Source organism: Canis lupus, chromosome 8 (assembly GCF_003254725.2).
Source record: "Canis lupus dingo isolate Sandy chromosome 8, ASM325472v2, whole genome shotgun sequence".
Classification (NCBI taxonomy): Eukaryota; Metazoa; Chordata; class Mammalia; order Carnivora; family Canidae; genus Canis; species Canis lupus.
The window spans coordinates 25,144,899-25,433,256 of record NC_064250.1 but is presented as its reverse complement, the minus strand read 5'-3'; the positions used below and the strand labels follow the sequence as shown (position 1 = coordinate 25,433,256).

At 34.2% G+C, this 288,358-nt stretch overlaps 2 pseudogenes; one reads left to right on the top strand and one right to left on the bottom strand.

Moving 5' to 3' along the window:
- Positions 1-16,296: 16,296 nt before the first annotated feature.
- LOC112657894 (tubulin alpha-3 chain-like) lies at positions 16,297-17,655 on the bottom strand (annotated as a pseudogene).
- Positions 17,656-121,746: 104,091 nt separating this feature from the next.
- Positions 121,747-243,084, top strand: LOC112657895 (cysteine and glycine-rich protein 2-like; annotated as a pseudogene).
- Positions 243,085-288,358: the final 45,274 nt, after the last annotated feature.

Genomic DNA, 288,358 nt, shown 5'->3' with positions numbered 1-288,358 from the left:
TACAGAATTAGAATGCCTGATTTGTGGAAAATTTCTCATGCATTTGGTCTTATGATGCATTCAATCTAAGAGGATAGCAATTAGCACAGCTGGTGCTAAGAGGACCACTGTTATGGCTGGTAGATGAGGTAACTTGATTTTTTTTTTTAAATAAAAAGTGTATGAAAGACTGGAGGGCACAGAACACTCTCCACACCTGACCAGGAAGATATGCTTATGAAAACAATGCTACGTAGTAGATGATCTTTGTGTGAATCTAACTATCCTGAAAATGCATGACTCAGAGGACATGCACTGAAATTCAAAATCTTCTGACAAGTTTTGGTAGGTACTTTGGTTGCCAATTATTACAAATTAGTGATTGTGTGAAGCGTAAGATATTGTTCCTTCTAAAAGAATGGCTTCTTATAATTTAACTGTGAGAATATGTGTATTTATTTCTCCTACGGAATCTATTTCTTGTTGTTCATGTAGGAAAGACTTCTTTTTTTCTCTAACACTCCAAATGCAATCTGGTGGCAAATTCTGTTAGCTTTCCTTCCATAGTCTATACAGAGCCTGACAACTTCTCAACACCTTCATCACAACCAACAACATAGTCTAACCCATGCTGTTTCTCTTCTGAACATTCCCATCACCTCCTAATCAGCAATCCTTCCATTTTGGTCCCCAGCTTGCCACCAGTCTGGCTTCATTCCACAGCCAGAGTAATATTTGGAGAGTAAGTCAGATCATGATATTCCTTGCTGAAGTTCCTCCAATGTCTGTCTATCTTATTCACCTAAGATCCAAAGTTCTACTGAGGGCATACCAATCAAATTCTGAGCTCATTCCCACCACTTTGCCCTCTTTCACTCTGATTTTGCCTCTCTGGCCTCTCATGTTCCTCAAAACCACCAAGCAAACTTCAACCTGAGAGCCTTTTCCTCTGCCTAAGAGTTCATTCTCCACATACACATTTGTCAAAGATAAAGCCAGACACCAAAGTGCTGAGGATATATGTTATTCAGTAATGACTATTGCTTTAGCAAAGAGGATCCAGTGTGACTCAACTTCATGAAACAAAAGGCAGGAGACTTTTTCAAGACTGAGATATGCTTAGGTAAGGCATTGAGGGTATAGAGAGTGGTGAGTTCCTGTGACTAGGCTGTATGGGTTCTTTCACTGAAGTTTATCCAGAAGATAAACAAACAGCTGTATCTTCATGACTGGAGGCAGTATTGCAAGTTAAAACAAGGTTGCTGCGTTGGGTCCTTTCCCTCCAACAAGGACTGGGAACAAGAGTGAGAGTTACCTCTTTGAATGCTTTTACCTCAAAGAGACACTGGTTCTCAGGTCCTTGAGAATACAGCTCTGGGTGGTAGGAGATTTAAATCTCTAGGAGGCAGAGAAGGATTTATAATTATAAGCTTCCTAAAGTAACTGTTCTAAGAGGGAGTTCTGGGGCCCAACTGTCTACCACCAGATTTTGGTTACGACAAACAGTAAACTCTTCTGATGTGAACAGATTATATATGTATCATATATAGATATGTAATTTATGTATTGTATTCTATCTTACATTAGTATGTAAATTCCATTAAGGGCTATCTCTTTCACTCAGAATCCCCACTGCCTACCCTTGCTCTTGGCACATGGTAGGGATTTGATATTTGCTGATAACCAAATCATTATTTTAAAACATTTATTTAGAATTGTCAATATGGCACTGTGATCTTTACTTGGAACCTAAAAATAAGTTAGTCCAGACATTAAAGAACTCCTGGTTTAGTGGAAGAAATAGACATGAACACAAATTACTACACAATAGTGAACTACTTGCTGAAATTAATTAAGTACAAATACTAGTGGGATCCTGTAATCTGAGCAACAATCTACTGAGGAGAAGAAATATATCAAAAGAAACTCTAAACAAGAGTTATTTGATTAGAGTCTTAAAGGAAGAGAGCAAGTATATTTGAATATATTTACAATAAAATTGGGCATATTTTTCAAAATGCCATATTGATAAGTTGTGAGTATAGAAAAATTTATTTTTCCTTTTAAAAAGAGCTCATCCTGTGGAAATTTGACAGCTAGTAGCACAGTAGAATTACTGACTTAAATCTTATTCTCAATGCAGTTTTATTTCTCTTTTCCACCTTATCACAAGGACCTGACATTTCATTAAGGAATATGTCTCATTTCTGGTAAGCCTTGGGGTTTCCCAAGGTTACACATTTCTTTCCCTTTTTCCTTTCCCAAATCACTACATGACTGGGTCTAAGGAAGATGACTATAGTATTGCCACTAGCACACACAACTAAAAGAAAGGAATCTATTCACATCCCACATTCCTAGTATAATTTTATCTCTACTCCTCATGGTAGTGATATCTCTTGATACTAAGAAAAAAAAATCACGATGCACTTAATATTATAATATTAAATACATATTCATAGATCATTGTACTGACATGCAATAAACTAAAAGGATAGTATTTTAAACAGATTTATAGAGAGGGGCTTTCAATCATTCATATATATATTTATAAGGCTTTCTTTTAATAGATTATATTTACAGCACCAAAGTCGCATTAATAGAGTATTTCATTTGGAAAATTGAATTAGTCATTGCATAGAATAAAATACTATGATAGTAGCCCACTAAGATGGAATTCTGTCTACATTGGAGAATCACTCAAGGCACAAAATTAATTCGGGTCAAATTTTTATCATAGGCACTGAAGTACAGATCATTAGTATGACTGAAGTAGTCAGTAGAATCAGTAAGGAAGAATTTCCACTTACCTCATTTTAAATAAACAATCCTTGCAAGGAGTCAACCAGCATAAAATATCTCAAGTTAGTTATTTTCTCAGTGCTTGCAAGATGATATAAATGATATATGGTGATATTCCACTTTGACATAGGCCATTAAGCCATTCTGATTATTAGAGTAATGTTGTCACAATGGCTTCAGTCATTGAATTTCAATCATAAACTTTGTTCAAACATAATTGATCATTAATGTTCTCACTTGCTTCAGGCTCACTGTAGCTTTTTAATACTCTAAAATCATTACCAGGAAGTGAGAGGTTAATCTCTGCATTACAGTTGATCATCATTTAGGGAAGCTTTTTCAGTCTAGTGAAATGACAATAAAGTCAAGTGCAAAGAACAGTTGACTTAGGGTACAGGAGAGTTGAATTCTAGAATATAGATTTTAATGAGATTCCAAATATTCTTTGTAGCTTACCAATTATAAGTTTGGGAATCCCTTTGCTGCATATCTGTATCAGCTAGAAATAATGTGAACAAATGGGTTGAGTTTATTTATATCAGATGGTTCTCACTCTTCTCAAGAAAGAGGATGCTGGCATAAATTTAAAACACCAATGTTCCAAAGTAATTAGTTGCACTGGCCCCTGGAGTAAGAATATTCATGTATCATTATCAAAGTAGACATCCAGAGGCTATTTAGCACTGCTTTAAAAATAAGTTATGCTGATTTCAATATACCCCAAATCCTTTTGAACCAAACTGACTTGTGTTTTTCAAGTACTTGGATTCTATTTTGTAAATCACAGCTTCTACTTTTCTAAGAATTAATTCTTAAAAATTAGAAGGTACCTCCAATAATTAATGTTTTGTCCAAGACCAAATCACTGTTTTTAAAACTCCAACATGCTAATAATATACAAATATATCCTCAATAAGCATATTTACCAGGTTTTGTTCTATCTCTAAAAACCCCTTTCTCACTGAGGCTACAACTCTTTTGAGTTGACCTTTAGCCCTATTTCCATCTTTGTTGTTTAAATACCTATATAGTATTCTATTGGGTGTTTATACCTTAACTTATTTAGCCATTTTCTTACTGATAGTAGATTATTATCTGTTTTATTTTCTTATAAGTGCATGATAAGTATCTTTGTGCATAATTTTCTTATTCTTGTATTTAAGATTGTTTCCTTAGAATAAGTTTTTAGAAGTAGAGTTTTATGGGCCCCAATAGCATTAAAATTTAAATGCTTTTAAATATGTACTGAATTAAATATATACTGAAACTAAACTGTTTTCCAAAAGGGTTGTACCAATTTACATGATCATGATCAATGTATGAGAGTGCCTGTTTTACTGTACTCTCGCTGCATTGTCAGAATTAAAGCAATAAGATTATTGTCTATAAGATTAAATTAAACTGATCCAAAAAAAGAAAACCACTGGTGACTTCATTTATACAAAAGTGATCCAATGAAGCAAGAAAGGGATTATACTTTCTATTCAGTAGATTTAGGGTTAAACATGGGGTACTGTACATATGCATGTACATTTGCTTCTTTCTACAACCTGGCCAAGTGGCAGTAAAAAAAAAAAATGTTTTAAATTCTAAAACAAGTCAGATTGGAGATGACAGCATGGTTTTAGAAGCTGGAAAGTAGATAAGGGATGAAAGGGATGTCAGAGGCAAGCAAGATAGTTCTCACTGAAAGGGTTCTCATGCTAGAGGACCAGGTACAGTTGAGATAAACAATGAGGAGGATAAACTACAAGTCTTTGTAAGAACCTTGAGGTTCCTTCCCAATCTTGTGCAGCCATGCAGCTGCCTCTCTTACTCCCTGCAAGAGAATAGAGGTTTATTTGATGCAGAAATTGAACTAGAGCCTCTATACGCAAGGGTTCCCAAGGTATAGCAGAAGAGGGAGAGGCTGTCATTTAAAAAGAACAAATAAAGGAAAATCTAAATCATCTTCTTGTAAAATAGAAGAGAATTGTTAATGTCTTAAATTGGTAATTCAAGAAATAGGAGTTAACCCTCCCATTTATAAACAAGTAGGTAGATTTCAGAAAAAAAAATGCTACAAAATGTAAGGGAGAGGGATATGAGAATAGCAAACAGTAAGGAAAGGGTCAATTGCTTTTCATTATAGTTAGACTTAAAAAAAAAGTTTATTTATTTTATATATAGAGAGAGTGAGCAAGTTGACTTCCTTTTGACCACAGAAGTCCATGAGGGGCTGGATCCAGGACCCCGAGATCATGACCTGAGCACAAATCAAGAGCGAGCTGCTTAACCGACTGAGCCACGCACATGCCCTTATAGTCAGCCTTTTAAAACGTACGTGTATTACTCTGAGTTTTAAAATCTGTGCAGAGAATAAAACGTGGTAATAAAGGCTATCCATCTGAATGAAAGCACTGGCATTTATATTTTGGGCAGCTCCTTACCCCTTACTCCTAAGGGGACTTAGGATCTGGGTCTAAAGAACAGGGAGTAGAGCCATGTAAAGCAACAAGTTGCCTGGGCTACTTACACTTATCTTTTCCAAGTCCATTGTCTCTAATCTTAGGTGTCTTTCCTAGTACAGAGGTCAGTGAATTAACCCAGTAAGAGAGTGGACATATTGAGACACAATGGATTATTTAATGCCAAAACTACCGGATTGTCACTAAATAACAACTCAGCAATACATGGAATAAAGGTCGCTCTGTTTCTTAGCTATGCAGACTCAAGTGTTTTATACATCACTCCTATTCTTCTCATGGCCTCAGTTTGGCTTGGCTCAGCATCTTTTCTAGCCTACCTAGAATAAGCGAGGCTCCTCCTCCCAATTTCATTTACTTTATTTGCATGTGGTTTTTATTGTCATTTTGACAAGGTGAAGGTCCCATCTCTGGGGTAACTAGGAATGGTGTGTGTGCAGAACAGCTTTAATTTTTTAAATATTTTATTTATTTATTTGAGAGAGAGAGAGAGAGAGAAAGCGAGAGAGAGAGAGAGAGAGAGAATTAGCAGGGGAGTAGAGGGAGAGAGAGAGCGCGGGGAGCCTGACTCAGGGCTCAATCCCAGCACCCTGAGATTATGACCTGAACCTAAGGAAGATTTTTTAACAACTGAGTTACCCAGGCATCCTGCAGAACAGGTTTAATCTTTAATTCTCATAAGATCCTAGAAGCTATTTTTTCTTGAATTGAGGAGAATACGAATATTATTAATTTAACCATTCTGGTTCTATGAGAGAACTCAGATGCTATTCCAAACTTTTTATAAATAGATTGAATTTTTTAAAATCTCACTCTAGACACTGAATTTGTCAGTTCACTGTATTTTTTAAGGATATAATTTATATAAAACTAAAATGCTGCATTCTAGCTATTTGTTTCAGCATTCTTATGCCCCAGAGTGTAAATAAGAATTCACCTGAAGAGCTTATTAAAAATACAAGCGTCTGCTCCTCCCCCTACTTTTTATTCAGTAAGTTTGGGGTAGGAGCTATGCATCAGCATTTGTAACAAATGCAAGTGGATTCAGAACCACGGTTTGAAAAACATTAGTTTTAGCATGATTTTTCTTTTGTGTGTGAGGAGATGACCTGGTATTTCCCATGCAGAAATTATTGTCATACCTAGAACTATGCAATTTATCTAGCATGAATATGTGGACATGAAATAAATACTTTAGTTTCCAAATTATTAAAAAAAAATAAACTCATCTTAGGAAGAAAATAACACCAGAGATGCCTGGGTGGTTTAGTGGTTGAGCATCTGCCTTTGGCTCAGGTCTTGATCCCAGGGTCCTGGGAGTATGTCCTGCATCAGGCTCCCTGCAGGGAGTCTGCTTCTCCCTCTGCCTATGTCTCCACCTCTTTCTCTGTCTCTCATAAATAAATAAATAAAATCTTAAAAAAAAATAACACCAGTATCTGGAAACCCTCTGAAATCCTCTAGAACACAGAGGAAAATAAGGATTATCTGATTTTTATCAATCAAGTTAATATTTGCCTAACAAATGAAATATGATTGGGGATTTAAGAGAATCCAATGTAATGGACTCATTTAGAGATAACTTTCATTTTTATGAAAGTGATTAAGAAAAAATAATACTGGTGCTAATTAAAGTTGAAGTAATTAAAGATAGAAAATGGAAAGAATGTATAATATAAGTTAATTTTAATGATTAAGGATAATTTAACATGCTTTTATTAATTGTGATGTTTATTATGCCTGGCTGAACAGAGAGAATTTTTTCCATGTTTCTCACTTGATTTCTGTGTCTTGAAATATCTTAATCTCCTTACTTCTTTAAAAACCAGTGAGCCTTTCTGGCTAAATTTATAAAAATGAAACAGAATGATTTTGTTAATCTTGCCAGCTACCTCTTTTGTTCAAATGCCAGCAGTCTAGGAAGCAGCCCGGCTCAAATGACTGATACATTTGATTTTTTGCTGATTAATTCTCCAGAGCACCTTGCATCTGTCCAGAGAGGGGACTGGAAATCTTCAGAGAGCCATCTAAGCACTATGATTGGAGGTCAGCTTTATATGTTATTGCCTCTGTTTGAAATCATATCAATTTCAGTCTTCAAACATGTGCATCTGAAATTTAGTATTGACTTTTATTTTGTTGATATGTGTGATTTGATTTTATGGGGTGAAATACATAGTAGGTAAGGCTCTAAATTTTATGATTCAATTTCCTGTGACAAAGTTAATAACCTGATGGGAAAGTGAGGTAGAAGTCTCAGCCAAATGCTGGATAGTGGTCTTCATCATGAAACAAATGGGAAAAGATATTAATTGTGCCTGCAAAGGGGACCTGAAGAATATTTTCTCAAGATGCTTGGCCTCCAAGCTGCTTTGAAAGGTATACGAAGGCACACTGTCTCTCACATCCTGACCTTGAAGTGCATCTGTGGATCCCAGGACTAGAGGATGGGAGTTTCCCATCTTAATTATTGCCTTGGCTGCATCTACAACATTTTGATTTGCTATATTTTCATCATCACTGAGTTCAGAATATTTTCTACCCCTTGTGATTGACTTTTTATTTCACTATAGGTTAGTTAGAAATATTATGATTCATTTCCACAAATATTTTCTAGTTTTTTTTTTTTTTTTTTTTTTTTTGCCTTATTGAGCCCTGACTTAATTCGACAGTATTCACAAAACATGATTCATGGTCCAGAACATTTTGATAAATGTTTTAAGTACACTTGAAAAAGATATATTTTTCTGCATGTGTTGGATGTAATCTCAATTAGGTCAAATTGGTTAATTATAATGTTTAAATGTGCTATATCTGTCTTCTTTTTCTATATGTTACCAAGACAAACGTTTAAAAATCTCCCACTTACATTGTGGATTTATTGAGCTCTTATTTTTGGTTTGTCACTTTTGAGTTTATATATTTTAAAAGCTGTATTATTAAGCTTATATAAATTTATTAATGTTATATATTCCTGTTGTTACCTATCACTACAAAATGTCCCTCTTTATCTTTCCTGTTACTTTTACCTTTAAATTGAAAATATAATAATATATAATATATTAGCACACCCAAACCAGCTATGTTTTTGCTTACATATCATGTTTACATAGCATATATGTCTCTGTGTGTATATATGTGTATACATGTGCATTGGGCTATAAAATCTTGTTCATTTTGTTCCATTTGCAGTATCTTTTATTAGGCCTTTTATTTCTCCTCTCTTGATATTTTTGCATTAATTGAATGTTTTATTTTTATTTTTATTTTTTTATTTTTTTTAAGATTTATTTTTATTTTATTTATGACACAGAGAGAGACACAGAGAGAGAGAGGCAGAGACACAGGCAGAGGGAGAAGCAGGCTCCATGCAGGGAGCCCGATGTGGGACTCGATCCCAGGTCTCCAGGATCAGGCCCTGGGCTGAAGGCGGCGCTAAACCGCTGAGCCACCTGGGCTGCCCTAATTGAATGTTTTAATATTTCATTGTATTTCTTCTGTTATCTGACTTACCATGACTTTGTCATTCTTTTACTGGTTACTTAAGAAATTACAAAAGGCATCCATAACTTATTACCATGTACCTTAAATCAGACAAGGTCCAATATAATGTAAAACATTTGTTTTAACTCTACTTAAACTCCTCTGGCTGATTTCCTTCTATTATACATTTTACTGTCAGATATGTTATCCACACTGCAGTGATTTGTTAACATTATTGCTTTAAACAATTGGTAATCTTTCTTTTTTTTAATTTATTTTTTATTGGTGTTCAATTTACCAACATACAGAATAACCCCCAGTGCCCGTCACCCACTCACTCCCACCCCACACCCTCCTCCCCTTCTACCACCCCTAGTTCGTTTTCCAGAGTTAGCAGTTTTTACGTTCTGTCTCCCTTTCTGATATTTCCCACACATTTCTTCTCCCTTCCCTTATATTCCCTTTCACTATTATTTATATTCCCCACATGGATGAGAACATATAATGTTTGTCCTTCTCCGACTGACTTACTTCACTCAGCATAATACCCTCCAGTTCCATCCATGTTGAAGCAAATGGTGGGTATTTGTTGTTTCTAATGGCTGAGTAATATTCCATTGTATACATAAACCACATCTTCTTTATCCATTCATCTATCGATGGACACCGAGGCTCCTTCCACAGTTTGGCTATTGTGGACATTGCTGCTAGAAACATCGGGGTGCAGGTGTCCCGGCGTTTCATTGCATCTGTAACTTTGGGGTAAATCCCCAACAGTGCAATTGCTGGGTCGTAGGGCAGGTTTATTTTTAACTCTTTGAGGAACCTTCACACAATTTTCCAGAGTGGCTGCACCGGTTCACATTCCCACCAACAGTGTAAGAGGGTTCCCTTTTCTCCGCATCCTCTCCAACATTTGTTGTTTCCTGCCTTGTTAATTTGCCTCATTCTCACTGGTGTGAGGTGGTATCTCATTGTGGTTTTGATTTGTATTTCCCTGATGGCAAATGATGCAGAGCATTTTCTCATGTGCATGTTGGCCATGTCTATGTTTTCCTCTGTGAGATTTCTGTTCATGTCTTTTGCCCATTTCATGATTGGATTGTCTGTTTCTTTGGTGTTGAGTTGAATAAGTTCTTTATAGATCTTGGAAACTAGCCCTTTATCTGATATGTCATTTGCAAATATCTTCTCCCATTCTATAGGTTGTCTTTTAGTTTTGTTGACTGTATCCTTTGCTGTGCAAAAGCTTCTTATCTTGATGAAGTCCCAATAGTTCATTTTTGCTTTTGTTTCTTTTGCCTTCGTGGATGTATCTTGCAAGAAGTTACTGTGGCCGAGTTCAAAAAGGGTGTTGCCTGTGTTCTCCTCTAGGATTTTGATGGAATCTTGTCTCACATTTGGATCTTTCATCCATTTTGAGTTTATCTTTGTGTATGGTGAAAGAGAGTGGTCTAGTTTCATTCTTCTGCATGTGGATGTCCAATTTTCCCAGCACCATTTATTGAAGAGACTGTCTTTCTTCCAGTGGATAGTCTTTCCTCCTTTATCGAATATTAGTTGACCATAAAGTTCAGGGTCCACTTCTGGGTTCTCTATTCTGTTCCATTGATCTATGTGTCTGTTTTTGTGCCAGTACCACACTGTCTTGATGACCACAGCTTTGTAGTACAACCTGAAATCTGGCATAATCTTTCATATTTACCTTTTCTACATTTGCTTTTAACTTCCTTTTTTAAAAAAAAGATTTATTTGTGGGATGCCTGGGTGGCTCAGAGGTTAAGTGTCTGCCTTTGGCTCAGGGCATGATCCCAGAGGCCTGGGATTGAGTTCCACATTGGGCTTCGTGCATGGAAACTACTTCTGCCTAAATCTCTGCCTCTCTCTGTGAGTCTCTCATGAATAAATAAAATATTTTAAAAAGACTTATTTGTTTTTATTTGGTGGGGGGAGAGTGTGAGACAGAGACCATATGAGCAGAGAGAGAGAGAGAGAGAGAGAGAGCACATGAGCAGAGGGAAAGGGAGAGGGAGAGAAGCAGACTCCCCACTGAGCATGGAGCCCAGGGTGGGGCTCGAGGTGTGGTTCTATCTCATGACGCTGAGGTCTGACCTGAGAGCCTAAATCCAGCGTCAGACACCCACCTGACTGCATCACCTAGGTGCCCCTGCTTTTTACTTCTTATGCATTACTTCCATTATTCTATCTGGGATCACTTTCCTCCACCCTATTGAGTTTGTTTTCAAGAACTGAAACAATGCAAGGATTGTTAGTTGTGGTCACCTCTGCAAAAGAAACAGGAGAGCTAAATTTTCACTCCTTACTTTATATCTTTCTCAGAAAAGAGTGGCTTTACAGGTAGGTTTTGCTTTTGTCTGATATTTTCAGGTAAAATTATGACCTCTAAAGCCCAAAATATACAAAATTTGAATATATTTGGTATGCCAAAATTGCAACACATATTAGTGTAATTTCTATTAATATTATAAACCTTTTTTTCTACCTGATTACACAAGTGGCAATCTATTCACAGAGATGACAAACATTACAAAAATGAAGAATAATTAAATCTGCCAATAGGAAGACATAGCTCTTTTGTTCCCATTAGAAAAATAAAAATATGTTAAGTAACTGTTAACAACCTCCATATTTGAGCACAGTTGAATGAGACAGTTCCATACATGACATATTTTTAGAAGTTAGACAGGAAATAGTATGGATCCTCCATCAGACCCTATATATTTAATAATCTTCTGGGAACTGCTTCAGACTGTGTGATTATAGAAATGTCAACACCATTCTCTTGAGAATGTGTCATAAGTGTACTACAGAATAACTTCTTTTTATTTTTCCTCATCTAAGATAAAGACCCTGAGTCCTAAAGGAATAAGCGTTCTTTGCCAAGGCCCAGTTTACTCAACAAGTAGCAGCCAAAACTGAACACATTTCATTTTATTTTGATCTTAAGTGCCTGCATTTTGTAGTCTTTCCACCTGGAAGTCTCTCAAGTAGCTTGACCTCAAGAGACTGAAGGCAAATTACCTTCTGCATCTTACCACATTTTCATCTTATCTTGAGATTTCTATGTTAGGAAAGCATTACAAGCCACAAATTTCCCAAGCCAGAAACCCTGGAGTCATCCTAGACAGTCCTGATTCTTATTCCAACAGATCATCAAGTATTGTTTATTCATAAATATCCCTTGCATCTATCCTCTTGTTTTTATCATGTTATTGTGACATTGAGCATTGCTTTGAGGGCAAAAAAATATCCCACAATCTTACTTATTAGTTCTGCTACAAATGGAAAAGCTGTAGCTTTTGCAACCTGTTCTCTAATTGCAAATCCTTTTGTTTTTTCCTAATTGATCCCGTTTTCAAATCTCCATAGGGGCTATTTCAAATTTTCACCAGTTCTTGACTGCTTTCTTTCAATTTACATCTCTATTATCACAGGAAAGAGGTAGGCCTAAATCAGGTAGTTTATCTGGAAACAAACACAAAGTTTTAATTATATGGTGCAAGATGTTATGTGGTAAAAGATCTGAATGCAGAACTATCTTATCCCTCAAGAATTTAAAGATTGAAAATCAGTAGTTTGGGGAAAATACAGCATGCCTGCTAAATGTTATGTTTGCTTAATTAAATTAAGCCATTAGACCTTATTATATCAGAAAACTCAAAAACAGTTTAATGAAGTACTAATGTTTGAGCTTAAAATTTTAATATAAAAGCAAAGGATCCTTTAAAAAGCAATAATTCCTGTTTAAGTATTAAAGAAAAAAGTCATTAAGAGTATGAAATTACTCTTGCTTCTGCTTTCATGCTGAACTCATCATGAAAATAAGGCTTAGTCAATGACTTTGAAAAGAAAGGCTTAGAACTTCCACAAAGACTGCAAAACCACTTTGATTTTGAGCTATGAAAATGGAGTCATTTCTTAGCCAGTGAGTACAACCAATTAATGATGATGGCCTCTTCAGATTAAAGTATTGACTCTAACATGTCACCAATGGCCCCTGCAATTATAGCATTAACACTGACATTGAAGATATTTTTGGTACTTTACAAATGACATGTAACGATGGCACTATGTCTCACTGTTTCTCATTACAATGGTTCTGACACTTGGCATGAATTACAGCCATTTAACACTAGAGTTCTGAAGCTTAAATTTAGAGTTGTAAGCACTGAAAAATCTTTTTCCCGGTGAGACATTTGGTTCATAACTGGCTGCAGAATTGAGTTTAAGGATTTTAGAAGAATGGAATATAATCCAGTTAAAATGAGAAATTCCACTTTTGCACTGGCATGGAATGTGAAATCTATATAAATGTGAAACAAGTACACCAAACATCCTGTCACATCCACTTTTGAGCTGAAAGAATATGACTATATTATTACTATAATTATAGAGAATTGGCAATTATTCCAGGTTTCAGCTTAGAAATATAGTCTGCAAATTTTAGGTAAACTCTAATCTTCAGGGGGAAATTTTAATTTGCCATTTTATGTCCATTGTAAGGCATATCCCAATATCAACTCCTAATTTTCAAAGGTCTATGTAAACAACTGTCAAGAGAGTGCTATTAAGTGAGGTTATGCTAGGTATTACAGTGAGGGGCAGGAGCAGGACAATTTAAAACACATGTGCCTTCATAAACTTCCCCAATGCTTATTGTTTCTGTGAAGGGGTTTCTGGTTCAAGGGTTACATGCATTTCGGATGTATATATCCAAGGAAGCCACAGTTAGCCCTGGGCACTTCTCTTTGAGGACTACTATACTAAAAGTCTCTGAATGGCCAATCATAGCCTCTGGAGGTATCTCTTCTTTCAACCTTTGCTTTCCATCCGAGGTAGGACAGTGTTTCCTGCACCTTCCTCCCTTTTCAAGTCATCTACTGTACTCTTGATGCACCAGAGCCTTTCTCTCAGAGACTATCTATCCTGGTCCAGAGCTTCTTTTCGCACATGCATGTCAGTTATGGTGCGATAGGCAGAATAATGGTCCCTAAAGTCATCTAATTCCTAATCCCCAGAATGTGTGTATATGTTATGTTATATGGCAAAAAAAAAAAAATAAAAAAAAAAAAAAAAAAACTTTGAAGATGTGATTAAAGTTAAAAACTTTGAGATGGGGAGATTGTTCTGGATTATCTGACTAGGCTCAATCTAATCAGGTACATCAATAGAAAATGAAAAAAAAAAAGAGTGAGTCAGATAGGTGTGAGAGCAGATGGAGAGATCTGAAGAGTGAGAGGGACTCAGCTTACTGTTATTGCTGGCTTTGAAGGCAGAGTGAGGGGGCTTCACCCAAGGAATGTGGCTGGCTTTTAGGAGCTACAATGGATCTCAGCTGACATCCATGAAGGAAATGGGCTCAAAAATTACAAACGCAAGGAATGAGTTCTTCCAACAACCTAAACAATTCAGGAAATGGATTCTTCCTGAGAGCTTCTAGAAAGAAATGAGCCCTGCTCCCTCTGATTTTAGCCCAGTGAGACCCATGTTGGGCTTCTAACCTATAGACTTTAAGATAATAAATTTATGTTAAGGCACTACATACGTAACAATGTGCTATAACAACAAAAAACTAATACAGGAGTTCCTCATACTGTTCCATTTATAGGTATGTAAAAAAAGTAATAACTAGGACTTCTGGGGAAGATGGTAGAGTAGGAGGATCCTGGGCTCAACTAGGCCCATGGACATAATTAGATAAAACCTACAATTAGATAACACCCAGCAGAGCATATTTTCCACAGTTAAATGTAGAGAAGAGACCACACAAAAGAAAATAGGAAGGGCAGAGATGGTCAGGAGCCAAACAGACCCATGGGACACGGGAAGGAGTGACACCATAGGTTTAGAGATAGGGGACAAGTAGATCCCCATACAGGACACCCCAGGCATGGGGTGGGGAGGGCCACATTGAGAAGATGAATCCCTATAACATTTGGCTTTGAAGACCAGAGAGGCCTAGCTTCATGGGCTTTTATAATCAGTGGGATTTAACACCTAGAACTTTAAAAATCAGTTGACTCAGCTCTGGGAGAACCAGAGGGCAATAGGAAACTGAGTCCCCATTCTGGAAGAGACAGCACAATGAACAGCCCACCTGAGATACAGCATAGATGCAGCAGTTTGAAAAACACCTAGGATGTACAAGAAGATTAATTTACTAATCTTCGTGTGTGGGATGGAAAGGCTGAGGCATTGAGAGGCATTTCTAAGAATGGAAGAGCTGGTGGGCACCATTTCCCATCCTGCCCCATAGTCTAGATACATGGACACCTGCAGAAACCAGCACAGTGCCAACACTCTGCACTGAGCTTGCTAACAGTGTCCAGGCCCTGGTACTTTTGTGAATCTGCCTGCTCCAACACAATTGGCCTTGGAAGAAGTTTTCCCAGGTATTTGCCACAGTGGACCTACGAGGAACTTGTTGGCCCTTAGTGCTAGACCCCAGTGACTTCCTGAGAACATACCCTTCAATACACCTCTGGCAAGAGTCCAGCCAAAATGGTGCCATAAGTAAGTTAGCTATGGCAAGAGACAGCACCATTCCAAAGTGACTCCTGTCCTGGGGAGAGGGGAAGATAACCTTAGGCATCTGAACTGGGTCTCACTACAGCCCCAGCAGTGGGCTGGAGGCAGATAGCCCCGCCTGACTGCAGCCCCACCCACAAATGAAAGCTTCTCAGGGAACAACAAAGGGAGAGTGCCCCCCTTCAGCTCTGCTAAATGCCTGATCTCACTAAACTCAAGAGAGCTCCAGACTCACCCACTAAAAACACCCACTCACTCACACAAACCCTGCCCACAACAAGCAAAGAGAACCATTGCAGACAACTGAACTGAAGGCAAATGTGACTCAACCACAATAGTAGGGCACATACAACACACTTAGGAGACACCCCTAAAGCATCAGGTCTGGTGGACAGAGGACATTACACTACAGGGCACCATAAGACCTCTTCATAAGGCCATTACTTTACTAAAATGTATATTACATTCATTGATATTTGGGTATTAAACCAGACTTGGATTCCTAGGATAAATTCTACTGGGTCATGGTTTATAACCTTTTTATATTCTGCTAGTTAGATTTAGTTTTCTAGTACTCTGAGGATTTTTCATATATATATCTTAAGAAACAAAATTGTGGGGAAGCCTGGGTGGCTCAGCAGTTGAGTGTCTGCCTTTGGCCCAGGGCGTGATCCTAGAGTCCTGGAATCGAGTCTCACATCAGGCTCCCTGCATGGAGCCTGCTTCTCTCTCTGCCTATGTCTCTGCCTCTCTCTATGTGTATCTCTGATGAATAAATATAATCTTTAAAAAAAAAAGTCACAAGAATTTTTAGTTTCCTTTTGTGTTTATCTGTTTTGACATCAGGGTATAGTGGCCTCATAGATTGAGTTGAAAAATGTACCTTTTCATCTACTTTTTTTCTTTCTTAAAGCCTTTACTTTGAAACATAATGAAAAATCTTACAGGTATGCATGAAAAAGTAAGACATGATTACAGTAAAAGTTAAGATAATCTAACTATAAAGCTTTAATGCCTGTCAGCTAGTGGAGGCTAAAGTTCCGAGCATGACATGTTGCAGGACTGAAAGGAATGGTAATTCCTTTCCTTCTTCAGTCTCCCCTTCAACAGAATCCATGCTAAACTCCTCATAATCCTTCTCAAGAGCTGCCATGTCCTCCTGGGCCACACAAAACTCTCCTTCCATGCCCTTACCCACATATCAGTGAACAAAGGTATGCTTGGGATACACCAGGTCAAATGTGTGATTCAGGCTATCCCAGGCCTTATTCAATGGCTGTGCTGTTGCATAGAGCTTGTGTACTGTGGCCAGGTCTCCACCAAGTACCAGTGGGAGGCTGGTAATTAACACTAACTTTAAGGCCAGTGGGGCACTAGTCCACAAACTGAATGCTGCACTTGGTCTTAATGGTGGCAATGGTGTCACTGATATCTTTGGGAACCATGTTGTCATGGTACAACAGGCATCAAGCCATGTATTTACTATGGCAAGGGTGACATTTCATCATCTATTTGGCTGGCTCAAGGCATGTATTGGTGATCTCTGCTACAGAAAGCTGATCATGATAAGCATATGTGGCCAGGGGAAGTGGATGTGGGGATAGGGGACCAGATTGGTCTGAAATTCTGACCAATCAACATTGGTCAGATCAAAGATCAAAATTCAGAGCTCCATCAAATCTGAGGGAAGCTATGATAAAGGACAATTTGACCTACCAACCTATTTAGGTAGGGTGTTCAATATTGAGGTTTCTATGACAGATGTCTAAAAGGCCTCAATGTCTACCATAAGGCACAGAATGCTCCAGAATGATGTGATTAGAGAGGATGGAATTGCAATGCTCAACTAGAACTGTGGAAACCTGAGAGGCTGGGTAAATGGTGAACTCCAGAATGGACTTCTTGCCAGAGTTGGCAGACAGGCATTCCATTAGCAGAGAGGTGAATCCAGAACCATTTCCTCCTCCAAAGCCACGGAAAACCAAGGATCTTTATAGACCTGTGGACTGGTTTTTTAAGTTGGTCCAAGACAAGGTCAATAATCTCTCTGCCAATGGTGTAGTGCTCTAGGGCAGTTATTGACAGCATCTTCTTTGCCTGTGATGAGCTGCTCAGGATGGAAGAACTGGCAGTAGGTGTTACTGTGAACTTCATCATTGACCATTGGTTCCAAGTCTACAAACACTGCCTTGGACACATGCTTGCCAGTACCTGTCTCACTGAAGAAGGTGATGAAGGAGTCATCTCCTGCTCCAATGGTCTTATCACTTGGCATCTGGCTATTGGGTTAGATGCCCTGTCTCAGGCAATAGATCTCCCAGTAGGCATTGCCAATTTGGACACCAGCCTGGCCAATGGAGATGGAAGATACACTCATGCATGTTAGATATGGATTAGCAGGTACAAGCTACAGGTCCCATTTATGGTCCTCAAACAAGTTAAGAGTCGAGCTAAGTAATACAGTTCCTCTTCATCTATTTTGTTTTGTTTTGGAGGAGTCTGTTAAGATTACACTTAGTTTTTCAAATGTTTGGTAGAATTCACTAGTAAGGTCATCTGTACTTATTTTTTTCTTTGTGGGAAGTCCTTAACAAATACCAATAAATTATTTTTTCCTTTCTGTTTCGATTGTATAATTTCTATTGATATATTTTAATTTTTTTCTTCTGCTATCTCAAATATGTTGTTGATTTCTTTAGTAATTTTTTTAATTTTGGGTATAAAATTCTAGGAATTCTGGAATTTCAGTCTAAAATTTTTATTTGGTAATTATTTAATAATTTATATCTGCTTATTAATGTTCTCTATTTTATGAAATATTTTTATCATATCTCATATATTTTCTTTTTGTATGATTGCCTTTAGTTCTTTGAACATATTTAAAATAGCTTCTTAAAGTATTTCATGCTAAGCCCATCACCTTGGCCCCTTCAAAAGAAGTTTCTACTGTCTTCTTTTTTTCCTGTCAATGGGTCACACTTTTCTATTTCTTTCTATGTTACCTAAACTTTTCTGAAAACGGGATCTTTTTAATAATATGTTGTAGCAATTCTGCACACTGATCCCTAATTCCACCCCAAATGTGTATAGAATTGGCACAATGGTCTTATAATCAATTAGGCAATGAATAACAGTTTTGAAGATGTACTTAAGACTGGTTCTATAGTTCTACTCAAGTTATATACTTTAGAGAAGCCTAAAATCATCTGTACAAAGAACTATTCACAAAAATGTTCATTATATCAATATTTGCTGGAGAGAGAAGAAGGAAGGGAAAAATTAATTTAAATGTCTATCAGCTAGAGAATGGATAAATGAATTTGAATATTTTTTGCTCCTGGATTCTATCCACAAAATAAATTGTAAATATTGGTTGTGGTGAGGACACAAGATTTTTGTTCTTTTACCATGATTCTCTATTGTGTATAGATATAGAATATTTGGTAATGAATAAGTAAAAGGAGAAAAATATATTATTTATAACAAAAATAATAAATAATAAGTACTTTAGATTGAAGGTAAATGATTCTAGTTAGAAAATATATCTGTTCAAGTGAATGAAGAGTTACAAATAAGGTAAAGGCAGACTAAAATATAAACACAAAAGAAAAGTCAACAATATGATATTAGAGTTTAAATATAAGAAATAGATAAGTAAAAAGTAAAAGATTGGGGAAGAGTTGTAACATGAAAACACTAATCATTACAAAGCTGAAGTGGCTCTATTGATATCAGACAAAGAATGCTTCAGTTAAAGGAATATTAGCAGACAAGAAAAGGTATTGATTTTGATAAAAATGTGAAATAAGCAAGAAGACAAGCAAATCTAAATGTGTGCATCTAACAATGAAATTCAAGCTACATTGAAAGACAATAAACTAATGGAGAAAATAAACTGTGAAATTCACATATGTAGTTGGAAATTTCAACCTTCTTTTCTTCATCCTTGACAGAACAAATACATTGTTAACAAATACATTGAAAATACATGGAAAATTGTTAAGATATACAAAACTTAAATTATTATCAAACATTTTTAATGAATTAATATTATTAAGACATTACATTTAATAATTTCAGAATATATGTTATTTTAAAGTAAAAATGGAATATTACCAAAATAGACAATATCCTGGGCCATAAATTAATTCTTAGTGAACTTGCAAGGATTGAATTCATTCTTATTGTATTCTTTGATGAGATAATATTTAATTATGAACTAATAGCCAAAATATATCTAGAATATTCCCAGATATTTTGAAATCAAATATCATACTTCTGAATAACTGATGGGTCAAAGAAGAAATCAGAAAAGGTGTTAAATTTGAAAATTGAATGGTGTTATTATGAAATATAACATAATGAAGTTTGAGGAATATAACTCAAGCAATAAGATAAAGTTTTAGTATTTTTAAGACAAAAGAATGGTTAAAATAAATTATTTAAACTACCAAATTAGGATGCTAGATAAAAGAACGGCTAAAGCTAAATTCAAAGGTAGGAAATTAGGAACAGAGAATGAACATCAACACAATAACAAAATAACAAATGATAGATAAAAATTATTGGAAAACACTTGTGTCCTTGAAAAGTAGAGATAAAGCCATGAACCCCTAGGTAGACTAATGATGAAGAAAAGAGGAAACAGTAAGCAATAACATCCTGAATGAATGAGGCAACATTACAGACCCTAGAGAAAAAGAAGAGTAAGAATAATGGAGGATAAGGATGAGGGTAATAACATATTTAATGTTAGCGATCTTAAGTTAAAACCAACTTATCAAAACAAACAATATTCTGCAGAAAATCTCAATTATCCTGCATTATGAAAGGAGGTATGCTCATAATTAAAAACTTTCCCACATATTTCCACCCAAAGTCATAATGAGTAATTTGTATCAGTCTTGTCTTACTGTAATGACCAACTTGAAAATTTGACAAAAATAAGAAACAGCTATTTTCACACTTGTTTTAAAAATCAATGCATGACTGTGATCCATGAGAAAATAGTCAATCAAAGTGAGGGGACATTACTGTTAACCTTCGAATCCTTAGACATTAAATAGATAATTGGGGAATATTATGAACAATTTATCAAGTAAACTGTAAAACTTAGGTAAAATTTGAAATTTCTTATAAGACATAAATAACATCATATCTAATGGTGAAAGATTGACTTCTAACTTCTAAATGGTAAATTGAACACCAATAAAAAATAAATAAATAAAAAAAGAAAACCAAGAAATCAGGAAAATGTTAAAAAAAATCTGCTCCCATTACTTTTATTCAATACTATATTGAAATTTCTATTCAATGCAAAAAGGCAAACAATATAAGTAAAAGGCATACAGATTAGAAATGAAGAAATAGACCATCCTTATTTGCAAACATGCTTCTTTACATAACTAATTCTAACATTTATGTAAAAGTGTAAAGATCCCAGGGCATCCAAGACAATTTTAAACAAAGAACAAAATGGAAGGGTTTATACTATTTTATTTCCAGACATACTGTTATGATACAGAATTAAACAGTGTATCATATGGATATAAGCATAGAAAGAAAAATCAATGTCATAGAATAGAATCCATAAATGGACACACATGTAAGTGATCAATTGGTTTAATGAAGGTGCCAACATAATTCAATTTAGGAAGATTGTATTTTCCAGTATTTCACAGTATTTCTACTGTGCTAGAACACCTGGATATGTCTATGAAAACAAAAATGAACTTTAGCTCCTACCCCATAAAATATGACAAATTAACTCAAAATGGACCATAGGCCTAAATAAAAACCTAAAACTATAAAATTCTTGAAGAAAAAACATAAATGAAGTTCTGAACCGAATGTCAGCCAAGATTTCTTAGTACAAACCCCCCCCAAAACTGTAATAAAACAAAACAAAACAAAACAAAAAGTAAGTTGAATTTCATTTAAAAATCCACTTCAAAAAAGGCAACGTTAAAAGTGAAAAAGAAAGCCAAATGACAGAGTATTTTTACATTAATTAATAATGCAAAGGGCTTATTATCAAAATTTATAAAAACCTCTTATAAAAATTAGAAGATAAATAACCAAACAAAAATAGGCAAAAGATATTCAATGCTTTTAGTTATCAATAAAAATGCAAAATAAAACAGAACAATATGTTATGGCAAACACAGCTGAAAAGTTAAAATTAAAAAAAATTGACAATAACAAGTATTGGTGAGATATGGAGCAAATGGAATTCTCATACTTTTCTGAGAAATACAAAATTGTATGGTCACTTTTAACATTGATTTCCAATTTTTTACAACATTAAAATATACTTGTCGTACAATCCTACTCCAGGTATTTTACTAAAAGAAATGAAAACATACAACTCTGCAGTAACCACTCATGTTCATATAAATTTGTTCATAGGAGATACAAACTAGAGATGGCCCATATGCCAATCAACAGGTGAATGGACTAATTGTGGTATATTTATTCAATGAAATATAACACAGCGAGCACTAAAAAGAATATGCTACAGTATCAGAAACAAAACGAGTGAATCTCAGAAATCATTGTGCAGAGTGAATGAAGGCAAAAACAATAAAGTATGTATATGGTATGATTCTACTTATAGAAGAGACAAAAATAACCTACAGTGATATAAATAAGATCAGCAGTTGCTTGATTGAAGAATTAGGTTGTTTATGTATTTTATGTTATTTTGAAAAATTCATCTGGATCTAAACATTTTACTTGATTGTGCTTTACTGTGGTAAACTATACCTAAGTAAATGGATTTAGAAAATAATACATGCCATGGACAAAATATATTAAAATAGAACAAAAGCAAAATCTAATGAAAGTAGGTCTTTCTCCAACCAACAGACAAGCATCATACATGGTTCAGGGTGTATGTCCCCAGAAATATATCATATATATGTAAACTCATAAGTGCATAATTGCATTTTTTAACATCAAAGGAATATTTTATACCTTAAAAGGAACACACTCACAGATGTTTGCTTTTTATACCAAATTTAATGAAATGTAAATTAAAAGAAAAACTAATTTCTTTCACTACATAAACATAGAGGCCAATAATAACATTGTATTAAGTCTGGTTTCTTCAGTATCTCCATTATTTAATAAATTCCAATACTTTGAATATAAGAGAAGGTCAATACATAATTGTAAAATTAATACAGCATATCTGGGTCTCCACAATCTCACTACCAATGATATTGGGGAATATATTTTGGAAAAGAAGCATATGAAATGTAATTATCAGAGTTTAAGAGGGAGTTGTGTCTTAAATTTGTGAAGCAAATCAGGATTTTAAAAATCACTTTGCTCTACCAAATTTTTATAGCCTAGGCACCTGATTTATAAGAGTTATTTTTCCTTTAAAAATCAGTAAGTGGAGTGCTGTAATTTTTACTACAGATTTATGTCATGATGAAAAGTTGATCTATTCTTGGAAGATTAAACATAAACTACACAATTTTGATAAATGGTTAGTAATGAACAGATTTCATTTTCATCTTGCTCTCTCCCAAAATGATTTTTTTAGCACTAAACCTTGTTATATTCATATACATATATAACTAAAGGAAGGATTTAATGATTAACATACATTGAAGAATAAAATTAGTTGTCTATTCAAAGAGAAAAGCTTTGAAATGAATAAGAGTACAGATGACATTTCATAATATGGGAAGTCTGAGATATTTTACCTAATGATTTGCTAGATTGTGAAAATAAACTCTTTTGTTATGTATCTCAAGAGTTTTCTTATTTCCTTTGTGTATTCATACTTTTTAAGTAAAAAATCATGCACATTCTTTAGGATCGATGTAAATTCATAATTTAAAATAACATTTACCTAGAACTGGCAAAGTAAATAAAAATCTGATTAGACATCTGGTAAACCTGATAAATTCTCAACTTTTTTTTCTCTGATTTTATCAGACAAAACTGATAAAATCTCACATATTTCTCTTTTTTTTTCCCAGTGAATTTTAAAGAGGAATAATTTCTGATCTATATTTATTAGATTATTTTCTAGGGTCACAAAATGGAAGTAGGTAAGTATTTCTAGTCTATCAAAGTTATCTAAATTAAATAATAACTTGCTTCCAATATTGTATTGTCTTCTTTTGTGTTAATCTACATTTGGGACTTTGAAAGCATCAAGGCATTAATATCACGTTATGAAAAAGTCAAATTGAGTTTATATGAAAAATGTCTAAATTTGGCAGTCTCTGTTGGACATCTTCAATCATTATTTTGGAGTATATTATTGGTAGTACTTTGAAATGACAGTTGAACTTACTATGTTTTAAACAGAAGCAAATGCCAACTGCTATAAGGACAAAGAATGGCCTACACAACTTGAATGGAACCTATTGGGGAACCTTGGAAATTGTGGAGAAAACGTAGGCTGTAGAGCATAAATGAAGGATTAATCATAGAGTAGAATACTAGAATAGAATTTAGCCTTCCCACAGAATTGAGACACAGCCCATAAATCTCAATATGAAACTCAGTGGGTGTGACATCCAATGTTCTGTATTCCATATCCACCCAGATGTTTTATCTTTTTTTGCATCAAAGGATTGAGAAATAAAATGGAAATTGTATTTTTATTTAAAATGTTTTCATCAATAACATGTTAGAATGATGGAACTATTTTACAGGATGAAATTAAATTAAGGACATTTTTTATGTTCAAGTTTAACTAGTTTCCTTTTAATCTAATCTGCAATAGATTCATATTCATTTTCTAATTAATGATATAACCCTGTGATTGTATAATAACATATGGGGGGAATTACTTTAATTCTTATAGTTTCCATTGGCACATTCAACCACAGTTACAAGATCCTTTTGTTTCAAATATTTTAATGCTTTACCACACACAAGCACTCCTGAATATGGCAGAAAAAAATTTACTTAACTGAACATTTTTAAAACTTGAGCTTGACAAATAATGACTTTACCATCTAAAAGAATCTATTTTAAAATTAGGGAATCAATGAAAAATAATGATGACTGAACAAATATCTTCTCAAAATGATTGTTCTTGATTTATATTAGAATTCAGAAGAAAAGACATTAATTTTATGAACCTAAAGGTTTTTCCCCCTAAATTATTAGGGGGAAAGAAGACAACTAAACCTGTTCTTTTCACAATTATTATTTTATCATTGAAAATTACTGGAACTGGATTTTTGACTTTTCTTAGACATGAGCCCAATACACTAGAAAATGTAAATTAATGGTCCTCATGCAATAAGCCCTGAGGATGCTGTATTGCTCTGTTGGCCCTCTACTTGGCATGATATCTAATGGTCTCCTGCTATCTATTGTTTGCACCTTGAAGAAATAAGATTATTTATGCCAGCCTTGCAAATAAGTACACAACAATTTATCAGCACAAATTGTTTTGTCAGCCTGTCTTATCCTATAGTTTTGCCAGTTAATGAACACTAACTTATTTTACCTCAGTAGCCTAACATAAATCACTGCTCATTCTCAACAAATTTCAGCAGCAGTTTTGTCAAAGTTGATAGCAATACAATCTAAGTGAGTTAAAATAATATTAGCATTTATTATTTTTTTAATGTAGATATTTATACCAATAAAGTTCTACATATTTTTGCCTACATAATATAAACATTGCCTGCAGTTAATCTAGCATATTGATTTTATGCATTTTTCCCTCTTCCTTCCCAAAACTCCATAAAAATGGCAATACAAAATAAAGAAAAGGCTTATACCAATAAGAAATCAGGGAAAAGAAGAGATAATAGCATTCTGGAAATACAAAGAGGACACAAAAAATTAGAACAGCTTTGCAAACCACAGAATAGCTCAGCATTAAGCCACCTCTGGGGAGTTGGGGTGGGGCTGGGGAGACAACAAATACCAGGCTTCTTCTGGAAATGTATATGCAGAAAGCCCCAAATGCCTACTTCTGAAGACAGATTATAGAGGTCACAAGTGGAGGATAGTTTGAATGGTGCATTTGGCCTTTCTAGATATACATTCCTGTAGGGGTTAGATCCCCGCATCTCTTCCCTTATAATGATTACTTTCTACAAACGTGGAATCATAAAGCATTCAATATAAGCAACAATCAGGGCTGAATGTGGAGATGAATTGCAAAACTAAAAAGAGTGAGGTTATGCACATACCTTCATGACAAATAGTAAAACTCTCACTCTCTCATTACATCCTTTTTTTTTTTTAAGATTTTATTTATTTATTCATGAGAGACATACAGAGGGAGGCAGAGACACAGGCAGAGGGAGAAGCAGGCTCCCTATGAGAGCCTGAAGCAGGACTCAATCCTGGGACCCTAAATTCATGGCCTGAGCCAAGGGTAGATGCTCAACCAATGAGCCAACCAGGCATCCCTCTATTTTTTTTTTTAATAGCTACTTTCATTTGGGTATTTTCTTACCTGCAGCCAAGCCATCCTGATAGAGAAAATTTATTAGCAACTGACAGAGTTAGTGTGTGAAAAATATGCTTTAATACAACTAAATAAAGTACTTTGTCCTCATAGAGAAAAAATGTGATGAGAGTAACAAGTTTTAAATCAAATTTCTATTCCACCAAGTGTATTACTAGACTGAGGAATGAGAAGGAGCAAGGGAGTTCCTCCACAACCTTCTGTTCAAACCTATCTGCTAGTGATAGAAATGAGTAGAAATGTCTGGGTCTGGGTGTTATTGATCCTGGGTCCTTCAAAAGCAGTTGTGCATTTCTCACTTTTTTGTAGATGTCCACCTTAATATGTTCAATTAAGTTATGTAACAAAATGCTAATAATTGTGTAACGAATAATTACCCTTTCTGTCCATTTATTTGCATAATAATTAGAAATGAGTATTTCATTATACATAACATACTAGCTTTCTCTTCTACCTTAGCTGATTATGATATTCTTTCTGTTATGTTCATACCAACTACTCTGGTGCTTACAAAATTAAAGAACTTTATTTCATGACATAATCCTTGTGATTGATAACAGTCATTTCCAAACTGCATCCAGTCCCAGAGTACTACAGAGATGATTAGAGGACTTTTTTAAGGGGCCAGCTGTGTGTATGTGTGTGTCTATGCAAGTTTGTGTATGCGTGTATATGAGTATAAATGAATGTATGTATACATGTGTATGGATCAGTATATAATTATGAATGTGCATATATCAGTGTATGTTTGTGCATGTATATGTAAGAGCTGTTACAAAGGAGTATAGTTGCAGGACCCCATTTCCAGCTACACTCACAGGAACTGTCATTGGATCTGTCTTGTTTCTAAAACTCCTTGTAAGATTTTTGGGATGCTGAGTGGCTCAGTTAAGCACCTGACTCTTGATTTTGGCTCAGATTGTGATCTAAGGGTCATGGGACCAATCTCGCCTCTGGTTCCACGTCACACTTAGCAAGGAGTTGGCTTGAGATTCTCTCTCTCCCTCTCCCTCTGCTCCTCCCCCACCTCAAAAAATAGATCTTTAAAAAAATAAAGCCCCTATAAGTTTGCATATGGGAAATCAATGTTCAAGAAATAATAAAAATGTAAAAGGAGCTCAGCAAATAGCCAAAAATCACTTAAACCTGCTTTTCTGAAATAATTAGGAACATATGCACTTTAAATCTACACATAATCTTTCAATTTAATTTTAGCAAATATATCACCCTCTACATTTTTTTCCTAAGCAAGATAGCTTTCCGTAAATAGCCATATTTCTATCCAGATTTTTTTATTTTTTCTTTTTCCCTGGATCACCTTATGGAAGAATTATAATGAGCAGAAAAATTGGCAAAATTCAAGGATCAGAAAGAAAAAAGAAATGGAACAGGGCTAGGTAATCCATACATTGCACAATAAGCCTCAGAATAATTGAATTGATTCTAGTTCAGAAATGATTTGGCCTAAAATATTCTTTCTTGTCTATTGTCTGCATATTTGCATATGCTTTCACAGAAAAATCAAGGCCAAATCACTTTGCAGAAATACCTCTACCCACTATATTTTGTCACTTCACTAGTGACTGTGAAGCCTTTGCTAAATTAATAGAATTTTACTTTATTTTATCTTATTTTTAAAGATTTTATTTATTTATTCACGAGAGACAGAGAGAGAGAGAGAGAAAAGTAGAGACACCGGCAGAGGGAGAAGCAGGCTCCAGGCAGGGAGCCCATTACGGGAGTCGATCCTGGGCCTCCAGGATCACGCCCTGGGTGGAAGGCAACGCTAAACCGCTGAGCCACCTGGGCTGCCCAATTAATAGAATTTTAAAATAATTTATATATTTTCTGGAGATTCTTAGAAAGTAGTGAACATTAGTGGAAGTACCTCTATGCATATAGAGATATTAGTGAATATAGGAAACATACATTGAATTTAAGTTTTCAGACATGGGTCAATATGGAAAAATTAAATGACTTTATTTTTTCCTACTTTCAGAAATTAAATTTAGAAATGAGAATGTGACATTCTCATAAGTAACATGCACATTGCATTTCCAATTTTAGACTGTTTGCACTCCATATTCTAAGTTCTCAAATTTGGCATTAGGACAACCTCTCAGCCCTTAAATAGCAGCACAGCCCTTAAAAAGCAGTACAGACTCCCACTTTGACTATTAGAAAACCCAAATTTTGGTTCTGTTTCACTCATGTATGATATTTTTGTCATAAATATCTTTGCTACAAGTATTTTACTACAAACATTTTTATCACATAACTAATTGGCTATAAGGCAATTTTGCTGTAAAAGTTTAAAAAAAAAGGCAAAAAACCCGAAAAATTGATGGAAAGTTTGTTGGTTTCATCAATTGGTTGACAGTCTGGTTTGCTTCTCTATTGATTCAATATTCCCATTTTTATATTGTATAAATCTTAACTTTCATAATAGCCTATACAGTGGTTTCAAACCGGCATTCCCCACAGAGATTTGGAATGTTTATCAACAGATGAGGCAATATGCCAAGAACAAGTAGCAAGGTAGAAGGCTTTCGCAACACAATGCAAAGCTCAGATACAGGACATTCCTTTTTTTTTTTTTTAAAGATATTATTTATTTATTCATGAGAGACAAGGGGGCTGGGGTGGCAGAGACACAGGCAGATTGAGAAGGAGGCCCCATGCAGGGAGCCGGATGTGGGACTCAAATCTGGGACTCCAGGATCATGCCCTGTCCCAAAGGCAGGTGCTTAACCTCTGAGCCACCCAGGTATCCCAAAGCTCAGATACAAATACACATTCTAGTATGTGGAAACTGATACCTCTCTTAATGAAGAACTTTTAGCCAAAAAAGAAAATGTATGATGTCTCCAAATGAGGAGACAAATCAACAAACAAAAAAGGCATCAGTGTCTAGTGAGCTCTCTCTTCCTGGTTTGCAGATGGCCGTCTTCTCTTTGTTTCCTCACATGGTAGAGGGAGAAAGAAGCAAGCTCTCTTGTGCTTCTTCATAAAGGCTAGTACTAATCCCATCATAAGGGCCCCATCCTCATAACCAAATCACTTCCCAAAGACCTCACTTCCAAATACCCAAATCCCATTTAGGGTTATAATAATCACATTTGAATTTTGGGGAAAATAGAAGCATGTATTCCATAACAGCAGCTCACATTCTGTCAGTTTAAAATTTCTCTGATGTCCCCTTATGGCATCCTTTACCAAGTCACCATCATATCTCTTACCTGGAATAACTGCAAATATACAGCTGAATACAGAAATGCCTGGTTAAAATGTTGTCATGCTCCTAACTATTTATAAGATGAAATTCAAAATCATTAATAAGAGATACAGCCAGGAAAATAGACCCTAACTTCTATCTCCAGTCACTGTCCTTCCTATTGTATTTCTGCCACACAGAATGGCATTTTTCTATGCTTCCTCAACGTACCTGTTTCTTCTTTCCCACTCTCAGAAGCATCATTGTGCTATTCTGACAGCCCAATTCCCTGCTTCCTTGTCCACATATAACTACATCTTATTTTGCTTGACTTAGTCCCACTTATCAAGCAAGTTTCCATTTAAGTATCATTTCTTAAGGCTTTTTCTTTTATCTCACTTAAGTCCCTTGGTTAGATTATATTCTTTATGACTTCATGAAGCACTATATTTTTCTGTACGTACACTGATAAAATAATTATTATACATTTCTGTGGGATTTATTTATAGAATCATCTTTTAAGAGAAAATTTATGCTTTGAAACTCCTTAGGAAAATGTAATACTGGAGAAAAGTATTTTGTGCCTCAAAAGGGCCAAGTGACCCAATTCTTACAAGATCGGACCCGGTTAATGCTACTTCTAATATGTCTTATGTGAAGCAATTGCCTTGTATTTAGGTGCCATGCAAGTTAAAAATATGTATTTTTAGACATCAGAATTGCACTCCATGTGGCAAAATGATATGCTACAAAGGGCCATCAGAAACTGAAAATAAATAAAAACTTTCTACTCCCTACTGCACCAGAGTGTATAATTGCTTGAATTAAACATATGTACATGACTCAACTCCATTTACAAACATAATGAAGTTACTTTTTTAGTGTGTTTCCCATTACTCCCCAACTAGATAGAAAATTCAACAAGACCAGGTGCTATGCCTCTACTTTCAACTCCGTATTCATAGTTCATGTAGCACAGTGACTGATAAATACTACTCACTTAATATTTGTCAGAATAGTGAATCAAAACATTTTTGTAGGAATGACTTGCTATCCCAGCCCCTATATTTTCTTATGGTATATATAGAAGATGTAATACCTGATAGTGAGTTTTAGGGGTTTTGTTATACTACCAGGGATCTCTTAAAGACAGAAAAGGCTATGGAATCCTGAAGAATGACTTACTGAGGGTGAAATTTGGATACTGATTTAGAATAAGGAAGTCTTCTTGACTCCTCATAATAGCTCGTGTAATGGCTAACACTGTTGAATGCCTATTTTTAGGGTAGATAGGCCATAAACAAGTTGAGAGGAGGAATGAGATCTTGTTCATATTGATTTGACTAGAGCAGTGGTTCTCAACCAAGGTGATTTTCCCTTTAAGGGGATATTTGGCAATATCTGGAAACGTTTTGATTGTCACAAGTAGAAAAGTATTAATGGCATGTAGTGGCTAGAGGGCAGTCATTACTGCAGGACTACAATAACAAAGGGAAAGTAGAAATCAACAAAAGTCTTAATGAATTGCTAAAGGACAACTGTGGGCTTCTGTGATGGCATAGAATTTCTGGGAAATGCAGACATAAAGGGTGTTTGCACCCATTCACAGGTTAGTTTCCTCAGATCTTCCACTCAATTATCATGAAAAACAATATTTAAGGAATATTTGAAGAAAACTCCCTTTGTCCATGCAGGAGGGAGAGATGGCTGCTGCTGTAAAAAAAAAAAAAAAAAAAAAAAAAAAAAAAGGCACAAAGCCCTTCCCTTCCCCCCAACAGGGCTTCTGTCAAAAGCCTTAAGTCTAAAAGTGAACAGCCTCAACTTCGAGACACAGGTAAAACTTGTTTCTGTGGGAAGAACAGAAAATATAAAAAAACACTATTTCTATAGGAGGGACTAGAAACATTCCCAAACCCAGGTTTCTAATCTAGTACAATTAGAAATTTCTTTCCTCAATGGGCAGGGCAGTACACTCTTCCACACAATGTCCACTACAGATAAAAGGTAGAATTTGGCTACCAAGAAAAAAAATACAGGAACGTTAAGAAATCTCCAGCATTGAGACCTAGGCTCACATATCCTGCATAAACTGAGGTTGGATCAGGACAACAGAGAACTCTCAAGTCCCCAAAGCAAGGTTAGTAACTACTGAAAAATTAGCAACCTCATTCTGACTCTAGGAGAGAGACAAGACTCCTTCTGAAGCACTGTCTGGCAGGGACAGATGAAAATCAAGGGTTAGATTTTTTTTTAAATAATTTATTTATTTATGATAGTCACACAGAGAGAGAGGCAGAGACATAGGCAGAGGGAGAAGCAGGCTCCATGCACCGGGAGCCCAACGGGGGATTCGATCCCAGTTCTCCAGGATCGCGCCCTGGGCCAAATGCAGTCGCTAAACCGCTGCGCCACCCAGGGATCCCTAGATTTTAATTCTAAATTAAATCTTCAATTCAGCACCTATCCTAAGCACAGGTATCCTCAGTACTTTAACGATATTGCTTCATTGTTTCTGAAGAAAAGTTCGCTTTGACTTCTGTTTTCCTCACTGGGTGGAATATGTCTTTTTTCTCTGCTTTAACAATTTTCCCTTTATCTTAAAAAAAAAAAAAAAAAGTTCAAATATGATGTACCTAAGCATGTGTGCGTGCGTGCGTGTGTGTGTGTGTGTGTATTTCATTTAAACTACTTAGATTCTCTGTATTTCCTGGATTTGTGATCTTCTATCATTTCATTATTTTCATTAAATTCCCAGCTATTATATAGTCAAGTATTTCTTCTGCTCTGTTTTTTCTTCTTCTCCTTTTGGGATTCTGATATATTGACCAGATGATATTGTCCCAACAGTTCTTGGGATCTCTTTTCTATTTTTCTTTTCCACTCCTCTTGTTTGTGTTTCACTTTGGGTAATATCTATTTATCTATTCTCAAGTTTATTGATTCTTTTATTTTTGTAGTAAGTCTACTGATAATTATGTTCAAAAAGTTATTCATCTCTCTGGTCATATTTTTAGCATTTCCTTTGAAATCATAGTTTATATCTCTCTTCTGAAATTATTTATCTGTTTATTTCCCTTTTCCAGTAGATTCATTAACATGTTGATCACTAATATTACTAAGTTCTTATCTGATGATTCCTATGTTTGAGTATCCTCTGATTCTAGTTCTATTATTTTGTCTTTGTTGATTTTTCTGTTTGCCTTTTAATTTTTTAGTGAATGTTAGGCATCTCATGTAGGACAGGAGAGATTAAAACTAAATAAAATTTATGCTTAATAGTAGGTATATCTCTTTTCAGCTGTAAATGCAGGAGGTTGATTTAAACTAGTTGGGGCTAAGTTTGGTTTGGTTTTTATTATTGCTATGTTAATGTCAGTGTTCCCAGAAACTTTAAATAATAATTTGTAAGATATTCCTGTAAGACATACATTAAGCATCAATTTTATAGATAAGATCAGGAGGATAAGAAGTGTTCAAATTTACACAACCAATGATAAAGCAATTTAAAAAGCTAACTGTACTATAAAGATATTGCTGTTAATGGCTACTTATATAACCTTCAGAGTTTTAGAGCCCATGAGCACCTATGATAAGATAAAGATACCTTCTAGGAAAGAAGTTAGAGGAGAGCTTCTAGCTGATCTGAGTGCAACTCACATGTCTTAAATTTGTTACCTATGAGCGTACTAGGAAAATGTGTGGTGGTATTTTAGGAATGAATTTTGGTCATCTTTAAGTTATCATGTAGAATAGGAAGGCCCTTAAAGTCTGGAAAATGTAAAATATTTTAGTTTCACAAAGGAAGATGGTTGTAACAAAGTATAGACTAGTAACAATAACTTTAATAACAATATCAAGGCAATTTGTAAATTAGTCATTTGTTCACCAAGAGACAGAGTGGGTCAGTGAAAACCCATATTTGGTTTGTTTTCTTTAATTATAACCTCAGAATTGAACTCTACCTAAATTTGTTGAGACTAATGATCACACACACATACCTCAAAAAGTTATGAAAATGTTTATTAGTAACATAATGAGGCTTTCTGGGGGAGAATAGGGTAGCTCCCTAAACAAGTTAAAAAATGGCTTGAGAGAGAAACAAATGTTTTTGGCTTGAGGTTCTTATGCTGGTTAGGATGTGGGACAGGGGTGAGAGATCTCACCTGTGACTTGAACTTGCCAGTTTTAAAGGAGAGAGCGCCTAGGCCTTCTTATGTAACTGCCCAGATGTGGGACAGAGGAAAGGAGTAAGGAGTAAAAGCTTAATAGTTGTCATCAATTGAACATCAAATGAAATCCATGACATAAAAGCAATGAAACTACTAATAGATAACTTAATTTGATAACTTAATTTTACATTTGTTGTTTTAGAATATTTGCTTTTGCATTTTCTCTTTTCCCTCTTGCCTAGTATTTTCTGGTCCTACTGAGCCAGGATATGTGTTGTTAATTTCCTAACTTCGAGTGTCTCGAACCTGCAGGTAGTAAGAGCCACATAAGGACAATTTTTGACTGTAGATTATGAAAGGAGATGCTTTAGTTTTTCCACTCAAATTCCAGTAATTTTTTCCTTAATATTTTTTTTCCATTGGAAAAATGCACCCTTTACTGAATATGTAGTTCTTTCTGGTGTTCAGGGCTTAAATGATGGTATCATTTTTAACTCCTCACCTTATGTCTATTTCTTGAGTATACTCTAGAACTCAAGGCTCTAGGTTCTCAAAACTGACAAACAACATCAAGAAATCAGTATTTCAGGACCTACTTACCTTTTTGCTTTTCTATATTCGCTTATTTTTGACCCCTGCCCATTTAGAGAATGTGTGATTATTATTTAGGAAAAAGAAGCCTAGGTTTGAATTCACTTTCAGGACATCATTTCACAGTAATATTAGAAATGGACGGGTAGCCTGGGTGGCTCAGCCGTTTAGCACCTGCCTCCAGCCCATTGTGTGATCCTAGAGACCTGGGATCCAGTCTTGCATTGAGCTCCCTGTGGGGAGCCTGCTTCTCCCTCTGTCTGTATCTCTACCTCTCTCTCTCTCTCTCTGTGTCTTTCATGAATAAATACATAAAATCTTAAAAAAAAAAGAAATGGACATTAATGTCCTTCCATTCCAGTGCCCTCTTTAAAAAAGTGTAGCAAAAAAAAAAAATTAGCTAATTCTGAACAAAGCACTTAATAATATCTATTTTGCATATAAGGAGAAATGTCAGAGGCATTATAATAGAAACATTTGAATATTCCAACTCAAAATACTAATAAATTGTGTATATATATGTGGATATTTAAGAAATATTTACTTCTCTTTATATTTTACATAATTTGTGAGACTATCTGATTTTTATTTTATGAAGAATGATAAAATGCAATTTATAAAAGGGTCTCAATATTTTGTAGGTCACAATGTTTTTCAAATGCTTCCAAACTTAGAGTATATGTACATAGATGAGGAATTATATTGTGTTTTTATTAATTTTTCAAGGAATACTTCAGGAGTGTCCACATGTATGTTGAAATGTCCTGAGTCCTTGGTTTATAGTGTTGAGAAATAAACTCATATAATTAATAGCTCTCATAGTATGAAAAAAGTTTATGTAAAGTTGGAATGTTGTAGAAGTTAATATTTTGTATCTTACATTCATCTTGTGGAAACTTCTCAAAGGATACAATTAAAAAAAATAGAAATTAGTTTATATTTAGATGATAAGAAAAATGTTTTAAAATGAAGTTACTAAGAATTTTTCAGTACCATTTAATAAGCATTTTAATGACAGGAAATTTTAATCATTTGTTAGAAAAAATATCTTTGAAAAATTATATTAACTGGATATTCATAGAATACATCAAAGAATACACTATCCTTTGCATTACTCATTATAATATTTCATTTAAAATTTGTCTCCCAAACTTGTTAATCCATCAATTATTTTATGGTAACTTGATATTAATTGATATGATCAATATTGCAAATATAAAACTAATCTGGACTAAATATAGCAAGATTCTGAAAATAGTCAATTAAAAGATACCCCACAAACTCTAGACTTAGATTTTCTTGCTTTTCCTCCAGAAAACATTAGTGCATAAAGTTTTAACTTACATTATATCTTCAAAAGTGTTCATACTTTGGGAACTCACAAACATAAAAACAATTATGATGCTATTAATTTAATTATTAATTATACCCTACTACTTTTTAACTGTAGGATCAACTCCAAGCAATTTAAAAGATTTAATTAAATAATTTAATTCCATTGCAGCCATCCCATAAATAATGTAATAGTTTTCAAAAGCATAGATTAAAAAATGATTATAGGAAATATCTCTTCAGCAGTAAGGTGCTGTAAATTAAGATGCAGTAAATTATTGGAAAACTTGAAGGGGCAGTGTCACAACAGTCTCATGGCAGCATCCCAATCGTACTAATCTGAATACTTTTGAAACTCAAATTCACTTTAGATATTTTGTAAAAGGTAACCTTATATCTACTGACATTCATCCTTTGCTATTTCAGAGTAGAACTGAGTTCTTCTAGGCATATCACTACTGAGGTTTAATTAAATCATATATAGTTTTATCTCCCTCCCCAAACACCTGGAATATTTGTTTTTCTTTAAGTAATTAAGTTAGATTTTGTTTTCTTTTACCTTTTATGTATTATTTTTTCTTTTTAAAAATGTTATTGTTCCTACATTTTACACTTCATGAGGGCTACAGCACCATTATATTGAATTCTCTTTGAGACAATACAATTGTTTAATTCACAATGTAAAGAATGAAACCATGTAGTATGTATAATAAAAGTTCTTAAATCTTCTGTGCATTATATTTAAATCTAATGATAAGTAGTTTAGTCATCCTCAAGTAGAATATTTGTCTAGCCACCTATTTAACAATAAAATGTACTTTAGTTCTTTACCTACTTTATATTGAAAAATGTGAATAATTTCAAAAGTACATAAAACAAACACACCCCAAAAATAGAATTAACCTTAACATAACCATGAGGTGAGGTAGAGTGAAGTATCAGCTGAGTTTTCTAAACTTGAGGGATTGTTTCCAGTTGTCCTCAGAGCAATACAAACATGGTTTCTTACACAGACCACACCTGAAATTCTATTCACATGTATTTCTCTTAATTTTATGTTAACCATTTGTTCTAGACACCTGTATTTGATAGCATGCTGACTTGAAACAAATACATTTTCAATATGCAATCATGAAAAGAGATTGATTGACATTAACTTGTTAAAGCTACAAACCTAATTATTTAAATGAACTTTCTGTGTCCTTTTCTATTTTTAAGATTACAAAATAATAAAATAATACTTATGTAGGAAATCTAGAGAAAATCGGTTTTGTAAATCAAGAGAACTTTTAGTTTCAAGGCAGCGCTGATCTTTTATGTCAGCTCTTAACTACTGAAATGATTTCCTATTGATTGGTGCAAAGCTCCCGTCCCCAGTTCCTGAAAGCCCCTTGTGCTAAATGCTCACTATGACTCCTTGCTGGAGGCTTTGAGGAGCATGCTACTATCCAGGGGGATTTTCTAGCACACCTAAACGTATCCAGGACCCCACTGTAGTATCTGATTTGATTGGTTGGTGCTTTTCCTATATAATTATTAAATGTGTTGAGTGTCATCCCTATTTCTAAGAGATACAGTCCAATGAAAAGACAAATTCTACATAACTGTTAGTGATATGACCTATTATCTTTGTGTTCTACCTTAAAAGTGTAACAATGAGAGAATGCCAAAATTTGGGTAAATAAACCCAGAAGTACATTACTCGCATATTCAGATGCTCTTTGTGTAGGGAAATATCTGAGGAAAAATAGGAAAAACACTGAACAAATTTTCTGGGTCAGAGCCAAACTAAGATGTTTCTCCCTTTCCATAATTCCTAATGCAATATCAGGTAGATAGAGCAATTGAGGTGGTGTGAAGCACCTAGGGAGTTCATTAGTATAGTTCTTTCCAAAAGCCTAAATGGTAGACTGGAAGGAATGATGCTCACCACCTTGACACAGGGGATTTTTCCACTTCCATATCTGAGCAAGCCAGCCTAGGAGTTTTCATTCCAAATATCTCAAAATATAGATCATGAACTAATAATCAGTATATGGAGTTCTTTATTGCTCTGTCCCAGACATGCAAAGGTGTAGCCTACAAGCCAGGAAACAATTAGTGTTTTGAGACAATTAGAGTGAGGGAGAGGGAGCAATACAGGATTACTACTAGTGGGCCTCTGAAAATGACTTCCTTGATAAAATTGGGATGCTAATATTACTACCAAGAATTGTTTATGAAATTGAATATGATAATATATGGAAAGCATCCAACTTAGTGCTGGCATATTTTAAAGACTCAAAACGTGATATTATTATGTATTTTATTAATGGTTAAAGGCAATGTTTAGTTTCCTTGCCATTGGAGGATTTACATATTTTCTCCCGTTTATTATGACTTTAAAGATGTCAAGAGCAAAATATCAAGGAATGAGAAGATGGAAAGTAAGAATGGTTTGAGAAAAAAAGGCTTTTATCTATTTATTTAAGATGAAGACAAAAAAATAAAAAAAAATTTAAAAAGATGAAGACAGTGGTATTTATATGATTTACTTGTTAAAGTAACTTCCTATCTTTTCCTGCCAGTAGTTTCCATAAGTGACAGTTTAGTCAATGATCTATTTCCACTGCTTGCCTCTCTTTACTTTATTTTGGTGCTTCTTCCCACATCATCACCAAGAAATATTCGAAATATTACTTAGGAATATTGTTCTTTCTTATTATTGGAATTTTTGGATAGAAACACACATAAGCCATGGAAAACATGCCTAAGGTGTATCAAATCTCATTCCAGCTGCATATTTTTCATCTTTACCAATTTTCAGCTTGTCTCTCAAAATGTTAGGTTCAATGGAAAAGATGACGTGATTGAATCGTTTCAATTGCCAGAATTTCCTCTGGCCTTGTAGTGCACCCTGTATCTTTCGCATCAGGCAAAACCTGTGTAGTAAAGCAATTAAAACCAGTCAATTCTGATCTGAAGTATCTCACAGAAGGAATACAATTATTTTATGTACAATTGAATTTTTTTTAACCTTGAAGGATTTTATTGGAAAAGGTTCTTCATAATGAACAAGAAAAAATAATCTCCAAACAGACAAACATTAACTGGATATTCTTTTTATTTTTAATTTATTTCCATATTTTTTGTTTCAAGTTTTTATTTAAATTCTAGTTAGTTAATATATAGTGTACTGTTAATTTCAGGAGTAGAAGTTAATGATTCATCACTTACATAAATACTCAAGGCTCATGACCCATCTAGCCCATCCCCCACCACCTCCCCTCCAGCAACCTTTTGTTTGTTCTTTATGGTTAAGAGTTTCTTCTATATTTTGCTTCTCTCCTCACCCCCACCATGTTCATCTGTTTTGTTTCTTATGAGTGAAATCATACGGTATTTGTCTTTCTCTGACCTACTTATTTTGCTTAGGGTAATACACTTTAGCTCCATCCATGTCATTGCAAGTGGCAAGAGTTCATTATTTTTCATGGCTAATATTCCATCATATACATATATACCATCTCTTCTTCATCCATTCATCTATCGATGGACATTTGGGCTCTTTCCATAGTTTGGCTATTGTTGATAATGCTGCTATAAACATCAGGGTGCAGGTACCCCTTCGAATCTGTATTTTTGTATCCTTTGGTGCAATTTCTGGGTTGTAAGGCAGCTCTGTTTTTAACTTTCTGAAGAATGTCCATGCTGTTTTCTAGAGTGGCTGCACCAGTTTGCATTCCCATCAACAGTGTAGGAGGGTTCCCCTCTCTCCACATCCTTGCCAACATCTGTTGTTTTCTGTGTTAATTTTAATTGTTATGATAGGTGTGAAGTGACATCTCATTGCAGTTTTTATTCGTATTTCTCCGATGATGAGTGATTTTGAGCATCTTTTCATGTGTCCGTTTGCCATCTGTATGTCTTCTTTGGAGAAATAATTCATGCCCATTTCTTAACTGGATATTTTGTTTTTTGGGTGTTGAATCTGATAAAATCTTTGTAGATTTTGAATATAGAGTGATAACCAGCAAAGAAATTGAATCAGTAATTAAAAATCTCCCAATAAACAAAAGTCCAGGGCCAGATGGCTTCCCAGATGAATTCTGTCAAACATTTAAAGAAGAGTTAATACCTAACCTTCCCAACTTTTTCAAAGATAGAATGGAAGCAAAACTTCTAAATTCTTTCTATGAGGCCAGAATTACCTTGATTCCAAAATCAGACAAAGTCCCCACTAAAGAAGAAAATTACAGGCCAGTATCTCTGATGAACATGGATATAAAAATTCTCAATAAAATATTAACAAATTAAATCCAACAGAACATTAAAAAAATCATTCACTACTATCAAGTGCGATTTATTACTGGGCTGCAAATGTTGTTCAATATTTGCAAATCAATCAATGTGATACATCACATTAGTAAAAGAAAAGAACTATATGATCCTCTTAATAGACAATTGGCTGTCATTTATAGAAATTAATATTTTGTATTTTTGTTTTCCTACTGAATAAACTTCCCAAATGATATATTTTTTAGAATGCCATCCATATTAGTGAGTGTTCCCTGTGCACTTGAGAAGAATATATATTCTGCTATGTTGGATAAGTACCTTTTAAAATATTTTCTTTTCTCTAAGAGTTCTTATTTCTTCTAAGAATTTATAATAGCAGTGTTTGCTCAATTTTATTGATCATTTTTAGTATATTATAAAATACACATTTTTCAGGGGACCCAATGGAGTATCAGATATATTAGATTTAATTAACTATCCTATACTATAAAGATAAAACCTACTTAACTGAAATTCATTATTAGATGGCCTAGTTTGGGGGTTCCTATTTATGTTTTCTTCCATCTTCTTAATTATGATTTGTCTTTTATGATTTCTTTTTTGTGTTCTAATGTTTAAGTATAAAGGATATGCTACCTTCACAAAATGAATTGAGTTGATTACATCTTCTATGCTTCAGAATAGTTTATATGAAATGAGGATTAGCTATTTCATAAAAGCATCAAATAACTCTCCTATGAAATTATTTGGTTCCAGAAACTTGGTGGATGTAATTCCTTGCTAATTTAGAAATATTCACCAAAGTTGTTGGTCTATTTAAGGTTTTATTACATAATGAATAAATTGTGTTCATTCATGTATTTTATGATAATTTACTTCAAATGAATTGTCAGATTTGTTGTATAATTTATTGTAGCTCCATTTCTTATGTTTTTAACCTACACCGCACTTGTAAAAAATCTAGTTACATTTATTTCCTGGTTTTTGTTCTTATTCAATTAAAATTTCCAGACCAGGTAATAGGTAATACTTATTATTATTCTCAAACAACAATCCTGAAGCTTCTTATCAATTCTTAGCATCTCCAGTTTCAGTTCACTGATGTTTTTTATTCTTTCTTTATGTTGGTTTTGTTTTAGTTGTCAAAATTTGTAAATTCAATGCTTTCAAAATATTTTATTTTTTTAACTTAATATATGCAATGCTAGAATTCTTATAAGTATTTTAGGGCTATATCGTGTAATTTTTAATATGTAGGATTTAGAAGTATATATTTATTATAATGTTTGCCTATTGTATCCAAAAGGAAGTTTGCCTGCCTTCAAAGTAATCATATTCAGCCCTATCCATAGCTAAGACTCCAAGGAAACATTTGACTCAAGTGAGATGATCCTTAAATTGGACAAAACAAACTGGACCAATTTATATCTATATCATCTATATCTATATCTACAATTATATATACACACATAATACATACACACATGTACATGTGTCTAAGTCTGTGTATGCATGTATATGCACATATATAGCCATATAGATTACATATAGATACATATGTATTGCATATATATCATATATGTTCATTTGTATTCAGTTGTACATGTACTTTTTACTGTGTTAATATGCATCAAATAAGCATATATGTCAGAATCTAAATGTTGCTATTTAAAAATTGTATATAATTGGACTTATTTAAACATTTAAACTTCTCTTATTTAAACATTGCTATTTTACAGATGCTAAGGTGTTGGGGATTAAATATTGACGTTTGATTATTTCTTTTTTTTAAGATTTTATTCATTTATTCATGAGAGAGAGAGAGAGAGAGACAGACAGACAGGCAAAGACACAGGCAGAGGGAGAAGCAGGCTTCATGCAGGGAGGCCCATGTGGGACTCCAACCCAGATTTCCAGGATTACGCCCTGGGCTGAAGGCAGCGCTAAACTGCTGAGCCACCCCGGGCTGCCCTGATTATTCATTTCTAATGTCATAAGATTTTGTTGAGAATGTGATCTGTATTATGACATATTTCTTTTTAAAAAATAATTTATTTATTTATTCATGAGAGACACAGAGAGAGAGAGGCAGAGACATAGGCAGAGGGAGAAGCAGGCTCCATGCAGGAAGCCCAATGTGGGACTCGATCCTGGATCACACCCTGAGACAAAGGCAGATGCTCAACCATTGAGCAAGACTCTTTGAGTCTATACTGTACTAAACATACTTACTAAATATATTACTGTTTATTTTTCTCTGTTATACAGTAAAACTACTTTAGAGTCTCCCACAAATATTGCATTTCTATAATTTACTTCTTATATTTTACTTTCTTATATTTTCAGTTGTTTTAGTTTAATATATTCTAATAATTACATCTATAATAGATATTCACAATAATCTTCACCATATGCCATATAGTTTATCAATAGAGAATGATATTCTTTTCCTGTTTTTATGATTTTTGCATTATTTTACGAATATTAATTGTTATTCCTATTAGTTTATATATTTGTTTTTCTTGTTTAAGCTATTATAACTACTTTGTTTCAGATTTATGACTTGTAAACCAAACTTGAAAACTGGCTTAGTAATAATGCCTACCTCATAATCTTATAAACAGTGAGAAAAATGATGGAGTAGGCACCATCAGGTATGCATGTTCGCATGGTGAAGAGTAAAAGTAAGAGGACAGAGACACCATCCCCTAAAAAAGTGGTCAGAGACAAACCATAAAAGCACAAGTAAAATTTCTGTTTGGATGATTCATACATCAGGTTAGGTCATTTTTCATTGGTGAAAGGAAGTCATGTGGCTAAGCCAAAGGTCAAAAGAAAAATGTACTCTTTCTACAGGGGAGTATGGCATGGGAAGTAAGAGGAAATAATAATCTTGAATAAATATTATAATTGACTATAATTGTCTAGCATAAAACCTCTTCTACCAAAACATTCCCTATCTTTTCTTACTTTTGTCTTCAGTATAGTACATCAGACATTTTCATTTTGAGGAGTGTTTATATATTTTTCACCTTTGTACCTTTATGATTTTAGAATGTCTTTTGTTTATTTTTTCCTGATGTAGGTACAGACTCTTTGGAACACTAAAATTTTACCTTGAGAGTTACTTGATGGTTCTTTGGATTTAGGAAAAATAATAAAGGCAGAGGGATGGGGGAAATAAGAAATATCTTTAATAGAGAAAAGGAGATGAAATTTCCTTAAAATAATAAACAGAAACAAACAAACAAACAAAAAAAAACAATGATTTTAAAGGATCCATTAGAGCTAATTAGGACACTGTTACTTCCTTGATGAAAGCACTTTCTTTCTTTCTTTTCTTTTCTTTTCTTTTTTTTTTTTTTTTTTTTGAAAGCACTTTCAAGAACCTGACGGGTGATATTATTCTACAGGATAGATGAATAAATAAGAAGAGAGGGAGTTGAACAAGTGTAGACAATCTTTCTTAACCCACTATATTTTCCACTCAGGTAAAGTTTTACCTTGTCTTATACAACTCAATCAGAAAAACAATACTCGGGATCCCTGGGTGGCGCAGCGGTTTAGCGCCTGCCTTTGGCCTGGGGCGCGATCTTGGAGACCGGGGATCGAATCCCACGTCGGGCTCCCGGTGCATGGAGCCTGCTTCTCCCTCTGCCTATGCCTCTGCCTCTCTCTCTCTCTCTCTCTCTCTCTGTGTGACTATCATAAATAAATAAAAAAATTAAAAAAAAAAAGAAAAGAAAAACAATACTCTGAAGTATGACTCAGAAGGTCACTCATTTATCCAATGACACATATCTTAGCTCTGGGTCAAATCAAGCTATAAGTAATTCTAAAACCAAACTTTTCCTTAAATCTCGCTTCTTTTCCTTACTTACAAAAGAACTGATTCCTCATGTAGACATAAAGGGAATGTTAGATAAGATGGCATTATTTAGATAAATTCAACTCTATTAATCATCCAGTATAATAACTTATTTATTTGGGTATTTGTTTATTTTGAATGATATTCTCATGTTCAGATCAGAAATCTGACATATTACATTTGGATCATTTTAAGGAGCTGAAGGCCACCATAATGTTGATTTCTTTTGAGTCACTAGGTGGAAAAGTCAACAGTTATTTGTGTTGAACTTCCTACAATGTATTTGGTATTTGGTACTGCAAATATTCTATTTTATTTATTTATTTATTTATTTATTTATTTATTTATTTATTTATTTATTTATTTTAGATCTTATTTGTTTATTCACTAGAGACACACAGAGAGAGGCAGAGACATAGGCAGAGGGAGAAGCAAGGTCCCTGCAGGAAGCCCAATGCAGGAATGGATCCTGGATCCTGGGATCATGCCCTGAGCCAAAGGCAGATGCTCAACCGCTCAGCCACCCAGGCATCCCATAATTGTTTTAAATGAAACTATTGTTAAGTATTGTTAAGAAATAAACTTTTAGTGTTTGTTATTTTATAAAAAATTGTGATAAAGCAGAATATATATTTGGCTATGTTTGATTTTTAAAAATCTTAAAAATTAAATGAATTACATGCTTTAAAAAAGCTGAGGCTATAAAGGGATTAATCTTACCCTGGGAAACATGCATTTTCTTCCACTCCATATCTTTTCTATTTTAACTCCCACAAATTTTCTTGTGGCAACTTATATGTATCTACTATTATATTTAATCATTAAGTTATAGTGGCTATTTGGGATTTCTTTATTTCAGTTTTGTGGTAGTCTTTTATTATTTATTTGATTTTGTTATTGTTGAAAATTTTTAATTAGACCTTGTCTACTTTTGTATTAACCAAGCTCCAGTACTGGGTAGGAATACAAATTTAAAAACAATAAATTTAAAATGTATTATTGATACATTGCTTATCCTGACCCTAATAGAAACTGTATTCATTTATCAAGCAAATAATTCTAACCTTATTACTTGTGAAAATAGTAAAGCAGCAAATAGAGCTTTTAAGAAACACACAATATGATTTTTTTCTGGGAGACAAAAAGAGCTTAAACATTTCTGTGAAGTTGTAAATAATGTTTACATACAGCTTAATATAATAATTTGTAAATAACTTGAAAAATGTAGAACTTGTCAAACGTCACTTATATCAGATAGAAAAAATTGTAACTACAATGACATTTCAGTCCTGTTTAATAATCAGCAGAAGAAAACATTTAATAAGCTGCCACACTGAGAGGTTTGTTTTGGACAATTTTTAAATTATTAATTTATTCCCTAATAAACTCTAATAAACCATGAAATTTCGAGTACAAGAGTAGATCATAATTACTGCATTCAATATGACATTATTGATGTAACCTAAAGCCCTTCAATGTTTCTTTGAAAATGAATTTTTAAAAATGTACTTTTATTATGCTTGAAATTATCAAGTAATTAATATTAGAAATATGATAATATGTTTAAGGTAAATATATAATAAATAAAGCTATTTAGAATCAAATAGCCTGATCCATAGCCATATAACTAATTTTTCCTGGCCAGTGAACTGATAGCACAATCATTTCTTGTCCATACTTGACCAGCTCCTCCAACTGTGGGGCTATGCTACTAGTTTGAATTAAACTTTTGAAAGGTTTAATAATGAAACAGTTTTAAAAAATCAAAGCCTGAATCGTTCTGTTTTATTTTAAAGATTTCTCCTTAAACTATTCCTTATTTCTCTACATAAAAAGTCTTCTGAGAATTAGGGTATGTACTAATTACCAATATTTGATTGAGGAAAAAAAGGTTCAGAATAATTACCAAAGAGTCTCTCTAATTTTGTCTTTCAGAAATTAATGTAATATTTTATGTGCATTACTCTGAAATTTCTTTTCAATGAAAATGTGTCAGTAAATATAGGTAAACTTCAGTTTCTAATGGTTACTATACCAGCATTCTGTAATGCAGCATACCATTATTTATATCTTCCTTTATTGATAGTCATTAAGGATTTCTGTTTTAAAGTGTTAAACTTAATGTTTTAGTAAGTATATGTGTTTTTATATCTTTGTGTACATTTAAGAGTAGTTACATTCATAAAAGTAATATTTCCAGATCATGGATGAATGTATTTACCTTTTAAAACTATTACTTGCCCTCGAAAAACAGATTTAACCAATTTATACTCTGTTGTAGGCTAGTTTTCTTTTTTATAAGAAAAAGATTCTGACACAAATCATTGCAGATAGACAGATTATTGGTCAATAGTCTCAGGAACAAATCTTATAAAAGGATGGTGGATGCATGATTAAGCAGAGGAAGAATTTGAACCAATATGTAGTTACAACATATGCCTTACTAGTCCCACAGAAAATACTGAATTTGATCTGGCCCTTCATGAGATGTACCCAACTGATAGTAAAGAACTAGATTTTTGTAATTCTCATATCTGCTCATCATTGGAAACAAGATACCCTCAAATAGAGCATAACCTTGGGTGAAGCAGCCACCTTGGCTAAAGGCAATTGTTGGGAAAGCAGCCTGACAATATTCCTGGCCCCTGGGGACTTAGTGCCTTGATCCTAGAAGGTGGCATCTGAGAAGTACATCCTGGCATACACTATACTCTATCCTTTGTGCCTCTCAGATCCATTTACTTCATGTAATGAGTACACTGCACTTGGTACAGCTTCTCCCTCTTATTTGATTATAGGAAATTATTTCACTATTATATTACATAATGCTGTTTCTAGTATTTCTCCAATAATTATATTTACTAATAAATGAAATTTATTTTTCTTTTTCAGCCTTTCTTATAGCTTTTATAATTTTGGGAGGTTGTCAGATGCCTTGTAAGCAGGATTACCACTTCCATTTTATTTCTTCAATTATTTATATAGTCTAGATTAAATTAATATTTTTCTAATGTTAAACCATCCTTGTATTTCTGGACAGGTTCCTAGTTAGCAATGAATTATTATTTAAATACACATTTAGGGGCGCTTAGGTGGCTCAGGTCATGATCATAAGGTCCTGGTATGGAGCCCCACATGGGTCTCCCTGCTCAGTGGCAAGTTTCCTGCATTGGGGGGAGTCTGTTTCTCCCTCTCCCTCTGCCATTCCCCCTGCTTGTGCTCACTCTTTCTCTTTCTGTCAAATAAATAAAATCCTTAAAAAATTAAATATTTAAGAATGACAAATTCCTACATGTTTGTAGGTAAAATTAGTCTGTATTTACATTTTTTAAATTTTATCATTGTTTGATTTTGGTATGAGAGTTATCCTAATATATGATCTAGATAATGACCCATTACTTTCAATGTTCTGGGCAGTTCATAACGTATAGATGTTGTATCCTCTTGATGGTTCTGTAGCTCTCAGAGGTCAAAGAGTTTGGACTTCAAAACTTTTTTTTTTGAGATTAATACTTAAATATTTTTAAATGTTTCTCTAAGTTAATTATCTATTCTACCTGTTACCCTTGATTACTTCTATTTATATATACTTTTTAAAAAAAGATTTTATTTATTTATTCATGAGAGACACAGAGAGAAGCAGAGACATAAACAGAGGGAGAAGCAGGCTCCTCGCAGGGAGCCCTAATCTGAGCTCAATTCCCGGACCTGGATCACGCCCTGAACTGAAGGCAGACACTCCACCACTGAGCCACTCAAGCGTCCCTACATAATTTTTTTTTTTTTACTCTACTGTTTAGAATATTTACACAGTAACTATTAATCACAAAATACATTCTATGTGTCTCATATCAGCATTTTATTGGGTATACAGTGCGTTCAGATAATTTTAATGACTTGCTGAAAATCTACATAAAGTTTGTACCAGAATTAAATTCCAAATGTCCATTCTTCTGGGTAATCACTTATTCAACTCAGGTAAGCTTAACATTTTGTAGGAATAATACCGCAAGAGCAGTTAGCAACTTACATCATTGACCCTGCAGCTATTAAGCAAGCCACTCAATTTTTATGAGTTTACTTCCTCATATAAAGATTAGATAAATTTTGTAAATCCTTTCAATTTATTGACTATTTATTACTACTATTTGATACAAATGTTATTTGAAAATGTGTATAATATGAAATCTAATGTGCGAAAATATTTATTGTGGTAGAAAAACATTTTGACTGAAATCTAGTTTCTTAAGATAAAAATTTGGCTTAGAGACACATGTTACATTTATAAGCAAAAATTTTAAAAAACAATATTATAAACTTTGAATTCTACTTAAATATCGTCAACTCAAAGTAGTGTTGTAAAATACAAAAAGTCATCAATTTTTTCACTGTTAACTCATTCAAATTAACTGATTTTTGGAATATTATTTTAGAAACATTAACAAATATATGTGAATAAAAGATGTATTTGTGGTGAAAGTCTTTATTTTTTTAATAATAAATTTATTTTTTATTGGTGTTTAATTTGCCAACATACAGAATAACACCCAGTGCTCATCCCATCAAGTGCCCATCTCAGTGCCCACCACCCAGTCACCCCCACCCCCCGCCCTCCTCCCTTTCCACCACCCCTAGTTCGTTTCCCAGGGTTAGGAGTCTTCCATGTTCTGTCTCCCTTTCTGATATTTCCCACTCATTTTTTCTCCTTTCCCCTTTATTTCCTTTCACTATTATTTATATTCCTCAAATGAATGAGACCATATAATGTTTATCCTTCTCCAATTGACTCATTTCACTCAGCATAATACCCTCCAGTTCCATCCACGTCGAAGCAAATGGTGGGTATTTGTCATTTCTAATGGCTGAGTAATATTCCATTGTATACATAGACCACATCTTCTTTATCCATTCATCTTTCGATGGACACCGAGGCTCCTTCCACAGTTTGGCTATTGTGGACATTGCTGCTAGAAACATCGGGGTGCAGGTGTCCCGGCGTTTCATTGCATCTGTATCTTTGGGGTAAATCCCCAACAGTGCAATTGCTGGGTCATAGGGCAGATCTAGTTTTAACTCTTTGAGGAACCTCCACACAGTTTTCCAGAGTGGCTGCACCATTTCACATTCCCACCAACAGTGCAAGAGGGTTCCCTTTTCTCCACATCCTCTCCAATATTTGTGGTTTCCTGCCTTGTTAATTTTCCCCATTCTCACTGGTGTGAGGTGGTATCTCATTGTGGTTTTGATTTGTATTTCCCTGATGGCAAGTGATGCAGAGCATTTTCTCATGTGCTTGTTGGCCATATCTGTGTCGTCCTCTGTGAGATTTCTGTTCATGTCTTTTGCCCATTTCATGATTGGATTGTTTGTTTCTTTGCTGTTGAGTTTAATAAGTTCTTTATAGATCTTGGAAACTAGCCCTTTAGCTGATATGTCATTTGCAAATATCTTCTCCCATTCTGTAGGTTGTCTTTTAGTTTTATTGACTGTATCCTTTGCTGTGCAAAAGCTTCTTATCTTGATGAAGTCCCAAGAATTCATTTTTGCTTTTGTTTCTTTTGCCTTCGTGGATGAATCTTGCAAGAAGTTACTGTGGCCGAGTTCAAAAAGGGTGTTGCCTGTTTTCTCCTCTAGGATTTTGATGGAATCTTGTCTCACATTTAGATCTTTCATCCATTTTGAGTTTATCTTTGTGTATGGTGAAAGAGAGTGGTCTAGTTTCATTCTTCTGCATGTGGATGCCCAATTTTTCCAGCACCATTTATTGAAGAGACTGTCTTTGTTCCAGTGGATAGTCTTTCCTCCTTTGTCAAATATTAGTTGACCATAAAGTTGATGGTCCACTTCTGGATTTTCTAATCCGTTCCATTGATCTATGAGTCTGTTTTTGTGCCAGTACCACACTGTCTTGATGACCACAGCTTTGTAGTGCAACCTGAAATATTGCATTGTGATGCCCCCAGATATGGTTTTCTTTTTTTAAAATTCCCCTGGCTATTCGGGGTCTTTTCTGATTCCACACAAATCTCAAAATAATTTGTTCCAAGTCTCAGAAGAGAGTCCATGGTATTTTGATAGGGATTGCATTAAACATGTAAATTGCCCTGGGTAACATTGACATTTTCACAATATTAATTCTGCCAATCCATGAGCATGGAATATTTTTCCATCTCTTTGTGTCTTCCTCAATTTCTTTCAGAAGTGTTCTATAGTTTTTAGGGTATAGATCTTTTACCTCTTTGGTTAGGTTTATTCCTAGGTATCTTATGCTTTTGGGTGTGATTGTAAATGGGATTGACTCCTTAATTTCTCTTTCTTCAGTCTCATTGTTAGTGTATAGAAATGCCACTGACTTCTGGGCATTGATTTTGTATCCCGCCACACTGCCAAATTGCTGTATGAGTTCTAGCAATCTTGGGGTGGAGGCTTCTGGGTTTTCTATGTAGAGTATCATGTCATCAGCAAAGAGGGAGAGTTTGACTTCTTCTTTGCCAAATCTTTTTGTTGTCTGATTGCTGAGGCTAGGACTTCCAGTACTATGTTGAACAGCAGTGGTGAGAGTGGACATCCCTGTCTTGTTCCTGATCTAAGTGGAAAAGCTCCCAGTGTTTCCCCTTTGAGAATGATATCTGCTGGGGGTTTTTCATAAATGGCTTGTAAGATGTTGAGGAATGTTCCCTCTGTCCCTACACTCTGAAGAGTTTTGATCAGGAATGGATGCTGTATTTTGTCAAATGCTTTCTCTGCATCTATTGAGATGATCATATGGTTCTTGGTTTTTCTCTTGCTGATATGATGAATCACATTGATTGTTTTATGAGTGTTGAACCAGCCTTGCATCCCGGGGATAAATCCTACTTGGTCATGGTGAATAATCTTCTTAATGTACTGTTGGATCCTATTGGCTGGTGAAAGTCTTTAATTATCATATGTGTCATCAATAGACTAATTATTCAGAGTATCATAGATTCACCTAAAATGATTTGTAATAATCGAATATTTTTCCAAGATAGTATAAAATTAGACATAATATCAAATGGAGATATTTTCATTAGTTAACATTTTCAGCATTTATTTTATATTTTCATAGTTTTGTCTGTGTATTATAATTTAAGTGATATCTATTTGAATTTATGTGGCTATGCAAATGCCTATAAAATACTAGCTCTGAAGCAAATTTTGCAACATGGAAATTTATGTAGCCTTCCCTGAAAAAAATATTATATAAAACAAAAGCAAATTTGCATGTTTTGCTCTTTAAATTCATTCATGAGCTAATAAAAACATTCAATTTATAATTTATAATATATATATATAGGAAAGCCATGACAAGAATAAAACATTTTTAGGGTCCTGTCCTAGAGGAATTTATTAGCTTGCCATAGAAAATGTTTACACTTAGATGACTTAAAGAACTTAATTTTATTGTATTGTATTTATACTATATTGTTAATTTTAAGATTTATTTTCAAGTACAAGGGGAATTATAAGGCCTTTTCCAAGAGAATCCTGCTTTAAAACAGACATTTTCACATTTTATTTTCTATTCTATTCATATTGGTTATTTGCATATTTTTTATTGTAGGCTTTCTCTGAATCTAATTAGTGTCAGCAAGTTAATTTAATGGCTTAATTTAATGGAAGTTTAGAGTCCAATTCTCCAAGTAAGCATTATATTAGAGTTCATATGGGAAGTTCTGTAAATTATGCCGTGATAACATAAATTATTTTTATTCATCTTAGGAGTAGAAATATGTACCTTGCCTCCATTCTTGGGATTTACAGGATAAATGGGTACAATAAATGACCCCTTGGTATGCTTATTATTAAGACAATAATCTTAGTATTTAAACAATGTTCTGAAGACTTTGGAAAATGCTTAGATGTATGATTCTGGAAAGTGAAAATACAAGGAAAATATTTAAATAGAACACCTGATCACCTGACTGGTAGAAAAACAATAAATCAGGCTGATGGGAAAAAAAAAAACAAATTAGATAGATAGGTAAATAGAAATAAAGGGAAAAAAGAGAAATGGAGAGCCAAGAAAAGAAAAGAAAAATGCTTAATAGTAGTTATTGGATTGGACTTGGTTACAGAGGAACTTTATCTTTCTCTAGATTGGGAATGTATTTTTAAACATATATGTATTATCAGGAAAATATACAGCAGAGGTGTGTGTGTGTGTGTACATGAAGATCGTTAAGTACAAATATTCATCTTCATCTATTGTTTCATATGTAGGAGAAGTGTAGATAACTGAATTTGGACTTTTGTCCTTGTTAAGCACTTAAAGCCATTCTGACCCAGGAGAGTGAGGTAATACCTGCACAGAGTGTGCCACCTTATAGAATCTATAATTATTCTTGTAACATCCAATAAAAGGATAAAACTATTGCAGTTCCCCAGAGCAATTAATATATGTAAGCCTGAAGCGTCCAAAAATGAAATGCTTACCCTTTGTTTCCTTAACTAGGTATATTAGTTTCCTACTGATGTTGTAACATATACTACAAACAGTGGCTTAACACAACGCAGTTTTCATTATCTTAGATTCTGGAGGTCAGAAGTCTGAAGTGGGTCTCACAGGGTTGTATTCCTTTCTGGAGGCTCTATAGGATAATCTGTTTTCTTGTCTTTTCCAGCTTCCAGAGGCCTCCTAATTTCTTGGCTTGTGGTCTTCAAAGTTAGCAGAATAGAATCTTTAAATCTCTTTCTGGTGGTAAACTCCTTCCTCTCTTTTCCACATTTAAAAGACCCTTGTAACAATATTGGGTTTATATGTATAGTCCAGGGTAATCTCTTTATCTTAAAGTCAGCTAATTAGCAGCATCAATTCCATATACAACCTTAATTCTTATTGGCATGTAACTGAATAATACATTCACAGGTGTCAGGAATTAGAACATGATTGTAATTGAAGGGTATCCAATATTTATCTAACATATCATGTTGTATTGCAATGCCATTTTATTACATTATTAATAACTTTAGAGTCAGCCACGGGAGCTTTGAATCCACTTGCTATAGGATGACAGAAGAAGTATATGAGAAGACACACTGGGCTGGGAATCAGAGTTATAAATTCTAGTTCTATCTATCACATCTTGAAGTATGCATTATTTTCACAAAGTCTCTGATATCTTTAAGCCTAAATTTCCAAACTGGATTAGGTAATCTCTAAATCCACATGAAGCTCTATAATAAGAATTGGTATTTATAGGAAAGAAAGAATGTCAAATCAAACAAGAGGCTTTTAAAATTGAAAGATTAAGTAGGTGGTAGTAGACTTTGAGAATTATAAGATCCAAGACTCCAAAGGGAATCACAGTTGATTTTTTGGCTCTCAGAATCAGACAAAGACAGAAAACAATCCTAAACTCTGGACTGTTTTGTCATTTTTTGGGCCATGCACTGAGATAGCAGGCAATGTCAGGAGGTTTGCCCCAAAAGAGCTTGATTTAATGGCAGAGAATAATTCGGGATTAAGCATGTTTTCTAACCCCTCTAAAAGGCAGTGCATATAATATAATCAAAATAAGTGAGGTTCCAACCTTCATGGAAATGTGTATAGTTTGGATACAGAGAGGGTATCCAAGTCCAAGCATGTAGACATATTCTAGAATAATTGAGAATTTTGATATCTGAACAATAGAAGCAGCACATCTTAAGGATTCTTAATGAATAAATTGAATGAACTTTCAAAAGCTGAGAAGCGCCCTGAGATTTTCATGTACATTTTAATTCAGTCTTCATAGATACATAATTAAATTTCTCATTATGGCACTATAAAATTAATCTCAATATAATATTCTTTTTAAATTTTTTTCAATATAATATTCTTATACTGTGCTTTAGATATTTCTGAAACGTCTTAGATTAAGGAATAAACCATCAGAAAATGTTACGCAAACTGACAATCCTTAGAATTTGAGAAAAACCGCATATACAAGCACATTTATAAGTGTGTATGTTTTTTTGTGTGTATGCATTTAAAGTACTATTTATCAAATCTGGGTTACATAGTTAACACATGACTGAAACTGAAGATTTATTAGCATTCCAAAATAACAAATGTTTAAATTTATTCTGTGTGTCAGTGACATCTTACAAACAAAGGACTTTTGCTAAGCTAGAGATAGCAGAGATCAAGACGCTTTTTTCTCTATGAATAAATAATAAGAAGTAGCAAGACCCAAAAGGATATATTTAGAGTAATAAGATGTTTGGTAAATAGTGGAGATAGAGTTAGAGACTTTAGGAACACATTAGGCTGTTTCTGGACACCACTGTACATTTTGGAATAGCTTCATGTTCATAACCATGAGTTGAAATCAGGGGTTCAAGCACTGCTCAAAGCTTAATCCTGAGATCTATAGATGAGGCCATGCTCTCAAACTTATTCTCTCTAAACACAACTGAGTTGCAATGACTAGAGCTGCAAAAAATATTTTACTGTATTTTCTAGTGTCCAGAGGATATAACAATACTGGAGAGAAAAAAACCCAGAAGATCCATATTTATTTCCTTCACCCTTCAAAAATAGTTTAAAAATAAATTAAGTTATTTTCTCATATTTCCTCTACGAAATTGTATCATCCTCAAGGAAATGCACAGAACCTAAAAGATAAAATAACACTTGTACATACCAGAACAGACTAATAAAGCACCATCCTAAATTTCTTGACAAGGAAACCACTGAAGGCTTAGAAAATGTTGAATATGATAGAAAATGAAAAAACTTAGGAGACTCAGATGACTTCCTCATAAGGCTATTTTATAGCATGATTTATCATCTGAGGACTGGTAAGCCCTACTGAGTGTATATTAAATAACAGCAACAGTAAGTCACAATGATGCTCTCACTGATGATCACTCAAGACTGTGCATGTATATTTTTAAAATTAAAGCCATACATATATAAGTCTGCAATTTTCTAATAGATCACTTTAATTGCTCTATGCTTAGAATTTATTTATTGGTATCTTGAGAGTCACAAAGCCATTTATCAGGTAGCATATGGCTTCAGTGGTTCTGACATTAACGCACAATTAATTAGCAAGACTTGTAGACAGAGGTTTTTCTGTTTGGCACTTAAGTAAGCTTCTTATTTATTTATTTTCAAAGATTTTATTTATTTGAAAGAGATACAGAAAACATAAGTGGGAAGGGCAGAAGGAGAAGAAGATGCCCCACTGAGCAGGGAGCCTTACATCAGGCTTGATCCCAGGACCCAGAGATCATAACCTGAGCCAAAGGCAGACATTTAACCAATTGAGACACCCACATGCCTCACAGCCTTCCTATTTAATACATATTTAGCCAAATAGTGTAGACATAGAATAGGGTGCCTCAGAGTACCAGTTATAATATTGATCCCTGAATAAACCAGTTGGCATTGTTACTGCAAATTTTTACTAAACATGCCTTCAAATGTTTTTAATTATAGACAGAAGACATTGTTGGTGGCCCATTGGAAACACTTGTTCATCATTACTGCATAAAAGTAACTATCAATTTTGACTAGAAATGCACCCATCAGGCTATTTCCATAAATAAAAGCAAATTCTTAATATTTGTTCTACCCTAAATGGAGACCACTAAAGGGAAAACTATAGAAAAAAATGTTAGTAATCTGAAAATTAAATAGCAAGTATTACGTAAAGTAGTTGATGCAATTCCAAGTGGTTGTAAATTCTGGTATCTTCCTTTCAGAAAAACTAAGAAAGAAACTTCTACCTTTAATGTAGACTTACTCTTTAAATTGGCAACAAAGACAAGATTATTATTTAATTCTTATTATGTTCATATTGGACATTTTCTTTGGCACAATTTTGAAAGATTGATACTACAAAATTGCTGATGGGATAGGAAATAAAAATAAGTAGATACATTTACTATATATTTTAATAAGGACTGGCCATTTTTTATTAATAGATATTAAAGCTTTGTTATGGTATATTGTGTCTTTTGAACAGAAAGCAGCTTACTTCTGTTGCATGATTTTCCTGAAACAAGTGGTAGAGCTACATACAAAAGGATGAAAAAGCCAAAATACCAACATCTCTTTCTATTCTAAAGGGAGTAGAAAAGATGTGAAGGGAGTTTGCTGATAAAGAATGAGCAAGGAAAGAGTAGCTGTCTGGTTGTTCTTAGGAGGGTAAATAATTTTCTGAGACAATGAGTGCAAAAACAAAAAAGAACAAGCTGGAATAAAGAATTCCTTGGCCATCATGTTTGGCTGGAAGAGTGAGACATGAATAAATAAAGTTTTTATGCTTAAAAATAAATAAAAATTATTGGTTTTTATTTAGTATTGTTAGTGTATTACATGCACACACACAGGCTAAACTCAAACACAACCTAGGGCTTTATTCAGACAAAGAGAAATTCATGATGATTCTCTTCCTTTTTGTGAATTTTTGATAGGAATTTGAGCAAAAATAAGTAAAATATAGACATCTACATATAAACTGTAGTTTATTTCTCTTGTTTATCTAATTGTTATGAGACTTGCCAGAATTTCTAAGGGTTCTTCCCTTTCAAGAACTTTGTGGTACTAAATAGGAACTATATTTCACCTTACAATGAAAAATATCTACAAAGTCGTATCTTCAAAATTATGCACATATTTATCTATTTATTCATTTCAACAAATATTTACTGAAGGGCTGTATCTGATACTGTTCTGGGAACTGTGGATATAGCATACTTCAGAAAGTCCTTGGAGTTGCTATTTGCCACAAATGCAATAAAGAATGGTCAAGAGAAAATGCAGCCAATCAAAATAGCCCTGAGATGATGCAGGTATTAGATTTCTGCAGACACAGGCACAAAATAAAACAGTAATATAAACATGAATAAGAATTAAAAGACAATTTTTTCGAAGATTAAGGTAAAATATGAGTGTAATGAATGAACAAGTTGGGACTTTCACAAGATAAATTAAAACTGATACATGGAATTTCTAGCACTGAAAATTATAATAATGAAATTTTAAAATAACCTGATGACCTTCATATCCAATTCCAGATAGTATGAAAAAGCAATGATATTTAGGACAGACCAATAGAAACTATCCCCTGTGAAAAACAGAGAAAATACAGATTGAATAAAACTAGAACAGAATTTCATGGGCCGATAGAAAAATATCAAATAGTCTAGCATGTGTAAAATTTAAGATCCAGAAGAAGAAGAAATAATGGTGCAGAAAATATTTGAAAAAATAAAGCTAAAAATTTCCCAAATTTAGTAAAAATAACTTAGAAATTATAGAAGCCTGGTGGCTGAAAAGAGATATTTTTAGTTTATCAAAAGTTAAGTCAATCTATCACCTATAGGCCTACAATAACACTAAAGGGAATTCTTTAGGTTAAAAGACAATGTAATAAGATGAAAACCAGGTTCTTCAAGAAGAAATGATGAACAATGGTAATTTTAAACATAAAAAATGTATTAATCTTTTTCTTCTATAATATACTTAACAGACTGCAATTAAACAAAAAACTAAACCCTATAAATTGTAATTGACAGTATATATAGAAGAAAAAGATTAACACAAGAATTAGAATAAGGAATTAAATGGCATAACACTGTTATAAGGGTAATACATATATAAAGTGGAATTGAGTTGTATAAATTATCGAATATGAAGTGATAAATTAGAAATGTGGAGTAGGAAGTGATAAATGTCAGGTATGAAGAGAGAAATGATGCACTATTAAGTCTAAAAGCCATTGATATTTTACAGATGCCTATTATCATTCATAAAGCTATCACTAAAAATAAAAATAATACGAGATACACCAAACTGATATCTTTTAAAATTAGCCAATTACATGTTATTTATAAAAAGCAAAATTAAAATACAAAGAGGTTTATATTTAAATATAAACTTTCATCAGATTGAAAGTAAAAGAATGAAAACATACACTAGACAAAGTGTACACTTAAGAGGCCTGTTGTGGTTATATTCGTTCCAGAAAAAAAGTAGATTTTACTACAAGAAGCATTACAAGAGCAATGGTAAATGAAGTAATTCATTATAAAGGTTTCATAATATTTAATATGTATGCCCCTAATAATAGAGTTTCAAAATTTATAAGGCATAAACTGATGGATCTAAAGCAAGCAATTGACATTTTAAAACATAATGAGAGATTTTAACTTACTTTTAACAGTAATTTTTAGCTGCCTTTCCTCATATTGAACAAAGGGACAAAATAATTATTAACTATAATAATCTGGGCAACACTACTATCTAACCTCTAATGATACTTAGAAAATATTATACCTAAGTCAATGATTGCAAATACAAACTCTCTCAAATACATATGGAACATTCACCAAAATAGACTATAATGGCCATAAAAAATTCAGTTCCTCACATGCGATGAAGTTAAATTAGAAATCAATAAAAATGGGATCCCTGGGTGGCGCAGCGGTTTAGCACCTGCCTTTGGCCCATAGCGCGGTCCTGGAGACCCGGGATCGAATCCCACATCGGGCTCCCGGTGCATGGAGCCTGCTTCTCCCTCTGCCTATGTCTCTGCCTCTCTCTCTGTGTGTGACTATCATAAATAAATAAAAATTAAAAAAAAAAGCAATCAATAAAAATAAGTTACTTAGATATCCCTAAATATTAATTAACTACACTATTAACTCACGAATAAAAACAAAGTTACAGGGAAATAAAATTTTATCAAACATTTAAGGTAGAAATTATACTATTACACTTTTTAAGAAATTAAACGTGTAGTAAGTTCTTTTCACTTAATTTTTTGAGGTATAGTTTACACATAATATATTAGTTTTGAGTGTGTAACATAGTGATTTAACATTTGAATACATTTATATGTATTGCCACTTAATTTTATGAGACCAGCATGATCCTGATACCACAAATTTCACAGACATTATCAAAGGAAAAATAGAGGCAAATATTCTTCATGATATAGATGGAAATATCTTCAACAAAATAATAGCAATCTAGTAATACAAAAATAATAATGCATCATGATCAAATAAGATTTATCCCGTGAATGCAAGTCTAGCATTTGAAAATTAATCAATGTAATGCAACAAATTAAGAGAATAAAAGATAATACCCATTTGTGAATTAAAAAAAAAAACTAACAAAATTAAGAATGAAAGCAAATTTCCACAAGTAATGAGGGATATCTATAAAAACAACAGCAATGTATAATGACTAAATGACTTTCCTCTAATATTGGGGATAAGCAAAAAAAGTACACTTTGAAAACATACACTTTGAACTACCTCAATCAACATTGTTTTGGAGATTTCAGCTCATGAAGTAAAACAAAGCAAATATGATAAATATAATAGGAAAGACTATTCAGCCATGCCTATTTTCAGGTGACATATTTGACTGTAAAAAAAACAATCTTAAGTAAAAATCAACCCAAAATTTTTTAACTATAATACTTAGTGTTAACAAGATTAGAGGATACAAGTTCAAAATATACAGGAATTTATTTTTTCTTCTTTTTCTTTATTTATAAATTCTGTTAGAAAAACAGAAATTTCTTGTGATATATTTTTTTAAATGACCATTCTGTTCTTATTCATGTATTGATTACCCTTAAGTCATAAGACATATATTTTGTTTACTTTTATCTATCAGTCTTTGTTCATGAAGATCCATGCATTTCTCTCACTCTCTGATAATATAGATTTTTTTTGTTTTAGATTGTATTGACATTTTAAACACTTTACTCAGTGTAATATATCTACAGAAGGGTTTATATTTCATAGGTGATTAATAAATTTTCAGAATACACTTGTGTAAAAAGTTCTCATCAAGAAACTTAGCATATCAGCTACCAAAGCCATATCGTAGATTTTCATCAAATAACTGCAACTATTTGCATCACTTTGCTAACTTCTAAAAATTTATTTAGTTTCCCTGTTTTTATTTTTTATATAAATGTGAATAAGAAGGTATATGCTCTTCTGTGCCTGATTTGTTTGGTTTAAAATTAAATTTGTGGGACTCATCCATTCTATTGCATGTAGTTGTTGACAACTCATTCTCATTGTCACTATGTTAATTTACTATAGTTGTCTATCCATTCTTATATTCTAAATATTAATGGATATTTGTTGTATTTTTTTCCCAGTTTTTAGCTATCATGAATAAAGCCTCTACGGGCATTCTTACACATCTTTGGTAAATATACACTCATTTTTCTGGGAATATAACTAGGTATGAATTGCCGGATCTAAACATATACACATACTCAGCTTCAGCAGATTCTGACAGTTTTCCAATGTGGTACTAATAATAATCTTGCAACCTTGTATGAGAATTTCAGTTACTTCAAATTCTTGCCAACCTTTGGTCATTTCCATCTGTTTTATTTCAGCCATTCTTGTTGGTTGATATATTTTTAATGTTTCAATCACTGTGTACTTAAAATAAAAATAAATTTAACAAAAATATTCCTCACAATTATCTCCCATATGTACTTCCTCCTGGGTACATTTCCATATTAATTTGCTAGGGCTACCATAACAAAATACCACAGACAGGTGGCTTAATGACAGAAATTTATTTTCTCACAGTTCTGGAGGCTAGAAGTCTGAAATGAAGATGTCATCAGAGTTGATTTCCAGTGTGACTTCTTTTTTTGGCTAGTAGATTGCTGCCTTATTGTGTAGCAACCTGAGACAAATTTCTTACCCAATATCCGCCTCTCAGTGAATATTTCTGTACCTCCAGTCAGGGCAATGCTTTCTTCCAGGGCTTGCCTAGCTCCTAGGATTCAGCATAGATGGAGAGTAAGGGTTTGGTTGCTAGCCATGCAAGGCATTACCTCTAATTACCTCCCTTTGATCTATCATCACCATGACTACTGCTTCTAGCTTGTACTAGGCTGTCTTCTGCTTAGCAGGAAGTGGAACAAGAAATTATTTGCTAAGGAAAACATGGACTACTATCCACATCCTATTCCATCCTATGATACATTGCTGTTTTCACTTCGTCTGCAATATTCATTCTCATTGCTACACACATCCATAAGGACATAAATAGAATAAGCAACTTCCTTTTTCTTCAAAGAATTCTCCTAGATTTAGTGGCTGGGAAAAGAACCAAAAGCCCATGCTGATTTGCCATTATCCATAGCAAACTTTTGAATAACAAAACTCATGGCCAGATAAAAATAGGCTTGTATCTTCAAAATCCTGATAGAAAATAACCAATACTAGAGAATCCCAGGGGACAGAGGTACATGCAGAGGGCAGGTAAGCTGGTTTCAGGTTTTCACTGTGCTTCACCATATATTCTTGGTACCTACGCAGCTGTGCTACTGCTTTCCTGGGACAGAACGGTGCTGGGCACAGCACTGTGAAGCTCTCCTCTGGGAGAAAGGAACAGGTTCACACCCTCCTGGGTCTTTTGACATTTGGAACTTTGAATCCCAGTTGCTAGTCAGAGGTAAAACGTAGGAGAACTTTGGCACCAGGAATTCCGATGGCCCTGGACACAAACAGGTTGAAAGCAGGGATTTGACAAAAGGCTGGGATACAAGAGGAGAGATTATTTGGTTTACTGTGTGAGTCTTCTGAACTGCAGTGGCCATGAGTTACCATTCCCAGGGACAAGAGGGCAGGGTGATGCCATCTTCCAACCCCACCCCCACCCTTTCTGCTCCCCAGCATAGTCAGACTTCAGTGAGCAAAATAGCACCCACAGCTGCTACTTACATAAAATCCTGCCCCTTGCCCCAATCAGAGGCATCTTTACTAATCCAGGTCTGACTGTGAACCAGTGCAATGGGCCTTTTCCTCAGAAGACCCACACAGACACCCACAATGTACCAAGTCTACTGATCATAGAATGCTCCAAAGTTTTGGCTTTAGTTCTGGTGGAAATAGAATGAGGCTTTTTGTTTACTAGTATTTTTTTCTTTTTTTCTTTGGAATCAGGCTTATAGTTTTTTGTTTGCTGGTTGGTTTATTTCTTTCCTTATCTTGTTTGTTTGTTTTTAATCAGGCTTCTTTTTTTTTTCTTTTCTTTTTTTTCCTTCTTTCTTTTTCTTTGGAATCAGGCTTATAGTTTTTTGTTTGTTTGTTTGTCTGTTTGTTTCCTTTTCTCTTTTCTTGGATCAAGCATTTGTTTGTTTAATCAGTTTTATCTTAAACAAATCAAAGCACATGGAGTTAAAGGTCTAAACAGTCCCCACTGCAAGCAAGGAGGAACTCTGCAGAGGACTGACCTATGGGAAAGAGCAGCCAAGACACAATAGAGTACACACAGCATGCACCAGAGAGCTTCCTGAAGTGCTAGTCCCTGGACAGTGTAAGACCTCTTCTTAATACAGTATTACTCTCAGGAGCAGGAACTATAACAAGCTTTCATAACATGCAAAAGACAGAAACCTAGATATAAGGAAAAGATGGAAGAATTCTTTCCAAAAGAAAGACCAAGAAATCACAGCCAGGTATTTACTCAAAACAGATATAAGCAATATTTCTGAAAAAGAATTTAGAGCAACAGTCATAAGTATACTAGCAGGGCTTGAAAGTAGCATGGAAGACACCAGAGAAACTCTGGTTATAGAAATAAAAGTCCTAAAAACCAATCAAGCTAAAAATAAAAGCAGCATAACTAAGTTGCAAAACTGACTAAATGTAATCATAATGAGGATGGAAGAAGCAGGATTAAATAAGTGATATAGAAGATAATATTATGGAAAATAATGAAGTTGAAAAGAAGGAAAGAAAACTATCAGATCACAAATACAGACTTAGAGAAATTAGGAATTCTACAAAGCACAATAATATCTGTATCATAAAAATCCTGGAAGAAGAAGAGTGGAAAAAGGACAGAAGGTTTTTAGAACAAATTATAGCTAAGAACTTCCCTAATATGAGGAAGAAAATAAGCATTCAAGTCCGAGAGGCACAGTGAACTCCCCTCAAAATCAATAAAAAACGTATCAACACCAAGCCATATGATAGGGAAACTTATAAATACCAAGATAAAGAGAGAATTCTGAAAGCACCTAGGGACAAATGATTCTTAATCTACAAGGGTAGATACTTAAGGTTAGCAACATTTCTGTCCACAGAAATATGTCCTACCAGAGGAGAGTGGCATGATATACTCAAGGTGCTGAATGGCAAAAATATGCAGCCAAGAATACTATATCCAGGAAGGCTGTCATTCAGAATAGAAGGAGAGATAAAGAGTTTCTGAGGTAAGGAGGAACTAAGGGAGTTTGTGAACCAGCTCTGCTAGAAATATTAAAGGAACCCTTTGAGTGGGCAAGAGAGACCAAAAGCAACAAAAACAAGAAAGGGACAGAAATAATTTACAGGAACAGCGATTTTACAGGTAATACAATGGCACTAAATTCATATCTATCAATAATTACTCTGAATGTAAGTGGACTAAATGTTCCAATCAAAAGACAAAGGTATCAGAATGGAATAAAAAATAAGACTCATCAATATGCTGCTTACAAGAAACTCACTTTAGACCCAAAGATTGGAAGTGTAGAGATAGAGAATCATTATCATGTTAATGGACATCAAAAAGAAAGCCAGAGTAGTTATACTTACATCAGGCAAAGATTTTAAAACCAAAGACTGTAATAAGAGATGAAGAAGGGCAGTATAGCATAATAAAGGGTATCTAACAAGAAGTTCTAACAATTGTAAATATTTATGCCCTCAACTTGGGATCAGCCAAATATATAAATGAGTTAATAACAAACTTAAAGAAACTCAATGATAATAGTACAATAATAGTATGGGACTTTAAGACCCCACTCACAGCAATGGACAGATCATCTAAGCAGAAGATCAACAAGGAAACAATGTTTGAACGACACACTGGACTAGATGGACTTCACAAATTTATTCAGAGTGTTTCATACTAAGGCAGAAGAATACCAATTCCTTTCAAGTGCACATGGAACATTCTCTAAAATAAGTCACATACTGGGTCATAAATCAGGTCTCAACTAGTACAAAAAGATTGAGATCATGCCATACATATTTTCTCACTGCAATACTATGAAACTTGAAGTCAACCACAAAAAAAAAATGTGGAAAGACGACAAATACATGGAGTTAAAGAACATCTTACTAAAGAATAAATGTGTCAACCAAGAGATTAAGGAATAAATAAAATAATACATGGAAACAAATTAAAATGGAAACAAGAAAGTCCAAAATCACTGGGACGCACCAAAGGGGTCATAAGAGGCAAGTATATAGCATTACAAGCATTCCTCAAGAATCAAAAAAAGTCCCAAATACGCAACCTAACCTTACATCTAAAGGAACTGGAAAAAGGATAGCAAATAAAGCCTAAAACTAGAAGAAGAAGGGAAATATTAGAGCAGAAATGAATGATATAGAAATCAAAAAGCAGTAGAAAAGATCAACAAAACTAGGAGCTAGTTCTTTGAAACTATTAAAAAAATTGATAAGCCCCTAGCCAGACTTACTTGAAAAGAAGAGAAGGACCCAAATAAATAAAATTCTGAATGAAAGAGGAGAGATCACAACCAACACCACAGAAATACAAACAAGTATAAAAGAATATTATGAACAATTATGTTGACATATTGTGCAATTTGGAAGAAATGGATAAATTTCTACAAACATATAAACTACCAAAACTGAAACAGGAAGAAATGGAAAATTTGAACAAGCCCATTAGCAACAAAGAAGTTGAATCAGTAATAAAAAAATCTCCCAACAAACAAGACTTCAGGGCCTGATGTCTTCCCAGGGGAATTCAAACAAACATTTAAAGAATTAATACCTATTTTTCTGAAGCTGTTAAAAAGAAAGAAAGAAAGAAAGAAAGAAAGAAAGAAAGAAAGAAAGAAAGAAAAAAAAAAAAAAAGAAAAGAAAAGAAAGAAAAGAAAAGAAAGAAAAGAAAAGAAAAAAAGAAGAAAAGAAAAGAAAAGAAAAGAAAAGAAAAGAAAAGAAAAGAAAAACAGATTGAAAGAAAACATCCAAACTCTTTCTATTAGGCCAGCATTATCCTGATTCCTAAACCAAAGGCCCCACTAAAAAGGAAAATGACCAACCAATATCCCTGATGAACATGGATGCAAAAATTCTCAATAAGACACTAGCTAATCGAATACAAAAGTACATTAAAAGGATTATTCGCCACAGTCAAGTGGAATTTATTCTTAGGCTGCAGGAGTAGTTCAATATTTACAAACCAATTAATGTGATACTTCATATTAATAAAAAAAGGATAAGAGCCATATCATCCTTCCAATAGATGCAGAAAAAGCATTTAACAAAATACAGCATCCTTTCTTGATGAAAACCTAAAGAAAGTAGGGATACAAGGAACATACCTCAACATCATAAAGGCCATATATGCACAGCTAATATCACCTTCAATGGGGAAAAACTGAGAGCTTTTCCCCTAAGTCAGGAACACAACAGGGATGTCCACTCTCACTGCTGTTGTTAAACATAATACTGGAAGTCCTAGCCCTAGCAATCAGACAACAAAGAGAAATAAAAGGCATCCAGATTGTCAAGGAAGAAAGCAAACGTTCACTCTTCACACACAACATGATACCTGAAAGTCTCCATCAAAAAATTGCTAGAACTGATACATGAATTCACAGTCACAGGATATAAATTCAACATACAGAGATCTGTTGCATTTCTATATACCAATAATGAAACAGCAAAAAGAGAAATCCAGTTATCAATCCCATTTACAATAGCAACAAGAATCATAAGATTCCTAGGAATAAACTAAAGAGGCAAAAGATCTGTATGCTGAAAACTATAGAATACTTATGAAAGAAATTGAAGAAGACACAAAGAAATAGAAAAACATTTCATGCTCATGGATAGAAAGAACAAATATTGTTAAAAGGTCTATATGACCCAAAGCAATCCACATATTTAATGCAATCCTGATCAAAATAACACTAGCATTTTTCTCAGAATCAGAAAAAAACAATTCTAATATTTGTATGGAACCAGAAGAGAACCCAAATAGCCAAAGTAATATTGAAAAAGAAAACCAAAGCAGGAGGCATCACATCCCAGACTTCAAGCTATATTACAAAGATGTAATCATTAAGACAGTATACTACTGGCACAAAAACAGACACATAGATCAATGGAACAGAGCAGAGAACCGAGAAATGGACCGAATGGAAAAAAGATAGTCTCTTCAACAAATGCTGTTGGGAAAACTGTCAGCAACATGCAGAAGAATAAAATTAGATCACTTTCTTATACCATACACAAAAATAAATTTAAAATGGATAAAAGACCTAAATGTGACAGGAATCCATCAAAAGCCCAGAGAACACAGGTGGCAAACATTTTGAACTCGGCTGCAGCAACGTCTTGCTAGACATGTCTCCGAGGTAAGAGAACAAAAGTAAAAAATGAACTATTGGGACTTCATCAAGGTAAAAACTTCTGCATAACAAAGGAAATAATTAGCCAAAGTAAAAGGCAATCAATGGAATGGGAGAAGATATTTGAAAATGACATACTGGAAAAAGAGCTATCATCCAGAATCTAGAAAGAACACTTAAAAAAAAAAAAATCTTAGAAAGAACACTTGTCAGAATGGCTAAATGAATGGCTAATGAATTTATATCCTGTGACTGTAAGTCCTTGACAATTTGGATGCCTTTTATTTCTCTTTGTTGTCTGATTGCTGAGGCTAGAACTTACAGTATTACGTTTAACAACAGCAATGAGAGTGGACATCCCTGTTGTGTTCCTGACTTAGGGGAAAACTCTCAGTTTTTCCCCATTGAAGGTGATATTAGCTGTGCGTATATGGCCTTTATGATGTTGAACTCAAATTCAAAACCTCCAAAAAAAAAAAAAAACCTCCAAAATAAATAATCCAGTTAGAAATGGGCAGAAGGCATGAACAGACACTGCCCCCACAAAGACATACAAGTGGCTAACAGATATATGAAAAAAATGCTCAATATCACTAATAATCAAGGAAAAAGAAATCACCATAATGAGATACTACCTCACACTTGTCAGAATGGCTAAAATTAATAACTTAGAAATAACAGACTTTGGTGGGAATACAAACAGGTGGAGCCACTCTGTAAAATAGTATGGTGGTTCCTCAATATATTAAAAATACAACTATCCTATGACCAAGAATTTACACTACTATGTATTAGCCCAAATGTCCATTAGTCCATCAACTGTAGAATAGATAATGAATAGCAAAGAATAGATCATATATAATATATATTATATATGAATTACATATATATAATGGGATATTAAAGGATAGTGTATATATATACATTAATATATATATAGATATAATATGAATATTGCTCATCCATCAAAAAGCATGAAATCTTGCCATTTGCAACAATGTGGATGGAGCTAGAGACTATTATGCCATACAAATTAAGTAATTTATTTTTATTTTTTATTTTTTATGTTTTATTTTTTTATGTTTTTACAAATTAAGTAATTAAGAGAAAGACCAGTATATGATTTCATATATAGAGTTTAAGAAACAAAAGAGATGAACATAGGGGAATGGAAGGAAAAATAAAAGATAAAACCAGGGTGTGACGTAAACCATAAGAAACTTAACTATAGAGAACAAATAGGTTTGCTGGTGGGGTTTCACTAAATGGGTGATGAACATTAAGGAGGGCACTTGTTGGAATGACCACTGGGTATTATATGTAAAAGATAAATCACTAAATTCCACCTCTGAAACCAATACTATACTATATGTTGACTAACTTGAGTTTAAAAGTAAAAAAAAAAAAAATTATCCTATATTTATCCTATATTTATCCTATATTTAGGATAATATAAAAATTTTAACCACAATTGCAGTAGCAGAATTTTAGAAAAAGAATTTAAAAAATCAATCCAAAGGAAAAACGGAGGAAAATAGATTTTCAATGATAAACTGCAAAAAGGATTTCAGAGTCAACTAGCCCAATAAAAATGGAGGAATTAAACTTACTTTAGGCAAAGCTTATGCAATTAAATTTCAAAAATCAAAACACGACAGATACACATTGAACATAAATCAAACAAAAAATAAATGTTGGAGAAAAGAATAAACTTTATGCCAGGTAAATACTTAACTAAGTAAATTTTTCTTTAAAGATTTTTATTTATTTATTTATTCATAGAGACACAGAGAGGGAGAGAGAGAGGCAGAGACACAGGCAGAGGGAGAAGCAGGCGCCACGCAGGGAGCCCCACACGGGACTCCATTCCGGGTCTCCAGGATCACACCCCGGGCTGCAGGCGGCGCTAAGCCGCTGCGCCACCGGGGCTGCCCTAAGTAAATATTACCATCAGACAAATATTGTTGCAAAAATCATTTACAGGGGTCCCATAATACTTAACAGGTTAGTCCACCATAGAACATATGATAGAAATATATGAACACATATGAACCTAGTAAATTTATCACCTTAAATATATTAGTGCAAGATTATAAAAAAATAAGGAAAAACTTGTCAGGTATTGAAAATTGGGAGATTTTTCTAACAACACAATGTTATTCCTTGAATATACAAATATACACCAAGGCTATCTTCATTATCATGCTTCATTTTCTTCAATGAATGTATCACTTTGATTTCATTTATTTGTTTACCTCCTTATTGTCTCTCCCTTGCTAGAATGTAATTTCCTTTTAGGTTTAGTCATTATCTTTAATACTGAGTTCCTATGCTGAAACAGTGACCAGCATAGTATACAATTAAAATATAGAATCACTGTTTCCTAAAATTATCACAAGTGATCATTTCCATACATTAATTACTTATTAGCAGAAATAAATGTAAAATCCTAAAGAATTGATATAAGATACAATCTCTAAACACAATGTACTTATGTTGTGAAGTAAAAAAAAAAAAAAGTAAAATTATAGATGAAACAAGTATTTTAAATATCTTTATTTTTTAGGAATTTATTTATTTATTTATTTGAGAAAGAGCAAGAGGAGAGCACAAGCAGGCTGAGTGGCAGAAAGAGAGGAATAGGGAGAGGTAGACTCCCCTCAGAGCAGGAAGCCCATGCAGGGTTCAATCCCAGGAGTCTGAGATCATCACCTGAGCCAAAGGCAGATGCTTAACCAACTGAGCCACCTAGGTGCCCCAAATATTTAAATAAAGTACAGATAAAATACTGTACATTAAAATTGAGAGTTGTGGTAAATTGAGATAGGAGAATTTCAAATTTTAGTACATTTATTAAAAAAAATAGAAACTAGAAATAAAAAAGGTTAGTATTTAGTTTAAAAATCTGGGATGAAAGAGCATAAAAAGAAGGAAATATGTTAAAAGGAGAAGAAACATGAAATAGAAAGAAAAAGAAGTTAAGAAAAATTAAAGAAAAACTTCCTGTTCATCTCAGGTAATATGGATAATTAAGCATCCTGAAAAGCATGACTGAAGACAACTAAAAATGCAATATTATAAAGTTTACAAATAATTTCCTAATCAGATAGGAGAAGTATCCAAGAGGAGGAAAATAAAGGCAATGGCGTAACCCAGGCAAGGTAACAAGCTTCAACGTTGGTGTTCACTCAGAGTGTGCTTAGTGAATTCTGATGAATCTGAGCTTCCATTTTTGGTAAATTCATCCATGGAACTCAGAATTTTTCTGTTATTCTAAATAAACAACTATAAAATGTGAAAGTGAATAAAACTAAAGATCTATTTGGGAAAAATAATCCAGAAATAGAAGACTATGGAGAAAACTAAAATTCTCCTTAGGGATGTAAAATGATAATCTGGATAAATGAAGGGATAATCTATGCCCCCACAGGAGATGGCATCATAACATAACTATGTCAGTTTTCTTTCATTTTCTCCATAAATTCAGAACAACCCTTAAAAATGCTTAAAAATGCACTGATCTTTTGAACACTTTGAGGGATTTATTCTAAAAGAATGTGTGGAAAATGAAGGTCTATAAAGAGCTAATTAAGATTTAAAATGAGGATCTAAGGGAAGAGAATTTGGCTTTTCAGGATCTTAGTTAAACAAACACCATACATTCATTAATCACAAAAATGATATGCAATACAACAGTCAACACAGATAGAATCCCATATATATGGGACTGAAATTGACAAAAACTACCAAAAGAGGAAAGAATGTTGGGATCCCTGGGTGGCTCAGCGGTTTAGCGCCTGCCTTTGGCCCCGGGGCGTGATCCTGGAGTCTCGGGATCGAGTCCCGCATTGATCCTGGAGTCTCGGGATTGAGTCCCGCATTGGGCTCCCGGCACGGAACCTGCTTCTCCCTCTGTGTCTCTGTCTCTCTCTCTCTCTATGTCTATCATGAATAAATAAATAAAATCTTTTTTAAAAAAGAGGAAAAAATGTTTACTCTATAGATTTTGGAAAGCTGGGCTATATGAGGAGAAAACAAATCTGAGTCTCTACCTATCATCATTTAGAAAGCAGATTTTATACAAATTAAACACCTAAATGTGAAAGGTAAAAATATGAACTTAGACGAAAAAGGAGGAGCCTATATTAGTGACCCAGAGACAAAAAGCGACAGCATAAATATTTTTAAACAAGGAGCACACTTTGGAGTAATAGCTGCTCCTGGTAAAATCCAGAATACAAACAATAATTTATAGTTAAAATGTTTTTGTATCTCATATTACAGAAACATTAGATATTAAGTCATTATATTGTTCAAACTTATGTATAAACATACTGAAGCCTACACTCAGAGAGAGTGGGATGCTGAGAAGTTGTAAGAGAAAGAAATATTGTATAAAAAAATGAACACTTGGATCCAAGCTCCAGTTATTTGCTAGCTATATAGCTACAAGCTAATCATCCACTTCTTTTTCCACGTGTGAACTGGGAGTGATGATACCTAAACTAACACATTGCTGTAAGAACTGGGGATAATGTAAGTAAGGTATGAAGATGGAGAGCAGTGCAGAGTCTATGCTCAAAAACTGAGGTGCATTTGTTATCTTCGTTGTATACCCATTCTTTTTTTTTAAGATTTTATTTATTTATTCGTGAGAGACAGAGAGAGACAGAGACAGAGACAGAGATACTGAGGGAGAAGCAGGTTCCATGCAAGGGAGCCCGATGGGGCACTCAATCCCAGGACTTCAGGATCACGCCCTGAGCTGAAGGCAGGTGCTTAACCGCTGAGCCACCCAAGTGTCCCTGCATACCCATTCTTTAGCAAAGATCAGCAAAATGATTTTAGAAAACAAAGAAATCCTCTATTTAGAAGAAACGTCCATAGATGTAGCTTTTGAAATCTAGCTAGACATTTTTATATTTTGGTATAAATAGGTCAAAAGAATTATATAACTTTTCTATGTGCACAGTTAGTAATTTTAAACTGCTAGGTTTTAACAGTAGGTCGAGGAGCAAAATGGGCAAAGGAAAGGAGGACCTACCATGGTGAAAATCAGGGGCAGAAGAAATATAAAAATTCAAAAATAACCTGTCAGTCATCTATATCTCTAAAGAAAATGGATAAATGGTGGTGTAATATTCTTAAGTACAATGCTTTATGTTTAAAAAGAAAAGTGCTCAAAAAACTGCAAAGACAATTGGAATCAGAATTGAATTTGCAGATGTTGAATTTCTACAGATAGCTTTTTAATGACCTTTGATACTCAAGAGCAGCAGAGTTTGTGATTAGGCTACTAGAATAAAAATTATTTCACCTGTGATGAGAAGTGAATAGAGTCCTTTACACTTTCATATATGAATTTGTTTTTTTGAATTATTCACTTTTTTAAGATTATTCATTTATTTTAGAGAGAAAGAGAGTGAGCAGGAGAAGGGAGGGGGGAAGGAGAGACAAGCAGACTGTGTTGAGCACAGAGCCTGATGCAGGGCTCGCTCTCATGACCCTGAGATCATGACCTGAGCTGAAACCAAGTCAGATGCTTAACTAACTGAGGTGCCCCTGAAGAATTCACTTGGAATGTAGCTTTATAAATCACCTCCTCATCTCTCTGATTTCTCGGATTTTGCACCATGTATTCAGCACAAAATGTTTATGTGGTCCTTTGAAATGGTTCTTATTCCATTCCTTTCATTTACCATGTTCAATATTCCACACATTTTTAGTATTATTTTCAAACAATTTTCATATCTTAAGGCAGGTTCCAAATCAACCTGCCAGAGGAAAGGATTGCTGGGGCTTATAACAAGATCTATGCTTCACCTTTGTAAGTCCTTTGGAGAATATTTCACTAATAATACATGATCTTATCTTCTCTACTTTTTATATCTATTTTCACCTCCATATTAATAGAAATTCAAGAGGAAGAAAATATACATTTTCCTTCAAATAATATTTCTTGTACTTTGCAATGACATTTTCTAGAGGCTAAGAAATACATAGGAAAAATATATTTCCCTGCTGATAGAAAAAGTAACTACTTAACTAGTATGTTTATTTTATAGTGTTTCTTAGCATTAGTCTGCAAAAGCAGAATAATATGCTTTGTGTTGAAATTGTTGGATAATTTTGTCTTATTGATGTGATCACTACTTCAAAGATTTACCAGTAAAATTTATGTTGGAAAAGAATCAAGTAAGCATAGAATTGATATTAGGTATATTTTTGATAAATATTGAAATAAGTCACACATACAGCCTCTTAAGCAGGTCCATTTTTTGTTAGATGATAGATTCTATAATAGTTACAGTGAATATAGACAACTTATGTATAATCCTACAGAATAGTAATGTAGTTCTTATGGATAACATTCCAATGAAACAAAAATAATCTGTTAGTTAATTGTTTACCTAAACCTACAGGTAAAACCAGAGGTTATTCTATTGACAGTCTTGAGTATATTTTTTTACTCTGCTACCCCAATTCCCATATTCTTTAGATTCTTAAAGACAAACGTTCAGCATATCTAGAAAAAGTGACATAATCAGTTTCAATGACCAATGTTGGTAACATCTATTTAAATTTGTAACTTTCTTAGAGGTACTGAGATTCATGCTAACATCATGATAATCTATTTCAAATATTAGAAAAGTATGCATTATTTAACTGCATGTTTCTGGCTAAGGCTGGGAAGGGAGAGTCTAAACAATTCAGTGTGTTGTGATAGTGTTCTAATTTGTTCATGTTAATATTCCAGTTATCATATAGGATTTTTTATTCCCCATGATACCAAAATGCGGTGAACCATAATGGACTGTGTGTGATTATGGACTTGGGGTTATAATGATATGTCTTTCCATTTCAGATTAATCAGTTATAACAAATGTACCATTCTGGTAGAGATTGTTGATAATGAGGGAGGCTTTGCATATGTGAGAGTGGGCAGGGGATATATGGGAAATATTTGTACCTTTCCCTCAGTTTTACTGTGAATCTTAAAGTGCTCTAAAAAAATAAAGTGTAATAAAAACAAAAACAAAACAAAAAGGCCTCTAATTATAACATGACCTGAATATGACAGGCATAATTCTAACTAATCTTTTAATTACTCCCCTCAGCTCACTCTACTCCAAACTATATTAACCTTTTAACTGTTAAACAAAACAACCCTGCTTCTATCTCAGACACTTTGGATGTATTGTTTATTCCCTTTGCTGAAGTGCATTTCTCCCAGATAGCCATATGATTCCTTCACTCAAGTTTCTTCTCAGATGCAAACTTCACAAGGAAGACTTCCATCCCTAGTATTGCACACACCCCTCAAAAACCTATTTACCCTACCTCCCTCCTTACTTTTCTCCTTAGAAATTATCAATGTATTAAGTTACACACACACACACACGTGCACATACACACACACCTATATATTCTGTTTACTGTTTATATAATCCAGTAAAATATAGATCTGTGAGGACAGGGAAATTTTTATCTACTTTGTTACTTCTGTATTCCCAGTACTTAGAACAATGTATTTCAACTAATGGGTTATCAAAATGCGTGATGTATGAATTAATTACTAATGTGGATTTTCATGAGGTTTGCTATAACACTTTTCAATTGCTTTGTATATGAGAATTTTTAATAAAGAAAATTTGAATTTGAAGAATTGGAACATGCTTGAGAAAGTAATGTTAGTTTCAAACTAATGTATTTTTATCTTCATAAGCATTATTACAAGGATTCCATTTTAACCTTCAATTTCAAGACTTTAAAGAGTGTTAAATGGTAGTACTATGAGAGAGATGATGAATTGTATAATTCACCTATTAATATCACAGATGGGATAGTTTCAGCTATAGAAAAAAAAGTATCAAGAAGCCAATTTATAACTTTTAGCACTGTCACCTTAATAACTTGTACTTATTTTTTTAATTTTTAAAAATATTTTATTTATTTGAAGGGGGAGTTGAGAGAGCAAGAGCAGGGGTTGGGGGAGAGTATGAATGGGGGAGGGAGGAGAGTAAGGGGGGGAGGGACAGAGGGGAAGAAACAGACTAAAAGACTCCTTACTGAAAAAAAAAAGCAGATTAGCTTCCAGGTCTTCCATTCTCTTTGGAACAGTTTTTCTTGTCAATGTTTTTTCATCTATATTCCTAACACAATTCCTCAAAGTCCTTTAATAATTAAACATCTATGTGATCATTTGATCTTTATTTTCCTCTTATGTTATTCATACATATCTCTTGAAGAAGTACTCATCTGTAACACCAATTGTATAAGGGGTTGTAAGACTGCATACATAGCAAAAACTAAAGTAAGGAGCTAGAGAGACCTAGAATAGAGGAAAAATGAGCAAGGAATAATTAAGATAAAGCTGGAAATACAGCTAGTACCCATAATACACCCTAAAAAATGTGTGCATTTTTTTATTGTGGGCTGAAATTTTGTCTTTATGCTTTCTAAAAGTGAAAACAGAGAGAAAAACAATGAGTTTTATGATATATAATGTTCTTAAGATACAAGTTCAGTAATTTAGAAAGAGAACATATATGCCTGAGATTGAGAGCCAAGAGAAAAGCTTTTCCTGTGAGAGCTAAGGGCAATTATAGTATAATTAGCTACATTATTATAGTAAATTCAGAAATATATTTCATCAGTCTGTTTTCAAATAGTGCCTAATATTGGCTAATCACAAAGTGTATATGTAGACAATACAGTGAGTTAATTTGGAGTTTAGAATTATCATTTTTTTCATTCATTTATTAAATGAAGCTAAACATTAAGTATTGGAATTACAACAATGAGAGAAAGAGTTCATAGTTCATATGAAGTTCATGGTCTAGGAGTAGAGATAGATATTAAGCAATAAATTACATGAATAATTAATTTTGTAGTAAGTGTTAAGAAAGGAAATTTATAGTATGCAACAAGAGCTAATACAACAACAGGATCAAAATTTAGTCTATAGTAAAAGTGATATAATAATATATCTCAAGTATATCTCAGTCTTAGAAAATATTTATCTGCCTATGAGAAATTTGATTTTGACATAAATTATCACCAACTATTTGGGGCAGAAAGTGAGTAGGAATTAGATTATATAGCCAATTATATCAGATAATTAGACCGACAATGAAATAACCAATGCACAGTATATATTTTCTCCAAATGAAGAGGGGACTACACCTAGTTTATACCAATGTGGCACCAAAACACAAATTCATTTAACTGTTGGCTACACTTAATAGGAGGGAGATCTGGAGAACATCTGTTTATTTGTTTGGTCATTTCTACTAGATTTATCGTAATACTATTAAGGATTAGATTCTAGGTATTTTTAGTGGACTGCTCTATATGCAATTCATAAAACTCAATTCATAACCCATTTTAATGCTAAGAAAGTTTAAAGAATTTTATGGAGTAGAATATATAATGATTTATGTTTGTCTTTATTTTATTAACATCCAAACATCATGAGATCACCCTCCAAATACCTAGGCATAGCCAGCAATAATTTCAGTTATTTTTGCATTATGATAAACTTCCCAATACATACAAACTCTCTTATGTATATTTTCCTATATATGTCATTATGAAGGTATAATGCCAAAATAACAGGAAGGAGCATACTTTATTTGAAAGGATTTTTTAGTTTTATTTGTTCCTTTCTAACATCTTGTCTTTTTATTTGTATTATTTTTTCCTGATTGTGTTAAGATTTTTCCTTTATTATTGGCTTCAAAGAATTGTTCCATTTTTCCTGGAGGTTTTTTTTTTTTCCTTTTTTGTATTTTGGGTCTGATAGGCTTGTATGTGTGGTCAACTTTGGGAAATTATCATTCATAATTTATTCAAGTATTTTGTTCTTTTTTATATAAATTTATTTTTTACTGGTGTTCAATTTGCCAACATATAGAATAACACCCAGTGCTCATCTCATCAAGTGCCCCCCTCAGTGCCCGTCACCCAGTCACCCCCACCCCCCTATTTTTGTTCTTTTATCTTCTCTCTGTCTTATCCTTGGAAACTAAAATTACTTGCATAGCAAATTCGAATTTGTTACACAGTACAATTACTTTTTAAAAATCCGTTTTTGATTTGTATCATTTTTATTTAGATATCTTCAAGTTTACTGTTTTCTTCTGGAGCGTTTTATATACCATTTATGTTATCCAGTGGATTTTTCCTATCACAAGGTTTAATTTTTATTTTGTAATATTCAGTTTGGGTTCTTCTCTCCACTACCATACTATACCATATTCATCATCCTTCTAGCTTTTTCAATACATGAAATACAGCCATAATATTTATTGTTTTTCTTCACTAATTCTACATTTGTTATATTTCTGGGTCAGTTTTGATTGATGGATTTTTAATCTCTTCAGGTGTACTTCTTTGCATGCTAATAAGATTTTATTGGATGCCAGATATTTTGCATTTTACCTTGTTGAATATTAGATATTTTATATTCTTTAATTACTCTTTTAAAAAAAGTTTTACTTATAGTCATTCTTGAATTTTGTTTTCAGACAAATTCAAATGTCTTTGAAAATAATTTAGTCCTCTGACATTTGGTTTCTTTTAATATTTTTTGGCAGGAGTAGAGAAGCATTTAGTTTAAGGCCGATTCTTTCTATGTAAACAAAATATTTCTGATTATTTTGCCCATTGCCCTATAAATGGTGAAATTATCTGGTCTTGCTGGTGAGAACAGACACTTTTTTTTGGCTCTGTGTAGTCTCCTAGTACTGTTCCTTCAGTGGTGGTAGTGTTTTTGTCCCAGGTTCAGGTAGTCTCCTCATACCTCTGCACTGATCAGTTGGACTCTCTTCAGGTCTCCAGGCTCTTCTCTCTCCAAAGCCCTCTCCTCTCCACTCTTCTGTTCTGCAAACACAATATCAAACCCTCGCTGCTCATCTCCCAGGCTTTCGACAGTATCTCCTCAAATCAGGAAGTGCATCAGGGTCCAACTGTGCTCCCCTTCCTTTAGGATGTCACTTGGAATCTCTCAAATTGTATACCAGGGAAATTATAGAGCTCACCTTGTTTTCTGTTTGTGAGGATTGCTTTTCTTTGTTGTTTTATGCCTTATGTCTTCAAAACTGTTATTTCATATATTTTATGTGGATACTTAGATGTTTCAAGTAGGAAAGTGAATCTGGTGCCTGTTATGCCATCCTTGGAGATGGCTCCATGGAGAACTCTCAACATTAATTTTGACATTGTATTTTACTAAAAATTAATTGGAATAAAATATAATTGAAATAGAGGTATCACCCACTTTTTGGAAATTTGCATTTATCCACTTCACTTGTACAAAAGACCTACATTTAAAAATATATATATATATCTATTTATTTTAGAGAGAGAGAGAAAAAAAAATGGGGGGAGGGGCATATGGAGAAGGAGAGGCAGACTCTCTGCTGAGTACAGGTCATGTCTTGGGACGTGATCCCACAATCCTATGATCATGACTCCAACTGAAATCACTTAAGCAACTGAGCCACCCAGGTGCCCCAAGACCTATTTGATATCTGTTGATACTGTTTTCACTAACCAAAAGAAACCAGAAGAGGATTTTCACTTTTACAAAAGAAAGGCAAAAAGCGAAAATAGTGTTCAGTGTTTATTTTGCATTGAGCTATTATAGAGGCAGCCGCTTCCTGAGCAGGAAAAGTGGTACCACTAAGTTCCTTCTCTGGGAAGTACAATCAGCATCTCAGCATCAAAACACCAAAACTATGAGCTATGTCTATGAGCATCTGTGCTTTACCTCAATTTATTTTGTGCATTTTAAGCAAGATATATTCTATAGTATCAGAAAAGCCTAAGAGGAGATGATAAATTAGATAGATAGATAGATAGATAGATAGATAGATAGATAGATAGATGATAGATCTCTCTATATATATATTAGGCTGTAAACTCTCAAAAATATTTCCATAGAAATAAATGATAATTACTTCTTTGCCTCATGACATTTTGGTTTATGAAAGTTTTCATACAAGTGCTCTCCTTTCGGATAGCAAGGGAAACCTGTAATATTAGTAATGGAGTTGCATAAAGATGTATGATTATATTCAGGAGAAGCATTTTGTTGACCAATTGTAAATTATGTCCTTCACATTAGATATTTTTTATTAAAAGAATTGAAATATGACATATTATTGATGTATATTTAAATCTTAAAATGTACTGATTTAATATAATACATTTCTCAATGTAGTTATAAAACTTACATGTCAAATGGAGAAAAATTAGAAAATAAACAACACCAAACATTTGAAATAATTTGCCAAATCTTTGTTTTTCTTCTTTAATATATATGTTCCTTGTATATTTTTTGTTTGAGATTTACAAGCATAAATTTGCAAATTGTTTATCATATCATGAAGATTTTCAGAATTATTTAAAGTGCCAGTGCTACTCAAACAGGAAATAGTAATATGGTTTAAAATATTCTCAGCAATTTATTTTGGCTTTGGAATGAATATCTGAATAGTGTAGGCTTTCAAGACCAAAACTAGGTTCAAATTCTAGATTTGCTAAATTATTGTTGTGTCTTTGAGGAAATTAACATATATCTTTTTCCTTCAATTAATATGATTTGAGTTTCACAGGCTTATTATGAGGTCCAAGTGAAAGAACTGCAAAGATAAAGTACATAATAAAAGTCTTGTAAATTATAATTCTCCTGTCTAAATTTGCTAACATTAATTTAGCACCAAGATTGATGGTCTGAGTTCAGATCTGATATCACTTAATTAAAATAATTACCAATTTAGGTCTGATGTATTAAATCAAGAATGACTAATATGTTTCAATTCACATACTAATGTTGATTGATTGGTTGTGGCATCTAGGAGTATTACACTGAAAACATTTCAGTGTTGCATTGAGTTTCAGTGGGAAAGAGTAAAGTTATTGATTAGTGATTTCCCATCAGAAATACTGATCATTTTCTCCCTATAAACCTGTAGATACTTTTGGCATATTTTGGCCCCCCAAAATCTAGTATACCTAGGGTTATAAAAGTTTTGGCTAAATATAAATATTTTTCAAGTAAAATATAAAAGCAATACTTTTATATACAAACTAGATGCCCTTATTTCTTCCTACCAAAAAAAATGGTTTGTTTTAAACACTCTGACCTATATCTGCAATTCTACACATTTTTCTACATATATAAAAGTGATTATATATTATTCATACACTGCAGGAACTCTTGGAGCATTGGAGATTAGAATAAATATAATAAAATGGATATTTGTGTATATTGAACTTTAAATAATAAGGTAAAGTTAAATGGATTTAAGAACAGATGCTTCTCCCATCAAAGAAATTCTAAATGTTAAAAAACATGGTAAATATAACCATCCAAACAATAAAAAGAAAGGCCTAGTTGCAATAAAGTCTAAAAATGGTTCCAAGAGACTTAATCTTTAATGATGTTCTCAGAGGAATTAGACCACAAGGTTGACAGGGTTTATTTAGTGTTGATACAAGAGCATCCAGAGCTAGAATGGGGTTTCCTACACAATCTGTCTAGAGTACCACAAGAGGGCCCTCCCTCCAGTGAAACAAGGAACTGAGAAGAATTCGCTCCAGCTTAGGAAATCAGCAAGGAAAATATGTGAAGGGAAGAAATTATAAAAAACAGATAAATAAACAATTAATAGCAGTTGACATTTTAGAAGTATAGTCATTAAAATGAAAGATTCAATAAAAATTTTAAGCAAAGTATTGTGCATATGTGAAGGGAGAATTGATAGCGTAATTGACAAATTTGAGTAAATAACCAAGAACAGAGAAGGAATAAAGAACTATAAAATACTAAATAGCTTTTAAGAGCACTGGAGTAACATAAGAATAATAGATACTCTAATTGTATATAATGGAATAAAAGGAAGAGAAGCTCTATTTAAAGAGGAATTTGTTATAAAATTTTCAGAACTAAAAAAAAAATTACTGAGTCTTCAGATAAAAACAATAGAAAAGACTCTGAAACAAAGATCTCATCAACAATAATTAATGTCTATAGACAACAGATTAATATCATACAAACACTAAAGGAATGTATCTGTCTACCCAAGAATAATTCTATACCTAGCTAAACTATCATTCAAAATTTATTGCAAAATACAAAACATAAACAAAAGACAAATTTCTACACACATACCCTCACTAAAAGATCTACCAAAGAATAAACTTCAGTAAAAAGTGAGGATTGAGATGGAAGGATCAAAAATGATCATGGAAATCTATAAACATTTAGATAAATAAAACAATTAGTTGCATAAGGAAGTTTAAAAACAAGATATAAATAAAATTTGGGCAAATTAAGAATTTTAAGAATTATAAAAGAAATATACCTATTGATTTATCTTAGACATAGTTAAGCCAGGGAAACATCTAAAATTTCTTTTAAAATAATAGAGTAGAATATATAACTTCCAAAGCAGCACATGGGTAAAAAAAGAGGAAAAGAAAAATCAATAAATGCTATAAATGATTTAAAAAGAAGATGCAAATAAAATGCATGGTCAGTGGGAAAATACAATAAAGTAATAAATATATATCAATATTTATAAATACATACAAAATATGTTAGATTAAATTTCCCTGAAAATAGATACTTTCATATTGGATTAAATTTCAGATTGGATATACCTTTTGATAATTTATGCTTTTCTAGAATATTTTCCTCTAGTGAAGTCACAGTGATTTGGTTGAATAACATAGAAAGTTGAAAGACAGAAAATAACATGTCAAGGAAATGATAAAGTCAGCATAGCAATATTAATATCAGAGAATTATACTTTAAGACAAAAATCAAAATTAACCATAAATTGATTAATGCTAAAGTGAAAATTTAACTAAAAATCTATAATAATCACTAGTCTATAGTTCACATTAATATGCAAAAATATAAGAATATAAATATAAATGGATATACACATAATCAAGTAAGCCAATTTTATTTCCGTTTATGGAAAAATTGATAATCATTATTAAGAATATTCTTTAAAAAAAAAAAAAAAAAGAATATTCTTGTTAGGGGATCCCTGGGTGGCTCAGTGGTTTGGCACCTGCCTATGGCCCAGGGTGTGATCCTGGAGTCCCGGGATCGAGTCCCGCGTTGGGCTCCCGGCATGGAGCCTGCTTCTCCCTCCTCCTGTGTCTCTGCCTCTCTCTCTCTCTCTTTGTCTGTCATAAATAAATAAATAAATAAATAAATAAATAAATAAATAAATCTTTTTAAAAAAAGAATATTCTTGTTAGTAAGGGTAATGTAAATTAACAACACAGTTAACACACATACTTAGAATCCTGCACTGCAAATTAGAGATATTTTTAGTACTATGTATATATACAAGTACTATGTAAATATAACAAAAAAATATATATATATAATCAGATTATGTAGTAAGCTATAAGTAAATATCCACAACCAAAAGAACTATGATCCTACAAAGAGTGGTATATGACCAAAATGTGATAAAATTAGAAATCAGGATAATCCTTACAAAAGGGCAGTGAAGAAATTCTTACTTGTTTGAAAATTAAAACAAGATAAAAATAATTAATAAATCACAAAAATGTCTTAGTTCTGAGAAGAAATGACTATGGTAATGTTTGAGACTGAATGGCAACTGTGTCACTATAAATCAAAACCAGGGCACCTGAGTGGCTTAGCTGGTTGTGTTTGGCTCAGGTCATGATGTCAGGGTCCTGGGATCAAGCCCTGTACTGGGCTCCCTCCTCAGCAGAGAGTATGCTTCTCCCTTTCCCTCTGCCTCTGCCCCCCATTTGTGCTCTCTCTCTCTCAAATAAATAAACAAAATTTAAAAAAAATAAATAAAAACCTATGGGAAATCTCTAAAATGGCATTTACAAATTAATTTTAAAATACATATTTCAAAAGAGAATCACTGAGAAGTATTAAGCTATGAAGGTCATTAGTGCAGCTTATCAAATATGTCTGGTTTTTATCCCTTTCTGGGCAATGATAGAATTTTATTTTCTTTCTCCTTAAATTTAGGTGTATTTGACACTTTTTGGCCAATCAATTTTAAGAGTCACAAGTCAATGTGCCATGTTTGGAAAGAAATTTTAAGTACCAGGATTTTGAGACACTGTATCTCTTCTAAACCATCATTGAAAATTCTGATAAAATACATAAATCTCAAGAAACATACAATTTATGAAGCTAATTTAATTTTGTTACTAAAAAAACTCAGTAAAAAAACATCAAAATGAAAATTTTGGAACACTTTTTTTTTTCATTATTAAAATTGTTCTAAATAGCCTGATTAACCTTAGCTTGAGCAAGCACTTTCTAGTTGAGCACAATCCAGGCACCCCCTGTGTGTACTGCAAATATATTAAAGTTATGCTGAGTTACTAATCTAGTCAGGCGTCAAGCATTTGGACAGCAATGAAAGGGCAAACTTTGCAGCAGGCTCTTGTATCCAGCTTTGGATAGACAGCCCATTTATTTTTTCAAAGTAGTTTATGAATAGAATTTTCTCTGTGTTTCAAAATCTTAAAAAGTGTTGGGATCAGTGTCATCTGGTCTTATACATATTACAATTTGCACATTTGCCATTTGCCACCTCTTTGTGAACACTTTAGTTCACAATCATGGAATTTCTGAGAATTAATTTTATTTTCAATTAACTGAAAAAAATATAATTGATAATAAGAATAAATTTATGTTGGGTATTGCCTTTGGGTATAACTACTGCAGTAAGTCTAAGTATCACATTTTAGGTTAAATTTTAGTGTGATTTAAATTCAAACCCATGATAAATGTAACATGATATCATTGGAGCTTTATATTACTTTTTTAATCTGTCAATTAGCCTTTTAGTTTTTTACGTGAAATATTTTATCCTTAACTCCACTGACTACAGCCCTAATCTTGTAAACTATTGAGTCCCATTGAGTTAGCTGTAAGGTCATAAGGTGGAATCACTGAGACCATTATCATGACAACAAAATAAAAGATCAAATACTAATCATAAGGAATTGGTAGTTATTTTTGTACGTAAAAGAGAGAATGTCAGCTATATGTTGCATTTTGTACACAACACCAAATATTTTCTTAATGTTTTCATAATTTATATTATAGCTTAATTTAATACTGAGGTGAATATGTAATAAAAAATGTTCCACATATACTAATTCTACATCTATTTCTGTTGTAGTCTTCAGTTGTTTTATTATTCTCTGCTTTGTGATGTATATTTTTTTTTAAAAAAAGATTTATTTATTTATTTATTTATTTATTTATTTATTTATTTATTCATGAGAGACACAGAGAGAGAGAGAGAGAGAGAGAGAGAGACACAGGCAGAGGGAGAAGCAGGCTCCCCACGGGGAGCCCGCCATGGGACACAATCCCACCCAGGGATCACACCCTGAGCCGAAGGCAGATGCTCAAATGCTGAGCCACCCAGGCGGCCCTGAGATATCTATTTTCATCATGAAAAGTCAATGTTTTAAAACTTTCTCCCAAGGCTTTTTTCTGTAATCATCTTTGTCATGTTTATAATTTGTTGTTTTTCTTGGTTTGAACCATTACTGAATTTAAATGTAATTTTCCTTAACAAAACATAACGGTGCACACTTAAATTCTTCTAGAGTATTTTAAAATCCATTGCCTTGCTACCTATTGAGTTTTGTGTCCACTCTTTTTTATATATATATATATATAAAGCCAATATGACTTCTCTCATAAAAATGTTGGGGTACAGACAAAACCAAAAAAAATGTTGGAGTATAAAATAGGCTCATCATATTCTTACTGAATATTTATCCTTTGGTATTGATTCAAATGGGAAAATCTTTATTTTAGAATTGAAAGTTTATAAAAAGAAATGGTTTTAAGTGCTTATAATATATTTCTTTTTTACCAAAGTCCCTGATTTGGCACTAGAAATGAAGTAAGTAAAAGATTGATTTTTTATTTTATTAATCACACATGACTTCTTTCAATCCTACTAATGAAAATATATTCTGCCATAACAATAGTGATGCAAGAAAAGGACGGGTCCCACGCCCAGTATGAAATTCTCACATTTTTATGACATATCACTGGCATCACAATTATGATAGTGTATTATAACACTTTTTGGTGTTTAGAGATCATTTGTCATTACGTCCATTTAATTAAATTGTCATTACCGCATTTTACAGTGCCAGTCAGCATGTAATCCAAGTTATAAACATCCAGCAGATATTTATTTCATGAATAAATAGAATTTGGAATTTCATTTTATAACTGAAACATCAAAACCCATCATGTAAATATTTGCTTCTCTCACTCATATTTCATATGTTTTGCTCTCATGACATTCTATCCTTCACGTACAAAACAGAGGTATCTGACTCTCCATCCTTAACATGACTTGAAATTTCATTTTTTAAAAAAATAATCTTTTTTTGAGATTTTATTTATTTATTTGAGAGAGAGATTGAGAGCATCAGTGGAGGGAGAGGCGGAGGGAGAGGAAGATGGAGAGGAAGTGGCAGACTGCAGAGCAGGGAGCCTGACACAGGGCTTGATCCTGGGTCTCCTGATGATCATGACCTGATCCGAAGGCGGATGCTTAACCAACTTAGCCACCCAAGTGCCCCTAAGAACCTTTATCGGATGCTACCTCTGAATGAAATTAATATAGTAAATATATTTTTTTAAATTTTTATTTATTTATGATAGTCACAGAGAGAGAGAGAGAGGCAGAGACATAGGCAGAGGGAGAAGCAGGCTCCATGCACCGGGAGCCTGATGTGGGATTCGATCCCGGGTCTCCAGGATCCCGCCCTGGGCCAAAGGCAGGCGCCAAACCGCTGCGCCACCCAGGGATCCCAATATTTTAAATGAAATTCATTATACCTTGAACAACATGGGTTTGAATGGTGCAATTCCACTTATTTTTGTTATTATTATTTTATTTGAGTATAGTTAACACACAATGTCACATTAGTTTCAAATGAACAAGGTAGTGATTTGAAATGTGCAGGTCGACTTACATGTGGATGTTTTCATTTACTAGAGAGCAGTAATGTAAATAGATTTTATCTTCCTTATATTTTTTCTAACATTTTTTTCTCTACTTAATGTAAGAATACAGTATATAATACATATAACATACAAGATATGTGTTAATTTGCTATTTATGCAATCAGGAAATCTGGTCAACAGTAAGTTATTAGTAGTTATGTTTTGGGGGAGTCAAAAGTTAATATGTGGATTTCCCACTGCACAGGGATGAACACACCTAACCTCCACATTTTTCAAGGGTCTACTGTAGTTACTTTTCAAGTAAATGCCCACTAAATGGTTCATTCACAGAAAAGATTATGGATAAAGGCCCTTTATTTTTTCCCGACATCACATTTCGACATAACCTCCAAATCTACTGTTGTCTTATCTTCCTGGATTTTTTTTCCTCACCTCCAAATCCTGGGTTATTTTTACTTTAGTTTTGTGTCTTTCTTGTGACTATTACCATTTTGGTCAATTTATTGTAATCTTCTAACCCTAACCAGTTCCATGAACCTCTCAGCTCTTCATACAAATTAGATAAGTTCTAAGAATACAATGTTTTCATTGCCAGCTCCAGTTCCATGGGAAGGATACTCTTAGTGAATCAATCTGTCTTTCTCTTTGAGGAGGAATCAAGTAAAAAATACTGAAAACAATAAATTTTTGTTTGATGATTTACTTTCCAAATAGTTCTCATAATAATTAGGTTTATAAGTCCAGGAGATTGAGAGTATGTGGATAAAATCTTACGTAGAATTTTCCATTCTCATTTACAAATGTTCTCAGTATGTAGCTTATCCTATTAAATTTGGGGTGCAAGTTGTCAAAAATTTAAAAACTGGAGGCTGTATTTGTTCATCAAATAATACTGTTCATTAGTCTTAACCTTAATAGTCTGTGTGACTCTTCATACTCTAGACTCAGTATCCCAATTGTCTTTTTACCAAGATAGGTATTTAAATGCATTGTGTGTCACGTAATTTATATTAAGTTTATTCAAGTCATCCTAGATAGAACAAGTATAAATTTAACATGCGTATTTTTATAACCTGTGGTAAGGAATTTTTATTTTATTAGAGGATTTTTGGAATTTACATCTTAGGAAGGATTCAAATTTTAAGATATCATCTTATGTCCTTTTGGAATTTACATCTTAGGAAGGATTCAGATTTTAAGATATCATCTTATGTCCTTATGATAACATTGTTTTTTTTTTTTTTTTGCATAAACCTGATACCTTACTGGTTGTTTTCATTCATCCCCAAACCAGGCTTAATTGCAACTCATTTTAAAGGAAACAGTACCAACGGAACAGTAACAATGGAAACCTTTCAAATTTCCTTTTCGGTAACAAGAATTGCCCTTATTTTCCACTACTAAGACTAGGAATTTTTATTTTGAGCAGTGAGATACTTATTTGTTTATCTATCTATCTATCTATCTATCTATCTATCTATCTATCATCTATCTATCTATCATCTATCTATTTATTTAATCAGCAGACAATACATGTAACTCAGATTTCATTCAATTTCAGACCAATGTATTTTGGCAGGGAAATCACTTCAGATATAATTCTATCGACTGAGAACTAACTATTAGAGTCCCCACTCACTCAACACATTAGAAGAGTAATTAGCTTTGATACAGTTTCACATTTGGTTTCATGGGTTTCTCCATACAATTTTTATTCAGAAGTTGGTATGTCTTATCTAGAGTATAAAATCTATGAAACATTTTAAACTAAGTGCAAATCTGGCAAGTTTGGAAGTTTGACAATTTCAGAAGTAATTACATGCTTTCATGGGAGAGTTTCACATTGTTTTGCTGCACTCCCTCTCCACCACTCCCAAATGCATTGTGCTCAAAGGCATAAATTTGATAAATATATAAGAAAAATAAGCTTCCTTGTGGTTTTATTTCATTTTCATTATTTTAAGTGAAAATGCCATATAATTTATATGGATATTTCTAAACAAACTAATACATATAATGTAAAATATATTCTGAAATTAATTTTAAAATGTACTTCTCTAAGGAGCTGTTAATAACCTCAAACCAGTATGGTTGAAAGTACCATATGTTTCATTAAGATATTCAGTAGGAGCTCAGGTTTGTAACTTTTACAGTGTTTTCCACGCTGGATATTTTTTGCTCCTAATTTGTGCTTAGTTGTATCCTTATTGTTTCAGAGCCTTTATTATTGAATTCACCAAAATATATTGAATCATTTTTCTTTACATATACTCCCTTCTATTGCTGTTAAATGTGTGACCCACCCACATTACCATAGGTAACAAATGTTATTAACTCTGTGATGTGTATCCTTGCATAGTGAGCCCATGGTCATAACCATATACAAATATATTCACATACACATATACAGATATATGTTCAGTTACACACCTACATATTTTTGTTTCATGTTTTAAAAAGTGTGTCTATACTACACAAACTTCTGTATCTTGCTTTATCATTTTTTGGTATGTCATAAAAATCAAATATACATTTAATATACACCTTTAAATGTCAGTACAAAAACAAATGATCAAACAGGAAAGAAAAAAGAGAGAAAGGCAAACTAAGAAACAGATTCTTAACTATAGAGAACGAAATAGTGGTTTTTAGAGGGGAGGTGGTTGGGTAGATGGATTAAAAAGGTGATGGGGATTAAGTGTACACTCATCATAATGAGCACTGGGTGATGTATATAAGTGCTGAATCATCAGTCTATATCTGAAACTAATATTACACTACATGTTCACTAACTGGATTTTAAATAAGAATTTAAAAAAATAAATGCTAGTACAGTGTTCTGTGTTTGGATACTGGGGTAAATTATGATTCATTCAACTCTCCACTTATTGATGGCATTCATTTTTGTTTCTAATACTTAACAAGCAATGCTTCAGTAAACATCTTTATGATTAGAACCATTCCTTGAAAAATTATTAATCTGATGGTTATAAAATGGTTATTAGCTGTTATTTAATTTATATTTTTCTGACTACTTGGGAAGTTGAAAATTTTTTTCATATACTTGCTAACATTTGGATTTAATTTTTTGTGTATTGTCTGTTCATATTCTTTGCCCATTTTTATTGTAATATTTTTCTTTTGGTTATTGATTTACAAAGTCAAGCTTTGTTTTATCTGAAGATATTATATTTGGACTATAGTTTTATTTTTGTTTAGGATCCTTTCAAAATTCAGACTTCAAGCTTTCAAAATGTGAAATATACCTTATTTTTAAACTATTAATCAGAAAATAATACATTCATTTAAAATTAAAAAAATGTTATGGGCTTTAATTCTCTCTCTTGATCTTCTAATTTTCAGAAATAATAACTGGGAAAAGTTTGGAGTTTAAAGACCTTCCTTTAGATGTTCTTTAGAGTAAATCTGCTGATAGTAAGTTCTGTTAGCTTTTGTTCATCTGGAAATGATTTTATTACACAATTATTCCTAAACTATACTTTTGCTGGATGTAGAATACTGGACAGACAGTTCTTTTCTTTCAGCATTTAAATAATATCCCACATGGTGATCCCTGGGTGGCTCAGCAGTTTAGTTCCTGCCTTCAGATCAGGGTGTAATCCTGGAGTCCTGGGATCGAGTCCCATGTCAGGCTCCCTGCATGGAGCCTACTTCTTCCTCTGCCTGTGTCTCTGCCTCTCTCTCTCTCTCTCTCTCTCTCTGTGTGTGTGTGTGTCTCACGAATAAATAAATAAAATCTTTAAAAAAAATAATATGCCACATTCTTATTGTCTCCACGGTTTCTGATGAGAAATCTGCTGCCTTTAGAACTGACATTTCTCACAGGTAATACATAGTTTCATTCTGTCCGCTTTCAAGATTTTTTGGATTTAATTTTCAGAAATTTATCAATAAGTGCCTAGGTATAGATTTCTTTGATGTTATCCTCTTTCAGTTAGCTCAATTTGTTGAATCTGTAGGGTTTATGTTCTGTTTTAAACCAAATTTAGGCAGTTTTTAGCCCCAGATATTTTCTTTTCTTCAATTTTTTTCTCAGTTCCACTTTTTTTTTCCCCTGGAACTCTGATGAGTAATTCTTTTATTAGATTTATTTTTTAACTGTGTCACAATTCCTTCCAGATCAATTTATTCTTTTTCAATATTTTTTTTCTCTTTGGTGTACAGATTATAAAATTTCTATTGCTTTATCTTCAAATTCATTATTTCTTCTGTTGTTTCCTTTCTGATATTGAACACATCCAAAGCATTTTTTTAATTTTTGTTATTGAAGTTTTTAATTCAAAATTTATCATTTGATTCTTTTTTATGTCTTCTATTTTTTTCTTTTTGCTCAGATTTTTGATAGATTAAATTTGTTTCAAGAGTGTTTGTAATTGCTCATTAGAGTATTTTATATGACAGCAGCTTTGAAATCCTTACCAGAGAATTCCAACACCTATGTCATCTTAGTGTTAGTGTTCATTATTTTTCTAACTCACATTGCGATTTTGTTTAGTACGATGTATTTATTGACTAGAGGATAGTCCTTATAATAAAACAATAATCTAGGTGTTGCAGTGAATGCATTTTATGGATGTGATTAAAGTCCACAATTAGTTGATTATATTAGATAAACTAGCTGGCCTGATTCAATCATTCAAAAAGCCTCAAAAGATAGTTTAGGCTTCTCGGAAAAAAAAAAAATCCCCTGAGGATTCCAGCTTCAGCCTATCCCCAATAGCTCCAGCTTATTCTTCCTAACAGCCTGTCCTAATACTTTTAGAATTGTCTAGCTAGCCTCCAGAATGAGGTAAACCATTTTTTTTTGCAATAACCTTCTTAATATAAGCATCCTAAAAACAAACAAAAAACCCCACAAACTTCCTACAGGTTCTTGTCTGGTTAAATCTTGCCTGATATAACTATTATTAGAAAGACAAGTAAGTTTGCACTCCACCCTGAAAATAGTTTGTGTTCTAAAACTATGGTTCCTTTGTAAATCCCCTATTTTAGGAGGTAGCTAATTTGCTTAGATTCAGAATGCATTTCCTGACTAATTTCTGTAAATTACAGTTCAAATGTGGGTGGATTGTCCTCTGATTACTAGGGGAGATGGAATTCAGAATATCGTTCAAAAAATCTGCTGGGAAGGAGCACGCAGGAAATAAGTTACAGTGGAAGAAATATAAAACATCAGGAATTAAGAAAGAGTAATAGGAAGTATAAAGAGTAAAAGTAAGACAATTCTCTTGAGATTTTAAAATTGTGTTTGATTGTTAAAAGCAAAAAATAATTACAAAATAGTTTAATCTGACCCTCACTTATGAAAAGATAATTTTTGGGTAACTATTTCATAAAGAAGGGAGGGTAAAGAAATGCAAATAGTGATAAGATATTTGAATTTTACTTGAAGTTGTAATCCAATCTTTTTTTTTTTTTTTTTTTTTTTTTTTTTTTTGTAATCCAATCTTAATAATCACACTCCTAGTATTTACATATGTAATTTGAAAACTTATGCTAACACAAAAACTTGTGCATGGATGATTATAACAGTCTTATTTATAGTCTCTAAAAACTGGAAGTAACAAAGATTTCTTTCGACATGTGAATGATATGTGGATTAATATTCCCTACTATTCACCAATGAAAAGGAATGAGCTATTTATGCAGGTAACAAATATGGATGAATGTTAAAGACGCTCTGCTGAAAGAAAAAAGTCATACCCAAAGTGTATGTGTTGTATGATTCCATGTATATGACATTCTGGATAAGGTAAAACTATTGAGAAAGAAAATAGTTCAATGCCTTTTTTTCTGGATTTTTTAAAAAAGATTTTACTTATTTATTCATGAGAGACACACATAGAGAGACAGAGACAAAGAAAAAGAAGCAGGCTCTCTGCAGGGAGCCCATTGGAGGACTCACTCCCCAAGTCCCAGGATCAGGCACTGGGCTGAAGGCAGAAGCTCAACCACTGAGCCACCTAGGCGTCCCTTTCTTTTCTAGATTTTGAAGATAGCGAAGAGTTTACTACAAAAGAAATGTCTATATGGAAGCAGTCTAATTACCCATACATAGATGAATGCGTAAAGAAAATGTGGCATATATATATATATATATTGTAAAAAGAATGAAATCTTGCCATTTGTGACAACATGCATGGACCTAGAGAGTATATCTAAGTAAAATGAATCAGAGAAAGACAATACCTGTAGGATATCACTTCAGTAAAATGAATCAGAGAAAGACAATACCTGTAGGATATCACTTATTTGTAGAACCAAATCAAAACAAAAACAGATATAGACTCATCAATTCAGAGAACAAACTAGTTGTTGCCAGAGGGAAATGGGGTGGGGAGACGAGCAAAATAAGTAAGACATTAGGAGACACAAACTTACATTTATAAATAAGTAAGTCAATGAAATGAAAAGTACAGCATAAAGAATATAGTCAATAACATTGTAATAACTCTGTATGGTGACATATGGTAACTACACTTATGGTGGTGAGCATTAGATAATGTAAAGAATTGTCCAATAGCTATGTTGTACAGCTGAAACTATTATAACAATGTATATGAACTATACTTCAATTGAAAAATGAAATGTCCAAGGAAATATTGAGGATTATATAATAACTCTTCTGTATGGTACTTGATTGGTGAATCCATGGCTTTTTGTATTTGTCAAAATCTACATATCACAGGTGTAACAAAATTTAAAAATTAACTAGGATATTGGAAGATCCCAGAATGGAATGCAATTTTATACAAATATGGTGTATATTAGAGGATGTAGAAGCAGTGATGTTTTAGTAAAAATAAACACACTTAGCACCTAAGTTTTAGTTTATAAATACCCATTCTCCAGGAAAAGGAACTATACATTCTTGAAGAAATTACTAAGTCAAGAACAGGGAAAATAGATGATGAGACAGAGTACTTTATAGTATTAGAAGTTAATAAATACTGAAACAGGAGCAATTTCAAAAAAAAGAAATAGGTAATAACAGAAGAACATAGAAGGCAATGTGAAAGAGTTCCCAATGGCCAAAGTTGGGATAATTGAGTATCAAAATAATTAACATAGTATTGGATTATAACTCAAGTCATTAAATAAATATCCATGAGCCCATACTGATAATACATAAATGATTGAGAAAATAAATAATGGCAGAGGAAGGACAAATTTTCCTTAAAGGAGAATGCCAAACAATATACAAAGATACTGGGGATACCTGGATGGCGCAGCGGTTTGGCTCCTGCCTTTGGCCCAGGGCGCGATCCTGGAGACCCGGGATCAAATCCCACGTCGGGCTCCCGGTGCATGGAGCCTGCTTCTCCCTCTGCCTGTGTCTCTGCCTCTCTCTCTCTCTCTCTCTCTGTGACTATCATAAATGAAGAAAGAAAACAAAATATACAAAGATACTTCTCCCACTAAAAAGTAGGACTTTTCTTCCTTGTGAGTGTTGACTGAGCTTACTAATTTCCAAAGAATAGACTATAGAAAGGAAAAATAAAGTAACTTTACAGTGCAAAAGTCTGACAGCATCACCTTAACTACATGATCAAGGTTACGATCACCAGAATAGGAATGTTGATATATGGTGCAATAAGAAGGCAACCTCTCCTCTGTGATTTTCTTCCCAAAAATTCAAAATCCCAGTCAAATCAGAAAAAGCAACATTCAAACCCAAATTAAAGGACATTTTACAAGATATTGAGCAAATTTTTTTCAAAAGTATCAAGATCTTGAAAAAAAAGCAGAGTAACCGTCCCAGACAGACATCACTACTGTTTCCAGATAATTTTGTAGTCTATGATATTCCATCACTGAGGAAGGCTTACCAGCCCTGAGGGTTTTTGTTTTTGTTTTTGTTTGTTTTTTTTTCTTATGCCTGGCACAATTTCATTACTTTTAAATTAATGTACTAATTGCCTTTGACAATCAAAGTTACGTATATGCTACTGATTTTGCATTCTGTCCCTATATATTCTTTTTATCATTTTACCACCATTAGCCTTCACCTTGCTCTTTGGAATTCCATAACCTGGTTTTATAATTACTAAAATATGGATTAAGGTTCTACAGGCTTAATATAAGAGAATACAGAGTCCAGAAGGCATACAAGAAAAAAATGCACATTAATATTCTTCCCCATCATCTTTTCATCACCAGATTTTGACAATTACCTTAAGGAAAACTCGTTTGAGTGCTTCAGGCGTGTGCATATAGATTCTCCTTCAGGTCCTTCTATTATTCCAATTAATCACTTATGGACATCTCTGCTAACCCACAACCTGTATTGCGTACAGGCTTTTATGATCCCTTGATTCACTTCTGCTATAAGAATGAAATTTAGAGACTTGTAAATCAAACTACTATTATGGTTCTGAAAAATTGAGAGGATAAAAATATGTAGAAAAATTGTCTTTTTCTGTAAAACATTGATATCACATGTGTCATCTTTTGCCTTTTCTGGGGAGATGGTTTTATAATAAGTTTAAGATATTACACTAATCAATAGTATATTAGTAACCCAGCTCTCTAAACTAAACCAGAAAAGAAAAAGGAATTAATTGATTTGCAGCATTTGCTGATGTCCATGGTATGAATACTCTATCATGACCAAATTCAAGCAACTGACATAGTATCATTGGATTAGAAAGAAAAGCAACAAATCAACTCCCATAAATCAGTGTAAATCAGTACTGGGCACTACTCCAGTACCATACTGGCTTAACATGACAGGAATAGTAAATTTATCTTGTTAACTATGAACCCTAAGGAGACTGTGCTAGGATTATAGGATCTCAGAGCTTTTATAGAGCAGTTTGAAGAAGGTTCATTCTTCAGTTAAACCGGAAGCTGGTGATGCATGGGTGGCTCAGTGGTTAAGCATCTGCTGTTGGCTCAGGGCGTATTCCCGGAATCCTGGGGTTGAGTTCCACATCAGGGTCCCTGCATGGAGCCTGCTTTTCCCTCTGCCTCTGCCTCTCTTTATTTATATCACTCATGAATAAATAAATAACCGGAAGCTGGATGCAGTCCAGCAATCTGATTTTCAATTAGGTGTTCTAGATGAAAGTATTAAATGTTAAATTTATTTAACCAAAATTAACTCTGATTTAAAAAAAATTAAAATGGGCCACCTAGGTGGCTCAGTGATTGAGCTTCTGCCTTTGGCTTAGGATGTGATCCTGGGGTCCTGGGATCAAGTCCCACATCAGGCTCCCTACAGGGAGCCTGCTTTCCCCTCTGCCTATGTCTCTGCCTCTCTCTGTGTCTCTCATGAACAAATAAATAAAATCGTTAAAAAAGTTAAAAATGCATTACAATGAGTTAAAAATGTAATAATGTTTTATAAAACATTTATTCAAGAACTTCAAAAAAATAAAGGACTATATTTTCAAGAACTTTTAGATTTATAGATAAACTGAATGTGATGTACAGAGAGTTTGATGTATCTCCTTATTACCACCAGCCCTATACTTGTGTGCACACGCACACACACGCACAGAGTTCATTAATATTTTGCATTAGTGTGCTACATTTGTTACAATTGATGAGCTTATATTGGTGCATGATTACTTAAAATCTATAGTTTACATTAGGATTCACTCTTGGTGTTGCACATTATATGGCTTTTGACAAATGCATAATAATATGTATCAATCTTACAGTATCATGCAAAATAGTCCCACTGCCCCAAGAAAAACCCCTATGCTTCACCTATTCACTCCTTCCTTCCCAAACTCTTGACAAACACTGATCATTTTACAGTCTCCATAGTTTTGCCTTTTCTAGAATGTCATATAGTTAGAATTTTACTGTGTGCAGTCTTTTCAGATTGGCTTCTTTCACTTTGTAATATGCATTTAAGCTTCCTCCATGTCTTTTTGTGGCTTGATAGCTCATTTAGCACTAAAAAGCACTAAAAAAGTATTCCATTGTCTTGATGTACCAAGTTTATCCATTCACCTATTGGACAGCTGAGCTGCTTTCAAAAGTTTTGGCAATTATGAATAAGGTAGCGATAAACATCCATGTGCATGTTTTTGTGTAGACATAAGTTTTTATCTCCTCTTGATGAATATAAAAGAGCCTGATTGCTGGATTGTATGGTAACAGTATGTTTAGTTTTGTAGAAACCACCACACTATTTTCCAAAGTGTTTGTACCATCTTGCATTCCTACCATCATGATGTACCATCATTCTTAATGATGAATGTGAGTCTCCATTGTTTCACAACCTCATCAGCATTTGCTATTGTCAGTGTTTTGGATTTTAGCCGATCTAATTGGTATCTAATGGTATTTCATTATTTAAATTGTTGATCATCTTAGGGCACCTGGGTGGTTCAGACCATTAAGTGCTTAACTCTTGATTTTGGCTCGGATGGTATTCTCAGTGTCCTGAGATTAAGCCCTGTGTTGAATTCTGCTCAGCGGGGAGTCTACTTGAGAACCTCTCTCTCCCTCCCCACCTGCTTGTGCTCTTGCTCTCTTTCTCTCTAAATAAATAAATCTTTAAACTGATCATCTTCTGACATGCTTATTTGCCATTTGTATATCTTTTTAACTAGTTTTGAAGCAAGAATTTACTATGGAATTAGCTTAATCTAAGTGTTGGGAATAAATGGAGAGTAAGTGCAACAAATGCTTGGAATTAGTATTAAGTTGGAGTAGGCTCAAAGGCTGAGGAAGTTCATGTGAGTGACATCTAACCATTTTATGAACCTAGGATAGATAGGCCACTTTTTATTGATCTTAAGACAGAATCTAAGAGAATATTTACTTAATGTATTAGAAAGCCTAGTTGTGAAGGAGGAAAATCTGATAGGCATTTACCTGCTGAAATTTGTAAGGAATGTTTATTCATTCCTATTAGTCAGCTCTTATCATTAAAGTGATGCTTCATTTAAAAAGGTAGGTAAAGTGATTTCTGATACCATCTTATGTAGAACCTTTCACATACTTTGCAGTGTTCAATTCCAGAAACATTTTTGGAATTTGCAATGAAAATTCCTAAAAATTTCATCTTTTCATATTTGTAAATTAGTGAGTCTAAATCCTATCAGAGACCTAACAAGCAATAACAGTTATTCCAAAATATCAGTTGTAGCAACAGGAAATAAAAAGGAACAACATGAAAGCCCCTGTAGAACTGTCTACTATTTGAAGCTATCATGGATATGAGAAAATAAGTCCTGTGGCAGACTGAAATTTCTCTTGCCCCTCCAGTTATGTCTGAATAAATGATTTTTTAAAGGATGCTTCAAACACGAAAACATCCTGCATGTGAAGACATAAAAGTAATGTTAAAATAGATACAAGAACACATGAAAGTGAAAATTAAATACAAAATAGCTCAGATAAGTTTGAGGAGGGTGTCTAAAAAGAAAAGAGGATACCAGACTGTTTTCACAGGAGACAAAGGTCAGCAAATTAGAGAACTGGTAAAAGTTAGGGAAACAGCAACTTCCTTACAACATCACAACACAGTGAGTGATACATGTTTCCTAGAAAACTGTGAGCAGATCAAACCTATAATCATAGTCTGGTCTGTTACATAAGATAGACATCTACTCAGAGTTACACAGAAGTCAAAGTGCATTTTTTTCCCACATAAATTGTTCATTTATTAACATTGGTACTGCAACATAACAGTATCTAGTAAACACACAGAGATGCATGGACTTGGCAGAACAAGGCAAGGCTCAGATGGGCGAGTGGGGGCTCCTATTTCTTCCTCTGCTTGTTGTGGTCCCACTGGGCTGAGAAGCCATGCATCAGGCTGACCTTCATGTACAGCATCCTCTTGGTCTGCTTGACCACCCACTCCTCTTCCATGGTGTGGGTGATAGGGCCATACACAAAGTGCTTTCCCTGATCAGAATGAGAGCGGGAAACCCAGGAAGAACATGGCTGCACCCACAACTATCTTCCACTCCTCCCTGCTCCTGTTCATTTCAGAAAAGCTCTAGTTGAAATTAATGTGGTACAGTTCAACTTTTTCATTAACCAAGAGGCTGCTCCAGGGAGCCTCTCCTCCTCTTCCAAAGCCTTCTGGCAGAGAGGTTCTTGATGTGGGCCACACCAGGCAGGGGATAGCCAGTGGACATATCTCAGGGAGAAGGCATAGTCTTTGCTTTTCAGGACATTCCATGTGCTCTTACACATTGAGTGGAAACTGCTTGTTGCTAATTAGGTGAATCACTCTGGTAGCCAGCATTTTGCCACTGCTGCCCATTGCTCCAAAGTGTAATTTTTGATCCGAATATAAAAGAATTAAAATTGTACTCAAAATTAAAACAGGAATTTCAGATTGACCGTTTTGGGAAAAGTCTATGTTGAAGAAGAAAATGGTATATCGGAAGGTACACTTTCAAATATGTTAACAATATGGTCATTTAGAAGGCAAAAATCTTTTTATTCTTAACCATCCATGATTATCTGCAAAAATAAAAATATGAAATTGCATATAGTGAATTTCCATTATATTCAAATTATGTTTTTGGATGAAGAATCAATAACTCTTACACTGCTTGCAAATCATGTTATTTTTAAAGTATACAATATTTAATGTTCCCATGAGCATGGCATTATAAATATTTCACAAGCAAACAGAAATAAGATCATGTGGTACAATTTCAGAAAGGGTTACAAGAAAGTAGACTGTATATCCTGGCATACTTGTGGGCCTATTTACTGCAGTAAGCAGGACAGAACTTCTCCTTGAAACAATCCTGTTAAGTCTTATCTTTCAAGAGTTGGTAACTTAACTGACTGAGCCACCCAGGCACCCTTGTTTTTAGAATCTTTATCCTGGACAGTTTCGTCCTGATATTAGTGCTAATACACTTCCAGGGAGCTTCAAGGCCCTGTCTCTAAATTTTCGGATTTCAAATATAATACCAGAGATTTATTGTTCATGATCGGTTTTAAACTTCATAATTAAACTCTTTATTTCACCTCACTAAAATTAGTAGCAGGCAATAATATCAGTGTTAAGCAGAAGCTAGACAGGGGCAGTGGAAGGAACGCCTGGAGGAAGAGTCCCAATCCTTGAAGGGGAATGATAGAGACATTTGCTAGAAGCAAGGATGGTGTTAAATAAGCCCAGGGACACAACATCCTGACCTGTGGCTTCCAAGACCCTGAGGCTGATGGATCAAGAGCCAGAGGTTGAGAGCATGCACTGTCTCCTTCCTCCTCTGCCGCAGGGAAACCCTCAGACTCATAATTCATTTGCATTGTGGATATATCTCCCACCAAAAGAAAAGGCTGCCATGATGGTTGGGTAGCAAATCTTGTAAGGTCAAAAACTCCTCCTCCCAACCTGTGGGGGCAGTTCCCCAAATGATTAGAAGCGGTTTCTATTAGAGACCACCCTACTTTCATCTTGGCTCCTCCCAGGCCAGAGAAACACAAAATACGCAATCCCAGAAGAACCTAGGGCCAGTTCTGCCTCATGGAACCTGCTTGTTCTCCCACCTCGAGTGTGTGTTTTCACTTTAATAAACTGTTTTAGGCTTGCTTCTTCCCTCTGGATGTCTTTATTCAAGCCTGGATTCCCACCTAAATCTTCTTGCAGAAAATCCAAGGACCAAGACCTCCATTCACACAATACAGACTCTACCACTGGTAACATTAGTACCTTTCTAATTTAACAGCAACTTAAAAATTCTTTTTAAGAAATGAAATGACAAAAAAAAAGGAATTAAATTTTGTACCTATTAGAAAAGAGTATCCCAATCTTCAGTAGTTTATCTTGGTTGTCTACTTAAAAAGAGGGAGAAAGAGGCAAAGAGCAGCAATAGCTCCTGAAAGCCTATTAGGAGAGACTTGGCTGTTTATAAAAGTAGCATATTATAAGATACTTCAAGACTTTCTCACATAGCAGCAATGGCCAGAAATGATTGTGAAGGCCATGAACTCTGCCATCAAGCAGTCCCGAGTTCAAGTCAATAGACACACCAAGAGGTAGATCATACATTCTTTGAAAATCATAAAATATACTAGGTTTCATATGACAAAGAAAATAATTGAACAAATCATACACGATACCTTAGTTGCTAATTTTTACAGATGCTGATATTTTACCTAAAGGTTGGTGTGACTTAAATGCTTATCTTGGAAATATGGGTCAGGCATTTCCAAAGAGACATCTCATAAGAATGATAGTACTTTTGGTAATAAAACTCAATTTTACTTTTGATTTTAAAATAATTTAATAGACTAATAATTTCAGTATTAATCAAGTAGCATATAGAGAATCTGGCATAGGATAGATCATGTAGACAAGTTCATCAACCATGATGTTTAAACTAGGAGGGGAGATGTTCTATATAGGAGATACAATGACTATTTATTCCAATTAGCTCAGGGTATAGGCTTGGTGTCTCCTAAACCTTATTTCCCCTCTTTCATGGCATTAAGAATTTAACTGGCTACATGAATTTCCAAAATAAAACTTTCATTTCCCAAACTCTTTGAAGCTACTATTGTATTAGAAGTATTAGTTAGTACGTTCAGGGAACTTTCTATCCTGGGATAGAGGATAGTTCTAATCCACTACAATGCAATTTGAAATCAGTCTACTTAAGTTTGAATGGTTGGCACATACTTAGTGCTTTGTAAATTTAATTATTATACTATAAAGACACGGCTATTAACTTTTGATATTTTAAAAAGTTACTTAAATAGTGAAGCCTCCAAGAGAGTTATAACACTAATGTCCTTACAGATATGTGATAAAAAGAGATCAGTTTGTTCAGGCAGGAAAAACCTTCTCTACTTCTATTTTGCTGCCACCCCCTCTAGGCTCTGCCAGAAATCTTTAGGGTAGAATGATAATAAAAGACTACAAGTTTGCAAAATGGCATTCTTCAGTGTTTTCAACCCCAGCCATTTTAGTTAGAATGTCTATGTTAAAAACAAAAACAAAATCAACAACACAAAAACTAAAAAAAAAAAAAAAAAAAAAAAAAACCACTAGCAACCAGCCTCATCCAGACTTTTAAATCATCCATAGCCTAATCTTAAAAATCCTGTACTTGGGAAAAGTGAAGAATTTTTCTATTCCCTACCCTGAAGTATTTAAATTTAGCTCTAGAAATTTTAACATTTGGTTTCCCAGCCAAAGCTCAAGTATAAACACATAAAAAATTGTCTGTCTAGTACTCGTAGGATGTTTATCAGTACTCCTGGTCTCTGCCTAGTAGATGCCAGGGGCTCCACCCTACCCCAGTTTCCTAGTGATACTCAGAAATGGCTCCAGATTTTGCCAAATGTTTTCTGGCAGGTAGTGGGAAGGGGCGCAAAATCTCTCTCAGATAAAGAACACCACTCCAACAAAATGATACACAATCCTCAAATCTCACTCTCCAGAACATTTAAAATATGCTAGAAGTGTTCTGAATTTTTTCAAGAGCTACAGTAATTTTGGAAAGAAAAGTAAGCAAAGACTTAGTAGAGAATATTTTCTCTTTTTCATCAGACGGGTATCCCTTATCCCAAGATAATAATTCTAAATCTGTTTAATTGAATGGAATGATAGAGGAGGGAGACAAAAGAAGGCAATTCCAGGAAAAAATCAATATATCAAAAATATTATTCTGTGAGCACATATCAGTTGTCATTAGAGGTTCAGTCCTCTGATTTGGTGGGAAAAAATAAAGAACATTTCAATTATTTTTGGAAGTGAGTAAGGAAGTCAAAATGATTTTTTCTCATTGACGTGCTTCTCAAATAGCACATGAACCGTATTACCTCAGGATATTACTATGCATTAGTTCATGTCTATGATCGTGGGTTGACAAAAGCTGTCTCTTCTCTCTGTACTTCTTTCTTCCATTTTAGTGACTTCATTCCCAAGGCTCAGCTTCTCAGTGGGATTCCTCTACCATTCTTATTGATTCTATTCCTCTTGCTATGAATGCAGTGGAATGGCCTGATTTTAGAACACCTTTTGTCTCAAATCTGACATCATTAATGCAGGTAGATTGTTGTATATACAAGACTGCACTCTATAACGTCTTTTATTGACTGGAGGAGTTATTTTGTCTTACCTTCTCTTTTCCAACTAGTGAAGCATTCCCTTAGCTTAATTATTTGTCTAATGGAACTATCACCTTCCTCTCACTTTTCATAGTCTTTAAATACAAATTTTGTTCCTCATTTTGTTTTTATTTTCTATTTACTTATTTTTGTTCCTGTAAGAATCATTTAAAGTCATCCCAAAATTTTAATTGGTGTGTCCTATGGAGGATGGCTTTGCTTTAGTATTATTAGTAAATTTGATTTCTAGTACCTCTTTTCCACCCAAATCATTTTTTTTTTGCTGAAATTTCCTTTTATGAATCCATAGGATAATTTTGCTCAGGAAAATATTGCTCAATCTATATTCATTCTGTTGGGAAACTCTGATGGGTCTACCTTCAAAATATATCCACGAGTCTACAACTCCAGTTGATTCTCTGATATTGTACAAGTGGTATGTTAGTGTCTAGAAATAGTAGGTGCTTGATAATATTTGTTTAATGAATGGGTATATGGGTGAAAATAAATATATACCACTCAGTTCACATATCTAATAAATGAGTATGTGTAAAATCAATAGTAATTCTAATTATGCAAGAATTTATTCTGTCTACCATAAATAACAGAAAAATAGGCAACTGAAATCATATTAGCCAGCATGTTATTGTTTGCTAGGAAAATATTGGCAATATCATCAGACAACCAATAATTATGGTTATAATTTCAAATATTTCCCATCTCTTAATGAAAAACATCTTAACTGTGCTCTGATGAGTACATCAAATTGGAGAACTGCTGCTATAAAACCGCAGTTTGCTTCATTGTTCTCTAGGATTGCTTTTTATTAGTTGAAATAGAAGTGAGCATTGTTCTCTCCAGTGTACATATTTTTTATTTTGAATATAAAATGTGGGTAATTAAATTCCTTTTAATGTTTTTCTTGTGATGCAGTACATTTTCTCAGGGGAACCATAACTTTTTTCCATTGTATATATTAAATAAAAATCTGAGCTTATTGGAGAATTTTCTGCAAAATACATTGGTTTATTTAAACATAGCTTTTTCTCTCTTTTTTTTTAAACTTTTCCCTCAGAAAAAATAGTGCCTAAAATCTAGAAGTAAATAAACAGTCTGTTAAATAAATCAGTGGCAAGACAGCATTACACAGTTGTGGAATTCTAGATGCTTTGATGATATTTTCTCTTTTAGATATCTGTACATGAAAGCTGGCACATTGTTTCTTTAAATTCTATGAAACACTTTTCTACAACCTGGGCATATTGCTTTCTGCATATTGTGCCATTTTCAGTTTCAGGGTCACTTACTTCTTCTAGAGATCCTCTCTATCAGTTATGTTTGGCTTAATAATGGTCTCAGTCATAGTATAATCCAGTTTATCAGATTCCTCTGATTTTTGCTTTGTGAATGGAAGATGCACTGGTTAATAAGATTAACCAAATATCAGCAAGGTAAGTTTGCTTTACCTGCATGAGAATCCTAGCAGATGTTTAAGTGGATTTGGTGCTCCTTTAGTTTTCCTGCAGTTGTGGCAATATTGAGAACTGCATATGGAACTTATTATCTACTTACATCATCAGGCCAGATGGCTTATCATACATTCTTTAATTGATGGTATGTGTCTTATTCTTTCCTTTTATTCTCTGCAAAATGAAAATTTGCCTCATTCATTCTATTTGCTTAGAGGGCTAGACAACTGATAGATTTCCTTCCTAAGTCTCCACTCTCCACTTGCTTCTTCTCCAAGAAGCAGTTTGCTCTACCTGTGTACAGTTTTCTGTCCTGTTTAAATTTTAAATGTGTTCTTGCTAAATACCAAGCTAAACTATAAACACAATTAAAATTGCATTAGTAGTTACTTTAATGAAAATATGTTTCACATAAATATGTATGAGTGTATATATACATATATATCACAATAAAATAAAATGACCAAATATCCTTTAACATTAAAAAGTACTAATTTAATTATAATCCTTATGTGATAAGGAAATTTAATCAATCAAGGCACTAGAGACGGAAAGAAATTTAGCTGGAATAATTTTCCCATGTCATTTTGTAATTAGGAATCACTTAAATAAGCAAGTATATAAAATGCAATCAAAAGAGTTTAATAAGTGCTGTAACAGTACTGTGAAAATTAATGGCTTCAATGAGAACTAATTATCTAACTTGCTGTTTCAAATATTTAAAATAAGTTTTTGTTCTGCATCGTCTAAATTCCAGTTAATATTAAATGACTTCATTAATAATGTTAAAGTGCAGCTTACATTTGGCAATTAAAAAAAAAAAATATATATATACATTTCCTAGCACAGAAATACAAAGGCCTGGTAAGAAAAAAGAAAATGGGCCTCAATATGGCTATGTTATAGAACAGGGTTGGTTCTAACCCAGTGGGAACATAATTGTATGTTGCTTCCTTGAAATGGGAATAGCTTCCATAAGAAAGACACTTAAGCAGGAGATAACTTAAAACTGAATAATGTTATAGTTAGTATAATACAATTACAGAAAGAATGAGAAATAAAGGTAAATCAGTATTTGATGGTTGTTCTTCATTAAAATGCTAACAGTGTTATGGTGTTAATACCTAGTTAATAAATGGCTGAATGATACTGCATTTTGATTGCAAATCTGTGTTTTCTAAAACACACACAATTGCTTATAAGGTCTTCTGCATTTAATCATTATTTCATGCAACGACATATATTTAGAGCTTTATTTTTTGAAATGTTTTACACTTCTCATTTTCAGTTTTTTAAAAGAGTTTTTGTTAATTACATTCTTCAATATATTCAAGCTTATTTTTTTCTAAAGGAGATGCTTTTCCTAAACGGCAAGAATGAATTAAAATTTAATCTCAATAATATGAAAAATATTATAATCTACATCATTTTAAAATAAAATAAAAATAAAATGGTCCAAATGATTTAGAAGAAATCATGACTTGCTCATCAAAATTTTGCTGTCATATTTGCACATTTTTTCATTTTTGTGAATCAACAGTTTTTACATGGTTATACATCTGCAATAAAGATATCATGCTCATAAAGTCAAATTTGCTTCCTGTTATAGTCAGTCCACATGCTTTTAGAGACTATTTGAAATAAGAGATTTGGTTTTCTTTTTATTTTGAAAACAAAAGAGGAATATGTAATTGACATACTATATAATATGAAGATAGAAAAATATTCCTTCAATAAACATCTATAAAAGTTTTTAATGTTCAATAAAATATAAAGAATAAAAGACATTGCATAATTAGTTATTCTTTTTCCCCAGGTTTTAGCTTTCAGAGTCTTTTACCCTATTATAGGAAAGAATTTATTTTCTATGAAAGTTTTGCTTGAAAGTAAATTATTCCCACATAGTATATGACTTTTCTTATTAAATATCTTATGTAGTTTGGATTTTGACACCTGTTTTTACAGTCAGGGAGTAATTGATAATAGATTCTGGAACACTGTAATGAAAGATAAAATTATGAATTATATATTATTTTTGTGTCACAGATCCATAACATAACTCACCACAAACATGCTTTCCAAAAGTGACAGTGGTGGTGGAATTGTGTGAGACTTAGAAATGGCTTTAAGATTGGTCAGGGATGTGTTTTATGGTATACCTCTGTGTGTATGTGTGTGTGTATGTGTTAGTGAATTTAATTCCAAATCAGTTTTTAAGTTTTCATACGCAAAAACAGATATTCAACAGTTTGGCTACAGGACTAAAACTACATAGTTCAGGCAGAAAGAAAAGATAAAGTAAAATGATGAAGAAATATTATTTACTCCGTTGCTTTTTAGTAAGTAGGCCATTGAAATGTTATGCTGTCATATACGTATATGTAAGAATATGTATTGGGATAGGAACAGATAACTTAAATACCTTAGGTAGAAGTCAATAAAGACTTTCAAAAGATCCCTAAGAGTTGTAGGGACTAGAGGTAACATGTCCTTGGATATATCACTAGGCATAACCATCTTGTGGGCCAATATGCAGTTCTTGTTATATAAGAAAGCGATGAGAGGTGTTAACCTGTAGGTAAGTACTCATCGTTAAGTGGCATATGTGCACTGAGTTTTCAGTATTCAACATAATTTTAGAATCTCCGTTCTTACTACAAGCTTGCCTATTTTATGGCTTCCATTTTCCTCTATTGGTGTAGATCTCATGAATAAATCAGTAAACTGAGCAAAGAATTTCCTGTCATAGGGATAAAATCAGTCATCTCTATTGAAATTTGGCCGTGATACGGAACCACAGATAAAAAACTGGCTTAAGTGGTCCAATGGAACTTTATGCTGTGGAACAGTTATTGTGACTTAACTCTTTAGTGATGTGGGCAAAATTTATTTAAAAACATATTCATTTAAACAAGTTTTAAAACATCATAGAAATGATTAAAAGTTTCATTACTCTCTTTTCAACACCTGGGCTAATTATAATACTTAAATTTGCTTCTACTTGCTTTCTTTATTCAATATACATAACAATTTAGTTTGCTTCCAAAGGTCAGCAGATAGAGATGTATGTCACAATCTAGTCACTCCAACATTTCTCTAAATAGAAGATGAAGTTTGTGCCCTCTTGGTTTTTCTCTCCCAAGTCTGTGAGAGTCTCCAAGTCTCTTTAAGAGTAAGTTATACTTACTGAAGTACTGACTTTAATTAAATATTAGTATTAACTTATTCCAAGAAAGGAGATTTTTAATAGAAGTAAGAATTAGTTCAAACCTCTATAAAATTTTCAAATTCTGGAAATAAGTTTTTAAAATAGAAAATATCACGATTTAATATATAATAGTGTGTCATATATATATGTGTGTACTTATATATATTTCACCATTAAACTTCATTTTCAATGGATGATTTTAAAGAGATACTTTAAACACTGTAGGACATAAAATATATGCAATGAACGTTCATTTATTCTCTATCATCTTCAATATAATTTTGTGCACTCATATAAAAGTTAAACTATTTATTACTGGTTACATTTTTATAAATAATGTATAAGATATATAACCTTTTGTAAATCATACACGTGTACATATATCTGATATATAAGTATATCTATATGTTTATGATCCCATCAATATGTTTTTATTTCCCTGGTTTTATAACTTTCTCACTAAAAGTTACTTTATCATAATAATATTTTCCCTCAGAATTCATTAAAACTTCATAATAATTCCCTGCAATGTACCATCATGCCTACTGAAATGAAAGGTAGATTATTTTAAAATACTTTCATGTTCTTTTGTTTTATTCTTATAATTGAGCTTTATTTTCAGATTATATTTCCTATTCTACAGTGCTACATTACAGTCCATAAGAATATTAAGAAAAAAAAGAATATTAAGGTCATTATATATTGGCAATTCTTCTCAATGAAAACTTTTTATAATAAATTGGAAATAGTATGTCATTGTCAACTTTCAATATATTCATGATTATATCACAGTAATGGATAGAATCTTTTAAGAAGGGGCAAAATAAAAAGTTAATTCAAATATCTACAAATTATCCCAGGGATAAACAGAATTGCAAAAAGCAAGATTCATACCAGAGTAAACATCAACGCTAACATATTGAATGACTAACATACTGAAAATTACATTTCAATATAGCAAGATGATTAGAATAAGAAAGTTTATTTTAGTCTCTAAAAGAGTAGTATTTTTAAATGGTTTTTGCAGTTAATTTTATTAAATGGATAGTTGTAATTTAAATTCAACCTCCCTTTCAAAAAAAAAGTACAAAATATAGGCAGAAGCAAATCTTAGAATATATTTTAGTCAAGTAGTGTCTTAAAATTAAGAAAAATTTTATTCCAAGTTTTTCATTGTTTAGATTTTAAAATGTGTGGCTTACACTAATATGTCTGTGTAAATTGAAATAAGACTAGGTAATCTTACAGAGGAGAACCAAATAATAAAAATGTAAGTGATTTACAATGCCTAAAACCTCATTTCATAAGGTGGAGATTCAAAGATAGATTTAAAATATTTTTATTAATAAGATATCTATCCCTGTTCAATAACATATCATCTATAATGTGATTAACAGTACAGTAAAGATACATTTGGCTATATATCCCATTTAATGCCTTGACAAGATACAGTTGAACATCAAGTTGAACATCAATTCACCAATGAATCTGCAGTTTAATGATTAGTTTTAAGAATTAGGAGCTATTTTTAGTGTTTCCAATGTGCCCAGCTGATACTAAGCAACAGGTGGCAAGCCATGATTTTGTGCTAAAAGTTGTCCATGAACTATGCATATAAGTGGTAGTATCCTCAAACACTTTCAATTTGTTATAACAAAATATTCTGAACTCAGTGGTGAATCAACACAGTAAATTGACTTATGGTGAATATGCACAAATAGTTGACTTAAACTGTCCCTTAAAGGCATTATCATTATATTAATGTACCTTCAATTACCTCTACATAATCTTACTTTTTCTGCTCCCAAATAAACTACAAAAATGTGAAACCCAAGCATATTTAATATGCCATCTAATGTAAACACAAATAAAATTTCCATTGTTCTCAGTTGTTGAGAAAAGAAGATAAGCATATTTTGATTCAGGTTTCTTTCTTTGTGTGTCACTATAAATAAGGACACTCTGTTGCTATTTTTTGATAGTAGTATTGACACACATCATGGCTGATGTTTATAATTTCTAGGGTGGAAAAGATTTAGTTTTTGTTTCCTCAGCTCTTTAAGAATTAAAAATTTACACATGAATTTAAAGCAAATATAGATTCACATGATAAGTCAGTTGCTTATTTAGGAACTTTATCCTGATCTGTCTAGCAACATATATTTACATAAATCAAAGCAAAAATAAAAAAGAATTGATTGAAATGATTCATCTTCTTTCACAGATCATCATAGAGTTTAAGATTAGACTATATGGGGAATTCTTTATTTATAGTAATCTTTTTTTAATATTAATAGGTAATGAACAAAGAATTGGTAAATGTGAGTCTAGATAATTGATTGATTTGGAGTACATCTATTACTATATCTTCCTCTCAGCCTTTTTTTTTTTTAACTCGTTTTCCTTGACTTATAAACTCTGGAGATGTTCAGATAAAGCTCTAGATTCTCTTTATATCTCACTTCCATCTTTCTTTACTATCAGCTCTTACTCCCTTCATAATTTCATCCCATGCAGTAATTTTTCTTACTTTCTGCATGCTGACAAATTTTAAATATGTATCTCGGGCACAATACTGCCACAAATACAGTCTTACAACTTTATCCCCGGGACACGAGGCTGGTTCAACACTCATAAAACAATCAATGTGATTCATCATATCAGCAAGAGAAAAATCAAGAACCATATGATCCTCTCATTAGATGCAGAGTAAGCATTTGACAAAATACAGCATCCATTCCTGATCAAAACTCTTCAGAGTGTAGGGATAGAGGGAACATTCCTCAGCATCTTAAAAGCCATCTACGAAAAGCCCACAGCAAATATCATTCTCAATGGGGAAGCACTGGGAGCCTTTCCCCTAAGATCAGGAACAAGACAGGGATGTCTACTCTCACCACTGCTATTCAACATAGTACTGGAAGTCCTAGCCTCAGCAATCAGACAACAAAAAGACATTAAAGGCATTCAAATTGGCAAAGAAGAAGTCAAACTCTCCCTCTTCACCAATGACATGATACTCTACATAGAAAACCCAAAAGCCTCCACCTCAAAAATTCTCAATACTTCTTTGACTGCTTCCTCTCTCTTGTCTCACATATTTCATGTAATACGCAGATTTGTCCTACTTTAAATCTCTCTTACATTTATCAGTTTCTCTTGATCTCCACTGCTACAATTCTAATCCAAATGACCATTCATACTTTTTAACTGTATCAATAACTTCTAAATGATTTTTATTGTGGTTAAAAATACACAGGATCTATTATCTTAACCATTTTTTAAGTGTACAGTTCAGTAGTACTAAGTATATTCATTCATACTGTCATAAAACAGATCTCCAGAACTTTTTCATCTTGCAAATCTAAAACTCTTATACCCTTTGAGAAGCTCCCCTTGCTGGCCCTTCCCTCAGCCTGTAATTACTACCATTCCATTTTCTGTTTCTAATAATTTAACTGCTTTACATACCTCATATTAGTGGAATCATACAGAATTTGTTCTTTTGTGACTGGCTTATTTCATTTAGCCTAAAGTTACTTTCCTTTCTAAGACTGAATAATCTATAGCATGCATATACTACATTTTGTTGACTCATTCATCCGTTAATGGACATTTGAGTTGCTCCCACCTCGATTATTATGACTAGAGCTCCTACAAAAATGAGTGCACAAATATTTTTAAGACCTTGCTTTCAACTAATTTGTATGTATACTCAGCAGTGGGATTGCTCCCCTCCTCTCCTCTCCCCTCCCCTCCCCTCCCCTCCCCTCCCCTCCCCTCCCCTCCCCTCCCCTCCTCTCCTCTCCTCTCCTCTCCTCTCCTCTCCCCTCCCTCCTCCCTTCTTTTCCCCTTCCCTACCCTTTTCTTCTCTCTCCTTAGTGGTAATCATCCTAATGGGAATGAAGTGATATCTCATTGTGTGTTGAATTATACTTCTCTCATGATTAGTAATGTTAACCACATTTTCATGTTTGTTGGCTATTTGTATATAATCTTTAAAGAAATGTCTATTCAAATCACTGAACTATTTTTAAATAGGGGTATTTCATTTTTCAGTTGTTGAGTTGTAGGAGTTCTTTATATATTCCAGATACTAATCCCTTACAGACATAGATTTGTAAGTATTTTCTCCCATTCTTTATCTTTTCACTGTCAATTGTGTCCTTTGATCTGATTTTTCAATAGCCTCTTTTACAAGCCCTCAATTTGTTATCTATAGATTTTCTCAAAAAATTGGGATAAAGGCCAAATATGATCATGTAATTTCACAACTTTATGGTTATCTATGACTTCCCAAAGTTCTCAAGTTAAAATTAAAATTCTTCTATATAATCTGGCATCAACCTACCTCACCAGTTTCTTTACACATCCCTTTTCACCCTGTACTTTCTACCATATTGATTTTTCTCATACATCCTTTGATGAGCCAAGACCCTCCTAATCTTAGGTCCTTTGTGTATGCTTTTAATTCTGTTTTGTTTTTCTCCTTATTCCATGAAAAGAAACCTGTAGCTTTTGAGCCTCAGATTAAATGTCTTTTATTTAATGAAATGAAAGCTTTCCAGACTTTCCAGTTTAGAACAAGTTTCTAATTACATAATGTGAATGCTCTATGAACTTATTTATAGTATTTATCAAAATAATAATGGGATAATTAATTATGCAATTATTTATTTCATATCTGTCTTCTCAAATAGAACATAAGATCCATGAATAAAGAGCCATCCTTTCTATTTATCCTTGTGTCTCCAAGACCAACAGAATTCTCTGCCAATTGAACTGTTCAATAAATACTTTTGAGATGAATAAAAGAACAAGTGAGAATAAATTAATCGTCTGATTTCTATAGGGCAATTTCAGCTAGGGTATCAACCAATGATGTCAGTTTGGGTGATGTGGTATCTTGACTTGGGGCTTGGGTGTTATATTCTAGTTGATACCTAGGAATAAAATATTAAGCCAGAAGTCTATTGGGTTTAAAGGTATAGTCAGTGAAGGGTATGAGGAAACCTAAAATGTAATAGAAATCAGGAGACCAGAGACAGACCAGGTAAAACAAAATTAATTTAGGAGCAATGCTAATAGAAAACTGACAAAATCCTCGAAATTCATATGAATGAAATGGAAGAGAAGTTTGCCTGAGTTAACTGGCCTGGATACCCATTTAGGATAGGTGGGTTGAACAGAGTTGGTTTCAGGAGAAATAAATGTTAACATAAGCAAAAGTTATGGTCCAAGGCAAGGACATAACTACTTATTTTTTCCTTTAAATTTTAAATACCTCCTTTGAGTTGTTACATATTACCCCTTACTATAACTATTATGTTTTCTTCATGGGATACAAACTATTTGTATTACTTTACAACAGGTATTCCTAAACCATTTAGGAAAGCATTAAAAGTAAAGCATGTAGCATGAAGAAATTTAGAATACTTTATTAGACTAGAAGAACCCTGCTAGTTTTAATTAATAGTCTAGTTCTCCCAACTAGAAATGTATGTCATTGCCTGCCAGATTCCATCTATGCCTTTGACCAAGGAACAGCACTTATTTTTTTCTCTCTCTACGTGCTTGAATTTAATTATAGTACATTGTTTATTGCTCTGATCTTAACAATAGTCTTCTGCAAAATATTCTGCAGTTAGATCAGTAATATGAGGACATTAACTTCAAATGGCAGTTTTACTTTCTGACTGTGATTTATTTTTATTACTCTGAAATACTTTTATCATAAATAGGTGGAAGAATAAATTTTAATACTTTTTTTCCAGGTGATATTTAATACATTATTGTACATGAGATTTTTGTCCTGATTATTTCATAAAGATGTCTTTTACCATTTGAAATGCCAGCATCTGACAGTTGTGAACCCCCTACTTTGTTGAACAAGCTCTAACTCGGGAAAAATACCAAGAGTATACATGTGATTGACCTTTAAACAAGCCTTGCCTTCTATTAGAATTTGTAAGTGTCTGTGGCTGAGCTTCCCTCAAAGGAAATTTTTTCTATTATATATTATCATACAAGAAATACTTAGTTTTTGAATTCTCCAATAACTTTGCATTCTGTTTACATCAAAATATCAGACTCAGAGGTAATATCTTCAGTGTTCTGACAGTTACAACACTTAATTATCATATAAGTACTTACAGATTTGTTTTCTTTCCCATGGTGCTTCTTGTTTTGATCAATATTAGTTGTATAGAATCAAATTGGCCAAATTCCACACATTATATTTCTTTTATTTTATACATACTACCTAGAAAGTATATATCTTTTCAGACAAATCAATTGCCTTCTTTGTGTCTCAACTTCCTGTCAGTAAAATGAAAATTTTGAAAACAGCCTATTGAGCTTCCTTCCATTGCTGTCACTCTATGTTTATGTATTCTCAGTGGCGATTATACTATTCCCAAAGATGTGAAAATTGCTTTGGGGGGAAATGTGATCTTAGTGTGTAGCCCTCCAAAGGGCCACCATATATAAACAGATATACAGTAAATAATGATATTAAAATTCCATGAAAGGGAAGAAGTGATTAAGAACAGTATCTGTAGAGATGCCCAGGTGGCTCAGTGGTTGAGCATCTGCCTTCAGTTCAGGGTGTGATCCCAGAGTCCTGGGATCAAGTCCCATTTTGGGCTCCCTGCAGCGAGCCTGCATCTCCCTCTGTCTATGCCTCTGCCTCTCTCTCTGTCTCTCATGAATAAATAAATTAAAAATCTTAAAAAAAAAGAACAGTATATTTAGAAAGGTTCCTTAGGAAGTGATAATTAAAAACAACAACAACAGAGTTTAGAAATACTACTCCAAGCATTTATGCATCTCAATTCATGCACCCAGGCTAAAATCATTTTTAAAACTCTGTTAATCCTTTTTTCATTGACATCATAGAATCATATAACTGCCATATAATGTAGGTCATACATATAGGTATTTACAGTGATTATTTTTCTATCTAACGTCTGTTTGCATGCATACATTGTTTATTTTTTTCAAACCTATATTTCTAGGTCATTATTTCCACAAAAGGACTTGAACCCTAACTAAAATTTTCCTCAAGAATAATTATAAAACATAGAGAAAAATTTCCAGCTTAATAAATATTTTCTTTATGTTGAGAATTGTTGGATTAAATTAGTTCTGAATGATAAGCCATGATTTTAAAATGCAGCAAAAAATCAAGTATGATTCAACTTACTACCCAAATATATATTTAGAACAGTTTCTTCTTTTTAATATTAGATACAAAGTATACCAATACAAAATGTGTCTTGAAAATGTTGAATCCAACATTCAGTGGAGATATACTAAGCATATGTTTGTCTAAACATAATTCTAGTATAGATTTTAATAACATAATTCTAGTATAGATTTTATAAACATAATTCTAGTATAGATTTTTTTAATTTCCCTTTGCTTTTCATGAGGAAATTAAAAAAGAAAAAAAGAAAGCTTAAGTAAATATAAGCAAATGACCCAGGTTAATAACAGACTTGTCATCAAAATGTAATCAATTTTCACAAATACAGAATTATACTCTTGAAGGTTTTATACTTTACAACAGAGAAGCAGGTTAAGTTCAGATTACAGTTATTACTATTGTGGCTCCCAAGAGTCTGGGAGAGTGGATAAACCTGCTATGTCTTGCTATAGTTTCATTGACCAAATGGCAATTTCCAACAAAAATAAATATATGAGTAGGTAATACAGGTAACCTTTTCTAAGTTTTAGACTAATAAAAATATCTAAGGTACAATTAAGTGGATAGTTAATTTAACTTCCTATTATATTATGATGATACTTTGCGCACACACATACACACACAAACAAAGGTACAAAACACCCAGTATAAATATGTCATGAGTATGGTAGGCAGAATAATGGTCCGCCAAGATTCGTATGTAGAATCCCCTGAGCCTTTGAATGTGTTATATTACATGAGAAGGGGCAATTAAGGTTGCAGATGAAATTGAGGTTGTGAATCAACTGAACTTCAAATAAAGAGATCATCCTGGATTATTCTGTGGGTGCAGTATAATCACAAGGTTTCATAATGGGGAAAGGGGGATAGAAGAGTTATAACACAAGAAATGGCATCATGAGAAAGATTCTCCTGGCCATTGCTCACTTTGAAGATATAAGGGAGCCACAAGTCAACAGTTGAGGGTAGCCTTGAGAAGCTGGAAAAAGCAAGAAAATGGATTCTCTCTTACAGCCTCCATAAAGGCATGCAGCCCTGCCAATTTGATCTTAGGCCAGTGAAGCCATCTCAGATTTCCGAGCCCTGGAAATAACATATGTAGTGTTTTTTTTTTAAGCTGCTAAATTTATTGTGTAATTTGTTATAACAGCAGTAGGAAACACATAGAATGAAGTAAATTATTTGAAGACTAGAAATATATTACTGAGGCCAAATAAATTACAAAAATATCAGAAATAACTTATGCCTTTAAAAACATTATTTCTGTAGACAGGTAGTACAGCAGAATAATTCAGAAAGTCTTTAGAAGTAACTTACTTTGTTTCAGATCTTAGCTTTACTGTATTCTAGGTGGGTAACCCTAACAAATTGCTTAATATCTGTGACTGCATTTTCTCATTTTTATAGTGGATGAAATAATAATTGTACCTCAAAAATTAGACCAAATAAATAACTCTGTTATTACAATCAATAGTACCTGGCACAGAGTAAGTCCTATGTACATCTTTCTTATTATTTTTATATTATCCATTATTTGCTATTTGTGCTATTATTATTCAGAGAGACAGCACTATAACATCCAATTTCATTTTTGTATTATATCTTACATAGACATAATTCTTTTGTTTTCAGCATTATACCTGAAGGAACTAGTATAAATTTTTAGCCTTTGGTTATCTTTATAGACTTACAGAAGAAGGTTATTTTTAAGGGACATTTTGTAATAATCTCATTACCATAGGTGAAGCATGAATCTGTATATTAGAGATAAATATGAAAAAGTTGATAACTTTTAAGCCATTTGGTTGTGAGCATTTCAAAATGAATTGGCCCATTTTGAGGCTATCGTTCCTTCTTTGCAAATATGTAATGATTTAATGTATTGCTCTATCTAGACATATGTACTGAAGACTTAAAATTTATGAATTATCTGCTGTTTTGTGTTATGTTTTGGTTAAATAGGTCTATTATGAAAATGAAGTTGTTTATTTTGGGGTGCATTTGTTTTGTGTAAAGAGGACAATTTACACCGAAGATAAACTTCTTTTTTTTTTCATCCTCACCTTTTAGGGAAGTGTTGATGTTAGCAATTTTTAAACAATGAAACATCCATTCCCCTTAATATATTTATACCACCACAAATTCACTTATATCAGACAAACTCAAGGAAAGGAGAACATATTGTACATTGCTCAAAGCTACACAAAACCATTGATATGTAAAAAATTATCTAATGACAGTTTTTATTTTAAAAATGAAATTACTTTTACACAGAGTAAAAAAGAAACCCAAGCACTGCAAAATCGTTTTTTTTTCCCTCTACTTTTGTAAAATGAATTTAGATTAAACATTCCTAGCTTCATCTAGTTTTTTGAAGTCTGTTTTTATTGTACAAGATGGAAAGATGTTTTGCAGTTATAACCACATCAAACAGTGAAAGGTGATACTTTGATAGACTCAGCATCTTGTAGAGCTGTGAGAATTTTGAAAGTCATCAAATCCACACACACTCAGCTAAAATTTGACAATATATTGAATAAACCATTAAAATTTTATATCATTTTTCATATTTAGGATATGAGAGATCTCATGTATTTATGCTATGACATAAGCCCTTTCAGTTTGCCTATTTATAGTAGAAGTTAAAAATACTAGAGTGTAGTTTTGCTCTGTTTTCATGATGAAATTTCATGGGCTTAAAGACTATGTTGAAGCTTATTTTTCCCTGTTCTTCTAATTCTTTGTTCCTTAGGTTACTATTTCCAATACCTGGTCTTTTTCTCAACATAGACTTCAAGTTTACTCCAAGTTTCTAGAGAATATATTGACTATAATTTAATTGACTTAATTTACTTTAAAGGCAAAACATTTACTTGTATTCTCACTAGGTATCACCACTTTATGGATGACAAATCAATCTTGTTTTCATTGAATGCATCTGGCATTCAACATCCAAGCCTAACAAAAACTACAATCTAACGAAGATGAGAAAAAAGAACATCTTCTGTTTTCTTTAGATTGATAAGTCTAGTCAAACAACTGAAATGTTCATTTCTAGAAGAAGCAAAACTTCTTTATCATCAGAACTGGATTTATCACAGCTGAGTTTCTCCTATACTTAAATTTCCTTGGGATATATTTTTTTAATAAATTTATTTTTTATTGGTGTTCAATTTAGCAACATACAGAATAACACCCAGTGCTCATCCCGGCAAGTGCCCCCCTCAGGGCCCGTCACCCATTCACCCGCACCCCCTGCCCTCCTCCCCTTCCACCACCCCTAGTTCGTTTCCCAGAGTTAGGAGTCTTTATGTTCTGTCTCCCTTTCTGATATTTCCCACACATTTCTTCTCCCTTCCCTTATATTCCCTTTCACTATTATTTATATTCCCCAAATGAATGAGAACATATAATGTTTGTCCTTCTCCGATTGACTTACTTCACTCAGCATAATACCCTCCAGTTCCATCCACATTGAAGCAAATGGTGCATATTTGTCATTTCTAATGGCTGAGTAATATTCCATTGTATACATAAACCACATATTCTTTATCCATTCATCTTTCGATGGACACCGAGGCTCCTTCCACAGTTTGCCTATTGTGGACATTGCTCCTAGAAACATTGGCTGAAAATCAGCACAACAGGCCCCTCCCCCAGAAGACTGCATCCTTGGGATATTTTTTAAAGCAAAGTTGGTTTTAAAGGTAAAAAAGGTAAAACCAGTTTAATTAGAGAGATCAAGAAAGCATAGGTGAATATCACTTTGAAAATGTTGCAGTATTATCTCAGATAGTAGGATATGATAATCTTTCAACAGAAAAAATACAAGTATTTCTATTCAGGGAATTGTAGGAATAGAAAATGTGAAGTGGGAGGATATGGTAGTAGAAACTGAAAACTGAAAAAAAATATGTTAAAACATATATTTTTATGTTTCTTCTGTCCTGAACCCTGAGGACTAGATAGCCCTGTGAAATTATTTTGGTGCAGCTTTAATGTGGATGTATATGATATTGTTTTTTTCAAAAGAAATTCATGATGGAAATTAAAAATATAGGGAGAAGTTTAAAGTAGCAAAGAGTCTTTATCTCTCCTTTTTTTGTCCAGTTTGAAAACATGGCATTAAAAACACACATGTGTGTGCTTGTGTGTATAGTATAATGTATTACAAATATATGCATATATTCTTTACTGAAGTGAAGTTTGAAAATTGGCATGAAAGTTATAATATTCTCCTTTATTCAGGATAATAAAAAATACAGTGCATCTTTTAATATTCATTTTATGAATACTATTGTGGATTTCAAATGCTAAAATGCATCCTTAAGTGATTTTGGCTTTTATAGAAAGGTGGTAGGGGCAGCTAATGATATTTTTTTTAGAAAGCATGGAAAATAAACAATAAAATAAAGCTTTATTTTAACATATTTTAGTAAGAATTATTATAAAATAACTAAGACTGCCTTAAAGGGTATTTTTCCTTAAATTTGTTACAATTTTAGTGAAGCAATGCCAAGCAAGCACTTCTAGACTCTTAAGATATGAACTTAAATTACTATCTGTAAATTGGGAGCAGAAACTTGTTAATTTAATTTTAAAAGGCCTTTTTAGGGGCCCCTGGGTGGCTCAGGGGATGGAGCATCTACCTTTGGCTCAGGTTGTGATCCTGGGGTCCCGAGATCAAGTCCTGCAATGGGCTTCCCACAGGGAACCTGTTCCCCGCCTCCCACCTATGTCTCTGCTTCTCTCTCTGTGACTCTCATGAATAAACAAATAAAAATCTTTAAAAAATTTAAAAGGTCTTATTTGCAGATTTTTAGGAAAGACAATAATATAACACTAAGCATCAACATACACAATATATTTTGGCCCAAAAAAATCTGTTTTGCTAAGTCAAAATAAATATCAAACACTACTTCCCAGTGTTTGGCAGTTTTTTTTGTCCCCACAAAAATTCCTTGACATATTATGTACCCTTGTATTTTATAATATGAATTTATCTAAAGTGGTTTACATGCTGAACACCTTTGGTAATAAGAACAAATCCTTTATTACTATTTCCAATGTTCTACTTTGCAAATATGTTTAGTAAGTAAATGCAGACAAGAAGAAAAAATCTAAATGAACCTCTCAACTATATCTGAAAAAGGTCAAGTGCATTACTTAAAAGGGGCCTGATAATTAGTAGGACTCACAAGACTCCACAGGGCATGTTAACAAAAAGCTTTAGTAGAAGAGCACAGTACATGAGGAGAAAGAAAGAATTTACCATCATAGAGGGTCTGATGCTTTCAGGTATAGCCCCATGTTTATTCTCAATTGCACATGTTCTTTTCATCAGATTATAAATCAACAAGACATGTAAGGCATCTTATTTTCAGGATTGCCCAAAAATTTACAGTAGTACTTTTTTTTTAAAAAAGATTTATGTATTTATTTGAGAGAAAGTGAGCACCAACAGGAGGGGCAGAGGGAGAGGGAGAGAATCTCAAGCAGACTCTGCATTGAATAATAAGGCCCTGTGGCAGGGCTCAATCTCATGATCTGAGATCATGCCTGAACCAAATCTAAAGTCAGAGGCTCAACTGACTATGCCACCCAGGCACCCCTACAACTGTATTTTTTATATATTTACTTGTTATGTAGCTAAAACCAGGTTGTGCAGATTGAATGAAGTATAAACCATTAATCTGTCTCTAAACAGTGTGGGCAATTTGGCACTGGGCACCTATACTATATGGAAGTTTCAAACTTTATCAATAACTAACACATCTTTATTGTAACTAACACATCTCAATTCTTATCCAATGTCAGTACCAGATTTCTAGACATTCCTAGAAATGAGCACAGAGCAGACCAACTGCAGCTGAAAGATGACCCTACCTTCCACACAACTGGTAGTATCTTCACTTCATTGAAGAGAAAGCAGAGGCAGAACCAATGATCAGTTCTCTCAAGTTTATTGTTGAGAGAGCTAAAATGGTTACCACCTATTGACACCTAGCCATGAATCTTCTAGTGGAACACACACCTCTCTGAACAAGAGTCTGATGTTTACTTTTGGCTAGAATTAGCCTATACATTCAAAGTTCTTTTGATTAGAATGACAAATATTGGCAAAAAGTGAGAGATTTTGTGTTTTTTCCATTCTCTTTGGGAGCATTGAGTGATCACATAGTGATTTCAGACATGGACAAAGAAGCAAAAAGAAAGAAGGAAAAAGAGAGGAGAATAGAAGAAATAAGGAGGGAGAGGTGAAAAGTGAAGGTGACAGGGAGAAGAAGAAGAAGAATCTAACTCATGCAAAATTATAAATGCACAATTAAAGATCTTTGTCTTTTGGCAATCTCCCCAAATACATCCATGTCAAAATGAGAAACAATATCATAAATTCTGGGAATTATTTACTAATGGTAGAAATATGAATTATAAAACACAAGGATAGTTTTCACTGGGATTCAAACAATAGTGGAAATCCCAGTTCAGAGTAGCACCCATCTCTGTGGAACTGTTAGTTTTACAGGGTATAGTGTGCATATAGGTACTTACTAAAGGCACAATTCTTGTGTGTGTGTTTGTTGGGGAGGGAGGTTTACCCATTTTAGAACTCTTTAGCTTAATTGGATTCTTAATTTTATCAAAGAGAAAAAGATCATAGGCAAAACCATGGTATCAAGAAAGCATAATATTTGCTAATTATACATGAATAATCTCTATAGCAATTATTTAAAGCTAGTAGAAAAAATAACTTTCCAGCACCATTCATGACTTCTCACTTCTTTATTTTTTAATACTTTTTTGCAAATAATACCATGTGTTTCTAACATAAAGCCATCATCTCCCTTTTTTTTTTTTTTAACTGGAGCTTTATGTGTTCTTGATATCAACTTCACAAAGAAATGCACTTACTGTAGCAGGTTTTCTGGGTCAGAGTGCACAGAATTCTTTGGGAAAAAAACTGAAAAGAAAATATATTTTTATTCTAAGACTTAAACATGTAACTCTAAATATAAAAAAAGTCTTTAAATTTTCCACTTATGTTTATTCAATTAAAATATCATCTTTATCATTTTAATACATATATAGCATCACATAACAGTACTGCTGTGGTATAGCTGCACACATTTACTTCCAAGAGATGGCCTGGCCTGATTTTAACACAAATTGGGATAACTGGTGTGAATACTACTCTTAACTGAAAGAAAGCACCTCATTATAGAGCAAAAGTAGCTTGCTCAAATCATTCAGTATAGATATCTTCCTTAAACCCCTCTCTAAAAGATACATTCGAAGTATGAGAGGAAATCAGAAATTTGGCATTTCAAATAGGTATTTATTACAATGCTATTTCACTTTCTCTGGCCTTTTTGAAGTCCAGTTTACTACTTCTTTATAATGTTTTTGAGTGCTCATCACTTCTTTTCTTTCCCACTTTCTGTTATTAGTTCTCAGCACTGAGGAGGGTAAAGAACATAAAATTTATTTACCCTTCCTATGGGTGTCGCAGATCATGAGGAAGGAAACTCAATTTCCTTTAGCTAACTCACAGTGGAGCGACTATAGGGAATAAAGAATCTTAAAAATAAGATCTTCTCCTTTGACACAGTATCTGCTATATGCAGGGTTAAATTATCTTGGATCACTGCGGTAATTCATACTTTTTTATTCCTGTTGGTAGTAAATCTTAATCGATGCTCTTATGTATTTGAGCCATCATGAATTTATCTGTCTAAATCCTGCTGTCAAGAGGCTGCTAAGTATTAGAAGCAAAGCTATCAAGAAAAGAGAACTTTCAGAATTCAATGGGATTCTGAATAAATCTCACACACTAAAACATCCTAAGGGGGTAACAGCATGCACTCTGATATTAAGTTTCTTATTTGTTTGTTCATTTATCCACTCAACAAATATTTCTTTGGTGCTTACTATGTGACAGGCAGTATTATGTATACAGTGTCCTCATGGAACTTATATTTTAGTGGTAAAAGACGTTCAATAAAAATACATTTTATAAATAAAAATCATGTTAATTATTATAGAGAAAAATAAAAGAGGAGAAATAGGAAGGATTGAAATAAAGGATTATTAGTTATTGAGCAGGAAAGCTCCTTTTGAGGTTAAAATTAATAAAATTTGTGGTCAGAAAGGATCAAAATTTATGTTTTTGGAAGAAAAGAGTATTCAGACAGAAGGAACCATAGGACAATTTTGCTTGGCTTAAAGCTTACATTTTCCTGTCATGGTTGCCCTGCCTGAGTCAGCAATAGCTTAGCAACCAATAAAAACTTGACACAGTTGTTCATAGATTTGGCAGTTTCTCCATCTTAAATATGTAGAAGTATTTCAACATAACAAAATTAAATTTTAAAATTATTATTATTGTGAAACAATATAAACTTTCAAAAAAATAAACAGAATTTGCCAAATATCCATATACTAATATCTTATATATAAATTTAATCTTAAATTTCTGCCACATTTTCCAAAATTCTTTGAAGGAAGTAAAGCCTCTATAGGAGTGATGACAACACTGACTCCATCTTTGGCCTTCCATCTTGTTGTCCAAACAATGATGTCCCTCCCTCAAGGCTACATGTTCTAGGCCCCCTGGAAGTTAATGTAAGCCCTGATCAGAATGCAGAAAGGCTTGTTCTGATTTTCCCTAAAGGGAAAGAAAGTATAGCAATCTCCACTTTAGCTAGCCATTAGAAATGACTGGTGTACAGATGGCCCCACTGGAGATAACTACCATGTGACCCCACCACCCTGTCCTTATCTCTATAGGAGCTGGGGATTAAGGTCAAGGCTTGGTGACGAATATCTTCAGAGAATGGGAGCAGAGAATTGTTGTGGATGCCCTGGATCGTCAGCCCCACTTTCTTTCTGTCACTAAGTTACCCTGACTAAAACTCTGTGTAAACAGTATGTTGTGGCTTGCATTATATTTTGGTTTCAAAATTCCTTCTCAGTCTGGAGGATACTTTACCGATTCTCCTCCTACCCTTTAAGAAGCGTCATAGAGACAATGAAGACATTTGTATACCTGTGTTATTTGGGTTTATTCTTGGAGGTAACAAAATAGTATCAAAATCAAATTGTTGGCTGATGCTAGCATGGAGAATGTGAATATGGTTATTAGGCCACAAAAGATCCAGCAGTGAGTAGAAACACCCCATCTAGTCCAGCATGAAAAAGAGTTGCCACAATGATAAGGACAAAGCATCAGGAAGGGGACACTATAGAAAAGAGCTTCAAATTTCTAGAAATTCAACTTTCTACACAGGTAATGCACAAAGGCATAGATATACCAAGAAGCAAAGTCTACAAAGATTGCCATATTCTCTGATGATGGGATGAGATGTAAACACACAAAGTATATCTTTATCCCCAAAAAACGGTGCTCAGGCAGTAAACAGTACAGAAGGCCACAGAGATCCACTGGAAGAAATGTCCGATGTGTACCTACGAGGGTATACAGAAAGGGATTGAGTTGATCAGAAGCATATAATCTTCTTCCAGTGAAGAGACTGTGTAGAAATAAGGAATGACATACTTGGCCAGCAATATATGGAACCAGTGTTTGCTGCCTTAATCAACATGTGGCAGGTAAACAGAATGCAAAAGATGGCAATCCCATCATTATCTCAGAATACAGTTACAGATCAGGAGATATATTCAAGTTCTATAATCATTATGGAAGCATCAGAAGCCTAGTCCCTGCAGGCTTGAGCTATCTGGACTGCTAATATTTGATGATGATAGTAAAGGAAGCTATAGGACAGGGACATACTGACATTCTGAGTGATGAAATAATGTGGATAAAATGAAGTGCATGGAAAATTGCACAGAAATAATCTTTAAGCCTGGGTAAATCATTCTAAATAGTACCACTCCTAGCCATCAGATCAGTTATAGAAATTTTAAAAAACCTTCTTCAGCCAGGAATTGGGTAGTCCAATAATTAAAGTACAGATAAAATTTGTTGATGACATTTTAAAATCTCAGGACAGCCAAGAAACAAGTGAAGAAAGATAACAGTGACCACTAACAGGATGAAAACCTTCCGGGAGCCTGGGTGGCTCAGCAGTATAGCGCTACCTTCAGCCCAGGGCATGATCCTGGAGACTGGGGATCGAGTCCCATATCAGGCTCCCTGCATGGAGCCTGCTTCTCCCTTTGCCTGTGTCCCTGTCTCTCTCTCTCCTTCTGTGTCTCTCATGAATAAGTAAATTAAAAAATCTTAAAAAAAGAAAAGAAAAGAAAAGAAAAGAAAAGAAAAGAAAAAAAAGAAAAGAAAAGAAAAGAAGAAAAGAAAGAAAAGAAAAGAAAACCTTCACAGGTGGGGAATGCCTGGGTGGCTCAGTGGTTGAGTGCCTGCCTTTGGATCAGGGTGTGATCACAGTGTCCTGGGCTTGAGTCCCATATCGGGGAGTCTGCTTCTCTCTCTGCCTGTGTCTCTGCCTCTCTGTGTGTCTCTCATGAATAAATAAATATTTTTAGAAAAGAAAACCTTCACACGTGTCTTCTGCCTCTCAAAGGTAACTGTAAAAATCTCAACTAAGTCACCTTGACAAGTGCTGGCAACTCAAATAGTCGCACAGCATTCCTCAAGAACTCTGTTCCTTTGGAAAAGAGGTTCTGAAAATATGTTACTGGTTAATTTTTTTTTAATGGTAGAGTACACTTCATTGAGTAAAGTGAAATTAAATGATAAATAAAAGGCTTACAATTATTAAAACAAGTAAGAAAACAGTGGGGAAAGTTACGGATGGAATGAAATGCTTTCCACAGACTCTAGAGCCTTACGTCAGTCTTCAAACATAGGGCACCACTGACCCATATAGGATAAGAAAATTGGATTGTCTTGCTTCCTTAGAGAATAACAGCATAAGGAACCAATGTAATAACACTTGCCAACTGAACTCTGGTTCTGTACCTTTCTTACATAATGCTTTTTAAATCTTTTAACCTATTTTTAAAATCTGAAGTACTGATGCTATTAAAAATTTAAATCTAATTGTCATAAGACTACTTTACCTAGCTGGGATTTCATATGTTCTTAATATATGATCAGAATGCACAAGACAATTAATTCCTTTTTTTAAAATTTGGAATTGCCTTTCATTTGTTGCTATAATCAGACTCTAACAGGGTTTCTCAACTTTAATGTGCATATAAATTACCTGGAGATCTTGTTAAAATGCAGATTCGGTTTCAATAGGATTGAAGCTAAACTGAGTCTAAGAGTCTGAATTTCCAACAATTTCCCAGGTGATGCTGATGCCGTTGATATGAAGGTAAGACCTTCAATGGCAAGACCCTGGACTTCACTTTTACTATTGCAACCCCAACCTTGTTCAGCTGAGAGCTTTCCTATTAGTAAGTGAAGTCAGGCCTGGAGACAATGAAAGAAACAGATGAGAAATTATAATAGTTTTTAAACAAACATCTCATCACCTAAAGAAATTGAATTTTTTCCCAAACAGTGGTTTTCTTGCAGGCAAGTTGTTAGATCTGCAGGGATGTAAATAGGTTATTCTTTATACAGCATAAGCTTATCTTAAACACTTTGTAATATTTTTGATTAACATGTAGCAAGAAATAGGCCTCTGAAAGTTAAGAACCACAAAACAATAAAGAAAGTAAACCCTTTTGTTGAAAAGCTCCAATTCCCATGTTAACATCTCATTCACAGCCTAATCGTAACCCAATTAAGAAAATTAAGATAAGTAGAAACAGCTGGAACAGAAGGCACTCAGAGTGAAGTGTACCCTCCACACTCATTATTTGATGGAGATCATTACCCAACTCTACACACAGTGCATGATATTTGATATGATTGGACTAATTTATATCTGAAAAGAATAAGAGCACCTATGTAAAGAAATGAATTGACCTATTAGCTCTGATTCTTTAAACACTCCATTATTTGATGTTTCAAGTGGAGCCATGTGATAAGCCTCAGTAATGTCAATCTGCTTTCTATGTCCCTCTATGGCTTTCCTCTTTTTCCTTTTGGTCATGGCATTATATTCATCCTATGAGGCACTGGTAACAGCATTGAAAGTTCCAGTGTTCCAATGTGGTAAGTGTTAAAGACAGAATGAAAGCTTGGTTTAAATTTTACTTTGCTAATTGCACAAAATTAATCTTGCTATTCAAGGAACTCTTACATTGAGGAAAATCCCACATTGTTACATCACGTTGTTTAAGAAGACAAGCTATGTATGTATCACAAAGGGACATTTTTTTCCCTTTCTTTTTATTTTATCTATAAGAGGTGATGGATATTAGCTAAGCCTATTGTGGTAGTCATTTCACAATTCATGTAAATCAAGCCATCATACTGTATACCTTAAACTTATACAGTGATACATGTCAATTATTTCTCAATAAAACTAGAGGAAAAAAAGACCACAAGTTATACTGCTAAAATTAGTGACTTAAACTCTCTAAGCCTTACTTTTCTCATGTGCAAATAATAGGTAGTAACAGTGCATATATCACAGGGCTGTTGAGAAGACCAAATTAAAATTCAGGTAAAACCCTTGGATTATACCTGGTCTATCCAACTACTCAGTAAATACTAGCTATCTTTATGTATTGGGACACAGCACTTGGATTATTATGATTCATGATCTCTCTTCAAGATCAGCTCCTAGACAAGTTAAATACATGGTAATTTATAGAATGTCCAGTGTGTCTATTTATGGATATCTTATCATTCCAGCATACCCATCTACAATTCTGCTGTGGAGTTCATGAAAACAACTAAAATAAATGACAGGAAAAAATAATACTTTGATATGTACATCAGCAATATGAATATAAGCTAAAATATTAATGAAGACATAGTTTCAAATTATCTTGGTGTGTTTCCATTTTAAATAAAAACTCAAAGATATTGCATTTTCTTATCTGAAATAATGTTTAGTTGTTATCTATGGCTTCTGCATTTTGAGTGGTAAAGTAAGCAAACATAATAATGCAATATATTACATGATATCTAAGGACTACGAACTCCCATTCCCCTCTACACACACACACTCTGTACTATACCTCCAAATATGTATTTATGGGAAATATAGCCATCTAGATAGTGTCCTGGGAAAATTCTGATAAATTTGAACTTTGTCTACACAATACTAAAATGACTCTTCAATTTGATCAAGACCGAAAAATAACTCATCAATTTCATGATAGGTAGGGTTGCTTCATGCAATTAGCCCGTGGTTCACTAAGCTCACCGATCAATTCAGTGAACTCAGGCACTGAGTCTGATTTACACTGAAATGATTTATATCAAGCACTATTCTGATTTACACTAAAATAATGATCTTGTTGGTTGCTTAGCCATATTAGGGTTGGAGAGACTTCTCAGATTCTATAAGAAAAGGAGCTACTAGCTCTATTTTGTATTACCAGGAAAAAAAAAAAGGAACAAAAAAAGATTTGCTCTCTGGTACATATGTAATGCATTATATCCACAGGATAAATGGGCTAAATTTCTATTTCTGATATAGCAATCTCTGATTCAGAAGAATAAAAATAATATATTCATGACTGTGACTAGATTTGCATTAACATAGCTAAAGGTAAAATTTTACCCCTTGTGTTTATGCTTCTTGACAATCTGGTACTTAATTTTGGGGGAATTTCTATTTCCAATATCCCTAGGCAATATGCATATATAGAAATGTTCAGCTACTTAAAACTGACATGGAAGCAATTCTACATATCTTTTATGACTAACGGAAATACAAAAAAAAAAAAACAACACTTTCTAACTAGCTAAGCTTGACAAGCTTAGATTTATATTTCACAAGCCTGATTATTTATAGCCCATTTATTTCCATACTAACTATAGAACAACAAAATAGTCAATGAAATTTGACAATTATTTTGAAGATTTGTAACCAAATTAGTTTGCATTTTGTTTGAATTGTTTTTTCCCAGTAGTTATTATTTTTTAAGAATCTAAAGAAAAATAATTGAATATGCGTAGTATTAAGAAATAAATAATGGTTCTTAAAGAACAAGAATAATTTCAACTAACAGTAAATTTAATAATAACTGGTGCTTTTTAAAGGACCAGCATTCAGCAATTAAATACACAAATTAATCAGTATTGAGATAATATACGATTATTGGGAAAAAATGAAAATATAAAGACTCCATGAAATAATTGTCCATACATCCAACCTTGTAAAGGCTTTCCTGGGCTCCCTGACTCCCCTAGGGCTCCCTCTGGTTTGCCTTCCTAGATCCCACCAGCAATGTGTGGTCCTAACTCCAATTCAATTGCTCACCTGGGGAGCTAGAAACAAGAATGGGGGCTGTGGGAACACTGTGAACCATGCGGAAGAGATTCAAGGTGCTGGCAGAAGCTTCCACTGCTGGTGCTCTCTATGCATGGGTTGCAGGACAAATTTAGATGGTATGGCAGCAATGATGCATGATGAAGAGATCTACTTGCAAAACTTGGTATGGAAGGAAGGATAGGCTGGAAGGCTACCATTGCAGCCAGGGCACTGGCACTTTCGTCATGGGCAGTGGGGAAAGGATGGGCAGCAAACCCGAATGTGTTCAACCACATATGGCTACCAGAGACCCAAACACTTTGAAATTTTCTCAGAAATACAGAGGCACTGGGACACCTGGGTGGCTCAGTGGCTGAACGTGTGCCTTCCACTCAGGGCTTGATCTTGGAGTCCCCAGATTATGGGGCGCCCTGCAAAGGAGCCTGCTTCTCTCTCTGCCTGTGTCTGTACTTCTCTCTCTGTATCTCTCATGAATAAATAAAATATTCTTTTAAAAAGAAAAGGAAATACAGAGGTTCTGGGAAGTGTTCCACATGTGGGGATTCTGTAATGCTGCTGAGGAGGTAATTGGAGCTGGAAAAACTTAGCACAAAAAATCGTTTCCTATGTGCCAAGTGTGGGAGGGATTTTGAATCAACAATTGTATAAGAAAGAAATTGAAATCTATTGTAAAGGATGCCATGCAAAGAACTTTGTGCCCAAGGGATTGGCTATGACTATAGAGTATGAGTCCTTGTTTACACTCAGTAAAGGTATAAACCCGGAACTGAGATCACATGTTGAGATCATCTAAATTCTATGAGCACATAGGTATTATTACCCTTTCTGTCCATGGATAGGCTGATTGACAAGCAGCAGGAAGAGAGTACTGTATGTATCCTTTTGCTTTATTCGTCAGTATTTTCAAGAGCCATTTCTTTTACATTTTATTTTTGAAATTTATTATTTATTAACTTATTTATTAGAGAAAGAGAGAGAGAGTGGGGAAAGGGGAAAGGGGCAGGGAAAGGGGCACAAGCAGGCAAAGGGGCAGACGGAGAGCAGGGAAAGGGGCAGACGGAGAGAAAAGAACAGATTTCACACTGAGCAGGAAACCCAACATGGGGCTCAGTCTCAGGACCCTGAGATCATGACTTGAGCTGAAGGCAGAAGCTTAGCCCACCAAGCCACCCAGGAGCTCTCTTTTACATTTTGAATAGAAGTTCGAATTGAAATAAAAAGAATCCCTATGTAATATTTACTATTCAAATATAATATTTTAAAAACATTTAAATTAATATTAAAGAAATATGTTATAATATAACTTCTATTCCATTTAAATTTTCAACCTTATTTGCAATATCTTGTTTTGTAATTGGGGCAATATCCTAAGTTTCACTAAAACTCAGCATCTGTAAGTTTCATTTGGCTTAATTTTCTGGTACATCTTTTTAAATACTTATGGGCTATAAAGACATAAAAAAAAAACCTACAGATTTCTGAGAGGCCAAAAGTTGGATTTGAGGAGTCCTTACAGATCATAATTATTATGGGCTACAGAAAGGAGTAGGGAGGGTAACACAAGATTGCTAGGAAGTACATGCTTTCTAGTAAAAGTACACTTTGATTCTTCCTAATATATACTTGATATGTCCTTCATACCATATTTCATTGAAAACTTCACCAATTCTGTTCATTGTCTTCAATATGTGGTTAAAAACCTATATTTGGATATTTCCTTGATTTTATCAAGCCCAAGTTCCTAATTTTGTGATTTTTTTCCCCCCAAAGATGAACTTTGAAATCTGTTTGTCCCCTTGCCTATGACAACCTTCTTTGTTTAGAATACTCCTCCCTTTCCTTTCTTCCAATTAATTCCTATTCCTTCTTTTAGTTTCAGTTTTGATTTCACTTCGCCTAAGTCAGGAGGGCTATGTTATATTGCAGTAACAAATAATCCCCAATCCTCGTGGCTAACAACATCAAATGTTTGTTTTTCACCCAAGTTGTCCGTTTGATGTAGGCTGGCAGGAGATTCTATTAATTCCAGCTCCTTAAGGTTGGCAGAAGCCCTATCTCTTCCTTTCAGGATTGAGGTATGGCAGTTAATGAGGAAGGAAATGCAATATGGCATGCACTGGCTGCTTAGGCTTCCATTCCAAAGATGACACATTATTTCTGCCCACATTTCATAAACTGAGCCAGTCACCTGAATACACCCTTTTTAAACAGGAATATTAAGAGTACAATATAACAGTGTGCCCAACAGAAGTACCAGACATTCGTGACCATCACTTTGTCATCAAGGGAATAAAAACTGCATCATATTTATAGTCATAAACCCTGGCTATGCAGCGTTTAAATTCCACGTGTATATCCTGAGTGCCTATTCTAACAATTTCTAAGTTATTTATTACTAATAAGCATAACATATCATCCTTGCTCTTGAGAACAGGAAATCAACCTTCAACCATAAACTAATTACCATTCCATCTCTAACTTGCAATACTAGAACATGCTTAAAAAATCAATAGGCCTTTGAGGTGATTTTTTTCTTTCTTTTTTAAACTTTGAGGAAAGACATTTCAGCAAACAACTAGCTTGCATAATCAAGGGTGGGACAGCATTAAAAATTAGTGGTAAGGGGGCATCTGGGTGGCTCAGTGGTTGAGTCTGCCTTTGGCTCAGGTCATGATCCCCGGGTCCTGGGATCAAGTCCCATATTGGGCTCCTGCAGGGAACCTGCTTCTCTCTTGTCTCTGCCTCTCTCTCTCCCTGTGTCTCTCATGAATAAATAAATAAAATCTAAAAAATAGTAATAATAAGTGCTAAGGAGCTCCTGGGCAGCTCAGTCAGTTAAACAGCCAACTCTTGTTTTTGGCTTAGGTCATGATCTGAGTCCTGGGATTGAGCTCTGTATAGTACTTCACCCAGTGGAGAGTCTGCTTGTAATTCTCTCTCCCTCTGCCCCTCCCTCACCTCTCTCTCTCAAAATAAATAAATAAATCTTTAAAAAATAATAAAAATAAGTAGTAAAAGTGAGACAGGATGAGGAAAGATCTATTGCCTTGCTAATTAGCTTCCCATTTTCTAAGGCAGTGGTATATTCAGACAAATGGTAAACCTTGTCATAACATTGAGGAGGAACCTAAATTTTCAAACTAGAACATCTAAAGCATAAATGAGGTCCCAGAAAGAATTACCATTTTGTTTTTAACTATGGCAGAGCAAAAAACTGAGTGTGTTTCCCCCATAAGAGGGAAACACACTCTCTTCTCCGCCCAAATATAGGAGACTGTGAAGGTGTTAATGACAGACCTGAGTATGCACCAAAAGAAGTGTAACATCTGCACATGGGCAAAGAGTCCCAAAGGCTGACTGACAATTCTCCTTTAGCAGATAGCTCTTGAAAGGGAAAAATGAGTTTCCGTTATCACCTGTCACCACTTCTCTAATGAACACAGCCTGGATCTGACTGGCAATCCCTTACCTACCACTCACCCCTGCCTCTGAGCTGTACCCAAATACGGTTATAGAATAGTGCTAGGGAGAACATCTGTTTTTTATGCTGGAGCCATATGTGTGCTCAGCATATAAATCCTTTCTTCCTGGGTCATATGATCACATGATTTTCTTGTACTTCTATGCATCATTTTTCAATTAGTTTTATGTTTTATTATTTTTTATTAGTTTCACTAAAGCTGATAGTGTCTGTAAGTTTTTACCTAGCTTAATCTTCCTGCTCCTTTACACATATGAGAAATGCTCTCAGGTTAATGGAGCTACATGGACATGTGGTAAAATCAGTTTGCAGAAACATAAATGACAAGACTTAAGAAAGTAAATTCACATTTTCATTTGTGTAACAAGGAAGAGGGTCCTTGTTTAATAGAATTTAAAATAAAATTCAAAAATTATAAATTAATCAAATTAAGATACTATATTCTTATTTATTGCAATTCCCCTAGCATTTTGAGCACTGTGGGATTCTTAGTAAATATTGTCTCATGAGAATGATGATCATCATTCAGTGATTGATGATAATAAAGTCTAAATAATTTTGTAGAGCTATAGCCAATTCAGATTTATTATACTGCCTAACACTTCTGAGGAACTCGAGACTAGGCATTAGGACAAAATTATGTGGTGCAGAAATATTTCTCACCCTGATCCACCTTCAACATTTGTAGACACTTACTTTGTAATGCCTTCTTACTTTGTAATGCCTTTCAAGCATTGTGAGCCATGATGCTATTCATTTACAAACAAAACAAAAACCTTAGGATATATCTCTCTCCTCTATGCATTTATAAGTTCATTTCCCCCATTGTCTTTTATTTATATGGGTTATTTTAAAAATAGGGTTATTTTAAAAATCATAGTAGTGCAGGAAAATTGACCTTAAAATTTTTTACTTTTTTTGGTCTTCATCATAGGGTTTAGCTAACAATAGTCTTGTTTTTTCAGAATAATAATACTTATATAACAATAAAAGACCATCCCTATAAAAGTAAAAAAAAGAGAGTAGTTAAATACAAATGCTATAATTTTGAAGTGTTGTGCTCTGGTTTGAAAAATACTCCCTTTTCTTATGATATTTGTAGAAGTAAAACCCAAGATGATAGTGTTTCCCTGAATTTTGGTAGATGTGCAAATCTGATCAAATAGAAATATAAGTATGTTTTATTTGCTGGCACAGGTCCATATTACTTAGACAGAGTTAGCATTTACCTTTGTATTTCTTTTTTAAAAAATAAGATTTTATTTGTTTACTTAGAGAGAGAGAGAGCACACAAGCAGAGGGAGCAGCAGAGGTAGAGGGAGAAGCAGGATCCCCACTGAGCAAAGAACCTGATATGGGGCTCAATCTCAGGACTCTAAGATCATGTCCTGAACCAAAGGCAGATGCTTCACCTACTGAGCCACCCAGATGATCCTACCTGTGTATTTCTATTTAAAAAATAAGAAAAGGAAAATTACTGTTTTTCCCATTCACAATTAAATATTAAGTACATATAAATATCTACAATACTATGGGAACTATATAGCACACTATGGATAAAGTAGTAAATACCTTAGCATCATGCAGAAGACATAAAAAGAAGGAAATAACAGCTACCACAGAGAGAGATGAGTGCCATAAGAGAGAAGTAGAGATAATCAGTTATTGGGGCTAGCTCTGGGATGGTGTATCGTAAGGCTTGTCAGAGAAAGTAATTTTGAAGTAGATCTACAGATTGAAAAGTAGTTTAATAGAGAGTTGGAGATGGACAGCAGATGCCTGATGGGTATGTATGTATGGGTGTGTGTGTTTCCTTTCTGTGTGTGTGTGTGTGTGTGTGTGTGTTGTAGTGTGGTATAGTGTGGTGTAGTTGCAGACAGAGCAATATAAGTGGCTGAACAGATAGAGGAAAGGACCCAGTTTTGAAAGTCTTATAAGCTCTATTAAGAAATGAAAATTTTATCTAAGAGTAGAACTGGGTCTATAATTTGCAAAATGAGGATATCAGGGTCTTCATTCAAAGAATAATAATTTCAGGGGCACATGGGTGACTCAGTTGGTTAAATGACCAAGTCTTGGTTTTGGCTCAGGTCATAATCTCAAGGTCCTGGGATTAAGCCCCACGTGTATTCCACACTCAGTTGGGAGTCTCCTGGAGATTCTCTGTCTCTCTGTCTCTCTTCTCCTCCTCTCTCTAAAATAGAAATAAAAAAGAGAGATATACTAAAAATAGAAACTAGAAAGCCCTTGGTATTCCTAAAAGAATTTGATGGTAATATATTTGAGACAAGTTACAAGAAACTATGTACAGTATAGAGAATAAGGCTATGGGGGATCCCTGGGTGGCTCAGCAGTTTAGTGCCTGCCTTCAGCCCAGGGCTTGATCCTGGAGTCCCAGGATTGAGTCCCAGGATCGAGTCCCGGGATCTAGTCCCGGATCGAGTCCTGCATCGGGCTCCTGCCGTGGGGCCTGCTTCTCCCTCTGCCTGTGTCTCTGCCTCTGTGTGTGTGTGTCTCTCATGAATAGATAAATAAAATCTTTTAAAGAGAGAGAGAGAGAGAGAGAATAAGGCTATGAATAGAACCCAAAAATAAACTAACATGAAAATTATATGCAAAAAAAAAAAATCCTGAAACACAGAAGAAAGAAAGAAAGACAAACAGACATAGGTGGAAAACTAGAAAGGTAGATTCTACAGAAGCCTATAAAAATGTTTTTCAAGAAGGAATGTGTTGTCAATGGCATAAATGTTTCCAAAAGGTCAAGTAAGGCAGAAACTGAAAAGGAGCTTGTGATAAAAAATCACAGTGGCCTTGATGGAATTGGTTTCTTTTTTTTTTTTTTAATAAATTTATTTTTTATTGGTGTTCAATTTACCAACATACAGAATAACACCCAGTGCTCATCCCGTCAAGTGCCCCCCTCAGGGCCCGTCACCCATTCACCCCCACCTCCCACCCTCCTACCCTTCCACCACCCCTAGTTCGTTTCCCAGAGTTAGCAGTCTTTACGTTCTGTCTCCCTTTCTGATATTTCTTCTCCCTTCCCTTATATTCCCTTTCACTATTATTTATATTCCCCAAATGAATGAGAACATATAATGTTTGTCCTTCTCCGACTGACTTACTTCACTCAGCATAATACCCTCCAGTTCCATCCACGTTGAAGCAAATGGTGGGTATTTGTCGTTTCTAATGGCTGAGTAATATTCCATTGTATACATAAACCACATCTTCTTTATCCACTCATATTTCGATGGACACCGAGGCTCCTTCCACAGTTTGGCTATTGTGGACATTGCTGCTAGAAACATCGGGGTGCAGGTGTCCTGGCGTTTCATTGGATCTGAATCTTTGGGGTAAATCCCCAACAGTGCAATTGCTGGGTCATGGGGCAGGTCTATTTTTAACTCTCTGAGGAACCTCCACACAGTTTTCCAGAGTGGCTGCACCAGTTCACATTCCCACAAACAGCGTAAGAGGGTTCCCTTTTCACCGCATCCTCTCCAACACTTGTGGTTTCCTGCCTTGTTAATTTTCCCCATTCTCACTGGTGTGAGGTGGTATCTCATTGTGGTTTTGATTTGTATTTCCCTGATGGCAAGTGATGCAGAGCATTTTCTCATGTGCATGTTGGCCATGTCTATGTCTTCCTCTGTGAGATGTCTCTTCATGTCTTTTGCCCATTTCATGATTGGATTGTTTGTTTCTTTGGTGTTGAGTTGAATAAGTTCTTTATAGATTTTGGAAACTAGCCCTTTATCTGATACGTCATTTGCAAATATCTTCTCCCATTCTGTAGGTTGTCTTTGAGTTTTGTTGACTGTATCCTTTGCTGTGCAAAAGCTTCTTATCTTGATGAAGTCCCAATAGTTCATTTTTGCTTTTGTTTCTTTTGCCTTCGTGGATGTATCTTGCAAGAAGTTACTGTGGCCAAGTTCAAAAAGCGTGTTGCCTGTGTTCTCCTCTAGGATTTTGATGGAATCTTGTCTCACATTTAGATCTTTCATCCCTTTTGAGTTTATCTTTGTGTATGGTGCAAGAGAGTGGTCTAGTTTCATTCTTCTGCATGTGGATGTCCAATTTTCCCAGCACCATTTATTGAAGAGACTGTCTTTCTTCCAATGGATAGTCTTTCCTCCTTTATCGAATATTAGTTGACCATAAAGTTCAGGGTCCACTTCTGGGTTCTCTATTCTGTTCCACTGATCTATGTGTCTGTTTTCGTGCCAGTACCACACTGTCTTGATGACCACAGCTTTGTAGTACAACCTGAAATCTGGCATTGTGATGCCCCCAGATATGGTTTTCTTTTTTAAAATTCCCCTGGCTATTCGGGGTCTTTTCTGATTCCACACAAATCTTAAAATAATTTGTTCTAACTCTCTGAAGAAAGTCCATGATATTTTGATAAGGATTGCATTAAACGTGTAAATTGCCCTGGGTAACATTGATATTTTCACAATATTAATTCTGCCAATCCATGAGCATGGAATATTTTTTCATCTCTTTGTGTCTTCCTCAATTTCTTTCAGAAGTGTTCTATAGTTTTTAGGGTATAGATCCTTTACCTCTTTGGTTAGGTTTATTCCTAGGTATCTTATGCTTTTGGGTGCAGTCTATTCTGTAGAAAGTTCCATGTGCACTTGAGAAGAATTGTATTCAGTTGAGGTTGGATGTAAAGTTCTGTAGATATCTGTGAAATCCATCTGGTCCAGTGTATCATTTAAAGCTCTCATTTCTTTGGAGATATTGTGCTTAGAAGACCTATCGAGTATAGAAAGAGCTAGATTGAAGTCACCAAGTATAAGTGTATTATTATCTAAGTATTTCTTCACTTTGGTTAATAATTGATTTATATATTTGGCAGCTCCCACATTCGGAGCATATATATTGAGGATTGTTAAGTCCTCTTATTGAATAGATCCTTTAAGTATGATATAGTGTCCCTCTTCATCTCTCACTACAGTCTTCGGGGTAAATTTTAGTTTGTCTGATATAAGGATGGCTACCCCTGCTTTATTTTGAGGACCATTTGAATGGTAAATGGTTCTCCAACCTTTTATTTTCAGGTTGTAGGTGTCCTTCTGTCTAAAATGAGTCTCTTGTAGACAGCAAACGGATGGGTCCTGCTTTTTTATCCAGTCTGAAACCCTGTGCCTTTTGATGGGGTCATTAAGCCCGTTCACGTTCAGAGTTACTATTGACAGATATGAGTTTAGTGTCATCATGATATCTATTCAGTCCTTGTTTTTGTGGACTGTTCCACTGAACTTCTTCTTAAAGGGGAATTTTAAGAGTCCCTCTTAAAATTTCTTGCAGAGCTGGTTTGGGGGTCACATATTCTTTCAGTTCCTGCCTGTCTTGGAAGCTCTTTATCTCTCCTTCCATTTTGAATGAGAGCCTTGCTGGATAAAGTATTCTTGATTGCATGTTCTTCTCATTTAGGACCCTGAATATATTCTGCCAACCCTTTCTGGCCTGCCAGGTGTCTGTGGAGAGGTCTGCTGTTACCCTAATATTCCTCCCCATAAAAGTCAGGGATTTCTTGTCTCTTGCTGCTTTAAGGATCTTCTTTTTATCTTTGGAATTTGCAAGCTTCACTATTAAATGTCGAGGTGTTGAACGGTTTTTATTGATTTTAGGGGGGGGATCTCTCTATTTCCTGGATCTGAATGCCTGTTTCCCTTCCCAGATTAGGAAAGTTTTCAGCTAGGATTTGTTCAAATACATATTCTGGCCCTCTGTCCCTTTCGGCGCCCTCGGGAACCCCAATTAAACGTAGGTTTTTCTTCCTCAGGCTGTCGTTTATTTCCCTTAATCTGTCTTCATGGTCTTTTAATTGTCTGTCTCTTTTTTCCTCAGTTTCCCTCTTTGCCATCAACTTGTCTTCTATGTCACTCACTCGTTCTTCCACTTGGTTAACCCTCGTCGTTAGGACTTCTAGTTTGGATTGCATCTCATTCAATTGATTTTTAATTTCTGCCTGATTAGCTCTAAATTCTGCACTCATGAAGTCTCTTGAGTCCTTTATGCTTTTTTCTAGAGCCACCAGTAGCTGTATAATAGTGCTTCTGAATTGGCTTTCTGACATTGAATTGTAATCCAGATTTTGTAACTCTGTGGGAGAGAGGACTGTTTCTGATTCTTTCTTTTGAGGTGAGGTTTTCCTTCTAGTCATTTTGCTCAGTGCAGAGTGGCCAAAAGCAAGTTGTATTGGGAAAAGGAGAAAAAGAGAGAGAAAGAAGGAAAGAAAAGAAAAAAAGAAAAAAGAAAAAAGGAAGGAAAAAGGAAAAAAGAAGAAGAAGAGAAAGAAAAAGAAAGAAAGGGGGAAAAAGGGTGGGGGAAGCAATCAGAAATCAAAAAGAAAAAAAAAAAAAAACCACAGGGGAGTATCTTCTGATTCTGTGTACTTTAAGTCTCTTGACTTCCCCTGGACCTTGTCCGTCTAGCTGGTCTTCTGGGGGAGGGGCCTGTTGTGCTGATTTTCAGGTGTTAGCACTTGGGGGAGCTGCTCTGCCCCTGCCTGGTGCAGGGCTCAGTGGGGGTTGTTTACACCGTGAGGCCCCAGGAGGAACCACCGCAATGGCGGGGCCAGCTCTGGAGCCCTGGAGTCAGCCCCGCAGTAGCTCCAGAGCTCTCCGTCTGCAGGGCCTGGAGGCTCCGGGGCGGGGCCGCTGATCTGCTCAGCTCGGGCAGGAGCGTCCTCGCTGTCCTGGGCCCTCCCGGCCTCTGCCTGTCCCGGGGGAGGCCGGATCCCGGGCTGTGTCCCGGCGCCCTGTGCCCGGGGCCTGCGCTGTTGGATTCGCGCTCCCGCCCCGCAGCCCCCTCCGCGGAGCCGCCCCCGAGCCACCGAGCTGCTCCCGCCCCGCAGCCCCCTCCGCACGGAGCCTCTTCCTCTGCCCGAGCCCGCCCGAGCCCCCCCGAGCTGCTCCCGCCCCGCAGCCCCCTCCGCGGAGCCGCCGCCCGAGCCCCCGGAGCTGCTCCGGGTCCCGCCGTGCGCGCTGCAGCCCTTAGGGAGCTCGGCGCACTCTCCTGGGCGCGCAGTTGCTCTGTTACTGTCCCGGGGAACCCGAGGGCATCCCCGCCCTCCTGGGTCCTGCTCCAACTCCCCACGAGCCCCTTTCCGCCCGGGAAGATGGTGCAGCTCCTGCGTCTCCGGGACGGGGCTCTCCTGTCCTGGGGACACTCGCCCCGGCCTCAGCCTGGCTCCTCGCGGGCCCCTCCCCCTTGGAGGCCTTTTGTTTCTTTATTTCTTTTTCCCCGTCTTCCTACCTGGATAGAAGCGCGAACTCTTCTCACTGTAGCGTTTCAGCTGTTCTCTCTTTAAATCTCAGGCCGAATTCGTAGATTTTCAGGATGATTTGAAAGTTATCTAGGTAATTTGGTGGGGACAGGTGACTTGGGGACCCTACTCTTCTGCCATCTTGCCCCTCCTCCGATCTGGAATTGGTTTCTAACAATGTGTGTGTATGTGTATGTAGGGTGATAAAAAAACAAAACAAAACAAAACAAAACAAAAACTAAGTAGATAACTCCAAGAGATTGTTTCTGAAGAGGTTAGAAATTAAGTGATCACATAGCAGGGCTAAGAGGAAAGACTAGAAATGAGCATTGGGCAGTATGATAGGGAAGGATGGCAGACGGAATGATGGTTCTCTGAAGATGCTTATATCTCTAAGCCTCAAAACTGTGAACATATTTCCTTAAGTAGCACAAGTGGCTTTGCAGATGTGATTAAGGATGAAAGCAGAGATTGAAATCATATGCTTCCTAACTGGAGGCCACAAGCAAAGAAATCCAGGCAGCCTCTAGAATTCAGAAAAGGTAAAGAAGCAGATTCTCCCATAAATCTTTCATGAGGAACAGAGCTCTGCTGACATCTTGAGTTTAGTCCTCTAGGACCAATCTCAGATCTCTGAGCTCCAGAACTGTGAAATAATAAATGTGTAGGTTTCTAAACCACTAAGTTTGTGGTCATTTTTTACAGTAGCAATAAGAAAATAATGCAGAAGCTATCATTAGGGAGAAAAAAATGTAAAATATAGAAGAAGAGGGAAATCAATAGTGAGACAGCCCTGAGAGAAGCAGGAGGAGATGAAATCTGAAGCCAGAGGAGTTGAGCCTGGACAGAAGGAACCAAAGGATGAGGGTACAGAAAAGCCCAGGCTTTACATAGGCTAGAAGTAGAGAGAAAGTGGTCATATGGGAGGTCTGAGAAGAGAAAAGGGGTTTGAAGTAATTGAAAATTAGATTAGAAAGATGCCCTGGAAATTTAGAGAATTTCTAGGAAGTGCTGAAGGCCTTTGTAGACTTAGAAGTCTACCCATATAGATCAGCAGACACAGCCAAGTAGAACTATGTATTTTGTTTATAAGTGTTCATAAGTTCAGATTCAGGAAAGTCAGATGTTGGATTGATTTTTAGGTGAAGTATTAGAGCAAAGTAAATTATATCATTGGCAAGATAATGGCTACAAGGATGGCCATGTGTTCTAAATCTATTTGATCTTATCTTCTATTCTAAGAAGTTGAGACATTTACCCAAGGACATACAGCTAGTAGGAAAAGGCAATATTGCCCTCACAAACCCCTACTCATCCTGATATTAAAGTTCATATCTTAGTTACTTCATCATGTATCTGTCATTATGTAGCAAAATTAGTAGGGATGTATAAACTAGTGGTAGATAAAAGATTAAAGGAGAAGAAACAAACAGATCAGAATAGCCGCAAACTCATTTTTGTTCCTTCAAATAATCTTGAGTTGATTATTTTAACACCAGTTTATAAATATTCCCCAATTCATAAATATAACCACTGCTATCTACTTGGTTGCAGTGCTGCTCAGCATGCAGAATACTATGCATGGATTTCATTCATTAAAAAAGACTAATATTTTGAGAATATGTTTTACTTTGCTAGTAATGACTACATGCTGAAGAAACTTCCAAGGTTTTATTTAGATATATATATTTAACACAAAATTATAAAAGTGCGTTATCTGAATTTCCTTAAAATAGTTAATGTGTAGATTCAGGCTTAGAAAGAGCAAGAAGTATTCTTTCTGTTTGCTCAAGATGCCTATCTTTGAAGATCTATTTTACCATTATCTTGATCAATGAGTGGTTTTAGTGGGGGATGAACATAACTTTCAAGTCCCAGTGGTAAGCATATGCATGCATCTGACTTATCAGTTCTTCCTTCCATGGATGAGTACTTAGTCCAAAAAAGCAGCCTATGGCCCAAGCTGGGCTAATAAGAATCTTTGTTGGGATTTTCACTGAAGCTATCTGGAAAAACACATGCTTTTTATTTTTCTCTCTGGCATGCCAACCTCCAAGGAATATATGAATTGGCAGTTGCCTGGGGCAACTTGTTGCTTCACTTGAACAGCATCTATCTGAGAATGAAGTCAAACAGAGCGAGAAAGGGAGAAATAAAGAGTTCTCAACAACTGAATTCCTGAAGCCAACCATGCCTAAAGACAGTGTCATCTTTTGAGTCATTAGGTTTTTTTTTGTGTGTGCTAAGGATAGATTGAGCTGTGTTGTCATTTGTAACCAAAGTAACCATGACTGAAAAAAAAGAGAATAAATATATATATATATATATATTTTTTGCCTTTATTAAGATTAGTAAACTTAATGGAAAAAATCTATCAGTTTGCTTTCTGTTATGAAAGTCTTAATCATGCTACTCTTTCAACAATGGTTTCACATCAGAGATAATTTTTAAAGTTTCAAGTGCAGTGAAACTTCTCTAACAAGGAGAATCTTTGTCTATTCAAATTATAGTACAGGGGATGTTTCCAAGAGATTATGTTATAAAAGACTGAAAGTATGAACTTAGAAATATAAATTAAAGAAAGAGTAGGTGCAAAGTCATAATTAGAAATTCGAGGAAATATTGTTTTTTATTCACCAGGATGATGGCTCATTTGTCCATATAGCCACATAATCAAAAACATAATATATTGGGGGCACCTGGGTGGCTCAGCTGGTTGAGTGTTTGACTTCAGCTCAAGCCATGATTGCAGGGTCCTGGGATCAAGCCCCTCATCGGGCTCCCTGCTCAGTGGAGAGCCTGCTTCTCCCTCTACCTCTGCCACTATCCTGTTTGTGCATGAGCTCACTCTCTCTCTCTCTTTCATTAAACAAAAATTTAATAAAAAATGATATATTGGAAATAATGAATTTTGGAAATTTTAATCCTGTTTGTTATATGTGAAAATTTAAAGGACCACTTTCATACAGCTTATGAGAGTTTATATTTCTATATTTAAGCTCTTTCTTGCAGTCAGAGGAGTTGAGCCTGGACAGAAGGAACCAGAGGATGAAGGTACAGAAAAGCCCAGGCATTAAGTAGGCTAGAAGTAGAGGGAAAGTGGTCATATGGGAGGTCTGAGAAGAGAAGTGGGGTTTGAAGCAATTGAAGATTAGATTAGAAAGAAAAAATACTTGCAGGGTATTTTTCTCTATACATCTCTCTAACATCTATAAGGGAAGTTAACATTTAAGAGTGTACACCACAACTTGTGCAATATTTAAAATCTTTATAGAATATTAAAGGTAAAATGTTTACATATTTAACATCAAGTAACATGCAAGTTCATGTAATTCTTGCCTATTACAAAGAGAATTAATATTAATGCTAAATAGTTATGATTAAATTTCCCAATTAATAACCTTAGCAAATTTATTCTAAGAAAGAAGAATATCAACTGCAACATTTAGCTTTGTCAGAAAAACTTTCCAACCTCTGTGACCTAAAAATTCTTAGGGATTTTAAGAATTTTAAATGAGACAAATTCATTGGTTACTGATTTGTGGTTTAGCTGACTTCCATTTTCAATGATTATTTTTTGTCATTGAGAGATGTCAGTCTGAGAGTTTAGCAGAGTGCATTGCTATAAATAATGCAATACAAGACATGTTAATATGCAGTTAAACCAAGTGTAATATTGAATATATAGTCTATGTGATAAAGGTTACACTAATTAAGAAAACACACAAACACATGCATGCAAACATATATATTAAGAGTTAGTAGATAAGGGAATTAGATCATTTCCTGAAGGTTTTTTTTTAATCTGTATAATCTCCTTTGCACTTACTTATTGCAATGATTTTGGTTTGTGTCGATATTTACTACTGCTATTAACAATTTTCTAAAATACTTTTTCAATAATCTATTATATTTGATAATTGTCATCCATGAATGTTAAAAATTACTACAGTCTATTTTCATATTTCATTTTTAAATTTATATTTCATCATGCTTCAACTAGATGTATGCTATCTCCATTGGAGAGAGCAAACAAGTAATATTGATTATCAATTATAGTCTTTAATTATTTAGTATAACTTCCACTCAGTTATTTTCCTAGTCATTTCTAATCATTGAATAGGCTAAAATAAGATATTTCCCTATTTTTATAAATTAGTTTTAATAGTTCTTGTTTAACAAGGAAGACTGTATAAACTTAAGAGATCCTTCTGATCATCCAAACTGGTACCCCTAGCCCTATAAGACAGCATTTGTCTCAATGAATTTATCATTGTCTAAAATATGGTAAAGACTTAGATAAATACAGACTAATTTGAGGAGCATATCTTTAAAAAAGGTTTATTTATTTTATTTGAGCACAGGCAAGAGAGAGTGTGCAGGAGAGCAGGGGGAGGCACCAAAGGAGGTAGGGGGAACAGATCCCCTGCTGAGCCCAAAGCCTGGAGCAGGGCTCATCTCACAACCTTGAAATCATGACCTGAGCCAAAACCAAGACTTGGACATTTAACTGACTGAGCTATCCAGGCACCCCTTTGGAGACACATTTTAAAAATATCCATATATCTGAGCTGGTCATACATTAACTAGTCTCATTCACTGACTGAGAAAAGCCCAATGATATGCTAATTTTTACTAAAAACACAAATGTGCCAAGAATGCTGAAGTTAATGCTTTTTCTTTCTGCAGATTACTAACATGTAAAGTCAAAGTATAATTCAAAAATATTTTATAAAATGCACAATTATGTGAACTATGGCTCATCCTCTCACACTGAAGGCAAGTTATATCAAGCACTACATTAATCAAAAGTTTGGTTGGTGATCATGAAGGCAGAACAAGGTAATTAGTAGATATTAAGGAGTTTCTTCTAGCTAGCTAGCAACAAAAATTATCTTTTATTTTGGGAAGCCTTGATAAAGGAGCATGAATGTTGGATTCTGCATATTTAAAGTCCCTTCTCCATGACCAATCTCAGACTTTGCTATGCTTACTTCTACTCATAGACCATCCCAGTGTCCTTAGATGGCTTTCCTTAGTGTGACACTAAATGAGGTCTCTTTTATAACACTGGAGTGGTTACTTCATAGCACTTAGCAAAATCTTGATTTAAATAATTGCTTAGTCAATGTCTACTGTACTGTAAGCTTCAGGAAGTCAGAGCCTTTACCTGTTTTGATCATTATTTCATACACAATGCTTGATCCACAATAAGAATTTTATTAAGTATTTTTTTGCATGTTGCAAATGACAACAAGCTTCAGTCTCTAACCTGGCCTTGCGCTGTGGTATAAATGAATCCTTTCCCTCCCCCAATCATATGTTGAAATCCTAACATTCAACATTATGATATGAGGAGGCAGGGCCTTTGAAAGGTAGTGATCGTTAAGTCATGAGGATGGAGTCCCATGAATGATACTAGTGTCCTTATAAAGGAGACTCTATACAATCTCTGTAAGAAGGCACTGGGCATGAACCAGGAAGAAGGCCTTCACCATGCTAGTACCTTGATCTTGGACTTACAACTTTCAGAACTGTGAAGAATAAATTTCTACTGTTCATAAGCTACCCACTCTGTGGTATTTTGTTATAGCAGTCCAAATGGACTAAAACAGTTTGATATATGCTTGATTAAATTTTGATTTATTAAATTAAATTTGTCTTCCCAAATATCAGTCTCTTAAGAATACCATGATTTGAATTCTGGGACCTTTTATATATGTTATCTAATTGTTTACTCTCATATGTGGCTAAATTTACTGAATGTGAATTTTCTAGTAAACCATTGGGACAATCATATATTTTGACAACCATATATTCTTGGGTGTCCACTCTGTTAATCCAACATACCTTCCTCTGAAGCACCTAAATTCTAGGACAGAGAACATTTTGAGTGTACACATTTAATAACAGTTCCATTTTTTAATTGTTTAAATGTAATGAGTTGTTGCAATATATTTTTAGTCGACTAATTATGAATGTCAAAACATCTAGTGAATTCACATGGGAATATATATATATATATATATATATATATATATATATATATGTCTTTCTAGACAAATAAGACTTTGTTTTTCTGTTTGGAAGTCTAAAAGCTCAAGTCCATGTATCTCCTTCAGTTAGAGTTTTCAAAAATAAATGAATAAATAAGCATACAAACCAACTGACCAACCAGGAAGTGATGTTTCAGGCAATGTAGTTATTTGAATATCCATACCTCATAAAGCTGTGAAAAACTCCTAATGTAATGACAATTCAGTTTGTGGTGTATTTCAATTCTATGTTTCTAAGTGAGTTGGCTATGTAACAGAGACTGATTTTTCATTAAATTAACTCATTCTGAGGTTTATCTAGACTCCAAATGTATGAAAGCTCTCAGATATACAATACTTCGTATAGTAAATGTTCAAATTTCCCCAAAGTGATTTTTATCACAGAAATCATTTTAGTATTCCATTGGGAACACATCTCCAATACAATAATGGCTAAACTCAAATCAAAACATATATATTTATTGTTACATGTTTCTAAGAATGGAGAAAGTAAAATTAAAAAGTCAAGGTTAATTATTAAAATATAGAAAGGAAAATAGAAATTGGTAGATATTCATATAGTACTATGGACTTTCATTTTCATAGGATTTGGTCTGTACAATACCAGAAATGCCATAGTCCTATGAGAATATTTAATAACTGGAGATAAACAGATACTGACACATAGGAAACTAAAGGCACTGACTAGCGCATAAAGGACCAGATAAATACTAACGTCTATCAAGAACTATAAAGGATCTGAATTTCTAACCCTCTCATAAGCAAACAATTTAGCCTGCTATCATCGTATAGATGCTGGTAGGAGGCACACAACTACTAGGCCAGAGACAGAGCAGGGTTGATTACTCAGAATAATAGCAGTACATCACTTTAATAGGTCAGACTGAGAAAGACAAATACCATATGACTTCACTCGTGTGGAATCCAGAAAACAGAGATGAATAAACAAACAAAAACCAGAACATACCTATATATACAGACAGCAAACTGAAGGCTGCTAGAGGAAGGGGTAGAGGATGGGCAAGATGGGTGACGGGGAGAGGGAGATACAGGCCCCCAGTTATGGAATGTAAAAGTCACAGGAATAAAACACACAGCTTAGGGACAATATTCAGTGATAGCATAATAGCTTTGTATTGTGACAGATGACAGCTGCTCTTATGGAGGGCATAACATAATGTATAGGGAAGTTGAACCACTATGTTGGACACCTAAAACTCATGTAACACTGTGTGTCAAGTATAATAAAAATTTTTAGGGGATCCCTGGGTGGCTCAGCGGTTTAGCGCCTGCCTTTGGCCCAGGGCGCGATCCTGGAGTCCCGGGATCGAGTCCCACATCGGTCTCCTGGCATGGAGCCTGCTTCTCCCTCCTCCTGTGTCTCTGCCTCTCTCTCTTTCTATGTCTATCATAAATAAATAAATCTTAAAAAAATTAAAAAAAATTTTTTTAAAGTATTTTTAATATGTTATTTAGCATCAGTTCCCAAACCCCAGTTCTCACATGGCAATGTAAAGATGGCCTAAGAAAACAGCACAAGCAATGTATTTGATTACAAAAGAGGGCAACCTCAATTTTTAGAATGGGTAGAAAGCATGCCCAACTTTTGCTTCAGAGAAAGACACTATCTTTATTTCCCAAGATTTTTTGCTATATAGACATCCTTGAAAAGTGAGTCTGAACAAAAGAGTAGTAAGTGTCTTGCTAATAAAACATGCAGAAATATGAGAGAGCCACAAAGAATTGTTTCTCAACAATGGGTTCTTTAAATAAATTGAACAAGGATCATCACTGGGCATCTTAACAATCATTTTGGATTCTGAAATAAGCAATAAACCTGCACTTAAACTTTTGGATGGTGAAGTGTGACCATTCTGAATCATATCTACCCATTTCTGGAGCTCCGTTTTAACCTGACCATTGTCTTAACAATAACTCTCTATTCATTCTCTAGAATGATATTTTTGTTTAAAAAACCAAAAACAGCAGAATTTAGAGGTTTTTAGACACCAAGAAAGGAATGTCTATAATGAGTAAAAGGAAATTGATGGATTTAGAGTTAAAAGCACAGTAGCATCTCTGTAATGTATTTACCTAATTCTAAAAGAATACAGAATGCCCATGAATGGAATTATCCCTATCCCCATCACATGTGCTATGTAGCCATTTAATCAAGGGATACAGGTTGTAATGTATAATGAACATGCTATGTTTGAGATGCCTATTAGATATACAACTAAGGACATATAATAAAGTATTGGGTTAACCATCTGAACATATAAATTAAGTAATCACATAATAAATATTTTTACTCAGCCATTAGGAGAATACCCACCATTTGCTTCGACGTGGATGGAACTGTAGGATATTATGCTGAGTGAAGTAAGTCAATTGGAGAAGGACAATCATCATATGGCTTCACTCATACGGGGAATATAAGAAATAGTGAAAGGGATTATAAGGGAAAAGAGGGGGAATGAATGGGAAGAATTAGAGAAGGTGACAAAACATGAGAGACTCTTAACTCTAGGAAATGAACAAAGGGTAGTAGAAGGGGAGACAGGCGGGGTGGGGGGAATGGGGTAACTGGGTGATGGGCACTTGATGGGATGAGACTGGGTGTTATACTATATGTTGGCAAATTGAACTTCAATTTTAAAAAATTAAAAATAAAAATAAATAAACATTTTTACAGCTATGGTATTAGATGCAATCATTCAGGGTGGAGAATAAATAAAAAAGAGAAGAAAAGAAAAATACTCTAATCTGAACTCTGGGGAATGCCCATGTTTAAAATTTTAAAATGGTCTCTCCAAGAAAGATGGCCTTGATAGAAAGAAAAGGGAAAGAAGAGAGGAAAGGGATGTGTGATTTCAAGGAATCCAAGAGAACCATCCCAGAAAGAAGGGGAGGTTGATGAGATTTCAAATAAGATGAGGCTAAATATCGATAAGTGAAGAACATGATGGTTTTTTATTACCTTAGTACAGTCTGGGTAGTTGTGGAACCAAAGCCAATTTACTGGTTCACAAGTAAATAGAAAGTGGTAAAGTCAGACACAAATTAGAGAAGATGCTTTGGATATTTTTTTCTATAAAGAGGAATTGAAAATGGCCCATCATTAGTGAAGTTATGTCATCAAGAAGAAATTTGTTTGTTTGTTTGTTTGTTTGTTGGACAGTAGAATTATAATTCATTTAGTTGGAGACAATCACTTAATGGTAATAATCCAGTAAAGCAGGATAATTTGGTGATTCAGAAGAAAATGATGAATATAGGGAATAAGCTAAATTTTTAAATAAAGTCAAATATATATTATTTAGAACCAAGGAAAAGATATTACTGATAGGAGTAAGAGAAAAGAAAGATGAAGGATACAAATGGTGTTGGATTATAGATGTATTGGTAGGGAAAATAGTTCCTCTTCTGTGTTAGATTCTATTTCCTCAATAAATTTGAAGTGAAATCATTATCTGAAAGTAAAAGGTGGTAGGGAAGGGAAATGGTGAGACTTGAAAAATTGTAAAGGAAAAGATGCCAACAGAAAAATAGTAGATTTCCTTGGCAGTGTTATTTGTGTTTGCCATTGTGAATTAATAGTGAAACTGCTCTCCCCCCACAGCGGGTTTGGTGCTATGTGCAGAGATGACTTTGCACTGATGGATGATAGAATCTGAGTGGACCAGAGACTCTTGAATGTTTCCAATGAGGATATTTTAATAATACATCAATATGTACAAATTGAGTGAACATGGAAGTTGCAGGAAGGAAGGTACTGATGAATGGAGAAAATGAAAACAGTAGAATAAATAAGTTGGATCAGTAAATAAGAAGTGGTTGTACGAAAGTTGAAAGGCTTAAAATAAAGCTTTTGAAAGTAGAACACACCCTGTCTACCTTCTAGATCTGAGGGATGCAGGCAAAACATTATCATGGACAGTTACATTTTAGATAAGATCAGGAGGTGAGCAAAAGTTTTAGGGATTTAGGGATTGTTAATTAAGTGATTCAGGGCTTCCAAGGACACAGTGTTTTAATTCTGACCCTCACAAAGGGGAATGAAAGATGAGATCCAATTAGAAGATGCCCAAGATGGTAAGAAAATCAGAGTTCAGGTGACAATGCATAAAATGGGGTGTGTTGTTTCTGGAAATTACAAATATTTCCCACAATAAGTAGTAGTAAATAGTGGGATTTGAAATGGTTGTGTCATTGGGCAAAGTGAGCTATTACTTCAAACGTCTTGTTATAGGTTCCTGGAATCATTAGTCTGTTTTATAGCTAGAAATAGTATAACACTGTTGAGGAGGAATGGATAGTTTCCCCTAGTTCCTAAGCTAAAGTGTCTCCCCTAGATCTTTAAAACAATACAATCAGAAATAAAATAGACATAGCTTCAAATCCTAGCTATGTAACTTAATTCTGGGAGGATCACACAATGTTAAGCCAAGAATATTTCATTTGTTAAGAAAAAAAATAAAGAGAAATATTGGGAACAAAGGTAATTACTCTCATATTGGTAGAGTGATGTAAATGTTAAAGACTAAGTGAAATGAAGTATATAGGAAAGTATCTACAGAATGTCTGAACATTATTTTCTTTTCCTGCATTTCTTCTTATCAGACCTGTTTTACCCGTACCTCTCTCCCTTATCCCACTGCCACCAGCCTACTATAATGATAACTTTAATAGTGGACTTTAATAGATAACTTTAATAATTTAATTTTTGATAACTTGGCTCATAGTTAAGTTTCCTAAATATTTATCTATTGAATTACAAAAATATGTAACTATGAATATGTTAAATCTTCAGATCCAATAATTGCAACTTTTGTACCAAGAAGCTACCAGTATCATTTTTATTATTTAGAAAGATGTGAAAGATGTTTCTTTAACATTTTGGATAGACAACTGTTGGCACTTTAGGTCCTCCCTTTTTAATTTAATGTACAGAGCTAGTACAATTTCTACTATATATCACAAATATGTAGATGATATTGTTTTTCTGCTTTGTAAATTCTTATCAGCTCCCTTGATTAATGTTTACTGAACTCCCACAAAGAACATGACATTGAATTTAATAATTTCTTCAAAGCTGATGCATCAGCACTGTGGGTTGCAAGGATGACTTAAAACAGGAGTACTCTACAAAGGTGGAAAAAAAAGCTTTCAGATTATTCATTCTTCTTCCCAGTGCTTTTGTCTTTATGGTCCTGGCAATCAGGCATTGTCTTTGCTTTGCTCACTTTATAAAATGCTCTCTTAGTACTGCTAGTCTTATTCTTGCTATTTAACTTTTTTTGTTGTTGTTGTTGTTGATGCCTTTATATAGAAATCATAAATGGATTACACTCCCAGAAAGAAGAAGGTTAATTGTATTCTTATTTTAAAAAACTGATAATAATAAAATTTTGTAAAATTTGGAATTGCAGCACCTGGGTGGCTCAGTTGGTTAATTGTTAATTGTCTGACTTCTGCTAAGGTCCTCATCTCAGGATTCTAAGATCCGAGTCCTGTATGGGCTCTCTGCTCCTTGGGGAGTCTGCTTGTTCCTCTCCATCTGCCCCTCCTCCTCTCATGCATGTGTGTGTGGATGTGAGTGTGGGTGTGTGCTCTCAAATAAATACATAAAATCTAAAAACAAATTGGAATTAACTCCTTTCTAACTCCTTTCCTGAAAATCAAATGGGAAATTCCTTTAAGTTAGATCATAAAATATAATTAGCACATGCCCTCCTTTTCATGTTTTACACAAATTTAATCATTCTTTTTTGTTGCTAGATAATTAACATACATTTGAATTCATATATGCTTTAAAAAACAAATTTTGATATATCTGCAAACTTTCTTTGCTAATATGATATGAAATTTCTCTGTTTAAATTTTAATGATATAAACCCACAGTGCTAAAACTCCTATGCTCTTTGCCTGATGTTTCTTATTGATGTGGTCTGAAGATGCATATTTTAATTTAAAGCACTACCAACAGGAAAATGGCACTTCTTGTTTTCTAATACAGGGTAAGTCAAGAAAAATAAAACTGATAGGAAGGCCTGGGTGGCTTAGAGGTTGAGCGTCTGCCTTTGGCTCAGGGTGTGATCCTGGGGTTCCAGGATCAAGTCCCACATCGGGTTCCCTGCATGGAGCCTGCTTCTCCCTCTGCCTGTGCCTCTGCCTCTCTCTCTGTGTTTCTCATGAATAAATAAATAAAATATTTATTAAAAAAAGAAAAAACTGAGAATTATAAAAATTAAGTACTTGGAAATACTCAAGTCCAGGAAGATCCTGTCCACATGCTGGTTTTCTAAGTAGTGATTATATTAACAAATGGCTTTGCTCCCAGTCACATTGAAATCTTCATGTGGGGGTAAGGGTTTTAACTACATACAAATGGGTTTCATTCATTTGGAACCTTGAAAACAAAAGCAATAATAACTTATTTAACCCTGTTTAGTAATCAGATGGTGTTTATTTTGTTTGTTTTGCTTATTTGTTTCTTTTCTTTTCAATACAGTTTTCCTTTGGTCTTTTGCTTTGCCTGACGAATCAAACAGTATTTACTTCTTTGATTTGATTAAAAACTACTTCAGTGGAGCTCCTGTATCCTTGGTTATTAGAAAAATGTTTATATAATATAAAAATCTTTGACAGGTAATATAACAGGGACCCCTAAGTATCTGGAGTAATTTCCAGAATATTATAACCAAATGAAAGGAAGTCAAAGACTCCAAAATACAAACTCTTTTTCCAATATTTTTTAAAATGATCAGTATGTAATAGGAGTTGTGTGGGGGTGGGTGGGTGGTTGACTAAATTAGGAGGATGTTTTAGAAGAAGGTATAATAACACCTATAAAAATATATAAACCATCCAAATTATTTTCCTCTCTGAGACAGATTTTGAAATGGTCACAATATGCTTCCCTGATAAGGATTGCAGCCAAGACTTAAATAAAATTTGCTAAGATTGCATGACTAGTGTTTTCTTCTTGACTTTTTCCTCGGATCCTAAATGGCCAAAATAGCAAAGTCGAGAGTTTTAGTAACATAGATATACTTTAAGAATTCACAAATTAACCTAGCTTCCCATTAGTATAAGTAAAACATTAGCTTTTCATGGTCTGATTTTTAAAACCTTTTCTAAAATTTTGTGTTTGCCTTTATTTTCATGGAGAAGGCTCATTTAATTCGGTCTTTGTTTATTTAAGTCCAAATTCTAGAACACAACTCAATTTCCAGTACTCTGCTTCTGGTAACATCACTTTTGTCTTTGAAAAATTTCTGGTTTACATTTCCTCTTTCTGTATTCATTTGGGGGGCTTTTTAACTGAAAATCTTTTGTTTCTGTTAGCAGATCTAGCTTTCTCATTTACCAGCTCCTCCAGAGAGCTCTAAGAACCTCCTGATTTGTCCTCAGATCAAAGGCCCCCAAATGAAACATCATATCTTTAAGATGCATTGTTTTGTCTACAGAGAAGAGTTGCCACTTCTTTGGTCAAAATCCAATAGAAGCTTCACTTTAACCATCTTTGTGGTCTACTCTAATACTTCTAATGGCTTTTGAGATTAGACCCAGTGACCTATGTTGTTTCTGCTTACTCCAATTTGCTTGATAGAAAAATTTTTAAATTTCAAATTTTGAATGAGACACACATCTGGGCTGAATAAATCAAAAAGGATACAATTCCCTTGGGAAACTATAGAACATAGCCTCCTTTATTCTTCACTACTTTACATTGAAAGAAAAATATCACCTTTTTCTCATTACTGTCTTGTAGAGTAAAAATATCAGCATTTATTATATAAAAGCTGCCACTCATACCCAAACCGTGATGGCACAGCAAAAAAAAATATTCTTCAACATTGAAAGTTCATTCATGCTGACTGTCTATGTGGTTATACATAGGTGTACAGAATTCTAAATTCATTAATTTCTCTTAATAAGCCATTTTCTTAAAAAAAAACTTTTAATGACCTTTTTCCTAGTATTTAATCATAGCTTTTGGCATAGATCTGTAAAAACAATTATGAGACAACACATGTTTGGCAGCCTTGTCATTATCTCACGAGTTAAGAAAGGTCAGACTTGCAATACTTGGATGGAAATCTCCAAAGAAAAGCCAGGTGTTTCATGGATAAGCATTAGGAATTCACATGGAACAACTCTGTCCTTTGAGACAGAACAGCATACTCTTGATAAGACAGTCAGTAAATTCCCACCCTTCCCCACTCTATCCCATGAAGCAGCTGTTGTTTTCAGGTGAGGAGGAGACAATGCTCATGAATGCACATATTAAAAAGAATGAAAAATGGACAGTAGCAACTTTTTTAAAAACAAAGTTCTTCTAAGAAAGTAAAATAATTGAACTGATAAGATATAGAGTTGTTTACACAACATGGTGACTCTCCTCATCTCTCTCTTTTCTAATCTGCACAAGAGAAAAGAGAGAAGGCAGGTATTCATGGTGATTAATTACACACACATGCCTCCCCAGAGTCACATCATGGTGATAGATGTCTGAGTAGTGCTGAAGTCCTCTAATTAGGGCTGACTGAATATCGTAGATTAAAATTCTAAACATTAGGCTTTGGGGAAAAACTCCAGCCCCCATTCAATTTTCATTAGCTTAGAGTCACTTCATATATTCAAAGTTATCTGAGAAATATTTATAGGTTTCCTGAGAAATTTAGCTACATCCCAGGAATGCTGAAATTTGACAATTATTTTAAATTCTTAAGCTGACTGGGTTCTTTCAGTGGCACCTTCTAGGAAGAGGCAATGTCCTCAAAACTTTAAAATAATTGAAGAAAACTAGAATATTTTTTCAACTGTGTTTATGTTGTTTGATCCTTAGTTTTAAAGCCTTAACCCAGTTTTCCTGTAATAGATTTATACCTTACTTGAATTTTTGCTTACTGTACTCTTCTAAAGCAAAATTCTCATTTCTTAAATATGTTAGCCCTAAACACATTATTTAGTGTAGAAAAAGAATCCAAGTAAGTTTTATTTTTGCTTTTAGTTTCCAGTTTTTCAAAGGGGAAATTTTATTGTAGTACATAATGTATACACAGAAAATGATGTAAATTAGAATAAGTAAAAAAATTAAATGAGAAAAATAATTTCAGCAAGCCATTGAGAGTTAATGTTAGTAACTGATAATTTAACTCAGTGAACAGATTTAGTAAACTTTCTTAAAATCTGGCAATTTGGTCTCCACACTGATTTGCATTTTTTAATAAAGTCATGACAGGTGATACTGTTTCTGGTGGTCAATTTCTAGCTTGCTTGTTTTTCTTCCTCAGCTTGAAATCCAAGAGGGCAAGACTGCTTAAATAAATTCAGTAAGACTGAATAGAAGAGTTTGGGCGGAGGGAATGTACAAGTAGAGAGTCCTTAATCTAGAATCTGCTCCCACCTCTAAAAGTTGCCTCTGGCAGGACTCTTGGACACTAGTTAGCCTCAGAAATGCAGACAGAGCCTCAAGCAAGAATTCCTATTACTGAACTAATCCCAGGTTTGAAGACTATCACTTGCTTGTCAGCTGAAAGTTTAATGAAAAACTTCATGGGCAAAATGACAACCTGAAGGTGGGAAAAATGAAAATCAAGCCTTGAGCATGTAACAAAATAAAATAAACAGCTTCCCCATTTGGTTCTAGCTGTCTACTCTGCATTTGGAGGTATCAATTACTGGGCATTTTGTGCTGGTTTTCATTTCTACACTTTTGTATAGAAGTGGTGTATAAGAGTCTTCTCCCACATAACTTGTACATTTTCCCTGATATCATGGCTGAGATGGGTCAGGAATGGGCATTTTTCTTGGCTTATTTTATCATTTGGATAACTTTAGGCTATTAGAAAAGGAACTGAGCTTGTTACTTCTTACAGCATATATCTACTGACTCAAAGGCATATTTATGCCATTTCTAATATCAAGACAATGCTGGGAAAGAGATCTGAGCACCAAATGGCTCTAGTTAAGAGTGAAAGGTATCCCTGAGACACAAGGGAAAGGGGTTTCATGCATAATTATAGAGAAACTATGTCAGGTTGTGTATTCTTGCTTGTCACTTATACGTGGTTAAGTTCTATTATCCCTTCTGCTTCCTCCTCTGCTTTTTGTCATCACCAGAAAAGTCCTACAAATCCTTTGGTTAAAATATTCCTATCTCTTGCTGCCAAGTTACCATTATTCTTTAGGCTTTTCAGTTACTGTTTATCCAAAACTTTGAAACCAACTACAAAAACATTTTCCATTCTTTTCTAAGGGTTAGTTACTATTGGTATCAAGTAGGACTACATTTCTTTATAAATTACAAATAGCAAAGAGATAAGAGGCTTCAACAATACCTGCATTTATTTCTCTCATATGTGGAATTCTGGAGTTAAGCCATCCAACTGTTGGTATGCCAATTTTCCCAGGTAAAATCTCCAGAAACACAGGTTAATTTATCTTGTTGCACTCCTAGGAGTGTTTTTCATCCCTAAAGTGTTTGTTATAGTCCAAAATGGTTACTTTGATTGTTAAGTCCAAAATGGTTATTTGATTTCAAATGTCACACATGTTCAAGGAGAAAGGAGTAAAGTAGAAGGAGCAAAGGACACAAGTCATTTTTATGAGGAAGATTCCCATCCGCTTGCATCCCACTGGCCATATCTTAATCGTAGGGTATATGTATCTGTAGATTGAGAAATACAGAAATACAGAGCCCTACTAAAATTAGGAATTCTATTACTATGATAAAGGGAGATATAGATATTGGATAAACAAGCAGTCTCTGATATTTTGTACTAGAAATTACATTTTTTAAACCTAAGAAACTTGCCAGTAGCAAGTAATAAGTGCTCTCTGGCTTCTAACCTTACTTTTAACCTGTCCTGTTTAAAAGGTAAGTCAATAAACCACTCTAAGCTTTAGATGTCTTAACAGCAAAATAGGGAAAATAATGACATCATTTTCAGAAGGTTATTGTGAGGATTGGTCATATAAAAAGCCATAGCATAAAGCCCTGTGTATGAGTTCAATAAGTATTACCCTCCCTTTATAACCTATTTCCTTGTATGCTAGTTCGTAGTCCTATAGGAGTTTTAATGATTATGTAAAATTGACCACCATTGTCCAACAGGAAAATCACACAAGCTGAACTGTGAGTATATTTCAGTATACATTTCCTAGTATCCACACTAAAAAAATAAATAAATAAAAGAACAGGATTAAATTACTTTAATATCTTTTCAATTTAAGCTTATATAGTCAGAATGTTATCATTTCAACCTGAAATCAATATAAAATCATTGAGATAATTGTCGTTTTTTATGTACTAAATTTTCAAAATTGCTATGTATTTTACACATACAAACCATCTCAATTCAGATTAGCAATATTTGAGTTTTTAATAGTCAAACATGGCTAGTGACTACTTGTTGAAATGCAATCTATACCCGGAGATTTTACTTGAAGCAAAAAAATGCTGAGGCTCATAACTCCTCTTTTTCAGACACATTGAACATTTCCAAGCCAATATCTAAAATACTCCAAATTAAACTTTCCTAAATATGTACACAATAGAGAAACAAAATCCTCTTTTATGAGTTAGAACTGGCAAAAGGGAAGATTGAGGACACATTTGAAGATGTAAAGCTTCTTAAACAGGAAATGGAGAGTAAATTTTAAAAAATACTGAATGTATTAATGTGCATTTGTATATGTTCCATCCATCCAATCCCCAATTGAGATATTCTCAATTTATTTAATGAATGTTAGTTTTGTATTCAAATACAAATGCAACTTTGTTTTAGTCCATTAATAATAAGGAAAAAATCAATGAGATTTTAATGATCTTCAATAAAACTTTAATTATTAGAGGCAAGTTTTTCATCTCAACATTAAAGCTAAAAAGTGATAATTAGTTGTTAATATGATAAGTGATTATGTAAAATGGGTCATAATCAATGGTATTGAACATAATCCAGTTGTACCACTGAGAAGGAAGAGTCAAATCAACACTTGATTTTTGTCATGGCTAACAAAATCCATTATTCTACCTCATAAATGAAAAGAAATAAATAGGTTGAATATAAACAATTAAAATGCAGACAACTAACTCATGAATTTCTATGGCAGTAATTAAACAAAATTGGTCAATTCTCAATATATATGCTTTTACTGATCAATTTAATAATTTTATGATAAAATTGGGGACACCTGGGTGGCTCAGCAGTTGAGCATTTGTCTTAGGCTCAGGACATGATCCTGGGATCCTGATTGAGTCCCAGGGCATAGGGCTCTCTGTAGGGAGCCTGCTTCTGCCTCTACCAGTCTCAGCCTCTTTCTCTCTGTGTCTGTCATGAATAAATAAATAAATCTTTTTTTAATAGATTTTATTTATTTATTCATGAGAGACACAGAAGGAGGCAGAGACAGGAGGGAGGAGAAGTAGGCTCCATGCAGGAGCCGGATATGGGACTGGATCCCTGGAACTCCAGGATCATGTCCTGAGTCAAAGGTAGATGCTCAACCACTAAGCCACCACGTGTCCCAATAAATAAATAAATCTTTTTAAAAATTATGATAAAATTGATTCATGTTCAAAATTTATCAGAAAATTAGAATAAGATTATTTTAGAAAAAAAATTCCCAACTTGAAATCTTTTGTTTTGTGTATGAAGAAACCAAGACTCAAGGAAAGTAAGTAAATTTCCCTCTAGATAACTGGTTTGTGTCATAAGTAGTAAAATTAGGTTTTAAAACTAAATAAAAAAATCTACATGAGGGATGGCTGGGTGGCTCAGCAGTTGAGCATCTGCTTTGGCTCAGGGCGAGAGACCGGAGTCCTGGGATCGAGTTCCACATTGGGCTCGATGCATGGAGGCTGCTTCTCCCTCTGCCTATGTCTCTGCCTATCTCTCTGTGTCTCTCATGAATAAATAAATAAAATATTTTTTTTAAAAACTACATGAATTTTGAGGATTCTATTTTTAACAAATGTTTAAAAGACAAATTTTAATTTCATGTTACAATTATACCATGGTACATGCACCACACCCCTGCTTTTTTCATGCACACTCATCTTAAGCCTTCCATCCACATGGGCTAATAATTTTCAGTTTCCTTCCTTGGGACATTCACAAGAACCATCTAAGATTTCAGTGAAGTCAGGGACAGTGCTTTCATTCTAGGGATTTAAAGGTCTCTGTATTGGCTTGAAACAACAGAATTTTATGCTCTCAAAATCTGGGAATCCAGATGTCCATAGTCAAGGTGTTGGCAGGGACATAGTCCATCAAATGGCTTTAGGTGAAGGATCCTTCACCTTCTCCAGGTTCTGGTGGTTCCCTTGTTTGTAGCAGAATAACTCCAATGTCTGCCTCTGTTCTCACATAGCTTCTCCCTGTGACTCTGTATGTCCTTTCCTGTCATATATAAGCATGTTCTTATTGGATTTAGGGTCTAATCCAGTATGATCCCATCCCAATACTTATCTTAATTATATCTACAGTTAACCACATTAACAGGTACCAGGGATTATGATTAGGCATAACTGTTGGGGAGACATTATTCAATCTACTAAGGTATCCAAATGGTTTTATTTGTACAACTTATCTTTACAAAACAAAACGATACCATATCCATCACGGTGTAATGTGACTGCAGCTACCATTTGAATAAGGGTATCATATTCTGCTATTATCTCTTTTTATCAGTTTGACTGCCTTCCTTCCCAACAACCAACCAACCCCAAATCTTCAGAAATTCCATTACCATCACATGCCTCAAATGCTAGAGAAACTTTCTCTTCTACCTTCATCTCACCTCAGCTCAGTACATGTGGGAATGTTATTCATGTGGTACCGCTAGCATGCAAGGGGTTATCACTCCCCTAAGCATTATCTTCCAAGAGGGTTTTTGACAGTTGTCTGACTAGTATTCCAATCTTAGTGTCCTAACTATAGAATTTGCTCCCTAAGACCACTTGTGTTATCAAATGTTCACCAAAGACAGACCCGCTAACAGGATTTAAATACAGTAAGTTTGTTTGAGAGGTAAACTTTACTTGTAGTAAAGTTGAGGAGTCAAAAACGGGAGGAAAGGCAGCCAGTTAAGGATTCATTATCAAGGAATGATTGGAGCTTAACCTGTAGAGAAACTTGAGAAACAGAGTAAAACACACATCTCAGTATTAATCAACCTAAAAGGCAAGGGGCCTTGTGTCTTTATAAAATCTGCTCCCCCCATCCTTTGATTGAGGATTATTTCCTGGGCTTGCTGCCCATGAAGGCTGTGTTCCATTTTATGTCTTCAGGGGGGAAAAAGGAACAAATCTGACCAAATAGGACTAAGTTATAGCTCACGGAAGTAGTATGGCTCTGGATATGTGCGCACGGCAATGGAGCATCTATTACACTTACACTGCAAACATTTCTTTATGTTCCCAAAGTTTGTTCTTGATTTATGTTCCCATTTATCCTCAAATAAACATATTAGATTTACTTTGTCCTCTTTTCAAATTGTGAATTTTCTCTCCTAACATGCAAGCCAGATAAGGACTATTTTTGTCAATTTATTTGCATCAGTCTCAGTAACTGATGGAGTACTTAGCATATAATAGGCTCTCCAAAATACTAATTAAAATTAATTAATGCAATATTAAGCAATTGCATTCACTTGTGATCATCTGAACTGGTGATTCTGTTTCCATAGACAATAGGTGGCACTTTCTGTCTGCCTGTTATTATCTCTGCATCCAAGCAGGCTGGAAATCAGATATCTTATTGACACTTCAAAAAAGTTGAGAATTTATAATATTTTTAAGGGAAAGTTTTAGATTTTTGTTTATCTGGCTTATTTGGGAAAGAGTAAATACTCCTCCACAGATCTAGCTTTTAAGAAATTACAGAAAACAAAGTAACAGGACCTTTGTTATGGAAGTAATTTAAGGAAGCTAAATATAATTTGGGCAAGTATAAATTGTGACACCAAAACAAAAGTGATCTACACAACACAAAGACCATTTCCTTCCATCCTCTTCTCATACTACACACATATACATAACATCAATTGTGTCTACAACTAACTTAGAGAGATTTAAAAAAAGATAACCTATTCTTTATCCTTTTTTAAAGGGACTATACTATAGTCCTTTATATACCTTCATATCTCCTGTGCTCTGGTACCTTAACTACTATATACCAGGAATTAAATAAAATCCTTACTTATATGAATTCATATATGGTTATATTACTCCAATACATTCAGATATTACAATGTACAAAATCTAGATATAATTAGCACATCTTAACATTTAAATCTCATTTTGGTCCTCTCTTCTCTGTTCTTAGAAAAGAGATGTAGATCTTCCATCAACTTAAAATGCATTTATGTGAAGTTTCTCTGTGTGTTTGTATGTGTGTGTGTTCATATCAGTGTTTGGAGATTGTCATAAGAAATTATGAAGAAAATAAAAAGTACTATTAAAATAGATTTGTAGCACTGAAAACAAAGCTCAGGCCAGAGAAGATATTTAATAATTATTTGTTGAATGAATTGCGCTAGATTTCTACTTAAACTTTTCTCGTGCACAATTAGAGAAAATATCTACAAAAACATGATCTTCTTGACATTATAGAACAAAGCAGTAAAGCTCTGCTTGGGATATATTTTTAAACCTGAATAATACTGATGGCCAGTATTTTATTTTTTATGCCTTCATGGCTGCACTGAAAGAAGAGAAAAATTACTCAAATACACTATTACCTTAGATTTGTTTATTGGTAAACTAAATATCCTAACATTATTTATCTGGTATAAATGTGAAGGAAGTTTCTTCATCTGGTTAGCTGATTTCAGAAATGTGCAGCAAATATATCAGAAGAAGAATATCACACAAAATATAATACATTAGGATGCTTCCCTTTGATAAATTAACACTTTTCAAAGAATTCATGATCATCTATTTAACAGACTAATGGTATAATTTGTTCAGTGTTGCTTAAAACTGTAATAGCTCCACTCTACAAAATAAGTGACTTCAATTAAAACATAATCTAAAAAATGTGACTCACATACTGACCATAGAACTAATATTTGATAGATACTTGAAAATTCAGCTTTATGATTTAGACACAAAAGAGGTTTCATATGAAATACTTAATAGTATGCTACAATGGTATGATATCATAGTGGTCCTGAACTTCTATTATCCTCAGCCAATAACACCAGTTTCTGAAATTAAAGTTCCTCAAATCACCCAGGTCACTTCCTTCAGCATAGTACAACAGTTGCAGAGCTTCAATAAATGATCCTATCTCCCACATCACCTTATCTTGGCTCCACCATCCTGCGAGATCTAACCTCAGGTCAGCAGAATAGGATTTTGGGTGTGAGGATCTTCAGTTTCTTTACTCAAATAGAAAAAAGAAAAAAAAAAAAAAAGGTAAGGTCAATTTCCTAGGGCTTCCATTACAAACGACCACAAAATGAGTGGCTTCAAATAACAGAATTTATTCTCTCACAGTTCTGGAACCAGAAGTCAAAAGTCTGAAATCAAAGTGGTCAACAGTCAATTCTTTCAGGAGTTTTAAAGTCTTAGGCTTTGAATCCATTCCATGCATCTTCTAGTTTCTATGGTTTCTGGCAATCCTTGGCATTACTAGTTTAGAGCCACATGACTCCATTCATTCCCTCAGTCTTCACATTGCCGTCCCTTCTATGTGTCCATATCTTCTCCTCTTATGTCTAAATCTGTCTTTCTCTTATAAGGAAATTTGTCCTTGGAATTTGGGGCCACATATATATTCTATGATAATCTTTTCATCTCAAGGAAACATTCACAACTGTCAATGTTTAGAATGTGGACATATATTTGGAGGGTCACAGTTCAAACACAGTTTTGTAGTCACTACTACAAAAAGGTTGTTAAAAGTCAAAATAAGAGAAGTTAATGAACCAAGATTTATTATAATTATTAGACAACAAAATTATTTTCTTACATGTTCTGGTGAATTCATAGTTATAAAACAGGGGTTACACAAATATTTTGAGAAGGGAGTTATATGATAAAGCACTCTTTTATATACTTTGAAAATGAGTATTTTTGTGTGTATAATGAGTTGGCATACTTCTGCATATGAGAGAGAGAGAATGTGTGTGTGTTTTGAAAGATGTTTGAAAGAGGAGTACTTAGTCCTAATAAACAGCTAACAAAGGCAAAGAGATGCTGTAATAATGAAGAAATATGCTGAGCTCTGGGCTAAGAGAGAAGGTTTTGAGAGGTTTTTAGAAAACTTTTTTAGAGCAACAGCAAAATATGTAGTTTGTGTCTTTGATGTTGATTACTATTCAAGGAAGATAATTGAGTCTTTTTACATTGCAGAAAAAAATACTTGAAGAACCAATATAGGAAATCCAGTAACAAATTTTTTAAAAGGTAGGTTCTATTTTCAAAGGCATATTTGTTATCATAATAGCTTAGTACTTGCTACACTAAGATCATTATTTATGGAAGGACTTTTTTAAAGAGATATTTATTTATTTTAGAGAAAGAGTTCAAGAGAGCTAGTAGGGAAAGGGGAGAAAGAGTAGGGAAACAGACTCCCTGCTGACTGCAGAGTCCCATGTGGATCCCTAGATCACAGGACCCTGAGATCATGACCTGAGCAAAAACCAAGAGTTGGACACTTAGTCACCTGAGTCATCAAGGTGCCTCAGGAAGGAAATTTTCTTATTTCATTTTTTTGTGTGTGTGTCAAAATAACATGTGATCATAGTTTAAAAACTCAAATGGATATCAGTTAAAAATGCACATTGATAATGTAGTTTTTACTCACCCTTAGAAAGCAGTCTAAAAAGAGGGTAAACACACAAAAAAGGGCTAAACATACTTTTGACAAAAAAAAAAAAAAACAACATACTTTTGACAAAAAGGAGAGAGAAGGACCAACAGTAGATAATGGAAACTAGAAATGACAACAAAATTTTGGAAAATTGAAAGTAGATGGAAAAGTAATATCGGACTGAGGACACTAGAACCTTTTAAAATCTAAAGCTATACAGGAAAGAGTCAATTAGATTCAAGGTAATACAAGCCACCTAAACTGCTCAGGAATTAAAGACAAAAAAACTGAAAATGTTTAAAAGTTTTGGTTAAAAGTCCGTAATTTTTTATGAAGAAAAGTTGGTCTCCTAGATATCTTTCCATCCCATTTCAGGGATGATATTGAGTACTCTGAATCAAGAGACACTGAGCAGAATGGAGACATTATGCAAATAGAGGTTTTATATGAAAATTTACCTGACTTTTCTACCCTCATACTCTTTCTGAAAGAAATGATGACAGTGGGTATTTATTAAGAAACAATAGAAATGTTGAAAATAGAGAAAAATGTCACAAAATTGAAACAAATTGACAAAGATGAAATAGGAAAAATGCAAGTTGATTTAGAAGATTAATCTAAAAGATTCCACATATGATTCAGAACAGATTCTGAAAAAAGAGAAGATGAGAACTAGGCTCTCCTTATTATCAAAGAAGTAATTCAATTTTTTTTTTTCAGGACTAAAGGTCAAAAGTTTCAAAATTGAAAGTCATCTCATGCCCAGAATAATGAATAAAATGCACACACACACACACACACACTCACAGACACATGTCCATCAACCTAAAACAAACAAACAAACAAACAAACAAACAAAAAAACCAGAAAGGACAAAGAAAAGGTGCTCAGAGCTTGCATATAGGAAAAAAAAATTAGGAAGTAGAATGTTGTCAGATTTCTTAACATCTGCAATAGAACCTAGAAGACAATGCAGAAATGTCTGTAGGTTCAGAGGAAAAAAAGCATTTTAAACTTAGTTGCTGTTAAATCATCAAGCTGTAAGTTAAGACTGGGTTTAGTATAATATTTTCAGACACGAGAGGATTCAAAACACTGTGTTCTGGGTTACCACTTCTCAGAAATTCTATAGCGGATGTGCTCCACACAAAAGCTGTAATAAAAGAAGAAAAAGGAAAACCATGGCATTAAGGAAATGATGAACAGGTTTTTATAGAGAAAGAAATGAAAGACAACCCTAGACAGACAGAAAGGAAGACATCATTATACTGGCAGGGCAGCTGGCCTGGGAGCTAGCCAGCCAGACTGGATCAGCCACGGTGAGGGGTAAATTTAAGGAGGGACATTAAGAGTGAAGAATACATGTAATGGAAACTGATGGGTTTGAATGTTTTATGAAAAGCTTCCTTGTTTTGTCAGAGATTTTGTAGATAAGTCTCTAATGGGTTCCTTTTAATTTACTTTTGTTTAGGTTAGGTTTCTCTCTAAGATTACAGGTCTTGATAAATATAGAAATATGTGACCAGTATCACAGTGTTGCGTTTGTTGGAAACAAAAATGGAACTCTTTGAATCTAGGTTGTGCAGAGGAAAGAGCAAACAATGGCACCTGCAGGCAGGCGTTCTCCGTCCCTGCTACGCAATAGTAAAGCTGTTTGGTACACTATCTCTGGCTCTCTCCTGGCTCAGACATGTCCAGTGAGGCTCTGCCCTCATGGGTCATAGTCATAAATGCTAGAATATTGAATGTCTTTTTGCTTGGAAAGGCCTTTGTTAATGTACTATAAGAAAAAATATCACTTCAAACCCAGCTTTTTTTCCTCTGAACCTACAGACATTTCTGCATTGTCTTTTAGGTTCTATTGCAGATGTTAAGAAATCTGACAACGTTCTACTTCCTAATTTTTTTTTCCTATATGCAAGCTCTAAGCACCTTTTCTTGGTCCTTTCTGGTTTTTTTGTTTGTTTGTTTGTTTGTTTGTTTGTTTGTTTTAGGTTGATGGACATGTGTCTGTGTGTGTGTGTGCATTTTATTCATTATTCTGGGCATGAGATGACTTTCAATTTTGAAACTTTTGACCTTTAGTCCTGAAAAAAAAAAATTGAATTACTTCTTTGATAATAAGGAGAGCCTAGTTCTCATCTTCTCTTTTTTCAGAATCTGTTCTGAATCATATGTGGAATCTTTTAGATTAATCTTCTAAATCAACTTGCATTTTTCCTATTTCATCTTTGTCAATTTGTTTCAATTTTGTGACATTTTTCTCTATTTTCAACATTTCTATTGTTTCTTAATAAATACCCACTGTCATCATTTTTTTTTATTCTAAGAGTTCTTTCGTGTTTTATGATTGTTTTATGGCCTCTGTTTTTGAGTCCAATCTCTTCTTTCGTTCTCTGAAAATATTAAATTCCTTCATGTCTGAATTTACTTCTGCTTGTTCTTTGCAATGTTTCTGACTCTGTTTTTTTCAGATACTACTTTCATAACTCTATGATTTTATTTCTTTCTACCAGTTGTGGCACTTTCCTCAAATATCTACAGATCTTTGGCACTCACAAGCATCTTAGAATCTCTGTGTGTGGGTGTGGTTTGAAAACAAAAGACCTTCCTATAAGATGCCCAGTTACAGGTTTCTGTACATATTTTCTCTTTAGTCTTTCATGTTCCCTGAGATGAATTTCCCAATCTCTTCTCTGGGAGTGTAAGTCTAGGGATGTCTCCATTCTGCTCAGTGTCTCTTGATTCAGAGTACTCAATATCATCCCTGAAATGGGATGGAAATATATCTAGGAGACCAACTCTTCTTCATAAAAAATTTTAACTTTTAACCAAAACTTTTAAACATTTTCAGTTTTTTTGTCTTTAATTCCTGAGCAGTTTAGGTGGCTTGTATTACCTTGAATCTAATTGACTCTTTCCCGTATAGCTTTAGATTTTAAAAGGTTCTCATCTTCTCTTTTTTTTTGCTTGGAAAGGCCTTTGTTAATGTACTATAAGAAAAAATATCACTTCAAACCCAGCTGGACCAACGGGAAGCAAATAGGGAAAAAGAGCACAGTTCTATAATTTTGCTAAAGGTTGTATGTACCTGCTGTTTCTGTCCAGTGGTCAAAATAATCAATGGTCAGATTTTGATGAATCTTTATGAATAATCACAGTTAAATTTTCTGCCTTAAGCTGGTGAACTGATCAGGAATCTACATATTTTTGGAAATTTGAGATAAGGAGTAGGGAAGATTCAAATCACCAGTAAAACCTGAATTTCAGATCCTTGTCAAGCACTGAATATGCCTTGCTCAACAAGGATGATAATGTCTTCCATTATTGGATCATCTATGTATAAACCATGTATTAACTACTCCTCTCTACAAACTAACACATTTTCTAAACCACAGTATCTTTATCTATAAACTAAACAATCATCTGAAAAGATTGTGTTTACATATAAAGTAATCAGTAAGTGTCCATAGGTATGTACTTTGAAACTAATGAGATAGTGGGAATTTATGGTTATTTTTTATTGGATTTAGGTATCTGGCCAGTATTCTGTATATCGTACTTAACCAACATTTTCTACTATCCCTCCTATGGGACTCCTTCTACCCACATCCATATTCTCTACTGCAGAATTGGGCCTAAATACTCTTATTTGCAACCTTCAGCCCTTTCTCTATGTGACTGACTCAAGATTGGATCCATGTCTATTTTGCTCAGAGTCAACAACAGACTCTCAAAAATCCTAATTTTAAGAGTTATAAATAACTGAATAGATCTTCCATTAAAGTTTAGCCAAATGTATTCCTACTATGTGTTAAGTTACTGTTCAATTAGTAAAATAAACATTTTTTAATCTTTAAGTAAATTTCTCTTCCATAAGGCAAAAAAATTCCCTTAGCAAAATATTTTATGTATTAAATTATACTTTATTAAATTTATTTATTAAATATTTATTATAGTTTATTAATTTATTAAAATTTTATTAAAATACTTCTATGGAGCAATCACATTTAACCTACATTATAACAAACAGAATATTTGTATATATGTAGTTTGCCAACTTTATTAAAATTGTCTTTATAATAAATGCTGTGTCAATGTTTACATTGATATAAATTTTATCTTGTATGAAATATGATAATGATAATGAATTGGTAGAATAAAAAGCTTATAGCTTTACCTACCTCAAATATCACAAATAAAAAAGACTATGGTATTATACTACAAATCTCTCACAGAAAATCTCTCTACTCATATGACTATTTCTATTTCTAGTTCTGAATAAGATAAAAATAAAAAGACAGTCTTTTTATTTCTGATTCTAATTCTGCTTTAAATTTAGTTCATTGAAAGAAGTTAATAAGAGATACAAAACACCTTCTGGCTACTAGCAGATATAAATAAGAAGTAATTACTCTCAATAGCAATTTAGCACTATAATTTCATTTCTATTTATATATTGGTTCATAAAATCAAGTAAAAAACACTTTAATGTATTCCTGAAATTGCTCATTAAATTATTATTTATTAAGGCACTGAAATATCTATGATGTTGAATTTATCAGACATTCTAAAGTTCTAAAGTGAATTCAGAGGGGAAAGCATAATTGAAATCAAGATGCGAAGGTTTGTAATTCCAAATGGTTTCTGATAAATGCAGTTACCATAATCTGGAAAGTAAGTTAAAAGCTTATTCATTTGGATCATATAACTTTTCCCTTTGCTCTTTTATGGCAGTGTTCTCTATTATTTTGCCATTTGTTATTTTGACAAACAGAAGAGATTTATAGAAAAAGCAGAGGGCAATGGATATGAGTAATTTTAATCAAGTATATGTACCACACCAGTGGTCTTCCTACTGCCATGCTATTGCAGATCATGGCCTGTCCTATGGTCTGCAATAGCAATCTCTCATTATAGTTAATTTCACATGCAGTTAACTTTATCTTCTCAAAAAGATAGCTGAGATGATTTTCTATACTTAATCAAAAATTTTTGGTTAAACAAACATTTATTATTTTAGAGGCACTAGACTTGGAACATTAAAAAAGGTATGTACCATATCCTTAATAATATCAGGGTTGAAGGGAGACATGAAAGCAGTTCATTATGCTAAGGGAAGATTCATATGTACATGATTCTGGGAACCCTAATTCCCCATGTAATTTATTGGAGATAGGACCTTTAAGATGGTTAAGGTTAAATGAGGTCATAAGGGTGGAGCCCTGATCCAGGGTAACTGGTATCCTTACAAGAAGAGGAAGACATACCAGAGGTCCCTCTCTGACACGTAAGGACACAGCAAGGGGGTGACCATCTGCAAAACAGAAAGAGAAGGTGACTCTTTTACCACCCTGAACTTTGACTTCCAGCATCCAGAACTCTGAGAAAATAAATTTCTGTTGTTTATTTAAGCAAGCCAGCCCAGGGTATCTTGTTATGGCAGATTGGACTAATATACACAGAATGGGAAAAAATTAACCCTGGGTGGGTGGATGAGGATGACATAAAACTTTACAGAGAAGGTGACTCTGGTAGTTAAAACAATGACCAAAGATATTTGCATCCCAATCCTGGAAACAAAAGTTACCTAATATGGCAAAAGGGATTGTGTGGATAAGATTAAGTTAAATATCTAGAGATGGGAAGATTAATCCAGATTATTCCACTGGGCCCAATTTGAGGATGCTACACTGCTTGTTTTACAGATAGAGGAAGGGGTCATGTAGCAAGGAATATGGGTTGTCCTGAGGAAATGGAAAAGGCACTGAAACAGATTGTCTCCTACAATCTCCAAATAGAATGCAGTCATGTTAAAACCTTGATTTTAGCCCCCATAAGACTCATTTCAGACTTCTGATCTACAGAATGGCAAGATAACAAATTTGAATTGTGTTAAGCCACTAAGTCTGTGGTAATGTGTTGTATAGCAGGAGGAAACTAATACAGTGGCATTTGAACTTGCTCTGGAAGGCAGAATCAACTTTCAGAAGTAAAACAAAGAAATGAGTTATGGAAAGCAGTTTTCATGGCATAGACATCAGCATGAGAAGAATGGCAATTTCAGTAACTACCTGTGATTCCATTTGATGGACAGTAAGGGATGAGTTGTAGGCAAAGGATTGGATCGGGCAGGGTTTGGAATTTGGAAATCTGGTTGGCCATGCAAATAAGTTGAGTTTTGTTGTGAGGAGTGAAGGGAAGTTTTTAAGCAGTGTCATGCTTAAAGATCCATTTACCAGAAGACTAATGAAAAGACAATGTGAGGGGCAAGAGTTGGGAATGTGGGCTGGGAATAATTCTGATGATAGTATGAAGGTCAATTGGAAGGCGAAGACAGTGTGATCTTAACCTGACTTGCCAGATCTATCCTCTAGTCTCCCTGAGCAGACCCAGTAATTTTTTTTTTTTATTTCTGCTCTGCTCAATCTGTCCAACTTCTCTTATCCATGCAAGAAGTCAATAACTAAAATGGTGCAGGCTAGGGGTGCCTGAGTGGCTCAGTTGATTAAGCATCCGACTCTTGGTTTTGGCTCAGGTCATGATCTCAGGGTGGAGAGATGGAGCACCTCAGGGGGCTACATGCTTAGTGGGGAGCCTCCTGGAGATTCTCCCTTCATGTCTCCCTCTACCCCTCCTCCCACCTGAGGGTGTGTGCACTCTCTTGCTTCTCTAAAATAATGGATAAATCTTAAAAAATAACATTTTAAATGGTGTAGCTGTAGTTAAAAGAACAGTATCAACTTTATAGGGTGCCTGGGGGGTTCAGTCAGTTAAGTGTCTGACTTTTTTTTTTTTTTTTTTATGATAGTCACAGAGAGAGAGAGAGGCAGAGACACAGGCAGAGGGAGAAGCAGGCTCCATGCACCGGGAGCCTGATGTGGGATTCGATCCCGGGTCTCCAGGATTGCGCCCTGGGCCAAAGGCAGGTGCCAAACCGCTGCACCACCCAGGGATCCCATAGTGTCTGACTCTTGATTTCAACTCAGGTCATGATCTCAGGGTCGTGGGATAGAGCCCTGGGAGGGACTCCATGACATGGAGCACAGAATCAGCATGTTCCTCTCCCTCTACTCCTCCCCTTGTTCTCTTTCTTTATCTTAAATAAGTAAATAAATTCACTTAAAAAAAAGAATATGAACTTTTTAGTTTTTATAATCTTACTAATTTGATTCCCGTATCTGGATATTGAAATCCTTACTCACTGAAGAACTAGTTATCTAGAATGCAAGAATATACACGGATTCCTGTTTCAGGCATCGCTACCCTTTCCAGGTCACTTATGCTGTCTGTCCTAAAAATTTAGGAAGTTACAACTCTGTGCTTCTATAATTCATGGTGCACAGATCAGCATTATACATTGGCATTGCTACTTTGCATGTCTATGTTTTTTGGTAGGCTGTGATTCCTTTAGGGCTGAGAGAAATCTCACTATATCTCCAGTATTTACTAGTAAATAATAAATGCTTAATAAACGTTTATTGAAAATACAATAAATGATAAATGAATGGCAACCATTGTAGTGGTCATCTTCATGCCCATTATCTTCCCAGAGAAAATTATTTAAATTGTACAAGGAGAAAAAACATTCCAGCATCAAACAATGTATATATGAGATTCAAAATTCAGAATTGAGAGTGTCACATGGCCAAAGAAGATTTCACAAGAAGAAGAAAGAGCAGGCATGATCAGATACAGTAGCATGTGCATTCCATTCAGACCAATAATCTACAAATGAAGACTCTCAGCAATAACCAGTCCTTCACACAACACCCAACCAAACCATATTGTTGGTACTATTCACATATTGTTTAGAGCAATTGACTTGAAAGTACAAAGGAGTTCTCAGAATGTAATGGTAATGGCTTGAACTTCTTTATTGTCCAAATTATTAGAATTTTCATGACTTTGCCTAATTACTCATGTGTTAATTACTTAACTATTTTATGTATTTATATTTGACAAAATAACCTGATTTGCTCTCTAATTAATGTAAAGAATTTTACTGTTTCCAGAATCTTCTCTATCAGCAATAACATCAAATTTATGAGAACTAATCTCATTAATATTAATGGAATTTTTGCACATAAATCGCATCATGTATCACTGATAGACGAGAAGTTGGTTAAAAAATTTTTAAAAATATACCTGCCCTACGACCCAGCAATTGCACTGTTGGGGATTTACCCCAAAGATACAAATGCAATGAAATGCCGGGACACCTGCACCCCAATGTTTATAGCAGCAATGGCCACGATAGCCAAACTGTGGAAGGAGCCTCGGTGTCCATCGAAAGATGAATGGATAAAGAAGATGTGGTCTATGTATACAATGGAATATTACTCAGCCATTAGAAATGACAAATACCCACCATTTGCTTCAACGTGGATGGAACTGGAGGGTATTATGCTGAGTGAAGTAAGTCAGTCGGAGAAGGACAAACACTATATGTTCTCATTCATTTGGGGAATATAAATAATAGTGAAAGGGAATATAAGGGAAGGGGGAAGAAATGTGTGGGAAATATCAGAAAGGGAGACAGAACGTAAAGACTGCTAACTCTGGGAAACGAACTAGGGGTGGTAGAAGGGGAGGAGGGCGGGGGGTGGGAGTGAATGGGTGACGGGCACTGGGGGTTATTCTGTATGTTAGTAAATTGAACACCAATAAAAAATAAATTAAAAAAAAGAATATATGAAAATCAAACCATCTTGTTGTATGCCTTAAACTTATACAGTGATGCATGTCAATTATTTCTTAATAAAACTGGAAAATAAAAATTAAAAAAAAAGTCTCATGTGCCAAGGACATTAGCGAAAATGGATGGCATCAAGGGATTGAAACCTTATTAAAGCATAACCATCTAAATTATGTCTACCAAAAAAAAATTATGTCTACCAGTGTTAAGAAATAATTGTCATTATATCATAGATAAAATGGCCTTTTGCAGAGAAATGAAACAGATTCAAGACCTTTTTCCTATTTGGGGGAGAGGAGTGTGGTGACACCTTCAAATAGAAAAATCACTGAATATATCTTTTGGCATAAAATATTTCTGACAGCTCTCTGATTTCTTTTGAAAATATCTATTTTCATACTCTTTTAACTTATGCATTTAAATGAGGAGGGGACCTCAATTTAGTGCTTACTCTCCTAAATAGTTCAATCTAATTCTGAGTAGCTACCTTTTGCTCTGCTTTGAAATCCTCACTGCAAGAGTACAGAAGACAGCTGTAGCAGCAGGGGTAAAAGTGGCATGATTACCGTAGTAATAGAGATTTTCATCAACAAGCAAAGTTAACCTTAGGCTGAGCAAGGCACAGGATTCATAAGGCAGCACCTATTTCAACTTGAGAATTATCAGTCTATTGCACAACTACTTCCCCACTCTGTGCACTAACTGAAAATATTTAATTGGCAACATACAGGAACTAATGTTGCAGCATGTGGGGAAGAGATAGCCATTTCCTCTTTCTCTTTTCTGTAAAAATCCGTAATAACTTTTCGACTGAATCAAAGCATTTTATCTAATCTTTATTAAACATCCTATCAATGCAATTTTGAATGAAAACAAGTATCTCGAAGAAGGCAACTTAGTTGAGTAAAAATAAGATGGAATGAAATGAGAAAAATCAGCTATTTGTAAAGACTGTCAACTTCATCAGGGCATATGGGATGTTTGAGTAATTTCAATCCACTTATTTTATATTTTCAACACAGTTGCCAGCACATTTATTAAATGCTTATTATGTATTGTAACATTGTAGTAGATATTCGAGGTAGGAATAGGAGTAAACAAAAAAAGAAAGAAAGAAATATTTAACAAAAAAATACACAGTGTTAAGTGCCAAGATGAAAATTATAGGATCATAGGAGCATATGCCGGAGATTTAATATAGAACAGAGAGCAGGGAAGTGTGGATGTCAGAAGAGCAAGGACTTCTTTAGAAAGTAATGCCTAGGGGCGCCTGAGTCTGACTCATCATTTAGGCTCAGGTCATGATCTTGGGGTCCTGGGATTGAGCCCTGTATCAGCCTTGAGCTCAGTCTGCTTGAGATTCTCTATTCCTTTCCCTAAGTCCCTCCCCTCACTCTCACACTGTCTCTCTCAAATAAATCTTTTTGTTTTGTTTTGTGTTTTTAAAGAAAGTAGCATCTAAGATCTGAAGGAGTGAGAGATGTTCAATTACTAAGGATGGCTGAGGGCTGGTGGTGGGAGGGTCCAGACAGAAAGAACAGTGCTGGTAATCACCCGAGTCAGAAAGAACTATGGCAATGCAGGCTCTGATTGCTGAAACACAGAGCACTGGAGGGAGACAAAGTGAACACAGAAAGATCGTGACGGACCCCAGTGTACAGGTTGACTTTTGGCTTGTATCCTAAGAGGTATCAAAGCTATCAAATTATTTAGTACGGAAATGATATGTTCACATCTGAGTTTGCCAGACATCACTCTTCCTTTAACATGAAAAAAAATTAAAGCAGAGAATGGATGACATTCAGGTATACAAAACACTTGTCTTTCTGGTAATGACTTAGAAAAACAATATATTTCTTGATGGTAAAATTCTAGTTAGTTTAGCATTTAAAATATTCATATAATTAAATTCAGTATTTGAGTTTAAAAACATTTTAGATCAGATATTGCAGGTATTAATAGAATGTCATCAAATGTCTATAGGTAAAAATAAAATAGGTAAATAATAATTTTACATAAGTCATAATTATAGTAGATACTGTAAAAATATATTATAGGAGGATACACTTTTTAGTAGTGTTGGGAATACATTTAAAACTAAAGCTATCATATTATGATAAATATTTGCATCCATTTTCCTCTGCAAATAACTTTTAGATAATGACAGTGGAGTGCAGAAACATTTCAAATTGGCCTTTTCCTATAGGCAAAAAGGTAAATGAACAACAAAAAGAGTATAAATTTCATCAACAGCTAATATTCAAGGAATATTTGTTTTCCTGCTTGTTTCCCATATAGTGATCTCTTTTTTAATTTAAAAAATGTATAATATACCAAACATACTAAGTAAATAAATAAAAATAAAGGCTGTGGCATGGATCACAACACTTAGATGTCATACATATTCAAATCAGAGATCCATTCTTGATGGGACATTGAGGCAAAGCTGATATTTAATTTCTCTGCTTTGTAAGTTCTCTTCACTAGCTTTTGTTTGTAACACAGTGAGGTTGTACAGTTATTCAGAACTTGCATCCTTTTGACACAGTTATCAATAAAAATGTACAAGACCCTAAAATCTTTAAAATTAGCATTTAGTGACACTTACAAGTAAGGTTTTAATTGATAGAAGGATACTTGGCATGCAAAGTGCATATTATATGTCATCCTTAATTTACTGCCATGGTAAGTTCCATGCTGACACTTCTGTAAAGGTAAAGTCATTATTTATTCACCTCAGATCAAGAACATGGCATGCCTTTTAATTTCCAACCTATTGCAAGTTTAATCTGAATATCTCTAGAACAGTTTTTGGCATTAACTCTAGTGGCCAAAATGCAGATGTTTACCCTTGAATCATGTGCAAACGCCAAACTTTCAGGCCATTAGTATGTTGATCCTGATAAAGCAAATATAATTTAACTTCATTCTCAAAAGAAGGAAATTAGATATTACTGAATTTCTCAAACTTTCTAAACCATCAGTGAAAAATTGAAGATGCATTTAAACCAAAAGCAAATTAAACTGTTTCAGTGCTTACGAATAGATACTAATTTTATTTTATTTTTTTAAAGATTTATTTATTTGAGAGAGAGAGAGAGAGAGCTCGCCAGAAGGGGATGGGCAGAGGGGAAAGATAACCCTCAAGCAGACCTCCACTTAATACAGAGCCCAACTCAGGGCTGGATCCCAGGACCCTGGGATTATGATCTGAGCTGAAATCACAAGTTGGACACTTAACCAACTGAGCCACCCTGGTGTCCCAATAGGTACTAATTCTAAATTAAAGACAAAAGCTATTTCGTAGAATTAAAGTCTCAGCTTTCATACAATATTAAATAGACTTAATAGAACAGAAGATTTCTAGAGCTGGCTTAGAACTAGCTACAATATGGTCTTGACTAGGCTTTTAGCTTTGTTTGCTTAAAAATATTAGGTATAGGGGATTGCTGGGTGGCACAGCGGTTTAGCGCCTGCCTTTGGCCCAGGGCGCGATCCTGGAGACCCGGGATCGAATCCCACGTCGGGCTCCCGGTGCATGGAGCCTGCTTCTCCCTCTGCCTATGTCTCTGCCTCTCTCTCTCTCTCTGTGACTATCATAAATAAATAAAAAAATTAAAAAAAATATTAGGTATAATTTCCCCCCTTGAAATCATCAAAACATTGAAAAATAAATGAGAAAGTAACAATTTTATGTACGACACACACCTATATATAATATATTTTATGTACTATATATATTTATACTATGAATATTTATATGCAAGGCTTTATGTCTGATACACATAATTTTCATAATCAGAAATATTTTGGAAGCTTTTATTTGTATGTATACTATTGTGTCCCCATCTTTGACTTACAGTTTTTTTCAATAGTATCAAAGACACTCCTTCAAAGTAGTATTCATAGATATGATTCTGTTGAATTTTAAAGTATATAAATATCATGGATTATGATGACTTGTATAAAGATGATGATGGTATTCTGTTAATAGAACATGTATCTTTTCCATTGGTGGTGTTTTCCATCAGAAACTAGAAATTTTCCATTAGTGCCTGGAAATTCTTTCCCAAGGCTCTTTAATTCTGACCCACAGCAAGCCTTTACAGGATGGTAGAGCTTTCATGGTAGTCCCTGGTCACTAACAAAGTGACATGAGAGTTGGGAAGAATTATACAACAACTGAAATAACTACTGTAGATTTTGATTATGCAAAAAAGAGTATTATTTATTAAAATCTATTTCAGATCTTTTCTTAGATACATTAAAAACAAACATCATTATTTTTTTAAAATATTTTATTTATTTATTCATAGGGACACAGCTAGAGAGAGAGGCAGAGACACAGGCAGAGGGAGAAGCAGGCTCCATGCCGGGAGCCCGACGTGGGACTCGATCCCAGGTCTCCAGGATCACACCCTGGGCTGCAGGAGGCGCTAAACCGCTGCGCCACCAGGGCTGCCCCAAAACATCATTATTTTAATGTATGCTTTTTCCTCATTCTTTACTTTGCACCCTAATGCAATGCCCTTGTAAAATATATACTTATTAAAAGATGTAATGAGAACCTTATTGTAAAGTTGAACTTACACATCACTATTAACAGCTACTTGTATAAAATTCTGTTTCAGCTAACAAAATGAAAAACAGGAGAAGAGAGGCAGCCAGAGTCTGGCAGAGCCATAACCAGTAAGATAACATGAAGACATGAAGACAAGAAGGAGAAATCATGTGAAGAACCCCAATTACCTTTTAGTCAGAACAGGGCATTAGATAAAAGGAATTCAGTAAGTATAGATTATTGTTAAGGGGGCATTTTTTTGTAGTGCCTCAAATATTTATTTCAAAATGGACTTTGAAACGAGTTCTGCTTTGATTTGTGAACACACCAGGAGAAGGATAGACAATAGTCGTGCAATCAGAGCAAGTAGGTTTTTCACTCATACTAAAGGTTATCATATTGAGGAGTGGACTAAGGAAGTAGAAACCACAATATGTTTGAATCCAGAATTTATATTCTCATATATTTAACTAATTAATCTGATATATTGGGATATTAACTGGAAACAAGAATTGTTGAGTGTTTGCTGAATACAGAATCTCTGCAGGCTGCATTTTTAAGAACAAGACTCCTAGTATTGAACACAGTGCCTGATTATCATAAGGACAAAAAACAATTTGACAAATTAATGCACAAAGGGCGTGGAGAATACATAGTCCCTGGTCCCCAAATATTCCAATTGTATATAGAGGTGCCTCTACATAAGTAATTGTATATAGTGGTAATTTTATATCATACCATGAAAGGTACAGCTTAAAGTACTGCAAACAGAGAGAAGTAGAGATTCCTTAAGTTACCAGTATTATAAGTTACAAGATAAAGAATACTTGTATAATATCCTCCACATGTATAGTTAGATGACATTTAAATAGATTGTACAAAGACATCAGTCCACTGAACACTTGAAATTTAACCAGCAAGAAAATTTAGGTAAATATTTTTTTTTACGATGGTCAGCAATCACTCTGAAATGTCAGTGCCAACAGACAAAGGATCATCAAAGTTGTATATGGGTTGAATCATATGCCAGGAAGAGGTTTGGAAGCAAATGGGTGATACACTAATGGAGAGTATAGGAATGGTAGGGAACATTCAGGAAATTTTCCATTAGTGATCAAAACTTAAATAGGACATACTCAAACTAAAACAAAGAAATCCATTAAAAGGAGTCTGCGTGCACAATATAGTGATTCAACAATTCCATACATTACCTGGTACTCATCATGATAAGTGTACACCTTAATCCCATCACCTGTTTAATCCATCCACCCATCCACCACCCCTCCACACACACACAAACATCTTCCCTCTGGTAACCATCAGTCTCTCTGGTAACCATCAACATATGACACTGTATGTTAACCATACTGGAATTAAAATTAAGTAACTTAATAAATAGAAAAGTTAGATATTTTGAAATCTTAAAAAAATAAAACAAAAAGAGAGTTCACAAATCTGTCTATAAGTTACGCACAAGAAACAGAGCCTGGGGCAATAAAAAAAAAAAAAACAAAAACAAATGGGCAGATCCAGTGGCTCAGTGGTTTAGCTCCACCTTCAGCCCGGGATGTGATCCTGGAAATTGAAATCCCATATCGGGCTCCCTGCATGGAGCCTGCTTCTCCCTCTGCCTGTGTCTCTGCCTCTCTCTCTCTCTCTCTCTCTCTCTCTCTCTCTCTCTCTGCATCTCTCATGAATAAATAAATAAAATCTTAAAAAGAAATAAAAATAAAAAAAACAAATAAGAGAAACAAAACATCTAGAAGTCCAGGCAAGGTGCTGATAGGTCATGATGGACTTTTGTTAAAAACCCACAGCTCTCACCCCAACATGGTTTGAGAGAGCACACTGATTCAAAGGGCTAGAAAAGGTAATGTTCTTTACAGGAATGTATAGACAATATTATGCCATGTGCATTCATTTCCTAGGGTTGCCAGAACAAACAACCACAAACTGGGTTGTGGAAAGCAACAGAAATGTATTGTCTTACAGTTCTAGAGGGCAGAATTCCAAAATCATGTAGTTGGCAGAGCCATAACCCCTCTAAAACCTGAGAACCCTTCCTTACTTCTTCCTAGCTTCTAGTGGTTTGCCAGTGATGCTTGCATTCCTTTGCTTGCAGCTGTAGTGCTTCAGTCTCTGCCTCCATCATCACATGGCCATCTTCTCTCCATGTGTGTCCATCTCTATGTCTCTGCTCCTTTTCTTTTCTTTTTAAAAGATTTTATTTATTTATTCATGAGAGACACCCAGAAAGAGCCAGAGACACAGGCAGAGGCGGAAGCAGGCTCCCTGCAAGACTCAGTCCCAGGACCCTGGTATCACACCCTGAGCCAAAGGCAGATGCTCAACCACTGAGCCACCCAGGCAACCTTCTGCTCCTTTTCTTATAAGGAAACTTGCTATATTGGATTCAAGGTCCACCATATTCCAATATGACCTCATTTATACCTTTGTTACAAATGCAAAAATCCCATTCTCAAATAAATTTCATATTCACAGCTACCAAGAGTTAGGACCTAAGCATATCATTTGGGGAGGGGGGAGGGATAAAATAGAAGTCTTAAATCTTGTTTTTGACTAATTACAATGGCCCTGGTGCAAATGGGAAGCTTAAACCAAAAAAGTAGAATAGTGGTTTCTGCAAGAAAAAGCCAAAGGCAAGGTGGACTGATGAAACAACGCTAACAGACAACATAGGACAGACACTGCTCTAGCCCCTCTACAAACAGCCGTACATTTTTCCTCACTCTGATGACATGAGGCTGTAGTTTTATACTTGTTTAAAGATTAAAAAGCTAAAGGACAGAGATAAAGAATTGCTACGGGGATCCCTGGGTGGCGCAGCGGTTTGGCGCCTGCCTTTGGCCCAGGGCGCGATCCTGGAGACCCGGGATCAAATCCCACATCGGGCTCCCGGTGCATGGAGCCTGCTTCTCCCTCTGCCTATGTCTCTGCCTCTCTCTCTCTCTCTCTCTCTCTCTCTGTGACTATCATAAATAAATAAAAATTAAAAAAAAAAGAATTGCTACGATGTGTCAACGCTGGAAATTAAACTCAGATAGTCCTGCATGGATTTTTTTATGTGCTTAACTAGGATAAGATTTAAAATCACAAGCTGGTTCCTCAGATCCATATGAATTGTTTGTTATCAACTACATCTTCCTTCCTCCTGCTTAGCAGCATTGTAAGGTGCTAATGGAGGGGAAGCTTAGGACTGGACGCAAAAGGATTACCAAGTTTACAAAACACAGGTCAAACTTCAAGACTGTATCTCATAATTATAGGCATACACTTAAGCCTCTATTTATTCTTGTGATAGTACCTACTTCTATCTATGCGAGAATAGGTGTCTAACTGGATCACAAAGTTATATATACCCCCTACTTCCCTACACATTTCTCCTCATTATCTATATTGGGAGAAATATCTAAAGAGCTGACATTTCAGCTTGCTACTTTTAAAATTTGCTGTGCTTAAATGTTTTATAAAAAATATTATCTATATAGACATACATACACATATGAAAACAAATATAAACATAAAGGAACATATACAAAATACTTTCTCAGGTTTCTTACAAATCTGAGTATTTTAGAGGCTGAATAATATTTTATCAAATCTCTTTTCCATTTTTATTGAAACATCAGCTGCTGTGGCACCTGGGCGGTTCAGTGGTTGAGTATCTGCCTTTGGCCCAGGTCGACGCCTGGGTCCTGGGATCGAGTCCCACATCAGGCTCACCACAGGTAGCCTGCTTCTCCCTCTGCCTGTCTCTGCCTCTCATGAATAAGTAAATAAAAGCTTACCAAAAAAAAAAAAAATCAATTGCTGGATATTTCATTGCAAAATTCACTTGTAATTGAAGCTCAAAAATAATGTACTGGGAAAATGTTCTTGAACTAATTAAACCAAGATAAATGTAATAAAATATATATCTCAAATTAGTAGTTTCTTATTTTAGATTTATTTTCTTCAAAATACAAAAGATCGGAAAGTAACATTTGACATCTGAAATATAACCATAGGACACATGAAACTTTCTTTTTTTGATATTTGGCAGGTGAGTTATGCTAAGCTTCTAAGGAACCCAGTTGGGTAGATCACCAGCAAATCAAGAAAAAAAAATGTATCATATAACCAAATAGTTTGAAGCTACCATAAAGTACTTGAACCTATGCATGCTCCTCTACTGGTGTTTTGTTCTGGGGCACTTTATTATAGTCAATAAAATTGTGATGAGAAAGAATGGACACAGAGAAATCAGACTCCACTATCACCAAGATAGATAATCTCATTGAAATACTAGGAAATGAACTGATTTTTACATCTTGGTCACGAGGCTTAAAGTATATATCCTTTTCTACAAGATATAGGCACAGTTTTCTGGATAGAAACATCATGGTTGGCTGATCTATCAATCTTGTTGAATAGAAAAGTAAAGAGTTTGCAAACCTTAAAGCAGTTTCTACAACCTATGCTGGGAAACAAGATCTGGTTCAAATTGCTCCATCTGATGCTTCCACAGACAATTAATGGAGCACTTAAATCTGTCTACTGCAAACAGCAGTGATAATGAGGAATTAAATTCACAGTGAACTAGGGACCAGTAAGGTTGTAGTATTTCAACCTCTGTCAAAGGGGGAATCATACACACACACACACACACACACACACACACACACACACACAATTTCCAAAGTGATATACTTTTTTTTTTCTTTTTAACAAAATAAAGCAAAAATCTAAAGTAACCCTGCAACACAATGCTACACGTAGGAAGCTATCATAGTTACTATCTGAGCACCATGTGGAACTTGGTTACTAATATAATTGTCAGTGGAACCACCAGTGTCTGCGCTGCTCTATACCCATTCAGACATGGTATCTTTTCAAATTGAGTCTGGGAAATTCTGGCCACTACTTTTGTGATGGAGCATCTCTCTTAGTTTTAGGGACATAAGCCTAGCTCATTCGGGGAAAATTACATTTTAATTTTATTAAAATTTTTTTTTTTTCTCGGCAGCCCCGGTGGCTTAGCGGTTTAGGGCCGCCTTCCCCCCAGGATCCTGGGTCTCCAGGATCACGGTGATCCTGGAGAGCCAGGATCGAGTCCCACGTCAGGCTCCCTGCATGGGGCCTGCTTCTCCCTCTGCCTGTCTCTCTCTCTCTCTCTGTCTCAAATAAGTAAAAAATCTTTTAAAAAATATTTTTTCTTTAAGATTTCTTGATATACTCCATACCTAACTAAATACACTATTGTAGCACAATTGCTGTTAATGGCATGAAACATTTCCTTGAGAAATTGAAAACATTTGAGGTAAAATATCGACTTTAGTTAAAACATTTCATATGGAGAAGAATGTAGTGTGGACACTGAAACACTTTCTTTACCATGGCCTCACAAGGGAAATGGATAAAGGACCTTCTTCTCTTATTAAAGACTTTTTTTGTTGTTGTGGAAAGAATGTTTGTGGAACAAAAGACTAGAAAGTACAAGATATGTGACTTTCTCTATTAATTCAAAATTATGTTAAAAGGATATGTGATTACTTAAGAATAAGCTCTTTAAGTGAAACAAAATTCATGTTTAATTCATCAATTATCTCTTATTTAAACAAACTCATAGCAATAATGACATATCTTACAGGATCTCACTGTTAATGACTAGAGTTGGATAAAGAATGAGATATAGGAAGAAAATTTATGCACTGATATTATATTCTCATTTTCTCTGGGCTTAATATAAATTTATCATTCATTTAATACATACTTAATTGATCATCCACTGTGAGCAAGGCAATTCTTCGGGTGCTATGATACTACTACTTCTTTCTATAGTTTACCAAAGTAAATTATTGATCATGATAATGATTTTTCCTTAATACTTTATCATAAAATATTGTAAACATATACCAAAGAAGATAAAGAGTGTAGAGAATTTTCACACACACAAAACTAAGTTTCAACAAATAATCTATGGCCTATCTTGCTTCACCTATTCCCCTTTATTTCATCAATAAGTAATTCTGTAATTATCTATAAAATATGAACTTTCTTCTATGGTTAGGTTTAGTTTTGTTCTTTGTTTCTTTACAAAACCACTTGACCATTATCACTGCTAAAATTTGACAATCTTTCAGTGTCATCAAATACCGAGTCAGTACTCAAATTTCTAACTATCTTTTAAATGTCATAAAATCCGACTTAAAAGACTTTGGAATATAGCCCAAATACAGTTCACACACTGGTGCTCTTTGATATGGCTTTTAAACTTCTTTAAATCTATAGGTTCTACTTTTGTCACATTTCTCCTCTTCCTTCAGTTTATTTGTTGAGGAAAACAAGTTTTTGTCCTGTAGAGTTTTTGCACTATATAGATTTTGCTGATTGCATCTCATGGTGCATTTCAAAGTGTATCTCTGTCATCTGTAGTTTGATTTAGAGGATTGATAAGATACAGATGCAAGTGTCATGGTGTAAGTGGAGAGTGTACTTTTATTGCAAGTACACAATATTTGATTGTCTTATATTTTGGTTAACAGCTTTTGATGCCTAGTGTCTGGATACATTGTTACCAGAAGTTGTGAAATATTCTAATTCTCACATTCATTTTTCCATTTATTAGGTGGAGTACTTTTATAGGGAGAAACTCTCTATTCTTTACTATTAAGTTTTATAGTGGTAGCCTTTATAGGTAAACCAAGACCAATACTTGATTTTTCTCTTACATTGAATATTTTTAAAATAACATATTTCTTTACAAGCATCTTCCAATTATGAACAATTGTTTTTTTATTGTTAGGAAATCATAGATTTAAACATATTTTATCTGCTTCAACTTGCTACAATTATTTTCCTTAACAATATAAAAATTTCTCTATCTTTGCTACTACAAGCTAGATTGATTGATCCCCTAGAACTTTTGACAAGATTCAAGTGATCTTGGATAGCTTCTTTGCTCTTTTTTTATGTGATGAAATGTTTTATGATCATGTTGTACATTTCTGGCCACAGATCTGGAATTATTTACTTTCACTTTTGAAAATAAAATAAAAATAAAATAAAATAAATAAATAAAACTACCCTCATTTTGGAATTGTCTGATGTTCATCATGATTAGATTAGATTCCCATGTTTCATTCCAGGTTGACAAATGACCCAAATGATGTCATGTCTCTCAAAGGAAATCACATCAGGATGCATACAATGTGAAGCTGCTTCTCACAGTTGACATTAATTTTTATTAATTAATTTTTTCACCCTGCTATTTCTTCATTTCATACTTACAATTTTTTTCCTTGAAACTAATAAGAATTTGTGGGGAGGCATTTTCAAACCATGCAAATATTCTGTATCTAATAAAAAAATATTCACCTAGATTTGGCAACCATTAATGATTCTTGCCTGAACCAATTTTCACTATGATAGTTATATTTTTTGATCTCCTGCAATCCCTTCACATTTAGAGGCTACCAACTGGCATCCTACTATTAGAAAAAGCCTTCCCTCTCCTCTTCATATCCATTTATTTATCTGTTTATATATGATTGCTATATACTCAAGGATTCTTATTTTGTTGCTCAAATTATCCAAGATTTGGCCAGTGGGTGTCACTTACAACTGCCTCCTATGTCCTTGTAATATGCTCCATATACTTACTTTTTATCATTATTATTTTAGCATTTCCTTACCTTCTAGAAAAACGGTTTTCAAACTCATGTTCTGCCTTTCCTGACCAGCTTTGGAGTTAAGACACTTATGAAACCAGAACAAATCTGACATCATATTCTGATAAGTACATTATTAGAAAGTAAAATTAGAGGTCAAGCTCTGCTGTGAATATAGATGAAAAAAATCTAACAATATATTAGGAATTGAATTTAGAAATATTCTTTGGTAGCTAAGGACAATGGCTACAATGAAAAACCATCTCCAAATTTTTCTCTCCAAATAAAAGTATATAGTAAAACAATCCAAGATTATTTACTTGTTAGTTTGTTTGTAGAAGAATCTTCCAGTTTTGTGGTTGCCTTTGGCCTGCAGAACCCCCAAATTGCATTCTTATTTTTGTTTTCCTCTATACTATCCTATCATCAAAGGATCTTCTCTCTTCCTTTTGCCATTTTTGTCCCCCAGAAGCTACATATTTTGAAAGTCTCATTTATGTCTCTGATATCCATGTGAATGCCATCTGTCCTTTTATTTATTTATTTATTTATTTATTTATTTATTTATTTATTGCATCTGTCCTTTTAAATGTCCTTTTAAATCTGTCCTTTTAAATGTCAATAGTGCCTCCCCCTTTAAATCATATACTTAAAAATCTCTTCTCTGTAGATTATGTCGTGGTCTGCCCAGATACTTTTTCAGCATTTCTAGATTGGATTTAATAACTTTGGTCTTCACTGCAAATCATCTTCAGGTTCCTCTGTCTAGTCTCCCTCTTACAGTTTCCCCAGAATTGTTCTCATTCTGTCTTTGCTTGACACAAAGACTTGTGCCTGGGCAAGACAATGTGGTAGCCTAAGAGGCCCTGCACTGAAATGTGGTGGTTTTATTTTTTCTCTTTTTAGGTACAATTGTTTACAGTTTCAGCATTCTTTGTCTTCAAATTGTGTTATAACAAAATTTTTTTTTACATAATTCAATTTTTACAAGTAAAATAAAAGAAGGATAAGAAGGGTGTTTTTCTTCTGAACAGAAAACAAAAAGAAACTAATGACGATAATCATATGCAAACAAACAGAAACTGAACCTCAACAATTATAAAATGTTTTAACATAAACATAGGAGAAAATATTTGTGACTTAGGGTAAATCAAAAGTTTTTGTCCATGACATCAGAGCATGATCTATAAAATCTCCTACCTAAAATATTACTCAAATACTAATGTTAGAGAAAGATATCACAAGAAAATAAAACTACTAGCCAATATCCATGATGGATATACACATAAAAAGTCTCAAGAAAATACTAGCAAACTGAAATCAATAGTAACACATTAAAAGGATCTCACACCATGAACAAGTAAGATTTAACCCTGGATGCAAGGATGGTTCATCATACCCAAATCAGTAAGTATGATATGTCACATCATAGAATGAAAGATAAAAATCATATTGTCATCTTACTAGACACAGAATTTCAACATACTTTCATGAAAAAAAAACCCTCAGCAAATTGGGTATAGAAGGAATATACTTCAAAATATAAAGGAATACAAAAATATGTAAATACTTGGGCAGCTCGGGTGGCTTAGTGGTTTAGCACTGCCTTCAGCCCAGGGTGTGATCCTTGAGTCCTGGGATCGAGTCCTGCATCAGGCTCCCTGCATGGAGCCTGTTTCTCCCTCTGCCTGTGTCTCTGCCTCTCTCTCTCTCTCTGTCTCTCATGAATAAATAAATAAAATCTTTAATATATATATATATGTAAATACATAATAAGCTCATAGTTAACATCATAGTCAATAGTGAATGGCTGAGGACTTTATCTGTAAGTCTGGGAACACAAGGGTGCCCATTCTCACCACTCCTATTTAACATATACTGGAAGTCCTAACCAGAGCAATCAGGCAAGAAGAAAGAAAAAAAAAGTATCTGAATTGGAAAGGAAGAAGTAAAATTGCATGTTTGCGGAAGACATGATTGTGTATATAAAAAACTCTAAAGATTCCACCAAAAAACTATTACAACTGATAATTTCAGTAAATTTGCAAGATATAAAATAAATACACAAGAATCAGTTGTTTCTACATATTAAAAACAAATTATCTAAAAAAGAAAATAATTCCATTTACCATAGCATCAAAAATAATAAAATAGTTAAATAAAATACTGTATTTAACCAAGGGGGAGGGTGTATGAAAGATCTGTACACTGAAAATTGCAATTTATTGATGAGAGAAATTGAAGATAGAAACAAATGAAAAGATATTTCATGTTCATGGATTGGAAGATTGAATATTCTTAAAATATTTACACTACCAGTACCTATCTATTTAATGCAATCCCTTTCAAGATTTCAGCGATTTTTTTTACAGAAATTTGAAAAAAATCTTAAATTTGTGTGAAACCACAAAGATCCCAAATAGTCAAAGCAATCTTGATAAAGAACAAACCTGGCGGCATTACATTTTTTTTTGTTTGTTTCCAAACTTACCATAAAGCTACAGTAATCCAAGAAACATGGCACTGGCATAAAAAGACACATAGATCAATGGAGCTGAAAGGAAAGTACAGAAATAAATGCATGCATATATGGTCAATTAATATTGATAAAGTAGCCAAGAATACAAAATGGGGAAAGGACAGTCTCTTCAATAAGTGGTGCCAGGAAAACTGGACAGCCACATGTAAAAGAATAAAGCTAAACTCCTATCTTATACCATATATAAAAATTAACTAAAAATGGATTAAAGATTTAAACATAAGATCTGAAACTATAAATATCCTAGAGGAAAACATCAGAAACAAGCTACTTGACATTGGTTTTGGCAATAATTTTTTGTATATAACAACAAAAGCGCAGGTGACCAAAGTAAAAATAAACAAGTGGGACTACATCAAATTAAAAACTTTCTTCACAGCAAAATAAATAACAAAATGAAAAGGAAGCTTATGAAATGGGGGAAAATATATACAAACCATGTATCTGATAAAGGGTTAAGCAGAAGGAAGGATAAAACAAACATTAAAGTAGAAATAGAAATGATATAGAAACAAACAAACAAAACCAGAACATATCAGTAAAACCAAGAGCTGGTTCTTTGAAAAAAATAAAATAAAATTGATAAGCCTCTAGCCAGACTTATCAAAAATAAAAGAGAAAGGACTCAAATAAATAAAATCACAAATGAGAAAAGAAAAATAGCACCACCACAAAAATACAATTATAAGTGAATATTATGAAAATATATGCCAAAAAACTGGACAACCAAGAAGAAACAGACAAATTCCTAGATACATCTAAATTACAGAAACTTAAACAGGAAAGAATAAATAAAATTTGAGCAGACTGGTAACCAGCAAAGAAATTGAATCAGCAATCAGAAAACTCCCAAAAAGCAAAAGTCCAGGGCCAGATGGTTTCACAGGTGAATTCTACCAAACATTTAAAGAAGAATTATAGAAAAGGAAGGAAAACTTCCAAATTCATGCTATGAGCCCAGCATTACCCTAATACCAAAATAAGATAAAGACTCTACTAAAAAAGGTAACCTCTGTTGTACATGGATGCAAAACTTCCCAATAAAATACTAGCAAACCAAATCCAAAAATAGAGTAAAAAACTCATTCACCACAATTAAGTGGGATTCATTACTGGGTTGTAAGGATGGTCCAGTATTCACAAACCAATGAATTTGATATACCAAATTAATAAAAAAAAAGAATTAAAGATGATAATTTCAATAGATACAGAAAAGGCATTTGACAAAGTACAACTTCTGTTCATGATAAAAATCCCAAACAAAGTACGTTTAGAGGGAAGATGCCTCAACATAATAACATCCATATATGAAAAACCCACAGTTAATATCATCCTTAACAGGGAAAAATGGAGAGCTTTTCCTCTACAGTCTTGAACAAGACAAGGATGTCCACTCTAATTACTGAAGTCCTAACCACATTGTACTGGAAGTCCTAACCACAGCAAACAGACAACTAAAAGAAATAAAAAGCATCCAAATTGACAAGGAAGAAGTAAAACTTTAATTTTAGATGAAATGATACTCTATATAGAAAACCTGAAAGACTCCTCCAAAAAAAACTACTATAACTAATAAATAAATTCAATAAAATCACAGGAAACAAAACTATTGTACAGAAATCTATTGCATTTCTATACACCAGTAGTGAAACAGCAGAAAGAGAAATTAAGGAATCAATTCCATTTATAATTACACCAAAAACTAGGAATAAATCTAACTGAAGAAGTGAAAAACCTATGTTCTGAAAATTAAAACACTGATTGAAAGAAATTGAAGATGACAGGCAAAAAGTCCTTTGACATCAACCATGGCAATGGAAACAAAAGCAAAAATAAACTATTGGGGCTTCATCAAAATAAAAAGCTTCTGCAAAACTAAGGAAACAATCAACAAAGCTAAAAGGCAATCTATGGAATGGGAGAAGATATTTGCCATTAAATGACATATCTGATAAAGATTAGTATCCAAAATCCATAAACAACTTATAAAATTCAACACCCAAAAAACCTAATAATCCCATTAAAAATGTGCAGAAGACACCAATAAACATTTTTCCAAAAAAAAAAAAAATCCAGATGGCCAACAGACACATGAAAAGGTGTTCATTACTCATCATCAGGGAAATACAAACCAAACTACAATGAATTATCACCTCACATATGTTCAATGGCTCAAACCAACAATATAAGAAACAAAAGGTGTTGGTGAGGTTTTGGAGAAAGGGGAACTCTCTTGCATGGTTGGTGGGAATGCCAATGGTGCAGCCGTTCTGGAAAAAAGTATTGGAACTTCCTCAAAAAAAGTTAAAAATAGAACTACCCTACAATCCAGCAACTGCATTATTAGGTCTTGACCCAAAAATACAACAATACTAATTCAAAGGGATACATGTACCCTGATGTTTATAACATTATCTACAATATCCAAATTGTGGAAACAGCCCAAATGTCCATTGACTGATGAATGGATAAAGAAGAGATGATGTAAAAAAAAAAAAAAAAAGAAAAGAAAAGACAAAAAGAAGAGATGATGTATGTACATACAATGGAATAATACTTAGCTATAAGAAAAGAATGAAATCTTGCTGTTTGTAATGACTTGGATGGAGCTAGACACTGTTATGCTAAGTGAAATAAACCAGTCTGAAAAAGACAAATACTACATGATTTCATTCATATGTGGAATTTAAAAAACAAAACAAATGAGCAAAGGGGGAAAAAGGAGAGAAAGAGGCAAACCAAGGAAGACTCTTAACTATAGAGAACAAACTGATGGTTATCAGAGGGGAGGTGGATGGGGAATAGGTAAAATAGGTGATAGGGACTAAAGAGGCTGTGATGAACACTTGGTGTTGTATGAAGTGTGGAATCACTACAACATATTCTATATTCTGAAACTAATATTACACTGTATGTTAATTAATTGGAATTTAAACAAAAACTTAAAAATAAAGTAAAAATAAGCTATGTAATAAATATTTATGTAAAAATTCCAAAATATATAAGTAACTCATACCAATTAATACAAAAAAAAACTGATTAAGAAATGGGCAGAGAAATTGAATAGAGATTTTTTTCTGAAAACAAACAAATGGCCAACAGGTACATAAAAAGGTCTTCAAAGTCACTAATCAGGGAAATACAATTCAAAACCACAATAAGATATGACCTTACATCGTTAGTGTATAGAAATGCCACCGATTTCTGGGCATTGATTTTGTATCCTGCCACGCTACCGAATTGCTGTATGAGTTCTAGCAATCTTGGGGTGGAGACTTTTGGGTTTTCTATGTAGAGTATCATGTCATCGGCGAAGAGGGAGAGTTTGACTTCTTCTTTGCCAATGTGAATGCCTTTAATGTCTTTTTGTTGTCTGATTGCTGAGGCTAGGACTTCCAGTACTATGTTGAATAGCAGTGGTGAGAGTGGACATCCCTGTCTTGTTCCTGATCTTAGGGGAAAGGCTCCCAGTGCTTCCCCATTGAGAATGATATTTGCTGTGGGCTTTTCATAGATGGCTTTTAAGATGTCGAGGAATGTTCCCTCTATCGCTACACTCTGAAGAGTTTTGATCAGAAATGGATGCTGTACTTTGTCAAATGCTTTCTCTGCATCTAATGAGAGGATCATATGGTTCTTGGTTTTTCTCTTGCTGATATGATGAATCACATTGATTGTTTTACGGGTGTTGAACCAGCCTTGTGTCCCGGGGATAAATCCTACTTGGTCATGGTGAATAATTTTCTTAATGTACTGTTGGATCCTATTGGCCAGTATCTTGTTGAGAATTTTTGCATCTGTGTTCATCAGGGATATTGGTCTGTAATTCTCCTTTTTGGTGGGGTCTTTGTCTGGTTTTGGAATTAAGATGATGCTGGCTTCATAGAATGAATTTGGAAGTACTCCCTCTCTTTCTATCTTTCCAAACAGCTTTAGGAGAATAGGTATGGTTTCTTCTTTAAACGTTTGATAAAATTCCCCTGGGAAGCCATCTGGCCCTGGACTCTTGTGTCTTGGGAGGTTTTTGATGACTGCTTCAATTTCCTCCCTGGTTATTGGCCTGTTCAGGTTTTCTATTTCTTCCTGTTCCAGTTTTGGTAGTTTGTGGCTTTCCAGGAATGCGTCCATTTCTTCTAGATTGCCTAATTTATTGGCGTATAGCTGTTCATAATATGTTTTTAAAATCGTTTGTATTTCCTTGGTGTTGGTAGTGATCTCTCCTTTCTCATTCATGATTTTATTAATTTGAGTCTTCTCTCTCTTCTTTTTAATAAGGTTGGCTAATGGTTTATCTATCTTATTAATTTTTTCAAAGAACCAACTCCTGGTTCTGTTGATCTGTTCCACAGTACTTCTGGTCTCGATTTCGTTGAGTTCTGCTCGAATCTTTATTAACTCCCTTCTTCTCCTGGGTGTAGGATCTATTTTCTGTTTTTTCTCTAGCTCCTTTATGTGTAAGGTTAGCTTTTGTATTTGAGTTCTTTCCAGTTTTTGAATGGATGCTTGTATTGCGATGTATTTCCCTCTTAGGACTGCTTTTGCTGCATCCCAAAGATTTTGAACAGTTGTATCTTCATTCTCATTAGTTTCCATGAATCTTTTTAATTCTTCCTTAATTTCCTGGTTGACCCTTTCATCTTTTAGCAGGATGGTCCTTAACCTCCACGTGTTTGAGGTCCTTCCAAACTTCTTGTTGTGATTTAGTTCTAATTTCAAGGCATTATGGCCTGAGAATATGCAGGGGATGATCCCAATCTTTTGGTATTGGTTCAGACCCGATTTGTGACCCAATATGTGGTCTATTCTGGAGAAAGTTCCATGTGCACTTGAGAAGAATGTGTGTATTCAGTTGAGTTTGGATGTAAAGTTCTGTAGATATCTGTGAAATCCATCTGGTCCAGTGTATCATTTAAAGCTCTCGTTTCTTTGGAGATGTTGTGCTTAGAAGACCTATCGAGTATAGAAAGAGCTAGATTGAAGTCACCAAGTATAAGTGTATTATTATCTAAGTATTTCTTCACTTTGGTTAATAAATGATTTATATATTTGGCAGCTCCCACATTCGGGGCATATATATTGAGGATTGTTAAGTCCTCTTGTTGAATAGATCCTTTAAGTATGATATAGTGTCCCTCTTCATCTTTCACTACAGTCTTCGGGGTAAATTTTAGTTTATCTGATATAAGGATGGCTACCCCTGCTTTCTTTTGAGGACCATTCGAATGGTAAATGGTTCTCCAACCTTTTCTATACACTAACAATGAGACTGAAGAAAGAGAAATTAAGGAGTCAATCCCATTTACAATTGCACCCAAAAGCATAAGATACCTAGGAATAAACCTAACCAAAGATGTAAAGGATCTATACCCTCAAAACTATAGAACACTTCTGAAAGAAATTGAGGAAGACACAAAGAGATGGAAAAATATTCCATGCTCATGGATTGGCAGAATTAATATTGTGAAAATGTCAATGTTACCCAGGGCAATATACACGTTTAATGCAATCCCTATCAAAATACCATGGACTTTCTTCAGAGAGTTAGAACAAATTATTTTAAGATTTGTGTGGAATCAGAAAAGACCCCGAATAGCCAGGGGAATTTTAAAAAAGAAAACCTTATCTGGGGGCATCACAATGCCAGATTTCAGGTTGTACTACAAAGCTGTGGTCATCAAGACAGTGTGGTACTGGCACAAAAACAGACACATAGATCAGTGGAACAGAATAGAGAACCCAGAAGTGGACCCTGAACTTTATGGTCAACTAATATTCGATAAAGGAGGAAAGACTATCCATTGGAAGAAAGACAGTCTCTTCAATAAATGGTGCTGGGAAAATTGGATATCCACATGCAGAAGAATGAAACTAGACCACTCTCTTGCACCATATACAAAGATAAACTCAAAATGGATGAAAGATCTAAATGTGAGACAAGATTCCATCAAAATCCTAGAGAAGAACACAGGCAACACCCTTTTTGAACTCGGCCACAGTAACTTCTTGCAAGATACATCCACGAAGGCAAAAGAAACAAAAGCAAAAATGAACTCTTGGGACTTCATCAAGATAAGAAGCTTTTGCACAGCAAAGGATACAGTCAACAAAACTCAAAGACAACCTACAGAATGGGAGAAGATATTTGCAAATGACATATCAGCTAAAGGGCTAGTTTCCAAGATCTATAAAGAACTTATTAAACTCAACAGCAAAGAAACAAACAATCCAATCATGAAATGGGCAAAAGACATGAACAGAAATCTCACAGAGGAAGACATAGACATGGCCAACACACACAGGAGAAAATGCTCTGCATCACTTGCCATGAGGGAAATACAAATCAAAACCACAATGAGATACCACCTCACACCAGTGAGAATGGTGAAAGTTAACAAGGCAGGAAACCACAAATATTGGAGAGGATGCGGAGAAAAGGGAACCCTCTTGCACTGTTGGTGGGAATGTGAACTGGTGCAGCCACTCTGGAAAACTGTGTGGAGGTTCCTCAAAGAGTTAAATATATACCTGCCCTATGACCCAGCAATTGCACTGTTGGGGATTTACCCCAAAGATACAAATGCAATGAAACGCTGGGACACCTGCACCCCGATGTTTATAGCAGCAATGGCCACAATAGCCAAACTGTGGAAGGAGCCTCGGTGTCCAACGAAAGATGAATGGATAAAGAAGATGTGGTTTATGTATACAATGGAATATTACTCAGCTATTAGAAATGACAAATACCCACCATTTGCTTTGACGTGGATGGAACTGGAGGGTATTATGCTGAGTGAAGTAAGTCAGTAGGAGAAGGACAAACATTATATGTTCTCATTCATTTGGGGAATATAAATAATAGTGAAAGGGAATATAAGGGAAGGGAGAAGAAATGTGTGGGAAATATCAGAAAGGGAGACAGAACGTAGACTGCTAACTCTGGGAAATGAACTAGGGGTGGTAGAAGGGGAGGAGGGCGGGGGGTGGGAGTGAATGGGTGACGGGCACTGGGGGTTATTCTGTATGTTAGTAAATTGAACACCAATAAAAAATAAATTAAAAAAAAAGAAAAAAAAAGATATGACCTTACATCAATGTTTTGATGGCTATTCTCAAGAAGACAAGAAATGACAAGTGTTGGCTAAGACATAGAGAAAAGAAAACATTTATGCACTTTTGGTTGTAATGCAAATTGCTATAGCTACATAATAGAATACAGTATAGGGGTTCTTCAAAAAACTAAAAATCTAACTACTATATAATCCAGCAATCTCACTTCTGGTTGTATAAAGAGGAAAACAACAAAAAGAGTATCAAAGAGATATGTGCACTATCATGTTCATTACAGCATGATTCACAAAAGCCAAAGTATGGAAACAACCTAAGTACCCATTTACAGATGAATGGATAAGGAAGATATTATGTAGTTATATATATACAGAGAGATAGATATTGGATACATATATATACATAGATAAAGAAGATATTATATATATAATGGGATATTATTCAGCTATATAAAAGGAAGGAAATTTTGACATTTGCAGCAATATGAACTGATCTTGAGGGCATTATGCTAATTGAGACAAGTCAGAGAAAGACCAATACTGTTTGATCTCACATGTAGAATCTAAAAAAAGGAACGCATAGAAACATAGTGGTGATTGCTAGGAGTAGGGGTGTAGGTGGCGGGGTGGGGAAATGAGTGAAGGTGGTCAAAGAGAAAAACTTTCAGTTATAAATAAGTAAGTTCTGGTGATCTCATATATAGCATGGTCACTAAATTAACATGTTAATGTATTATATACTTGAAAATTGCTAAGAGAGATCTTAAAAGTTCTCACCTCCCAAAAATGATAGCTATGAAAGGTAATGGATATGTCACTTAGCCTTACTGTGACAATCTTTTTTTTTTTTCACAACATATATGCATATATCAAATCATCTCCTAGTGTACCTTATACAATGTTGTATGTCAATCATATTTCAATACAGCTAGGTCAGGGGGAAACAAAGGACCCAATCTTCTGACCTAAACATTTTTAAATAAGTAAATAAGAGAAACTAATACTAATAATCATTTAAAAAGACAGAAGTCAAGGAAATTAAAAAAAAATAAATCTCTGAAGGGAGGTTATCTTTGCCCCATAGTAAAACATACTATACTGTCTGTAAAATTAAAGCCCTTAGGTACCAGCTCACAAATAGACATCACATTAATGGAATAGAATAGAAAGTCCAGAAATGAACCTCAGAACATACGGATATTTAGTATATGATAAAGGAGGTATTTTAATATTTTAAAACACTGGGATAAAGATGAACTTTTTAATAAATAATGCTGGAACAACAGAACAGCCATATAGATTATATTGACTCATATCTCACACACTACATGAAAATAAACTAAATGAATTAGGAATCTCAAAGTAAAAAATAAAGCCATACAAATGCCAGAAGAAACCTGAATAAATTATTCTTCAACCATGGTATAGGGACATACTGACTTTGACTCAAAATCCTGGGGCAATAAAGAAAGTGATCAATTTGATGACATTAAAACACATGGCAAAATTAATCATCAACAAACTCAAAGGACAATTGACAAACTAGTAGATCATATCCACAAATGAAAAGCTAATATTTTTACTACATGAAGAACTCTTAAAAGTTGAAGGACAAAGAACCAAAAACACCATATTGGGTTATAAATTGGATAAAGGTGTTGTAAAGTGTGAGCCAGTTGGAATATAAATCTAGGAAATGAACTGAGGTCACCTTGGAAAAGAATGCACAGAGAAGAAACACAGGATGACAAAGCCCTGGAGAACTCAAGTACAAAACATGCTGGGAAGAGGGAAAGGAATGAAGAAAAAAAGGACTGGAAGAGAGCAGCCAGTTGATAAACAAATCATGCTCATCTTGTGTTCTTTTTCCATCTTAATATCAAAAAAGGCTCAGAGATGAGTCCTATTAAATAACAAGAAGCTACTAATATGACCAAAAAGATCTGTTGAAAATATACTTTTCAAGCCACGCAGTTCATTGTTATTTTACATTATTTGAATAAACAGTCATGATCATTTGGGGATTGAATTAATGATTTACACATTTCATTAAAGTAAGCTAATTTGTGGACATCTTAATTAAAGCTTCTACAATGACATATAGAAATTCTTCACTCTTCGTTTTACACACACTATTCTTTATAATTGGTTAAATACCTTTTGGAAGCATTTAGAAAATTATTATCTTCTCTCTGCTGTACAGAAACATGAAAATGCAGCTTTTCAGAGTACAAAGCTTTTTTTTTTAGGGGATAACAAATCCTAAAAGAAAATAGCTTACTAAATAAAATATTTTGAGAAATAGACATTTTCTAAAACCACTTAAAGCATATATGAAGTGAAGAATATAAACACCCGGAACACTGTTTCATCTATGCTACCTCATACTTGGTGGCCCTTGTTAAAATGCAGTGACAATAAATAGAGCCTGCTGTGTTTGACGCACTATTTGGAGTAGCTCCATAGAGTAGAGGAACATTTACTGTTTTTAATCATTAGCTTGAAATGATTGATTAGCAGTGTTACTGGAGTGCTAGTCATTTAAATATAAAAGCACTTTGAAGTTTCTAATTTTAGAAAGAAATAATTGAGTAAACAGCCAAGTTAATCATCGTGGATGCCTTAGTGTCAAGACGGGCAATTCGTAATTTTGAAAAACAGTGGTATGAAGTAAAAAGAAATCTCATCAAGTTAATGTGATTTGTTTCCTGAAATGTTATTTAAGTCCCAACTAAACTTGAGTCACTTTGACACAGATTGAGTATAGTAATGAAGGAGAGAAACCTGACTTACTTCTACATTTGAAGACACTTCTCATTTATACTTGTCCTCTCAGAAAGCGATTCATCACTTCAAGTATATGGCTTCATATATATCATCCGTTAATTTTTATAATAACCAAGTATGTAAAATGGGTTATTTTGATACCCAACGTAAAGTCCATGTTCTCTCTGATTGTCAACAGAGAAAGATTGGGAGACTCAAAAATGAAAGTTTTAGTTATCTTTAAAAGACTAAGAAAATTGTGGGCAAAAGCAGTTTTCAAGACCAAAGATTTGGAGAGTTTCTTTCAACTCTGTAGAGATTTTTTTTTTAAATTATTCAAAATAGATAGCATTCCCAATACTTCAGAAGTCCTCTACTTTTTGCATGTTTTCCCTTTTTTTTTTAGGGCCTGTCTTGCTTTCATATTCTACTTATTAATGTCTAGGAAGAAAGGAAACTGTTGAATGCACTGATGTTAAGGATCTTATTATATGAATATTCCTAAGGGCAAATGCTTTTTCAAAGAGAAGTTCGAACAATGAATTCTTACCCTACATGAACATAATGCTTTAAAATCAGATTAGAGAAACACCGGAATACATAACAGTAAATGCCAAACTATATAATTTTTAGGGGATGTTCATATAGTGAAATTGCTCATACACAGATTATTTATATGGAGTATCAGGTTGGAGAACCTGGAGTATATTTTTAGAAGGCATAGTTTGGAATAACATAGAGCAAGAGTTCCAAAATGTTTTAAAACATGAATAGTATTATAATGTTTTGTAGATCTCACATAAAACTAGTGTCATTACTAGAAAATTCAATTATATAAAGTGTCTCTAAAAATGTGACCATTGTTGGATGGGTTTGTATTGAATTGATCTGAATTATACTTAGAAAATAGTAAAGGAATTCCATGTAAACTATTTTAAGTTTTTCTAATGACTATGTCCGATGCAAATAAGAATTTGAGGGCTCTTTTTTTTCTTTGAGGGCTCTTTTTAACAACTTTGCCATGGTCAAACCCCTCTAACCCCTCCACCTGAAATGTACACCTGCACACTCACAAGTTTATGACTCAGCAGCAAGAACACTCAGAAGCAATACACACGAATACAAGGCAGTATAAACAGATGGTCAATAAATTACTGATGGAAAACAGGTTGTTGACATTTTAAAATATTGAGAGGAAGAACTAATACAGGTAGTCCTTATGCTGTAAGGATATTGTTTTCCTAAAGTATATTTTTAAATACTTTAGAAATTGAAAATTATCTCTTTATAGAAAAAATAGTGGTTAGGTTGTCAGAGAGAATTTCACTTACACACTTCTAGGACAATTTATTTCTAAAATCCCACTTGGGAAGATGGAAACACACTTTATCTCCTGCAGAAGAATGGTTAATCTATTTTGGTAGATGTGTAAAGGGTAGGTTATAGAGGATTTATATCTATCTATCTATCTATCTATCTATCTATCTATCTATCTATCAATCATCTATCTATCTATCTATCTATCTAATCTTTTTATCTATCTATTTCTGTGCCTGGTTACTTGTTTCCTTAACATTTGTATGACAAGAGCAAGCTTTTATGCACTCCTTGGAGTTTTATACTGTGCATGTCTGTGAGGTGGGTATCAGAGGTCACGTGTTTACATCATTAACTACTTGTTTCAAAATGTTCTTAATTGTTCTTTGTTTCTGAGGCCACTAGGTTTAAATGATTTGACCAAATGTATACTGAAGAATGTCTGCATTGAATGAAACATGCACCATGAAACATGAAAGGCTGTCACTATAGTTTTAAATCCTCTAGTTTTCCAAAAGTGCAATGTGTTCATAGTGAAATCTTTCTGCTAGTGCATTTTAATTCTGCTAAGAAGGCATAGCCTATGGAAGTTAAAACAGAGTTCATTGTCCATAGAATCTTACACTTGGCCTTTGTCCTGAGTTTTCCAGCAAGAGCTCTCATTAATATCAATTTTCCTGACAGCTTTCATGATGTGGACACATTAATACTAGGACTGGATTGTGATCGCTGACATAAACTACTGAACTGCTGTCAGAGAGCAGTGACTTCAAATCATTTACAGAGGATTTAATGTAGTGAAGAAAATTAACCTCATCAAGAACTTCGCTTGTGTATGAAGTAAGTAATATATTTATTACTTCCTAGTAAAAATGATTTGGGAGAGAACATGCTTTTGTGGTTCTAATTGAATATGAAGCATCAAAACATGGGATTTTACCTTATAATTTCTACTGATGTGTGTGACCCCAGGAAAATCATTTTTTAAAAAATTCTTCCTTTAATAGCTCAACAGTAGCAAGATAAATCATGACTGTTTAAAAGTATGTGTGTTTTCAACGTAAGATACCTCACTTGAGCATAAGGCTTAATGATGCATTTCCTTTTAAAACTTACAGTGAAACACCATTATATTCTTAAAACAGAAAGAAGCATTTCCAAATATTCTATGAACATAAAAAATGGACTAATACATGAAATAACTTTCAATTTCCATCGTGTCAGTGTTCTTCCTTGTTCCTTAAACCTTTAGTAATGTATGCAAGTATGGTCTTAGATTTTTCGTGATAACAACTCTGAGCTTCAACCTATTGACTCCTGCATCTACTCCCACAGGCCTGGTTCAGCCTTCCTGACTATAATAAGACGTAGGGAGCTACATCTAAGGTGCAAGCTACTATAGTGCCTAGAATTTCAACTACACTTACACACCTCCAGTTCTATCTTTTCCCATTTGATATAACGAACACTAGAGGAGTTAAAGCTATGTGAATTTGGAACAACTGACTTATTAGCACTAAGAATTACTAAACTAAACTGGTAGAATAAAAAAAAACAGTTCCTATTAGTTACCAATTTCATCCATAACCTAAAATCTGTTTATAATCAGTCTCACCTTCCATCTGCTATGCTAACTCCTAGCCAGATCTTTTTCTCAGGTGAAGCTGCCCAGATAATGTGTACTGCTTCACCTCTAGTTAGTCTTTTCTTCACTTAGATGAGGATTTATCTCACTACAATTTTAGTCATGACATGAGGGGAGAGATAATCTATCCAGATAAGCAAGAGTGCCTACGCAAAGTGCGGATTGCCAAGGCATTGCTACCTCTACTGATGAGGCATTATGTTCTTGATTCATTCCTCTTATAATTAAAAATATTCAGAAACATTTTAATAATCTTTTTGTGTCTCATATGCGTAGGCATATCTTCTCAACCAAGGCACTCTTACTGACTGGCAGTCATGGCTCTCTTTTGGACCAGGCCATTTTTAACTAAAATTTCTAGCTTAGTGCATTTTCTTTTCATTATTTCAATCAACGACTAAAAATATTCTCAATTTTATTAAACTTAAAAAGACCTTTGATAAAATGCAAGCATTATTGTGATTTTGATAAAAGTTTTACTTTTATATTTCCTTTAAAAATATTATTATTATAGTGAACGATGAAATATAATATGAAGAAAATTACCTTCTATCCTCCATGAATCCGAACAATTACTTTCCAGGGAAAGAATAAGTTATGATTTATTTGATCTAAACTAACACCATTCCATGTACATACTCAAACATATTGTGTTCTCTGAAACTCACTTTCAGTCAGGATTCTAAGTAGGGGGTGGAAAATAAGCAGTTGTGGTTTCCTTGCCCTAGATAACATTTTGTTGAATTTCTACTCTCACATGAATTCTAAGAAAGGAAATAACTGTATAGTCACCAAGCTTACACAAAAATACATAAAAACCCTCAATATTTAAATGTATGAGAAGTATACTGAAAATCAATCACTATTCACTAAGTAAAAGATAAAATCAGTAGCTCCTATCATTTATTTTTTATACATAAATAATAGGGCTTGCTGGATAAATATATTTTATAAATTAAAAAGATATTCCATATTTAAAATTTTTTAATTAAATAATTTATACTTTAAAATGTTGATAATAGCAATAATAATCATGATAATCTATCTGCATTTTTCTTTTTTCTTTGCATTTTTCTATTTTGCACAGGTGGCAGAAAATGGGAAAAACATGTTTACACAGCTCATTTTTTTAGGTAGTTTCCTTTTCCTTAGCATTTTTAGAGTTGCTGAATTAAGACTATGGAAAATGGATCAATTACTATTCAGTTTCGAGTCACAAGATTCACTGTTAAATTGTAACCTTACAACAACAAAAGTAGTTAGGAATATTTCGTTTGATGATCATTGCCATTTTTTTGATTGGACATGCAGGGGAAAGATACCATAAGCTTTCATAGTCAGAAGGGTGTCAACAACCTTTAACTTTTAAAAAGAAAAAGAAAAAGAAAAACAAGGACACCCATCCACATTCAGGCCAGAATATACTCTACTATTTTGTACATAAGAAAATGAGCAGCACTAATGCAAACCGAAAGTGAGTATCGACTATTCCTTTTCTCATGCTGCTGCCCCTCTCTGAGCGAGAATATAATCATAGGTAAAGCAGATAGAACTCTCAGGACTGAGTAGTGGATGCCAGAAAGAGGAACATAAGTGGCCAGCTGCATCCTCGATGGTAGAAAGAATGATTTGGTGCCCTTCATGCTTTCAAAAGCTTTGCTGCCTAAGGCACAACTGCAGATGTATTATGATGTGTGTCAAATCTAAAATTGGGTGTGTAGGAGGGTGCTCTGGGAGTAGGGCAAGAGCCACTCTCAGCATGGAGAGGACCTAAATGGGATTTGTGAGGCCTGCTTCTCATTGGAGCTCCCCAGGCTGTTAGAAACTTAACTGATATTGTCTTTTGACAGATGATAGGCGTAGCAGTATGTAAAAATGTGAAAGGAAAGCACAAAAGAATTTCCTTTCTTCCCCCTAAAGAGATCTTTTGTCATATCCTGAGCTTATGATGAGTTGAATAAAATATACGTGAATAAAATAATTTGAGTTATTTTAGTGATAAAACAAGAATAAAAATCACCATGTTAATAAATAACTTGGAGATGTGTATGTTGTGTATGAGTGTGTGTATGTGCGTATAAACTGAAATTCTTGGAAGCACAATAAATTTGACACAGTTTACACTTTCATCCATTTAATCTGTTAGCTGTCCAAACTACAGATCACAGCAAATAGCCTTTGGTCATGACTGTGATTTAGTTTTTCTGGGATTTGTTCACTACTTCATATCAGTTAAATCAGAAGGCTGGCACTGTAAGACTAGTGTATAGAGCCAGAGAAATAGATACAAGCCATATTTACTTATGGTTTTCCTTGCTAAAGGCTTCCCCCTGCAATTAGAATAAAATCAGCCCCGAGGGTGTTTCATGGTCCTGTTCTCGCTCCAGTCTCTACTGGCTCCTACCTCACACTTCCCTATTTTCTCTCTTGCTTTTCTCCTCCAGCCACATTGGCTTTTCTTTCTTCAAAAAGAAAAGCCCATTCTCTACACCTGGAAAGTTCTTCAGATTTAGTCATGGCCACCTTCCTGCCATTCACTTTTTAGCTTCAATAGCACTGCCTCCAGGAAAGCTTCCACATGCCTTATCTAAAATTCGCCCCAAACTCAGCCACTGGCAAAGTATAAACTTGCTTTATTTTTTAAATAGCATTTGTCCCCATCTGAGAGTTTTCTTATTCATTTGCTCATTGTCTGACTTCCTACACTTTCAGCTCCACATGTGAGCTCCATGAGGGAAAGATTTTGCTTATTTGTTTGCTGCAGGGCTGTCACAGAGTGACTCCTCCATTAATGCTGAGGCAGAGATTGGATCATGTACATATTTGATATTTGCTGGAACAGTCAGGCCCTAATCAGAACTTCTTATTTTTGTATAAAGAAAGTCATGGAAATAAAATTGTTAAAATACAGCAGAGAAATGGAATGATTTCATAATGCTAGGGTAAATATGTAATTTTCCATAAATCTTTTCAAATAAAGTGAGATATTTCAATGTGTTTCAGACCAGTCTACAAATTACTCCCTGCTACTTTAACGCAACACAAAGCTTTAGCTATTATGAATTTATCTCTGCACATTTTAGAATTATTTCAAAAAAAATTCTCCCCCTCTGATTCCAAAAGTAATCAGTAAGATACTATTTATTGCATTTAAAATGGCAAATAGAATAAATTACTGATCTGGTGGTTTTGTTTTTTTAAAGAAGAAAATAATAGGGCAATATTGTGCACATATATATTCAACTAGATAAATGTAATCAGCATTACCAGATGCAGTTTTAACATTTGCTTGATTTATTTCTACATCAGACTGTTTATCCATGTCTGTTCTCGGCTGGGTGAAACTGCATGAATGATAAATTAATTGAAGTGTCTTTAAACTCCTGTCCGCTTTCACATGGTCTAACAGCAATAGATGCTCACCCTTTCTCTAGAACTCTAGATTTCCCACAAACAAAACTCATTCCTTAAATATAATCCAATCTTCTCAGTGACTTCAATAACACAGAGCTGATCCTATCTTTCCCTTTAGTGATATAAATCAATTGACTCTGTCATTCCAAGGACAAGTTCCTTATTGTGGTGCAAAATCTCTTCCAGACTTGAACCTCTCTTCTTCACATATCCCACTTTCAGCCATATCATCCTAGTGACCTTTCTCTCCCTGTTTCTGCATATCTGCATCTACTAATTTATTGTGCCTGAAATATCCCACCAATTCTTACCTCTCTCAGATTTGTGCAAGTGATCCCTGATCACCACTGAAGCCCTGGCCTGCTTATCTTTTCTTCAGCACAAACTTCCCTGAGCCTTGTAAAATTTTAGGAGCCTTCAAGTTCCCACATTATAGCACACATCACATGTTTTTTTTTTTTTTTTTTTATAATCACCAGTCTGTCTTGCATCATTAGATTTTAAAATCCATGAGCAAAAGGAACTTTGCTTTATATTTTATTTCTCACTCACAGTACTCAAAATATTATGGAAGTTTAATAATACATTTGTGAATAAATTAATAAATGTGGCAAAAGGAAGAAAACAAATGACTAAAAAATGTGAAAAGGAATATAATGGCCTTTAAGCTCCGTGAAGATAGATACTGTTTTATCTGGATAATTGTATCCATTGGATCTAGCACAGGTCTGGCACAGGCATGTAATTTAATAAAATATGTTAAATAAGTAGACAAACTAACATTAGACAATATATAGATATGGTTTTCCAGTTCAAGTGATTGTCTCAGTGTAGAAAGTCTACTCAGTAGGTTACAAAATGGCTAAAAATGAAACTCTGGATTTAGGGATAATTAAAGTCCCTAAAATTCACCTGTATTTTCAAAAAATAGTAGGGTTTTTTTTTTTTTGAAAACTAAAGAACGCAGTTAATATACAGCCTCCAGCATAAGCTGTTCTGACAGCCAATGAGTGGCCAGTTAATGTAAGGCATTACCAATGTTATTTCTACTGTCATGCCTACCTTTCATCCCCTTTCTGCTCCTTTATTTTTTATTTTAAAGATTTTATTTATTTATTCATGAGAGACACAGAGAGGCAGAGATGTAGGTAGAGGGAGAAGCAGGCTCCCTATGGGGAATCTTTCTTTTTATGTATATTTTTTTATTGGAGTTCATTTGCCAGCATATAGTATAACACCCAGTGCTCATCTTGTCAAGTTTCCCCCTCAGTGCCCATCACCCAGTCACCCCATCCCCCCGCCCACTTCCCCTTCCACTACCCCTTATTCATTTCCCAGCGTTAGGAGTCTCTCATGTTCTGTCACCCTCTCTAATTTTTCCCACTCATTTTCTCTCCTTTCCCCTTTATTCCCTTTCACTATTTTTTATATTCCCGGAATGAGTGAAACCATATAATGATTGTCCTTCTCTGATTGACTTACCTCACTCAACATAACACCCTCCAGTTCCATCCACGTTGAAGAAAATGGTGGGTATTCATCGTTTCTAAAGGCTGTGAGAAATCTGAAGTGGTACTTGATCCTGGTACTCCATCCCAGGACTCCAGGATCACGCCCTGAACCGAAGGCAAACACTCAACTCAGGCATCCCCTTTTCCTGATCCTTTTACCTGCACTGCAAGATAAGAGATAGACACTTGAAAATAAGAAGTATAAAGAAAACATTCATATGTTTTAGTATGAGTAAAAACAATAATCACAATTTTTTTTAACTTTAGCTTCTCAACTCCTGTGACTTTTTTTCTTTTTTTCTTTTTAAGATTTTATTTATTTATTCATGAAAGACACAGAGAGAGGTAGAGACATAAGCAGAGGGAGAAGCAGGATCCCTGTGGGGAGCCTGATGTGGGACTCCATCCCAAGACCCTGGGATCATGACCTGAGCCAAAGGTAGATACTCAATCATGGAGCCACTCAGGTATCCTGTGACAGTTAATTTTATATATCAACTGACTAGGCTGAGGGATGCCCAGATAGCTGGTAAAATATTATTTCTGGGTGTGTCTATGAGAATATTTCTGGAAGAGATTAGCATTTGCCTTCATAGACTTTAAGATCACCTTCACCACTAGGAATGGATATTAACGGCTATCATTCAACCCACTTAGGGCCAAATAGAACAAAAAGGCAAATTCAGTCTATCTGTTGAACTTGAAAATCCATTTCCTGACCTTGGACAACGGTGTCCCTCATTCTCCAGCCTTTAGATTCAGACTGCTTCTTACACCGTTGGCCTCTCACTTCTTGGGACTTTGGGTTTGGGCTGGAGCTACACCACCAGCTCCCCTGGCCTCCAGCTGGCAGATGGGAAATCACAAGACTTCTATCATGTGACCCAAACCTCGTAATGAATCTCTATATGTAGCCTATTGTTTTGTTTCTCTAGAGAACTGCGACTAACACAGTTATTAAGGCATAATCCCTGAACACTGAGTGAGTAATGTCTTCACAAAGCCAGAAATAATGGAAAATCCTCAAAGCCACATTACTGCATTTCTACTTAAAAACAAATTATATACTGGAATTAGAGTATAGTACATCTTTACAAATGGAATGGCCCCAATTTTAACCAAATACATATTTTAATAGGAATTAAATAGGAAATAATCAGTGACAATAGTAGATATTGAGAATGTAAATGTATATGCCCCTATAAATATGAATTGCCAAGCCACCCACATATCAGCAACAGAATTCTCAAGTAGTATGTTTGTTGCCTCCAGCCTCAAATTCATGACATTAATTTTCTAATTAAACATGCTTGTCTCACTGCATTTTGTGTTGCTACAATCTGATTCGGTGCTAAACTAGTTCAAATTGTTTTATGTTTTCAGTCTTCTGATTCATTGATATGCATTATACAGCACACTCTTCTTTCCAACACAACCAGATAGGAAATCCTTCATTTGTATTCCATACAGTTTGGGTAGCAATCTGGATTTTCTGTCAATATTCCATGATGATATGTTCAGGAGACTCATTCCCCAGAATGCTAGAGATATTTATAGATTTGTCTGGCAAGAAGGGCCAATGTGACTTTGCCAATGTTCTAACAATTGCTTAGAGTATTTAGAAATGAGTCATCTCATAAGCAGCCCACCATCACAGAAGCTGATTACTCATTGTATTCACACAGTGATGATAATAAATAGCTCCCATAAAAGGAAAGATTAACACAAACTTTGTTGCATTCATGTAGATTGCACTACAGCATTTTGAGACACCTAAACTTGAATTGCTAGCACAGTTTTTGTGTGACCACCCCCTCAACAAGAAAAACTCGCCTAGTTCATGATTTGTCTTTTTCTTTTTAGAGATTTTATTACTTTTAAGTAATCTTTACACCCAACATGGAGCTCAAATTTACAATCCTGAGGTCAAGAGTCACACACTCTACCAACTAAACTAGTCAGATGCCCTCAGCATTTGTCTTAAAAGAAGCAAATTCTAGGTAATATGAGAACATGAGAAATAGTACTTAGCACCTTTTCTCTTAATTTTCATGTGTCTTATATGAATTCTTTATACTGGAAATGAAAATTGCAAGATTAAGAAAGCAGTTGGGGAAAAACCCTAAGCTATGACTAAAGTCTTCTGGAATGGAGATGATAAGCTGGAAGGTAAGGCAAGTGTGTGGTGGACAGGGAATGGAGGAAGGTGTCTCCGAATTTACAAAAAGCCTTTCACATAGATTCCTTTTTACTTCTGTACATGGAAATTGACTCTTATGGGGTTTGCTACACCAAAAAGAGAGCTAGAACTTACCCTCTACCATTTTTTCTTCTCCTTCTATATCTTCTTTCTTCTCTTATACTCAGCTCCTTAACTTTCTATTAGGGCCCTTAAATAGTTGTTCTACTAGAAGCAATGTTTCTTCCTTTTTTATTAAGTAATTTTCTTTCTTTTTTTTATTAGGCAATTTTCAATATATATATTTTTTTTTTTTGAAGAACAAACTCTTCTTGATCTTTCTTTTGTACTGGTACTAGGGAAATCTGAGAAACACTGATAGTGAAAAAATATAATCCATAGTTCTAAATGATATAATAGTGTTTTTACAAAAAAAGGAAAACATGTTATATCATATAGTAAGATTAATATAGCCTATATTATGGTAAAATAAGTATAGTACTTGACATTTCAGAAAATGAAACGAAGGGCACCTGGGTGGCTCAGTTGGTTGAGCACCTGACTTTTGGCTTTAGTTCAGGTCATGATCTCTTGGGTCATGAGACTGAGCCTCCAGTCCAGCTCCACACTCAGCAGAGAGTCTGCTTGAAGTCTCTCTCCTTCTTCTCCTCTTTCAGATAAATAAACAAATCTTTGAAAAAAAAAAAGAAAGAAAACTAAATAGGTAAGCAACGGATAGACTTGATAAATACTCCCAGGAAAGAGAGAAAAAGCTTAAGAAGATGGAATCTATGAGGAAATAGATAATATTTAAAAACAAAAACAAGCAAAAACCCACCAAATTGTGTATTTTAAAACTTAGAATATTTAATGTCTCTGGAAGAGAGAATAAAATGAGTAAAACCATTTAAGACATGATAGGACAAAACTCTCCTTATCTAAAACAAAATAAAAACATGTCTGAACAGAACGTAAAGACTGCTAACTCTGGGAAACGAACTAGGGGTGGTAGAAGGGGAGGAGGGCGGGGGGTGGGAGTGAATGGGTGACGGGCACTGGGTGTTATTCTGTATGTTAGTAAATTGAACACCAATAAAAAAAAAATAAAATAAAACAATAAAAAAAAAAGAAAAAAAAACATGTCTGAAACCAGCATACAATGTTACAAATAAATTTTATAGAAAGAGATCTATACTTATTCATGTGTTTAACTTTCAACACAAAGAACTAATCCAATAATCCTTTGAGTATGCAAAAGAAAAATGAACATGCAAAGGTACCAAACCTAGAAACAAAAGTCAAACTGACTGAAGACTGTTTTATGATGTTAAATGCCAGAATAAAACGGAATAACCTCTAACATTTAGAAAGCTTGGGCTGGTGTGAAAGCCACGCTATAGTTTATCTGTGAACAAACAAAATGGTATTTTCAGATATGCAAGTAATCAGAAACTAATCATGATTTTTTTCTGAATAAAGTATTCGATTCCTTGTATATTATTAGATTCCAGAAAGATGAATCAAGATAGGAAACTCAATATTGGGAAGTAATGATTTAAAAAAGATGAGGCACAAAGAATGAAAACATAAAATATAGAAATAGTGAAACAATTACAATCTTAGATAAATAATATTATTTAAAATGTGGTGTGTGTTTGTGTATGTGTGTGATTCTGTGTGTTTGTGAACGTGTTCACAACTGTTCCCCACTTGCTCTGCAGTCTTTTTCTACCATAATCTAGCCTAAGATTGTTCTTCATTTTGTCTGTTAACTAGTTTCCATCAGCTTGCTGTTTTCCATAAATTGGTTTTAAAATTTCGTTTATTTGTGTAAGACTTTCTCATTCTCTTAACCACAACAGATTTATTTTGCCTTAGGTTTGCTCATTTTGTTCCAAAAAGATCAGATGATGGAAAGCAATTCCATTTGTCAGTTTGCCAGCTATTAAAAGTAAACTAGGGCCCTATTCCTTATTTCCTAAAGCACACTCCTTATTTATATGTCTGAATTTGCACTTATTTGCAGCAAATGAAACTGATATATATTAGAGGGATTGAAAGTTTTCTTTAAATTATAATTAACATACAATGTCATATTAATTTCAAGTGCAGAACTTATTAATCTGACAAGAAGTCTCTACATTTCTCAATACTCACTATGAGAAATGTAGTTACTATCTGTCACCATGCAATGTTATTGCAATATTATTCACTATATTTTCTATGCTATGCTTTTCATCCCCATGACTTATTTTATAACTGGAAGTTTGTACCTCTTAATTCCCTTTGTCTATTTTGCCCACCACCCACCCACCACCCTTCTGGCAACCATCAGTTTATTCTCCATATTTGAGTCTGTTTTTCATTCGTTTGTTCATTTGTTTTGTTGATTAGATTCCACATGAGTGAAAACATATAAAGTTTACTCAAAAAGTAAAGATAAAACTATCATATGATCCAGTAGTTCAACTACTGGGTTCCTACTCCAAGAAAATAAAAACACCAATTTGAAAAGATATATCCACCCCCCCCATGTTTATTGCAGCATTATTTACAACAATCAAGATATGTAAACTACCCAAGTGTCCATCAATGCAGAAGAATGGTGGTTTCATCTCTTGTAATTCTATCTACATCACATTTCTTTAACTATAACATTTTTATCTTAGGAAGTGCCATAAGATCTGGATACTCAATTATGATATTTCATAGGAAAGACTAAGGTTTTGGGAAATTGAATGTGGTTTAGCTACATTTTCTAATCTCTGGATAGCTTAGGCATGTTTTAGCCTTTCTATGCTACAGTTTCCTAATTTATAAAAAGTGAAAAATCCAAATGATTTGTTAAGTTCTTTACTTGTGTACGTTTTTCTAAAGTTTAAGGAAGTAGTTTGGCAGTAAGTGTAACATAATTTTTTGAATAGCATTTTGAACAAATTTATTATAGTTTAATAAGCAGTGGACTGGTTTTATGAGTATCTGTGATTACATAAAGAAAATTCTTCAAGCAAAACCATCTAGGGAAGCATACCTTAATTTACAATTGAAACCATAGGGAGAGACAATAAGATGTTAACAAATAATCTAAGAAATGGACTGCCTAGAAATACAGACTGGATTCCAGCTTTATCTCTGGAGTTGATTAGCAAAGATAAGAGATATTACCAAGGGAAAGCAAATCCTATTATATTTCACTTTTTGAAATTATTTCATTCCACTTTTAAAAATTTATGTGTGAATTTCAGGATACCAGAGAACTCAAAATTAAAATGTGATATACATGGAAGTCATAATCTGAAGATATTTTAGGAGGATAATATCATGAACTTCTGTATCAAGTTTTTAGGAGGGAAATAGATTTCCCCCTGCTTTTGTTTCAGGGCAAAGTTTCCATTCCTAGGACACAGTATGATGAACTTTCTTCTTGAAGAAATTATATTTAAGTGAAGTCCTCATGTCTAAATCCCGAATTCTGGGTCTAAGAATATGTAGTCTCAAAGTGGTAAAGACTTTCATTTCAAATCTACTGCAAAGAGATGAGGCATTCTTACAACTTATGTACATAGTTGGGTCTTCTAGTGACAGGAAGTTAAGTTTGTTAGATCTGGGTATTAGAGTTGAAGTACCTCTGTGGGATGTGGTCACATAGTTATGTTATACTTTTTAAGGAAAGAAAATAATTTTCTACATGACAGAGGCATGAAGATTCCTTTGGGTCTAGAAAAAAGGAAGAAGTTTCTTCTTCTCATGGAGTTGTGGGAGATTGAAGTCTAAGAAATTGTTAACATGATATTAGAAACAAAAGGCTTACAAATCAAAGAAAGAGCAATGCTAATTTCCTGTGTTAACTTGACTGGGTTACCAGGCGCCCAGATACTTGGTTAAACAGTATTTTGGTTGGGTCTGTGAAAACTTTCCTGTGTGATATTAACATTTGGATCTATCAAATGAGTAAAGCAGATTCCCTTTTCACAGTGAACAGGTTTCACCCAATCCACTGCAGGCCAGAATAGATCACAAAGTGAAGAAAGAGAGAATGAGACCTTTTAGTCTAAAGGTCTTCAAACTGGGATATCAGTCTTGTCCTGCCTTCTGTCTAACATTAGAAGTTGGCTCTCCTGATTCTCAGGCCTTAGTTGGCAGATTTGGGGACTTCTCAACTTCCATAATCATGTAAGCCAAACCTTCATAATAAATCTCTTTATACACACACACACACACACACACACACACACACACACACACATCTCCTATTGGTTCTGTTTCTCTGGAAAATCCTAATACAGAACCCCTTGCATAAGAATGCTACTAATGGACCTCAGGTGACAAAACTAGGAAAAGACCCATTGTCCTATATTTGTACAAAAGTTACCACCACCTTGGCATTCATTCTAGTGGTGGTCTTAGGTTTTAGGGAAATTGAGAGGCATTCTCCTTGGTGTTCAAGTAGGCATTCTAACAGGACACTGGAGGGAACATTAGGAATCTGGTAACTTAAGGAGGCCTGATAAGGAGAAAGTAAGTGGAGTTGTTACTGAGATATAGATTCAGGGACTCAATAATAACTGGAAATCACTCAGAAGCCTACCCAAATCTATGCATTGTCTTAGCAATTTTTTGATCATTTAAATATAAATGGAACAGGTCTTAAGTGTACCATTTCAGACATAACCATTATAGACAATATTCTTGAACTTGGGTGACTAACTGCCTATTCCATTTGACCCAACACATGTATGGCCTCTGCTCTTTTTCTATCAATGATACAGTCATTCAAAATGCTCCCACATAGTGAAAAACAAGGAGAAAAATATCATTTTATTTATTTGGGGATAGAGGAAAATATTTGAGAACATTATTTTTATCAAGATGTTTTCTTCCCCCACTACAAATGTTGCAAGTTAATCCAAAATGCTTCCTCATTAGGAATAAAGCTATTAAAAATAACTACAACTGCATAACTATGCCACTGTTTTTAGATGCCTAATTACAGAACCTCTTCAGGGCGATGGAAATGTCAGCTCATTAGAACACAGTTTTTATTATTTGAAGCAGACTACAACCAATATAAAAGGTGCCACCTTGAAGTTAGCCATTTTGCATGACAGGATAGATTATTAAATTATTATTATTTCTAAGTCCTTAAATATACATTGAAACTAATTCTGAACAAGGTTTATTCCTTATGGGAATAATGTGAAGGATAAGAAGAGAAAGTAAATCTAAATTATGTCAAAGTGTTTAATAGGATGATTTCAAATTCATACATTAAGAAAAATTAATGTAAGCCTTCATTTTATAAAGACTGTCAGCTCTCTTTTATTCTGATCTATGTTTTGAAGCTTTGTTGGTGCTGGGTAGTATTTTAATTAGGCAGCTATTTTTTCTCACTGCAATTCTTTTAATATCTCGACTATTAGTGCTTAGTGAGGGTAAGTAGTAATAGACACATATACTCAGGAAATGAAATTCTCATATTCTTATCCATCTGGAATATACATGATGAGTACCTCTGAGTGATTCTATGAGGCTCCATGAGTAAGCCTGAAAGGTCAGGCAGGTAAGAGATGCTAATACTTATTTCATCCTGTCAGAGGCACTGAAGGAATTCTCCCAAATGCATGGTATTCAATACTGAGGCCAGCAAGAGCTTTACTATTTTTCTTACTGTAACTATGAATGTGTTATTCCAGTGAAGCATGCATGCTTCTATCTTTATATGTTCAAATAGTGTGACAAAAGAACTTTAGAATTTCCGTGGAAATCATTTGTTGTCAGGCAATCTGTTTCTAGTCCTCATCTTTCCAAAATAGCTGAGGAACCTTCAAAAATTCCCTTTCCATTCTGGATCTTGGTTTTCTTCAGTGGAAAATCAAGCTTGACTTACATAGTCTCTGAAAGTCTCTTTCAGTGTTGACATTCAATGACTTCATTTTAAGAATTCTCAGTCTCTCTCAACTGTCAAAAGAATTGCACTTTCCTTTTGTACTCATTACAGTGATTTGTACTGCTACCTTTCTCTTCCATTATTTATATTTGAAGAGCAGGAGTCTGCACTCCTCCTAATCAAAGGGGCTCTGCATCCTCAGTAGAAGAATAAGAGGATTTTACTTCTGTGGTGTTAGGATGAGAGAATAAATATCTATTTCTTCTGGACATCCATAATAGCTAGCAGAATTAGTGAATCACATCAGGATTCTATTTTGAAGTGACTCATGAGATATTCTAGAATATCAAATAGGATTTCTCCTGTTGCCCTAGAATTGATGCCATAGCCTAAAGCTGAGGACAAAATTACTATGTACCCCACAGTCGAAGGTGAAAATGCTATGAGCAGGTGAGATCAGACAATCTTCCTCAGGTTTAATTAAGAGGCTTAATAACTCAGCTCCTTGCTCCTGCATCCACCCTCAAGCTAACATAAGAAGACTGATAATATTATTAACCTCTTGAGTACAGGGTCTATGGATGAGAGATCTAAGGCCATGTGGCCCCCAAAAAATGATTTGTAAAGACTAAGCACATTTGCAAGCAGTGGCATCAACAACTGTGTTTTCCATCTTGCTGCTTGCTGATCTTTAGTACCTGCTGATACTGCAGATAAAAACAAAGGTGGAGAAATTGATCCTAAGAGCGTTTTGGGGCTTGGCATTATGGTTTTTATGACTTATTAATTCTCTAAAGAGGGAAAGAAAAGTATGATATTTGAACTAAAGAGGAGAGTCCATTTCTGATTTCTGAACAAGGAAGAATTATTGAGGCTGTCTATGCCACAGTGATAGAAGGGGAAGTGGCTGTGGTATGCCTGAGAAGAAAGTGCTGGGTCATTTACTTCTCGTCTGGGACCCAAGGTGGGAGCAAACAAAAACTTCAGCTGTGCCTATGACTTCACAACTAAGAGCAGTGGGCTTATCAGAGGGAAGAGTCTGTTGGCTGCTACAGAACTACATAAAGGCACGCTCAACTTGGTGGCATATATCAAGAGCATACGCATGTGAAGACGACCATATAAGCAGAGAACTAAAGATCAATAAAAGCTGACTAAGTCAGAGTGAGGTTTTTATTGAAATGTCAGAAGACCTCGACTTGGCTTAGACCCTATCCTTGAAACTTGAGCTCCACACTGGAGTTCATGCATGAAAGAGAAAGAAGGAAGAAGTGTTCTAAAGCCATGCCAAACCCTTTTTTTTTTTTTAAGATTTTATTTATTTATTCATGGACACACACACACACACACACACACACACACACACAGAGGCAGAGACACAGGCAGAGGGAGAAGCAGGCTCCATGCAGGGAGCCCGACGTGGGACTCGATCCTGAGTCTCCAGGATCACACCTCAGGCTGCAGGTGGCGCTAAACCGCTGCGCCACGGGGGCTGCCCCCAAACCCTTTTTTTTTATTGCAGAGAGCCACACCAAGGGATGTAATCTGACTCGGGTAAGGGGGAAGATCAAACTCTGAACTGAGTTGAGAATAACTTTTAAAAATGAAAATAACCAAATCTTATATGTAAATCTTCATATGAAAATAACCAAATAACTATTTTTTATAGGTCATTCTATTTACACAAGGTGACAGAAATTCTGAAATGGAGCCAAGATATCTTGAAGCCTTCCCAGTATGACGGGAGGATTCATCAGAATATAGTTGGAGACAGTTATTTGAAAACAAACAAACAAACAAACAAACATATTTAGACCCTCAAGAGTTAAGACTCCTCCAAAATTCAAGAAAACAGCCAGCTTTTTCCTTAACTCAGCTGGGGGGTACATTTGGAATGGAACTCACTACTTTGACTTAAGCCACAGAACATACTTTCAGTTTCCCAATTTTTCACAGCTGTTCCAAAATTCTTTCTCTAAGTTGAAAGATTCAGAAAGAAGAGTATGAATGAGACACAGATCATTTACTGAGGCATGCATGGAAAAATTCCATTTTTTAAATCTTTAAAAATCCAGAAGCAAATAATTTCTTGTTTTAGCTTTCTAGATATCTACTTTTATTTCCAATTTTCTGGCAGCCAGACCAATGTACTTGGTTTGCGACCTATCTTGGAATATTAGATCTCCTATTTCAGGGAGCTCACCCATCGACTTATTATCAATTATACTTGAAGAATTTCAGAAGTGGATTCTGTTTTATTCTCTTGCTATTGTTACACAGTCTGACACTATGTACTTACAGCTCATGCTCACCATCACACTGAGACTCGCTGCTTACTGTTTTCAAAGAATATTCTTTGGCTGAATATAAAATAACTCACTGGTCTCTATGGGGGAATAGGATTCATTGACCACCGACTGCTTCCTTAATCAACACAGAATTTCACATACAGCATTTAAATCTGAATATTACAAGAGAAAAATATGAAGAAAATATCATCTTAAACATAAAAATCATAGTAGGAACTTTTAATTATTAACGAGAATTGGATACCCAGACAATGTGCAAAACTGAATCTGAGTGAGGCAAAAAAATTCTTCAAACTAGATCAGCTATATTAATAAACTTGTAATCATCAGATCTCAGTGGAGATATAACTGATACTGATCAATTATTTTAAGATGAAAACCTTCAATGCATTGCAGTTGTTAATATCTTGACTGAGTCAACTGAATTTTTCCATATCTCAAATGTCAAAAATTTAAATCTCAGCTCTGCTGCTTTCTGTGTGAGCTCAAACTTAGTCTCATTTTCTTCTAAATTATCTTCTAACTTTTTACTGCAGAATACAGCACATAGAAAATGCCCAATAAAATCAGTTGTAAATATTAATATGGTCATCATCAATAAGACAGGATTTTAAGGTATTGATATTCACAGGCACACAACCTGAACATATGTTTTTTTGATGTCATGCCTGCATAGATGGTTTGTGGCTTTGACCAACTTTTGGATAATATTAGAGGTATATGGTTACAAGTCTTTCTATTATTTTAAAGAGGAGGGATGAATTACATATATTTTGCACAAGCTCCTGATTCATTATAGTGTTTTCAGAGGAATTTTTTGGAAAATTCAGAGTGCTACATATAAAAAAATCATTTGGAACTGAACTATAAGACTATTGTTTGTGCTATAAATATTATAAGCACATATAGCAAAATAGTTGTTTTTTCATATTTCTTAAGTTATAGCCTTGGCATCTATAGCCCTGGATTATTACCACTACAATTTTAAGTTCTATTTATATTAACTGAACAGATTATGAACCAGTTAGTTGGTTAAGAAATCATAAACCAGCGAAAGCAACCTCTGAAGGCAGTATGGCCCTGTTGTTAGGCTAGGGTCTACCTGGCTATAAAAATAGACCCAAAAACTCATTGGTTTAAAGGAAAGAACCATTTTTTTCTCTCTTATGTAATCATTAGGAAGTAACCATGCCAGCCCAGGTGGCAAATCCAATTCCCATCTCATACTCAGAAGGAGGAAGAAAGAACCAGAAGAAAGAACCAGAAAGAACCAGGAAGAAAGAACACATTCAGTTCTTTTGAGGGCAACTTCCACATTGGCACACATCACTTCACAGATATTCTAAAGACAAGAACTTACTCAGACACATATAGCCACACAATATCATCTTTAACTGGGCTGAATACTGTGTGCCTAATATTGAAGACAGAGATGGTCAAATGTGGACTTAAAACCTATGCCCAGATAAATGCCAAGCTATGATTATATTCACAAAGAACTGATTGAAAACAAATAAACTGGAAAGTTTTTTGAGTTTTCAAAAGAATTATATTGTTAATTATACCAGAAATGTAGCATATAAAATCCAGTGGTTCTGCCCCAAAATAATCTTAGGGCTCAAACCCACAGAAAGAAAGAGTGAAACATGAAAATAGGGCAAAGGAGCATAATGTATCTGATTCATATGTGATACCTGAAATAATACAAGATTTATTCAGATAGAAAGTTGAGGAATACAAAGGACAATAAACAAGAAAGCTCCTCCCTGAAAGCAGGACTTAGGTCTCAAGAAGGAACTAAATTCCAAGAAGGGCCTCATGGCTCTGCCCTGTATGTGATCAGCCAGTGACATCTGTTTCAAAGTCTTCTCTTTTCTAAAGGGCAAGATTTTGTTGTTTTATTTATTTTTTTGTTTTGCTTCTCTGCTTATGGCTATCCTGTTTCTTCTCCATTCTCATATTAAATATGAGGCACTTAAATAGTTAATGTATAAATTACTGGACCAGGAGGAGTCAATTGCAGACCTGAAGGAAAGAGAGGTGTACCTGACTCAGATTTGAGGATGGCATGGCCTCTCTACCAGCCCTAACTGCTTAACTCTGGAATATTATGTTGAAGGTAAGTGAATGTGTATCTTGCAAAGTTACTGTATCTTCAGTATCTCTCTCTTTTTTTTTTTTCAGGATCTCTTTATTATGGTAGCTTAGCCCAGGCTTCACTGATATAATTTCTATGTTTTAAACTGCAGGTCTACAAACTATGGCCTATTGGCCAAATCCAAACTGTCACCTATTTTTATTTAAAAAAAAAATATGAGAACACAGCCATTACCATTCATTTGCACACTGTCGTGGCTGTTTTTGTGTTACACATGCAGAGTTGAGTAATTTTAACAGTCAATGTGGCCTGTTAAATCTAATTTACTGGGCAGCCAGGTGGCTCAGCGGTTTAATGCTGCCTTCAGCCCAGGGTGTGATCCTAGAGGCCCAGGATTGAGTCCCACATCGGGCTCCTTGCATAGAGCCTGCTTCTCCCTCTGCCTGTATCTCTGCCTCTGTGTGTGTGTGTGTGTGTGTGTGTGTGTGTTTATGTGTCTCATGAATAAATAAACTTTTAAAATCTTTTTTAAAAAAATAAATAAATCTAATTTACTATCTGATGTTTCACAGAAAAAGGTTACCAACTCTTGGTCTAACCTCCAAATAGTAAATTGATGAGAAGACTTTAAATAGAATGGCTACAGTCAGGAAGATCTGACTCCTTTTCAAAGGTTTTCTGGTGGAAAAGTAAGGAAACAGAGCAAGAGCAAGAAAGAGAGAGGATGGAACAGAGAAAAGGCTCTGTACTCTTATTGGAGTAAAATAATGTGTTTGATTAGTTTAACTAATATTTTTAATGTCCTCTCTCTGCTTCTTTATTGCTGCCAAGGTCCTAAATTTTGCGTGTAGGCCTGGACCTTCTCTATTACATCAGGAAAGAAAATCATCTCAGAATCCCATGTCATGTATGAAGAGACTTCAGTATTTTCCAGGAGTGAACAACTCTGGCAAATCCTAACACTCGGGGGAAATTTTCCAGGTAAGTGGAGATAATTTCCCTTATTCTGGGAATACTACTACTACTTCTGCTTTTCTGTTTTTATAGTCCTTTTACTATTCAGTGAGACCTGGGAAAATTTTCTTCTATCATCCAGCAACCTTCCTAGAAACCATTGCTACATATGGATACATTCCTATTGTACCCTATGAAATATAGCCTCCTTTATGTCATTTTATCTAATCTTTTACTCATTCTGATATGGCCTTATTAAATGTAGTTGTGACCTTGAATCTACATAACCAATCTGACTCCTTTCATCATACATGACTTTTTTTCTATATATTTTTATAATTATTTCAGTTATTTACCTATTACTTTAAGAAAATTCTGCCATCTGGCCTTCATGAAACCAAGTTAACAAGCACTATGTTAAATTTTATAAGATATTCACTTTGTCTTTTCAAATTACTGTCACATGCCTAATATAACTGAGGGGATAGTCAAGAGAGTAAACTTCTATAAGCATATTGAAAGCAGTGAAGTCTAACCCTCATTAGCACTTGGGAATGATTGCTTCTCTACATTACTAGAGGAATGCTGAGAGTTTGGTTGTCTTTGCAGGTTGGGTAATCTAATGACATACTAGAATTCTAAAGATAATGAGTACATTATCTTGAAATTCTTAGTATTTAATTCAATCACTGATAAAAACTTGATGCTCTATTGAATTTTTATTGATGTGGGGGGGTTGTTTTGTTTTGCTTTTTTTTTGTTTTTTGTTTTTTAAGCAAATAGTTCTACACTATTTATACTTTCTTCTGATCAAATGCTATTTCTTCAAGGCAAGCCACTGGAAGTTAATAATTGCTAAAAATTTCCATCATGGAGTATAAGAATATTAAGGTTAGTATTTCCATCATGGAGTATAAGAATATTAAGGTTAGTAAACATAAAGAAAATTCATGAGTGCTAACTGGATATGAAACAAGTTGCATTAAAACCAAATTTTGAATCTTTTTTGTTTTTTAATCAGGGAAAGGAAAGAAATTTTGGAAGTATTTTTCAAATATTTTTAGATTTGTTCTCTTTAATTCTGTACTAACACATCCTATTAAACACAAAATGGTTTAGAAAACACTTTGGACAATTTTTTTTTGCATGTAGCATATTAACAAAAATATTTTAGGCTTGACTCCTTAAAGCATAATGCGTTACATTTGTGTAAAAGTTTGAACCACTGTTGAAAACAGTATGGAGGGCAGCCCTTGTGGCTCAGCAGTTTAGCTCAGCCTTCCGCCCAGGGTGTGGTCCTGGGGACCCGAGAATGAGTCCCACGTCTGGCTCCTAACATGAAACCTGCTACTCCCTCTGCCTGTGTCTCTGCCTCTCTCTTTCTCTCTCTCTGTGTGTGTCGCTCATGAATAAATAAATAAAATCTTAAAAAAAAAAAGAAAACAGTATGGAGATTACCCGAAAAATTGAAAATAGAATTACCATATGATCTAGTAATTCTATACTGGGTAATTACCCAAAGAATATGAAACAATTTGAAGAGATACATGCACCCCTATTTTTATTGCAGAATTATATATAGTAGCTAAAATATGGAAGCAACTCAGGTATCCATTGAGAGATGAATGAATAAATAAGAGGTCATATATTCCATATATATATGTATATATATATATATACACACACATATATATACATATATACATATGTATGCCATAAATGTAAAATATTGGAATGTGCAATATTACTCAGCCATAAAAAAGAATGAGATCTTGATGTTTACAACAACATGGATTGACCTAAAAAACAGACTAATTGACCTAAAAAAACCGACTCTTGAGTATGGAGAACAAACTGATGGTTACCAGAGGGGAAGTGCCTGGGAGCATGGGTGAAATAGGTGATGAGGATTAAGAGTACTCCTATCATCATGAGGACTAAGAAACTGTATAGAATTGTTGAATCACTATGTTGTCTATCTGAAACTAATATAACAGTGTATGTTAACCATACTGGATTAATTTTTTTAAAGACTGAAAAAGAGTTTAGAGTTTATATATTACTAATATATCTTTATCTCCCTCTGTGTCTCTCACGAATAAATAAATAAAATATTTAAAAATAGAATAAAATAAAATAAAATTTTTTTCCAGGAAGATTTTAGGACTCTAATAGCTAAAAATCAATGGTAAACCAAAGCTATACACCAAAACACCTAAAAAAATAGCCCCACTGACATTTTGAAACTTGTCTTTTGATACATTATAGGTATGAATTTTCTATATTTCCTATTAGATTGTATATTATATTATGCATTCTGCTTTTTAAATTTCCCTACATTATCAATATTTTATAATAATTAAAATAGATATGACATATTTCCTTTTACTTCAATATCAATTTGGCTATATTTTATATTCTATAAAATGTTAGATGAATTAACCGATACACTTGCAGTATATATATTTGCTTTTTCTTTTCTTGTCAATTTCTTTCTTGTTTGTATGCTATTTTATATATTTTCTGATATAATACCAGAAGTGGAATTATGATTAATATTCAACATTGATAAGATTCTTTAGTTAGCATTTAAGAATGTAATGTCCTAGCAAAGAACTTGGACCTAATGCTAATTTTTCTGGTATGACTCCTTAAAATGTAATCACTATGGCTCTCCAGGAAAAAAACATTTTTGCAATTTTAATGAAGGACCTAATTTAATATTTTGGTTTCAAAGGGTAGCTTTGGAGACTTTCACTTGATCCTTACTACAATAGTGACTCTTATTTAAAATGTACAGGAAGTTCTTGCGAAAGTATCCCCAATAAAGTTAAGGTTAAATTATTGCTCCTTGCACTATTAACCATTAAAAGTCATAGCAGTATGTGGGCCTCTATGGGTTTTGAAAAGTATATAATGTATGTAGGAATATTCTTTCCATCAATTTGCCTGATGAGTTGGAAATTGACAATTTTGAGTGAGACTCCAATAAAGTTGGAAACTTATTCAGTTAGGCCAAGCTGTGGTGCAAGATCACATTCAATATTATAATTAATACCCATGTTTAATAAGGATTATTTGTGTAATCTCTAGAAAAACCCAATTAGAAAGTCACAATACAGAACTTCTAGGTTCTGGAAAAAGGACAAGATATCTTAGAGATGTAAAAGCTCACTATTTGAAAACCTCTTCCTGGCATACTACTGAGCAATAATTGAGATTGAAATTAAGTGGCGAAGTGACCTCAGCACTCATCATGAAATGGGTATTGTGCAATCCATCAAATCATCATTTTGGGCAGGAACATCAACAGTCCATTGTATGATGAAAATTGTGCTATCGGAATTGGACCCGGCCCAGAAAGTTACATGAACAATTGATTCAGAGATTTATTACATGCACTGCAGTGATCTCTCTTCCATAACTTAAACCTTATGGCCCCATGGAGAAAAACTCAGGCCTCATATACAGTAAAGAGATATGGCCTAATTAAAGATATACATGGTTATCTGGGTAGGATGCATGCCTGGTTGATCAGAATGTAGAGAAATAAAAGTAAAAGGTCATAAGAAAAAGATTCTGGTGTAGAGGCATGTAAATGGACCTAGTAAAGAGGATCCAATTATCTGTCTGATAATATGGTGGATAGATAATGTATCCAGTGAATGCTTGCCAGTCTCTATGCCCAGCTATACTGTTACTTGCGAAACAAGACTCATGAATAAAGTGCCCATGTTTGTAGAGATGGAGACTCATGAATAAAGTGCCCAGGTTTGTAGAGATGGAGACTATATATGCAGCCAAGAGCGTTGGCTTTATCTCACAATCCTGTTCTAACTACTGCTGTATTGAGTATTTTATTAGCAGTGAGCCCTCCAGGAGAACAATGAACCATCTGAGGGCAAGTTAACTACGTTAGATCTCTTCCAATCTGGGGCAGCAATTTTCTTTGTTGGACATCTAGGTAGGGCACAAGCCTGGCAACCTATGCCTCACACCAAAAATAAATTCCCTTCCCTATTCCAAGTGTTTCTGCAATCACTACTATTCACAGGCTTAGAAAGTGACTGATAAAAACTTACAGGAAATCCCATATAATTCAGCTTCGATTAAAGGAGCCATTTTATAGGGAAGCATGTGCAATAATGGATACAGTTCTAAATAATCCACTCTTTCTATTACATATCAAAATACCAGGAAATATCAGGCAAAGACTGGCATTCAAATAAGACATCAACTTGAGAATTGACTCATGGATGTTATATATTCATTGAGAAAACATTCAATGTATAATACTATGTCCTCCCTATATAGAGGGCATGATCTGAAAACTAAAGGTGGAATTACAATTAGCTTCTTTAACTATCACTTTTAGTGACTCACTTATAGAAATTGTACTCTGCTTCTCTACAAACTAAGCCTTGCTGGTTAGGGGCTCTGGTTCCCAGTAGAACAACAGTATCATCAGAGAACATGAACTAAACTTGAGGCTTTGGATTTTTAAATAACTTTTTAGATCAATGGGGCAATAAAGGAGTTCTATACTGGTGGAAAGTAGTGGATTCTTATGATTATGAGGAGGTAGAGTTGCTGCTACGTATTATAGGCAGAGGTAGAGTATGTTTGAAACTTGGAGAATTCACTGGGAGTCTTTTGGTGCTTCCGTAGTTTGACAAGGCAGGTTGACAAAGGCAAGGCAATCAAAGCTCAGCCTCCTCAAGAATGAAGGCATGAGTTGACTAATCAGGCAGCATATATCACACTCAGCTTATTTGATTCTTTTTATCTTTTTATTATTTCAAAAAAACCATATTCTCTCTATTATTTTATTGAGAAAAAATTAGCAAACTTTTTTTGTTTTCTATAGTGTAAGATGTATTACAACTAAATATGTTATTAATTCATTTTATCATGCACTAAAAATCATTTTCCCTTTCAATAAATAGAAAATTAGAAAATAGATATCTATATATAGCAATCTATCTATCATCTATATAAAGAGGAACATTTGGGATTAGCTCAGAAAACAGGTAATGTCTAGAAGGAAATTCATTTAATGGCATATGGATTTTGATTCAATTGTACTCTCATACACACACCATTTGCTGGTAGACATCCTTCCTGGAGATCATGTCTATAATTAATGTGTAAACTATTCTGAGACTCTCATTCAGATTCTCATTATTTTCCATTCTCGCATGCTTTGATGAATTTGGCACAAGGTTATCTAGTTAGACTCCAAAATTACCACTTGGACTGTGTTTACTCCATATTCAGAAACATGATGGTGGGTTCTCTACTTTACTTGCTAACAAATTTAAAATCTCATTTGAGGTTTTCATCTTAATACCCCTCAAAATTGCTCTTCATGTTTTACTTCCATTTATTCAACATTTAAAATCATGTATTTTAAATATATATATGATGTCTGTTCTCCTGAGCTGTTTTCACATCTGTATTTACATAAATATATTCTTGCTTCTACTCCCAACCCTTTGTCTAACAAAATCTTTTTTTTTTAGTATTTTTATTTATTTATTTATTCATGAGAGACACAGAAAGGGAGAGGCAGAGATAAAGGCAGAAGGAGAAGCAGTCTCCATGCAGGGAGCCTGATTGTCTAACAAAATCCTAATGACGATTCATTTGAACTGTTTTTCCATAAGATTTATTTTGTGATGACTCTAAATTGGAAGTGATTTCTGGGTTTTTCAGTTAAAGCCCTCATTACAGATTTGTTGCTTATGCTACAATATATTTATGACTTATTAAAATCTTTTTTAAACTTTCTATTATTTAATTTTAATTTCCTTTTGTTATACCAAATTTGAGTCCAAGTTAACCATAATGTATCATGTGTTATAGATATCAATGTTTCTTCTCTCATCCAACCTGACTTCTAGATCACTTAGTTATTTGAAAGCAAGGTATTTATACGATTTTTGTTTCAATCTTTTGTTGCTATAAAAAATCTTCCAAATCTTACATACATTGGTCAAACCATTGTAAAATTAACAAGCCCTTAACGTTCACAATGAGTTTCCTTTTGAAAAAGTGATACTAAAGTATATTTCCATTGCTTGACGTAGTCTATTAACATCATGTTACAATATTTCTCATGACATTTACTGAAGGCCTATAAAGAATTTTAGTGGTAGGAATATAATAGAGAAATTTATCATTTTTGCCACTATTATATGAGAATTTAATTTGTTTGTAAGAAGTAAATAAAAATAATAGTCAAAGAAAGAAGACATTAACTTATTCAAGACAATTGTTTGACTATAAAAAATAGATTTTTGTGAACCATCAGCAATATGACAAAAATGTTTATATAACAATATGAAAGTGTTGAAATTCATCAGTTCTCAATTTGGAATAATAATTAATTCAAGTCTACTTGTTGCAATATAAGTACAATTATGTAGAGAGAATTCATACACAACTTTAATGTTCTTTAAATGTCATAAAATGTTCTTTTGAACATGATTAAATTACTCAAATTCGAAAGGCAAGCAATGTCACTTATGTTAATGTAGCGTTAATGACATTAAATAGAAAAATAACTTTTTACTTAAAAATAAGGCAGCAAAGTCCACCTAAAAGGCAAATAAATGCTAGATGATATAAATCCTGAAATTAAAATAAAAACTACACATTTTTGAGTTTGTTGAAATACACATAACCTGAAAATTTTCAGCCATGTTTAACGTTGTGTGTGCCTATAAATTATGCTGTTTAGAAATAATTATTGAATCTTTACTATGTCTTCTAAATCTGAGATTATAATTTTACAAAACCTTTACTCTGGTAAGCATGGTAAATTTGAAAAAGGTATATTAAATTGTTTAATATATTCTGCAATAATAGATTTACACAGCAACATCGAAATTTATTCATGGTCACTTACAAACTATAGATGGCCACATACAGTACATACAGCCACAAAAACTGGAGCTGGGAATTAGGCCAATTTAAAGGGTTTTGCAGGTACATTCAAATCAAGTAGTTCAATAGGCAAGTCCAGAGAGGATAATTAAGGGCAGATGGTAATTATACACATTTACTCAGCACTCAGAAACAGAAAACATTGGAGAAGTAGCAAAATTAGTGGGATGGCAGTGTACTCAGTGTGATACTGGCAGAGTTTGAGGAGGATATTGCAACACATCCAAGGAGAAATGTGCAATAAATAACTGGATATATGTATCTGGAGTTTACTAAAGATGTTTGAAATGGTCATCAGTATCTAAATGACAATTGAAGCAAGAGGAGACAATGAAGATCAGAAAGAATCATCAGAGTGAAAAGGGAAGACTGGCTAAGTATACAAGGTACCAATATGTAAATGAAGAAAAAGGGAAAAGAGACATCCATAAAGGATTTTGGGTAGGGTTAGCCAGAGAAACAGAGAAAAAAAAATCAGGAGAATGCAATATCAAGAAGGAAAAAGTTCTACATTTTTCAGACACTGCTTAGAGGACAAGATATATGAAAAGTGATAAACTTTTGGCCATAGGAATAAAAACATTGGTGATCTTGGCAAAAAAATAATTTCAGTGAAGTAGAGAGGGGTAGGCAGAAACAAAACCATGCTCAACGTATTTCAAGCACAAAACACATAAAAATCACACTCAGGTACATCAAAATAAGACTTCTCAAAACAACTGTAAAAAGAAAATCATAAAAGCAGTCAGAACAAGAAAGACATATTACATATACGAAAAAGACAAAGATGATAAGCAGATTTTTTCCATGAAAAATGAGAGAGAAAAAACAGTACAGCAATATATTTAAAGTATTAAAGAGAAATCTCTGACAATCTAAAATTTATTCTCTTTGCAATATCTTCCAAAAATTAAAATGAAATACAATTTTGAGACCTATAAAAACTTAAATAATTCATCAAAAGTATAACTTCACTACAAAAAAATAGTGTTAAGAACAACTTGTCAGGCAGAAAGTAATATGGATGTACACCAAGAAATAGAGAGCACTGGAAATGGCAGGTTTTTAAAAACTTTTGGGCCATTTTACTCCTAGGTATTCACTCAAGAGAAGGAACATGTACACCTGCACAAAGACTTACACAGGAGTGTTCTACACAGCACCTTCCTTTGTAATACTCCTACATTGTAAAGTTCCCAATTTCCATCAGTAGACAAGTGTGTAAGCAACCTGTTGTGTTTAACACTACTCAGCAATACAAAGGAATGAACTAGTGGTACTTGCATCAACATAAATTAATCTCAAAATGATTATTTTTTTTATTTTTTTAAATTTATTTATGATAGTCACAGAGAGAGAGAGGCAGAGACACAGGCAGAGGGAGAAGCAGGCTCCATGCACCGGGAGCCCGACGTGGGATTCGATACCGGGTCTCCAGGATCGCGCCCTGGGCCAAAGGCAGGCGCCAAACCGCTGAGCCACCCAGGGATCCCTCAAAATGATTATCTTGAGAAAAAACAAGCCAGATGTTAAAGGCTATAGACTATAAAATTTTATTTTTATAAACTCCATTAACAGTAAACCAATATATAGTACAGAAAACAAATGAGTAGTTGCCTCCAGGACCTGCATTATTGATTTCAATATCATATGAAAAATCATTTAAAAATTAACAGGTAAAACACTATGTACTAATTAGAGAACAAAGACAGTTGTCTAATTTAAAAGTGTCTTAGAATTTCAGCAATGTAAAGCTTTGAAGTTCAAACCCAAAGGAAAGGAGAGACACTGCCATAGGAAAAGTGTCCTCGATAAAATGGGCAATTAAATACAATACCTTCCCCCCAAATATGATTAAAACTAATATTCGTTTGTAATATGTACTTTGTAAAATGATTATACCATGTACAAATACAGGTATTGAAAGCTTGAATGTAATGTTACTGTCATCTTATCTTAACCAAAATTTCACTTATTTCAGGACTAGGACTTCTGATTCACTTCTGTCTTCTGTCCATGCCAGTTATCCAAAGGGACCTTAAAATGACATTTCTTTCTTATTTGTTTCCATGGCACACTGAAATCAGCATGTACAGCAAATGGGAAAAATCATGTCTGTCTAATCAAAAAGTTGTATTTGTTTCTCACTTATATGTAGAATTTAAGAAACAAAACAGAGGATCAAAGGGGGAAGGGAGGGAAAAACAAAACAAGACAAAATCAGAGAGGAAGACAAACTATAAGAGAGTTTTAATCATGGGAAACAAACTGAGGGTCCACAGGAGGGGAAGAGGGTAGGAGGATGGGTTAAGTGGTTGTTGGACATTAAGGAGGACATGTAATGTAGTGAGCACTGGGTGTTATATACAACTGAAGAATCTCTAAACTGTACCTCTGAAACTAATAATACACTATATGTTAATCAATTGAAGTTAAATAAAAATGTTTATTAAAAAGATTGTACTTATAAAAAGTATCAGGAAGTAATGTAATGAGAATGTAATTTAAAAAAATAGGTCTTACATTATATGTTCTCATTCATTTGGGGAATATAAATAATAGTGAAAGGGAATATAAGGGAAGGGGGAAGAAATGTGTGGGAAATATCAGAAAGGGAGACAGAACGTAAAGACTGCTAACTCTGGGAAACGAACTAGGGGTGGTAGAAGGGGAGGAGGGCGGGGGGTGGGAGTGAATGGGTGACGGGCACTGGGGGTTATTCTGTATGTTAGTAAATTGAACACCAATAAAAAATAAATTAAAAAAATAAAAAAATAAATAAAAATAAAAAAATAGGTCTTATATAACGTGTGTGTTACAGAGGACGTGGAGTGATGATTTCTCTATTACTTAACATTGTAACATTAGTAGATATCAAATAGGCATTAATTTCTTTCCATACAATTTAAGAACATCTTAATGAGGACCATATCTATTTTTAGATTTTTATCTGATAGTGCAATAAAGTATAAACATTATACACAACTTTATCATATACTAATTCCTTGCCATGAGTAACTCAGGGCAGGCACTATAACTCAGAATCACAGAATTATGATCATTAATGAACTCACAATATGTTAAAGTTCCCTTTATCCAGACCTGACCACTTCCTGATTTTTTATGCATAAGAATAAATTGCATTGATAAAACAACTTTGACTTCTTCTCACTCTCCAGTTTCCCTTACTTGCTATTTGGCAAATATTTGGCAAGTAGTATAATAACTACTTGGAGATGAGCCCAGCCCTGTTTGTAGTGGATTTACTGGTCTCTGTGGGGGTGAATCACACGACCCACAGATTATATAAATTAATCAATATGTTACCAGTCATTTTTCCACCCTGGAAAAGCAACAAAAAGGCTAAAGTGAGCCTTAACATTCTGATCTTCCAAGGAAGCATGGATGATAAAATTTAAATTTTCTAGTTTCGGGATCCCTGGGTGGCGCAGCGGTTTGGCGCCTGCCTTTGGCCCGGGGCGCGATCCTGGAGACCCGGGATCGAATCCCACATCGGGCTCCCAGCATGGAGCCTGCTTCTCCCTCTGCCTGTGTCTCTGCCTCTCTGTCTCTCTCTGTGTGACTATCATGAATAAATAAATAAAATCTTTAAAAAAAATTTTTTCTAGTTTCATTGCTAGTATACACACATACACACATACCAACAATGAACACACTCAAGAGGACACAAAGACAAATGAACATGCCATATATATATTATATATATATAATATATATAATATATATATATATATACTTTTTAAGGTGGGGGTAGAAATGAAAGGTCAAGCTATCAAATTTTCTGCCAGAACCAACCAAACTCTATCTAGTATTAGAATTTCTTCTGAATCATTTAACTGGCTATCTTCTTCACTAGCATGAGGCTTGACACAAAATGTTAAGAGATTTCACTGAGGTTTTGGGTTTAGGAGTATTTCTCAAATTAAAGCATTTGTTTCCCCAGATCTTACAGAAAGTAAAAATCATGATTTACAGTAAATCAAATTCTTTGTTTAATGCTTTTTAGAACACTGCATGGTGCAGGGAAGCCTGCTTAGAAACTCTCAAAATGTCACCGTGTAGATGAATGCCTATCAGCTTTATTAAATATTCAGAAAAGGCTGGAAATATTGTTTATGGAATTCTGAAAGGAGGTTTAAGTTTATGGAACTTTTGAAAAACTCTTTCAAATAAAGCATTTGGTAATGCCAAAACATTAAAAATTATAATCTCAAAGTTATAGAAAATTAACTTGTAAATTAATTTAGATTTAAAATCTTTAGAAATGGAATAATGCAAATATATAGTGCTTCTGCTATCTCACTGTGAATCTTAATATTGAAAATTCTGGGTGGCTCAGCGGTTTGGCGCCTGCCTTTGCCTCAGGGCGTGATCCTGGAGTCCCGGGATCCAGTCCCACATCGGGCTCCCTGCATGGAGCCTGCTTCTCCCTCTGCCTGTGTCTCTGCCTCTTCTATCTGTGTCCCTCATTAATAAATAAATAAAATCTTAAAAAAAATTCTATGACATGTTCTAAGTCTTAAAAAAGCTATTTTAATAAAATAAATTGCTAAGCATGCTACCTTTGCTATTAAGAGGTAATCATAATATGGATTTTTATAATTAATGATTTTTTAGATGAAATTATCTCTCACATAAATATGACAATTTTTTCTTACATATGTGTACAAAGGTAAATGAATGACTACATTGCTACTCTTACTAGTGAATTTGGAATAACAATATTTCAAAATACAGGGAAAATATCAACCTAGCATTAAGTCAATCTAACAATGTTTCCATTAAATTAGAAATATTATATTCTTTTTTCTCACTCTCTTCCTAAACCAATTCCAGAACTAAATGTACCAAGTTGTTAAATCAATAGTTTGAAAGAGCACATCTCCAGATAAATGCAAATGATGACAAGAGTAAATAAATCTGATTATGTCCTTGCTACAAAAGTTATCACTGAGACCAGTAAGGCATATATGAATGCTTAATTGCTTTTGTGTATTTAAACAAAGATGTTTAACAATTCAAGAAGCTTGTATAAGTCATTTGGTCTCTAACAGACAGTAAAGCAGGGAGATAGTTTAATTCTGTATTTCTACCATCTTGGACAGTACTGCAAGATGTCCAATAATTGGAAAAGTCCAATTATTTGAGTGGGTACATATTTTGCCCAAATAGTTAGCTACTACTGGGCTGCAGAAATAAAATAAAGAGACAAAGAAAAATACCTTTTCTGTAGATTCTGAGAAAAAAAAAACCCACAGGTTTTTCAAAGCCAAATAATAAGGAAAATATCTGCTTCAAATAGATATTGACAAATATACATCACAGTAGGATCAAAGAAATTTTAAAAATAATAATAGTGTCAATATGTGGGGAAGTAATAGGTACCATATTAAATATTGGTCAGAAAACAAATTGTCACATTTCTGGTGCAGGGGAGATATTTTATAATATATAAATCTGTAAAGCCATGCGTACACTAATCTATCAATTTTACTCTCTGAGCATTTATCTGAAGAAAATAACCCTGGCTACATACAAAAAATTACCTAAAAGGATATAAATTTTAAGTACCCCAAGTGGCAAATACAGAACTAGTTAATTAATGAAATGTATTTATATTATAAAATACTATGTGATTATTAAAAGGATGTAAAATGTATTAATTGGATACAAATACATCAAGGACGTATTGTTGATTGAAAAAACAATGCTATTTATCTCCATATTTTTTGAGGTTATTGTTAACAATTAAATAATTACAGAAGGTATATACTGAATTATTTCTTGGCAGAAAATTAGCTGCCCTTTCTAGTTAGATATCACTCCATCCCTGTATTCAGGATTAATTTTAGGGATTTCCTGTTTATAGATCATAGAACCTTCCTCTTCGCTCAACCACACCTGATACATTCAGGCAGCCATGATTATCCTGGCCAGTCTGGACTAATTGCATCTTTCTCAAAATGTCATCTGACAGTTTATTCTCTAATTTTACCTGTAATGTGTAAACTTGTGAGATATCAGAAATAATACTTGTTTTTTCGTTTGGAAAACAGAGAAACCAACAAAGCCAACACTCAGGGAAAGCTAAGATCAGAGGTTGAATAAAAGACTGTGCAAAATTCTGGTCTGTGATTCTAACCCATGTCTAAGCCCTAGCTGCAGTCTTAAATTTAATGCAATGAAAATCTTGTATTCATATCATAAATTCCTCATTTTGCTTATGTTACCTACAGTGAATTTCTATTATACGTCCATAAACATTTTCTCTGCAAAAGTTCTAGAGTTATGTTAATAGTGGCTATTATTAACAAATGTTAATAGTGGCTATTAACTTGTAGTAGAATAATAGACTTTCTTTCTTGTGTATATGGTATTTACAGATAAAACTTTTAGAACTTTATTTGGCAGATGTTTGTCAGTGGTTACTTCCTGCAGGTGAACCACCTGAAGGAATGAGTCACAACTCAGATTTGGAATCTGGGATGGGGAGACTCTATATACTTTCTATATTTAAAAATTTCTATGTGCCATAGTAACATATTTTCCACTAATTCCATTTCAAAATTTGAGCAAATATACTTTGCCATAAATTACTCTCTGAGCATTTAGGAAAATCATAAAGGCAGAAAGAGAAAGAGATAGACATGGAGAAAGAGTGAGAGACAAAGCAAGACCCAGGCAGAAATATGAAGTAAGATTAAAAGGGCAAGAGAGGGCAGCCCGGGTGGCTCAGTGGTTTAGCGTCACCTTTAGTCCAGGGCCTGATCCTGTGGAGCCGGGATGGAGTCCCACATCAGGCTCCCTGCAAGGAGCCTGCTTCTCTCTCTGCCTGTGTCTCTGCCTCTCTCTCTGTCTCTAATGAATAAATAAATAAAATCTTAAAAAAAGGTGTGGGGACAACAGAACAGATAGCACTCAAATTCCCTTATGAATCTGGAGAAGAAAATGAATTTGTTATTCTAAATAAAATGTGACCTTCTCTATCATTGGGATGCTAAGGTGTATGCCTTGTATACAAGGGAAAGAATTTGTTTCAACTGCATGCAATTGTATTCTAAAAATAGTTGTAAAAAACTTAGTTATAATTTTCAGCATTTACCAGAAACTAAACTAACCCTACAAAATGCTATTTCGATTCCATTTCTATGTCTTTGCCAATGGATTATCTGATTATTTATGAGGCTATACAATGAAGCTTTCAGCAGCTCCATGTTTTGAAAGTCCATTTTCAAGATTAAAAGGCTATAGAATTGAAATATATTTGTTCATGAGCCAAAAATAGCAGTGCACTTATAAACAGAAGGGAAATTTTATAGGTATATCAAAACAAAATTATTGCTTCTGTAATTTCTGAATTAAATTTCATTTTTACATATAGAATGATCACAATATTAAAAACTATTACATTCTAAATATAAGAATTTCCTGATGTAACATAGGAACTGGCAGCAAATCCCAACACTAAAAAAAAAATACAATTCTGTCTAGTGGTTTTCTTGAGATTAAGATGCATATTGAAAACCTTGAAATCCATTAATCTCTGATGAAAAACATACTTAATGAGATTTTTTTCCTTTAAAGTCATTTGCTTTAAGAAATATGTATCATCTATTGCTCTTGACATGAATTCAATCTATTCTATTGTCTATAAATACTTTCCTGGGTACAATGTGACAGTAAGCCATAAAATGAAAAGGACTTTACTGTGAAAATCAGCATCAATCCATTTGTGTATTTTATAAACACTCTTCCCTTCTCCAATGGCCATGAGAAGAGACTTTTCTATGGTAATGACCTTTTTTCGTTGCAAAGCAACACATTGCTCATATGAGAGAAAGCAATGAATGTTTCCAATAAAATTGCAAGTGTCAGCAACTGTGTCAATCAGACAACAAATGAGTGATGTTGATTAAGATATATATTTCCATCTTAGTACCTAAGTATTCAAAATTTGTAAAAAGTGTGCTAACACATACGCTTTCTTAATTTTTGATCTTCTTAGTAATGAGAAAGTTTAAAGAACGCTTTCATTCACCTGTATCTGCTACAAATTTCAAGGAGGAAGTGATTAAAAAATCCATATTCAAATCCAAAATATTATAACTGCATTTTCAAGTAAGTGGTAATATATTTTAACATTTTTTATGAGTCACAGGAGACAGATTTTCATAACTCTTTTGACAAGTTTATTGAAACATAAATTTGTTTTCTCTTTGGAACAAGACACCTTGTCAATGTCATTCTCGGACTATTTATCCTCATATTTTTTTCATCATTACCATGAGTTTATTCGACTTAGATTAATTAAAAAAATATGTTGGTGTTTCACTATTGTGCATCCTACTGAAATAATGGACTTAGCAACAATCACTAATGTACCTTCTATAAGCACTCATAATAGTGTCCATATCCTCTTTTCATTTTGTTATTAAGGATCACTGAAAAATGTTTCATTTTAACATTAAAAAATACTAAATTATGGACACATAAAAAGTCATTAATAAGATCTACCTACTGCATTATAATGCTTCCCTTATATAATTTTACATGATTTGATAATTATATTTCAAAATCAAGATATATTTTTTGCTTGGATTAAATATGAACCCAACAACCCAAGTGTAATAACATAATTCAGAATAATTATTCAATATGACTCTAAAGCATCATGGTAATTGCATATATTTTAAAGTTCATTTTATATGCAAAATTTGTTGCAGGGAAATATAAATACTGTATGTTTTATACAAAGTTTTAAATAATAAATATATATATGGCCAAATTCTGTGAAGAAAATTGCCTGGAAATAGGAGTCCCAGGAGCAAAATAAATTACCATTAAATAAGTTATAATTCATGTGCACTTTTAAATGATAAGTGGGAATAACATTACTATGCCATACAGATTCTATTTATTTCCTGGATATTCTGTATTAGGTATAAAGTTACCCTCCATTCTAACTTTTATCCATCAGAACAGATTGGAAATGAAGTACATTTTTTAGACTTATTTATATCCAGTAATTTCTTTCTAAGAAACAGATGTTTGGAGGATGGAGCTGAGCCCCAAGACTATTTCCTACAACTATGGCTGATAGGTCTGGCAAGTAATACATGAAGTCATTCCATAGCCAAATTCATTCCAGGATCCATTCTCTGGCTTCCGAGATGGGAGAGGCAGTTATGTCAGGAATGACTGCAGCTCCTAGCATTAGGCATACTCTAATGGAAGCTTCCGTAGAGCAAGTCTGTGTTATTTTGTAAGTCATTCTTAGATGATTCAATTGAGAATTTCCTTTCAGAACTCCCATTAATTTTGTAAACACCAACATGCCTGTTGTAATTCCTTTCCTATTTAAAATAATAGGAGTTGTTTTTGCTTCTGACAATGATCTATGAATGATGCATTATTTTGTACAAGAATTAAGATAGGATGGCTGCTCGCAATGGAACTTGATCAAAGAAGGAAAATGACAAGTTATGTTTTAGCTTCTCAGCTCAGGGCAAATTCTGAGGACCAGATTTCATTTTTATGACTATTCTACTAGATCTTACATCTTGAAAATCTTACTGAAAACACACACACACACACACACACAAACAGACAACAAAATCTGATATGATATGGCAAGTACTATAATACAGTATGCTAAATTCACAGCTATTCTGGAGGTACTAAGTAAAATTTCTCTTATTTATTAGAAAGGCTGTGACCTACATAATCATCGTGAAGACATCCTGATAAAATTCAAATGAATCTACACATATTGGATACAGAAACTTCTGCTTTTCCCTTATTAAGACTATTCCTATCTTGTCTGAAGATCTAGCAATTACTTCACCTTAGGTATTTTCCTTGCAATAGAACACAATATACCTAGCCCATTTTTACCACATGTCTGTATCTAGCACTAATTCAGAGCCAGATCTCTAATGCCCCAGCAAACAATTTTAAAGTCTGAACTGACAAGAGAATTTATAGATTTTGCTAATTATTATCAGGAATCTGAAGAATATATGTAAGATTCTGGCAGTGATAGATAAGAGGGAAAAGGATAAATGGTTTGGATCAATATAGTTACTGATACGGACATATTTGTTGAGCTTATGCCTACTTCTATATATTATTGAAAGTGAACTATTGAATCTTTATTGTTGAATTACCAGTTTTTAATTGTATATTATCAGTTTTGGCTTCATGTATTTTAGGGCTCTCTTGTCAAGTACCATATGTTTATGATTGTCATATTTTTCTCATGGATTAACACTTGTATTGTTTAAAAAGTGTTTTTTTTCTATCTTGTAGCATTTTCTGTTTTAAAGCCTACTTTCTTCTTGTAATACTATAGGTATTGCAGCATTTTTATGGTTGCTGTTTGTAAATATACCATTTTCCATTCTTTGCTTTCAATCTTTTTTTATATTTGAATCTAAAATGTGCCTCCTGTAAATATTTTTTAATCCTATACAAATATTTGTCTTTGAATTGGATATTTAGTCTATTCACATTTAGTGTTATATTGGATATAGTTGGATTTATATTTATTTCTTATTTTATATATGTGTCATGTCCAGTTAGCTTCTTCCTCTATTCCTCCTTGTTTCATTTTTCATTGAGTATTTCCTATGGTAACATTTACATTTCTTTGATGCTTTCTTCATTGTATTTTTAAAGTTATTTTCCTAGTGGTTTCCCTAGGATTACATGTATATCTTAACAGAATCTTCATTGAATGTCAAAAAAAAAAAAAAAAGAAAAAGAAAAGAAAAGAAAAATAAAACACCTTAATTCTAGTGAGATTTTAAAATGTTGTCTCTATACATCTAGGTAGTGATGCGCAGTACCAACGTATCTGTTGCTCTCTTAAATAATAATAGTAGTAATAATAATAATAATATTTATTTATTTGAGAGAGAAAGGGAGAAAGAAAGAATGAGTAGGACAGGGAATGCCAGAGGGAAAGAGAAAAATTTGAGCAGACTCTGCACTCAGCACAGAACCTGACAGGGCTCAATCTCATGACCCTGAGATCACGACCTGAATGGAAACCAAGAATTAAACCCTTAACCAACTGTGTCACACAAGGCACCCCTACCTGTCTATTTCTATAATTTGGGGGGAAGTGCTTTGGCTTGTGACTTCAATTCCCTTATAAATCTAAGAATACTTGTTAATTTTAATTTGTTCAGTTTTTTGCTTGTTGTTAGGCCAGAGTGATGACTTCTATGATCTTTACATGTGAAGCCAGAAAGTAGAAGTTCCTCCATTCTTTTATTTTTAACCAAATAACTCATTCAAAGGCTTCAAAGTTAATTAAATTTGAACTCTATGAGAATATTATATTGCATTTTTGAATGATGTATTGGTGGTAACATATATAAGAATAAAAAATGCCTTGAGGAAAACATTAATATCTTTATTCCAACTGAGTCTCAATAATGTGAAAGAAATTAGAAATCAGTGAATTGCTGTTGATTCTCTTTGTTTTGTGGCTCACTCTGTATGGAATATTTAAAGTGTATTTATAGTTTACTCCTTCTTGATAATTAATAATTACAATCTAGAGAAATTATTATTGCAAATTTTTTTGTTTAATTTCTGTTTTTTATTCCTCCCTTTATAAATTGTTGCCTATAATGTAGCATATGTCTCAATACCTGACAGTTCATTTAATAACATTGTTCATTATACATCCAGTAGATCTCGATAGGCAAGTGGTGAATATGTGGCTTTATCTTATTATTTTGATGTATAATATTTGGTTTTGCACCAGATTTAAAGTTTACAAGGATTACAAGTAGCTCCACCAATCCCATTAACTTGCATATTCAAAATCAAAATGGTTAAGCCAATGAAAGAAAAGAATTTACAAAATACAAAAATATAAATTCTCAGAAATTCTCAAAAAAGAAAATTTTATCTTAATAATTCTCAAAGCAACTCAAATTTAAAACATTTTGTCAGTCAAATATATGTTGAAACTTGTGATAGCCAAGATGAAATTAAAAGCACTGAATTTACACTTCTTCCTTAAACAAATTGAAACTTAACACAATACAGGAAACAATACATTTTAAAATATAAGTACTTGCTTGGATCACCTATAGTATAAGACAAAAATCCACAAAAGAAGGCAAATGATCAAAATGAGCCCAGTGAGCTTTCTAACTCACTTCTGATAGATAACTTCTAGACCAAAGAACATGACAAGGAACCTATATCAAGATATATCACCTAATTGCTAAAAACCAGTAATAATATAAAAATCTTAAAAGCAATAAGAAAAAGTCATATTATATACAAAAAAGCAAAGAAAGAATGATATCAGTCTTCTTGTCAGAAACAATAAAAGCCAAACACAGTGGAGTGGCATATTAAATGATTAAACTTTTTTCACAGGAATATATATATATCCAAAAAAATTGTTTTCAAAAAGAAAGATGAGCTTTTCCACCTGTTCATAATGTAGAGTATTGCAAAAAATATCATTCCTACATAATAATGAAAAAAATGCTGACAAACTTCAAAATCTTAACTTTTTTGGTGACCATCAAAGAACTGAAGTTGCCTAGCATCAACCAACAAGCAACAGTATTTCACTGGAGGGGGTCAAGAGCATGGAGTTGGAGCTGTCTCTGATATATATAAATGTTAAAATGTTAAAAAATATATATATATATATATTCCTGAAAGTTGAAAATGGAGCATAAGCACTAGGAAACCTTTCTGACACCTAGCTCCTACTTTAAGCATAGGTGAGAGAAGCTCACCACTGGAAGACTATGAAACTGTAGTACGCTGAAGGTGCTAAAAGCAGCAATGGTACCCAAAATCAGATAATCTTCTAACTAGACTGGCACAAGCTCTGGCTCTAAGAGTCTAACAGGAGAGGAGTTATAAGTACTATTTACCTCAATCTTTACTGCCCTATGCTCAACATCCAGCGTGAAATCAAAATTATGAGATACTCCTAAAACAAAAATTAAACCAAAAGTAACTATTGAACAATAAAGAAACCAACAGATTCAGAGCTGATTCAGATTTTGCAATAATTGCAGAACACAAACTTTCACTATTTGCAGACAACGTGGTAGTCTATGTAGAAAACCTGAAAGGCTCCATTAAAAAATTGCTGGAACTCATGAATTTAGCAAAGTTGCAGGATATAAAACCAGTATGTAGAAATCTGTTGCATTTCTCTGCTCCAATAATGAAGCAAAAGAAAAAGAAATCAAGGAATTAATCTCATTTTCAATTACACCAAAATAATATGATATCTAGGAATAAATCTAACTAAAGAAGTAAAAGATCTATATTCTGAAAACTGTAGAACTCTTATGAAAGAAATTAAAGAGGAAACAAAGAAATAGAAAAACAACCCATGCCCATGTATTGGAAGAAAAAATATTGTTAACATGGCTATGCTACCCAAGGCAATATACACATTTTATGTGATCCCCATCAAAATACCATCAGTATTTTTCATAGAACTAGAACAAACAATTCTAAAATTTGTATGGAGTCACAAAAGACCTTTAATAGCCAAAGCAATTATGAAAAAGCAAAACAAAACTGGAAACATTACAATTCCAGATTTCAAGTTATATTCTAAAACTCTAATCATCATAATGGTATGGTACTGGCACAAAAACAGACACATAGATCAATGGAATAGAAGACAGAACCAGGAATGGACCCACAACTACATGGCCAACTAATCTTTGACAAAACAGGAAAGAATATCCAATGGAAAAAAGACAGTCACTCCAACAAATAATGTTGGGAAAACTGGATAGCAGCACACAGAAGGATGAAGCTGGACCACTTTCTAACACTATACACAAAAATAAACTAAAAATGGATGAAAGGCCTTAATCTGAGACAGGAAACCATCAAAATCCTAGGGGAGAGCACAGAAAGCAGTCTCTTTGACCTTGGCCATAACAACTACATACTAGACACATTACCATAGGCAAGGGAAACAGAAAATATGAACTGTTGAGACTTCAAGATAAAAAGTTTCTGCATAGCAAAGGAAACAATCAACAAGACTAAAAGGCAGCCTATGGAATGGGAGAAGATATGTTCCAAAGACATATAAATATATATAAAGGGTTAGTATATATATAAATATATATATAATAATTATAATTATATATAAAAATATATATAAAGGGTCAGTATGTATAAAGGGTTAGTATTCAAAATCTACAAAGAACTTATCAAACTCAACACCCAAAAAACAATTGACCCAGTTAAGAAATGGGCAAAAGACATGAATAGACTCTTTTCTGAAAAAGACATTCAGATGGCTATAACAGACACATGAAAAAGCCTCAACATCATTCATTATCAGGAAAATACAAATCAAAACCATGATGAGATACCATCTCATGTCTCTCAGGATGGCTAAAATTAACAATAGAAGAAAACAACAGATGTTGGCGAGGATGTAGAGAAAGGGGAGCCCTCTTGCATTGTTGGTGGGAATGCAAACTGGTGTATACAGCCACTCAAGACAACTGTACAGAGGTTCATCAAAATGTTAAAAATATACCTACCCTACAATCCAGCAACTGCACTACTAGGTATTTACCCAAAGGACACAAAAATACAGATTCAGAGGGATCCATGCACCATGATGTTTATAGCAGCATTATCAACAATAGCCAAGCTATGGAGAAAGCCCAAATATCCATCAATAAATGAATGGATAAAGAATATATATATATATATATATATATATATATATATATATGCAATGTACATACACAATGAGATATTACACAGCCATCAAAAAGAATAAAATTTTGCCTTTACAAAAACATGGATGCTCTAGAGTATAATATGCTAAGTGAAATTAGTCAAAGAAATTCAAATACCATATGATCTCACTCACAAGTGGAATTTAGAAAGAAAATAGATGAGCATATGTGAAGGGGGAAAAGAAAAAAAAAAAGAGAGAGGAAAACAAGCCGTAAGAGACTATTAACAATAGAGAACAAGCTGAGGGTTAATGGAGAAATATGGGCTAAATGAATGATGAGTATTAAGGAGGACACTTGTTAGGATGAGCAGTGAGGGTTATATGTATATGTATATGTAAGTGATAAATACATAATTCTATTCCAGAAACCAATTAATTACCTAAAATTTAAATTTAGAAAAAAAAAGAAAAAAGAAATCAACAGATTCAGAGCTGATTCAGATGTTGTAATACTCAGAAAGGAACATTAAAATAACTATTATTAATATATTAATGGGTTTAGTGGAAAAGGAGCATGTCTGAGAGCAGAGAGAAAGAAATTATGACTCAAATGGAAATGCCTGAAGTAAAAGATAAACAATATCAATAATAAAAATGTTAACAACAAAAAGTAGAATAAGAAAGAATTTATTTGATATGCTGTTAGTTTGATTCTCTTAATTTCAGTAGCCCAGAAAACCATGTAGGTATGTGCTTACTGATGAATTTTCCTGTGCACATCATTTCCATAATTATATTTTCTTTGTTCTATTTCACTGAATCTTCAGTCTCTTTTTCTCCCGAAATAGGTAGTAAGAAAATGAACTTCCTAGTTTGTTGCTTTGAATTGAGTACACAATTAAACATTTATATATTTTCCATATAAATATTTATCCATGCAAATGCATGTTATATATATATATGTGCATATACATGTTTGTATTTGTATGTGTGTGCATATCTGTTTACATAGATTCTGATCCTGACAATTAATGTACTTGACATCCCTTTTGGTTCCAGGCCCCTCATGAATCTCTAAGCAGTTGTCTTTTAAAACAGCAAGGTTGAATAGAAATAGTCTTGAATTCGTATTTTGTTCTGCCTCTTTTCAGATATGTTTCCTTGGGTAAATGATTTAACCTCACAGAGTGTACTGTATTGCCAAATAAGAGAAAAATATATTATCCAATACAAATGGTCACTGAATTCTTATAAAGTGCTAAGCTTAGGAGCCAGCACAATGAAAGTGGATATTTTCATGAATCATAAGAATTTATTGTTATAATCAAATAAGGAGTTTCCTAAATTGTAAAATCTCATTTATATTCTTATTTTAAAATTTTGAAATCCATTTATTACTATATGGATATTACTATATATGCTAGTTACTTTTTTAATATTTTATTTATTTATTCATGAGAGACACAGAGAGAGAGGCAGAGACACTGGCAAAGGGAGAAGTAGGCTCCATGCAGGCAGCCCGATGTGGGACTTGATCCCAGGACTTCAGGATCACACCCTGGGCCAAAGGCAGGCACTAAACCACTGAGCCACCCAGGGATCCCCCTGGTTACTTTTTTCTTAAGAAGTACTTAAAATGCCCTTTTCTTGTGTTCTCAATTTTTCTATGCTATTAAATATGCATAAGGTGCAGTTTTTGGGTTTTATTTGAATATTTATTTTCTGTTCTCCTATATTTTATTTGAAAACTTTCCTAATTCACATTGATGCGGATCCTGGCAAGTATATATTTCCAGTGATGACATGACGCACTTTGACCCTTATAAAAAGTGCATTCTTATAATTATATAAACTATTTTTCCAGAAACCAAATTTAGTAGCTCTACAATCATATAATCCACTGGGAAGATTTTTTGCACTGCCATCAATTCCACAAATCCTTCCTTTTCCTGTGTAGGACATGGGACATTAGTGATGGTCAGTTACTATTCTAAATCTTCCCCTCTTCCCTACACCCACACTTCAGAGCTATAGATTTTTCTCTTATTAATATCTTTAAATACATGTTTTGTTATTTGACTATGATAAGAGGTATCAATTAGTATTCTTCAGAAAGAACATTACCTTTAGCTTTTGAGTACAATATTTCTTCTTTTTTCTGTGCAAGTTCTTTCACTATACAGACTCGTGGTTTTTTTTTAATTGCCTGTTTTCTCACCATTGCTTTGTTTTCTAGATCACTTCTTCTGATCTTCATAATCTGTAACAGGATAGAGCACAATGTTTTTCTTCACATAGTTCCACTGTTCCTCTATCAAGTAGACCAGTTGGCCTTAAGCTCATACATAATTTGGAGTATCTCCAACAGGAAGACATTCACAGAAGGATGCCGTGAGGTTTATCAGAAATATTTCTCTTAGGACTCAAATATCTGGAGGTACCAGAAATATTGTGGCTTTCCCTAGCAAATCCCTACAAACTACACCAGCAAATTGATAGATTAACATACGTTTTCACAGAAAACTTATCAGACTTGAACTCCTCCCAAGACTTTATGAGTTGCAGAATTTATGGAAGCTTGGTGTTAGCTAAGATTTTCCAGTAAACAACCAATCAAATAAATGCTATTTGACTGGTTGGTTGTATATGGATATTTATGGATGTAGATGTGTATGTATACGTACATACACACATATTTCTGGAGGTTAATTTCCCAGTCCTACTCAAACCTTCATCCTCTGTATCTCTTTCAAACCTTGTACCCTCTGTGTCTTTCTTTCTTTCTTTCTTTCTTTCTTTCTTTCTTTCTTTCTTTCTTTCTTTCTTTCTTCTTTCTTTCTCTTTCTTTCTTTCTCTTTCTTTCTTCTTTTTCTTTCTTTCTTCTTTCTTTCTTTCTTTCTTCCTTTCTTTCTTTCTTTCTTTCTTTCTTTCTTTCTTTCTTTCTTTCTTTTTTAGTTTCTTCTTTCTTTTTCTTTTTCCTTCTTTCCTTCTTCCCTTCCTTCCTTGCTTCCTTCCCACATTCATTGAGAATATAGTTATTTAGAATAGCCTAGTAGTTGCTGAGTTCCTCATGATTGCCTCTAGTGGAAGGAAAACTAGCAAAACACAATTGGGTAAACAATCACATTATTTTATGTTATAAATAGTTACAACGATAATGGAGGAAGGACTGTAATAGAGAAAAGTAGGAAAAATGCAGCCCTATGTCCCTCTGAGGAGTGAATAGTTAAGTAGACTTCTGAAGAAAGATAATCATTCAAGCATAAAAAAAGAGGGGGAAGGAAGCCAGAGATGAAGGATACTATGATGCAGCCTAAGGAGAAACCTCCTAAACATCACCAAAACAACCTATTGATTAAGCAGAGCCTTGTTGATCAATTACTGTGTAAAGAGACACTGGCCTCACAGATTGCCAAGGGGAGGTTAAGGACAAGATATTTTTTATATTATTGCAGCTTGATTTAAGGCAGAATTTTCAATGTAAAGCTTATTGTCACGGACAAAGTTCCTTATATAAAATTTTAGTGTTGATGGAAACAGGGTTGAGGTTTTGAAATGGACTTTGAAGAATAAACTGTTGTTTGACAAATCCAGTTGAGTGAACTATCACTCTGTTAAAGGAGTCCTTCACCTTGATTTTGGCAAGTTGAGTAACCTGCTTTTCAGCTCCAGAACTTTTTGAAACCTAAGGTTATTTTTCTTCCTGAGAAAGAATTTCCTAGATAGTGAAATCATGTTCATGGAGTCAGTCTTCATTTTTTATCCTTTTTTTTTTCATTTTTTATCCTTTTAAAGAGCTCTAGTGTAGATGATTTAAAATTTCAGTATGAGAATGGTTGGAAGAATAAAAAGGCCAGATTCTAGTGCTTCCTTTGGCAGCATATACACTTTAAAAAGGACCAGCTTCTATTTAATATCCAGTAGAGCATGGTGAGGAATACATGTCCAATGCACAAAATCATCATTGCTGTGTTTAATGAGAATAATGATCCCCGCTTGCATTCTACAAATGTCATTCTAGCTTTTGGGTAGAGAATGGATCAGAGAATGAAAAAGAAAACAAATGTGACATTTTGCCTTCAGTCTGGTTCTATACTCAGTTAAACACATCAAATTTCTTAAACTATGAGAGTTTCATATTTCTAAAAAGAAAAAAGGTTGTATTTCTAAAAGACCTACATTTCAAGATGGACCCAGAATAGCAGATATTCCTAAAAGAAGCCTTGAATTACAAAATTTAAAATTTTTCATAAATAACAGGAACTATGAGTTTTTAAGAAGCCTTAAAGCCTTACCTCTTGAAGCCAGCATAAAATAAGAATGTTCTTATATTTTGCAACTGAATATGGATTTTTTTCTCAGAATTAAAAAAAAACTGATTGAAACTGTGCAGTCAGAATTATTGCCTGCCTTAAAATAACTGGATATAGGTATCATTAGCATCATTGGTTCTTTCTGCTTGGGGACTTTGATTTTTTTCCTTTTAAGTGTATTTTTTTTTTCTATATGAGATAGGTGACTTTTCACTCTCATCATTCCAAACTTGTTTATGATAAATTTCCTTTGATTATTTAACAATAGAAAGAGAAATGGGGCAACAAATAAAGAGGTTATTGTAATTATACAAGCAAACTACTATACTTTGGACTAATTCAGAAAAGTGTAATAAAATGAAATTGATATATACATCAGACATTAAACGGTGGATGAAAGGGAGTCTGTAATTCTATCCTTATATCCTTTGTCCATTTTTTAGAGATTAATAAAGCAAGGAATATTGGAAATGAGCCTGAAATAATTCAGAAATCATTCTTTTCTTTTTATTCTACTTAACTTTTATAATGAACAAGTTTAGAAAATTTTCATACCTGCAAAAGTTTTCATCTGCATCATCAGTCAATACTTGTGTAGTCCTAAAGCCCACCTTCAATTGAAGTCAATTGCTCTTGGCTTCAGCTATGAAAAGATAGACTGTGAGTTCCCTATCTTTGTGGTTGTCACCCTAAGACAGGATGGCCACTGATAAAGATGTTACTCAATGAAACATTGAATTTCTTATGTCTCAGATGTTATGATAATCAGCAGTAGAATAATATTTTAAAAACCACCCTTCTCAGAATTTATAACATCTTTTCCTTTCTTTTGTTTTCTATTACAGAGTTTAGGACAGGTTGGGTAGAAAGACCTGGAGGCCACAACGACTTTGTGAGATCCAAGATCTGTATTGATCATGCCTATGCCAGTGACCAGGAACGGTAGTAATAACTCCAAATAGTAGTAAAGACAGAGGGGTTGAGCTACTGCCAGAGGCTGGTTGCCAATCCAAATGTCCTAGTGTGTCACCATCTGGCACAAGTGTTAAAGGTTGCCAACCTCTTAAGTTAGAGCAATCATATGTATCAGCAGGTTTCCTGTCTTCTCTGATCACCAACAGATTGGTTCAAATACTACATTTTATCAAAATACGGTACTGAGACACTTTACATTGTTATGAGTATAACTTGCTTAAAAATAACTTGCTTATTTGTCCTTGAAATTAAGTGTAACATTCAGATGGTAAGTAAATGTTTTTGTAAAGAGTAAAGGAAGTACAGCTACCAACCTGTTAAAATGAAATTGCTTATTAATGATAAAAGTACAATTTTATTAAAAGAAACTTTAAAAAAACTACTTTTTAAAATAGCAGTTTTTATTCTAATAAACCATCATTGGGATCCCTGGGTGGCACAGTGGTTTGGCGCCTGCCTTTGGCCCAGGGCGCGATCCTGGAGACCCGGGATCGAATCCCACGTCGGGCTCCCGGTGCATGGAGCCTGCTTCTCCCTCTGCCTGTGTCTCTGCCTCTCTTTCTCTCTCTGTGACTATCATAAATAAATAAAAATTAAGAAAATAATAAACCATCATTGATAAGATTAATGTGGTTATAATATCATTATAGTTAAAGTTTTAGGATACTGTCCCAAACAAGACATTGTCAACGATGATGAAAAGTTCTGACCTATTTTTTTATTTGGTGGAAAACTTATCTTAAAATTTTGATAATGATATTGAAGTAACTATTAAAATAAATCTATTTTTTTCTCAAATGAGTAGAAAAGAAATATCCTGGAATTACAATATTTAAAGGGTTTATCTCCATGAGTGGAAAATAAACTCAAAAGTGAGATTATGTTAAATAGGTCACAAGAAATGATGCTCCTTTCTCGTGATTTAAAAGATACACTTAAATTTTCTTTTCTTTTTTTTTTAAGATTTATTTATTTATTTGAGAGACAGTGCAAGTGGGCAGAGGAAGAAGGAGAGAGAATCTCAAGTAGACTCCACACTGAGTGCAGAGTCCAACTCAGGGTAAATCTCAGAATTCTGACATCAGGATCTGAGCCAAAATCAAGGGTCGGATGCTTAACAAACTGCAGCACCCAGGTTCCCCTTAAATTTTTTTTAATAAAAAAGTTACAGAATTATGGAGTTAGTAAACATTGACCCTATGGAATAAATAATATTTTTTGTCATTTCCAATTTCAATATGAATATAACATACTTTTATCTAAAACAACAGCCATGCTGTTGCAAATAACATTGATTTACATACATGCTTACCATCTCTTCTTTATCCATTTATCTACTGATATATAGGTTGTATACATAACTTGGCTATTTTAAATAATGCTGCAATAAACACAGGAGTACTTCTATCTTTTCAAATCAATGTTTTTTTATTCTTTGGGTAAATAATAGTGAAATTACTGGATTCATATGGTAATTCTATTTTTAATTTTTGAGGAATCTCTAAACTGTTTTCCAGAGTGGCAGCACCAGTTTGCATTCCCACCAGTAGTGCATGGGGGTTCCTTTTCTCCACATCCTCACCAACACCTGTTTCTTATGTTGTTAGTTTTAACCATTTTGAGAGGTGTAAGGTGATATCTTGTTGTGATTTTGATTTGTATTTTCCTGATGACTAATGATGTTGAGCATCTTTTCATATGTCTGTGATCATCTGTATGTCTTCTTTGGAGAAATATTTGTTCATGTCTTCTGCTCATTTCTTGCTATATTATTTGTTATTTTGATTTGAGTTGTATAAATTCTTTTTTTTAAAAAGATTTTATTTATTTATTCATGAGAGACACAGAGAGAGAGGTAGAGGCACAGGCAGAGGGAGAAGCAGGTTCCATGCAAGGAGCCAGATATGGGATTCGATCCTGGGTCTCCAGGATCACACCCCGGGCTGCAGGCGGCGCTAAACCGCTGTGCCACTGGGGCTGCCCGTATAAATTCTTTATACATTTTGGATACTAACCCTTTTTGGATATGTAATTTGCAAATATCTTCTGTTCAGTAGGTTATCCTTTAGTTTTGTTGATAGATTCCTTTGCTATGCAGATTTTTTTTTTTGGCTTAGTCCCAATTGTTTATTTTTGCTTTTGTTTCCCTTGCCTCAGGAGACATATCCAGAAAATATTTCTGAGGCTAATGTCTGAGAAATTACTGCCTGTGCTCTCTCCTAACATTTTTATGGTTTCAAGTCTCACATTTAGGTCTATAATACATTTTGAGTTTATCTTTGTTTTTGGTGTGAGAAGGTGGTCCAGATTCTCAACACTATTTTGGTGACTTTTTCCCATTGTATATTCTTACCTCCTTTGTTGAAGATTAATTGACCATACAGTATGAGTTTATTTCTAGGCTCTCTATTCTGTCCCAATTATCCATGTGTCTGTTTTTGTGCCTGTACCATACTGTTTTGATTACTGTGGCTTAGTAGTATATCTTGAAATATGGAATTGTGATGCCTCCAGTTTTGTTCTTCTCTTTCAAGACCACTTTGCTAATCAGGGTCTTCTATGGTTCCACTCAAATTTTATGATTGTTTGTTCTGTGGGAACTGCAGTTGGTATTTTGATAAGTATTCCATGAAATGTGTAGATTGCTCTGGGTAGTGTGGACATTTTAATAATATTTGTTCTCCAAATTCATGAACATGGAATATCTTTCCATTCATTTGTGTCGTTTTCAATTTCTTCCATAAATGTTTTATTGCTTTCAGAACATAGGTCTTTCATCTCTTTGGTTAGTTTTATTCCTAGGTATCTTATAGTTTTTGATGTACGGGTCTTTTACCTCCCTGGTTAAGTTTATTTTTAGGAGTTTTATCATTTTGGTGAAATTATAAATGGAGTTGTTTTCTTAATTTCTCTTTCTGCTTTTTCATTATTATTGTATAGAAATGCAAGGGATTTTGTGCATTTTTTTTTTCTGTGACTTGTCGGTTCTAGTAGCTTTTGGTGGTGTCTTTAGGGTTTTCTACATATAGTATCATGCCTTCTGCAAAAAGTAAAAGTTTTACTTCTACTTTACCAATTTAGGTACTTTTTATTTCTTTTTCTTATCTGACTGCTGTGGCTAGGACTTGCAATACTATGCTGAACAGAAGTTGTAAGAGTGAACATCCTTTCCTGGTTCCTGATGTTAAGGGGAAAGTTCTCAGTTTTTCACTATTGAGTGTGACACTAGCTGTGGGTTTTTCATTTATTGTCCTTATTATGTTGAGGTGTGTTCTCTCTAAACCTGCTTTGTTGAGGGTTTTTATCATTAATGGATATTGTACTTTGTCAAATTCTTTCTCAATTTGCATCTATTGAAATGATATGTTTTTTATCGTTTCTTCTATTGACATAATGTATCATGCTGATTGATTTATGAAAATCAACCACTCTTGTATCCTTGAAATAAATCCCACTTAATTGCAGTGAATAATTTTCTCATTTTATCGTTGGATTTGGCTTGCTAATATTTTGTTGAGGATTTTTGCATTCATGTTCATCATAGATATTGGACTGTCATTCTCTTTTGGTTGCATCTATCTGATTTTGGTATCAGGATAATGCTAGCCTTGTAAAATGCATTTGGAAGCTTTGCTTCTTCTATATTTAGAACAACCTGGGGAGAATGAGTATTAGCACTTCATTAAATGTTTGGTAGAATTCACCTGTGAAGCCATCTGGTCCTGGACTTTTGATTGGTTGGGAGTTTTTTGAGTACTGATTCAATTTCTTTGCCAGTAATCAGTCTATTCAAATTTTCTATTTCTATCTATTTCAGTTTTGAGAGGTTATATGTTCCTAGGAATTTATCTATTTCTTCTACATTGTACAATTTATTGGAATATAATTTTTCAAATATTCTCTTATAATCCTTTGCATTTCTGGGGTGCTTATTGTTTTGTCTATTTCTGATTTTATTTTTTGAGAGTTTGTGTGTGTGTGTGTGTGTGTGTGTGTGTATGTGTGTGTGTGAATTTGGCTAAAGGTTAATCAGTTTTGTTGACCTTTTTAAAAAACCAGGTCTTGGGACACCTACAAGGCTCAGTGGTTGAGCATTCACTGCAATCAAGTGGGATAGAATTTTCTTAGCTGCAAATGTTTTCTCTTAGCACCTCGAGTATAAATACAATGTCATTTTCTTCTGGCCTGCAAAATTTCCACTGAAAAATCAGCTGATAGCCTTATGAGGTTTCCCTTGTATATAACTATTTTATTCTTGCTGCTTTTAAAATTCTCTTTGTCACTACTTTTTACTGTTTTAATTACTATGCACCTCGATGTATTCTCCTTGGTTTGATTTTGTGGGGTCTCTCTGTTACTTCTGGATCTGGATTTCAGTTTCTGTCCCCCAGATTCAGTAAGTATTTAGCTATTATTTCTTCAAATCAGTTTGCTGACCTCTTTTTTTTCTCTCCTCTCCTTCTGAGAGCCCTGTAATGCAAATGTTATATATTTGGTGGTGTTGCTGAGTTCCCACAGTCTATTTTAATTTATTAATATTGTTTTTTCTCTCTCCTATTCTGCTTGATTGCTTTCCATCACTTTGTCCTCCAGGTCAGTGATCTGTCTTCTGCTTCCTCTTGTCTACTATTTATTCCCCCTTGTATAATTTATTTACATTTATTGAGTCCTTCATCTCTGTTTTTTTGTTTTTGTTTTGTTTTGTTTTCTATCTCTTTTTTGAGGGTCTCCCTGAGATCCTCCACTTTTCTCAAGTAGTACCTTTATGACCATTACTTTAAATTATCTATCAGCATATTATTTATCACTATTTCATTTAGCTCTCTTGTGACTTTGTCTTATTCTTCTATATGGGACTTTTTTTTTTTTTGACTTTTCATTTTATCTAGCTCTCTGTTTCTATTATCTTAAGATAATAAATAGATATCTAGTATCTTAAGATACTCAATTTTTGCATTGAGTATCTTAAGTATATATATAGTAGAGACATACAGGTGGGAAAATGTATGAAATCACATTCCACTGATAGCTAGTAGTGGGAAATTGGCATAATTAGAGATGTTTTGACATATATGATATGTTTAAGAAAGTCAGCTACATCTCCTGCTCTTGAAAGTAGTGCCTTATGAAGAAGGTTCTATGGTACCCTATAGTGCAATGTGCTCTGTTCACCAGAGTCTGGTGCTTCAAGGGTGTCTCCTAAGAGTGTGGCATCCTACTGTTGTGGATGAGTCATGTTTGTCTTCAGTGCAATTGTCTGTAATGGTTCTCTTTGCCTATTGTGGGCAAGGCTTGGTCCTTAAGTTGTGGTCAGTCTGGAGCTGCCTTGGGCTTGATTTGAGTCAGACCAGGTGTTATCCAGTAGTACAATAAAAATGAACTGCAGAATAGAATCTTAACGGCAAGATACTTTCCCTGTGTTTTCTGTCCCTTGAGAAGCTTTAATTGGTTGGTGGGGCCTGCAGTCAGTCTAGATGTCTGCCGCCAGCCAGCCCACTGCTGGGGCAGCAGTTGGACTGTTGTGTACGGTTATCTTCCCCTCTCCCCAGAGCAGAAGTCACTTTGGAGTGGTGCTGCTCCCTGTTAGGGCTACTTGTGCATTACCAGGCTTGCAGTACCACTTTGAATGGGCTGTGGTTAAGGGTATATTGGAAATTAGGGGAATCTTCAGGAGAATGGTGGGGGGGGTTATGCTGTTTAGCAAGGTCTGTGCTGGTCAACTGAAAGAGATAAATTGCAGCTTCTTGGGAAAACTCCTGTTCAGGCTTGGATCAAGAGAGCCTGTCTAAGGGGGAATGTGGGGGTGGGGCATGCTGTTAGCAAATTATATGGAGTGTTCATGCTAAGCTGGTTCCCACAGGTGTCTATGTATCTAGGTTGGGACATGGGAGGGAAATGTGCCCAATAGCTCTTTCATTCTTTGAGAAGTTTTCCAATGATCCCTGCCCCTCCAGCACACACTCTGAGATCAGAAAACATACCTCCTTCTTGTATGCCCTAGACATCTTTCAAACTTTTGCATCTATGCTGGATTTCAGTGGGGCTATTTTTTTTTTGTGCTGTCTCTTTAAAAGAAGGGACTCGTATCAGATAAAGGGCTAGTTTCCAAGATCTATAAAGAACTTATCAAACTCAACACCAAAGAAACAAACAATCCAATCATGAAATGGGCAAAAGACATGAAGAGAAATCTCACAAAGGAAGACATAAACATGGCCAACACTCACATGAGAAAATGCTCTGCATCACTTGCCATCAGGGAAATACAAATCAAAACCACAATGAGATACCACCTCACACCAGTGAGAATGGGGAAAGTTAACAAGGCAGGAAACCACAAATGTTGGAGAGGATGCGGAGAAAAGGGAACCCTCTTATACTGTTGGTGGGAATGTGAACTGGTGAAGCCACTCTGGAAAACTGTGTGGAGGTTCCTCAAAGAGTTAAAAATAGACCTGCCCTATGACCCAGCAATTGCACTGCTGGGGATTTACCCCAAAGATACAGATGCAATGAAACGCTGGGACACCTGCACCCTGATGTTTATAGCAGCAATGGCCACAATAGCCAGACTGTGGAAGGAGCCTCAGTGTCCATCGAAAGATGAATGGATAAAGAAGATGTGGTTTATGTATACAATAGAATATTACTCAGCCATTAGAAACGACAAATACCCACCATTTGCTTCAACGTGGATGGAACTGGAGGGTATTATGCTGAGTGAAGTAAGTCTATTGGAGAAGGACAAACATTATATAGTCTCATTCATTTGGGGAATATAAATAATAGTGAAAGGGAATAGAAAGGAAGGGAGAAGAAGTGTGTGGGAAATATCAGAAAGGGAGACAGAACATGAAGACTCCTAACTCTGGGAAATGAACTAGGGGTGGTGGAAGGGGAGGAGGGTGGGGGGTGGGGGTGAATGGGTGAGGGGCACTCAGGGGGGCACTTGACGGGATGAGCACTGGGTGTTATTCTGTATGTTGGCAAATTGAACACCAATAAAAAATGGATAAATAAATAAATGAAATTTCAATTTAGTGATGTTAAAAAATAAAATAAGATAAAAAATAAAAGAAAGGACTCCACCCTGCTGAGCCAATTGATTTTGAAAGTTCAGGTGTTAAGCTCCACTGATTATTGGGCCCTTCTGGTTTTCAAAGCCAAATGATGTGGGGATTCATCTTCTCTATGCAAGTCTTTGTGTCTGGGGTGCCTAGCTTGGGGGTCTGTTCCTCTCCACTCTTAATACCTGCTGCACCCCTTCCTCTCATTTGTCCTTTTGGCTCCTGACCATGTCTCTGCCCTTCCTACCTTCTTTGATTTGGTCACTTCTCTACATTTAGCTGTGGCGAATTTGTTCTGCCAGTTCTCATGTTGTTTTCTGGTTTATTTACAGTGATGTGGGTGTTATCTAGTTGTATCCATGGGATGAAAGGAGCTTAGGATCCTCCAACTCTGCCATCTTCTCTAGAAATCTGAAAATATTTTAATAAGAAATTTTCCATATATACTTATTTTTGCATTGAGTATCTTAAGTATATATATATAGTAGAGACATACAGGTGGGAAAATGTATGAAATCACATTCCACTGATAGCTAGTAGTGGGAAATTGGCATAATTGGAGATGTTTTGACATATATGATATTAATATTTATTAAAATGTAACTTTAAATATATTAAGAAACATGTATCTCATATAATGGATTTATTTTAAAATGTATTCAACTAATTAAATAATGAAGGAGAATGGGAGTCTGCAGTTTAATAAGTAAATGAAGAATTCAGTGTATGACTGTTCCATCAGATATAAAACTGGTTGAAGTCCAACAAGGCCATAATCTATAGCAATTGGGATAACTGATTTCATCTTACAGGAATCAATTACATCTTTACTACAGAAAATTCTTTCAGTTAGCATGTAGCATTATAATGTCAAGGACTGTAAATCAGTAGTATATAATACCATACTAAGTTAATCTCCAAGATAACTCCTGAGTTGTTTTTCATTATATAGCAGTTAGGAATAATACTTTTTCCAATAGGTTTTAGATCTGTTTTGACACTTTATCACCTTGTGATCATAACTATCTGAAAGGGTTTTTACTGTTCATAAAAATGTAATTTGTGTTCATAAATGTGTTTGTGAACTGGCTTGAGTATTTACATAGTCTTCTAAGAATATTCATTAACAATACAAATCTTGAGTTTTCTCTGTAGAGGCATACCTCATTTTACTGCACTTTATTGCACTTCATAGATACTGAATTTTTTATTAATTGAAGGTTTGTGGCAACCTTGAATAGAGCAAATCTATTAGCACCACTTTTTCCAGCAGCAATTTGCTCTTTTTTATGTCTCTGTGTCATAGGTTGGTAATTCTTGCAATATTTAAAAATTTTTAATCTTCTCATTTTTATGGTGGTCTATGAACAATGATATTTGGCATTACTATTATAAATATTTGGGGCCACCACAAACAACTCTTATAAGATAGTGAAATTAATAAATATTTTGTGTGTTCTAATTGCTGCACCACTTGGATATTCCCCTATCTCTCTCCTTTCCCCTGGGTTTCCGTATTCCATGAGACACAATATTGAAACTAGGCCAATTAGAGTCTACCATACAGTAGACTCTAAATGAAAGGAAGAGTCACAAGTCTCTCACTTTAAATCAAAAAATAGAAATGATTAAGCTAAGAAAAAAAGGCATGCCAAAAGCTGAGATGGGCCAAAAGCAAGGTCTCTCATGCCAAACAGTCACGTTGTGAATGCAAAGAAAAAGTTCTCAAAGGAAATTAAAAGTGCTACTCCAATTAACATACAAATGATTAAAAAGGAAAAAGAAGTGAAACAGTCTTATTTATGATATGGAAAAAGTTTTAGTGGTATGGATAGAAAATCAAAGGAGCCATAATATTCCTTAAGCCAAAGCCTAATTTAGAGAAAGGCCCTAACTCTCTTTAATTTTGTGAAGTCTGAGAAAGGTGAGGAACTTATAAAAGAAAAATTTCAAGCTAATAGAGGTTAGGTCATGAAGTTTAAGGAAAGAAGCCATCTCCATAACATAGAAGTGCAAGATGAAGCAGGAAATGCTGATATAGAAGCTAGAGCAAGTTATCCAGAAATTCTAGCTAAGATACTTTATGAAGGTGGCTACACTCAACAACATATTTTCAATGTAGACAAAATGGCCTTCTATCAGAATAAGATGCCACCTAGGACTTTTTAAAAACTTTTATTTATTTGAGAGAGAGAGAGTTCACAAGCAGAGATGAGTGGTAGAAGGCGAAGGAGACTCCCTGCTGAGCAGGGAGCCCAATATTGTACTTGATTCCAGGACCCTGGGATCATGACCTGAGCTGAAGTCAGACACTTAACCAACTGAGCCACCCAGGTGCCCATCATCTAGGACTTTCATAGCTAAGGAAGAGAAGTCATTGCTTGGCTTCAAAGTTTCAAAGGACAGGCTGGCTTTATTGTTAAGGACCAATGCAGCTGGTGTCTTTAAATTGAAGTGAATACTCGCTGGCCATTCTGAAAATCACAGGGCACTTAAGAATTATGTTAAATCTACTCTACATGTGCTCTATACATGCAACAGCAATGCCTGGATGACAGTCATATGTTTACAACATAGTTTACTGAATATATTAAGCCCACTGTTGAGACCTACTAATCAGGAAAAGGTTCCTTTCAAAATATTTCTAATCATTGACATTATTGCCTAAGAACTTGGATGGAAATGTACAATTAAACTAATGTTTTCATGCTGCTAACACAACATCCAATTCTGAAGCCCATGGATCAAGGAATCATTTTGACTTTCAAGTCTTATTATTTAGAAATACATTTTGTAAGGCTATAGCTACCCTAGAGATCTGTCCTCCTTTGATAGTCTGGGCAAAATAAACTGAAAATATTCTATGAAGGATTCACCATTCTTGATATCATTAACAACATTCATAATAAGAGGCCAAAATATCAACATTAAAAGGAGTCTGGAAAAAGTTGATTCTAACCCTCATGGAAGACTTTGAGGGACTTAGGACATCATTGGAGGGAGTAACAGCAGATGGGATAGAAATAGCAAGAGAACTAAAATTAGAAGTGGAGTCTAAATATGTGAATGAATTTATGTAGTCTAATGAAAAAAGTAAAAAAGATGAGGAATTATTCTTTATGGATGAGCAAAGACAGTGCTTTCAGGTGGAATCAACTCCTGATTAAGATATTATTAAGATTGTGAAAATGACAACAGAAGATTTAGAATATGACATAAAGTTAGTTTACTAAACAGGGCCAGTGTTTGAGACGACTGATTTCAAGTTTGAAAGGAGTTCTACTGTGGATAAAAACACTATTAAACAGCATCACATGCTACAGAGTATTGTTTGTGAAAGGAAGAGTCAATCAATGCAGCAAACTTCATTGTTGTCTTATTTGAAGAAATCACCACAGTCAACCCAACCTTCATCAATCACCCAACTGATTAGTCAGTAGCCATTATCATCAGGCAAGACCCTCCACCTGCAAAAAATTATAACTTATTGAAAGCTTAGACAATAGTTAGCATTATTCAGCAATAAATTATTTTTAAAATGTTATGCATATATATATTTTAAACATAATGCAATTGCACACTTGGTAGATTACAGTATTGTGTAAACATAACCCTCATATGCACTAGGAAAACAAAAAGTTCATTTGACTCATCTTATTGCAATATTTGTTTTATTGTGGTGGTCCAGAACCAAATTCAAAGTATCTCCAATATATGCCTATAACTAACTCTAGAGCCAGTCAGTATCGAGCAAGTACAAATGTCAGAGAATTAACTTCTTCCTGAAAATTTTTATATCAAATCTCAGATTGAGCTCAAAAAATCCCCTCTTATATGTCTTTCTACTTCAAAGCTAGAAAACCAACCTCAAGAAAACTTCTCTGTCAGATTTCATGTGCAGTACTCAGAAATGTGGGTGAATTGCTATTTTATTGAGGTCCCACATATATGTCCCTTACCTGTCAGTTAATTTACTTCTTTTACAACTTGTAAAAATGAGACTGCAAATCAAGTAACAAAGCAGAACTATTTGAGCCAACATGGAGACATTTCCATACACCACATGGCAAAGTATTTCACAAAATTCTTGGTGAATATTCTGAAAGTACCATCTCCACATATGAAGTCAACCCTTATTTCTTAATAGTGGCAGTGCCACTATTGAAATGAGACTCATTTTCAAATAAGATACTTCAGATAAGGCCTTGGCTACAGAATCCGTTGCTCAATTATATGCTAGTAAATAGGAAGGCAAGATTTTATTGAATGCATGCAAATGTCTCTATTTCCCTAAAATGTAAGCAGGCTCAAAATACTGTCTTTAAATTATGGGTAAAAGCAAGAGAACAAAGAGGCCTACTGACAACCAGTTACCATTAAAAATGTTTCATTTCAGTTTAAAAATAGTCTGTCTACTAAAATCAGGGTTAGAGATAGTGACTCCTTCACATATCCATAAAAATAGAGAATTAAAATTTTGTCGACAGTATTCCTCACAGATAACCATAGTTAATTTTTACTCATAAGTTTTTTGTCCTGGATAATTAATTCTTGTTCTGCTGGATTATGGGTCAGCAATGTGCTCTCATGGAATACATCTGTTTCTAGACCATAAAGAACCCTGGATATGATGATTCAGTCAGTACACTTGTACAATCTGACAGTTACCTAAGCAATATCAGCTTCAAAGCCTGTATTACACAATAGTCTATTCTTTGAAATTCAAAGTACCTGATACAGTTCTTTCCACAATGCATTTTGATTGTCCTTTTATTTTTTAACATACAAATTCTAGATACAACTTAAAGCAGAGACTTCAGGCAACCATCAGAGGGAAGCAAAAACCTGTTTGATAATTATACTAAGTGATTGTGATCAACTTATTATACTCACTAACCATATCGGAATACAGAGGAGTATAATTCTTTATTTAGGTACAGCGGTTAGCTATTTCCCAAAAATCTGGTTAATGTTTTTCATCAGAGTAAGAATAAGCAATGGAATGCACAATCATCGACAAATCTCCCAGGTGTTTATAGAGTATATCAACCTTGAAAAATTTCTAATAACATTTTTCTTAACCTAAAATAGTCTAGGCATCTTTTCTGATTTGACAACTTTATGCAGGTCTTAAAATTGTATTGATCTAATTGAAAATATGGAACATAATAAACAAGTCTATTTCTAGTGTCTCTTTTTATAAAAGAAAGAACATATCTATTATTTTCCTACAGGCTTTCTGGAAAACATAAAAGATAGTTTTAGGTATAAATATTTTCCTTATAATTTTTACTTTTTATGAAATGAAGTTCTGATATTGGGATAAAAAATCAAAATATTTATCATAAGATATATGGCCATTAGATTAAGACAGGGATACCTGAGCAATGAAATTTTAAGAAAGCTTTATTCTACAAGTGAGGAAACTTTGTTCTATTTTTAATAATGAAGGGCATGATAAAGTCATCTCAAGATAAAATAATTTTGGTGGGCCATGGAAACCCTGCTATCTGGGCAGATTGCACAGAAGGTGAAAGATGATCGTTTATCATTTTAACAGTGAGAAAGCCAAATTCCAGTTTGGCATTAATATTTGGCAGTTAATGCTTCATAACATTTAAAAATAAACACAAATAAACTCAAATTGAGCCAACTTCAGCAAAAATATTTATACAACTGTTTGTATATGTATGTATCTAGTATTTGCATATTCTAAGCCAAGACAAGTAAAAATTTCCTTTCTACATGCATTGCAAATATTTTCACAATCATTCAAGTTTTGCTTTTCACTATCTTCCTTCAAATTATGGGATAGCAAGATACTTTAAGATTATTTATTAATATTTGATTTAGAAAACATTTTTATTCTGTCTACATATTAAAACTTTTCAATATACATTTTCTCTAGGATAATCTGAATTATTCATATTAATTATACTTTTTAACCAAAAGAAATAATATAAATTTTTAAAAATCCTCAGTTGTTATTTATTGAAAATGGCTATCATATTCAGGCATCTTAGTAAACTATCAAAATTCATGAATATGTATAACACAATTTCCCAATACTACATACATTTATTTTATATCATTTTAAGGTGGTGAAATGATATTAATAGTACTACATTACCCAAAAGTATAGTCTCCTGAAACATATGACAGTAATAAGCAAAATGCCTCAGTTTAAAATTATGCTTGGTAGTCAATGTTTTACTATTCACATTACTGAGAAATACACAGAAACCCAAATAATATTAATATATTAATGTTATTTAATATTTACCCACATCTTTGCATTACTCAAAATCTTATAAATGTTTTTAGCTGATACACAACAAATATAATTAGTGCTATAAAAATTTTCATCAGAATTGTCATTCAATTTCGTTGAATGCTAACTCACCTTTAAAAATTCTTAAATATTAGTTACATGAGTATTTTCAACTTATTTGATAAATAAACCTATCTATGACATACAGGAAATTCAGACTAAAGAGCATATTATGATAAAATAAATTTAAATTATAAAAATGCAATGTATTCTTGTGTTATTCTTCACAATGGTAAAGCAAAGAGAATACACAATGTTGCTTTATTTTCTTAGACAAAAATTATTAATCATTTTTATTTTTTCAGAGATCCATTTTAATTGTAATAATCTGGATTCATTAAATGTTCTGAAAAAGCAGTTTTAGAGAGAAGAATTTATGTTTTAGTTAGACTTTTAATAATATTAAAAGTTATTTCCTTAATTTCTATCAATTTTGGAAAAATATTTATATGTCAATCTGAATATAGCCCATTTAATTTGAAAGATGTGGTAATCTAAGTTATTAATTCACTCCAGAGATAGTAAAATACTTTACACTCACCTAAAAAAAAATAAAGTCTTCTGCCAGAGACCCAGATCCATGGAAGAGCTGCAGTTTCAGCCACCAATGAAAGGTAAACCTAGACAAGACTCAGAAAACTGCTCTCTTTGCGAGTGGTTGCAAAAGTCTTAATTCATTTGGACTCATCAATAGACAAACAAATAAATATACAAAGAAAAATAAATAAAGACTAGATTCTTGATCATCTTTCATGTGACAGGACTAGTCTCCTAATAACTCACTTAATAGAGATCATCAAATCATCATACTTAGTTTCCATCCATTGTTCCTTCCAATGGAAAATAACTCTTCAGTCTGCATGAATCAGAAACAAACAAAAACCATGATATTGGAAGAGACAATAGAAGCAAACCTTGATATCCCAGAGTTAGCAAAATTAAAATTCGGTTACACTAAGATTTTACTCCATAAACAAAAACTAATTCTCAAGTTTAAATAGCCCTTTAAGTACATACATTTCTCCAGTAAGGCGGTTTACTTGGCCCCAACAGGTGAGTCCATGTGTATACCACTCAAGTATACACTTGAGTGGATGATCTACATCCACTTGAGTGGATGATCTACAAAAGTACTAAACTCTAATTTTCAAATAGGTTTAAACACATTTCATATATTTTATTTAATTTTAATTAATGAAGGAACAACAATATATTAAAACTGATCCAAAGAAAATTTGAGAAGTCAGATGATAGATAGATGATAGATAGATAGATAGATAGATAGATAGATAGATAGATAGATGATAGATAGATAGATGATAGATAGATGATAGATAGATAGATAGATAGATAGATAGATAGATAGATGATAGAGTGAAGAAATAAGAAGATAGCTAAGAAGTAGAGGTACAGACATTTAATTTTTTTAAGGTTTTATGTATTTATTCATGAGAGACATAGAGAGGCAGAGACATAGGCAGAGGGAGAAGCAGGCTCCTTGAGGGGAGCCTGTTGTGGGACTTGATCCCAGTACTCCAGGATTATGACTTGAGCCAAAGGCAGACACTCAATCACTGAGCCACCCAGCTGCCTGAGACATTTAATTTAATGAAGAAATGTTTGGAAAATATGTGTGGGTTAAATGCAACCATTTTAGGTCAATTAGACCATAAACTGTAATTTTTGGTATATTTATTCTACTGGATAGAAATTATTTGCATCTCTACCTGACAAAATTCTACTAGTTGAGTTGTAACTTCACTAAGCCTGGGACCTACAGTCAGTAGTAAATATAAGTGCATTAAGTTTATTTAACTAGATAACCTTTGGGTAGCCTCTGCCCTTGTATGACACGGTAAGGAGGTGCCACCTACCTTTTTGTCTTCTAAGTTTTTGATAGTTTTTCTAACAATGTTTAAATAACCTTCAAAATTCAATGATTGATTTTGTAGAATAAATCAGGCACACGTATAATCCCCTTATTCTTTTGTCTTAAACTCATCAATCAGTATAAAGCAGCTGAATGGCCTGCTATATATGGTTCTCCATATATAGCAATTGGTATGTGTTGGTTTGTATGTGACTGTATGGGCATATTTTTACAAGGAAAATTAATTACTACAGATTCTATAAATTAAGGCATGTCACTATTAGGACTTTGAAGGTTAGACATCTCTAATATGAAGTATATATCTTCATCCCAGACATATTCATTTAATCAGTAGATCAGTGGAAAAGATTATCACTTGTTACTGTGGGCATGCTACTATACAACAGTTTAAAAATTGCTCCGTTCTACAGGTTCAAAATACTTAAAAACTCAGAGAGGGAGTAAGGGCAAAGTCTCTTGGAGGAAGCTTTTATCTTGCTTACCATTAGTTTAATTGCTGAACTCATTAGATAATTACTTAATGCATTGTTTTCTTTAAAATTTATTTTAAAAGAAAGAGAATCAAGTATCTGAATCACATATAAGTGATCCACATTCAAGTTCTTGAATGATTCATTTTTCTGGCTATGTAGCTCTGATAAGACTATTACTTTCTGATGACAGCAACCTGAATTACAGATTAATTATAAAATAGAAGTACTTAGAGGACAACCTGGCCAATTCATTCCTATTTCAGTACAGGAAAAAAATATAATCGATGGTTTAGATTAATGTTAATTTTATTGGGTCACTTAGGATTCCTCACATAAAAGGATTTTTCAGTTCTTTATAAGCCAGTACGGGAGTTTAGTAATATGAACAGATATGTTCTCTTGTCAGTCCACCACAGCTCTGCTCTCTTCCTTGCCCCCTAGAAATAAAAATAATGCCTAGAATCTGAAGATGGTTAGGGTAAAAGATACTTTTGCCATTGTCCTTGTTCTTTATGTTGACAATTAAAGGACAGCAACCCCACCTTCCTGTTTCATTTGTCACTTAGGTTCAAGTAAGACTATAGGGGATGTGCTATGTAAGGTATTTGCCATATTAATCGATATATTATTTTTAGGTTTGAAGAACAATGGAAGAAGAATCACTAACTTTTTTCTACATCCTATTCAGTCAACCAAGAAATCTCACTTTCCATCTCTAATAGGAACATTAAGTAGCTCTGCAGTATATCAGTGGATAATATACAAAAATATATAAAATAAATGTATGTAGCAGTGGGAAATTGTGTTATATGTATTCATGTAGTTCATGAATTTTCATGAATTTTGATAGTCTGCTAAGATGCTTGAATGTGATTGCCATTCCTCAATGAACAACCACTGAGCATTTTTTAAAATATTATTTCTTTTGGTTGAAAGTTAGAATTAATATGAATAATTCAAATTACCTAGGGAAAATGGCTGTTGAGAAACATAAATGTATAGACAGAGTAAAATTTTTTTTAAATTAGTATATAATATATTAGTCTTAAAGTGTTCGGTTATTCTATAATATGAAAAAGTCTAAGATGAGTCAGTAGGGCTGCACTCCTCTGATTGTTTTAGGAGAGAATCTGTTTTCTTGCCTTTCTAGCTTCTACAGGCTGCCTGAATTTCTTTGGCTTCTGCCCTTCCTCTATTTGTTAAGCCAGCACAGTAACATTTCAAATCTCTCTTGTTTCCTCCCTTCACTTTTAAGGACCCTTGAGATTATATTGAGCACTCCTAGGAAATTCAGGATAATCTTTCTGTCTCTAGATTCCTACTTTACTCACACAAAAGTCCATTTTGCCATGTAAGGCAATAAATCCACAGATTTGGGGGATCAGGACATTGGAAACCTTTGGGGAGCCATTTTCCTATCTTCCATATCAACCTCTTACCAACTGTTTCTCAACAACAGATAGTGATGCTGATTTTCTGAGTTTTGTGTTAATGCATCATCTTTTTCATTGCCACTTTTATGCTCACCTCATTATACTCACTGGTATGAAAATCTTGTAATTTCTAAATCTTGTTGGGAAATAGGAGAAGAAAGAGGAAATGACTGAAATATTCAGGAGACCTCAGAAGGAAAGGATTTAAGAGTGAAAGAAGATGAGAAGTGCTTTGATAAACCAATATTTGGGTCACAAAAACAGCTAAGGTAATAAATTTTTAGTGTAATGTTTTAATTATAATCTCTAAACTTATATTTTATTAGTTTCTTATTGCCACCTAACAAACTAAACACTTAGTGTGAATTTATTTTCTAATAATTTTCATAAGAGTCTGGAAAGTTATTATGGTCTTCTCCTTATGGTCTTATAAGGCAATCAAGGTGCCAGCTGGGATATGTTCATATCCGGTGGCTTTCCTGGGGGAAAAATCATTTATACACTCACTCTGATTATTGGTAGAAAACATTTACTTATGTTTGTATAATTAATAGCTCCTGATTGCTATTGGCCAACTGTTGGAACAACCCACAAATCCCAAATATAGTCTACAGTTCTCAGTCATGTGGTCTTCTCCAGACACCATTTACAAAGTGGCTCTTTGCTTCTTTAATCCTAGGAGGGGAATATCTAATTCTTAATGAATTTTACCTGCATTAATATAACCATGGTCATGACATCCCATAATCTGCTATTTAATGTAAACTAATCAAGGAAGTGGCATCCCATCACCTTTGCCATATTCTAATATTTTGGGAAGAAATAGTTTATGGATTCTGCCTACATTTAAGGGGAGAAGATTATACAAGACTACAAAGAGTGTGATGCATTAAGGGGTCACCTTAGGGTATGTCTACCCTATATATACATAGATGTATAGTTATTTTTAAATGGTAGAACTTAGATCATTTTTAAGAAATTTTTGTACCTGATGGTGTTATCTTCTAAAAGATTGAAGATATCCCTCCCCCCAAAAAAAGATTAGAAGATATACGGAGAAAATAACTGACACCATAGTTAAAGACCTAGGATCTTGAGCTTTTATGTAATTTAGTTATTAACCATCCTTATCAATCTAGGATAAAAGTATATTTACTTCTCAATGGCATCTTTTGTTATCAATTCAGTTATTTGTTCAAATGATACTATTGAGTACTTAATTATATATCAATTATCAAATGTTAACATATAAATATGAGTACAATAAGAGTCACTATCCTCAAAAGCTCAGAATCTTCTAATGTAAGAACACAATTAAAATGCACTGTAATACATATTATAATGGAGGAGTTTTGGTGCTGGCACAAAAGAGAAAAATATTAAAAACTTTTGGTATCAGGAAAGGCGTTGCTAGAAAAGTTGGATTGGCTTGGGTTCTTAAGGATCAACATTCCACGGAGGTTAAAGGAAAAGTTTTATTGCCATGATGAATCTTCAAGCTGAGCAGAGAAAACAGGATATCCAAAGCATGGGAGCCAGTCATAAATTGGGATTCCCAAGAAAAAGAGACTGAGATAAATTTTGAGGAGGTATGTTACTTGGGCAATCATTCCAAGGTGGAGAAGCAAGGCACTGGGAATGAGTAAGATGATATAAGGATGCAATGATTAAATAACTGCTACCAAAAAAATGAGAGTTTGATTCTGCTAAGTCCTTCTTAGAAAAGAATAGAATGCCCAAGGAAATACAAACGATTTTAAAAACATATTATGAACAGCTATATGCCAATAGATTAGGCAATCTAGGAGAAATGGACGCATTCCTGGAAAGCCACAAACTACCAAAACTGGAACAGGAAGAAATAGAAAACCTTAACAGGCCAATAACCAGGGAGGAAATTGAAGCAGTCATCAAAAACCTCCCAAGACACAAGAGTCCAGGGCCAGATGGCTTCCCTGGGGAATTTTATCAAACGTTTAAAGAAGAAACCATATCTATTCTCCTAAAGCTGTTTGGAAAGATAGAAAGAGATGGAGGACTTCCAAATTCGTTCTATGAGGCCAGCATCACCTTAATTCCAAAACCAGACAAAGACCCCACCAAAAAGGAGAATTACAGACCAATATCCCTGATGAACATGGATGCAAAATTCTCAACAAGATACTAGCCAATAGGATCCAATAGTACATTAAGAAAATTATTTACCATGACCAAGTAGGATTTATCCCTGGGACACAAGGCTGGTTCAACACCCGTAAAACAATCAATGTGATTCATCATATCAGCAAGAGAAAAACCAAGAACCATATGATCCTCTCATTAGATGCAGAGAAAGCATTTGACAAAATACAGCATCCATTTCTGATCAAAACTCTTCAGAGTGTAGGGATAGAGGGAACATTCCTCGACATCTTAAAAGCCATCTATGAAAAGCCCACAGCAAATATCATTCTCAATGGGGAAGCACTGGGAGCCTTTCCCCTAAGATCAGGAACAAGACAGGGATGTCCACTCTCACCACTGCTGTTCAACATACTACTGGAAGTCCTAGCCTCAGCAATCAGACAACAAAAAGACTTCAAAGGCATTCAAATTGGCAAAGAAGAAGTCAAACTCTCCCTCTTCGCCGATGACATGATACTCTACATAGAAAACCCAAAAGTCTCCACCCCAAGATTGCTAGAACTCATACAGCAATTTGGTAGCTTGGCAGGATACAAAATCAATGCCCAGAAATCAATGGCATTTCTATACACTAACAATGAGACTGAAGAAAGAGAAATTAAGGAGTCAATCCCATTTACAATTGCACCCAAAAGCATAAGATACCTAGAAATAAACCTAACCAAAGATGTAAAGGATCTATACCCTCAAAACTATAGAACACTTCTGAAAGAAATTGAGGAAGACACAAAGAGATGGAAAAATATTCCATGCTCATGGATTGGCAGAATTAATATTGTGAAAATGTCAATGTTACCCAGGGCAATATACACGTTTAATGCAATCCCTATCAAAATACCATGGACTTTCTTCAGAGAGTTAGAACAAATTATTTTAAGATTTGTGTGGAATCAGAAAAGACCCCAAATAGCCACGGGAATTTTAAAAAAGAAAACCATATCTGGGGGCATCACAATGCCAGATTTCAGGTTGTACTACAAAGCTGTGGTCATCAAGACAGTGTGGTACTGGCACAAATACAGACGCATAGATCAGTGGAACAGAATAGAGAATCCAGAAGTGGACCCTGAACTTTATGGTCAACTAATATTCGATAAAGGAGGAAAGACTATCCATTGGAAGAAAGACAGTCTCTTCAATAAATGGTGCTGGGAAAATTGGACATCCACATGCAGAAGAATGAAACTAGACCACTCTCTTTCACCATACACAAAGATAAACTCAAAATGGATGAAAGATCTAAATGTGAGACAAGATTCCATCAAAATCCTAGAGAAGAACACAGCAACACCCTTTTTGAACTCGGCCATAGTAACTTCTTGCAAGATACATCCACGAAGGCAAAAGAAACAAAAGCAAAAATGAACTCTTGGGACTTTATCAAGATAAGAAGCTTTTGCACAGCAAAGGATGCAGTCAACAAAACTCAAAGACAACCTACAGAATGGGAGAAGATATTTGCAAATGACATATCAGATAAAGGGCTAGTTTCCAAGATCTATAAAGAACTTATTAAACTCAACACCAAAGAAACAAACAATCCAATCATGAAATGGGCAAAAGACATGAACAGAAATCTCACAGAGGAAGACATAGACATGGCCAACATGCATATGAGAAAATGCTCTGCATCACTTGCCATCAGGGAAATACAAATCAAAACCACAATGAGATACCAGCTCACACCAGTGAGAATGGGGAAAATTAACAAGGCAGGAAACAACAAATGTTGGAGAGGATGCGGAGAAAAGGGAATCCTCTTGCACTGTTGGTGGGAATGTGAACTGGTGCAGCCACTCTGGAAAACTGTGTGGAGGTTCCTCAAAGAGTTAAAAATAGACCTGCCCTATGACCCAGCAATTGCACTGTTGGGGATTTACCCCAAAGATACAGATGCAATGAAACGCTGGGACACCTGCACCCCAATGTTTATAGCAGCAATGGCCACGATAGCCAAACTGTGGAAGGAGCCTCGGTGTCCAACGAAAGATGAATGGATAAAGAAGATGTGGTTTATGTATACAATGGAATATTACTCAGCTATTAGAAATGACAAATACCCACCATTTTCTTCAACGTGGATGGAACTGGAGGGTAGTATGCTGAGTGAAGTAAGTCAGTCGGTGAAGGACAAACATTATATGTTCTCATTCATTTGGGGAATATAAATAATAGTGAAAGGGAATATAAGGGAAGGGAGAAGAAATGTGTGGGAAATATCAGAAAGGGAGACAGAACGTAAAGACTGCTAACTCTGGGAAACGAACTAGGGGTGGTGGAAGGGGAGGAGGGCGGGGGGTGGGAGTGAATGGGTGACGGGCACTGGGGGTTATTCTGTATGTTAGTAAATTGAACAGCAATAAAAAATAAATTAAAAAAAAAAGAATAGAATGCTTCCCCAAATTGCTTATTTGAATGGTGGGAAACTGGATCACTTATCTTCTTCTTCTCTCACCTCAGTAAGTGAGAGTTGCTACAGGGGTGTTCAGTTTTCCTTGCTTTGCACCTGTGCTGGCTTGAGGCTTGAGACTTAAGATGGCACCTGTGGTGATATAAAAAGTAATGGAGTAAAGCAGAAAGATGAGTCATTATGCGTGATCTACTAGCATTGCCAGACAAAATTGTCCATGGCATCTGTAGGTAAAATTAAAGGTGAACCAAGGGATATGTAGTGAGGAACCAAAACTGATCGCAAATGAGATTAAAACAATAAGATGCATTCAAGAATTGAGTATAGCTTTAAGAATTTAGTATAAGAATTTAGTATAGCTGAAGTACCAGGTATGGGATAGACTCTGTATGGAAAAAGAGTTTTGAAATGCAATGAGATATAAAGATACTAACATATTGACCCTGAAATAAGACAGTAGAACTAGGAATTGAAAAGAGGATGAAAAAATACATCATAATTCTGCTAAATAATTTACCAATATTGATTTTTGGTTATTTCCCTCCAGTATACTTTAATGTATATATTTCTTGGTTGCTTCTAAATCTATAATTATAATGTCAATGTATTATATCATTCTAAAGTTATATGTAATTAATATACATGTATACATATCTACATACATACATGCACATATATATAATGTGAAAGTATAAAATGTTATAAAAATTTCCCTTAAAAACATCATTTCTAATGTTTCCCTAATTTTTTTTCCTGAGTAAATGTCTTAATTTACTTCTTTTTCCTGAATTATTTTCATTTTTTCCAATTCCATCTGATGGACATGTCTATGAATAAATTTTCCTTCATTACTTGGATTTTCTATTAGAATAATAGCTCTCAAAAGCAGAATTATTTGGCTAATGGCAATTGATAGCTTAAGGGTACTAACAATTTCCCTTAATCTTTTACAAAAAGATTGAAGCAGTTGTAGTTAAACCAAGAGTAGATGATGATAGTGATGACTATGTGGATGGAGATAATATTGATCACAGAGATAATAATATTGTAGCTCTACTTCCAAGATTGCACACCCTTCAAGAATCACACCTCTAGTTTTTAGTTCCCTCCCTTAAATCTAGAGTGGTTCTCTCACTCATTTGTAACAAAGAGAATCCATTCCACATGATGCTGTGTGGTTCAATGGCTAGTTTAAAATATTGCTATAGCTTATTCCCTGGCTACAGGTTACTTAACCTGTGAGAAGCCAGTGTTCATTTGAGAAATCTATTTGTCTTGGGACTTGCTATATTTCATCAATCTGCCAAGTGAAAAGGTCAAATGGAAGGAGAGATGCCTGGATGGTACCGAGCTATTCCTGATATTGTAGATGAGATACAAAACTTGTGAATCTAGAAGAAATTATCTTAGCTATCCAGCCCAGTTGCTCAGATAATTCCAGCTCAGCTGTCAACTGATTGCAATGACATGAGAGATAAGTGAGAACTGCTCCACTGAGCTCTGCCAATAACAAAACCATGAAAGATAAAACACTGATAACCAGAAGATAATAATAGAAAAACAACAATAAAAACAAAAATGTATCGAGTACTTACTCTACTCCAGGCATGATAAAGACTTCATAAGCATTAATTTATTTAATCCTCAGCAACCTTATGCCATTATTACATAATTTTAATAAAAAGTAGATGTAGGTTCAGAGAGTTATGTAACTTGCTAATAGTTACATAAGTAACTGTGTAAGAAGTAAGAATGAGCTTTAAATCTGCTTTTAATTTTGTCTCTATTAAAGTATCTATAGCAATGCCCCTTAACAGTATTTATATTTTTGCAAAGTAAATTCATAGAAAATGAATTCTCACTATGGTTTTAAGTTACATAACTTTAATTTATATTTATGGTGATGCAATTTTTAATCTAGGAGAACATGAAATAAATCTGTAAATGAACAATAATGTCAATAAAGTAATAATACTGGGGATCCCTGGGTGGCTCGGAGTTTTAGTGCCTGCCTTTGGCCCAGGGCATGATCCTGGAGTCTGGGATCAAGTCCTGGGATTGTGTCTCACATCAGGCTCCCTGCATGAAGACTGCTTCTCCCTCTCCCTGTGTCTCTGCCTCTCTCTCTCTCTCTCTAAAATAAATAAATAAATAAATAAATAAATAAATAAATAAATAAATAAATAACAAAAAAGTAATAATAGCATGCATTTATATAAATCACACTTTTTTTTTTTTCTTTAGAGAGAGAGAGTGCACATGCAGGGGAGGGGCAGAAGGAGAGGGAGAGAGAAAATGTTAAGTAGGCTCCATGCTCAGAGCTTAGCGCAGAGCCCATGATGGGGCTCCATCTCACAACCCTGAAATCATGATCTGACCTGAAATCAGGAGTCGGATGCTTAACCAACTGAACCACCCAGTTGTCCCTATATAAATAATTCTTCTAAATGTTTTTTATATATCTCATTTAATTCTCCCAAACTACTGACAGGAACTATCAATAGCCATATTTTACAGGGAAACATTTGAGGCAAAGAAAGATTCAGTATTTTGCTCAACTAGTAAGTAGCAAAGTCAGGCTTGGAATAAAGCCTAGCTACAGGGCAGTATGTATACTTAAGCAATGTATATTGTGCTATATAAATACATTGTAATGTTAGTATTTAAAACAAAAATTTTGACTGTCTTAAAATTAATTGAAACCATCACAAAGTACTAATATTAATTTTTGAGAATTCAGGTAGTCACAATAGCCAAAATACAAAAACAACCTAAATGCCCATTAATGAATGAATGCATAAAGGAAAATGCACAAATAAAATGTGATTGTGTATATACACACACACACACACATACACATATATACACATATATTCATAATAATATTATTCATCCTTAAAAGAGAGAGAAATCCTGTCATATGCAACAGGATGAACCTGAATGACTTTATGCTAACTGAAATAACCGAGTTACAGGAAGACAAATACTGCATGATTTTATTAAATGAGGTATCTAAAAGAGTCAAACTCATAGAAACAGAGACTGGGGGAAAGGGAAATAGGGAGTTACTTCTCAACAGATAAAAGTTTTAGTTATACAAGAGGAATAGGTTCTGGAGATCTGCTGCACAACATTGTGCCTATAGCTTTGAATACTGTATTGTCCACTTAAATATTTACTTATTTTTTATGTATTTATTTATATTTATTTTTATTTATTTTTAATTTATTTTTATTTAAATTCAAGTTAGTTAACACATAGTGTATTATTAGTTGCAGGGTAGAGTTTAGTGATTTGTCAGTTACATATAACACTCCATGCTCATGATATCAAGTGCCCTTCTTAATGCCCTTCACCCTTTATCCTATTCCCCTCTTTCTGCCCTCCAGCAACCCTCAATTTGTTCACTATAGTTAAGAATCTCTTATGGTTTGCCTCTCTCTCTGTTTTTACCTTATTTTATTTTCCCTTCTCTTCCCCTATACTAATCTGTTTTGTCTCTGAAATTCCACATGAGTTAAATCATATGGTTTTTGTCTTTCTCTGACTTGTTTCACTTAGAATAATACCCTTTAGTTTCATCCACATCTTTGCAAATGGCAAGATTTCATTCCTTTTGATGGCTGAGTGACATTCTATTTCATACACGCAGACACACACACACACACACATACACACACGTCACTTTTTCTTTATCCATTCATCCATTGGTGGACATCTGGGCTCTTTCCATATATCACCAAATGTAGAGATTGCTGCTGTAAACATTGGAGTGCATGTATTCCTTTGAATCATTATGCTTGTATCCTTTGGATAACTACCCAGTAGTGCAATTTCTGGTTCATAGGCCAGTTCTATTTTTAACATTTTGAAGAGCCTCCATCCTGTTTTCCAGATTGGCTGCCCCAGTTTGCATTCCCACCAACATTATAAGAGTGTTCCTCTTTCTCCACATCCTTGCCAACACCTATTGTTTCTTGATTTGTTGATTTTAGCCATCTGACCAGTGTGAGATGGTATCTCATTGTGATTTTGATTTGTATTTCCCAGATGATGAGTGATGCAGAGCACTTTTCCACTTAAATATCTAAGATGGTGGATCTCATGTTAAATGTTCTTACTACAATTAAAAAAATTCGTGTAGTACCAGAGATAATATGTCTTTTAAAAAAAGATTGTGTTTATTTATTAATGAGAGACACACAGAGAAAAGCAGAGACACAGGCAGAGGGAGAAACAGGCTCCCCCTAAGGAGCCCAATACAGGCTTAGGACCCAGGATCCCAGGACCCAGGATCATGACCTGAGCCAAAGACAGATGCTCAATCACTGAGTCACCCAGGTGCCTCAACAATATGCCTTGTGGTGAACAATTAAGAACATGCTAAATAGCACATATTTTAAATAGTAGATACAAAAATTACATGGCTACAAAGCATATTTGTGTCAGTTTAACTTTATAATCATCATCTTCAAAAATCTTAGAGATGATGCTATTTTGTTTTGTTGTTGCCATTGTTATTACTGTTTGAATCTAAAGAATAAATGAGATCATGGTAAATTTGCCGGATATGTAATTCGTATCCAAAGAACTGCAAAAATCAAGTCCTATCAGCCTAATCTAATTCCTTATTAATAATGATTAAATCTGTATTGTGCTTCATTGATTGCCTGCTCTGCAGGCTGCAAAAGGCTCAATGTTTACTGAATGCAGATTTATGATCGGAAATCAAGAATGAGCCAAGAGATAGAATGTTCCTTAAGAGTAATAGTGTTTGAATTTCATATGACCTCAGTGCTAACAAGAAGGACAGTAAAATTTCTCTAAGACTTTTATTGGTGAGATTTATTTTCAAGACACAGTGAATGGAAAAGCAGGTACACTGTCAGGCTACAGGAAAACAATGAATCCCATTTAATGGATTTCATGTATAAAAGTGCCTGTTTGCCTAACTGCTTCCTTTTCTGGACAGTCATTTTATTGTCTACTTCAAACCTACATTCACTAACTGTGTACTTATTGTGTATAAAAACAGCAGTTTATTGGAATTGTAGACCACTCTTAAAAAAAAAAGAGTTCTAATTCTATTTTAATACTTAGCTCCAAAAAGCTACTGCATCACTTTGCTAAGTTTTAATAACAAAGTACCACAGACTAGGTGGCTTAAACAGCAGAAAGGCTCTTTGGCCATCTTCTCCAATCTGTGTTGGTGTCTTAATCTCCTCTTATAAAGACACCAGGCATGTTAGATTATAACCCTCTGGAATAATTTTATCTAACCTTAATTATCTCTTTTTAAAACAGTATCTACAAATACAGTCACATTTGGAGGTACAGGGGCTAGGACTTCTCCATATGCATTAAGGTTGGTGGGACAAAATTTAGCCCGTACCAGCTACCCTCCCTCCACTGTTGCACAATCCTATCCACCACAGGTGTTTTGTGTTTCCTATAGAGAATCCACAACTCAAGAAGCTGATTTTGTGGCAAATCCTGCTCCCTTTAAATCAGAGATTGCATACATGCAATCAAAAATGGCCAGAGAGGAAAAAAATAGTTAAAAATATTAAATACCTTTTCAAAAGCTTCTAAAAGGTAAGAACCTCTGAAATATTTCGGGACTGATCTATACTAATATATGTACCTTCCATACATGACAATAACATCTTTGAAAATTTTCCAAAAGAAGTAGATTATAATTTTCAAATAATATCTGATAATCATATTAAAGAAACAGTACAAGTTATTTATCAAATTAAGTAGTTGTTTTTCAGTAAATTCCCTTTTCTTAAACATTGTGAAAGAGAAATGTTAAAGTTTTGAATGGAGGTATAAAGTTTTACAATGTCCAAATTATGTTGATGAAAATTACAGACTATCATGGAAAATTTTTTAAAAATGGGGAAAATGGAGATCATAAACGCAAACAAAATAGGCTTTACAAACATTGTAAGTTTTCTGTGGTTGGCTAGGGTTGATGGCAATTGGACTCAAGGATTGTATGTTAATACTTTCAGAGTCCATCTTTTCCCTGTAAATTCAAAGAATCTGTGCAACTTCCTAAGGACAAACCTTACTAAGAACATATTAGCCCTTCCCTTGTTGCAGTCCTTTTCTATCATTGGCTAAACGATATTGTCTTAATCCTCCCATCAAGTCAATTCATATTAACCTGAACTATAATGTACAAAACAAATGTATTACAGGTTAATATTCATGAAGAACTGTTTTCTAGAAGAAGAAGTATCACATATACACAGTATCGTGAGACAAGATAGAATATAGTAAGAGCAATAAACATTGAAAAAAAACATATACAGCTTCAGAATTCTGAAGAAAGAGCTCTTTCTATGAATTGAGATGTTGGGAATGATTTGTGGTGGAGAGGACACTTGTATCGGGTTTAGAATTGTAGGACAGAATTTGATTCCAAGAAAAAAAAAGAGCATGAAAAAACGTAGAGAAGGAAAAGAGTCAGGCTTCTATGATGAACAGGGAGATCTGTTTGTCTCAAGGAAAGATTAGATGAAGACAATAAAATTGAGAAAATTTTCCTTAAACCTATGAAATTTGAATTTCATCTTTTACGCAAATGAGATAATTCTGAAATGAGGCCTCTGAAGAAGAAGTGAGTGCACAAATTCTATTGCTTATTTATTGGGCTCTAAAGTTATTATACTGGGGTGGGGAGCCTCAGTGGTTCAGTCAATTGACATCTGACTCTTGATTTCAGCTCATGATCTGAGGATTGTGGGATCAAGAGCCACAGGGACACGTGGGGCTCATTGCTCAGCGGGGAGCCTATTGTCCCTCCCTGTCCCCCTCTGTCCCTCCCCACTACATACCTGTGTGTGCATGTGCTCTCTCTCTCTCTCTAAAAATAAATAAAATCTTTAAAAAACTGGTTATTATGTGGCAAAAATCTTTGACATTGATTTTTTAAGATGAGAATTGATGTAAGCAAGGTGAATTCTGAGAAGAGAAGGAACTGTTGCTAGAGTTATAAGACATTCTGACATTATAACTACATAGCTAATTGTGGTGATTCTGATTCTCAGAAAGCACAACTTGTTCATTTCTTTTAAAAGTATCAATGGATATACTTTGGGTTGACACTGATGAAATAGGACCAAAAAAGTCACTAAATATTCTCAGTACATAGGTACTGTGAAGTAATGTGTGACAATGGTGAATGAAATTTTATGGAAGATAAAGAGAAGTAATAATTCCTGGATTGCATTCAAATTGTTGGAGCTATGATGTCCAATATGGTAGCCACTAATCATGGTGGTTAAAGTAACTAAACAAATAAAAATTTCATTTCCTCAGTCATAGTAGCTACATGTCAAATACTCAACAGTACATGTTCCTAGGACATTTCCATCATCATAATATTGGACAGTTGTAGCTTTAGTGCAACTTTGGTGGATTAGCAAATTAAGAGTGCATAAAACAATTTGAGATTTAGGAATTGTGCAATTTATAACATATATAAATACTGATATTTTGCTTTATTATGTACTATAAAACAGTGCTTTAAATAAGGTAGTTTAAGAATAAAATGTAAATATATATCTAGACAAATTTAATTTTGTTTAAATAATGCATATTTTGTGGAAAGTCCCTCTTATATATTAATTATTGAATGTATGTTTTAAAAATATGTTTGTTTTCTGAATAGTTGGAAAGTTCTGAGTATCGATATATTGAAAGTGTTTATTTTGTAGATGTGTATTTTGAGATTATATATGCAGAAGTTCAGTTGTGAGAATATTCATCCTTCAAAGTATGAAACACACATTTGCTGCTTTTCTTCCACTGAAGACTACTGGCTAAATATATTACCAAAAAGAAAAAGTAAGCAGCCCATTTGAAATTTTGCTTATAAACTATTCCTAAAAAGGATTTGCTTTATAAAGTAACAATGATCTTACCTTATTCTAATCAGATATTTTTAATTCGTTTTTATGATTTCTCTGGGAAAGAGAGATCTATTTTAAAGTTTTCAATTTCCCCCTCTTTTACCTTTTCCTTCCCTTTTCTATTCAAATATATTGTATAGATTCCTAATTTGCTTTAGGGGCACAATTCAGCATAGATAAATTATTTAATAGCAAAGGTTTCCATCTTAGCAACTTCTAATGGAAGCAATAGAAATACATGGAAAATTGAGGAATAGAACACTGAAATTTACTTTTGTAACAGTTAAGCACTTTTCTTGAAATATTGGACCAATTATTTTGGTCTATCCATGAAAAGACAAATCTTTGGTGTCCTTCCTTTTCTTGCTGTTATCATTTTGCTGCCAAAGTTAAATTTTTTTGAACCGTCATAAAACATTGAACATCAGGAATTGAAGACAAAGCATAGGTACAAAGCACTTTGAACATCAAACTGGAATAATCAAGAAATAGTGAATGAAAGACATATTTACTGATTGTTAGAGGCAATGTGTTGCCTTAACATTCATGTCACTCTAGGTACATGTCTTTGATTTTTCAAAACACCTCAGTTCCTTCTTATCATTATTAGGTGTTTTTCTTTTTCATATTTGTTTTCTGCAGTGGTTTTAAGTGGGAAGATTGCTGGACCTCTTGGACTCAAGATGAAAATCAATTATCTTCTAATGAATTCTTACACTTCACATATTTTTGCAGTTACAAAATTAATTGGGTGTAAATGAACAAATTACTTATCTTACTTTAAATTTTTAGTTAGAGAATATGGACCAAGAAGTATTTGCAGAATTCTCTGAGAATTCATATTATGGAAATTTTACAAAGCCTATAATGGCAGAGAACATTAAGTCCCCAAATTGCAGCTTAGCCTGAAGGTGACCTTTTTGAAGTCTAGTAATGTAAAACTATACTTCTGAAAATAGGATGCCTTCAGTGACAAATGGAACTTTCTCTTCAACTAGAAAGAACTACAAGAAAACTTATTTTCACTGTTTATAGAAAGAACTACAAGAAAACTTATTTTCACTGTTTATGATGCAAGAATCCAGTATGTACATCATGTAATATTGTGTGCACTGGTGTTAGGCTAAAGAAAAGAATTTTCACTTTAAGGAAGTAAATGATATTCAAAATATAGAAACTAATGAGAAACTAATGACTTTCAACGTGCATTTCAATCATAGAGCTGTTATATTTCTAATTTGCTCATTGAGATATATTATTTCTTCTTAAAATGTACCTCTGTGATTTTGTTGGTAAAAGGAAAATGTATTAAATGGATATGAACTATCAAAAATGCATTGATTATGCTAAAGTCATTTGAATTTCTTGAACTCTAATGAGAACACTGATTTTAGAGGGATATTTGTTTAAACCTACATTTTGCCACATTGCATGTTTACATTCCAAATACAATTTGGGGGGTATAGTTTATAAAATATATTTTATTATAATTTTGTTTGTAACTTTTGTAACTTTTGTTTGTAACTTTTAATCATAGAATTATAATCCCAAGGTTTGAACAAACCTGGATGTTCATTGTTCAACTCCCTCCCCCCACCATTTTTTTAATACCTATTCCTCAATTTAGGATGAGAAATTTAGTATTCCTAAGGCAAATTCTTTTACCTTTGGGTAGGAATGAAAGTTCTTTAGTGTGAGCTACATTCATAGACATTGAGGGAGGTCTTCCCATGTAAGTGCATTGGATATTAAAAATCTAATGTGGATTTCATGTTACTTTGTAATCTTCCCTTTCCAGCTAAAATTTATTGAACATCTGAGCCAGATTCTAAGATTCAATGATGAAGTAGACACAAAACTTGATCTCTAGAAATTTAAAATTATAGTCAATTAATAATTAACCCCTCATCTCTATGTGTTTTCCTTCCCAGTTTCTTATTAAGTATCTTCATCAGAATTTTTTTGAGGTCTAGCTATCTGCCTTTCAGTTATAGTTAGTAAATTAATTCCTAGTTAGTTTCCCCTCCCTACTTCCCTCTTCTTTGTTTTCTTTCTTTGTTTCTTCCTTCCATTCTTCTTTTCACCCAATGATTACTATTCACTGGGATGAACTGAGTTATTTGCCACATTATTTTCTTCATGATTTGTACAAATGACAATGATTTTCCAATTATTTTTAATCAATATGAAGTCATTTTCTAATTTCTAAAAATTGTAATTGACTTTTCCCAATTAAAAACAGTTTGTTAAGAATACAAAAAAATGTGTCATTGTGAGATGATGTAATCCAATTCTTATCAACATAATTACATTTACATCCCTTAGATTAAGGAATACAAATCACTTAAATTTCATTTTATACATTTGTGATAATGTATAAGAAATAAATCTGATGACTATAGTAACATTGTAATTTGAGTTCCATTTTCAGTTTATTATTTATAGCAGTCAAAAAACACATTTGTAAGTCTTCATGGTAAAAAAAGTATTACTATGTATACTGAATATGTATATGACTTGATTGACTGAAGCAATGAAAATCTTTTTTATTGCTTAACATACTTGGCATATTTTTAAAGTTAGTTTGCATAGCCATATTTCTGACTATAATTACAAGTAAAAGCTTGAAGCTTAACTATTAACCCAATTGAAGAGAGAGTTTAGGAAAAAATATATGGAAATAGAAAAGTGCCCATGCCCTTCAACTGTGGTAATGAACTGAGGAAGAGTCAGAGTGTGCTAATGTTGGAATATGTTAATCCTTGAATACTGCCCAGATAGGATTTTTCATTGTGGCTGATCAGCACAATGGCTCCAGGAAGACCATCCTGATGAGACTGCTATTTGACTGTATGCTCCAAATTGCAAATTGCATCCTACATAAATTTCTTTCTCCTTTCTTAGGTTCAGATCAGTTTGGTTTGATAATGCCACTACGCATCAATCTGTACAATTCTGCTAATCCCTCTGCAGAAAGTATGAGGGATTGAAATACTTCAATAAATAACTGACCTCTGTGGTGAAAAAATAAAAAGAGAATTTGCAGTTTAAGATGTCTTAAATTTTAGGAAAATAAATCTATATTAAAATAAATCAATAATTTGCAGTTTCTGAAAATAATTTACTTTGGAGACTAGCAAAATCAGTTTGCTGTACTTTTCTAGAGGATGCAGAGAAATGGGGAAGTGTCATCCTAAGGAGAAATCAAGAAAGAACCCACTCTCAATTGAGGCCTTTTGTGTTTTACAAATTTTTCCTTTATTAAGTGGAAGAGAAAAGTAAAGGAAGAGAAATAGTAAGTTGTCATTTTGGGAAACTGTTTATTGATCTGGCATAAAGGGACTTTTACCTTTGTCTGATTAATGGTTGTATTTTGACCTCTGTTAGAAGTAAGAGAGGAAAAGCTACTAGACTTGCAAGGTTATAAACATGCTTTTGGTCTGTCTCTGCTCTAAGGACATACTCTCCTCTGTAGACACTGCCCAATATGAGCTCACCTGAGCTACACATATAAAAAGGGCTTCTATTTAATCTCAAGAGGAGACTAGATACACATTCCTTCCTATCTCCCAGATTTCTTTTCTTCTCTGACTTTCAATACATATACTAATGTGGTATATATAAACTGGTACTCTACTACAGAGAACCAGAAAATTTCATCAATAAGAACAAAAAAAATCACTTTCACTGCATAATGTTCAAGAAATAAAGTTGTAGGGGCACCTTGGTGACTCAGTTGATTGAGCACCTCACTCTTGGTTTCAGCTCGGGTCATAATCTCAGGGTCCTGAGATCCAGCCCAGTGTTGTGCTCCCTGCTCAGTGGGGAGCATACTCGAGATTCTTTCTCCTTCTCTTTCTGCCCCCTCCACCCACTTGCACACACATGTACACACACACACTCTCTCTAAAATAAAGCATTTTTTTAAAAGTTGCACAAAAATACATTTGTAGGTTAGAAAAATGTGAAGCTCAGTAGAATTGTTCAATAACTGATTAACCAGCTTTTACTATGTCATTTTCAGAATTACATAAACATAATTTTGATCCCAATATTAATTATGTGGCATACTTTGATTAGCAGTGAAATCTTTTATTTTGAAACATTTATATTGATATATTAATATATACTCTTCCAAAACTCCTTGGGTAATCATGCAGTATATGTTTTTTTGAGACATAGTGGGATATTCAAACTATGGGACTTTTAGACTAGAAATATCCTAGTATGGTGCTCCTGAAAGTAAGTGTGCCCACGGCCCATGTGTACTCTCCACTCTTCTCTGTGAGACCTAAATGTAACTGAGTTCTGGCACTGAACCAAGAAGTATGACCACCCCTTAATTATTTGCACTTGAGATCAGGGTAACTTTTTTGAAACATCTCTCTGTGCGTTTTGTTAAACATTATGGAGCTTGGAATTCAGAATGAGAAAGCCACACTCTGATATTAAAAGTAAGTTTAGTGTTCATTGTCACTCTCAGAATGTTTTGCATAATTTTGTAATCATTATGCCTTTCCATTGACTGTTTTCAACTTAGTATGCCATTGTTTTCAACGGGCTTGCCACTGGCAGATCTGGGTAGCAGTTTGATTTTAATATCCCTTTCAGTATTCCTTTGCCAGCCTAAGCTTCTCTTCTTGCTTTTGGCCCCTCAAGGCAGCATTCTAATTGGTCCCCTTCATTGGCAGGTATCTCACATGGAAGATGCTCTGCAACTTTTATCTTCTTATAATAAAATAGATGCTTTGTGTCCCCTTCTCATGGTGACACTTTGTTGCTAATGTGATGCTGGGCAGCAATGTGTCAGACAAGGCAACACATTTTGTATACTTCCCAGCTAATAAGATTGTATTAAGCAAGGGCTTTCTGAGGGCAGTGCCTTAAGTAATAACTAATGACATATGGCTGGTCAGTGCCGGAGATATTTGTATTCAGGCAGAGACCTTTGTATTCTGTTTAAATTATAATATATAAGGAGATTCCTACTCTTTCCATTGTTATATTTGCTGCTTTTTCCCTCATTGCTAAAAGCACCTAATTTTGGAAATTAAAAAATATATAAATCTTAGTAGTTCCTTTACGATTTGGAAATAATACCCTTCCTTTTAAAACTGAAATTTTTATGTCAAGTATTACAGCAAATTTTTTCTGAGCTCACTTGGAATGAACTGACAATAATTACCTCCTAAAACTCAACATGATTCTTGGCCACATCAGAAAAATCCCACATGACAATATGACATATATTAAGTACAATTATTAAAATATACTTAAATATTTTTCAAGTTAATAAAAAAGGGGAAATATTTTGCTATAGTCTATGGAGGACTGTATTCTAGTCCCACTTTCATAAACTAATATGATCTTTGATAATCCATTACTGGACACCCACTTCCTTTTCTCAGTTTTAAATTGACTTTACCAATTGGTCTCAGATTCCTTTTGCAGTGAAAATTATACGTTTTTATGTGAATTTGCAAAGAAGCAGCACACTAGATTGATAGTTTTATAAAGCAGATAGTTATTACCTCCTGCCATTTGGTTAGAATTGAAAGTTGGCATGCATTAATGTTAGAAGATGTAGAAGGAATTAAATGTGAAGAAACTTCTGGCCAATTCCCTTTTCCAGTAAAGAAGTCAACAAGGAAAAAGTGGAAAATTCACTTTCTTTGTTTCCTTTTCTACTCATGAGTACAAAGTAAAGTTATATTTGGGTTCAAAGAATGCAGAGAATATTTAGGGGAAAAATCAAATATTTAGTTACTTAAATAGAAGAGAAAGAGTCTTACTGTGGCAATATCTCATGCCAGCTGTGTGTTTCTACAGCAAAACTGGGAGCAGGGACAGATTTGTGAAACAATCATAATCACAGAAGGGGACTGAAGGAAGCTAGCCAAGAGCAGATTACTGAAAGGGCAATTGGGTCCCTGAAAAATAATTTACAATGAGGTGGTAGGAAATGGGGCCAGGACTAGACCCTGAAATAAGGTTTCAGAGGGGCATTGATGCCAATTCTGCACCTGTCTATCCCTAGCCATCCTGCATGTAGACCAAAGCCCAAGAAAGATGGTTCTATGAACATATCCAAAAGTCATCACCCTACATTATAATGCAAGCCACTGCTAGCTTAAAGGGTCTGAGGTGATGAAATAAAGAAGGAAGGAACATCTTCTCTTACATGTCAGAGAAATACCTATTCACATGAAAGACTCACTAGGAAAATGACAGAATTAGTGTCACACTTATATGAATGGTTGGTGCACTAGGGTTGATGTTAAGACTTAGGTTTAACAGTTGAAGCAACAACAACACTGTTAGGATGAGTGTAAAAAAAAAAAGCTAAAAAAAAAGTTAAAAAAAAAATCCCAATTGGACATGTCCCCTAGGACATGGTTAGGAATAATGCTGAGAGCAAGAATAATTTCACCACAGGGCTCACACACCTTCAAAGGTTTACCCTAAGAAAATTAATTTGGACATTCAACTTATTATTTTCATGATCTTGTACTTCCTAGTCCCCAACCTCATTTCCAAAACTCCTCTCTTCCTTTCAGGTAATTATGACATAGAAGGAGTTATGATTCGTTTATCTTTCTACTGATACCCAGTAGGGAACTTCTCATTCTATCAACCTTTTGGTCAGAGGCATGAGGTTATTCTGTGGGCATCGATGGGATTTGTTCCATTAGCTCATGGGGTGGAAGAATGTGACTGACTAGTCACTTACAAGTGCCTAAAAAGAAACAGGTGTTAACAGATGAAGCAGATGGCAAAAAACAGTAACTTGTTATTTGGGGCAGTTAAGAACTTAGAATTTTTATCCTCAAGATTGCAAGTATGAAAATGACATTATTTACCCATATTGGTGAATATCAAGTATGGAAGCTACGCACTTGAGATTCTGGTGAATCTCGAGCAGATTTAAAATGCTTTCACTAGGGCAGCCCAGGTGGCTCAGTGGTTTAGCGCCACCTTCAGCCCAGGGCCTGATCCTGGAGACCCAGGATTAAGTCCCTTGTCAGGCTCCCTGCATGGAGCCTGCTTCTCCCTCTGCCTGTGTCTCTGTCTCTGTCTCTCTCTCTCTCATGAATAAATAAATAAAATCTAAATAAATAAGTAAGTAAGTAAGTAAGTAAATAAATAAATAAATAATACTTTCACTAATGACAGTTGGGCTAAGTGTTAAATTCTAAGTCTGAAATCATTTTCCCTCAGAGTTTTAAATTTATTACCCTGTTTTTTTCTTGCATCCAATGTTGTGGTTGAAATTCTGAGAACTAAGAAAATGAGAAGAAAATTGTAATTAAGGAAATGATAATATATACTAGAATCACTGAATTTGTAATATTCTCATTATGAATGAAAAGTATATAGTTATCCAGTTCCTCGAATATAGAAAAACAACAAAAATCAACATAATATCATCATAATGTGTAAGATGCAACATAGTTTAAACAGATGGATCATCACTTAAAATAAGAGGTACCTGAGACATGAGTTGAGACAAAATTAGGATAAACTGTCAATTGAGACTGAATAAGGAGACTGGGGTAGATGGAAATAGAGTGCCAGAAAGAGTGGTAAAACTGAAGTATGTGACTTTCATGAATAATAGAACCACCACTATTTTCTGTCATGTTCTATCATATTTACTGGTATTCTAAGCGTCTCAGTTTCTACAAAGTCTTGCATAATTACAAAGCTCTAAACTACCCTCAATATCCAGTAAGGCTTTCATAAGGAGCCTGTTACTTGGTGATTCAAGGCTTCCTCAAGCCACATAAATGTGTATTTAGGGGACTTCACCAGAGTTTTTCCTAAGGCATATGCCTACATAGCCAGAGAGGATGTAAAATACCTATGCAAACCATTCTCTCTTTTTGTACACATGAAGTTCTTAAGACCAGTACTTGGAATACTTGATGTATTTTTAATTATCAGTGTCTCAGCCTCCTCTTGGTGTCACCTTTGAAGTCCATTGGCATTCTCTACCCTTCAAAGTACTCAGTGCCTATTGAGTGGTAACCTCTTCTAATATCGGTATTACCCTGCTTACTTTGATTGAAATACATTCAGAAAGTTTATCTGTCAGAAAACTTGTATTTTTATGCTTTTAATTATCATGCTTGTAAAAAGAAAGGAATAGTGAACATTAATAATCACATTTTAGGAGATGAGATGAGCTTTCTTACTGACTTTAGACCCTAAAATATAAAATGTGACACTGGAGATTTTATTCTTTTTAATACATATCATATTTATGTGTAAAGTGTAATTTGTGAGGGTAGAGAAAATAGATGATCACAGTTTCACAGTTTTAGATACTAATGAGAATTCAGGTGGAAATATGGGATAGGATATATGGAAAGAAGTAAAGATTGAAAATAGAATTATATGTAATCCATATAAAAGTAATAACTGAATAGATGAGTGGAAAAGTTCCCAAAGAAAAGGGAGAGAGGAAAAAAAGCCAAGACACAACCATGTAGAATACCCACACTGATGACGTGAAAGGACGTAAAGGAGTCAGCAAATTGGGTAGGATCCCAGAGGTAGGGGGACATCCAGCAGAGGATCAGTGATGCCAAAAGAAAATAGTATATCAAGAAAGGAGGAGGAGACCAGAGAACAAAGGAAGGAAGTAGAGAAATTTTGTGACAGTGAAGAAAGCAGAATAAAAAAGATATACACAAACTTAAAATAGAAATGTACATGAATTTTCTACTTTATAAATGGGCAGTTTGGGTCTGCTATATTATAGTCATACACCATAAATGTCAAACAGGTTAATTAATGAATGAATATAAAATGAATATGATAGTTATCAAAGAATTAATGAAAGTCTCATTAGCGGTTGGATGACAGAGTTTTCAGAGAACCTATACACCATTCTGTTGTGACATTCACCAGCAATGTTCAACAGCCTGAAATCAAAAGAATTCTGACCATGAGGAGGACAAGGACTGAAAAGTAGAATGGCAGGTGAGATAGGTCATAAAGGGAGTTAATGGCTTCTAGGCATTGGGCAGAGCAGCTGGGTGGCCAGGCTGACCATAAACCACAGACCAGGTATAGATATAGATATAGATATAGATAGATATAGATGATATAGATATAAATAGAAATAGATAAAGTGGTGGTCAGGGGTGCTAAGCAGTTGGGTAACATGGAAAGGAAGACAAGTGAGTAATCATAAGATAAACTCTGTTGATTCTCCCTGACATTCTTCTACAGCAACATGCAAATACTTTGAGGACTGGACATATAATTTTCCCTGTTCATATCCCTAAATGCTCATATACGGTGACTCCTCTTCACAGGCCTGATTCCTTCTCGATCCTCCTCTAGTGCCTGCCAATAGCAATCTGCCACATAGAAAGCTGATATCAGTGGAGAAAAACTTAAAGTCTGCATTCTGAGAACACAGAAACCTCGGCTCACTGATTTACTCATTGTAGATTTTGTTTCTGTCCCTCCCGCCTCTCCGTTTTGTCAAGGGAACTAAAATAACAGCATCATTAAAGACTCACATAGTTTTCCCCATATCAACCAGATCCTTTGCAGAACCATTACACACACAAACAGCTGCATACAACCATAAGAGGAAACCCCTAATTACAGCCCCAGAAGGTAGTGACCACGAAATTCTACAGATCTGGGATTACCAGACTGAGATGACTTGGTCTGGGAAACTATTATCTATGGTTATTTAGGCTTTCCCAAGGTAGCCATGCACAGAAGCTATTAATGAGGAGAAATGGGAGGTATATAATTTTAGTAAGACAAAGAAGCCTTTTGCCATTTTCTAGAGCACTTTGAATCTTTATTTTATGATAGCTTAAAGGTGAATTCTAAAGAACATTAAAATTTTGTCCCTTTAAATTTTAATCATTTAATCATTTCATTGGTGATTACCACAATATTTAACTTAGACTATATTAAAAGTATAAAGAATAAAGCATCAGAGAAAACCATATAATATTCTATGAATACAAGTAGTGGGAATATATAAGTAAATGAGAATTAAAGTGACTTCAAAAATAATCTATTTATAATGGTTCTGGATATAATCCCAAGAAGGTTAACAAAAATATAAATAGCAAAAGGAGTTTTCTATCATGACATCTACTGCTATCTAAGTATCATACCGCATAAATGCACAAAGAATCCATTCAAAAGGTTCAAAAGTTATATTCACCATTCATCCAACAAATTCATGATGTACACTTTTGAGGAAGTACTCTGCTAGATATAGGAATATGATACAGGAATAAATCAGACTGAATATTACTGTGTAATCTTATAATCCTATTTCACTGACTATATTATACCTAGCCTTCCATGTTTATATCACTATGGTTTCAGGGTATTTTTTGTGAAATATGAATATATATGTGTAAAAAAGGATATATGTAAAATATTAATATATGTATATATGCAGTCACCATCATTTTTGGTGCATAAAGTTTATTTCCTATATTGCTTTTCATTTATAAGAAATAGCATTGACTCTAAATCTTTGCTCACTTCTGGAGTAATCCACTAGGTTAATTCCCAGAAGAAGAACTGATAGATAGAGTCATTTTAAAGCTTTTGGTGCTTTGTCAAGCTGTGTTACAGAAAGCTTATATTATTTTATTCTCCAATCAGTAGTGTATAAGATTTTCCATTTTCTTCTACCACTGCTAACATTGAGTGCTATCACTTATAAAAAACTTGATGATTTGATCATTAATGAGTGGTGGCTCATTAACAATTTTATATTTATTTCTTGGTTTATTAATGAGGTTCAAAATGTCTTCATGTGCTTGCCAGCTATTTAAATTCATTCTTTTATGTACTGCATGTTCTTTTTAAATTTTCTACTAGAAGTCTTTTTAATTGGTAAAAACCTTTTTATTATTTATTTAAAATATAAATCATCATACACAAATTAAAAAGTGTTCCATAAGAAGAATGTTTTTATTTTACCTTTTCTGCTCTTCTGCAAATCCTTCCACTAAAGCTTTAGGTAACATATGTCATTTTTCCTTTTCATTTATCTGTGTCTTTATTCTAATGACTAGGCTGACAGTTTAGCTCAAGGGTAGCATTTTGTCATTGAATTGTTTTGCCAGTTACTTAGTAAAGTTAAGCTTTGGGGAAAAAAATAAAACCCTGTCAGAATTGGGGAAAATTCATTGTACATTATAATGAAGAAGAATATATTTTAAGAAATTTTACTTCCTGATGGAAGCAACATTCCAGTGTATAACAGACACCATTTAATATAGTGGAATAGCAAAAAGTATATAGTTAGATTAGAAAGTGTAATTGTGCTAATTAAGATGAGACTTATAAGCCACTGTTAAGTAACTCATGTGGAAGGAAATTTTCTACAAGCAAAGAATTTATTAATACTATATAACCAAGAGGATCCACATGTCTGAAATTAAGCTATTAGATGAAGCAGCAAGTGTGATAGTCCTAAAATCTTAGAATGTTCTGTTGATAGCCCTTTATTATCTGAGGAGGAGACACTTCTCTGACACCCAGGAAGAAATTCTAATTTTTAATCACACATTTGGGATGCATTTGACCACTTCATGACCTTTATTTGAATAGAAAAGCTACCTTGGAATGTATCCATTTGCTTTCTCCCATTTTCTTTGCTTATTAATAATGGTTGGAGTAAGGACAATTTTCAATACATGGCTCCAGAAATAGATTAAATGTATAAACTTTATCTCTTGCTTCTAATAGAGATTGACATTATTATTTGGTTACCTGCTATAAAATAAACACAATATTGGTATCTTTCACTTTTGCCTATTAGAATAACACTTTATTAATGGGATATCAAAAATAAATAAAACGTATGGCCAACATGGAAGAAAGATAGTTTGTCAGACAGATATAAATAAAAGAAATATGTGTATAATATCATTGTGTTCTCTGATCCCACTAAAAATATACAAAAATAGCACTTTATTCATTTTTATAGGATCTTCCCCTGTAGAAAGATTATTAGGAATGGCCTGCAGAGAATTTCCAGGATTAGAAGACACATGTACATGTAAAGGATCTGGTCTAACTCCCTGTTTCTACCTTCACCATTAGTTTTGTATGTACAGTGGCTCTGTAGAAGTTATTTCTATCAAGTTCTCTATATTTTGATTTAGTTGAAGATTTAGTTGAACACTGTTAAAGATCATGTAGTTCAACCTCCTCATTTTACACATGAGAAAACAGAGATCTTAGAGGTTAAGTGATTTGCCCAGGGTCACATAGCTAGTTAGTGCCAAAGTAGAAACTAAACTACAGGATTCCTGATTCCCAATTTACCTTTCCACTTTACTATGATGACTTTCTAAAATAGTACAAGACCTTAAATTAACCTTCTAAATAGTTAACTTTCTTAAGGTTATTCAGAATTTCTGCCAAGCAAGTAGAAAACTATATTGATTTGTTTCACTATTTGAGGTTACCTGTGTGTTTTTTTCTTTTGTAAAAAGAAAACAAAATCACAATCTTCATCAACAACAAACTCACATAGGTGGCCTAGAAAAATCTGCATATTTATTATAAAACTCAAAAATAATAGCCTATTGAACTCATAGTTTTTTTTTTTTATTTTACTTTAAAGTGATTTGCACATTATATATTGTGGGCAATTCACAATTGTTAAGTACAACAAAGATGTGTGTTAGGGTTGTAGGAGATTTCCTTACCCCTTCCATCCTCCTTTCTACCATATACCTTAATAACTGTCATCCTCCAGCAACCTCTTTTAGGTTCTCAGATAACTTATAGGAGACCAAACCCAGTTTGGAATAGAAAATTAAGTCTTTGATGATCTCAAGTTGCCTGCTCGCATTGTGTGAGCCTACTGCAGAACCTCAAGCCAAATTCAGTGGTTTGAACATTCCCAGAAGTTTGTAGATATTACTCTCCTAAAAACATTTCAATATATTTTCTAATCCCTTTTTAATTAACCTCTGTCCCACCACCAAAGGATTTAAAATAATTAATAACTGGAATAATTATCAAGAGAGACATAAGGAACATTCAGTGTTTCTTCATTGTGTCCCAGCCTTTGCTCATATCATCTTCATAGGAGTTTCTAAGTGCACATTATGATAAGCACTACCTGATAACTAGTTCTCAGGAAGATTTACTATTACATAAATCTTTTAGACACAGATCTCAATTACAATCATAATCGTTCTACTTAATATCCAGGATCTAAAGCTCTGAATAACCCCCAAAGCATTCAAAGCTACAATAATGCTGGAGAATTGAAGATTTTTTCTTTGATTTCTTTGCTATATGCTAATTTTCAAATGAGATTTTGAAGTGTTTAAGGCAACAGAAGGAAACGAAGAATGACCCTTGAATCAAGAAGAAAATTAAACATGCTAAAGTAGGAAAAAGAGAGATAAGTGAAAACCAAAATTAGTAAGGTGGGTTAAGGTATCCAGTGTACTAAATAACTCAATGCTACAGATTTTTCAGAAGTAGAAGATGAGAGCTGCTGTGTTTTGTCTTCTGCCCTTAAGTTGTTCAGGATGACTCACCCTGACTTCTTTTAGAGTATGCCACTTATTTTATATTACATTCACTTGATATAGATATTCTGAGATGGAGAACTGTAAACGGGTGGGTCATTGTGGAGTGTTCTTTGGAGATAGGATGGTAAGATAAAATGAAGAAGCAAGACTAGGCAGCAGGAAAACCTGACCTAAAAAAAAAAAAAAAAAAAAAAAAGGAAAACCTGATCTGCAATGTAGTTGTGGCTGAGGCTTCATCCAGTTATATGTAGAGCTTTGGAGATGGGATGACAGAGTTGCCCCAAATTGAAGCATGAGGATATGCCTCTATATTTTTGATTAGTCACTCACCTTGAGCCTCCCTCAGAGGAGACAGAAATAGATGAACCCATACCTCGTGGACTGAATAAGTCTTAGTAAACAATGCTACTGTAATCCTTGAATCTAATAGGATCGGCACTGTAGGATGGACACTGAAGATATAAAGAGGGTCAAAGTCCAGAAAATGAACAAGGGAATATGGGTCTTACTGAAGTGGCTGCCCTCCTGATTATTTATACTTGATTTGCTTTTAGGAAATAGATTAAGGCATTGAAGTTCTGCTTTCTTCTCTCATTAATCTTGCCTCACTTTTTTTAAAGATTTTATTTATTTATTCATGAGAGACAGAGAGAGAGAGAGTCAGAGACATAGGCAGAGAGAGAAGCAGGCTCCATGCAGGGAGCCTGATGTGGGACTCCATCCCAGGACTCCAGGACCACGCCCTGGGCCCAAGACAGGCACTAAACCGCTGAGCCATTCAGGGATCCCCCCTCCACCACACCCTTGCTTCTTTACAAGTCATATCCTTAGAGTATTCATGAGGAAATATTCTGCACACAACTCTTTTATGCAGAGTCTGTCATCACCAAAGCAAATTTAAGAAAGCTGATACCAGGATGGAACTTTACAGCAGATTCTTAGATGAAATTTTGGACATTGACCACTTACTAGCTGGCTGAAAGTAAGAAACCCAACACTCTTAAAATGTGGAGGATGGCTAGCCCCTGGCACAACACATCAGTGCAATTATTAAAACTTCCATTGGTGGTAAACTGGCAAGTGACAAAGGTAGAAAGAGATATACTAGCTTGTGTAATATCTTAGGTAATTGAGAGAAAGAGGGAAATGGTAATTAAAAAGGCTACAGAATTCAATGACTTTACTCATATAACAATGATTAATTTAAGAGAGATAATGACAAACTTATATTTATTTGTTACTAATGCAAGACAAAGTGTTAAAGTCAAAGGAGTCCTTGACAGCACTTACGGAAGTCCTAACCTTCTGTAGCTGTGTCTGCAGGATAGACAGAATTAGAACCAGGCTTAAGACTTAATCATAAAGATTGACAGTTTTATCACCTAGAGATTTTAGCAGATAAACTACATAAAGTAGTTCCCTCTACTAGAAGGGAACAGAACCTGGAAGGATAGCATAGGAATCCAATATGGATGGTGAGCAATGCAATTGCTAAATACACTGCAATCTAAGTGTTTTATTATAATCATTGTTATAATTTTTATTTAAAAAATCAAATGTATTTATGCCCATTAGCAAGGATAATGAATATGTATTTTTAAAATATATGTGTAAACTATGTGCAAACTCTAAGAACTAAATATGATCATATCATATCTCTGCTTTAAGCCCTTTAATGTTTTTCTATATTATTCAGAGTAAAAGCCACATCTATCAAATGGCTTCAAGGTCCATCACTAACTTTCCATGATATCATCTCTTACAACTTCCACACGGCTTCTATGAGGTCTATGTGATTATAGAACAAATATTTTTCTGTAATTTAAGGATTTCAGAGTAAATTTGCCTGAACCTTAGGATTTGGGCTAAATAACCAACCTGGAAATAAAATTATAACTAACTAAATCTGAAGAATATACATGTAACAAGAAATTGCATTAGTAATTAAACATCTTCCTAGAAAGTAAAGTGCAGGCCCAGA